The sequence below is a fragment of the Melanotaenia boesemani genome, chromosome 22 (assembly GCF_017639745.1).
Source record: "Melanotaenia boesemani isolate fMelBoe1 chromosome 22, fMelBoe1.pri, whole genome shotgun sequence".
Taxonomy (NCBI): domain Eukaryota; kingdom Metazoa; phylum Chordata; class Actinopteri; order Atheriniformes; family Melanotaeniidae; genus Melanotaenia; species Melanotaenia boesemani.
Genome location: NC_055703.1, coordinates 15,030,745 through 15,319,102, shown reverse-complemented (window position 1 = coordinate 15,319,102; position 288,358 = coordinate 15,030,745). Strand labels below are relative to the sequence as shown.

The window sequence follows — 288,358 nt, the reverse complement described above, 5'->3', positions numbered from 1 at the left end:
AGCCACTGGAGAGTGCAGCACAAGCTGTTACACATAATGGATAGTGAGAAAACAACATAGTGTGTTTAATGAGAGGCTTCTTTAAATACATTGCAAGGCAGTAAGGTTCAGAAAACTGTTCCTGCCAGCAGCTATTGGCTTTGACAGTCATTTAATTATTTAATGATGAGAAAGTAAAGAAAACACATTAAAATTTACCTCTTGGATAAATAGAGTATTTCACGAGTTACAAAATATCCCATGGCATTGTACTTTTAGTTTTTATAGTTTTGTGTGTGGGCTAATATATTGTACATCATACTGTTTCAAACACAATCATTTGTATTTAATTGTGTTTTTAAACATAATTATGAAGAACTATAAATCAAAGGCAGTGTGTTCTCATTCTTGACTGGTTCCTAATGGTGCCTAATTAAATAGAACAGACCAAACAGGGAGAATTTGACCACATATGCAACAAATAATCAACAAATAAATAAAAGAGAAAATAAATATGGTAAAAACAACAGGGTTACAAAGCACAAAAAAGACAGACTAGGATAAAAAATTACCACACATAATTTAAAAAGGATTTGTATTTATGTTCATATGGTTTTAGTCACTGATAATGTTATACTTGTTTAAGTCTTTAAAATGCCATGCACCATAACCAAAACAATGTTTATATAAGTATTTTTCTAAAACAGTGGCTTGTTTACTAATTTAAATGAATACATCATTTGGCAAAGGTGGCAGAAAAGCAGCCAGAAAGAAAAATATTTTTTGCAATATCAAATTTCAACAGAAAAAAGCCAGGTGAAATTAATGCCATTACAGCAGGACGATGGTAGTTTGGCAAAAGATTATGCTCATTCCTCAAACGTTGATTTAATAATTGATGAGTATGACATCAAAATTTCAACTCACTTAAATCTAATATCTAGCTGGCAGCTGTTGATAAAAGAAAATATAAAAACAAACACTTCACATAACTTGTAATGGATCACATCTGAGAATGTTTGTTTAATTAAACAAACATGCATGTTTGTTTGGAAACGCGGTTGTCTGCATATGGTCTCCTACTTGGCCAGTCTGCTGGCTGTAGCAGAAGTGCAGCAAAGTGGGAGCCAAAAGCCAGTGACCGAAACTTAAATGCTGATGGAGAAAAAGGGCAAAAGCTTGTCAAAGCTCATTGTGTGGATTTGGCTGGGTTTAAGCCAAGGGGTCTAGCCTTCCCATACCTGATTTAAGGAGATTAGATGCGAGTCTGACGGAAAAGGATTGCTGTGAGACAAACCAAGGAGGCGGGTGAGAACCTGAAGCTCTCTAATGGTGGAGGGCAAAAAAAAAAAAAAAAAAAAAAAAAAAAGGAGGAGGGTGTGCTTTAAGGGCACTGGGGAGTAGGAGTTGCTCTGAGGATGAGCCAGCACGGCATAAAGCCTGAAGGCCCTACATGAACAAACATCTTGATGTAATTTCGGGCCTGTTTCAGGATTTGAAACATGTGTGATATGGTGATTGCCACATTGGCTACATCAATATTTCATAAACACCACAGGTACTGACATTTCGCACAGCAGTGTGGACACAGAAGCAACCAGCAGGTTTTGTTTTACAACACAAACTGTTGCCAATGCAAACAAACAAACATATTTAAAAAAAACAATAATGGAGAAGAGGTCCTAGCTAAATCCTTCCACCCTGAGATGAACTTATTTGTGAAAATAAAGCTATCACAGCACAGATAAGCCCATTTGTATAAGCAGTTCGCCTAGTCACTGAAATTAGAGTTTTTCTTTTGTGTGTTTATCAGTTTTTTTTGTTATTTTGTTATTTTAAAGCTCTGGGATTAAGTACTCCTCAGCATCATATCACCACTCTTCTGCCAAAACAAAACTATGGAGAGCTGTTTAATTTAAAATTAAATAATAAATAAATTCTAAAATGAATAATTATCCCACAAAACAAATACAAAATAAATGACCTGCCAACAGGGCCCTAGTGGGAGGAATGCTTTGCTGTGATTCATCAGTCGAGTTGAGAATTCACCGTTCACTTCTTAAAGTACAGCACTGTGGCCACACCCAGACAGATAACCACGCCCCTTCATTTGAATATAAGAACCGTAATAAAATAAGCGAATCAGCAGTCACCTTTTCCTTTAAGATGCTGCCTAAAATGAAATAAATATATATATATTAGCCAATAAAGTCCAAACAGCAAAATTTAGATAGAATTTTTAGTTAGCTGTTTGCACAGTTTATAATGGAATGAAGAAATGGAAGTTAACTGGAAGAGTGGAGATCAGAATAATCTGCAAGACCACAAAAACCTGACAAAACAGTTGCCCATAGTATTGCTAAACTATTAAATGAAAAAAATCACTTCTAAGGTTCAGAAAGACATTTCAAATAAACACCTAAATGAAGCAGTTGGGAAGGTAGCGTTCACTGAACGCTGTAAGACCAACTCTAGTCAGACAGGCGGACATAATTATAAAATAGCAAATAACACAATAACATTTGATTTCAATGCTACGTTAGATAAATATTGGAGTCATTTATCCAAACTATTGTGCATTGACCTCTACTGTAGCATAAAAAGTTGCTGGTTATCCTACAGGTGGTGAAATGTATTGGAAATGAAGTGTTTCCTTCTTTCTCTGCAACCTTTTCCAGACTGCTGAGCCGTCCTCCACAACACCTTGGTCAACTTTTTTCTTTAACCCAAAAACAAAATAAAAAGAAAATCCGACAAGCATGTTTTAATCCGTTTGTTTGGAGGGAAAAACTGCCATGGTGTCCTACTCAGACAGCCTAATCTGCAATCCTCACAGAATCAAAACAAAGCAACACAAGCTCGTTGTTTTCTTTCCCTGCGGAAGTTGCGCTGATCTGCTGATATAATTCATGCATAACATTTCATATAAAGTGAGAATTCTGAGGGACTTTTACGATTGATTAATTGTAGCATTTAATACCACAATTAATTGTAAAATTAAATATTTGTAACCTCCTTACTGGACAGAGTTATCTCTAAAATCCTAGTTAGAGTTCATGAATAGTGCTCTATGTAAAGTTTTGTAATTTCCCCTGAAAAAAACATTAAAGCTTATTATTCTAATTGTATTTACAGAGGCAACCAAAACAAACATTGAACATACAAATACATTATACTGACTACTTGTTTGTGAAGCTGAAGTGAAACACCCATCTCCAAACTTCTTGCATCTTGTTTTAGTTTAATAGTTAAATCAGTCCAGAGTAATGTGTGCCAACCATTCAACTAACAAAGCAGCATCACATACAAACATATGAATGAGGTGAGAAGAGCCATGGGGCATTTGCTTTGTACCTGTCGGGCCCTGTGGCTCGTCTCAACGTCATGCTTCCTGAGACAGGCCAGACCGCGGGAGTCCGGTGAACTGCCTATATTCCAGTCAGATGTGGCACCACTGTCTATGACCCACTGCAACAACAGAGAGCAAAAAGGGGCTGCTAGCTACTTCTAAGAGAGGTGTAGAGGAGGGTGGTCGTACCTGCCTAGCCACATGCCTCATGGGCACGTCATGCCTCTTCATGCAGGCTTGACCTCGGTGATCTGGAGGGTTTCCTATCTCATAGGTAGAGGTGGCAGCACTGTCTATCCTCCACTAGACAGAGTAGGGCATGGGGAACAATAGCAGAAAATTTTCACATCCAAATAAGTTGTAGTTGGTTCAATATTTGCTGGTGGGCTCTTAGACCATGTCCACACATGCACGGGTGTGTTAACAAACGTAGATTTTTCTCTGTAAACAGTTGTTTTAGGGAATGTAGGAAAGAAAAATTGTTTTGCAAAATACCCATGTTAATGTGGACATGGTCTTGAGGATAAAACAGGAGGATCTCCACAGGTTAAATCACTGGCAAATACTCTGAATATTGTCTTTTCTTAAAGAGATCATAGATTTTTTTTATCTTTAATGCATGTAACAAAGACAAGACACAGAGACAAAAAAGCTGAATGACGCTTTGTATTTATTATTGTAGCTGTAGCTAATTTGCAGACCTTGTCCTCCCATCATATATTATTAGGCCAACTACTTCAATTCAGTTGTTAAACTGAATTGTTCAGGTATCTTATATAGGTTAATTGTATTTACCAAGAACCAGAGACTGCATCACTTCAGAATCATTTGATTTCATATGATGTCCACTAGACCTTTGTTTATGAAATTTATGAGAATAACATTAACAATTAGATTTGGAATCATAACTCTTATTTCAAAATAAGAAAATGAGTTTGATGCAGAATTACGGCTCATATTTCACAGTGTCACATTTCACAGTTGTAGTAAAAACAAAAGCATAACTAGTTTCTCACTTTTTTCTGCACTTGTAAAACCAAAAATTGCACAACACATTCATGAACTAATGATGACTTTACCTTATCAACAACACCAGAATCAGTTGCCATCTTCCTGAAGACAGCTTCAGCGATCGGGGACCTGCAAATATTCCCTGATAAAAAAAAAGCCACAAACATTAATGTGCTGTTTCAAAATATATAAATGACTTTATTTATATCTAACTGCTACATAACATTTAAAAAGTTAATGCATGAGACAAGATTTTTTCGCTAGTTTAACTTTGATTTATTTTTTTTTTTTAGCTGTGAAAACTTCTGTGTTTGTGCAGCTTTGTGCTGGGAACATTTTGATTTCTAATCCTATTGATCTAAAACTAACAGTGACATAAAATTAACAAAAAACATCATTATTTTTTTAGTCCATATTGTGACAATTGTTAGGGCAGGCTGAAATATTAATCTTGTAAAGACATGAAGATATTTTTACTGCATGAGATATAAGATATACCAATTAAACCAAAATGACTTAATGTTGTATTAAATAACCTGTTTCTTTTGTAAACCTTTTGTTAGAGTTTGTATCTCCCTCTGGAAGTGCAAGCAAACAAGGTGAGCTGTATATTTGCTCATAACATAACTGACATCAATTATATTAGTTGTTTTGTTTAGTCTATTGTAGGGCTACTTAATTCGGTCTCAGGAGGGCGGCAGCCTTGCAGGTTTTTTAATGTTTCCCTGCTCCAACAAACCTGACTCAAATTAGTGAGTCATTGTGCAGAACCTCATATGGTGTTAGGTCTATTTGAGTTGTTGTTTTAGTCCTTCATATATAGTTGGATAATAAGAGAAAATTTTCAAAAACCAGAGTCTTCTCTTAATACTTTATTTGATATGGTGATCATTGCCTTGTCAAATTGAAATACAACATATTTACTGGGCAATATCTTTTATACATTCCTAACACTGTAATTCAAAGTTATCTCGTCAATAAACACGTTCTGAACTGAAAATATTCTAAACTTACCTTTGGGTTCATCACAGTATGACTAAAATTAATTAAAAATTAATTGCAGGCTTAAATATCTTACGAGTTATCTGGAATTAATTAACTAGTGTAAGTTCCAGACAAATCTTTAAGTAAACATAATAGTGTATGGTATAAATGAGCAGTTCTGACAGTGGACATTGACCTAAAATAAATCAATAACTTGGTTACTTCCTGAATGAATGAATTAAGGATTTAATGAATGAATAAACAAATATCACGTGTCTTAAGAGATTGACCAAGGAATTTTATTCAATGTTTTCGCATTACTTCGATGTCACTGAAGTGAAGGAAGTTTAAACTTTGTATGACAGTTCAAACCCTAACCCACTGACAGTAGCAGTTTGCTAGCTAAAACACTCGTATTTGCACTCCTTTATAAACTTAACAAACATTATACGAGCCCATAATTTTTTTTTAAATTGATGTACTCATAGTATGAAATGTCGGTATAGAATAATGGCAACTGTAACCTTTCAAATGACATATCTTACCCAAACATACGAATAAAACCGACTTCGTGCCTGTGGACGCCATGTTGTTCCTAGGGGTCCTGAATGACGCCATAGACACTGACCTGACCAAATACTGCCTGAACGAAAACAACGAAAACCACTTGAAAATACTGTTGGCAAAAGGAGCACATATTAAATTAGGAAACTCCGATTTATTTATTTATTTATTTATTTATTTTCATCTGAGAATCATTTTCACAAAGTAAACTGTTGTGAAAAAGTCTTACATATAATTATTAGGGGTGTTGTTAGACGTGAGCCCTACTGGGGTCATAGCTCTCGTTATTAATTGAAAAAAAAAGAACTCCTGTTTGTATGAAATGAGCTGGATCTTGCCATATACACTATAATTACCATACTTTTTCTGCTAAAACAATAACTGGTAATCCACTAATGTAGAGATTCAACATTGCAATCAGCAAAAAGGCCTAAAAAGACTTTATTTTCTGTGCAGACTAAACATTTTTGATGTAGATAAGACACTGATGGTATTATTTTACAAATCTTTTACTGAGTCTGTTTTAATATTCTGTATTATTGGCTGGTATGGAAACCTGCAGAACAAAATGGTAAATGGTCCGTATTTATATAGCGCTTTACTGTACCTGAAATGATACCCAAAGCGCTTTACATGATACAGCACATTCACCCATTCACACACACATTCACACACTGATGGCGGAAGCTGCCATGCAAGGCACTCAACCACAAAAACAAAAATATATCATCAGAGTAGCTAGTAAGATTACTGGTTCACAGCAGCTGTCTCTGTCAGACATTTATAATCCACAGGTATTATGGAAAGTGCAATCAATCCTGGCCAGCTCTGATTACCCATTATCAGAAGAAGTTGTTCTTCTACCTTCTGGGCAGCAATATAGGTTCCCCAGGGTTAGAAGTGATAGGTTTAAATTTTCTTTATTCAGAGTGCAATGGATGTCCTTACTTTACCCTTTTTACTTATCATTACATACAGTGTATGTCATACACTGTATCATCCAGACTTTCTGAAATGAGAATGGGTAGGAAATTTACTCTCACTAGAAAATTGCAGTACTGCATATCACTACAGTACTCAATGAGTGCAGTAGTACAGTATTGACTGTGGACTGTTCTTTAGGACTGTAAAAATAATGTTTCAAGTATTTAGGAAATTAATTCCTGCACAATACTTACACTATTTTAATATTTTTATTGCAGAACTGAAAGATTACCAACACAAGGTAGTCAGGAACATTTTCTGTCTCCTGAACAGAAAACTAAAATCATGAACATGGTCCTATGATAGAAAAAGATAGAAAACAATGAGATATTGCAAAATATTGATAGGGTAAGTATATCAACGCTGGGCTGTGTCTTCTGAGGTTGAAGCATGTCTATAGGTTGCCATTTGAATGCAATTCTGAAACAGTCAAAGAACTGCAATATAACTGTGCATGTAAGTCCTATACAATCCCACTGTTTGGTTTATACTCAACATTGTACAAATTATACATATTTCAGTATTGTAATCATGATTGTGCTTCACAATAGTGACCACTGCATGTCTTTTTCTGATATTGTCATGTATGTTTCAGAGAGCCCAGGTGGCTGCAGTGGAGCACCACTTCATCTTCAATGAGGTTGGACTCAACCTCACAAAAAGACGAAGGGGAAGGAATATTATTGGTCAGCGTGCCATTGTTGAAGACCCTAGCCAGCGCGGAAGCAGCATCACAATGTGTGCAGCCATTACCTACCACAATGTCACCCATCACCATGCTACCCTTGGCCTCTACAACACTGCCCATTTGATCACGTTCCTGGACACCCTGCACAAAACACTCATTCCACCAGATCAGATAGACGACCCAGAGCAGCTCAGGTACGTTGTCATTTGAGACAATACAAGTTTCCACCAGACTGCTCTGGTTACTGTGGATGTGGATATATAGCAGGTGATGTTTTCATGGCTGGATTCGCCATGCTAGGAGATATTTCCCCAGCTGCTTGACCAGGGAAAACCTTGCTTGTGATGTGGATGATATGCTATGACCAGACCTAAACAAAATAGAGGATGCAGTATAATGTTTTTGTTGTTGTTGTTGTTTGTTTGTTTATAATAAACTGTATACAGTTAATTCATCAGTTTGTATGCAGACCACTGTATGTGTGACTTTGTGTTGATTGGGATGTACACTGTACATTGTTTTTCTGGGAAAAATAAAATGTATTTGCTACCATGTCTGAGTATAAAAACAATATTGTAAAATATTTGACAACACACTTTTATGTGTACTGTCTGTAGTAAGTGTAACACTGAACAATAAAAAGGCCTTAGTCATTATGATAAATAGGAAAAGTGTTTTCCAATCATGATAGTGTTTTACATTGAGCACATCAGTGTTCAACTGGTTCTTATAAATGTCTATTCATGTGGTTTGTGTGTGTGAGAACAAAACACAGTTTTGAGAAGAAATAACATTGTTTTGAATGTAAAGTTCAATTTTGCAGGAGACTTGATGGGGTTTGCCCATTGTGTGTGTGTGTGTTTGTGGGTTGTTTTTTTTTTTTTTTTGTGTAGAGTTCTGAGAGTATGAGGCATGCGTTCAAAGAATGTGTGACAAACTAATGACATAACAAAAGTTGATCTAATTTTATTTAAAAATTGTCATCTTTGGCCATGAACTCCTCTACCAGCTCCTCCCGTACGTCAGTCTTCCTTCACCTCCCATTCTCACTCTCCCTCTTCCTCTCTCTGCAACATCTTCCACTGTTGAAAAAAGTGCTAACCAGTAGTCTTTTTATAGTGCTTACTTCCTGAGAGAAATAGTAATTAATGATTGAGATGTTTGGCCAGTTGAAGCATATTAGCCAATTAGCTCATGTAGCGTCATTTTGAATGGCAGTGTTTTGAAACGGCAAACATGTAACTTTGTCAGATTGTTGTCTTATGCAGAGAACCATGTTCAGTGCATTTAAAATGTGTCGTTTTTGAATTGCAAAATGTATGTAAACCAGAAAATGTATTTAGAGTTTTGGAGACAAGAGATTTTGCTCTGTGTGCCAGTTAAAATAATTGTGCTATCCATGTCATTTTTCGTGCTTCAGCAATTGGAAAAAAACTGTAAAGCTCAAACATTTTTACTGAGGCACAGCATATGAATATTGAGGGAAAGTGTCTCAACAAAAGTGGTATAGTGACACAGAAGTTTCTGATATTTATCAAGCAGAAAAAATGCTGTGATACTTTTTAGATTTCAGCTGGATTTTATATTCATTTTTATACCCTCGATTTCCATAGAACAGTTCAGCCATCTGTTCCCAATTCTCACCTGAGCCCACCCTCGCGAAGGGGTTGTAAATAAGTGTCACACAAGGCACAAGTTTTTCAAAGCCTCTAAATCAGTTCGCAAATTCCTTCCAAAGCGTCAAAGGACATTTACTATACTTTCTTGCATTCAAGGATGCCTGGGTGTGCATGACTTACCGATATCTTTGAAGAGATAAGGTGCTGAAATATTTTGTGTCTTGTGTTTGGTTTTTGGTTGCTGACAGTAAAATGTAAAATGACAGCTCTGTTAGCAAGGAGAAGAATCGTATGTCACATCATCTGTTTTTTATCCTCACGTCATAACTATAGATTTAAGTGACTTTGTTCATCCACTGGGACCAAAAGATCAAGTGGCAGATCAGGACCAAAATAACCTGGTGTTATCCTCCAAGAAAGCCTTGATTTAGACCAACAAACAAAAGAAACCTCTTAACCTTGTTTGGCCACATGATTTTATTCTAAAAAAGTTGTCATATTCAGCAAACTGGGTTTCCAGGAACAGCTTAAAGCATCTGTTTTGCTTTTGCTTAAATGGAGGTGATTGCGATGTTATGACATGATCAATTCCCATAACATGATGCATATGTCCTGTTTATGATTTTTCTGAATGTTTAGATTTTGCAGTGGTAAATAAGTCCTAAGTGGTGTGCAATCATGGTCTAGCCTCCATCAAAAGTTGCACATAATGCTTTTGCAGTAATGCAAACATAACATAATCTTGTTGGTTTTCCTTTAACTCACCCTGATAATAAAAAAGAAAGGTAAATAAATCTTTTAAGGACAACATATTAGGGTTGTTTTTGTTTCTTGGAAGCTGAAAGGAGGCTCATGTTTTCACACTGGGCCAGGTTATCCCTACGGCCTAACACCACACAGGAAAGAATAAATTGGTGATAATTCAAAACATATGCAAATTTGGCTTACTCACATTTTTGGATGCTGAAATAAGTCAGACACAGCTGTTGCATTTCTTGTTGGTTTCTTACTATCTTTGTGTGTATAATTGCAGGAGTGGACATAGTCATCAAACTACACACGCAAAAATGTCAATCATAAACTATTAAAATACCTTGTGGCTGCTGTTATCCAGGAGCATAACTCACTTATCAGTGAATTACTTCCAAAATTTAACGCATTTTTCTCCATTATTTTCTCTTGCCTTCATTAAACTGTTTCCTTGCCTGCTATGTATTCAACTCAAAATAAAAGCACTAACTTTACAAGAAAAATCAAACCTGTTTATATTGAAAAATCTGTGTGACAAGAAATAAAACAGGCTAAATCTGTAACAGGCAACAGAGAGATCCTGGAAACACAACACCGGAGTAAATATTTAAAGGAATGGAGAAGGGATGATGAGCAGCGGAGGAGGAGTTTGCCTTTTAAATGGAGAGAAAAGCATTTGTTGGTGGAAAGAAGCTTCACCAAATCAAATAAGATAAGGGTCTTTCAAGGCAAAATTGATCATAAAAATAACAAAAAGTTACTTAAGCCTTAATTTACACACATTTCTTTTAGATTGTACTCTGCAAAGTGCGACAGTGTTCATTGGAGCTCTCTTAACATATAAGGACAATTCATTGGATTGGAACATAACTTCTTTAGAGCAGCTGAAAAGAATCATAATATCAGCAGAACTTGTTTGAGGAATCATATTATTGTAAAGTTATCTACCGAACAAATAAAGGCCAAACATCGACATTATTTAAAAGGTTTTAACATTTTCTAAGTTTATCTGCAGACAGACTGATTTGTTTGTTCTACCAACGTGGTTAAAAGGGGCGTTCTCACCGAACAAGCCGTTGGATCCGAGTGGCTCATCTGGTTGATGCCCTGGCTGATTGCTTGGTTTAAATGGAATGAAAACTCTGCCCCACCAGGTTGCCCAGGCAATAAAAGGTGTGGACCCACTGAAAGTAACTCCAGTTAAAAACACCAGTCCAATAAGCACGCAATAGTCAAACACAGGAAGGGAGATATCAGGATACTTAGAATTAGACAAGAATCAGTGGTCAAAGTCAGAGCATGGGTCGATGTCCAGATTCAGAAGGCAGGAGTGGTGCATCGTGGCCAAGGTATGTGAGAATAATCCAGGGACATGATCTTGGAAACACACAACCACATGGCGAACCCACTGACTATCTGGTACAAAGCTGTCAATTATCTGGCAGAGCCTGGAGAGAGCTTCAGTAGTGCTATGCACCGGTGAGACAGGGACACAATTAGGAAATGCCCAGGAGGCCTGAATAAGGCCAACAGGCATGGCATTGCAGAAATGTGGGCCATAACAAAATCACAATAACGGTCATATACACACTTCTCAACCTTCTTCGATATCTCTCCAGACTTGAATCTCTTCATTCGCCAGGATCCATTTGCTACTCACTTCAGTTGTGGCCAATTGTGTTGTGGCTTTTGTATAGCTGTGACACTTCTGGGCCACCGTAGGAAGAGGCCGAGCAGCTGCAGCCAGTTCTGTAAGTCTCGCTGCTTCTACTGTGCCAGATTGTAGGTTCTGTTCAAGCAGCCAGTCACGTTTCTAGCATCTATAACTCTTTTTCTGTTCCATCAGTGTTGTCTTTTGATTAATGCCAGTTTCCCTGCGCCTCAGTTCACCTCAACCTGACTCTAACCTCTGTCTCTCTCATCTGATCCTCAGCTTAGCTCCCCCACTTTGCCCAGCACCTGTCAGCATTCCCACCCTGCCCTGCATGATCCTGCTTCCAACACAAACTTCAATCCCAGATCTATAGCTGCCTCCCCAAGCCCTATCTCCAGTTTCTTAGCTACCAAGCCAGCTCCTATCCAGCCTTTACTCCCAACCCAGCTCATTATATTCTCATCAATAAACAGTCCTGCTTAGTTATTATCTATAGTTGTGTAATGCACTGTTCACAAGCCAAGCCCTCAAGAGTCATCCCATGCTTTACATTATTGGTAAATTCTATGCACAGTTGCGAAATTTTGAGCCAGTCACCAATACAGATTGTTTTTGTCACTTATCTTCCCTTTAATGTCAGGGAGACAGTCAAATATTCATTAATGAAAAAAACAAAAACAAAACAAAAAGAAAAAAAAAACAAAAAACAAAAAAACATGTGAACAAAGTATTTCAGCTCTTCATCATACTATCTTGAAATAAGCTCAAATTATTTTTCACATATGTAATGAATAAATAAATAAATATTTTGCATGGAAAAATCCTTTTCTATATATATATATATATATATATATATAAAAGTAACTATTACCAACTTTTCCTTTGCATTTTTATTTGTACCCAACACAATTAAATGCAAGAAAATCTTCTCAGATTTAGAGCAAAGTCAGTGCCAAACAACCAAAAAAAAAAACCCAGCCACTGGTTAATGATATTCTATCTGCATATAGAGAACACAAAGCTGATGTCATGTAAAGCTTTGCAGGTTTGTTTAGAGGCTATGTTGCATATTGTACTAAATTGGTTTTTGGTGGAGACTTTAGATAAGCCAAACTGTCTTTTTGCCTCTTCCTGCACTGAACTTCTAATTATTCAGTCTGTTTCTTGTATTTTAATAAATTCTAATGATGGGGATGGAAACTTTAAAAAGAACCTAGACGTAAAACATAAAACTTATATAGAATTGAATCAAAGTGAAAAATAATCATCTTTCTTGCACAATGATATCTCTGATTATAATAACAGCAGTATAAAAGTGACTATTCTGAGCCTGAACCCTATTAGGTATAAGACCCCGCTTTGTACTCTTGACAAGGACACAAGGTTCCACTGAGTGGAGCAATCCCATATTATTAGTAATACTTATTAATATGCAGGTCATGAGAAAATACTGGACTAAACAGCAATAATATTCAGCATTCTTTACTGTGAAACCTTTTTGCAAAATGAGGTCCAAAGATTAATGTGTGATGTTTGTGTAGGTTGATGTAGGTTTAATAATGCTCTAGGAGTCAGAATTATGAATAAACATCAGCTTGCTGCTCTAGGGTGTAGTCACCTTATATACTATACCTACTGCTTGCACTTTGGCGATTACATGAAACCACAAAAGAAGGATAGATTCTAGCTTTATCTAACCAACTAGCCCACAGCAACTGTAGGAGAGAAAAAAAAGCCTCAAAAGGTACAAATCCAGTTGCAATTGCATGGAAACATGCATCAACTGACAGAAAGGTTTAATTATGGGCCTTCATGCCTTTAAACAGCCTGCATGATAATAACCACAAAAAGAAAAACAAAAGCCCAATTGCTGTTGGAAGTTATCCAATGTTTCTTGTGGAAACTGGTTTCAGGTCATATAAGATTAAACCAATTCTTCCCATGCTTCCATCCCATTTTCTTACACAAATAAAGCTGAGAGCATTCAAGAGGTAATTTAGCAAAAAGGAAATGTGAAATAATAGCACTTTTCAAGGCACCCAAAACACTTTACATTATATCCAATATTTATTCCCTCCTCATTCGTATTTGTGTAGCCACAGTCGCCCTGGTGTAAAACGACGGAAACGTGGCAGCCAATATGGCCTCACCGAACATTCATACTCATTTCAATGATGACAACACTAGGGACAAGGAGGGTAAAGTGTTTTGACCCAGGACACAACAACAAACTGAGAATGACTGGGAGAGTCGAACCGCCAATCTTCCAGTCACTGGACGACCTGCTCCATTGTCTGAGCCACAGCCGCCCCAAAAAGCCTAGTTATCCCTTCTAAAGCTACATCAGTTGAAAAATTAAACTGAACTAAATTGAAGCCATTTAGCAATGCTCATCTACAAACCTGAGGATTAAGCTACTGGCTAAACATACATGTAAGTCCAGCAGGATCTTTAACCCTGACCTTTTAAAGAATTGCAGTATTCTTGCAGAGAGGCAGAAAAGAGACACTAAGGTTGTAGATACAAAGAATTTTATTTTTTTTTAGGCTATTTGTATGAAGATAGAAAGAATTACATCAATCAATTACAGTATCATGACTTCATAACAGCTGTACTTCTTTTTTTTTTTTTTTCATAATTTATTAAACTATTATAGAAATGACTGTCTGGAGTGGAAACATTAAATGGAAAGATGCCCAAATATAAACAAGGTATTGAAGAATGCAAAAATGCTACCTTTACGCTTTTGTTTGTTTGTTTGTCTGTTTGTTTTTGCCTGTGATTCACCTCCAAGGAATGTCTGTGGCTTTTTGTCTTTATATAATTTTGGATGGGTGGAAAATGTCTGATATTTAATAATGAGTTGCAGATGCAAAAGAAGTAACTACTGTATGCAGCCTGAGTCCTTTCCTGAATCCCCCTTGTTTATGCCAGCATTGTGTAATGACAATTTTCTCCATTCCAACTAGCACAAACTAATGTTTTGGATCAGTAATTCTACCATCTGGACTACAGGAAGTAAATGAATCCTGAGGAAAAACTCAGCATGATAGTTTGATGGAAGCTACCAAATATCTTTTTATTTGGCAGTGCCTGTCAACATCCACCAAACAGGATGAAGGGTTGTGTGGACTTGGTCTCCAGCTATGCGTGGGTTCTCTCCCTGCTTCCTCCTGAAATCCAAAGACAGGCATGTTAGGCTGATTTGAGTTTCTAGATTCTCGACAGGAGTGACTGAATGTTTGTCTCTCTGTTTTGGTTCTGTGATGGATTATACAGCTCCAGCCCCCTCACGGCACTGCATTTGAACAATCCGCTCTCTCAAGAAAACAAACTTTTTTTTAAACAAGATAAATTATCCCATTATCACAAGAAAACTGTGTTAAAAAAAACATGCAAGCACAACCAAAGCTCAAAAAGAAGTAAATGCATACTTTCTAACACTTACAGAAAGTCCCCGTGATTTAGTGTGCACATTAGGTTTTGTGTCCCTCGTCATGAAAAGAAACACAACACTTTCTCAGCTACTCACTCTGCCAGTTATCCTGCACTCTATCACATACAGGCACGTCAGCAGCCCACCAAAGAGAAGAAAAGATCTACAAACACATGCACATGTGGTGATTAACACACACCCAGGGGTTATTTGCTCCATGGGTCATTACACAATATGAAACAGAGTTCAGCTTTTTTGGAAATAACATTTTATTCCAATAATTTAGTCTTAACCATTCAAAAAGCATAAACTTAATGGTAAAAAATGCCTTTAAAATAGGCTACAAAAACCACATGTTTTTAGTATTGGTCATAACCTTTTTATGACCAAAGTCCCTGGCTCAAAAACCTTTCTGTAGATGGCAAAACTTAGTTGACCCACCTGTAGCTAGTTTTGCTCAGACTAAGTGGTAATCAGTAAACACAATATTAAAAGGAAGGGGGGAAAAAAAACATATATTTCTTTCTCAGCCAACCTGTATTTTTAGTTTTCATTTCAACAGCATAAATGTATGATTCAATAGCTTTTATTGCTCATGTGAAAACTGAAAGTCTAAGTCTCATATTCCCTGCATATTTTAATGCAGGAGAACACAATGTATTGATTAACATTTTAGCTGTTTTGCGTAATTTACCATTTTAAATAAACAAACTGACATCATTAGTAAAAGTATTTGAGCTTCAAAACAAAGTACTTAACCCCTCCTTTGGCTTGTAACGTCACCACAAAACCTATTACTGTGAACCACAATACACACCCTCAACACCCATACTACATTTAAAGAGCACATTTCGAGAAGCAGTTTGGATGTAAAATTTGTGATTATTTCCCTTTCGTAAGAAGCATTTTATTCACAGCAACAACAGTAGGAGAAAGTTTGGGTGTCCTTGTTAAAGCTTTTGTGAAAAGTCGATGAGTGGTGGGATTTCTAACAGGTATAAAATCTAAATACAAATTTTAAAATAATGTTGACGTTAGTGTTTCTAAAATGCATTTTGGTTTGGGGGCATTTTTCTTCCTGCAAACAGTGTCTAGTCTTCTGAGCTTCTTAAAATGTTTTGTATCTACTTTTTATAAGGTCTGGTTGCAGATCATGCCAGGCATTTTTGAGCCTTAAGTATTACACTAACAAAGCCATCTGCATGTGCCTCTGGAGATAGTTCATTGAGATTTTAGAAGTGTGTTTAAGATCTTGTTTTAGAAACCATCTTGTTTTAATCTTCAGCCTTTTTTTTTCTTTACAGACATGTGACATTTGACTACAGACTTGTCTAGCATATTATTCAATCTATTTTTTTTCCTGAGCCAGTTAAATATTCTTCCTGCTACTGGCTGCATTACAGGCTGAAAACATGATCCAATCACCCACATATTTTACAGTAGTAGAGGTATTCATTTAATAAAAGTCTGCTTTCCTTTTTTTCCCGTACTAAATAAATCTTTGCACATTCTATTCTAACCATGAGTCCACAAGTCTTGTTTTACAGCATGTAACAATTTGAATGCCATCTGTGTCCTGTGATGCTGGATTTTGTGGTCAAGATTAATGAAAGGCTTTATGTACATGATACGTCCCTGATGACCATTTTTGTGCAGGCGTACAGTACGTATTGCATTGGTCTGTTGTGCAAGTACGCTGTGTACCTGCACAACAGACCAAAGCAATATCATTGCAAAGTCTGCCAAATCTTCCTTACACTTATTTCCAGTCAAATAAGTTTTTATTAGCAATTTCTGCAAGTCGTTCTCTCAAAAAGTGTTTTTTTACTTTATGTCCTCAATTTGATGCTCACATTTCCTTTTAGCTGTATTTTTTAATTATGTTATAAACTCAAAAAAAAGAAACTGAAGACAAATGCTTTGCTTTTGTTAAATTCCCTTTATTGGCATATTTATTTTCATCTTAAAACAGCTTGCCAGTTGCTTAGATGAGCTCTGGGTGGACTTTTGGATGACTTTGAAGGGCCAGAGCATTTACAAAGCTCTGTAATTTCCTCACTTCTTATCCAGTTACCATAAATAATAGTACAAAAAATACTAAGCTGGGAGACCTTGATGAGGGTCTAAAATTTGTTTAACTTTTGCATGCTGCTCTGTTCAATGTATAACTTTATGCAACTAAAATAATAAACAAATTTTGATAGAAAGGCTTGTAATCTTCAACTGACCATTCACAGTTTGCACAGACCAAACCACAATATTATCTATTGCATACTTTTACCCCTGTGATTTAAACCATATTATTTCTAAGACGACATGTGCTGCAATTTGCTTCACTCATTCCTCGTACAAACATTTTTACACTGCCAGCTTTGCAGAAAGAAGACCATAGGATCAGTGAAGATGTGCAACTTCAGATACAAATTTTCTGGATTACTTACAGTGTGTGTGTGTGTGTGTGTGTATGCTTGCTTGTAGGAGTTGCTGTCTCTTACTTTTTCTGCTAACTTATTGCTCTTCACACATTTGTTGGTATGTGGATACATCCACATATACAGTACCAGTCAAAAGTCTGGACATACCTGGTTATTCAAAATGAATTGGCATGCTTGGTAAGCTGTAAACAAAACACAATTCTTCCCACAGTATATTCTTGCATCATGCCCTGAGTCCTCAGCACTCTATAGCTATGATAAGCATGTGTAAACCACAGCTGTAGAGAAAGTACATAAGCTCCATAAACTCTCCAAAAAATCTCTTCCATTCATGAGTGAAACAACTTTGATGATGCAGATAAGTAATGGAGGAAAGGCCTGGATACAATGTCGTCATTAATCCTAGTCAAGATGGATAGAGACAGCTGTTATGGTATTTTAAGGCTAAAACAGATGGGACGAAGTACAGTTTATGTTCATTAGGATAAATTTATGAGAATACTAAACCTCTGCACTAAAGCACCTGGAATTCAACATGTAAAGGATGTTGTGGCTTCAAATCAGTGGTCTGTGGCTTTGAGATGACCTCCCTTCATAAAGGTGCTGAATATCACTCTGGGTGCTGTTGGAAATCAATTACTATAGCTTTAAATCATTTTCTAGTTTATTCCTATTCCTATTCTTAAAACTATGACCAGAAAATGGTTTACAGAAAGGAAAGACTCCTGTATATATATATATATATATATATATATATGTGTGTGTGTGTGTGTGTGTGTGTGTGTGTGTGTGTGTGTGTGTGTGTGTGTGTGTGTGTGTGTTACATCATAATTAGTCTTCCCTTCCAGGACGTTGCCTTGGTAGTCACTGGCTCGTCTTTACAAAAACAGTGTGCATGGGAAGGGGCCCGCCATTAATTATTTCCAACATTTCTAGCAACTGAAGTCACACAAATGAATTACTTTGAAACTTGTTTGTATGAATAAAACCTCTTTGTGTTGTTACCTGATGAAAGCACTCAGGACAAAAGGGATTCAGTGGAAGTTTCTGAACAGGGCACCGTCAACCCCTTAAATTTTGGTTTGATCCAACCAACTGCGCTTAATTAAAGATTAAAATTAAACATGACCAAAAGTGCAAGAACATTTGGTTGAACTGTAGAAAACATAAGGGGTGCTTACTTCCCTTTAAATGCCTCAGTGCAAGATTTAACTGAAAAGTTGCAGAGTCCTCTACTCCACTCTTAGGCCTGTAGGCAAAATGTAAGGGTTCCAGTATGTCATGCAGCCTGTGCAAAATGTCAGATTTGATAATGTGTTCAAATGATTTCATAAAAGGGGACGTGAGGGCCACAGGGCGATAATCATTCACCGCTTTAGGAGACTTAACCTTTCCCACTGGCACCACAATAGATTTCTTCCACATGCTAGGAACCTTCTGTTGTTTGAAAGATGGATGTAAAAAAATAGGAAAAAATATCAACCAGCTGCGTGGCATAACACTTCAATCATTTTCCCCTTTATACCTCTAGAACCTTTTTCTCTCTTTCATATAAAGAAAAACACATAATGACCTTATTGATTTTGATCTTTTGCACCTCACAGCTTAATTTTTCAGCAGACATTTTTCAAATCAAACATGCCAACAAGAAGTTGGATAAAACACGTTTTTGCACTTTTGTTTCATATCTATGAACCTGATTCCTTACCAAGCTTACTTGAAACATCATTTGTTGTGTCCAAAGCACCTAACTTTGTGAGATCATTTAACCATTTCATGCAGGATTATTAACCCTTTAGGTGCCAGAAATTTTCAAAGAAAAGGTTCAATTTTGATATTAACAAATCAAAAGGCTGTAGCTTGGAAGTCGTTAGAGATAAAGGCATACAGTAAATGAGAAAAATGTTGAATATGAACCAGAGTTTATGATGGGAGTATATTTACTCATCTAACTTGTTTATTGACTCAGGGCTGGCTAGTTGCAAAAGTTCTTCATCAACAGGGAAAAAGCATTTTGACATGTTGCATGTTTCTCTGGAATTAGCTCAGTATCACCATCAGTGCTTCCTCATCGGCTCAGTAAGGTGTTATTCAGTCAGACCCCCAATCCCCACTCCCTCAAAAAATTATGTTAGGATTGAAGATCCTCATGTCTGTCAACTAGTGGTATAAAATCATAACAGGTTTTATCTCTTTTTGTGGAGATATGGCCTGTTTCATTTAGTTACGTTGCTTGGGGCAATATTGCTCATAATCGGTACCACGTGTTTTACACATACAGTATTTTACTTCTACTTTTTATTTATTTAATTCATTTTGATATATACCAAGAAAATATTTATATTTTGATCTCATATTTCTATAATATAAATAATATAAATAATTATATTATTTATATTATATTATATTATATTATATTATATTATATTATATTATATTATATTCCTTTTTTATCACTGAGGCAAATTTGGTAATTGCTATACGTAGACATATATATATATATATATATATATATATATATATATATATATATATATATATCTATATATACACTTACATATACATCTTTGTGCTTAGTGTATAGCCTGTGGACACTGGATTTGGGGTGGAACCCTCAATGCATGATGAACATCTGTTATAACATCTGTGGTCTGAACTTCCTCCTTACTATCTTATTAGCTTATTATCCCAGCAGAGTATCTGATCACTGGCAGGTGGTCAGATACCCTGAGCTGTTAATTGCCCAGATCTTGTTTTTGCCACTGAGCTGACTTCTTAGGACCTGCCTTACTCGTTGCAGATATGTGGCTGTTGCAGCTTCCCTTGTGGCTTCTTCGTGGTTGCCATTTGTCTGTGGTATGCCAAGGTACCTGTAGCTCTCGTCAACATCTGTTTTTCTGCCCTCTGGGAGTTTAATTTCCTCTGCATGGACTACCTTAACTCTCTTTGCTACCATTCGGCTACATTTCTCCAGTCGGCTAGGCACTCACGGAGTGAAGTTAGTGTCTTTAACCAGTCGGTGTGGATCATATCTGGGCCATGTGCTGTCCAGTTCTTCATATCTGAGAGTCTTTGCTGGATATCTGCCACCGTGATGGTTACTTGACTTTATTCAGGGAGGGTGGAGTGGTCCAATCTTGTAAATAGAAATTAAAATATTTAATGTAACATTGCATCTTGCATTTATCTGCTAAACACAGTTGTTTTCTGAAATACAATATGATGAGCCGGTGATAAATAGCCTCTGACTAATTGACTGGGAGGTGACCTTATATTCCTGGTAATTAACTATGAATACATAATAACCAATTATCAGTTATTTTACATAACACTCCAATAATAACTGCCAGTGAAAGATGGCTGCAGCAATTACTTTTGATAATTTGCAAGTCATTTTTAATTGAGTCAGCTGGTTTTATTCACGTCTCGAGGATGAATAGTAATTATGGTAAATGACTCAATGAAAACTCAATTAAGAAATGATGCCATGTTATATTAAAATGTAGGATGTTTTCCCAGTGTAAATTTAGAATTAAGCAAAAGTGAGAGTGCTCAAGGGAAAAGTGGCTAATGGTTTCAGTGTTTATGTTTACTTAGTTCCACTCCATCCTACCCAGAGTCTGAGATCGTCTAATCAGAAACAGATTTCACAAATCCCTCAGACAACATGCTAAGTGGCTGTAAACACGACTTCTTCACAAAGACTCAACTCTAGTGTTCATTTCAAAGGATTTGACACAGGAGTTTGTATAACCATGTGGCCTCCGAGCCAAAAGGCCAAATGATGTGTGTGTGACGTTGCACATCTGTCACTGTCACACATTTTGGTCTGTGCTCACTCTGGCTGACCTTTCAAAGAACTGTTTCAAACATTTCTTCTCAGGATTTTTTCTTTTCATTAGAGTTGCCAGTAGAGAGATGAAAGAAGAAAAACATGAAACCAAAGCTCCTGATGGCACCTGAAATGCTTCAACTACCAGTGTGTTTTTTTAATACAGTCACAAAAGTGTGATGAAAAAAGGGGAAGAACAAATAAAGAAAAGTAATAAAATATAAAATTAAGCATTCAGTCTACATATATTTTTTTTCCAGAACATATTTTCATTCATTTTACATAATGCAATCTGGAGATCAAATTATCTTTATACACTATAAATTCTTACTGGTTTCTCTTTACTTTATGGCACAATTTAGAGTCCATATAAAGAAAATGTTTGATTCAGGGGGAAATTTGAGCTATTTTTACATGAGATTACATAAGAAAATCCGTTTCTAGAGAGTGTAAAGAAAATAAGCACCCTTGGTGAGTCAAACAAACTAACATAAACTGTAATGCTGTTCATGCTATTGCTGTTCATGCAAACATGCACTCCACCGTGAAGATTAGCCACTAGAGATACAATCTCACTCCTAGAAATTGTAAACTATGATACCAAAAATTATATAGTGAAATTGTTGTGTTTTGTTTACAGTGATGTTTGTTGTTAATATCATAAATATATTTGGCAATATCTATTGTACCCGTAAATGAATGAAAAGCAAGATAAGAAAAAGGCATAAAGCAGCAATTCTTTTTAGCATGAAGTGCTGTGAAGGGTTTGCTGTAAGCAGTTGTCCACGTCATCTCAGCAAAAAGTCAGGGTAGCCTAAATGTTGCAGACATTTGGGTTCTCATGTGAAACATCTCCACAACATCTTTGGTAAATGTCAGGGCTGCTGTGCATGTGTGAAAACAACTTGCATTTAGTGCTGAAAAAGACTTTTTAGGCAAGTGATTGTGAGATGTTTGCTTCTGGATGATTTAACGTTCAAGAAGGTTTTAATTACCTGTGAATTTGTCAATAAAAGAAAAAAAATAGTTTAAGACGTTAATAAAAAGTGTTTATCATAGCAAGGAAATTTCTGTCAATCAAAGTACTTACATAAAACAAAAAAACATTTTCAAAAAGTTATTTCTTGGCATTTTTTCCGTCCACTGGCATTTCCAGAAGAGCGTACATGTCTGACCCATATTCCTTATCCTTTCATATATATTAAAACCTTGTCATCTCTGCAAAGAATCATTAATCATAGTGACACATCCGGCTTAGTTCTTGACCTCAAAATCTGAGAATTTATCAGAGGGATATCATGATTAATTTACGATGGAGGTCAAGAAGACATAAAGTACAAGTAAACACAGCTGAATCCCCAAGTGAACTGTTTGGTCTGATTTAAGGGAAGCCAATCAAAAGAAATCATGCGGCTGAATAAATGTAATCAACACTAAAAAACAGATGTGGTATGAAAATTATGTACAAACATAAAAAAAATAGGAGTCTGTTTAAATTATTTTATTTTTGGTCTTTGGTTTTTCTTCAGTTAATCTAAAATGCAGGAAGACAACAATGTTGTCTCTTGACTGTTAAACTTTCAAATAAGAGATGCCACATGTGGTATTTGTGGTTACAGAAAAGCAGTGAAGTGGCTCTTGTGCGGTAGTTAGACCAAGAGCATGGGAGACTTTATTAGTATGACCTCCACACTACCCATTCCAGTGCTGCCATCTGCCTTTTGAACAAGTAAACCTGGTGATCTGCCAACTTCCAGGTTTGTAGACATGTGTTTCAGATTCTGCGTCAACAAATGTTTCCAATTACATGACGAAGGATAAAACAGGGAGTCAGTTGTTAACTTTCCAAAGTTTTGAAATGGGATTTGTAAGTTATTTTCTTTCAATTTTCACCCACTGTGTTTAAATTCCGAGATTACACATATTGCAAACCCTGGGGGTTTCAACAGATCTTTGTTTTTGCATGTTGCACCAGTGTTTAACTCGAAGCGGATATCTTGTTTGTAGGCTCAGAAAGTCATGCTCATCCTCACAGGCTCAGTCACATCTACTCATTACTCATTTCCTTTGAAAAAATAAAGTAAGAAACATAATTTCAGAGTCATACAGAGGAAGAGGGGAGCTCTGAGGATTGTACCTGATCAGTCGTTCTTCTTGCTTCAAGTTTAGTTTGGTTGCAGGAGCAGCATTGCCTGTATGTGCCAGTATTTATATATTTATTGCCATGGAAAACTGCCTCTGAGTCACTCACTAACAATGCATTGGGAAATGTGGGAAAATGCGAAACTGCGATTACCCTCAAATGGGGCAGATGCTTTTCTCTGCAAGTGCAGCTAAAGAACCTCAAATTACTATTAATTTTAGTCACAATGTATAGAATTAAACTGATTACTTCAAATGCTAGCCATCTATTTCTCTAACACATAAAGCTACTCATATCTTTATGGACATATTCTAAATGATTTTGACAAGGTAAATGGAACTTATAAGAGGAAGCCATTTCTGGAAGCAGCAAACAGCATGATATGTAGTGTATGACTCCCAAGCACCACACAAACCAGACAGGTAAAAAGTAAGATAAAAGTTTATTTAAATCAAAATAGATTTTCTTCCAAGGTTCCAAAGGCCAGGCAGGCGGCCAAAACAGAGGAAGCAAGCACAAACAGAAGTGAGGTGCGGTCAGAAAACAAGCAGAGTACAAACAAGAGTATTGCTGTGGCAGAGAGAATAAAAACAATCTGGCTAGTGTTGAGTGGTCAATCTGGAATTAGAACATTACCACATATCTATACACTAATTCCAGTGGCACACCCTCCTACCTCCACCACATGGCTCATGCAAACATAAAGAGTCATGTAAACACGAGCATCTTAATGATTAATGGCACAATAAAGGTAGATATGGCAGATCTGGGCTTTTTTTTAAGGTCATGCAGCTTGCCATCAGTTTTCCACCGCATTTAAGAGATATGCTCCTCCTGCACCACTCATCACCTCTGGCTAGCTTGTGTGGCAGCAGAGGGAAAAGATAAAAGTGAAACCAGAGAAGAGACTGATTGTGAAACTGGGTGTAGGTGAGCAGAGAGGTAGGGAAGATCAAATGACACATCTGGCGGGAAAATCTAACCATGTGGGAATGGAAAGTCTAAAATGACAGAATGGATAATGAATGGGAAAACAGACAGACACAGGTGGTATATAAAAAATGTGTCATAATAGCACTATGAAAAGTTTGGGGAAAAAAAAGATTAAGCCTGTTATACATCAGAATTACCCAGATATTGTCAGTAAAATCCCCTGTAAGTCACCCTTACCTTTCCCCAAACATGTAATCAGTAATAATGTGTAATAAACAAGCTCCCTCTTTCTCTGTATACTGAATTACTGTTTTGTTTATCTAATTTTTATACTAAATGTTCTTATTCAGTGCTGCATGTTTAAACTGGAAGATGTTAGAGCACAAAAAAGTTTTGCTATGGTGGGTAAGAGGAAAGAAAATCTGAAGAAAGGTTCAGTACTAGCAAAAACTAGAGTGCTATAGTACCGTTAAACTTGGTACTATAACTTGGTACATCCAGCTTAGGTGGGTTGGTTTTTATTGTTTGTTTGTTTGTTTGTTTTTCTGAACCATGCTGGGTTTTTTTATTATTATTTACTTCAAATGAAAAAGAAAATAATAAAAAAATAGAGCTGATGTTGTTAAAAATGAAAAAAAAAAATAGGTTTCAACAAATTGGTTTGAACTGATAAGTGAAAAATAAAAGAAAATAAAAATAAAATAAAAAAAAAAACAATCAAGTAAACAGTAATATAGGTAAAAACCATGAACAATGCATTCCAATGCAATAAAAATATGAAGGCACACACAGTGCATGGGTGACTTTCTGAGTTCTTTGTGCAGACCTTTGTTCATTATTAAAGATGGCAACTTCCAGATGAGTAGAAGAAATTAATCTGAATGGAATTGAAGTGAGAGCCTTCCTCTGCCACCTTCTAGGTCTTCTCTGGGCTGCCCTAGTCTGCCGCTAGCTTTGGGATGCCCACAAAACAATAATGTTTTGTGGGCATCAAGAAACGAATTACTTAACTACAGCATCTGTAAACAGTTGATGTCAGTGTTTACATCTTTGCTTAAAGCAGTGAAGCTGCAACACAAAAGATCTTTGTGGTGTTTCACATAACTTTTCAGCAATGGAGTTAATGTTTGTGTGTTTTTCTGTGAACTTGACACAAGCATCTAGATCTCTAAAAACTGGCACTCAACCCAAAAGCTGGATGGATGAACTATTTCTTAAGTAGAAGGAACACCACAAAACAAAGACCACAAAGTTGACAGAGTGACAGTGCAGATAAATGAGTTTATAAAATAACTCTTAAAAGAAATGGAGCAATGAATCTTAAAAAGTTTTCATGACTGGTAATACTCATCCAGGAAGATGAGCAAGCACAACTGAAATCTTGGCAAACACAAAACATCACTTTCACTTTTTTTTTTTTTTTTTTTTTTTTTTTTTTAGCACAAAGCTGTTTTGATAGTACTTTAACAAATACTTATTATCTACCTGTCTTTAACAAACCCAGTGTGGTGCGTCAAACACACCACATATAATTTAAGGATTGACAAACTGGGGTTAATCTTATTGCACATTTTTTTTTACCACAAAAACCAGTAAGTGAGTTTAATGAGTCAGTTTGTCATGTAAATACCTGCATTAAAGAAAATAGACAAGAAATTTAGATAGGTCCAAAACCAGTTTTTTTTAGAGGATTTGAGATTGTGTCTAGTATTGAGCAACAAAGCAACAAAGGTCCCACATTCCCAAGAATGAGAGGAAAAAAGTATCAGTAGTGTCAGCTTTCACTGTTCTCACTTGTGGTGGTATCAGGTGTACTTTGAACGGGCCTGTGTTTGGTTAAAACAATCCTTGCGTAGGATGGGTGGGGTGATGTGAGGTGTGTTTAACAAGAAAAGGTGAAGTCTCCTGTTGTGACTCGTGCTCAGGCAAAGAGCGGGCTTGTCTGGAATCTTTCAGCTATAACTCTGAACAGATTGTACACTAAAGGATTACCTGCTCTTTGGAAATAACAGATTCGACACATTCATAAAACCGCAATGGAGACAAATAGTGACACCACAAAAATCCTTGGGAAGGGTCCGGAATACCTTCGGAAGCAAATGGAACTGGAGAATGAGACTAAAGCAGGCATGAGTGCGGTGGAGAGGCTCGCTGCAAGCAAGCCAAAATATGTCAAAAGCCAACAAGTGGTCAGCTCAACTCAGGAGCCAGTGATTAGTGTTGGGTCTGCTTCTGTGAGTAGCATTGGGTCTTCAAGTGGGATTTGTGTCTCAACGGACTATACAAGTGTTGCACAAGACTGCTCTCAAGTGCGTCGGTCAAGCTCTAAAAAACGACCAGACTCACTTTTACTTTACAGACAGAAATGTGAGTTGCTCAAAGCGTCAGCAAACGAGAGGAAACACCACATAACTCGTAAGGTGCTGCTTAGTTCTGTAAATAAAAATGTCCCATTACCTGAGGCCACAGAAAAGGAGTGTGAGTCTGAAGTCAGCAAAGAGAAAATCACCACACCTGAGGGAAGAACATCGGAATGTGGCTCACGTGTAGTTACCACTCAGATAGAGAAGAGGTCAAATGGAGTTACAGAAGCAAGCACAACCAAAAGCAGCAATTCTGGGGCTCAGCCAACAGCTGGTGGTCTTCTTGCAGTTCCTGAGCTTCAAACGAGGTCTGGCAAGGGGGTCAGTCGTTCCCACTCTGACATCAGCTCCAGGTACTCCAAAAACTTTGCAGACTTTGATGCATTTTTCAAGTACTGCGGCTTGGATGGTGAGGTCATTGAGTCTTTAGGGAAGGAGAACTTCTCAGCACACTCGGATGAAATTGCAATAAACATTCGGAGCGTTAGCATCTCCACGTCAGATGATGGCTTCTCAAGAGACAGTGGTGACAGCAACGGGCTACTGGAGGATGAGTTACAAAAAACGATCTGTCAGGGCCCATCAGTTATTGAGCGCAATGCACGGATTATCAAATGGCTGTACAGCTGCAAAAATGCAACAGAGACTGGAAAAAAGTTACGAGCACTTGATTGATTTTTATCTTTTTACAGAGGCCTACATCATACAACCTTAGCAGTGAGCAAGGGGTACTCTTAAGACGTTGGTAGTGACTGCATTGTTGTTGCTTACGTCTGTTGAGCAGTCGAGGGTGCAAGTACACATATAAATGCATGTGAGTCAAATGCACCTGACATCCCAGAGGACAAATGAAGTTAGAATTTTTGTTCAGATTTACATGAAACTTCCTGAATACTTTCTTCGTTTGCCAGATAAAACATACAAACAAAATCTCTGCAATTATCAAATATTATTATTATTATTATCAAATACAATTTTCTTCATGACTGTATGTATTATTCTACTTTTATTTGGAAAAAAATGTCATTTTATATTATTTAAGCATGAATGAAAAGTTTTAAAGTTAGAGCTTTGAGTTACAATAGTAGTCAAAGGTTTGGACACACTTCCCCGTTAAATCCAATGGACAAAGTGTGTCCAAACTTTTGATTGGTGGTGTAAATCTGACCAAGGATGCACATCTGCAAATTTGAAGACATGTAGAATGATGTTCAAATTGAGAGGATGCTAACAGAGTAGACAAAAAAAAAGCTGCTAATGCAAACAATTTGGGTGTTGTTTTCCTTTTCTCACATGATAATAATGCAGAGCAAATATTTTTAAGCTATCAATCAGTCCTTGCTGAGGACTAAAGAATATTATTTTGGACCATATACTTTGTAAATTAAATGGATAAAATGTCTTTAAGCTATGTACAAGCATTCAGTAATTCATTTATAACTTAAAAGTTGTAGCACTCCTCCATTAAAGTCTATTTTAACCATACAGCTGCTTTCATCTACAATGTAACTTGCCATAAACATGCATTAAATATTTTAATAATTAACAGGTGAACTTAAAGTACTGGTAAATGATTCTGTACAATCTGTAACTCAAAGGGATTTTTCAGTCTGGACCAGAAATTCTCCTTTCATTAACAGCCTCTAACTGGCTTGTAAAGCATTTTATTTATTACTATTCCATTACTTCACACTACCATTTGTAAAAGGTATAATTAAAATGAAGGCGCAACAATAATTCTATCCAGATAAAAGGCTTTAGGGCTCATGGCCTTGTGATTCCTGACAGAAACATTTAAGGATGTCTCACACTGATGTTCATAAATTTTGTTCCTCTGCAGGGTTTTCTGACTACCACAAGCATTAAAGGGTCTTTAAATCACAGTTTATGTAACATGCCTTTTAAGTTCATAATCCAATGACTAGTGTACTCCCTATTTTCTCCAGGTGAAAGGTATGCATTCCATCACACACACACAAAACCCACATACAACCACAATTTACCAAGATTTTTAAAAAGTCTGTGTGTGAAACAGACCAGCTCCTCATGTTATAGTGGTCATGTGACAAAAATCAAGTTAGTTAAGCCATTCAACACAAGACCAGGCAAGCCTGAAATATGTAATCATTTTTCCAGAAAAACTATCAACTAATCACTAAGATGTGTGTGTGAGAGGAATGTGCCTAATAATCTGATTGGCTTATGTCCAGTGACCTGTTGAAACTGTATCTCCACTTCCCTCCCAGTCCACGGCTGCTTAGTCTCCGCACCGCTTTTTCTGTCTGTTTGCCAAGTTTCTTTGCAGAATCTTTGAAGTTCAGAGGCCGTGACACAACAGAAACAACAGAAAGACTCTTGTTTACTTTATTTTTTATAACCACTGTTTCTCTCTTGCAGAGCTAGAATCTAACAGTATTTATAAAGTAGATTAGAGTAGACTATGCAAATCACTGTTTGTAGGTGCATTTTTGACTTCTGCACATCTGTTTAGCATCCAACAAGTCATGTCCTGCCCGCTCTGCTTGTTTGTTTTTATTTTCCAGAACCCAGTAATTTGAGTTATGAAAAAGTAGTGCCTAACATTTCAGTGGCTTTAAAAAAAACTATGGGGTAACTTCCAGACAATAATTTGATTACAAAGTAAACCCTAGTGTCAGTTCAGTCCAGAGTTTGCTTATGGATGATTCAACAGAGTAGGCATGTTGCCTTTGTTAGAGTTGTTTGGGAGTGTTAGCTGAGGCTGAGAATTCACTCATGTTTTTTCTGATGCTGATTAATTAATTTTACTGCATTTAAGAAAAATGCCAGCCTGTATAAGAACAATGGGTATTTTTTTTTGTTTGTTAGTTTTTTTGTTTGCTTTGTTTTTTTGTTTGTTTGCTTTTTTTGTTTGTTTGTTTTGTTTTTTTAACTAAAAGTATATGTAATGTACAGTAATAGGCCAATAGATATAATTAGCAAAACAGTTAAGCTTGAATTAAGCAAATTGGGCCTTAGGAGGGCAGTATCCTACCACAAGACTGATTCCAGCTAACTGCTAGAATCTAGGAGGCCCTATGTGATTACAAATGAGCCAGGCAAGAGAACTTATCATAAACCAGTCTGAAAGGACATTTGGAGGGAAACTGTAGTTTCCCTATATAAAGTAGGGAAACTACTTTCCCTAAAGTAAGACAAAGACTGCTGAAATAACACACTGTCTTACAATCTCAGTTAATTTGTTCTTACAAAGCTCAGTTTTAAATATTATCCTGCAGGATACTCAGAACTCATGAGATTACGTTACCTCAGCTTTATGACTTGACTGCTTTAAATTTTCATTAACTAAGTTCTAAGTTCTAAAAGACTTGACTTAATACCTGAGTAAGATTGTCTTGGGATCTAAGGCTTTGAATGATAATTCCTATCTGCTGTGATTTAAGCATAAATAATTTCAGTTAACTGCTGCTAAACTGACATATCCACTCTCACTGTATGTGTTAAGTTTTATAAGTTTCCATGTCATGCTCATACAATATGAAAATATGCTGAGTTTATTATTTTGTTGCAATGTCACAAAAAGATTATTGTTGAAGATTAAACTCAAATATAAAGTAACTACAAAGAAATCAGACCACTATATCACAACTCTGCACATAAGACACTTAAATAAAATAAATTAATTTAAGAAATGGCTTAATAAAAGGCAAGGGGGAACATCTCTAGGCTCTTGGGGCCCTGGGCCCTTCGCTCTGGCCTTCGCTCTGGCAGTCCTGAATGGCAGGTGCCTGGCGGGGGAGGGGGCTGCTGATCTTGGCCCACCGGGGCCTGTGTCCCGTGGCCGCAGGGGGCTATGGCTGTGGCCTTCCTCTGCCACCTTCTGGGTGGGTCCGTGGTCAACTTTGCAGTGGGGTGGCTTGGGTTCGTGCTCCGGGATTGTTGCTGATCGCCCGGGTCTCTGGGCTGCCCTAATCTGCCTCTAGCCTCTGGAGAGGTGTTGGTTGCATTTGCACAATCTCACTCATCACTGATCTTTTCTACTTTCTTTTTTACTTCTCCTCATTATTCTCCATTTTTTCTGTCCCCTCCAGTCAGGTCCATCAAGATTAAAGAAAATTCCATAATTCACAATAAATAAATAAGATAAATAAAAAGAAAACGTCTGATTATCAAGACGAACCTTAAACCCTTATACCCCTTGGCAAAGCCATTTTGTTCGGCACAACACAGCAGCCAGACCATCATCATGCTTGCTATAACGCTGGACAGTACAAGTAAAAAAAAAAAATCTAAAGTTGTTAAGCTATTATATCAAATGCTGAAGCTTCTAATTTTAGTTCTGATCAAATTTATTATGCACAATGTTTCTATGCTTTATTTTTTTTTTTGTTGTTTTAAAGGAAGGAGCATGTTTGCCACTGTGTTGCTTCAACTCATCTTTTAACAACACCCTGTAGGCTTTTGTGAACTGAGGAGACCAACAAATGTTTTTTTTTAAAAAAGGAAATGTTTCCCCATTCTTGCACAGTATAGAATTTAAACTGCCTAACAGTTGTCATAGTTTTTGGTTATTAATGTCAGTAGGATGCAGGCCGGGATTTAAGACAGGCCAGTTAAATACCTCAGTTCTTTTGAGACTTATGGTGCTAAAACTTGTGGTTTGGCATTATATTGCTGAACAGACAAGAACTTCCCTGAAAAAAAATTTGTCTCATTGGAAACATATCTATGCCATGAATGAACACCCCATGCTATCATATCATTCTGGCTTTTGAATTGTGCGCTCAGAGACTTCAGCATTCGTACTTTCCAAAAAGAAATTCAGACCTTAATTCACTAGACCACAGAACAATTTTATACTTCACCACAGTACATTTTAAACAAGCATGAACCCAGAAAAAGTATCAGAGAAGTTTCTGATTCTTGTATAGTTATATATATATATATAGCAGTGACAAACTGTATTAACTGATAATGGCTTTCATAATCACTGCAGTGGCTCAGAGCCAATCACTAATGAATCACATTTGTTTTGCTTGTTTACGCAGTGTCACCTAAGCCTGAGGAATCAATTCATAGTTTATAGAAATTACTCTGGATTCTTTCCATCTTCTAACATTGTGCCTTATGAAATCTATCCACCCATCATCTCTATCTAAAATTTTTACATTGTTCTTTTCACAGCCAATTGTGTGTCTGACCTGTTGCCAATTAACCTGCATATATATATATATACATATACATATACATACATGCAACTGGGACACCGCTCGAGTTTGACGGATTGCCTTGCATAGCTTCCCTGAAGTGGAGGGTTATGGGGATGGCGTCATCTGTAGATCAGTTCGCCCTGTAGGCAAACTGATGGGGTTCAGAGTGGGTGGCAGACAGACTCATGTGTGTTGGGAAACAAGTCTTTCAAAACACTTCATGACCACAGGCACAGTGCATTAGATATGTGCCACTGAACAAGAACTCAAAAAGGTTAAGAAAGACCTCAGAATCATGGAAGGAAAGTTCAGCAAGGTGAGCTTAGAAAATGCTTCACTGCAGGCACGAGCTCAGTGCTTGGACGAACAGCTGGACCAGACAGAGAAAAAGTTGAGTGACTGCCAGAAAACCTGTGACATGTAGGATAAAGAGCTTCAGATCAAAATTCCCCTTTTCCAGAATGCTCTGGAACAACTGACAAGCCTGCAAGAAAAACATGATGAAAATTAGTTATTGCTGAAGCCAAAAGGGGATAAGAACAAAGTGACTGAGCATAATGAGAAGATGTGTGCCTCTGAACAAGAAGAAAAGGTCAATAAAGACTTCAAAACCTTTCCCCCTTTCTGACTTTACAATCCTGGGTAAAATCCAGGGTACAATCCAAATCCTGAGTTTATTGTTCTTGTAATAAATTAATATGCCTCCTTGTTTTTCTGGCTGCTTTCATTCGCTCGCTGCTTCTTCTGCTTAAGCAAGATATATTAAATGAACTAATCTATGTCTTTAGACATGTCGTTTCCTTTTATAACGCCAAGAATATGATCGTTTATCAGAAGTGAATCCACACATAAAATTTATTAGATTTTTCCACTGATCCACTCAGAACAAGTTTACAAGTGGCTACATTACTGCATCTTTGACAAAAAGAAAAAATACAGATTATATGGAAGGACAGGGACAATATAGGTTCAGAAACAATTTTCAAAAGATCAGTACAGTGTAGTACGAATGGTGAATTGTACTACGGAAAATCCAACAACTAAAACATACACAGATCATAAAAATATGAACTGGGGTTAAATAACTTACACACACACACACACACACACACACACACACACACACACACACACATATATATATATATATATATATATATATATATATATATATATATATGAAGCCCCAAAACAGAGAGGATAAAAAAAATGAATGACGGACTTGGAACTCCAATCAGAAAAGCAATTCTGGGTAGCAACAAAATAAATACAGACATGTTGTCCAATCACAAAGCAGCAGGGGGCGGGAACAAAGCGCTGGATTTACTTCCGTCAATATCTCCTGCAAGGCAGGCTGGAGAGGGGAGAAACAGAGGCAGACGGTACAACACAGGAGTCGTCTCACTTCTAAGGTTTGTTAAGCACTAATGTTTTGTTTTTTTGTTGTTTGAAATTCCAAGCAGGTTGTTAGTTTAAGTTTGATTCTTTAATTTGTTCGTGTCGCGATTAAATCCAGTAAGCTGACTGACATCTTTGTTTTACCTTCATTTTCAGAGCCCTCGTTCTTCTGCTGTTACTGAGCAAATGCTCAAGTTCATAAATGCGTCACAGCTTGTTATTATACGAGTTATTTTAAAGACAGCTTTGCACACTTAGCTTTTCAATATTTAATCATTAACAGTGTCAAAACAGGATTGAATACATTCCGTGCCCTCATATTCATCCTCCTGGCATTTATGATGGAATGGCAGGCCGTGGAGAAAATCCCTAGAAGCAAAGGAAATGCCACTGACCACTCATAATTGCAATTGCAATATTAGCCTTTTACTAAATTTGTTGCTCTAATTTGTTTGGTTTTGAAAACCATCAATTACATAGAATTACTGAAGGATTTGGAAAATGAGTTAATGTTCAGATACTAGTCTGTGGTTTATAGTTGTTTATTTAAACTTCTTTTTAATCAAATCGTTTTCCAGTCAGCCAACTTCAATTACCACTTGTGGACCTGAAAGTTTAGTTTTAAATTAATAGAAGCAGCTTAAGTATAGTTCATTGCTGAAAACAGCAGTTGTGAAGAATTTTTATTTAAATTTTAATAAGAATATTTCTGCCATTTAGTAGTCACTTGTAATATTCAAATGTTTAAGCTTTTCTTTGCCTCTGTGATCCATATCACAAAGATGATTCTTTTTTTTCTGGTTAATCCTCCAGGTGTTTGGAGTGTCAGCGGCCCTCTCTGTTCACTGACCTCCCTTACCCAGCTAATATGCCTTTCTTAGGCAAAGACTGGAGGTCTCCAGGATGGAGTTGGACGAAGACAGAACATGGCTGGAAAAGAATTGAGCTCTTTGGAGAAGACTTGGAGGACAACAACAGTGAAATAGACTTGAAAGCGTAAGTTTATAAGTTTTTCTACATGTATGAATAGTAGTTGTCATATTAACTTTACATGTCATCATCAGAATTTTTTTCCAATGCTGATGGACCAGATGAATGTCAGGTTGAAGATTGTACAGAACAAAACAATATTAAGTCATTTAGAACAGTTGTTGGTACTTTTATTATTATGTGCCAGCAGTGTAAAGATCATACCCAGTTAGGATGACAATCTAGTATTTCGTAAACTTCTTTGCCATTATGTGAAAAAGTGATGATCACACCAACATGTGGGGAAACATGTTGGAGTAGGTTAAGTCTTCTCTTCTTACAGCTGATATCGGTGCCATCCGATGCCTCTTTGTTAATTCAGCATCCTCACCTCTGTTTCACTTCTAAGGTGGAAAGCAGAAAAATATCACATTTTCAGAGGTTAATTTTTCTTGCAGGTAATAAAAATGGTTACAGCAGGTGATAACACAGCAAGTGTTCACTATTTCACCTTCTTTAATAATTCACTAGCTCATCTGAAATATAAACAAAAGACCAACATCTGACTCCACATCTAGTGTTACATCCGTGTCATATAGTCACACAGAGTCTGACAATGTTGGATCAGTGCTCTGTCTGATAATATTTATGTTTGATTATTTTTTTACCAGATTTTATGAGCTTCAGCTAACTGCATAAAACATTTTTAATGCATAAAACATCTTTTTTAATTACACAAGGTGCACACAATTGACACGTCATGCACAGAGTAGCTCTAGTGTTTTCCTTATAGTCCTCAGTATTGTTATTTCTCTGCAGCACACAAATGCTCTCTCATCTCTGCTGTTAGTATTTTCCAGTTCTGGAGAAAATTTTCAGCCAAATCTCATAATGTTATGTTTAGTGACACCTTTGATTTCTCAAAATGTATCATGGACAGTTAGACAGGATGCATGCAATTTATTAGATATGCTAGATTAGATTGTCAGCAGTTTGTGGACACTATATCATGAAGATAGTTATACTCAAAGACCAGAATAAAATATGCATGAAGCAGGTTGCTTTTATTGTTCCTTCTTTTTGTCCTAACTTTTTGAAGGTAATATTTTAATTTTATTTATTCTTTTAACTTACCGATGAAGACTACTTGTATAAATTGAAAAAAATAGATTTATATTGCACACAGAAATATTATATTTACAGAAAGCTATTAAGCAGTGTTTTCCTCTCAGGATATAATTGCATGTTATGTAGTTCCACAGTTTTGTTTAGAAGTGGACTGACTTTAGTTGACTGACTGCCAAAGCTCACTCTGAATGTTGACTTGTTTCTGAGATGCTGTACAGCTTCCACAAATAACACTGAAAGTATTTTGTGAGGATTTTTCCCATCATTAAACTAAACATGGTGGAGAGCTGACAGGAAATTAATGGATCGAGATGGCGTAGCACGGAGGCGATCTGTTATGACTGCATGATTGGTGTCTAGAACTCTCAGGCCATTGAGGCTGTTTTGACTTAACTATATATTATCTTTTATTGCAGCTCACAGATTGTTGTTGCTTGCTGTTGTTGATATATTACTTTGAGCCACAGTACAACTTGGCTGCAAGTTGAGTCTCCCTGAGGGTAATGATGATATTTAAGATCTATCAACAGGAGGGAAGTGTTTCAGCAACCTGTTGCAGAGATGCTTAATTCCCTGGCATTCCTGCAATATTGCAGGAACACCCAAAGTGACCCACCTGCGACCCACTGGAATGCTAAAGGGTTAACTGTCTGTGGAATAGAGTCCAGGGGTTCTGGACAAAACTGCACACACTGATGAGGCCAAGGCTACTCCCTTTCAGAAAGAAACACTTCAGTCTGTTCTTATCCATAGCACAATCTTTAATGAGGTGATCTGCAACCCATAGTTGTAGTGTATTGTGACCAGAGAGTCACCATGGCAACATACATTTGAAAACAGAGGGTTGGAACTTGGGTAGGGTAATTATATATAATAACCAACCGTATCCTGTTAGAGCTGAAATCCAAAATAATTCAGGTGCAATAACATTGATTTTTCAGGAAATTATTGTTTTTGACAAAAAATTTGGAAAAACAGAATATAATATCCAAGAGTTATCAATGGCAGAAGTAAAAACCACTCACTTTAGAAGTGATTTTGAATTAGAATATTTCCCTAATAATTTAGATGATGCAAAGCATCAAAGTACCAGCATTTTTTGTTAAAGTGTACAGCAACTGGTATCATCAGGTATTTAGATCAGGTATTTAGGTTAGGTATAGTTATGTCCTCAACATTTTTAAAGCATTACATATATGCAAACTGAATACAATAAATGTGTGTCACATAATTAAACTGACTTTACCTGTACACACCTGAGATTACATGTAAAGCTAAGATTTCCTGGCCTTCATTTAACTTTATGATTGATTTACAAATTTAGTGTAGTGCATCTCAAAATGGGCTCTTACCTGATGTTGTTTTTTTTTATGTTGGTTTGTGTTTTTTTTACCCCTTAATATCACTAATAAAGACAATGCTGAGCTCATTCCTTCCTTATCCAGGAAGAAACTACACATCACTCGAACTTTAAACATCGGTATAGATGGTTAAAGCATGAATCTTTGCTGGTTGACTGAAGTTGTCAGATGTTAACATACCAGTCTTTCTGACAAATGTATCAATCAGTACCCATTGTGTGCTTTTAAAATACATTCCCTCTAACTGAAGGGTTGATCCACTTTAATTACTACTCTTCTTTGAGAGCAGCTGAACCAAAAAACACGTTTTTGCCAGTCTGTGTTGCATCCCAGCAGGAGAGCTTGCCTTGTTTTCAGCAGGAAACATGCACTACTTTCATGCAGATCAACTGGCAATGGCTGCAGTAATGGAGAGACAAAAGGGCGGTTCTCTTTCTTCATCTATTTGTCTACACTTCCTTATTGCGGTACTTTGTTTATAGAGGAACAGTTAAGTGTAGTGAGATATATTTTTGCAAAGTTATACTGTACACAAGTAACACTTGTTAACTTGGGTCATCTTTCTTGTTTTTACATTTATTTGGCATTTTACACCTTTTTTTAAAATCTATTGTACGGTTTTGTCTTTAAGGACATTTTGAAAATGGAGAAATATTTCAAATGAATACGGTCATTCCATTTTAGTTATTTTTTGGACTGAAAGTCTTTTTGTTCACCAGAAAATATCTGTTATACAATGTATATTAGCTGATTTATTAAAGTGCCAAAAATGGCGGCTTGTTGCTTCAGTCTAATGTAACAATAATGTAATGATCCAAAGTAATGATCTAATGTAAAAGTCAAACTTTACCTTTGACTGGTCAAAGTATAGAATGTGAATAGTTTAGCAAGAAGTCCATCCATTTTCTGTCTTGCTTAGTACAATTCAGGGTCATGAGGAAGCTGGAGCCTATCCCAGCAGTTAGTAGACGAGAGGCAGGGTACACCCTGGACAGGTCACCAGTCCATTGCAGGGCCACAGACCAACCACTCATGCTACTAGGGAGAATTTAGAGTGACCAATTTTAACTAACATAAATGTCTTTGGACGGTGGGAAGAAAACTGGAGTACCCGGAGAAAACACAGAGAGAAAATGCTAACTCCACACTGAAAGCCACTGTTGAAACCTCCCCCCAGCCGAGGTTCGAACCATCAACCTTCTTGCTATGAGGCCATGGTGCTAAACACCACACCACTGTGCAGCCCGCAAGAAGTCCTGACCAACAAATTACTGTCCACTGTTTAGTAACAGCTTCTGTGATCGTTGTAAGGCACTGCCAGACTTTGATTCACACAGTAGTCACGACTGTTCTGAGTTGTTTAGCTTGTAAAGACCAGAGCTGCTTATATTCTGGATATTGGTTGTTGAGCAAGCATTACTGGAATCCCAGCAGAAACTGGTGATATCTCCCTTACGCCACATTCTCGCCTCTTGTATTGATCAGCCAACCGACAGTAACTCACAGTATCACATGAGGTTGTCAGCAGTCTTTTCAACAGAGAGGCAAAGGACACGGCCTTGGACAATAACTAATGACATCATCTCTTCAAATTGGCTGCTTTCCAAACCCAATCCCACCAAGAAAAGCCAGTGACGTCATGCAAAAGAGGTACAGTGTTCCACCAGTGGTTTGTCACACACCATAGTGTGTGTTTGTGTGAATGTCAACAGATGTCTGTCACTTATTTATGAAAACACTCAAGTGCCAGATAGGTGACAGTTTTGAGTTTGAAACTTTGTTTCTGTGATGGTCTGAATTTTTTAAAGGCATCATTCTGCACTTTGTAAAACATACACTAAATTCTACATGAAAACATCTGTAAAGTGTAATTGCTGGAATCAGTTTAAATGCCCATAAATCCCTTTAAATTTTGTTGCCGCTATTATGTCTTTTATTAGCTTTGTAAAGACTTGAGTTCCACACGTAACCTTTGCACCAAAACTTAAAAAAAAGAAAACAACACACACACATAAAAGCCAGGTTATTGCATTCCTCACTGTAACGGACTCTGTCTTATTATTGTACTTGCATGTGTGTTTGTACATAAGGCAGTGAGATGAGTAGAAGGAGACGAGGGATTACTATAGAGTTCAATCATCCTGAACAGTTTTCATTCAGACAAATGATGACATGTCTCGATTTATGTTACCGGAAAAAAGTAGTTTTTTGTCATTCAGTAGCAACTGAAGCCACGTGATGTTATTAATCTTTTAATGTGAAGTAACTATATATCTTCCAGGTTTTAGGAATGTGTAACTTGTTAGAATAAATACCATGTTACTTTCACTCAAGGGTCTGTGTTTTCCAGCTACAAAACCTGTAATCCTCTGACACAGCAAAAATCTGTGTTAAACACAAAGTATTTCATAGATTCCTTGAATAGCTGAATGAAGAACAGTGTCTATAGTCCTTTTTTATTCTGTGTATGAACCCTGGGCTCACATTTGGAGCAAACCTACTACCACAAATGCAGTTTTAATGTTTTCCCATTACTGCCAAAACTATTGCAGACCAGGATTTGATTCCTGAGAACTAGATCTTTTGACATGCTGTGCAACAAGATTTTAAATCCATTGCATTTATAATTGTTATGAATGACTACGATGGAGAGAGGGAGTCCTGAAATGTTATTTATACAGGGATAACAACAAAGGAGCAAGCCTTGCTTTGCTGCACTGATTATGGACACATTTTTCAGGATTAATTAGGTATTTTTGTTGTTCATAACATGTCTAAGAATGTTTCAATATTCCTATTATAATGTTAGACTGTAGGCAAGATTTTGTAAAAATATTGGTTGTTTTGTTGAAGACGTTCATTTTTATATTCGTTCTTGAACTTTGTGCATCTGCACTGGGAATCTGGACCAGTATCCCAGGATGATCTCCAGGTCTTTAAGGTTGAAAGGCTTCCTCAAGATTGCTTCCTTCCACAGATTGTTGCCTGGATTTAGGTTTGGACTTTAGCTGAGTTATTCCAAAATGTTGGTGTTGTTTTCTGTTAAGAATTTTGGGACCTTCTTGTTGGAAAATCTGTTGTTACCCATGGCCAAGTTTTACAACACACTGTCTTACTAGAAGACAGTGATCTAAAACACACAGTTAAAATTGCCCCAAAAAATTATTAATAGTAAAAAAACATTTTAAAATGGTCCAACCAGAGTCCAGACCTAAATCCCAGTGCAACTCTGCAGACATATGAAATGGATTACTGAGAAAGGGAAATAATGACTTTAGGCCAAGTATTTATTTACTAATTGGTTGGAAAACAGAAAATTACTCTAAATAAAAAAGAATTGTTGCATTGGTATGAATTATTTTGGGCTTCTATAGTTATCATGCCAGAAAAATCCCATCCCAAAGATTCTCAATGGGGTTCAGGGGTGGACTCAGTGGTGGCTAGTCCATGTGTGAAAATGATGTCTCATGCTCCGTGAATCACTCTTTCACAATTTTACCCTGATGAATCCTGGCATTGTCATCTTGGAATATGCCCGTGCCATCAGGGAAGAATCCATTGATGAAATAACTTGTTCATTCAGTATATTCAGGTATCAGCTGACCTTTCTAATGCATTGGACAGTTCTTAACTCAATTTTAGTAGTTTCTACAATCTCCTTTGATGTTTTCTCTGCTTGATGCATGCCAATACTTAAACAGACATCTTTTCCACGACTACGGGATGTGTCTTTCAACATGGTTGTAGAGGTAGTATTAAAAAGATTAAGGTTTTACTTATCAGAAATGGCACGATTAGCATGAAATAGCATGGTTAAAATGTTAAGCACAAAATGAACAGGAATTGCATAGAGAAGGCTTGCTATTCAACAAAGTTGTCACATCTCTGTTTCTGTCTCAAACTCTGATGTATGTGTGACATCTGCATCAGTTTCCTCTATCATGGCAGTTATCTTTTTTAATTTTACTTCATGGTTAGTCTTTCTTTTAGTGTGCCTGTAATCAGTATCTTAAATCAGCAGTGCAATAGGATTTGTGAGTGTGAGCATTTAATGTTGGTTTACTTTCCTCTTGTTGGCTCTGCGTTCTCTGGATGTCCAGTTGTAGATTTCAGTCACATTGACAGGCTCTGCTAACTCCATAATATGGCAGCTGTTCACCTGGCAAGACGACGTGGTAAAAAAAAAAAAAATCGGGATGCTGAAGCAGAGGATGGTTTACTTTTTTTTTTTTTTTTTTCTGTATCGTCTGGACAAACCTGTTCATGGTACAAAAATGTTTCCTCTGTGTTCACAGGCTCTGCAGTGACAACAATGAAAATCTGTTTGTTGGAGATGTGTGTGAGCTCACCAGTACAAAGAGGAAAAAGGATTTCTACAACAATAACACCAAATCCCAGTGTGAGTTTCAGTGACACATAATTTCTTTTTTGGCTTATGGAGAAGTTTGGGGTATGAAAATCAAAGGCCTTGTGCACCGAAGTGAGAGATACAGGAAACTTTTAGGGTTTTAGGAAATGCCGTGTTGGCATCTGGTTTTTAAGAATTGATTTGTGTGTTCTGTATCTCCAAATATCTTAAACTGTGTAACCCATCATTGGTGCAATGAAAATAAAATGTATTTACTGAGTCTCAACTAAACATGAGCACACAAAAGAGCTTAAATATCCTTCTTACACACAATGTTTAATGTTTTAAGTATTGTCTAAATCACATTCAGTCAAATACATTGCATACAAACTGCACAAACACTATTTCTTTAGTTGCTTTCAGGGATAAGTGGATCTATGTACAGAAAGGAAGCACAAAAGAAGTAAGTACTGATGCCTTTATTATGACTTTCATACTAGATATATATTTGCTGCAAAAGAAAAGACTCGTGTTGAATCAGTTCATTCTTTAGTAGACAGTATGTGTTTGTTTCTGTGTATCAACAGCGACATGGATACTGCACGCTTGGTGAAGCTCTCAACCGTCTAGACTTTTCTAGTGCCATTCAGGATTTAAGAAGATTCAACTACGTTGCAAAGGTGAGTGTGACGATCACTCATCTCTTAAAAAAATTTTGCTCTATGACTTGTACAGTTACCTTTTTGTCATAATTTATCTTTCTATTCTCCCACAGCTTTTTCAGCTCATAGCCAGGTCTCAGCTGACATCTTTGAGTGGAGCTGCCCAGAAAAATTATTTTAATATTCTGGAAAAGATTGTACGAAAGGGTAAGAAGAGCCAACATGTCTATTGTTGATGCATGTAGTGGAGGTATTCTACCTGTACTCCTTTCTTTTTAAAAGCGTTCTAGTGTCAGAACCCAGGGCTTTTATATGTTAGAGAAATGTTAAGAATGCTAAGGCTGTAAACAACCACTGGTTGCTGTTTCTTACTATTCTCCTGTTAATCGCTGCAGCCTCATGCTAAAGAGTGTCTTACAAAACCAAAAGGCCAACTTCGCTTTTATAGTTACCTGTGTTTTTTTTTTTTGTTTGTTTGTTTGTTTGTTTTGCTGATATATTTATAATTTTATGTTTTGTGTTTATATTTTGTGTCTTTATTTTTTCAATTTGGACTTCAGTTTTAGAGGACCACTACAATCCACGCCTCGTCAAGGAGCTTCTGCAGGACCTGAGCACCACACTACACAGCCTGACCATCCATGTTGGAAGATGCGTCCTTGTGGGCAACGTTAACATCTGGTTGTGCCGCCTGGAGACCATTGTCAAATGGCAGCAGGAGCTCAACAACTTAGAGATCCCTAAGGTAGAAAGCACGTTGGTGTTTGCATTAATAGTTTGCATGCATTTATCTGAATATAATCCATCCCTGACATTTTGGGCCTCAACACACCCCCCCATATCCAGTGTGAGCTGACTGTATATCAGTACTGCTTTTTAGAGAGGAGGTAGTTTAAAACGTGATTTTGTAAATTACTTTAAAGACCATTGTTCAGCTCAGAAAGTCCAAATGCTCAATTGACATGTAGCCTTTAACTCTAAGTTGAATTTAATGTTTTTTTGTTTTTTTTTGTTGTTTTGTTTTTGCACAAAGTTTATTAACCCTAAAGTACAACTCTTGATTTTGTTTTTTGTCATCATTGTTTCCTCAGCAAATGTACACTGGTATGTCATTGAATGACTTGCCACTACACATGCAGAGCAAGATCCTTTGTAAGTTATCTGATGCCTGTGACATCATAAACCTGGGACAGGCCACACCTACGTTCCACATCCTCAGTGAGAACAAGACACTGTGGAAGAAACTCTGCCATTTTCACTTCTCAGACAAACCGGTGAGTTAGTGACATATTTCATCATCAGGTCTGCACTGTAAATTATTTGAATTGATCTCTCGAAACTTGCAGTTGTGGTGTTTTAAGGGTGACCACTAGAGGGCAGGCTTGTCCCACTTTGCTCAAAGCTCTCAATGATCCGCCTTCTCCTCTCTCACTCTCATGCACACACTAGCAGACACATAGAAAAACACAGGACTGTTATTAATTAGGATGTGTTCATTTTTGTAATTTCACTACGTTCCCTTTTTAATTACATTTACATCTCCAGGGTTTTAAAAGGTTGTTTAAATGTTTCCATTCCTGTATGTGTGATTCCACTGTACACACAGTTCTGCAGGAATCTGGTCCTAACCAAAAGTGACAATGTGGACTGGAAGCTGATGTATTTCACCATGCAGAAGCACTACCCCATGAAGGAGCAGTATGGCGACACTTTGCACTTCTGCAAACACTGTAGCATCCTCTTCTGGAAGGTAACATGCAGCCTAAATGCAACCACATTAAACATGTGATGATTGCTGTTTCCTTAAATTAGAAATCTATTTAAAGGTAAATGAAAACAATAAATAAATAAAGATCAAATCTGATCAATTTTATTAAGTGATTGATTGTTTCTTATACAGCTTCTTTCCAAAAAGTTGAGACTGAAGCATCTTTACACATTCATATTGATAGTACTTATTCAGACATTATTTCATTGAAATATTTTTTTTTATGGCTTCAATTTCTCACTGAGTTGAAGTGAAACAAGCTTAGACAGAGTATGTTTGAGCACAGCTAATAATGATCAGTAAAATGTGCCCTCTGCTCTGATAACGTCACCTCAGCTTGCAGGTTGAAAGGTTTGGTTTCTTTTGTTTGCTTTGTATTAAGTTTTGACTGATTTGAAGACTTTAACTTGTGCGCTGCAGTCCCATGGTGGAAATAGTCAACCACAGTCATGAAAAGCACAGTATGAATTTTACTGAAGTCAGTCTGTAAAAACATACTTTTTAGCATTTGGGAATTCAGGAAACCAACTCCTGTTGTTTTAAAAGCAACAGGGTATGTCTTATTATTTTGCTTGATATAAGATTGCATCAGTTTTGAAGCTCCTTTCTTCTATTTTTCATTTCATAAATCCCCAAATGTTTCCAGTGATTGACAGGTCTGAGCTGCAGGCAGGCTGCTTTGGCATCTGAGCCGTGGTGTTTTAATACATGCGGGGGATGTGGTCAGGAATTGTCATGCTGAAATAAGCAAGGTCTTACCTGAAAAACAATGTCATCTAGATGAGGGAGGGATCTTGTACCTGATCAGGTCTAAATTTTTGCTATTCATTGCAACTTTTTTTAATTAAAGACTTTTTAGATTAAAGAAAAATGATAAAAACAGACAATAAGCTTAGCAGAAGTTTGAATGTTTGGTTTAACTTTTCAGTGCAATAAAGCGCTCTAGTAATTCAACATACAGCTAAAAGTGAACTGTTCATTAAACCTGCACAGTTCAAATAGTAGTTTCTATAGTAGTATTTTTTAAAATACTTCATTTACTGGTGCAAAAGGAAACCTGCTCTAATGCTTTTTTCTTATAGCCAACAAAATTCCCACCCAATTAAGGCATGCTGGATCAAGCAAATCACACTTACTGTATAAGCACACGTAAGCACTACTGGTAATGCTAATCCCTGTGGCCTAGTGGAAAGGATTTTTTAATTCATGTGCTCACATGTGTATAAATGGCTTGCTTGTCCACAATGACTGATAAGCCTAAGATAATTTTTGAGGCAATAACTTGCAGTGACTATATGTTTGTGCAGACAGTAACTTTCCTTTAAGCAAAGATTAGTCCTGTAGTATCATTAAAATGTCTTTGTGCCCATATTTGCTTTCCACAAACTTGTTTTTGTCCTCGGTTCCTGAATGGTTTAACTCTCGCTTCTTTCCTCCACCCTTTTTCCTGTTTCTTTCCCTCTCCTCCTGGTTCCCCTTCTCCCTGGTTCCTTAAGGATCGCCATGTGGCTTTGTTATTTAAGGTACTTTCTGTCCCATCATGTGTTCCTGTTTCTTCATTTGCCATGTTTTCTCATTTCCTGTCAGTCTGATTATCGCATATCTGTTTCCATGGGTTGATCTCTGTCCTGTGTCCTTCTCAGCTTTACTTGATGTCATCACATTTAGAGATGTTTAGTAAACAGTGACATAATCTGGACTACTTATCTGTAAACTTTGCCATCATGTTTCGTTAGATTGCTGTCAGCAGAAAACAGTCAGCTGTCTTTTTTTATCTAACACAAATATTTACGCCAATGTTTGTGTGTGTATGTCAATGTCCAGGATTAGTTTGCACATGCTGTTTGTTAATCTGTCACTAAATTTGTGTGTTAAGTCATTAGAGACTAATTACCTATAGTTTCAAACAAAATGTGTAAATTTTACATTTTAATGTACCAATTAAATCGTATCCTAACCAGTTGTAAAAGTTGTGGATGGACAGGAACAAACAGCAGTGAGAAGGCGCAGCATTAAAGCAGCTGTAACCAATGCTGGGATGTTTATAACATTACTTACAGGGCTGCCAACTCTCATTCAGTTCTCACACATCACATTTATTTATCACACAGTCATCAATGGTGTTTCAGGGTAAAACTATTTGATTTGCACTGACTGTCTTTAAACATTTGTGGATTTACAGGACCTACAGCCCTGTCCGATCAGACCTTAGACTGGTGTTAGAATTCAAAGGATTAGTTTTAAACTTTTTCCTATCTATCCATCCATCCAAACATACATACACACACATACACACATACATATTAGGAGTACCCCCCTGACCTCCCACTGGCAGACACTGATTATACCAGTTATTTTCTTCGAGAGGGAACACAAGCAATTTTCTCTGTAATCTAAACTCAAAAGTTGCAAAAAAAGCAGCTTGTAGTGTCAAGTTCATAAGAAGTTATTAGTAGGCAATGAAAAGTGTCATCCCTTTCATGTAGCTTTTTTATAACTCGGTGAATGTTTACATTGGAATTACATGAATTTCCTGTTCTTGCTTCAATGTTTCCTGATTTCCTTTCAGTGTAATAATTTGCCTACTGCCTTTCCCTCAGGACTTTGGCCATCCATGCACAGCCAACGATCCAGACAGCTGCCTGATGCCCATCTCCCCACAGCACTTTATCGACCTCTTCAGGTTCTAAAACTTCCATGCTGGACTTCAAGTGAAATGTCCGTTTACCATCACTCCAACATAAAGAGTGTAAGAGACCTTGATGTCATTTACCCAAATAAAAAGGGCTTGAAGTTAACATAACAACAAAAAAATTTTTATCAATTAAAAAAAAATATATATATATATATATTTTTTTTTTTTTAATTGATAAAATTTTTTTTATTTTTTATATATATATATATATATATATATATATATATATACACACACTACCGTTCAAAAGTTTGGGGTCACTTTGCCATGGGATTCAATAGGGAAGTGACCCCAAACTTTTGAACGGTAGTGTATATATATGTTTATATGTATATATATTTATCTATATGTATATATGTATGTATGTATTTCCAAAGTTTTTATTGAGTTTTAGATTGATGATGAGTATTTAAGCACAAAAACTAAATTGAGCTGCACAAATGTTTGTCTTTACGACAGAAAAATACATTTCTGATAGAAGGTATTACAATATGTACAGGCAATATAAATATTTCTAAAAGAGTCCTATGTAAAACAAGCTTCAGCACATTTACAGTGTGTGACAACTGGTAACGTGTAATGAGTTTTTAAAGAAATGGAAATAGAGAAATGTTTACAGTGATACTGTTTATTATTTATTTGATCTGTTTGGTTGTGGTAACATTTTTCTGAAGTAGCCGCATGTCATGTCTGAGTCAATAACAAACTGTGTTGTCCTTTGTGATTTCCTCTTGTGTTCAGTGTACCTTGGGTGTGTTAATACTAATTATAAATAGTATAAAGCTCCATTAGCTGCATTAATTGTACGTTTTTCTACTTTTGTCAGAAGTATAAAGTGACAAATAGCACATTTAAAACATAACTTAAATTAAAAAAAAAAAGCAAAAAACTTTTTTATCCTTCTAACTTTTGTAATATACTTTTGCCATTCCACTACTCTTGATGGTACTATCATGATTGATGAAAGGTGGTAACTAGCTATAATATAATTAAATATTTCTAAAAACCTGTTTCTGTTTATTATTGTTCTACATTATTCCTATTTGTTTTACGTTTGGTATATACTTTGTACACAGTGGATTTGGATATGAACACTGAAAACATGGGGACTAAGCTTCATGATTAACATTCCTTTGGGAATCAATGATTTTAAATGGAAAGTCTAAAATGTGCCTGGGATATTAAAGTCAACAATATGTGGATCATAGCAAGCATGTGTAGAATGAGATTTGGATTTAATAGCAAACTTATTTTAAGTTTATTAGGTTTAAGAAGCGGCCTTCAAGTTTTACATGCAGATGATGAAGAACTTGGGTGAACTTCTTTTGCTCTGGCAGCTATATCAATACATCTGTAGTTATGTACAGTAAATAAAGTGTATTTACCTCAAAATACAAGTTGGAAGAAGCAGAGCCAGACTGTGAGACTTCATCTTTATTCTTGAGGAAATGTGACCCAGCACTTTACTAAATAAACACAGGATACAGGTATCTGTGGCAGTGGACCTGAGCTGTATCTGAGTACATCTCAGGCTGTGATGAGGCTGACTCCAGCATCAAATGAATTAAGTAAACAAAAAGATGAGAAAAGAAAACTACATCATTGTAGAAATGAAATTGCTCTTCATTAACTCAGTTTAATCTAATATACAAATATGTACAAACAGCATGAAAGAAGTGATTATTATTGGAACACTTAGGCAAACACTGCTTGTTGCACACTGGTTTGTAAGTGGAAACCAGGACGTGCCCCAAGCTGGTTTAGCACAGATGAATGTTGGATACCTGCACCTGCAGCAAAGTCATGATGCTGCAACAGATTTTGTCAAGTTAAAATTTACAGGAAACACATGATGTCATTTTAAGGCACTTAATGTGTGCATGGAGGAGGTACTTTTCAACAATTTATAAATTTTCAAAAACTAATTGAAATGCCATGTTGACACTGTTTGGGATGGAGTGTAGAGACAAGAGGTTTGCACAAAAAGAACTTGTAAATGGGCATGTCATTAAGAAGAGTAATTCATTTATCATTAAAATATGCTGTGAGAAAGCACTGTATTAGGTTAGTGTTAAACATAAAAATGATAAATCTCTTGTGTAGTGCATCCTTTTCATGTGGCTCTCAAACACTTGGGTAATAATTATTAGCAAATTGAAAATGTAAGAGTGGATGATGAAATGAAGACTGTTAACATGCCAGACATTATGTATAACCCTGCTATGACCTAGCACAAACACACCCTCAACAATTCAAACACAATAGGAGAAATTCAGACAGCCTCTGTAATACCAGATGTGGCTTATTATAAACCCAAAAGTCTAATCAATGGCCATTTCATGTATTCAAATGCCACACACGAAATCACAGTTGAAAAGGTACAGCAGTTTAAGGCTTTCAGATTATCAGGTTTATGGTGTATATCAGTGATTCGACAGTGAAAACCCTGTTAAAAAATTACACAGTTGAAATGCAGTTTATTAAAGGCTAAAACAACATACTTCATGTTCAATAATTTACTTCACTTACCAGTAAATAAAATAAGCTATTGTGACGTCAGCCATTGTTCTGAGGACTGCTGTTTTCAAGCCTCGAGTTTTTTTCCTTTAGCTGCTGCCTCTTGGTCTGGAAATGACCACCTGCACAGTGATTAAGGAATGAATCTATCAAAAACCCACTGACTTGTAGAAAAATATTCAGACTTTATGGAGTCACAAGTAGATGTTCTCTAATTGGAGTCTATGGGACCTAGAGATGTTTTGAAGCAAACATCTAGTGGCCATCAGTGGTATTGCACTTTAAGGCACTTGGCATCAACTTCATTTCAGATTGTGGATGACTATGGCCACTTTTCTTTTTCTTTTTCTTTTTGTTTTTACAGTAAGTTGCATTAAAACAGATTTTATTTGGAACTATACTACAAAAACAGAAAGATATTTGGTTCAGATCCTCATCCTCTGATATTGGAGGGGTCTGGAAAGAAGGTGTGTCTATATGCTATTATTTAAAGCCTCCCCATGTGCCTTCTGACACAATCCCTCTGCTCATCCTGCTGATGCCTGCCAGCTTTACTTTGGCACGGGCCATCCACTTTACACCAGCTGTTGAATCACTGGAGTCTGTCAGGTTAGCGTAACGAGAGGAGTCTTCCTCCAGACCTTGGCCCCCCCACGTAGGCATTGAGACACTCATAGTGTTAGGGAAGGGCACCGCAAAGTCCCCATTCTGGCTGTTCTCCACAGGGGCTTCATCAGTCTCAGTCTCAGTTAAGTTCTCCAACTGTGGTGGCTCCCATCCCTCTATCTTCTCTAGTTTCTTAGTGGGGGAGATTTGCCTCATCGTCATAGTAACACTCTCCCAGAAACATAAGCCCTTGTCTGGCTTGTCCTTTTTCTCCTCTTTCTCCTTCACCTTCTCCTTCTCATCATCCTTGCTTTTCTTCTGAGGCCTTTGAAGAAACACAAAGAGGCAGAAGAAAGGTTAAAACTGGCTATTCATGTAAAACAGGCAGTAAGATAGAACTGAGACAAGTGGATCACTCATATTGTAACCATAAACAGGACTGACTGGGAGGTGAACTGGTGTTTATCAAACATTTCAACACTGGAGACTGGACCTTTCCCCATGCAGTAAGCCATTGTGGAATTCCCTTTGTCAGAGCAAGGAGATTAATAAAGCTTTTCCTCTTCATACATAGTCCACTTCCTCAGCAGGTCTGAGAGATAATAAGTTCTGGCAAATGGAGCTCAGGCTTACATATAAACAAATAAAAGTGTTTAGACCTGACTCATTTATTTCTAGCAAATGTAAATGTTTTTCCTTGACACACTTGACCAGTAAAGACTATGAAGTGGATCGCTATTGACCTGATGTAAGCCAGGAATTATCTACATTGTCACAACTGCTTGTGACAGTATGTTAAGCTGTATGTGGAAGAAATAAGTCCACCTCATAATTTAACAGATTTAGCAGCATAAACATTATTTTTTGTATTTAACATTATTTGTGTTTCACATTGTTGTGGAGGACTTTTGGCCCACACTCCTTTAAAATGCTCCAGTTTATTTAGATTTGTGGGCATCTGTTTATGCACAGCTGTCTTGAGGTCCTACCACAGCAATTCCATTGAGTTGAAATCAGAATGACATTAGGACTTTGACTGGGTAATTTTTCTTTAGATTTTCTCTTCATATGCTTGTTTGCATGCAATAAACTCTCTATAAGTCTCTGTACTTTTGTCATGACAATCTCTGTTGTCCTCTCACCCTTTACGATCAGTCAGCTTCACGCCGGTCAACAAAAAGTGCTCGTCATCTTTGGAGGAGAACATCTTCTTCTCCCTCCTCTCCTTCTTGGACATGATCTTCTTCACCTTGGCCTCCTGACAAAAAAGCAGCAGATAAGAGAGCATTTGAATTTCAAGTGTAGAATGATTTCCCTCATCTGTTAAAAGTTAACTTATCTATAACGCCTAGTTGTGGGTGATTTATGATTTATCAAGCGGAGAGATTTCACAGCTGTACAGGAATGTAGAGAAGCAACCAAGAGTTTAAAACTGACAACTGTTCATTTTATGAGCTCCGCTGGTTCTCAGCACAGTCCAGTGGGAGACCCTCCACTCCCTCTGAAACTCCCCCATCAGATCAAAATTCCTTCCTGCTTTCACAGCTTTCTACTAAGCATAGTTACGGCCCTCCTCAGTGATAATGGAGAAAAGTTTTGGCTTTGTTTCTCGCCTGGGAAAAATTCCCAATCTCAGCTATCAAGGTCACGACATTGACTCCTCACATCCGTATCTGCCTTTGCTTTACTCTCAGTATACACAGTTTTATCTGATTAATTTCTTCAACCCTAAGAACCCCTTATTAGGGCCTCTTTTGTTTCTATACTCTACCTATGTAGGAGGAGGTCAATTCAAAGCTCTGAATGCAGTAAACAATGTAAATCTGTACTCAGGACCAGCCTCCGCAGTTACAACAAGCAGTAGATGGCTATGAAAGCATGCAACTCTCATACCAAACAGGAACACCTTCAATCAGATCTGTTGGCTCAGGCTTCAGAATATTTCAGTTTAACAAACAGAAACTTTTCTTCCACAAGTAAACAGGTTATGCAACCTCGACTTTTATCTCATAAACGTGAAAACATATGATCCTGCTCAAGCTCATTTCACATCTGATAGATTTGTGAGTCTACTTACGATGAGAAAGGCACTTTGCTAATAAATGGTAAAAACAAACAGTCCCCTCTCACTCTTCATCGTGAACATGCCTGTGGGCAAACCTGCTGCCAGTTTCTTATAGTTTATTATCATGAACAAATATTTACAAAACTTAATCTCAGCTTTTTCAGCACCATGTCTCTGCTCTGCCTCTTCTTGCTCCACTCCTTGTTCTCTGAGCAGTTTTGCAGTACCATAGTTTGATCTCTGCAGAAAACAAGTTAAAGATGCCTAAACAGGTGGGAGTCCTTTTACTTGTTTGTGTGCATATAGCTCAGTTCCAGATATTTTTGTGTGGGCTTGAAACTGAACGAGACCAACCTATCCCTTGGTCTTGTTAAATCCAAAGCAGCTCAGTGACCAACAATGTCTCCCATCAAAAGATAAACCAAGCAGCTTAGTGGATGGCTATATGAGGGGGAGCTTTACCTTCAGCGCCACACCTCTTGCTGGACAAAAGTCTCCTATCCTTACCTTTTTAGACCAAGGAATTACTTAATGTTTAGAATTTCTCAGCAAACCATTGAAATGTTACAATCTCTAAGAAGATGTTTGACATTACTGGATGAAATAATTGACATATTACTGATGTCACAGTATATGTATACAGCAGAACACATCCCACATTTTAAAATAGTTACCACAGTGCAAATTTGACCCCCACCAAACCAGTGAATCAACACTTTAGCAGTACAGAAAACATTTGCCCAGAAAATACATGCTGACCACTGTTTTGCATGCACAGGAGAATGAAAATCCTTTCAGCTCATTCAAACTTCCAGGACTCTTTGAGAACTTTTTGACCTAAAATGAGCATTAATCAACAGTGGGTAGAAGACGTATAACCTTCTACAATGTTCAAGCAGCCTGCTGCTATTTTCAGCCTTGTTTTTCCTCCACAGTGATTGTTCCAGTTTAAAAAGCACAGCTCCTCGAAAGAATGCTGCATTTCCTTCCCTTCTGCAACCCTACCACCCCTTGTTCACAAACAGGACACATCGTGAAATATGTCCTGTGAACAAGGTTGCATACAGTAGCGATAAATAAAGCAAGGAGTCTGCCAGAGTTCAGAGACAATACATCGCTTGTGTGAGGTTTGCACTTAGTCTTTACACATGCAGAAGAGCTCAGACACACCTCCGAGTAAAGACGTGCTGTCAGCACAGATTATGAGATGATACACATCTCTCATGAACAGCGTGATGAGAGAAAGTCACCTGCACAGGCACAGGACACACTTCTTCATAAAACCATTATAAAAAAAATTATGAGCCAGTATATATAATGATCTAGCCGAGCTTGCAGGATGTGGCCCAAATAGTTTATTTTGATCTTAAAAACAGCATGTTGAAGTGTCAGCTCAATTTTCTCTACACCTGGATGTTACCTCAATAGTTATTGATGCTGTGCCCAAACTCCCTCAGTCAATTATTCCCACTGACATCTCAGTGAGTTAAATGTAGAGAAGAAAACAGCAGACAAAAGAACCATTTTGGACACAGCCCAGGTTGGTGGTATTTTTGGGATGTGCTGATATAGCTTTTGCTCTGTGTTGTGATTTTTCTGCTCTGTTAACATTAATCATAGCTATCCACGCTACCATCTGAGCCTCCTGCAGTTACAGTGAATGAACTATTAAACAGGTTATTTAACACAATTTACTTCAAAATAGTGATAAATGGATTTTAAAAATAAATAAAGCCATTTAAGATTATTTTGTACTAACAAAGAGTTACAAAATCTACAACAGAAACTAAAACTAAATTAAATAAGTGAGGTCAAATTTTTTTTGATTGTTTAAAAACCAGACTTATTGTTAGCACTGGATGGGTGTTAATCATTTAACTTGACTATAAGATATTACCATTTGGAATAAATACTATGGTCAAAGCTTTAAATGTTGGAAACAAATGAATAAGAAACAGAAGGCAGAGTCTCTCTCTCTCTCTCTCTCTCTCTCTCCCTCTCTCTCGCTCTGTCACAGTCTATAGTCACTCGAGTCTTTCATATAGACTAGACTGTGCTTCGGCGCTTTGTGGCTTTTTATTTTTAGATGTTCTATACTCTAGAGTAGTCCACGTTTCTCCATCTTAGTGTTAATCTTGTTTCTAGATTGTCATGTTCAGTTTTCTAACTTTGGTTTCTTTGTGCATCTGTAGGTTCTGTTAAACTTCTGTTTCTTGTAATTGTTACCAACCAAATGTTTTATCATGGCTTTCTGATCTGTACCAGCTCTGTCTCGGTTTTACCTTTTATGTGGATTTATGTTTTGGAAACTTTTTCATTTCCTGTCTGTGCAAAGCCTTCTGTTTTTTTAAGCTTAGCTAAAGACTTCTTGTTCTTTATCTGCCTGCTTCTGGTGGCCTGCATATAGGTTCTCAGCAAGTGTCAACTTTCCAGTAAAGAAAGAATTGTTGCCTGTTTTTCACACCTGTACCTGTACTCACCACACAGACCTGTTTGGATTCAGTTTATAAACTCTTTGGGGTTTTTTTGTCTTCTGCCAAATGTATATTAACTTGACTTCTAGTTCTACTCTAGGCAGCGAGGAACTTTCTAGTAATTTTAACCAGGATTTGTCTATGATCCTTTTGAATTACTTTCCAACTTCAATCCATGACTTCAGCTTGCTCCTAGTTATTGGCTTTTATGTTATCCATGCTTTTGTAGTTGGTATACACCTGGATTCTCGACCATTGTTTTGTTACTGGATTCTAACAAGCACCTATGTGAGAATTTGAGATTGATATTTGAGCAAGTTACAAACACATATAATCTTCCTTATTTATTTAAAATCCTTAAAGATGTTCCAAGTCAACTAAATGCTCATGTGCAGAAAAAGTTGAAAGCTTTTATTCAACTTAATGATCTTTGCACAATAATTATTATCATATATTTTTTTGTCCTTATATGTTTTAACTCTCTTGTTTTTATTTGCTTTTTGGCTGTTCATTATAACCTTTGCTCTGAAATTTACTTTGTTCTTTGCCTGAAAAATCGGGTTGCTTGCATCTTTCAGCACTGAATTTGTTAGTTTCTCTTGGACCATCAGAAGTTGCAGGAAAATTTAAGCAGTGGTCAAGATCAAAGAGTGTAAACTGTAAGCAAAAAAAAAAAGACTATCACTGACAAAAGTCCCCTGAGGGACGAGAATGACCTCATTTCATGGGTCCTACGTCTGTCCCAGGACAAGGGTATGAGTACAAATAAGCAGCTAAACAAGACAGTTTTGCAGTGATAAGGTCGAGGATAAAGCAGTGGATGATTACTGGCCTGGTCACAGATAAACACAGCAGCTCCAACAGTTGTCATTCAGCTTTACACAGACTACACAGTTAAAAAACAGTGTGTGTGTGTGGGGGGGGGGTTGAACTATTAACATCCGTTACTTTGGCCACGTGTGTCTGTGTGAGAAGATAAGAGCATGATAGGTTGGTGCATATCTTCAAAAAGCTACTGTAAGAGGTAAAACTCTTCAGACCAAGTGTATGTTTAAAAGCAGATAGCTTGTTTGTGTCTGTGTTGCATCCAAATAGCTGTGAAGTTGCTGTTTACCTTGGACACTGCAGTGGCTGCTTCCTCGTCCTCTTCCTCTCCTTCTATGTCTTTGTCCTGAGACAGACATACAGGCAGACACACAAACACTGTTGGTTAGTTAATACAAACAGCAAACCCTTTACACAAAAGCTCATACAATTCACTCTTTACGGAAGAAATAGTGTGTGTGCGTGGAGTGTGTGCATGTCTTCCTGTGTAAGAGCAGGCAGCCGTTTAACAGCTGTAGTATAAACACATTGTGTTTGGAGGGCGAGATGGAGGGATAGATGGATGGTGGACTACGGAAATCACTGAGCTCTGATGGCAGATTTAAATATAAGAGAAAGAAAACAAACCCTTGACCTTATGCCTTAATGATGTGCCACACAATGTGGATTTGGCGCAGTTATTTTGGTTCCATTGTGTTTCACTCTCCAGGCACCTTCTTTTTCCTGTTTAAATAAATACATTTTATATTTTTGTTTTAGTGCTTATTTCATTTCAAGCACTTTTTAAAAGCTTCTGTGCATCTAATAAATATTCAAAGCTGCAACTTTACACTTTGGACGTGAATACATAAACTTATGTACTTCCAGGAAGGATGAATCCCAGCACGCACTAAAAGAGTGCATAAGAAAATAGATTAACATGGAATTATAATTTTCTCAATGTAAAATTGCCAAAAAAAAAATGTGTTTCATTATCTATGTTAAACAGTGTCAATAACTCAGAGAATTTGAAAAGTTTACAGAATCCATGAGCCAATGACAAAAAGTAATTCTAAATGGATGTGATCTTCACCATTTCAGGCATCACTGCATCAAAAAAATACAATAGATAAAATGAAGTAATATTAAAAGTAAAGAAAAGCATCACTGTACATTCTGTAGAAGCAAAATACTGTAACAATGTGACAGTGAGACTAAGAATTAGCATTCTGAACATCTGATGTGTTCTCTTTGTAGTATCTTTAAATGTGTGTATCTGTGTAAATGGCCGTTTTTGTTATAATAATATTTTACAACATTCCTTAATGTTTTGTAAATGAAAATACAAATTGTATAGATTTTTTTAGAATTATTAAAGTTACCATTATTGTCAGCATTCATACCTGCTTTATGCTTCTTTTCTTTATTTTATTTATTTATTTATTTTGTTCTACTGACGTCTGGATGGGCCATATGGACATACATAAAGACACATTTCGACTTACATTGAGTAATGTCAGACATGCCGTTTAAAGATGAATTAATTTGCCATAAAAGACTTACACACATGAAATCACAGAGGAGGCAGTCAGAAATTAGATGTGCAGACAAGCCTGAGACTCCTGAAGTAGAGCCAGAATTCCAACAAAGTGATCAAAGCGCTAAGTACATTTCATATCTAACAATCCCATGGGAAACAGGAGACATGGTGGTTGGACAAGTCTGAGCAAAGTCAACTGGGTTTCTGCCACCTAAGCTGATCAAAGACATGCTCACAAACTGATTGCTGACTACTGTTAACAACTTTAGCAATAAGTGCAGCTAAGAGATGTTGGAGGCAAGATTTTTTTTTTTAAAAAAAAGGGTCCCAACAAGAGGTCCTATTTTACCCCTCATGGGGCTTATCTTCACAGTCTCTCTGTCTCTTTCCCTTTTCTGTGTGTTTAAGTTTATCATTTCCAGTGCAGTGTTTTGAAACACTACTCACCAGGTGATAAAGATGCAATGTGGATTTAAGTAACAAAGAACCAGTATTTGTTCATCGCCCTCAAATATAATACCTCAAATTCTCCACAGTCAGAAACTCAGGTGTTTCATGGGTACACTACACCACAATGTTGACCTGTTCAATATTTTTGGGAATACACTCACCTGCATGCTTGCTAAAACATAACAACATCTATGTGACCCATATCCGTACACTGCTGATTGCTGTAGCAGAGTATGTAGCATAAAATAATACTCCTTTCTTAAAAATAAAGCCATTAAATTCAAATTCTACTGCAAAATTTTAGGTATGTCAATGTCTGTATTTAACTAAACCATGATCTTTTCCTGTTTAATTGTGGCTAAACACAATTAAACTGACTCAAAACAAGTCAACATTAAACACATTAAGGTAACAATGATTACTGGTTTCTCACTGGAACTGAAAAAAAATGTCTCTTGAGCATAAGTTCTGTGTTGAAGCCATGCACCCACCACACTCTCTTGTATTGTTGACAGAGAGCTTGTTAGGTGCTCCAGTCAGCTAAACAAGATGACAAAGTCCAATTAAAAAGTCATGAAACCAACTTGAGCTGCTGCAAAGGAATGGTTTTAACTGGCTGCAAACTGACTGGTTTAACCTCACTCTTAAAAGAACATTAGGCAACAATTTCTGGATTCTGTTTACAGACTAAACAATCAAACTTAAGGCCTCTTCCTCTTCCTCAGCTAAACTAGCAAGAGTGTGCTGGTACAGCAGCAGAGTTCAGGCAAGGTGGTGAAATTGAAAGTAAAAGACAGGCTGCAGCATTCACACAACACATAGGTAAATGTGAAAAAAATATTCATTTAATTAAGGTTAAGTTCTTAAACTCACATAAGCACGTCCACACTTCCACATAACCTTACTGGTACATAACTGCAGCTTACATGAAAACCTTTGTTGTGTGTGGCTCAGGCAGACACAGTTACTGCTCAGAAGAGTGAACATTTTCCAAGGTCTGAACTTATATTACCTCTGTTAGACACAGCTTATTTTCAGATTGGCAGTAAATAGCAACACGGGGAAAGAAACAATCCTAAATGTACAAACACATGCGTTTTAGCTTCCTGTGTACTGTTCTTGTTTCATCTGCTTAAATGGAATCACCATCACCCCTACATACTAAATATTAAGCCTATTCATTTTACTTATTATAATTTAGAAAACATCTAACATGTTTGATGTGATGGACTGTCCAGGGTATACGCTTCCGCCCCAACAATGCACTGAATTAAGTGGGTGTAGAAAACAGGTGACTGTATGGATACTTCAGACAATAAAAATTATGGGTTACTTGTGGATGAAAAATTTGTTCCATGACTTGTTTCTTGCAAAGGCCACTAGAAAAATTATTTGCCCACTTACCTGGACTTAATTACAGTTCAAGAGATACAGATGCTAGCCCAGTTTGCCTGCTTCATTAGAAGTAAAGCAACGGACTTCAAAATGGAGACTGTTTAAAATGTGCATGCCAAATTTGGGATATGAATTAAAGGTGAGATATGTACCACTTCCTATTTGCAGCTAGCAGCACAATCTTGTTGTGGCATGATGTTTGCTTTTTCTCCAAATATCCCACATATATTCATTTGAACTTGTGAGATCAAACATATGTTTCACTTTCAATCATTTAACACCTCCCTCCCCTTAAGCAGAAGATAAAGTCTTAAATCTTCCTTATCCAGTTTATGACTTGATGATTTAGATGAAAGGCTGTTTTAAGTTTCCTCAGCCCTGATGTAAACTCTTGGTGGCAGTGTTCTTTAGTGTTCCGGTGTGTTACCGCTCGAAGCTAAAGACAAACAGTCTTCAGCTTTGAACAAATTTCTGAACTTCAGTAGTGTGTGTGGTGAGAGGGCATGCAGGCACAGGGTGTGCTGTTGCCTCAGAGCAGAGTGGAAGGAGGAAGAGATAATACAGTGCTCAGGTCCTATGTTTTCTTTCTGCCTTTCACCTTTTCTCTCAGACAAAATTGCAGTGACAGAAACAGGGTTAGGTTTGATTCCTGAAAAAGTACAAGACTAGGCTTTCAGGTTTCCATGAACCAAACCCTTCACCTCTAATTGCATCTCTGTGGCAGTCACGTATCAGGCTGGGGTTGTTCTGTGCAGTTTCCATCAATGGTTTTCTGAAAGTTACCCAAACCTCCATTTATTACTCAAGAAAAAAAACTTTTAAAAACAGCACAAAGTGCAGCACAGAGTTGAACCACCAGCTCTCTGACAGTTAATAATGACAAAGGTAAAGATTATATGTATATAAACTGTTTACATACTTAAAAAATATTGTTTTGCCCACCTTTTGTTCATCTGCCATGGTTTTTATCCTTACACTCTATACTTAATTTAAATGTATGTGATCTTAATTTATTGTAACCATAATAGTTTTCTTAAATATAATCAAAACTAATGCTACAAAAGCACATTAGTAAAAAAAATTAAATAAAGACAGCAAAGCTGAAAAGAGTGAATCACTAGTTCTAGTTAACCATCTATGTACATTTGTTGCCTTAATTTCATGATAAGAAAAAAACTGAATGAATTTGGGATCTGAAATACTTGGTTAACAAAGCATGAAATATAAATTTTTCAAACTGCATTCTAAAAATTTCCAATTGATATTTATCACTCCAGACAAGGGGCATTCCCCATCTTTCATTCCATGACTAAGGAATGTAAACAGTTAGTGAATTGTAGTTAAGCCTGCTGTAGGCTAAAATGTGAGCTCTGCTTTGGTTTTTCTAATTTTTTTTTCACATTTTGACTGAAAGATGCTATTAAAAGTGTGCCAAATGACACTGTACCCGTTCATGCTTCCAATGGACTTATAAAATCCTGAGAAAGCCTGAGACCATATAAAAAATGTGTATCTGCGTTCAAACTGCATCGGTTTCAACTTGGGTTTTACAGTAGGACATCAGTAGTCTCCATTAGTTGAGTATCGCATGTGATGCTGCACCTCCGACTGCTGACACAAATCAGACCAAATAATGATATCCAACATCAAACTAATATTTCATCTAATAATATCAATATTATAATCCATGTTTTAAAACTAGTTCCTTTCATGTTGCTTAAAGTTTTATCAAGTTGTTTTTCTATTTCACTCTTGCATGTTTTATTTAAAGAGGCCTGCAGATATTACTACAGTGTGTTCAGGATATTAAATGCTACATATTATTCATCAGTTGTCAAATTGTCTGCAAGGGGTAAATAAGACATCAGACAAAACATTTGAATAAGTGGAAGGAAAACCACTACGTTTCCAGACTTTATCGTAACCTTGATCCTGCTGGCTTGCTCCTGTATTGCTGCTGGGATGGCTCTCCCTCCACCGTGTTTATGACATTTTACAAGCCAACCTCCTGACCTCTGGATGTACTTTACTGCCATGGTGACTTGAGGAGACCTCCCTGATGACTTTCCCAGGAAATCTAAGAGAAAGTTACTGCTCTGTCTGTCTGATCTGAGTTCAGCTTTTATCAATCAAGTGTTTCTGACAGCCACTGGATGCAGACACTCAAACTGACCTCAAAGCAGGTCCTCAAATGTTAAGGCGACATTTGTTGGTTCCCAGGATGGAAGTTAAGGAGGACCTAATAAAATCAAGTCAAAGGTCACAAACCTCCACATCATCACAAGAACAGATGAATAATGTTGAGAAAGTTAAATATCATTCACTTTATCAAAGAGAAGCACTTTTCAAAAAGGCTTTTATTAAACCTCGACTCACAGCAAAGCTTAAAGAAGCTTCCATCATGTACAGTAGGCAGATTAGAGACATTAAAAACTGCACAATATTTTGACTCCATCCAGACTCAAACCTCCATGAAGAAAAATAGATAAACCTATTAGTTTTAGGTTTATCTATCCATTGATTGGGAAACTAGAACTGACCTATGACCTCTCTTCACTAAAATATTTGTATTTAACTAAAATGAAGCACCTAAGACTCACCATTTAAATGTTTCTAATATGCAGGTAACCTGGGGGGAGGGTCATCTAATCCAAGTACTACAGATTAAAAATCATTAAAAGATTCTATGTTTAAAAGTGACACCATATTTTCTCTTAAGAGCTAGGACTGCTATTCCTGTCCTTATATGTGCGTGACAGCTTCTGTGTCAGCCCCCATGCCTCTTCAACACCATGACAGAGTCCAGCTGCAGGCAAATGCTGATACAGACCTCACACGCACTGCTGCTGCTGCTCACCTGGGACATGTGGGCATGACATAAGCACAACAAAGAGACATTTATGAACTGTTCCCTTTGCCTGTGTTATCTGTCAGATACCCTGAGATTTACATGAATGAAAAACTGACACTGTATTAAATGTACCTCAGTTATAAGTGGTTTATACACCTTTATATTCTGGCCACTTTTCTTTTGTGAATAGCCCTGTTATATTTCATTAAAAACCACAACAATCATTTTCTTTGCCATTCTCACTTGTCCAGTGAAATGGGTTAAAATTTGGTTTGTTTCTTCCTGAGGAAAGACTGTCTCCTCTTTAACTTTTTTTGGGATCCTCTCCTCAGCTGACCTGACATACCTTTAAGCACTTTATCACCTCCTTCTGTCTGTAAGGGGTCTGTATATTCACTTAATTATATAAAAAAAAAACAATATATAATACAGATTTGTGAATGAGAGTCGGTTTCAAGCTCATTTAACTATTCAGTCAAACCTTTGGTGGAGTTTTCATTTAGTTTCTACAGAAGCTTTTTTCAATGAGAATAAAAAAATGAAGCAAAACATTGTAGAAATCTGCAGTATTTTGAGAAAAAAAACAGCCTAACTGAGAACTGTGTCAATCACTAACATTGTTAACAGTGCATACCGCTGTTTCCTCTGTTTGTTTCATTACCTTGTAGGAGTGATGATAGTGCCAGGACATGTCGTCCTCCTCTGACGCATAATCCACCAGCACTTTACTCTTAGTTTTCTTGAACATATCTCCACTTCTCGTCGATAAAAGCCGTCTCTAACTTTGGATGTGGAGGACCCAAAAATAATAATTAAAAAAATGTCCCGCTTTGTTTCAAGCCGTTTACTCGTAGTTTTTTTTTTTTTTTTTTTTTAAAGAGAGAGATAGATCGAAGTGAAGCACGCCTTCAACTCCTTTTTTGTTGTTGTTGTTGTTGTTTTTCTTCTTCCAGCTGGAAATCCAGAAGGCGTTCTTTTATCTCAAAACAACTCATTCATAGAGGTGCAAACAGCGAGTGTAGTTTCACAAGAGTTTGGCGAGCATTCAGTGCGCTTTTACGCAGGCTGGACCACCTGGACCTCAAACAGTCGCTCCTCCCATATCCCCCAGTTTGTTGAAGCTGCCACAGCAGGAGGAGGAAGAGGAGGGGGGTGTCGTCTAATCTCTGGCCAATGTAAGCACTGACCTATGCATTTATGCAAAGTTATGTCACTTTTGTGAAGACCAGACTGGAAAACCTCTTCACGTGTGCACTGAAGATCTCTGTCACAAGAAAGACTTCCAGGAAGTCCAAATGTAATAATCGTTTCATAAACTTTGAATTACATTATATTACATTAACTAAAAGTAAGTTTATGCTAATGTATTTAAAAAATAGCAAGAATTTACCATCGGGATAATAAATGCATTTTAAACATAACATTTACTGATTGAAATAGACTCGATAAGCTTGTGTACATTTATTTATCATAGTTTCTAAATGCAGACAGATTTTACGGTAAAACCTTCACCTCCAGTAATTTGTGGTGTCTGTATTTTCTAGAGATTTCTCCAAACTTTTTTTTACCAGCATACGAGGCAGGAAAACAGGAAATTAAATATGAAATACTTGCTCTAAGTTAAACTTAGGGGGGAAAAACATAATGTAGAAGCTATGAAATTATTATAAACTATTGACTTTTAGATCTTTATTTTCATTTTCATTTTTTTGTTATTCATTCATTGTTTATTAGATACATACTATTTAGTTTTAGAAGTTTGTATTGCAGTTAAATTAGTTGTTTCGGTCACAAGATTTCTCCCTTACAGTGTTTGTTGAGTCCTTTGTTTGTGAGTCCTTAAAGTGGAAAGAACTGGATCCAGAATTTTGAAAGAGTCAGGTCTCATATTTACTATAGACAGAGATTGTTTTAAAAAGCATCAGTAGCTTTATTTCATGTATATTTATCTAAAAATAAAAACTCTTTCTCACTCTAAGAGACCTCAGACGCCAGGGGAAACAAATAACACATTATGCTGGTGGCCTGACCTCGTAAGTAACACAGCCACAATTCAGCTCCAGTTAAGACCTCTCACCTGACTCAAAGAGCCTTAAAGTCCTGCTTCAATGTCCACATTATACAGAGTGAGGCAGTTGGGAATGTACAGTGGGTCAGAAAAAAAATGTTAGATGAAGCCAGCCCCTGTTTTTGAAACTGTTTGTGTATGTGTGTGTGTGTGTGTGTGTGGGGGGGGGGGGGGGTCCTAGTCATCATTTCATTTAAACAGACTTCGCTTTCATATAACAACCAGAGCAAGACACATGTCCCAAAGAAATGCTTGCAATAGACTTTTTACTCAATTTCTCATATATGGTTTGGTGCTTTATTACCATCAGCTGACGCCAGCGTCTATCACCTGTCAATAGGCAGGTCGGTGACCTTTGACACTGAAGGCCATCATTTGGTCAACTGTTCTTTTTGGACCAGAATTCCCGTAGTATCTCTACAGGGCTTAATTTAGCATCAAGGCAGCTCTGATGTCAAACTTTCTCGTCTCTAATCTGCCCTATAATTTTCTTACCCTTTCCAGCTCAGCCGATTCCTTGGACAAATCTTTATTTTGTTACTGGTATCTGTGAGAACAGAAGAATATTCTGACATGTCATATTTCATTCTATACTGGGATGATATGAAGAAAATTTGAATAAATCCGAAAGCGAAATACTACATTCAAAGTATTTTTGTGAGGCCTAGTTGGTATGTTCTTAAGCCTTTGATAAATCGAAACAAAATATAACTATCTTTTCTTCTCTTGATGTTCCCTGTTCTGTTTTGTTTTGGGGATTTTTCTTGTCATTTCCAGATTATATATTAGTTTCCATTTCACGCTAGTCAATATTTTTTGAAAAATACTTATTTTAACTGGTTCTTTTGCTTCTCTGAAAGCCTCTGCGTACTTGATGTCTGCCAGTTTAATAAACTTTGGATTCTGGATTGTAACCTATCTGGTGCCCTGCGTCTGGATCCTTCATCTTAAACAACTCAAATATGAACAACATTTAAGCTCTAGCTACTTTTTTCCAAGTACATGTAAAATATTATTTTGATAAAGGCATGTTAGGAGGAAAAAAATTTCTTTTATGAGCTTTTTTCTGCATTAATGTTGTGGCTGAAATACTAACAGTGTATATCATAATCCAGCCTCTGTATAAAGGTGACAGAGGAAGACGATAGCTGGTAACAAAAGCAATATAAACCATTTATCAAATATCTTCATGTTGTTTTTAATGCTGGACAGGACTGGTTAATTATAATATTAATTAAATAAATGCTACTATATTTAAAAACATGAGAAATATCTGATTTTATCCTGGGGCCTTCAGTGGTCCAATCCAACCTCTTCAGCAATTACAGCATGTTATAGTGTCTTATGTCGCTATGTAGCTAGTGATGCATGTGCACTGAAGACAAAGATCACTCTTACGTCAACAATTCTGATCTTAACACAGCAGGTCAGGCCTGCTGAGGTCATACTGTTATGAAGGGACCCAGCTGGGATTATGCAGTCAGCTTTTTAAGTCTCACTCAGTCACAGATGTACTGCACAGCTTAAACAGCTGATCTGAGCCTTAAAATATGTCTTGTTTGTTGTCCTTTTGCAGCTGGGCCAGTTGCTTGGCTAACACTTCACCAAAATGCATATATAAATATATGATATTAAGGATCTAAATCAGGACTTTATCACCTATTATATTAGATGCAATTGTTATTTTACGACCATAACATCAAATGCATTGACAATGTGGTCTTCTGTGTTATTTTTGTGTGTAGTAGCATAACAACAATTGTCCCTGTGGCTTTAAGCTTCCTTGACTAGTTCACATTTTGTTTTTAAGGCTAAATCACTTTTATATACAACATCTTACAAAGTGGATATTAGACAGTTAAACAGCAAGACTTCATATGGGTGACAGTGTTGCTCCAGAAATACTTAAGTAACATTGCTAAAGTATAAATGGGTGCTTGTTAGCTAATGTGCTTTGCTAACTTGCTCAGAGTTAACTTAAACAGTGGTAATGCTTCCTGTTCCTGTTGCTTGCAAGTGACCACAATTCAGTCAGACCAGATGTAATTCAGAAAATGAAAAAGGCAAATGGCTGATGAGCTTTTCTTTAACAGAAAACAGAGATCTAATAGCAAAACAATTATTCCTGTTGATGTCACCCAGCAAACAGAAGGAGCCAGCTGAGATTAAATGTGACTCAGCAACTGTCTGACGAGATCCACAGGCCATTACATCAGGACTTGTTAGCCAGGAATTGAGATTAAAGCTTTAATTCTGTTCATGTGCCAGCTCACAAAGAGCCTCGAGACTCTTGATAAACTAAGGAACAGTTAGTTTCTGAGCAACTAAAATTTACATTCTCTGTGTTTGACGCAGGACTGATTAGTTAATTGTTTATTTTTCATTTGCTCGATTAGTTTTGTCAAATTAAAACAAACACATGAAGATTAGGCAGTACATGGTATGTTTGTTCAGGAGATTATAAAGATTACAAAAGCATGAAATGTCATAGATATGTATAGATTTAACTTGAATTATAAAAGTGGCAGTTTGTGGAAGCATCTAGTTTTCTCTTTTCAATTAAATGTGACCGAAGCTGAATTCAAGGTTAAATTCCTTTTCCTCTTTTCACCCTCTTTCAATGTCCCTGCCCTTTACTTAAAGAAGGATCAACGTTGACAGGCTCATTAAATGCTGCTCTTCTGTTGAGGTGGACTGAGGAAAACAGGATGATGCAATAAAAGTCTGTCCTGGAAAGATGACAAAAGGCCAGAGAGAGGACATGTTGGGGTGAGACCGTAACAGTGCAGCAAAAGAAAAATAACTTAAATTCAAGCATGCTTTAAAGTAAATATAAGTCTTTATTCCATTGGTTACTGACACAGTAGTACATCTTGTGTTGTATGTGCTTAGCTTCAACCAGACAGCTTTAGTTTTGATTCCAGAAGAGAATATTTTACAGAAAAGTTAATAATGAATTGTAACTGCCTGGTGGCGCACACAGAGAGGCACCATTTACAACAAGGTACATTTCTGTCACACCTCATCAATTGTGCACCGCAGACCTAAAATAGATTAGATGTGTCTTTGCATATATATCTCCTCCTTAGTGTTTGGTGACAAGATGCCAGGTAGGATCACACATCCACACATTTCCCGTCTGTCTGTAAATAAGACCGAGACATGAGACACAACAACATTCCACTCATACTGTAGCAGATACTGGTTCAGTTCCTGTGATTCTAATGTGTATTTACTTGTGTTTGAAAGGAGGTGTATTTAAAAAAAAAAAAAAAAAAGATAATTAAACTTCACAAGTGTGTTTTAATGCGCTCAAGGTGGAGGTCACATTTAAAACGAGGCTAAGCTCTTCCGCTGTGGATGAAGAAGTGTTTTAAGAGGAGGAATGAGGACACAAACAGACAAATCCACCAGGCTAAAACAAGTAACTGCACTTTGAAATGCTAAATGTGTGTTTTTGTGCACACTACCCAAATGTAAATTGAGAATTAAAGTTGCAGTGTGTTTCTTTTCTTCTTTAATTTCTGTTCTACAAGCTGCATGAAAACAAACTGCTGATTAAATTATGTTAAGTTGTAACAAGTTATAAATGCTCTTATAAGTGACACTTTAAAAGACAAAAAAAGGTTTGGATCTCTATACTGCCTTTTAACCATAGCAAATAAGGTTAAAAGTGTTTTGTAAAGTGTATTGCATTTGCTAAGTACACACCAGCAACTGCAAACGTGCTAGGCAAAATATTCAGTATTGGAGGGGTGTTGTTTTTTAATATATTGTTCTCAGGGCCATGAACATAATTACAGATATTATCCTTTTAACAGCCCGTTCTACCATTTGGTAGAACAAATCTTTCCGTGGCTAAAGAATTTGATTAAAAATTTGTGGAAATAAACCTGTGAGTCATCTCTACCACTAAGTTTGAGTATGTAATGCCAAAAGTAAGCATTTGTTAGCTCATTACTGTTTCAGAATTTGACAATTTTATCATTGTTATTAATTGTCATCTTAACCATTTGTTTAAAAAAACATTTATTCTCATTATTATTGTCCAAATGAAAAGAAAAAACAGAAAGACACATTTTCTCTTGCTTTTGATTAAAAGTGCAATAACTCATTTAAGTGCGACTTTTAATGGGTTGTGGAGAGTAAAATGAAAATTACAGAAAACGAACAATAACTCCCAAATATCAAACCTAATATAGGCATGTATTTTAACATGAAAGAAATCAGAGATCAGTGGTCAAGTTCTGAAGGTGAAAAGCTGCTCTGGAGCTGATGGAGGTTCAGTTTCTTACCCAGGGACATCGTCACTGATATTGTTATTAGATGCTTGTAAGTCTGGCCCTCAGACTCTGCAAAGAGTAAGACAGTGAAACATGAGAAGATGCCTGCATTTCTGTGTGAACAATAATATGACCTGCTCCAGGTCTAATCCTCTTTGATTGAAACATACTGTTGTCACTGTACCGCTATACAATTTTTTCTTATCTGCAATTATATTCACAGTTAGTCTTGTACAATGTGATCCTAAACAACATTTTTGTGATGACTCTTTCATGTAATTTATTTATGGCATGATCCCTCGCAAGACCAGCACATGTTATATATCAGGCTATTTTGATTATTTTCTCTCATTTGAGAGGTATGAATCTGTGAGGTTAGGATAAAGGAGAGACACATAAACTGCATAAACACATTATACCATGCACACTCACACACACTGTCAATGTCTTTTCATTGGTAGAAAAGACATTCAGCTCTTTGTTGTTGCCTCTAAGGCACCGTAACAAGAGCCTCTTGAGGAGGCAGCACTGAAGCAGATACACAAAGGACCTCTGTTTGTGTGTCTCTGCATTTGTGAATATAGAAAGAGTGAAGCATAGCAAGAAACTGTGATTCCTCTTTCACCTGAGGCTGGAGCTAGATTTCAAAAAGAAAAAAAGCCAGGATTAACAGGTGTGTTCACCTCCGCAAAAGAGCTCTGACAATCACTCATATGTAAGTATGTGTGTCAGGAGGTGTCGAACCACAGGTCAAATCTAGTTTTAAGCTCTGTTTGGTGTAACAAGCTCTTAGCATATTTCTATCCATTTTCTCTGTAAAGCTCAGTTCTAATCTCCAAGTGGCATAACTTTAACACCTGACTGCCACCCACTCATACATTTGGGCTTTTTTCCAAAGCAGCTTACGTCTGTAACTGGGTCAGAACTCTGTGCCTAAGCCTTCACCAACAGGTGCTAGCTGCAAACTAGCAACATTGGGGGTGACTGTCTAATGAACAGGTCGACTCCCCTGAGCCCAACAATGATGAATCAGCAAAAGACTGCTCTTCAATTTCCAATTAGATAGGAAATAAAAAAAATGCTAGAGACAGAAGCTGAAAGATGTGATGAAGGCACCTCTTCAGAGAATCACTGACTTTTCAGGTGGCTGTAAATGTAGATGAGACTGCAGTGAGATATCCATTTTTATAAAATATTGTGTAAGATATGGATGACTTATTCTGCAAACACAAATGAAGAGGAGGGGCTCATGCACTTGTGTTTGTGCAAGAAAAAGGATGGAAACCTATGGTGACATCTGGTGGACATAGAAGCTTTTCAGTTCCCATAATAATTGCCAGAAAGTCACAGGAGGCAAAAACCAGACCTTGTCTTAGGCTTGACTTCTTTATTGATACATACAGAGCCATTACATCATAAAACATGTGTTTAAAGGTGCTTTAGTGTGCATTTACAGTGCTGCAAGACAAACATAAAGAAAAATAACAACACAATCATAGCAACTCATGCCCACCATGAGAAAACACCCACGCATCACTTTCTATAACTGAATCGCAGCATTTCTGTGTTAATTCCCACATGATTGGCATAAATTCATACAACTTGTAGTACAATTTTACAACAGAATAGTTTGGTCTTTTCAAGACATTTTATGCCTTGATTCAACAAATGTCTAAAGATAAACGAACATTGACCTCATAGATGCCTTAAACACATAAAATTGTAACAACGTTAAATAATAACACCAACACAATATGTTTAGCATTCATTCTTATATCCACTGAATCTTCATGTCATGCTCATCTGTGTCCCACACATCTTTTAACAGTAAGCCTGTCTTTAAAATGATGTTTATCTTAAGAGGATCTCAAGGGATCAATCATCTTGTGATCTGTCTACAAGCTTTTCGTTCTTTTTTATCCACACTGCTGTCATAACCTTTGATGGCTTTAACGAAGAGGTTACAACACAACCGCTTTTGCTTCTATTTTGCTTCTATTCATTACTTCTCTTGATACATTCATATGCTGTCAAAGTTATTTTATCCATTATAAAGCATTGCCCACAAGAAATATACAGCTACAAAACTTTATGTTAAGAGACCTTACGGGTCATTCATCTACATTCATCTTATGAATGTATGACAATGGTGTGCAACTGGGAAAGATCTGGGTGGATTCACATGTTGGTACAGGTGGTGTCCAGGGTGGCTGTCCTGGTCCCTCTGCCTGACAACAGCACAGCAGCGCTGCGTGTCAATCCAGCTGGATGTTACCCAGTCCAGCTCACAACATAAGCTGGTAGCACTCCATGTCCAGTTCTACTAATCTCATTCAGCAGCCATGTGAAAGGTGCAGGACTATTTACAATTTATATACAAAATAAGGTGCAAATGTAGCATTATTAGCATCTTAAATGGTACACATTTCTGTTTCCTTCTTTCTTTTTTTCTTCTTTTTTGTGCATGTCTGAAAAATTAAGTGCCACTTACTTTTCTGGGATTTTGAAAAGACATCAGAAATTCATACTGATTCTTTGAGCTAAAGAAGCTTCTGTTCTCCTCTCCTTTGCTGTTTTTCTCTTACTCAAAAATAAAAAGAAAAGATCAAGCAAGTCATAAAATCACAGCAGCTGCTGTTCTGATACAGGAGGAAATTGGGATTTCTGTTACATCATGGAAGTTGCAAAAATGCCAGAAAGAAAGCAAAGATGATTAAAGTACTGAGGATTTGGGAAGAGATTTCATGAGCCTGGCTCAGCTGTATTCAGTGTTTTTAAAGACCACTGATGTATTTAAGAAAATAAATTTAAAGAACTTTAGTGATGCTGCCTGTGTATCTGTTGTCAGGGTCATTTCTGACTGAATAATTCCCATGATAAGGCACGGGAAGGGGAGGGGCAGGGACTGTGGTCCAAGTGCAACATCAACCAGGTTCAGAAAAAAACAAAATCAGCTGCCTTTTTATTTAACTATATATCAGTCACATTCAATAAAAATACTGCAATGTGCTTAATTTAAGAGGTAGCTTAAGATGGGGGTTTTTTATGCTTGTTTTAAGCAGACTCTTAAGGCAAACAATTAATATGGTCAACTCAAACACAACAAAATTATAATAAATCAAGAACTTGGATCATGTTGAACTTTAACCACATTGATGGGATTATAAATAGTGATGCACAAAGAAATTAAAAGAACATATAGGAGAATCTGGCAGCATCGTTGCAATCAGTACTGTTGTTTTTATAGTTTTGAAGGGCTTTGATATTTTTAGAAAATATTCTTATTTAATTCTGGGTACAGGTTTAGGTATCACTATTTTCATATTTGTCTGCTTGGTTATATAGTCTCTAGCCAGCAGTGTGTCAGTTTAGCTGAACACAAAAACTGGAACCACAGAAAAAGCTGGGAAATTCATACCACGTGGACAAAATTCATCCACCAGCACCTCTAAACCTCACTAGCGTGCTAAAATGTAATAGAAAAGTGTAAACAAATAAAAAATTGCAGTTTTGTGAGGTGAATCTTAAAGACAGCTATTTCCTGGAAACTACACTGGTTGCCTGGCAACTGCTAAGAGTCAGGATGCAACTATCAGAATAAGCATATTTCCCAAAATCTCTTGGATAAATACTGTGCAATCCATCCGGCTTATCTGAAGAGACGAGTCGACGGCTTGTAGTGCAGAGTGAGTTGGCGTGAGCTGTAGCCGGACATGCCTACACCCATGAGACCCAGGAGGAGAGCCATACGTGGCATGGCAGGGCCCTCCTGGCTCTGCAGCATTGTCTGGGCTGCCTGAGTCTGAAAGAGAGAGCAGGGGTCACCAACAATACAGCCATGACTAGCATCATTGGGCACCATCATCACCAGGGAGGATGGTGATTGAGGTACTGGGTTAGCAGTGTGTTGTCTGGCTCTGGCTGCGGTTGCATCTGTAAAGAGGTGACCATGGTCACACACCTTTTTTGTTTCAGCAATGGTCTTACCATATGGGAAAAGCCGTACTAGAGTCTCCATTTTTGTTAAGTTTGAATTTGTTTCAGCCAAACCAAAACAGCTACTGCTTGTGTTTCAGTCCTCTGTAGGTTCAAAATCTTCTCAGAATTATGAGCCAATCCAAGACAAGCCCTGAAGTTAGATATAAATTCAGTTTCCTTCTGAGCTTATAGCTGTTCTAGTTGATGTCTACTCGAAAACAGCTTCTTATGTACAGAAGTTTTAGAAGTATAGTGAAAATGCATTTAATTTATTGTTTCAAAGTTGGAAACAATGCTATTATTTCTTAATTTATGAAAATATACATTACATCAGAGCAGCATTTTTTTAAATTAACTCTATAAAAAAATGCACAAGTTTGTTAACAGACATGACCCAAAAGATTTTTGTCGTATCCTGTTTGGAACTTCTCAACATGAATTTAGAGACGCAGATAATGAGGCGTTGTTTCCTGTTTAAAATCATAGATTTCTAAATCTAGCAGCAGGTGTGCGAAATGCACAACAGAGTGACTGGGAATGAGGCTTTCGTGCTGCTGCTGTGAGGATCCAATTAGAGGGCATGAACCTGACCCTGGAGAGTTAAGACAACTTGAATTCAAATCCACTTAAAGACAGGCTGCTGCAGTCCTCAATCCTAAATCCTGCAGTGACTCAAAGAGATAAGGGTACATTGTTCCCATTGACGAATCAGTAATATCATTAAAATTTGCTTTTTGATCAGATAAAAAAAAATAATTAATAATTTAACTTATATAGTTAATCTATGTGGTGTGTGAAGGCATGTCACACTAAGAAAATCTTGAGTTTAGGTTTAAAATGCTAAAGTTATCTTGGCTTCAAAGCAACATCAAGTTCAAGCATAGAAAGATGTTCATGGCCTTGACTCTAGAGCGCAGAGGTTGTTATTAGAGGATCTAGAGGAATTTCTTCCACTGGTGCGACACTGCAGATCTTCTGTGGTGGCAAAGACCAATCAGTAATCTGTCTACATAAGAAAATTGCTCTAAGGCATCTTACTCACCTGGAGGTATCTAATATATCCAGGGGTCAGTCGAGGGATGCGAAAAAACATTGTTGTTTCTGATGCTTCTCAGCTGAGATTACACAGCTCCTCTGTAGCTCGCCCTCTGGACTTCCTGCTGGGCAACTTTACCCCTCTGCTTCTTTGGCTTATGTCTTCTTCACCAGACTGAGTATGGCAGCAGCAGCAGCTCTCCACAGACACAAAACTCCTCACTCACTCAGGTACGCCAACACATATCTGCACTGTATGCTCTCTCTTGAAGAAGTTTGGTCTCAACCCTTGGTATATAAAGCCTTGGTGTCCTTGCTTAAGCTGATCACATGGTATGTTTGTGCGAGCCTCTGTACCTGCATTTGTGTCAGTGACGGATTAGTAGAACCACTGGAGGAACAGTGGATAATTATACTTGTGAGAGAAGTCCTTTAGCCACCAACTATGTTGGCAGATACACATGATCCCATCAAGGGATGACAAGGCAACATTGTAATGACGTCTGGTAGGTCACTTTAAAGTAGTTTTAACAATTGAGAACAATTAAAGGTTATCCTCATTACAACGGCGGTACATAGGATTCTGGCACAGGTGTACAAATATACCAGAAGCACAAAAACAAAAACAAATTTTCTTTCATTATTTTTGTGTCCCCTAACTATGTTTTCTATTCCTACAAACAAAACTCAGAAAAAGTTATGGTGGTATGGAATTGCACATAAAAACAAAAATGACCTAGCCTTTTTTTTTTGTTTGTTTGTTTGTTTCAATTTTGTTTCATACATATGTTTGTTTGTTTGTTTGTTTGCTTGTTTGTTTGTTTGTTTGTTTTGCATTTTTGGCTGGTAACACAGTCCAAAAAATTGGAACAGCAAAATATTTTACCATCTCTTGTTATTTGCCAGTCTGTCTCATAACATTTGAAAGAAATACTGATCATTTATGATAGAAAGCAATGAAGTGTTTCGGATGTTATTTTGTCCAATTTTTCCTGCAAACACATTTAAATATATGCTAAACATTTATTATTGAGAACAGGTCAGGACTGTAGACAGGCAAATCCAACCAACAAACTCTTAGCATACGTTTGAAATATGTACAGAAAGAAGTTTTGTGTTGTCTTGTAGAAAAATGTTTGGACATCCCTGCAAGTGATGTCCTCTTGATAGTATTTTATATTGCTTTAAAATCTCTATAAACTTTTCTGAATTAATGTAGAAAATCAAAGTGTAAATTAATTTAGCTAATGACACTAATATAACCCCATACCATTAGAGTCTGCCCTTTGGACATGTTTCTTACAACCTGAATGGTTGCGCTTGTCTTGAGTTTGAAACACATGATGTCTATTCCTTCCAAAAAAGATCTTGCCAAAGTTGTTCCACAGTAAGCTATTGTGGTTATATAACTCTTTGATAAAGCCTTTTTCACTGTTTGGTTGTATTCAGGCATCTAAACTGTACATTAATCAAAGATTTGTTAAGAACTTGAGTGAGAATTTATTGAAATCTTTCACTGGTGGATTGGTGAATGAAAACAATTATTTGAAATAATTTCTTCAAAGAAAGATTTCTCAGACTCATTGTATAATTTGCTAATTGGTTTACTATGAGATGCATCCACCCCAAAAAGAGGAGCATCAAGTCAAAACCCAGTAACCCTGAGTACCTCTAGGACACAATTTCATAAAAAAATATTTTATTCATTCATTCACTTATTTATTGGTTGATTGATTAATTTTTTGATTTGATTAAGATTTTTAGATTAGCTAAAGCTGTGTTACAAATACAAATCGTGCATATTTTCAAACTTAGTGAGAAGTCGCTACAAAAAATCAGTTTAAGATGTCACATACAGTATTATACAGTAGCGAATATAATGTTCTTTCTTGATCTTAAGCTGCTTATGTCCTCGTTTTTTAACTGACTGGCTCATCTTTTTTTTTTTGTTTGTTTTTTGTTTTGTTTTAAGAAATGTGATGACAGAAAAATCAATTTTCTGAGGGAAAAATGATAATTGTTCACATAAAATTTGATGGAAATATGAAATCGGATTTCTTCTTTCTTTCTTTCTTTCTTTCTTTCTTTCTTTCTTTCTTTCTTTCTTTCTTTCTTTCTTTCTTTCGTTATTTAATTATTCATTCGTTCATTTATTTCCTAAAGATAGCAATCAACCCATACAACGATTCAAAAAAGGCATTTCTTTGGACAGCCCTAGCGTAACATGCGTCATTACTGTGCGTCGACACATACAGAAGGACTGGTGGACGGTCTAAAAACAGACCGCGGGCCAGAAACAGTTTATGTACAACAAATTTCCCACGAAAATAAAACTAAATGGAATTTTTTTTAACACTTATGGAAGTGACGTTCTGTCGATGTTGTTTCACCACAGAAGAGTGAAGTTTTTCCTCTGAGCTGGTAAAAACAAAAAAAGCTGGCTAATGTGGCAAGCTAACAGCTAAATCAGTTATAGCTACTTAGTTTCGTTTTACTGGAAACAATCATAAATGGAGCCTTTGCTGAGTTTTTCCTCAGAAATATTTCTCTTGGATTAACACGGGTAACAAGATATTTACAAAATAGAAAATAGGTAACTTTAGATTTGCAGGTGTTTTGAAACTGGTGCACTTATGTGCTTCTGTTTGACAAGTTCGTTCACACCTTCGCTAAAATATAGTGGCAAAAAGAGCGTTATCTGCGGCTAGATAGTCACAATAAACTGAAATCGTTATATTTAGGGTAAAACCTTGTAATAATTTTCTTGTATGCAGGCTGTGCTGCTATGCCTGAAATGTGATATCATGAGAGTAAATTTGTAAATCACAAAGATCAAAACATAAACTGCTTAATCGGTTTTAATCAAACGTGGCAGAGTTGGTCATAACATTTGCGTGTGTGTTTGTGTGTGCTTCACATTAAATTTTAATTTAGTAAATTAATTAAATCAGTACATGTGCATTGTTATTCTTGTACCAAGCAGCCATCACAACTGTAGCCAATAGCTTTCAAAAAGTTTAAAAGTGATTTTTATTTATAAGTACTTGTTTGGAGTTTTAATGTTTATTGTCTATTACATTAACTTACAGTGAGCATACCTCAGTCACAGTCTTTTTTTGTTTGTTTGTTTTTCTTATCCACTGTAAGTTTCATCATTGTTATCAATGCCACCAAAAAAGGTGGATTTGTGTCCTGTTTTGTTTATCTGCATGTTAACAGGATTACTTAAAAAGATATGAAAACATGTACCCCCTGAACTGGGGCATGGCTCAACACAGTCATGATGGATTTTTGATGTCCATTTGAACTCACTCCATATGTGGATTCAGGATGTTTTTAAGTCTTGGCAAAGATGTGCTGTCTTTGTTTTGCTCTTGTCTTTATTGGTTTCTCTTCTTTTTCCAGCTATAATGAAGCGAAGAGCTGCAACAGTGTTTGTACCACTGCAGGGGACAAAGAGGCATCGTGAAGACAGAAGCTCAGATGACGAATCACAATCCAGACAAGGTTTGTAGATTAAGTTTTAGATAAAGAAAAAAAAATCTGTATTGCTAATATATACCTCTATGCTTATACCCAATTGGACAAGTTGCTAGCTGGGGTATTTGTGAGCCTGGAACGATAACCATTGTGAGATTATATCAATGCAAATAGTTGCACCTATAGTTACGTCTTCATTTATTGAGGCTGTTGCCACTCCTTCTCTTCACTTACAGTGAAGTTCTGGTTTATAACAATGTTCTGAAAAGTAAAAAAAATTGTATTTTATTTACCTGCACTTGTTTTAAATTTAAACATTTATATATGTATACAGATTCTAGCCAAAATGACTCCCTCAGTGACCATGAGGACCACAGACCAGGATTCTCCATGCCCTCCATATCATCATCATCCTTTGATGCACAAGACAATGATGGCTCCACTCACAACTCCTCAAAGTTCTCTATGTACAACAGTGTGTCACAGAAACTGATGGTAACATCATAAAAACCACACTAAACTGAGTTTTTATAGTTTGTGTTGCAGAATTTCAAATAATCTCTTTATTTCATGTGATTCATTTAAAAAAAGTTGTTTATTCAAAAGGAACAATGATGTTTCTACTGTATTTTATCAACGCTCTTCTTGTCTTTGATCCTCTTACACCTTTAGGCCAAAATGGGCTTTAGAGAGGGTGAAGGTCTGGGGAAGTTTGGTCAAGGACGCAAGGAGATTGTGGAGGCTTCCACCCAGCGGGGCAGAAGAGGTCTCGGCCTCACACTGCAGGGTTTCCAGGGAGAGCTCAATGTTGACTGGCAGGATGAACCGGAGGTTGGTAAAACTAATAACCAGCATTTATATTCATAAATCTAGATTATTTTTAGGTTTGAAATGAGATCTTTGTTTGCTTTATCTGTGTCTCTCTTTCTGTTTGATCACACAGCCCAGTGCTGTAGAGAAAGTCGACTGGTTTCCTGAATGCACCACAGAGATCCCAGATTCAGATGAGCTGACGGACTGGATGATCCTGGGAGAGGCAAATATGTCAATGTGGACTCTTAATGAAAGATATACCTACATATACTCTTTGCTTATATGTATTTAAGTCTTGCTTTTGACTCAACAGAGAAAACTTAGGATTGAAGACGAAACAGAGTTTTGCTCAGAAGATCTCTTGCACACACTTCTACGGTGTAAGGTGAGTTCAGACATTACCCAGAGATTAATTTACCCTTTTATTTAAACAGTTGTTAAAAATGATTGACATTTTTGTTCTTATACACACACTGATATGATATTCAGACAGTGTTTGATAACCTGGAGGGTGAAGAGATGAGGAGAGCACGAACACGCTCCAACCCCTACGAGACAATTAGAGGAGGTTTCTTTCTCAACAGGTCAGTATTTATGTAGTGAACTACAGGCAGGACAAAACTACTGGAGCATTCTGTGGCGTGTCAATCCATGTTGTATTATGTGCCTTCTGTATTTAGAGCAGCTATGAAAATGGCCAACATTGACCACTGCGCCGACCATATGTTCACAAACCCAAAGGATTCTCAAGGGGTGAGTGTGTGACAGCTGGTATCTGCTGATAGTCCACAACATACAGGCCCATGTAAACAGACGTGAGATAAAACCTCTGTCATTATGTAGAAACCTCTGACAAAGGACCGCGAGGGTGAGCTTCTCTACTTTGGTGACGTCTGCGCAGGGCCTGGAGGCTTTTCAGAGTACATCCTGTGGAAGAGACGCTGGCACGCCAAGGGCTTTGGCATGACGCTGAAAGGACCGTGTGACTTCAAGCTGGAAAATTTCTATGCAGCTCCGAGCGAGCTGTTCGAGCCTTATTATGGTGCGTTAATAAAATCTGCACATCACACCCAGCAGAAGAAGAGAAGCAGGTGATGAATGATTCTGTTAAAGCTTGATATGTATGTGTCTCAGGTGAGGGCGGAGTGGATGGAGATGGTGACATTACTCGGCCTGAAAACATGACTGCGTTCCGTAACTTTGTCATGGAGAATACAGACAGAAGAGGGCTGCACTTTCTCATGGCAGATGGGGTAAAACTACTTCTGGAGTGTCTTAGTAGTGATTGTTTTGCTTCTTAGCATCCAAAACTTATCAGATGGAGAATTTCTCAACAGGGGTTGACTGTTAGGATCAGGTTTCATCTGATCTTTTCCTCTGGCAGGGTTTTTCTGTGGAAGGTCAAGAGAACATCCAGGAGATCCTGAGCAAACAGCTGCTGCTCTGTCAGTTCCTCACAGCTCTCTCTACACTCAGGACTGGTATGTGTGTGCATGGTCTTGTGCATGCACCTAACCAATTAACAAAGCTGTCCATTTGTGGCAATCATGTGCTTTTATGTTATTTAGCTTCTTTGTCTTTTACAGGTGGCCACTTTGTCTGTAAGACTTTTGACCTCTTCACGCCGTTCAGTGTGGGTTTAGTCTACCTTCTCTACCTCTGCTTCGATAGGATTTCACTATTCAAACCTGTCACCAGCAGGCCTGCCAACTCTGAGAGGTGGGCTGCAATTGTTTTTGCCTGTGTTTGCTCATGAATATTGTCAAATACAATCCAAAAAAGTCAAAACAAATGTCAAAAAAAAAGTTTGAGCAGGGCCATGTTTACCACTGTGTGGCATTGCTGAACTTTTAGAAGAGGAATGGTGTCTCTTGTTTTTTGCCAGTCCAGCACCCAGACTCCTCTACTACAAAGTCATGCTGTTGTAATAGATGCTTTATGCAGTTTAGTATTGTTTTGTTGAAATATGCAAGGCCTTCTATGAAAAAAAACATCCTTGAGATGGGCATATATGTTGCTCTTTCAGCGTTGATGATGCCTTTCCAGATGTGCAAGCTGCCATTTAGATGGTAATGCACATACTGCAAAGACGCAGGTTTTTCAGCTCAGTTTTGAGAACAAGCAAGTCCCTCTCCTCTTCAGTTTGTGGGTTTGGTGTCTATGATTTAATAAAATCTAACATTTTGATTGCTCTGACCACAGAACAGTTTTCCACTTTGCCTCAGTCTGTTTTAAATGAGCTTCAGCTCAGAGAAAATAGTGATGTTTCTGGATACTGTTCACATGTAGCTTTTTTTTTTAGCTTTATAGAGCTTTAAACTGCACTTGTGGTTGCCATGGTGATGTGTTCACAGTGATTTCTAGTTAATCCTGTGACAGAACCATGTCTCATTTTAATGTAGTTCCACCTGAAGATCCCTGGCATCCAATGCTGATTTTAGTCTGTGTCCCATGCACACAGAGATGTCACCAGATACTTGGATGATGATATTTTGTACTGTAAATGAGGGAATATTCATGTACATTGAGGTACATAATTCTGAAACTGATCCACATTTTGTAAATGCAGTTTTTAGCAGGTGTCTGAAGCTTTGCTCATTAAGGTTTTCTTTTATACAGAATCACATAACTGACCTGTTGCCAGGTAAATTAAATAGTTGTAACATGTTTGTTTAGATGTTTTTTTAATACTGTTTACTTTTCCAGACTTTTTCTTTTGCCCCCTCCCAATATTTTTGAGGCATTGTATTGCTATCAAATTAAACATGTTAATATTTTCATAATACAGTAAAATGTCTCAACATTCAATATGTTTTCTATGTTCTGTTGTGATTACAATATTTATTTATGAGATTTTTAAATGATTGGATTATTGTTTTATCTACATTTTACAGTGTAATCCAACACTTTCAGTACAGGGAATGTACAAAAGGACATGTTAGAATTTAGTTACTTATTCAGGTTGAAGTCATAATGACTACTTTCAGTGAGCGTTGACCATTGGTCTTATAAAATGCTGTCATAACTTTAAATAATTTGTAGTTTTACTACATATATACTGTCTCTTTTAAAGGGAATGTAAAAACTGTCTTGCGCTTTAGACTACAGTGTTAAAGAAGTTGTGTCATTTTAAGTAAATCTGCTCCCTTTCCTCATTATTATCAACAGGTACATAATGTGCCGTGGTCTGAAACCCGGTTCAGATGCAGTCAGGGAGTACATGTTCAGAGTCAACCTGAAACTGAACCATCTTAAAGACTCGAACACAGACGTTACAGATGTGGTTCCACTGAGTATCATTAAGGAGGACACTGACTTCTTCCAGTTTATGGTCAACTCTAACGAGAGGTAGAGACAGTTTTCATAAAGTCTTCAACTGCTGAATATTAATCAAAGTGATTAATAAAGACTGATTTTTACTGTTTCTGCAGCCTCTGTGCAGTCCAGATTAAGGCCTTGGCTAAGATCCATGCTTTCGTAGTCGACCCGTGAGTAACCACTGCTCTCTGTTCATAAACGGTTGTTATTTATGTCTGAAACTAAAAATGTGACACTGTTGTGGTATCTTTAGGACACTCTCAGAACTAAGGCAAGCTGACATCAGAAAGGAGTGCCTGAAGCTTTGGGGGGTGAGTGGAGAAACTCATGCCCACTAAAAGTCTGCAAAACTAATAAGCTGCATTGTTTGTCATTTAGTTTTAAATTAGTTATACATTTCACAATTACTTATGTCTTTTTCAGATCCCAGACATGGCAAGAGTTGCTCCTTCTTCATCAGACCCGAAGGCAAAATTCTATGAACTGACCAAGGTCAGAAAAAAACAGGAATAATAGGAAATATTTTTGATTATGGGGTATATCTGTTTATGTGGATCGACTTTTACAGTGATGATGCTATAAGTTGGTTGATTAAAACTTTTCTGTCTCTGGGTCTGAACCTAATTGTCTCTTCTCCTGTTGTGACTCAGAACTCAGATGTGGATTCGTTTCAGTGTAAGCTGACTCCACTAAACTCCAGCACACTCGATAAGTTGCGCCACGTCTTGGACCACAGGTGCATTGTGGGAAGTGGAGACCAGCTCTTTCTTCTTGCACTGGGAGTGAGTTGATCCTGAGCTTGTGCCTTGTGAATGTAATATCACTCACAGACAAAACAAATGACTTGAAGACATGGTCGAAATCAGCGGATGATTCTCGCAGTTTTAGATGAAGATGGGTTGCTAGGTTTTTCTCCTCAGCTGTCCGAGCTGTTGATGTTTGATCACGTCTTGTCCGTTTAACACAGCGGCAGCCAACTTAGGCTGATTTAGCAGAAATCACTTATTATATGTGTGAGATTATTCCTCTTTATAGACATTTCACAATCGTCTGTTCATGCAGCTTTAAGATTTTTAGTGTGAACACTAGTAGAGATGCTTGATTAATTAAGTTGTGTCTGAGCCTTTTCTCATCCTCTGTTCTCTGTTTAATCTTGTAGAAGTCTCAGATTTATACATGGGATGGGAAGATGCCTGTACGTTGGACGAAAATGGAGAAATTCAAATTGGAGCTGCCAAGGGATTCACTCCTCAGCGTAGAAATTGTCCAAGAGCTGAAGGGCGAGGTGAGAGGAGGGACTGAAAGAACCGCAGTCTTCATAGTTCCAGTTAAAAACGTTCGCTGCATTTAGTTGGAGATACACCTGAATGGACTTCTGTCTGAGCTTCAGCACCTTGTGTTCGGTTCTCAGGGCAAAGCTCAGCGCAGAATCAACGCAGTTCATGTGATGGATGCACTGGTACTCAACGGCACTGATGTTAGGGATCAGCACTTCAACCAGCGGTAAGATGTCTTCACCTTAATCCTGAAATCTGTAGCTCCCAGACTTTTGACTGGTAAACCCAACAAATGCAAAATGATGTTGATTTCTGAAAAAGAATAATTAACTTCTCATGTTTATTTATTTATTTTAAGCCTCTTTATCAAGACCCTTTATGGGGTCCTGATTACCACCTTTTTGAAACCTTGCTCACACGTTACAGACTTTACAAACAGCAGTCAAAATGTTTTCATAATTTCCTACATTATGGATATAGTTGGACTATATTGGATTTTTATTTGATTTTCAGGATCCAGATGGTTGAGAAGTTTGTAAAGGCAGTGGCTAAACCCAGCAGACCAGATATGAACCCCATCAGGTACTAACGGGAGTGAATTTGTTCAGATTGAGTGCTGCTTTGTTATTTATTGAAGGTATTTCAGTCAGTGAAAGGCTACAAAGGTAAAAGGTGAAAAAAAAAAACCTTGAGATAACTGAAGTTACCACTGGTAAAATATATTTTAATCCAAACATCACGTTTTACGTTTTTTTCTCTTTTTTTTCATTACTTTAACCCCCAGTGGTCATTACGACATTTAAAAGAGGGTGGATAAGAACTCTTCGGATATATTAAAAAGTGATGGACATGGTTGTTATATATTGTACCTGATGGTTTGGTTTGGTTAGGTCCAACGTCCACACAAGGGGAGTTCATTTATCTCAAAACACCTTGTTAGTAGTCCAGGCTTTTCTACATTAACTTAACCACAACACAATGAAACACATCTGTGCCTGCCCAGGGGCTACTTTGACATGTGTCATGGATTAGCGGCTGCCCTGTACATCGCCGTTTTGGATCAACAACTGGCCAGTCATAGCAGACTGGTCCTTTTGGGAGAGGAAAGGGCTTAATCACTTAAAAATCTGACAGCTCGCTGTTCCAACCATGAAACTAGCAAAGTTGGTTGCTGCTGTGCTTTTTATTATGATGTAACTATGGTTACTAATGGTTCTTTTCAGTCTCCATGTCCTGGACATACCCATGGACAAACGTCTGCCAAATACTCAGCTTTTGTGGTATTCTTATCGAATGTGGACAAAGACTTGATAAGACAGTGTTTTACAGTTTATAGCTGCCGGTTATCACTAGAACTTGTTTGCACAAAGATTAGAGCAAAAATAAAAATGTATATATATATATATGTGGTTTTATGATAGAGTTTAGTGTTACCATTGTCATATTTGTATGTCATATTCAATGAATCAAGGAAGAGTGTTAAAGTTTACTCCTCTTAGATTTGAACTGTCTACCAATAGACCTTGATCTAAAACCACAGTAACCTTGGCATGAACTTGACAGTATTCAGTTTTTGTTTTTTTTCGCCTCCCTCTCAACATGGATTGTGTAAGAATGATCTGATAAGCCTCTTGCCTGAATAAATACACAAAAAGACAAGTGTTAGATTTTTTTGTCTCAGTTCATACATCTTGTCTACTTTTCTTTACTTATGACTTGGAAAGTTGTTTCAGGGTTGTTTGTTTTTACTGTAATTGCTACGAGGCAGAAGCTGGAATGAGAGGTAGTCGCTCCTGATAAAGCATATGTATATGTGCATGTTATCAGCTCTTGTTATTCTATAGTAAAAATTTAAATTGTCATTTTTTTTCCAGGGTGAAAGAAGTTTACAGGCTGGAGGAAATGGAGAAAATCTTTCTCAGGTAAGAAAAGCCAGCTGTCCTATCATCAGCCACTATTACGACTAAATGTTTAGAAAAACAAAAGTGTTGAAAGACCATAATTTATCCACCATCTTTCTTCATTCAGACTAGAAATGAAAATTACAAAAAGTTCAGGAGGCGTTCCTCGCCTGTCCTACACTGGAAGAGATGACCGTCACTTCCTTCCCAAAGGCCTCTACATCATTAAGACTGTCAATGGTTTGTTTATATGTACTGCAGCTTTTCTGAAGTCATCAGTCGTGCGAGCAGCATGTTTTCATAGTGATTAGTAACATGGATGTTGGTTTGCTAAATAAAAAAGGAAATGCATTTCTTTCCCCTCAGAGCCGTGGACGATGGCGTACAGCAAAAAATCCAAAATGAAGTTTTTCTTTAACAAGATAACCAAGCAATCAACGTATGACATGCCACCAAATTCTGCTGCTCCCTTCCAGTATGTATCCTCTTTTCTGTTACTTGATATAAGATGATACACATTTCTGTTGCAGGTATAGATGAATATCAGTTTATACTGTGGCTTTTATGATTTGTATGAACAAAGTTTATCTTGTCGTGTTTTTCAGTGTTTGCCACTCTGAGCGGCTCTTCTGGGCCTGGGAGGAGGGAGTCATAGTTCATGATTCTCAGACTCGAATGGACCCTGAGAAGCTGTCCAAAGATGAATTTCTGTCCTTCATCCATCGGAATTACCAGCTCTGAATGAGTGACAGGTTCTCAGAGAGCTACAACCTGTACACACTAAGTTATAAGAGAGTGTAAAGCCTTGGAAAAAGATTTATTTCAGTTCATTGATCAATATTTAATTTGGCAGTGAATGGAGGATTATTAGGACTTTACACCCGATCATTTTTTTTAAGGAAAATGCTTCTTATTGTCCAGTTAAATGTTAATAAACTCCTGCATGACAGTTATCAAGATCCTCTCTGATCAGATGTTTTTTAGCAGTCTAAGTTACTTTTTTCTGCTCATTTGAGCAGTAAAATAAGGATGAACCTTCTTGCCTCTATGCCTTTGTCACTGCCCTCTGCTCTACAAACTGTAGCCTCATACAAGAAGAAGACAAAGAAAAAGCTGCACTTATCTCTTCCATGCTTTGCATCTTCCTGTAGATCCAGTTTTACAGTTTCTCCTTCATGTTATGCTTTGTGTGTTGGCATAAGTCGCAGTAGCAGTGGCATATAGATATAATTGTTCATCAGTGTCTGTAAACACAGTCTAGCTCACAACACACCTGCTATATCTCTAGCTCTATGGAGATGAAGGTCTCTTTCCTCAGCTTCTCACAATAACTGGCTTCTGCTCCTGCAAATCTGTGGCTGGACTCCAAAAACAACAAAAAATGTTAATCATCTGGCTTATCCTCCCCATTACTTTAACACATTAGTCCAGATGTAGAAACTGTCTGCTATCCATACTTAATCTGTAAGAGTGAGTGGGAAATTTGAAAGATTACCTGTTAGTTTTTTATGCTTTTTTTTGTCTTTTTTTTTTGGTCTCATTGTGCCTCGTATGTGCTGACAGCGACAAAAGCATTATTTTCCTTTGTCAAGTGAGCTCTCAAAGATGTGATGTAAATAAAAGTAAATAAATGGGAGATTCTGTTCCCACAAGGTGCTTTTAACGTCTTGGTGAATTGTCTGAGTAAACATCATGGTGCTCTCACATGCCAATAAAATGTACACAGCATGTCATAGTTTTATTCAAGTATATGTTACATATTTAGAAACTTTTAAGTTAATTTTCAATAATTTTTCTAGGTTAGACAAATCCATTTTTACATAATTATACAATATTTGTGTAAATACCTTGGTATTTATTAGATACTCTATGCAAAGTGAAATAGTTTTGCATATTTATGCACAAACACAAGTAAATTAGAAAAAGTGTGGCTAACGGGAACTGGAGACAGATGAGTAACAAACTTTATTTAATGATATATTTAAAAAAAAAATTTCCTGGATCAACTGACAGTTTGGTGATGAGATAAGGCTTTTTTTTAAAGTAATAAATACTGTACTGCCACCTAGTGGTTATGCTGTGCCGCTACATGAGATGTCTGTTTTTGGGTGAAGGTTGCTGAGAGTCTGAACTAAAGATGGAACCCATCCCAACACAGATTCCCGTCTGAGTTATTAATCCCCATACCAGAATATTATAAATACGGAAGTGTTTCACCCATCTTACGAAGTGTGTGGACCCTGAATTTGGACACAGCTCGAATTAAGATCCCACAGTGACTTTTATCCAGTGTTTCCCACATTTCACTCAACTCAACTTTCCCAGGGATTATTATTATTATTATTATTTTTTTTTTTTTTTTTTTTTTTTTTTATATAACGTTTGTTATTCTCTTCTCGCTCCAGTTTCTGGATTTCTAGGCCCAAGTTCTTCGAACTTCTGTCTTTCATCTCAACATCAAGATCCACCTCATGCACTTTCGCAATACTTGATTTTCGTCTCTGCCAGCTGAATTGGTTTTGCAATGTGTGCTGTCGACCACCAAATTTCGATTAGCTGCTATGTCCTCTTTTGGCCAGTCATGTTTGCTTTGTGTGAATATCAATAGTAGTTCAAATATTTAATATAACTTAAACGGTTACCAGCAAAGGTTTTACAAGAGCGTTTTAATTTATTCTTGGATTAATTTTCCTCAGTAACACGTAAACTTCAAGCGCAGTTTTTTTTTTTTAATACCTACGCATTTAGTCACTCCATTATCGTATCTCCATTTTATTACTGTATCTGTTTGTTCCTTTTTACAGGTTAGATGTTTATATTCGTCTTCAGCCTTCAGTAGATGTTGCGGAAGGTTGTCTTTGGGAAAATAAATTAATTAATTAAAAAAATAAAAAGTTGTCTGTGGGACTCTCATTCTGACGTTTCGGACGTTCAACCAATCAGGTTTCAGGGTGTTGTGACCGGAAGTGTTGTTACAAAACTGCAAATTCGCTCCACACCTTGCCAGAGGCTCTGAAGCGCACTTGCAGAGGTAATTGCGTATGTTTTTTTGTTGTTGTTTGTTTGTTTGTTTGTTTTTCGTATGCAACAAGTTAAATTAACCGAAAGTCTTAACAACATATTCAGAGTTAATCTGCTTACCCAGCTGTGGAAAACTGAAGATAAAATTTGCAGACTTGTTAAAGTGCTTTGATGTGACATCTTTCGTTGTTTGTTCTGCGCAGTCTGGTGCTTTACAGAAATTTAGGAAAACTGAGCAGAGACTTGAAGATATTTCCTATTTCGAGGAACGCGACCAGCTTCTCGTCAGTCATGCTGAAAGCTGTAGGACAAGTTTTGTTCTCATCAGGACTGCAGAATCCTAAATACACAGCAGAGGAGAAAAAGGTAAATAATTCCCAGTTATCTCGTAAAAAAACTTGAGACCTTTGACTTGATTTTAACTGCCCTGTTTGATAAAACATCGTGTGACCAAACACATGATAATCGTTTTTTAGTTTATTGTGGACAGTGAGAGTATACAGCAGTATTCTGATTATCTACTGGTTACCAGAAATGGAGAAAAGATAACAGTTGACTCCAGCTTAACGCGGTTATGGGGTCCTAATATAAAATGATAAGCAGCTTTTTGTCATCCACTGTTTGCTGGACCAACATGCACTTTGAAGATGCGACATTTGTGTGGGTAGTGTTTGTTGTTGTTAAAATATTTCTGTTGGTTGTACATGATCAGCCATAACAATTTGACCACCAATAGGTAATCAAAAATTTTCATCTTGTTACAATCAGTGTTCTGCTGGGGGAAAAATGCATCCTGTTTTTAACTTGTTTGCTCCCAGGTCTGCAACCCATAGAACCTAAAAGATCTATTGTCAATGTCACAGTACTCTTCAAAACACTCACCCATGTTCTTTGTCCACAAACTAGCTGGTCGGACACGGAGCCACTTTGGTAGTATGAAGAGGACCCACTCAGTATTAGGCAGGTGGTTATAATGTTAAGGCTGATCAATGTCAGTCCATACAAGGAATATAGGGCAGTGGACGGCAACTGGTGGCCCACGGGCCAAAATTGGCCTGCTGCTAATAACGAATGGCCCACCAGATTATATTGAAATAAAAGACAGATTGCAAGGGTTGTGTGTCAATACACGTTGACATTGTGCTGTATAGAATATAGCCCCTTTAAGGTTGGGCAAGAAATGGAGAGAGCGAGACGTACAGAACATCAACTGGTCTGATGCGCGTTCTGAGGCGCGTCAGAGCGAAGAAAGTTTGCTGAAACTGCCTGCTAAGCTGTGAATGTTTTACTACAAGCTTTAGCAATGAATGTCACACAGCTCTTCTAGTTCCAGCAGAGTCCGGTGTCTGCTTCATCACTGCTGGGTAAAGTGAAGGGAGCGAACCCTGAAGCTAGCTGCAGCTTCACCCAGGAGTAATCACCCCGTCCCCACCTCCCGAGCTCGGCTTTGGAGGTAGAAGTAGGAAAGTTTAGCATATGTAGGAGTTTTCCCCGATTGTGGAGGCAACTGACCAACGCAGCACGGTTACTAAATTGTTAAAGAAATGTTGCTTCAGAGCAAAAAGGACAAATACTTCTGTTGCTGCTGGACGCTCCTGTGGGCGCGGTGTTTAGTTCATCTATCTATCTATCTATCTATCTATCTATCTATCTATCTATCTATCTATCTATCTATCTATCTCTATCTATCTATCTATCTATCTATCTATCTATCTATGTAAACGGTTGTGTAAGTAACGGATAGCCAAAACATTACAGTAAATATCCTTTAAATGATTAATAGGTTACCTTTAGTTAGGTTCAGAGAAGTATTTATTATTTAAAATGGTAAATATTTAACAGCTGTGTCTTTAAAGAAAGCATGTGACTGGGTGAATAAAGACAGCGTTATCATCAGCAGGTTACTGTCTGTTTCATAACGCGGACTCTGTGTGTAGCTAATTGTCTGGTTACAGAGCAACGCGTTAAGTAATAAATACGTAAACATTGAGTAGTTGTACATGAGCATTCAAAAGTTTAGAGAAAGTCAAATAAGTTTGGCTGTAAAAGTTATAATTAATTTTTGGTAAATTCTGACATCATACAAAAGTAAAAAATCCCAAACTTTTTGCAAGGAGCGCATATAATTATTTTTTAATTAATTTTTTTATGGATTTTTTTTTTTTTTTTTTAATTAAAGAAAAAAATAAAACAAACTACTACAACATTGCAATTTCCCTCAGGGATTAATGAAATATTTTTCATTTAATTTACCTCCTGAATAATTTTTTTTGTACTGAATACTGTTTTATCATACTTTTGTATTAAATAGTAAAATAAAAATAAATGAATAACAAACAGAGCAACAAATATTTTTTACTGAATCTCACTGTTAAATGTGGGCTGTTATCACTCATTTTGGAAATTTTCTCATTTTTATTTATTTTTTTTTTGTATCTTTTTTGTAATAAGCTGAAAACGAATATAAATTAATTGATGAGAAATATGAACATAGTCATCAGCTGCAGCCATAATGGATGTGTGTCAATGTTTAGCAGGGACAAGACTATGAGATTCGTAGCTACCAAGCTGCTAAGTGGATGAGCACCACTCTGAGTGGGATGCAGGCTGATGCTGCCATGAGCACCGGCTTCCGCAGGCTCTTCAACTACATTCAAGGCAACAATCAAAACAGTGAGCTTTCTTCACATTTTAAACCTTGTCAAGTCTACATTGAAAGAATAACCTCTACTACACCTTACTGCATCTTTTCCACAGATGTCCTTAATTTTTCTGTGTGCTATGAAGTTTTTTTTTTTTTAAGATGATCAATTAACACAAGTGAATTATGCTGTAGTTTAAGTTTAGTTCAAGACAAAAAAGTTGATTGAATAAATGTAAGAGAGTGCACTTTAGCTCCTGCTCAGCAGTTTGCAACAATACCTCTGCCTTTTTCATACTCAGCAGTTTCCTGCAGCCTTATTGATGAGAATCTATATTGCCTCTGCTGTTCACTACTGAGGTCTGCATTGGAAGGAGAGCGTAATCTCCAGGGTTCAGTTCTTGGGCTTAATATAACCACCATCTGTTGAGGTGCCATTATGCACCAACATTTTGATCCACCAGCTGGCGACTGATCATTTGTTTAGAAAATCTCATGTCCGTGCATCTCAGTTTGATTTCATGCCAGAGTAAACACTTGTTACACACGTGCTGTTGGTCCTTTTTGTGCCTACAAGCGTGTTTATTGCTGGTTTGTTAGAGGTCAAAGTGGATATGACGGCGCCTGTGACGTGCCGTGTGGTCCCCGGTGCTGGACCAGCCTGCGAGTCCACGTTCACTGTATCCTTCTACGTCCCAGAGGAGCATCAGGCCAACCCACCAGCGCCGAATGACCAAGAGGTGTTCGTGGAAACCAGGAAGGAATTCACAACATATGTGAGGTAGAATACAAGCAGATAAAGCTGATAATGTGTGACAGCATCCAAATGGATAAACAAATAAAATTTGTTTGTCCTTTTACTACAAAAAAATAAAAAAGTCCCTCATGTACAAACCTTGATCTCATTCCTTCTTTCCTCCATTCTTTCAGAACATATGGTGGATTTTCTAATGAAAATATGAAGCAAGAAGAGCTCCTGAAACTTCTGGAAAGCCTGAAGAGGGACGGCGTCGAATTTGTTGACAAGCCATACTACACAGTCGGGTATGACAGCCCCTTCAAGCTGACCAACCGCAGGAACGAGGTCTGGGTCCTCAAGAAGGAAGAGGAGCAGTAGGTAGAAAAAAAAAAAAGTCACATCCTGTCCAATCAACTGCAACTTTAACTAACATGTAGCAGTAACTGTTTAAACATAATCTTTAAAAAATAATTACAGTTTTTCAGTAATATTAGAAAGGTCTAAATATCAAAACCAAAAACACACAATGACAAGAGCTCAGCAAACACAGACCACCATTTAATAAGTATGGAGAAATGAGCAGTTGTAGTGAGGCAATATATCCAGCAGGTGGCGCCAATTAGTAAAAGGGACAAACCATAAGTGCCTAATAAAATTTTTTTACTGACATGTTGAAAGTACAGTAATTTCAAGCTTTTATATTCTGACACTTTTGATTCTGAAAGGTAATTTTTAATAATTTACAAAGTTTTTGTTCACATGCAAACTTAAATAACAACTGAGGGATAAAAGATGGAGAATTAAAGGGAAGGTTCACATTTTCTTTCTCAAATTAGTGTTAAATCTGCCTACCAGAGTAACATACGTTAAGTCTTTGCGTCAGTTGTACCATTTGTTTATAAATTGACAGACGAGTAGTAGAATACCTATCATTAGAAAAAAATAATATAAAATACGCTACACTCAAAATGTTGACATTTCATATTACTTCATATTGCAGATTTTCACAATCATTTTAACAATGCCTCAACAAACACTATGTAACAAACTTCTAATACATTTTAGAGATGCACCAATGCTACATCTTTTCAAACTGAATATAGGTATGAGCACTTATATTTGAGTACTTTCCAATACCAAGTACTGATATGAGTACTAATAAATCCCGTTACAATTCAGTGGACCAGAATGTCAGATGCGACGACTGAGTGGTTAATTGTGTAAAATATCAAATGGATCATCCTGTGGCCATCCTCTAAACGTAAGGCTTGAAAACTGTCAAAATCTTTAATCAGGTAATCCCAAATTTGGATTATGGCTTGAGTAATAACTAACAAACACAGATAGATGCATCTATTTGCATTAACACGTTAATTTTGACAGCCTTAGTTTTTCACAGCAGTGTTGGGTTCTGTTGTATCAGAACACTTTTATCAATACTGAGTATGAGTACATGTGTATAATGTCGGACTAATACTGGTATCGGTGCATCCCTAATAAATTTAAACAAAGTTACACCTAGTTAGGGAAAGGATGGGCTTAAATAGAAGAGTTACTGATATTAAAGCTGAGCTAACTTGCTTTTGTTGTGTTTTTATGTGTACTTACTGGATTTTTTCATCCAGTCAAGTTTGAATACTTTAATATTATCAGAGTTTACTGAGGTTTTAAACACAAAATAGTCAGTTAGATTGTTAGAACATTTCCTGAATGGATATTTGAAGCATCTAAGAGTGAAAAAGCCTCATCTGAGGGCTGGAAACTTCATGCACAGACCATGTGTATGTAAATGATGGATCTCTTCAGGTACGAGAAGGACCAAGTTCAGCAACAGAGTTTAGACTGTTTTTTTTTTATGTTGAAGATTTACAGCTGATTTTTTATAAGATGTCCAACAGTCTGACTTTTTCAGTTTTTCTGGTCTCAAATTCATGATGATTTGTGCCTGAGTCAGTGAATCTGGACCAGTTGCATCACAGAAGTCTCATCATCTATCATGTCTGTCCATAACAAATGATTAATTAATGAGTGTGAGGTTAGTTAGCTGTGGTGTGGCTTAGATTTCAGAACATTTTGGTGCCTGGTGGGTGAAAAATATTAGCAGAGTAAAGCATAACCACTAATGTGAGCATATCTTTTATATGTTAATGAATATGTGTTTTGAAGGGACGCTACAAAGAAAATGATTGTATAAGCACTGCACATTTTGACATGAGATTTTACAGAATAGAAATTGTATTGTCAATAAATACAACTCCTCATATTATCAGTTATTGTGGTCATTTGTTCGCTTCCAAATTTTATTTTGGGTTGTTTATATGCCATGAGAAAAAGTTCGTCTGCTGGTTATGACCTTTTATTTGGCTGGATTAGATCCTAGCCACAGTACATTTCACCCTTTATCCTTCATCCTCAGGTAGATGCTGCTGAGTCATTTATTGTATTTGTGGCAGGATTGTTCCCAATATCAAGTTCAGACACTCAGCAGAAATCCTTTTTTTTTTTTTTTAACCACCCCTTACAGCACACACACACAATGTTTGCCACTCTGATGCGTTCTGTGAGGCGAAGCCTTGTAAAGGAGAGAAGCATAATAAGGTTTGCTGTTTTAATCTAAACACCACAGTTGTGTATTTTATCTGCCAGCCTGCAGCCTGGGTTGATGTGGAGGACGGGGTGTGAAAATTCTTGGACATAAATAATTATCTGGTGGCAGATGAACTGTGGAGACTCGCTGTGCATGCTTTAGCACCTTGTAGTGCAGATTTTACAGGCTTTAGGATTAATGAGGACTTGTTTTTTTCTCCATGCATTGCAGACTTGGTAATATGTTTTCTGCAGCAGGTTTTTAGATTCTTGCAATATTGTCACCAATTGTTTCCAATTATTCAGGTGTGGTTAGAGAGGAAATCATTTGAAAAGCTTTTTCATGCTGCTTAAATGTCTATTTTGAAACAATGCCAAAGTTCTGTCTTTGTTCTTGTGATATGGGGGCAGGAACAGACTCAGTTGGAGCACTGTGGAAATCTGCTCCAAGTCCCCTCTATTGTGGTTTCATGTAAAGAGGTGTAACAAAATTTGAATATGTAAACTCAAGTACATTTTTATAGCCTGCTATATCTGAGAGGAAATGTGTCACCTAAGAAGTTGTTTTTGGATTGTGTGTACAAATGTGGGAAGCTGAAACAAAAACACTTATTTGCACAAATCTTACTCAAGACTGAAGACCCATCGCAGCACCTGTTGATGGCTCAGTAACAGGTGGTTACTGTTTTCTGACTTTACTCAGGTCAATACAGTTGATCTCTTTCATTTGCCATGCCTTGTAAAGAGACTGTAAGGATGTACTTGAAAACAAGAGCACAGGGGAGCAGTGAAGTGTCAATAGTGTGATTATAGCTGGGAGGAGTTGGTATTGATTCCCATCTGACAGCCAGATGGAGACGGCTCTTCGTGCAGCATCAGAGGACAGGTGACTGCTGAATCAGGGGTGAAAACACATTGAAAATAGTGAGAGGTGCTCTGTATATCTGTTCCCTTGAGAAATGATGCAGCAGTATTTTTAGGAGGTTGCTTGTTAACCTGTGAGGAGTGTTGAGAGTCAGGATGGCTCTGGGCTGCATGGAAAGGTCTATTAGGGGTAGAGGGTGTAATTCAGTCTAAGTCTTAATAAGATGTCCAGAAGGAGACATAACTGATGACCCGAAAGGACAGGCGGACAGGTTAAAGATGGCCTCTGGAGCTCTCCAGATGACAGACGAGTTTGGGTACCATGGAGACAGCGCTAATGAGGCTATGATTTGGGGTGTCAGGCAGGCAGATGGCTGTGAATCACAGAGAAATGACAGACATGCTCTTTAAATATCACCTTGTTTTTATTACACAGACATACACAAGAGCGCTAGCAGCCTGCCTTCAGCTCCACTCCCACTTCCTTTTCTAACCCCTCATCTTGTCACAAATATGTTGGATGGATACATTTCTCATCGTGAGATGATCCTGGACCCAGTGCTTGATCGCGGTCAGGCGGGAGCTGGGTGGCACACTTTGGTCACAGGTGATTAAACCACTGTCTCAAGCCTGTCTTCTCGGTTTATGACCCTTAAAAGACCACATTTACTCCACTGTGAGCACCAGTGTGGGATTTGCAAGACTTAAAATTAAGAACAGAAGGATAGAGCATAAATATTGCCGTTACTGCATTGTCAAAGGACCTTTAAAAGAAAATTAGTCTGGTAGAATGAAACTGGTAAATATGGCCCCTTGATTTAATTTTTACGCTCCTGGACCTTTATCTCCTGTGTCCTTTGTCCACTTTCTGGTTGACCCTGACCAGTTTACCTCACTGACGCCCTGCTATGTGAAAATAAATAAACTATAAAAGGAAACCACTCCCTTTCAGCAACACAGAGCTCTAAAAAAAATGTACAAAGTATTTGAAAATAAGCGAAAATGTTAGTTAAAACTTATTTCTCTATGTATTTACAAATAGAACCATATAAAGCTGCCAAGAAAATAAACTCAGCAGAAAATGTCAACAGCATGATAGAAATCATTTATGCCCTAAAACAGTGTTAAAAGATCTTCTCGGCAAACTGGACATCAGGTGGACCATATGCATGGGGTGTCAGTCAGTCAGTCACACACTCAGGCTGTGTTGAGATTAACATCCAGTTCTGTTTAATTTTAAACTCTTTGGTTGCCCACATGAAATCTAAAAGAACTGGACAATAAAATAAACTTTTCTGACTTTACATTTATAGGTTTTTAACATAACTCATGACATAACTCATTAAAATAATCTTTAAAACATTTAAGGTCATGAACAAATGAACAAAGTCCTATGCACAGTGCAGAAATCTACAAACTAAAAATTTGTTAAGCTTGTATGATCTTTTCATTGAGTACATTTGCTGTTTTGGTTCAGCTTTTGTGTTGTCCAGTCTGATCCCATCACTAGGTGGTAGCACGGAGCCCTCTCCACTTCCTAATGGACCCCCAAACACAACAGCTCTGCAAGCAAAACCATTGCCCTACTAGAAGAAAGCAGAAACCTGGTGATAACGCGGCTGAAGTTGTACCATGGAGCTGTCTGTCTGACGTACCGCGTGCTTTAGATCGTTCCTCTTTATTGTGATGCTCGTAAACCTCGGTGCTGTCCAACAGGCGAAAAGCAGAAAATGAGATTCACAGTGTGGGTGAAAAGCACACTTTCACTTTCTATTCTTTCCAACTACCTCAGCTATGTGTCACCACAGCAGTGAAGTTAATGCTTTGTGACTTTGCAAATTCCTTCAATACGCCTTAGTTTGCCATCGTAACTTTTTCCTTCAAAAGGAACTAAAAGGATGATTTTAAAAAAAGAAAAACAAAGTTAAAACACCAAGTAGTAAAGAATCACTATTTTTTTACAAAAAAAAAAAAATAAAAAATTCACCAAACCAAGGAGAATGAAATCGTGTGAGTCTTGAAAACTGGAGCAGAACCAGTTCTCCACTTCAGACCACTGTCGACGTAGTCCATGATGAGGCGACTGGACTCGGATCAGGACTGGACATGTCCAGTGCCAAGGGGGCTGGGATCTGGAAGGCATGTCTAGGGGCCTTCCTCGGCTCCTCTCCCAGCCTCCTGCTTAGTTACCACGCATAAGTTCAGCTCCACAAATCTAAGCGAGGAGTTTTATTCTTTTAACCTCTGCTTTCTTCAGATAAAGTGCCATTGGAGTCTTTGAGCACATGAAGAGTCCCGACTGCTGGTCCAGTCAGACTTTCTGCAGCATCTCCATACTCGCTCTCGGCTAGCTCCCCTTCACGCTCGCAGATCACCGTCATTGGGCTGCTGAGGATTCGACTGCGAGCGTTGTACTTGCTGCTGGCAGCAGAGGGCGGCGTGCGCGAGCGCCCGTACTTTGTCCCGCTCATTGAGAAGGGCGATGAAGTGGGTGAGGACAGAGCCATGGCCTCGTAGCGGCTCCACTCATCTGTTGCTCTCTTAGAACGCCCGGGGGAGGAACAGGGGCTGTGTGGTGCTGTCAGCGAGAAGGGCGAAGTGGAAGTAGGGTCTAACTCTGACTCAGAGCGTGTTCGCTGGAAGCGTGGGTCAGTGGAGCGTAGCATCTCAGTGGCAGACATCCTAAAACTGGTCTCAGAGCGACTTCCCTTTTTGAGGAGGAGGGCCTTGAAGGTGTCACTGCTGGTGGAGGACTTGCGGATGTTGCGCTGGATGGAGCCCGTCTGACGGGGCAGTGGTGACATGCTCCCTGGAGACATGCCTGTGGGGGTTGAGGGTGGAGACTGTGGATGGCTCCCACCCCGAGACTTGTCATCTTCAGACTCTTTACGACCCAGGACCTTTCGCTTTGATCTGTTGATGGAAAGATGTGGGAAACCAGTTTAATTACAAGTTTGGAGAAATTCTGCAGTGTGTAAGTTCAAGCAGGGTTAATTAAACAGCAAAAGCTGCAAAAGCGATTTTTTTAAGGGGCAACTGACTGATGAATGTTGGACAGTTCAAGAAGAAAAACAACATGAGGGCATTTTTATCAAGAGACAAAGACATCAGATGAAATCACTCAAATTAAAATTAGACCTCTAACATTTTATAAAGTTAAACAAAAGGACCAGTTTTGTTTATGTGGATAAATCTAATCTTTTTCCTAAATTTGCTTTATAATAGCACTGCTGTCAACAATAATTTTGCCACAGCATACATCTTTAAGTTAACAAGGAGCTGCGAGTGGCTGCGTTGCACAAAACAGAAGAAAAATGAGAAGAGCAACAATTGTGTTTAAATAAATCCAGTGAGTTTTGAGACTGCTTCTGATGTAGCACAAAAAAAGTAATCATAAAACACAAGCTAAAGAAGCACCAAAAGCAAAGTTTTAATAATACAAGGACAACTCAGCTTTCTATCAGCCTGCATTGTCTGTCGATCCTGCATCAAAGCGTGGCAATAAACCTGCAGCTATCAAAACATGGGACATAATATGCCAGCGGGGAATCAGTCTTATTAATCTGTGATACAAGGCTGCACTAAGGGATTGCAAAGCCCAAGGTAGCATTACTGAGGCTGTGCAAACAAGGATTGCTAATTAAAGGTAAGGGGCTACTTGCCACTTCGCACCTCTCTAGACAGGCTGCTTCCACGCACTGCACGCCCCCTCTGCACATTACAGAGGAAAAGCATGATTAAAGGCACAGAAACTACAGATTTTGTGATAAGGGGAGAGCTGATCCTCAAGGTAAAGACAAGGACAAACTATAATCCCGTGGTTAGACGCAGAGAGAAATTCTTTCATACAGATCAAATAACCTGTGAGAAAATTAAGAACAAGGAAGAGAGAAATAATGAGGTCTGTGTGATAATCTGAGTTTTATCTCTGATTTAAGAAGAATGCAAAATGTGTCTGTGGCCTAAATTCAACCTCTATCTAGTAGCGTCCCCCTGTGAGTTCCCATGACACTCACTTACATAAGACTTTTCTCACACACGTATACACGTGCATATACTCTCATATACTCACACACCTGAATTCAGTCAACCATGATGACTCCATATTGAACTTGCGGTGCTGCACACAAAAATACCAAAAAACAACTGGCAGCGAAACAAATCTCAGCTGTAGAGGTGAACACGGCTGCAATATGAGACGCAGCTCTGAGCGCTTCATCGATTTCTTTCTCCTGGCTGTATTACATTTGGATTGGAGGGTCTCCCTCAAGGTAAGTTTTGTTTTCTGCTGCTGCTGTGAAGGCTTTTCATTCAAGGTTTTCATCAGTTAACGCAGATTCAAGAGAGGAGATGGGAAAATGGAACAAACAAAATGAAATGAACCAGTATCTCAGTCTTTTAATCCTTAAAATAATGCACTTAATACCCCATCAATTGAAACTATCTGCTAAAAATTCTCAAGTGGATCTAAATTTAATGCCAGCTTTGATTTTAGGGCCCCACTTTTGTGCTTATTATGCACGTGGATTTTTCTTATGCCATCAGTGCTGGCGGGAAACCCTCATCGCGTCCCAAATCTTTAAAATCATTCTATATGCTGTATTCTCCTGAGATGTTACGGAGGAGGAGCACTGCCTGCGAGGTGTACACAATCTTCTCATCTAATTAGACTGCACAATAAATCATACTTGCACACGTGATGTGGGCACCATAAATACATCAAGAATCTGTTCCAGGCAGAGAGCCTGTGAAATGAAATCCTGTGATGCTCAAGAGTACTCTGACTGCTGCAGCACGTGACCATGAAACACCAACTGTTGGGCTGCATGAGAAATTTATGCACGCTCCCTTCGAAGCATGGCAGCACATATGCAATGTATGTCAGAGAGCGCATAGTGTGAGAGCAGAATGTAGAGGAGAGAGATGCAGAAACAAGGAAACTGAAGATGGGAATTTCTCTGGTGGCCCCTAACCTAGTTTAGGACCAGAGGGTGTTCGAGAGTTAAATAATAAATGAAGCAACAGCCCTTCTTTTCCTGCTGAGAATGAGCAATGCTAATGTGACTACACTAGCACAGATGCCTCGACAAACATATAATGACTCATTTTGCCCTCTGAATCGTTGCTGCTCATCCCTTCACTGGACAGAAAGAGAGGGAGCGACTCTTTCCTGGGTTGAGAGAGTCCAGAGATCCGCTCTTTGACAGATGTATTTGCTTCCATCCGGGACAGTACAAGGTAAAGTTACGACTGAGGGGTGTAGGACAGAGAGGAGGAGGGAGATAGAGGAAGAGAAATCCTGGGCTGAACAGTGACAACTGGAAGGAGCTTGGAGTTCAGGGTGAATCGGGAAAGTGAGAAAGAGGGAATTACAATCTGAGAGAAAATCGGGACAGATAGATGCAGAGACAAATAATAAAACAGTGACAAGAGTGGGACAAGCTCAGAAGAATAAATTATAGATCAGGAGTTGCAGCTATAGAGAAGTGAAGATGTTGTTCTAGCAGACCTCAAAAAAGTGACATAAGACAGAAAACCAGTACCTGTGAATGGCAGCAAAGAGGTCCTCTGTGGTTCGAGGCCGTGTGGGAGTCGGGGTCACCATGTTCTCCTCGGACACCCCGTTGGCCGACGGGGCTGGAGACGATTCAGCCGTGCTGGATTCAAAAACCTCACCTGAGACAGAGAGACAAACTCTTTACATGTCGTGTTTCCATCCTGTCGCAGTAACCTGAAGTGAAGCCCAGGAGGTGCTTGACTGTCCTCTTACATTCTGTTTCTATAGATTTCCTCTCCTCTGTTCTCCTCCTCCTCCTCTCAACCTTCGCGCTCACGTCTGAGCTTCATCTGCCTGAGCCGTGCATGCAGCCGCACTACGCTCGCCCCATCCTCCCCCTTCATCCCCTTACCAGATCAGATCTCCTCCCTCTCTCCACTCTAATACGATGGAGCCCCTCCCCCATCTCCCTCCCACCACAAAAAACCATCTCCCCTGGGACACATGCCCCCTCCCTTACCCTCAGAGAGAGAAGATTGGATGAAAAGGGAGTAGGACAGAAGGAAAGAGGCTGAGTTGGAGAGACTGAGGATGAGAGATTAACCCCAAAAAAGAAGAAAAAGCTTAGATAAAAATGGATATTTAGACAGAAGGATGGATGATGAAGAGTAGTTGAGGAGAAACTGGGGGCTAAGGGGGGGCAATGTAGGACAAAATGAAGGAACCGTTTACATGACAGCATTCTGCACATAAACACTACAAGGATTGGTAGAGGAGAGGAGAAGAGATGATTTCATGGGGATGCAGCACTGCTGTCCCTGTGATAAGCTGCCTCTACTGCTCTGTTTTCACAGTTTTCAAATCTTTAAAAGCTTCTGGCTTCAAGTTTGGCTCTGTGTCTTTGGGGGACAAAATTAATTTCATAGCTGCCTGAGGAGCTGGCCACACAAACAGCAGGCAGCAGCACCACTTCTAAACATATGAGATTACGTAAACGGCTTAACTAAAGAGAAAATGAAGGTTTTTGACTGAGCATTTTTTTTAAAGTCAATTTTTTAAGATTTTTTTTTTTATTTAAAATCCACATTACATTATCAGTCAGACTCACCTGCGTCTTCCTCCTTTGAGCTGATGGACCCTGCAGGACTGCTTGTTCCATCTCCCTCCACTTCTTCCTCTTCGTGAGCCTCTCCATTAGTGTAAGGTTCGTGGTAAAGATCCGTCTCCTGACTTGCAGAAGCAGAGATGCAGGACTCGTCCTGGATTTCGGCTGACGTCTCACTGCTCTCTGTTAATGGCTCTGAGCTCTCTGAAGTTTCCTCCTGTTGATCAATTTTCTCATTTTTAACTTCCTCCTTTATTTGTCTTTGCAGTGCATCTACTTGGTCTTCTATTTGGGTCAGAGTAGCTGTATCATGCTGAGATGGAGATGGTTCATTGAATGGCTGCGGGTTAAATGGTGCAACAAGAGAAACTTTGGGTTTCTTGGAGACTGCTGGGGGTTTTTTGGGAGAACTCTCACTGCTCTGTTGGGGACTGAGCAGTACTTGTTCTTTCTTATTTTCGAGTCCATTTAGAAGACAGAAACTCATGTCCTCAGTTTTCCCATTGAAGACAGCACTATCTTGTGTTTCATCTATGATACTGCAGTCTAGTGACAATTCTTCCAGGAGCTTTGTCACAGGCGATGGTGAGGACTGACGCAAGTCGTCTTGTGGAGAGCTGTTCAACACAGGTAACACAGTGGGATGCTCTGGGGTGTGAGAGGAATCCTGGATGTGGGGTTTTAGACTCTGAAGGAGATCCAACCCTGTTTCCTGAGCTTTAATGGGGTCAGATTTGCCAATGACGTCCTTCTCTGATCGCTTGATTGAACGTAGCTGAACACTCTGCAGTGCAAATGGGGTGATCAGGGGCTTGGGTAACTTTTTTGGGCATTCAGAGACAGCTGGTTTAGGAGCATCCTTTGCTGCCTTCTTAACATATGGGGAAGAAGGAGTTGGGTTAAAAACAGGCAGTGGAGGAGGTGGAGGGGGTCCCATTGAGGGAACAGGAGGTGGGGGTGAATGAGGAGGACTGAAGTTACCATTGAAAGATGAACTGGGGGGAATCAGTGTGTCAGGAGACGGAGGAGGAGGGAATTCTGGAGAAGTGGAGCAAATAGGGAGGGGGCTCAGGAAAATATCCTGAGTGTTTGGTAAGGAGGAAGAAACTGTGGTAGAACTTGGGGGTAGAGGCGGAGGGAAGGGTGGAGGTAGGTTGATTGGGGTGTTGGGAGCAGACGAGGAGAGAGGCAGGGGTGGAGGTGGTGGTGGAGGAGGACCAGAGCTTTTAAGTGAGTCAGAAGTGTTGGAGGAAAGGGAGGTAGAGGAGGAGGAGATGGAAACTGAAGAGAGGAGAGATGATTTCCTTTCTGGAACTTTGGGTTTGGGGCGACTGCCTGAGGGAGACATGGACCTGACAAAAGCGGGCACTGGAGTTCCTGCTGTGGGGGTGTTAGATTGGCTGGAGTAGCCACTAGACGGGGAGGTGAGTCTATGCACCCTGTCCGGTGAGGAGCTGGAAGGCTTGTGCTTCACTGACACCCCTCCTTCCTGGCCTGGAACTGCAGGGACCTGACTGTTGTTGTGAATCTCTCCTCCATTCTGTAAAACTCCTGGATGAACCCCAGCTGACATGCTATCTGTAGCTTGGGCCGGAGGGGTCTGCGCCCTCCGGTCTCCATGGTTACGGGGGTAGTCCATGTAGTAGCCCCAGGAGTCTGCATAGTCAGAACGCAAGCTGCTGGTTTCACTGTGGGCAGGTGTCACGTGGCATAATGAGTAGACATTAGACATACCTCCACAGTTTTTGTTAGTCGCCAGAGATGCTGCAGAGCTACCTGCACTGATGCTGCTCTGACTGCGTGGCCGTAGCATCCAAGGATCGTCATAGTCGCTACTCGGGCTGTGAGAGGGCGAAGAAGGTGAAGCACCCTGTCCCTTCCCTCCTCTCAGTCCCATCTGTAGGCTCTGTTGCAAGCTGGCAATTAGAGTTTCATTGAGCACGTTACCATTTGGCTCACCAGCACCACTGATGGCACCGACGCCTCCGAGGGGCTTTTTCACAGCAGGCTTGCGTCTAAGAGAATCTGTGCGAGCTGGGGGTGGAGGAGGCTTCTTAGACTTGCGAAGGGAGATGCTGCGGGACAGAGAGCGGTCACTGTACAGGCTTCCAGAGTCTTCCTGACTGCTCATCTCACGGCACTCATACATGCTGTGTCTAGTGGCCCGTCCAGCCAGTGACCCGTGTCCACTGCCATGACTTCGAGAGCGCAGGCCTGAGTCCAGGTGCATAGAAGTGTAGTATCCATCATTGTCCTGGGAGTAGAGGGAGCTTGAATCAGTTGTGGTCCTAGAGGAGAGGTCCAAGCTGCTGTACAGCTGGTTGATGGGAGTGGAGCAGCTGGAGGTCAGAGTGCGGTGTTGAGCCACCACATTTTCTGGTGTGTCATAGATCCACTGTTCGTCTGGTAGACAGGATGGTGGAGTGGGAGCCAAGGTGCTGTGGCTGTGGACGCTGCCATCTGACTGACCTGACTCACTTGCAGATCCTGTTACTATCAGGCCACTCTCCTGTGGTGTGTGTTTAGGGGTAGAGGTGGCCAAAACTGGGCAGGTAGAGCTGTGGGTAAAGGCTGCTTGACTGGAGGTCAGGGGGTCAGTGTTGGTGGAGGAGGCCAGACTGAGTGGTCGAGCTGTGGTGTAAGCTGAGACTGGCGACTGGGGTAACTGACTGGATGTGTTAAGAGTAATCACCTCTGCAGAGCTAGACAGGGTGGCATTGGGGATATAAGAGGTGGAATAGGCAGCATGAGGGGAGACTACACATGCTGGACCGCCACCCCACTCACTGGACAGCGTCCCCCTCACTTCCTGGGACTTGGGCCTGGGCAAGGTGCTTGTCCTTGGAGCATTTCTCATATGTACTGCTGTACTGTCAACCTGAAGCTTTCTGATGTGCCTCTGCGGCTGATCCTCTAACTTGATGGGTGTGCTGCTATAAATGGGATCAGCACTGAGGGACACTCTGGCACCCTGTCGGGGCAGACTGTGAAAACGGGAAGGGTCTCCATTAAACTGATGTGGCATCATCAAGATCCCAGAGCTGTCACTGCTGGAGATGGAGATACTTCCTGTTGAGGAGGATGCAGATATGCCAGCCATCTGAGCAGCTATTCCCTGTCCTCTCTGAGCTCGAATTCTCCTCATGGATGGGGGTACAATTTTCACTTCTTCTGTCTGACAGCCTGAGTCTCTCATCTCTGAACGCCGGAGTGCTGAGTTGACGCTCCCAACTCTGCCCAAAGTGGAATACTGCCCAGGAATGAACATGGAATGCGGCCGAAGCTCTCCGCTTCTTCCTCTTGCTGTTGTAAAAGAAACAGAGAAAATAATATAAACATCTGATTGTGAAATATTCTTTCCTCCTCTTGCTCCACTAGCCTTCATCTTCCTCTCAATAACTTCTTCAACCACAAAGCCTTCTGCTCTTCTTACTGGGCTGACGGATAGATTGTGGTCACTAGGAAGCTAATTAATTAGATTTAGTGTGAGGTTGTCACATGCGCTAATAAACTCTGGTCTTCTTCATTAAGGAGGAAATGATATGAGGGGACACAGAGAAGAGAAACAGGCACTCCAACGCTTCCCCTCCAACTCTGGTTGTAGCTCAGTCCAATAGAAAAGAGCAAAATAGTCTCATGGGGTCTCAGACAGGCAGCTGATGAAGCATTTGGCAGCAAAACATTGCATAGAAAAAATCCATCATATCAACATAACAACAAACACTCATGAGCATGCATGTATAACATTGACATGCTCATGCACAACATTATATGCAAACACACGAACATACAGAAATGCAGGTATCACATAAAGTCACACTAACCATCCCAGCTGATACACAATCTGAAGAAAGAGTGAAACGAGAGAGGATGTCTAATGTGTCTCTCATTTGTGGGGGATCTCCTGTTGACGCTAGTATTCCAAAACATACAAGCTCCTGCGTCCTTTCCTTTCTCCCCCCGCTATCTATCTGTAAACCACACATACACCCTCTTCTTCTTTTGCTAAAAGCTGGACTGACAGCTTAGCTGCGGCTGCTGCGATAGATTAAGCTGCAGGTCTACTTTGCAGGCAGCTCCAGTACAAGCAGAGGGAGGGATGAAGCACAGGGACAATTACCCCAGTCCAGTAGTCATGACATTCAGACGCGGTAGTCAACGGGGCACTAACCAGACTTCAAAGCTCTTGTCCTATCCGGTTTGCTGATCTTAGTACTCACACAGAGAAATGACATTCTCCTGAAATCCAGCTACCATCTGACAACTAAATGACTTGTAAATAAACATTAGTCATGCTGGGCTGTCAGAGTACAGTCAGCTTAGTGAGCTTAGTGTTCATTTAACACCCGACTCAGCAGAGTAACTGAGGTTAGAGGACCTCTGGACCTTTATTTCTGACATTCAGTCGAACTGTCCAGTCTAAGGATCATACCTTCTGAAAATGATGGGACCAAAAGATGATGGCATTGCTTTGTCACATGGTAAGAATGTGTTGGTAAGTAAAAAAACAAATAGATAATATCAATACGGTCTCAAGATTAAGGCACACAAACAGTTCAGATAAAGAAGCACAGAAAACTGACCCAAAAGAATTACTGAACAATTGATAATAAGAAATACTGAATTTAACTTGTAACTTTTCAACAGGGGAACTTTAAAATGAGACTCCGCTATGTTTCTGGAAGAGTAAAAAAGCCACAATTACCATCATAACTAGTGGAACTGATTCTTGTCTGTGGAGTTTACAGGATGAAGGACAGCACATGGGGACATATGATATGAACTGAAACAGTGAAAATCTGCAGGACTTTGATCCAACACTGAAAACTTATATGAGTCATTTTTTTCCCTCTCAGTAAAATTAAATAGCTCATTGTGTGTGGTTGTGTTTGATGAAAAAGATGCTCATGCAGACTGTTGGTAGAGTCTGTGGACAGTAGAGGGCAACATATACCTCCACAGTGATCCATACCTAGCTCCTGGTTGATGTTGTCAGGCAGCCCTGATATAGTCTTTCTGCGTTTGACCTTCTTGGGCCGGCGGGACACGGTGTCAGTGTTAATGAGGGAGCGGCGGATGCTGGCCTGGCGGTCAAACACTGCCCCTGGTGGCCGTGATGGCGAGAGCATAGGCAGGCAGACACACAGGCAAACAGCAGTCGGTTAGTTAAAAAAAAAAAAAAGTCAATAACATGCAGAGGGTTTTTAATCTTTTGGTTTAACATGCAACATCAACAAAGCAGGGGATAAAAGGGACAAGTCAATCAAATTACAAGGAAACATTTTCCCTCGAGAGGTTAGTAGCCATCAAGACATTATCAAGATGTTTCAGTAAAGGTGACATAAAAGCTAATTTGCATGTTTGCACTGCAACTTCCCCTTAAAATATTTTGTTGGTAACATTTTTAATTCATCTCCTTTGTATTTATAATTCGTAGCCAAGTGAATGTTATGGTATTGCTACTAAAAGCTGTTAACATTTAAGTCTGCCAGAACCTCTTTCTTTAGTTTTATTTACAAATCTTCAACAGGTTAATTACAAAAGTGAAATGAAATATGAAAACAAAACCATTTGTGTAGCTGCATAACTCTAGAAAATATTTTATGTGATTTGGGTAAATTATTTCCCTTTTTCATCCATCAGCCAAAATGCATAAAACTGGTAGTTTCATCAGCTTTTTCCTCCTTCGAGGAGCTGAGCTCAGAAGCTTTCTTAATTAGTAAATTTAGTGAAGCAGGTTTAAAAGCTTTTCTCAAAGAAGATATTGCACTCTGGCTGGTGGTTGATGTTTATTTTGACCTTTAAATATGAGTACCTGAGATGGAAACATTCATGAAAGTACATGCATTTAAAACATACACACATAGCAAAGATCCAGTATGGACCCACACACACAAACAGTATTTAAAATGACTCAATGCGCTTTTCACTCTGCAAGAAAATTGATATCCTGCTAAAACTGCTTTTCTTAGTGCAATTTGGCTCACTGGTGACAGTCTGCAGGCGTTAGGGAAGCAGAAACTGATATGAAGACAGATACTGTCTATCGCAATCCGACTCAAAGTGACAGAGAAGTCCCTGATCTCTCTCTTTCTGTGTCTGCATGCGTTTTTTTTCTCATGCTCACACAGTAACCTAAAATGACAGTGAGTGGAGTCAGTGCTGCATGGGATCACATTAAGCTCTCATTAGTGTCCGAGGAGATGAGGAGAGTGCAGTTATATTGCCCTCGACACCAGTCGTAGGTGTTGATATTCAAATGGGATCTGAGCAGTGTTGTTCTTGGCAGGCATCTCAGTTTTAGTCACCATGACGAAAATGCTTTTTTTTAGTTTTAGTCACATTTTAGTCATGTCTAAGTTTGATAGTTTTAGTCCAGTTTTAATCGACGAAAACTCAAAAAGGTTTTAGTCTAGTTTTAGTCAAGTAAAAAAAAGTATTAGTCTTTTAACAAATTAATTTAGGTCAATAATACGTATTAAAAAGTGGAATCAAGGTTGACAGGTTATAACAAGTATTGCAATTCATAAAACAAGTTAACCTTAATGCTTTTGCATAATAACCAGATCCTTTACCAGATTGATAGCTTTAACCGGGACTTTCCCATCAACAGGGATGCAATGCTGCCGTGCTACTTAACTGCTGTTGGGCAAAAATCTTTTATTTCTATATTTCACCTTTTTTCATGAATTGAAGCCCTACTTCATCATACAAAAATGTCACACAAGAAAATAGCAGATCTATAAGTTCAACATGTAGCAACACATTGTGAGCTTGTTGTTTGGTTTTATTTTAAATTACAAAATTAAAAGGACTGGTTTTAGACTTAGAAGGTTTCCAACCAACAGCAGATACTTTCTGATCTACTCAGGGCTATGCATTGCACAGATAAAGTGCTAACTGTGGAATCAATTACTCAAAAAAAGCAAAGAGCAACAACAACCTTACTTTGGTAACTGTGGATTTATTTCTGAGAATTTTCGGAAGTGCAATACTCCACCCTGAACATACACATGCCCAAAATATGAGCAAAGGATGAGGAACACGTGCTCAACTCGACCTGGTCTGCTAGTGAAATTATGATAGATTATAGCTAAAATATGTCCATATATCGTTTTATCGCTTCCGACCACCAAACCCCTTCATCGACGCTGCGGCCATGATTCATCTATGAACTGCTTGTCTGTGTCCGCGCTGCACGTCAGGTGGTGGGAGTGGCCAAGGTGCAGCAGCATTGCTGACTGACAGATTGCGCTCACTATAGGCAGAAATGTCTGCATTTTTACAGTTCACAGAAAAATGTGGCATACTAACAAGGGAATTGTGTTGACATGTTTTGCTGTGAATGTGTGTTCATCTGTCAAACAGTCAGTGAGAAGCCTTGACCCCTGGATAAGCTGTCAAACTGTTCTCACACACAAATGCTTGCTCACACATGCTTAAAAGAAGGTGAAGGTCAGCTTTCAAGACACATGGTGGGAGGGGATATGGTAAGGTGGCAGACATCCACGACTAACACAGTTTTTCCTCTGTGGATGATTTGATACAGTCACAAATTAGTCTACATCCATTCAGAAAAGTATTGATTAAAGGAAACTGATATTTTATTTGTTTCTTCTTTCGTGGGAGGGTTAGGGTTAGCACATACCTGTGACGTTGATGGCGACTATATCTGTTGGCACGGCCTGAGCCACCAGCCTCATCTTCTCCTCTGGGGTGGGAAGGGGCGTGGTCTTGTTCCATACCACCAGTCCGTCAACTTCTGACATCTCGCCTACTTCACTCCCTCCCTGCGGCGTCTGGGACCTTATGGAGAACTGAGATTTGTCATCGTCCACTGACGAAGTTGTGGACTAGAAAAGAAAAGGAGGATGATTTAATGTGGTGAGGGGGGATGATAGGTAGCAGAGAACTGGAAAAAGACAAGTTAAAGAATCATATTACAATCAAAACATATTTATTCAAAGTAGAGCATAAAGGAAGAAAAAGAAGTCAGGATCATAAAAGTGTCTAAAACCATAAATGAGACTGTTCAGGATAAATTGAGGGCTACTTCATTATATTCACTGCTGCGACCTTTAGATGCTTGCAAAGCTATAAATATGTTTCATGATTAAAACACACACATACACACACACGCAAACAGACAGACAAACACCTGCTGAGAAAACTGACGGAGCAGTCAAAGAGAGCGGGATAAAAGCTACAGAGCAGCAGCGAGAAGACAAGAGAGAGAATCACTCATGCAATAAACTGTGGAAACACACTACGAGTCTTCAATCATGAAGTCGAAGAGAGCAACACACAGCCGTGTTTTACGGCTTCATCCAGGCTTGAAATTGAGCTATTATTCTTTTTGAATGTTTACAACCTTTCGCACCAGATATTTTCATCCAGAGTGATTGCAAATAATCCTGAAGGGAGAGAAAAACTATGATGATCAGTCCGTACCTTTAATCCTTTACTAAAACTTAGTTTGTTTCCACGCTGAACAAATTTAAGAGAGAAATTTGCAAAAAAAAAAAAAAAAAAAAGAACATTTCAAGAAAAACAACCAGCAGTTATTTCTTGTCCAGTATGTTTGCTCCCAACAATGTCATATATCAGAATAGTCTGGAAAGAGGACATTGGTGTTTTTTATGAAAATGCAAGGAGGGTGGGCAACAGAAAGGGAGGAAGGGGGGCAGTGCAAATAAAGAATAACCTCAATAGTTTGCTGGCAAACATAGATTGTTATTTGGAATTGCTGTGGCTCAAGCAGGAGCCTGGTTTAGCCCTTTGAAGTTGTTGTCAGAGAGAGTTAGGATCAACAGCCTCAGGACAACAGGAAGTGATGAGAAAGAGAGTAGAAGAGGGACAAAAATACTGAACAGAGGATGAGGAGGGCAGAGTCGAGGGGGCCTGGTCAGGGCTGCTCGGAGGAGGTAAGTATGTAGGGATGGAAATAAAAAGAGATAAGAAGTGACAGTTCAGAATAACAACTGTGTGTTATGAAGGTTAAGGGTCAGAGCAAGCATGCTTTGAGGACAAATGGAGACCTTGATAATAAGAGTAACCCCCCCCCCCCCCCCACGCGCGACTCTTCCAGGACACCTCATATAACATGCCTAAGTGTGAGACAAAATAAGGGAGGAGAGGAAGAACATCTGTCTGTCAGATTAATTACTTTTCACTTCACGCTAATGTCTGCTGCATAAATGGAGCTACTATTTTCTTATATGTGGTTTATTTTAATCTGCTTTTTAAATCCAACATCTCTTTTGTTAATTGGTGCCTTTTTTCCCCTCATTTTCTCTGTATCTCTCCACCACCCTACTGTGGATGTATAATCATATGACAAACAGTAATATGTGGATAAAAATGGCATAGTAGGAATTTAAAAAGAAAATAATTTATTGTCTTTATTTAGTCTATAATCTATATTTAGTCCTGTCTGATAAATGATGACCAATAAGAGAAAAACAGAAAATTATTTTTAAAAATGCAACTTATGGTAAAATGGAAAAATATTTCTGACCACTAGAGGGCAGACTGACACCATTTTAATTAACGGAAAGCTGCTTAATCCCAAAGCATAAACACGTTTTGCACCCATATGTCCTCAAAATGTTAAAAAGACTGCTACACCTGGACAGCTGCATGTCTCTATAGACACATATATGTCATGCTGCACGCTTGCATACCTTCTTGTCATTTTCATCATCTTCATCATCTTGCAGGCTGCTAGTAGACTGGATGGGGTCAGAGAAGGTGGGACCCTGAGAGTAGTACTGGGAGCTCCTGAAACCATCTTTCCTTAACTTGTCACATTCTGGAGAACAAAGATGAAGAAACAGGTCACAAAGAGAAATTACTTTTAGGTTGCTACAGTCAGTAATGCAGAAAGAAAGTTTAAGTTTACCACTTGCTCTTACTTATGGACTCTTTTTCCGTCTTTAAAATCACACATGATGGTACGAATGTGTGGATATTTTGGAGGCTGTAGATAAACAAAGAGGCACTCTGGTCCTAGTAGTATCAGTTGCCTAAGGCACCACTGTTATTTGTTATTTATTTCTAGGACATACATAGCTCTGCATTAATGATCAACTGTGCATAGTAAAAATGTACCAGAAGTTGTGTTTCTTCCATCACGCATGTGTGTGTAGTCCCTTTTGGACTTTGCCAGGCACAGCTCACACATCTTCTCGTCACCACCTACTGTGATGAGGACGTGATGTATGTGTGTGTGTGTGTGTGTGTGTGTATGCATGCACAGAAGTGTGATAAAGAGAGAATTTATGTGTGTGCAACCAGAGGAGGGGGTATCAGTTTCAGTCTGTCACACACAGATGGCAGAAACGTCGCTTTTCTTTTCTCCATCCCCCTTCTCTCTCAAGGGGCATTTAGCTCATAGTCACTCTCTTGGTCTCTGTAAACTTCTGCTTAGCACAGGGGTGCTCAACATTGGTCCTCGACGGCTGCTGTCCAGCAGGTTTTGGATGTTTCCTGCTGTAGCACATCTGAATCAGATTGATGGGTCAACATGTTTGAGCAGGACAGGTTTACAATAAGATGTTGAGGAGACCTATTTAGTTTGAATCAAGTGTGTTGGATCAGGGAGACATCTAAAACCTTCAGGACTGCGGCCCTCAAGGACCGGAGTGGGACATCCCTGTAATAGCACATTTTTGTTGTCATTTAAGAGCTTTTTTAAGTCTTGTATATTCTGTTTTTATGAAGTGTGTCACAAGATCCATTTTGATTAAATATACACAGGTATCAAAGCGCACTCACATTACTGTTACCCTGGCACCTCAAACATGCTACTTCTGATCCCCCTTTATGTGCAATTTATTTCCACAGCTAATTACAACCCATCTATATGAAGAGACACACTGATGCATGTATAATTCTGTCAGCTAATGGATCCTGATGAGGCTGGCACATGTAGCTAATAATACAGCAAGCTGAAGTGGTATTGATGTGGAAGATGGGAATTGGGAAGCACGATGGTAATTAGGATGATAGCAGGGTGTAGAACTGTTGATGTTGATTGGTTGACAAAATCAAAAAAAGCCTTGATGAGAGGGCTATGGCTTGTTGCTAGGCAAAACTGGAGGAAGCAGACTGGAGACAACAAAAGGACTAAAGGAAGGATGGTGTGGACGAGAAAAAAAAAACTGAGGGTCCTTCTCTTACCCCTTTATATTTCAGTAGCAAAAATAATTCTTTAGGAAATATTTTACTCCCAAAAACAGTACTAGCTGACAATGAAGAATACTTTTAGGGTGGTGCTTGCAGCTCAGAACATCTATTGATTGGTCATGTTCTCCCAACATGGTTCCTTTCTGTTTCAGCCATCACATTTTTACCTCCATCTTAGACTGTAAAATCTCACTTTAAGATACACCACAGAAACTGTTTTTAACAGTTTGTAAACTCAAGATGTTTGTTCTTCAGACCTCAGGGGAAATGCAGAAAATCTCAGGTTTAAATTAACATTTTTTATTCCTGGGTAAAAGACCCAGGGTGTTAAAGTAATAAAAACTTTGAGTCTTAATGCACTTTGACTCACCTTGTTGTTGAATTGTGTTATACAAATAAATTTGCCTTGCCTAATGTGGCTAAAAAAAAGTAACTGTGTGGCACCACAACATTACATGTGGGAAAACTAAACCTATCTGGCCTTGTGTAAGTTCAAAGACAGGGTTACTCAATTTGGTCCTACGAGGGCTACAATCCAGCAGGTTTTCCATGTATCCCTGCTCCAACACACTTGACTTAAATTGATGAGCGTGTTGAAGCAGGAATACATTAAAAACCTGCAGCCCTTGTAGGACCAAACTGAGTAGCCCTGCTCTAAGGCATGATCCAATCCGGTTTATTTATAGAGCACTGTAAACTCAACAAAACACAACAAAATTCAAAATACCAGTAAGCTCCTAAACATGAAAGACACTGCTTAGAGGATTCATTTCATTGAAGTAGACAAACAAGCAGACTACTGTGGCTCATACTGATTTAAAGAAAGAACTATCAGAGCATTTGAAAGTAACACATGAAGACTTTAACTGGTGTGGGACCATCAGAGTCCCACAATGGCAGTCAACAAAGAGCTAAAACAGAGTGAGGCTCAAATGGACAGCACAGGTGCTCTCGTTGGACACCTGTTGTCTTTCAGTTGGGACCCCTGGGGCTGGGTGGTGACGGCAGGGTTAGATGGCGACTGGCTGAGGGGGTGGACTGAAATAATCCCACCTCCCAGGTGGTGTTCATGTGTTTGTGTCCCGAGAAACATCAATATTGCAGAAAGTAATATGCAAAGCAACTGTGCTCGGGTCAAACAATGGAAACTCCCAGAATAAAAACATCATGTTTCAACTGCCTGCTCCTGTGTTGTTGTTTTTTTTGTTTTTTTTTTAATCTCATAGCACACAAGGCCAGTCCACAGTGTAAGCATCAATCTTGTCCACAACAGTCATACACACAAATACACAAATGCACACCTGCATGTGTTTTCTGATATTTGCATCTCACACTGTCAGCTGTGAACTCGCCCTTCCCAGGAACTCTACAAAACCTGAGTCAGCATTTACTGGAATTCCCACTTCCTACTCTGGGAAATCTGTGAGAATCTTAAATAAAGACTTATCACTCTGTTGTAACATCAGTATCTGTGTTTGTTTGACAACACGGCTGTGCCTTTTCTCTCATTGCACTGGACTAACGGAAGGAGGATGATCTCACACTTTTGTGTTGTTGCCTAAACACGAATTACATGTTTACACATTATTACAGAGATGTAGACCAACATGACATTCTGGTTTGAAGCCATGAGAAAAGTGAACCTGGAAAATGAGTTTCTGCTTTGGCTTATACGGCTGTAAATACTAGATCTGAGTTGAATACAGAAGTCACTTAGAAACTGAAGACCTTTCTATTCTATAACCGCTTTAAGTAAACATGACTAGGAGAAGACAGTTGTGACTATTGCTTAATTAGGTTTTCTTCACATGCCGTTTCAGTTTTAAGTGACCGAGTCACCACACTTTGAAGTGCTCATATTGAGTGACTTTACCTCTCAGGGCAGTCTTGAGGTTGACTTTGGCCTGGCGGTGGAGGTCCTCTACGCAGGGCGGCCTGCTGCCTGGTAGGAAGACGTTCTCCTGCTGATGCCACGGAGCTGTGTAGTGAACAGTCCACTTGCTCTCCTCATCCAGGTTAGACACAGCTGTGAAGACACAACACAGTGATGACAACTTTTCTTTATCTTGTATTACACATGCAATTTATTGGCCAGAGTAGATAAACTTATGTCAACAAAATGACAAATACCAAATTATATTAGTCATCTTTTCAAGAGAAGTATTATAGTCAATATACTGAATGTTACATGGAAAAACCAGTTTACATCATGAGGTAAAAAAAATGCCCTCCAAGGTACTGACTACTCATAGGGTTTGTTTACAAGTGTGGATGAAAAGGAAAGAGATTGAAGTGTTTTGTACTACGGTGCCAGTTTCCACACCGTCAATGTGACACTTATCTGAGACATCACACAGCCAGCAGGCCACACAAGAGAGAGGGGGAGGATAAACTTGCTTGAACAAGTTGGAGGGAACTAAACAGCTTATATCCAGCTTAAAAGGTTCAAACTAACCTCTTTGAAGAAAAAAAGTCTTTCTTAAATATTATAATTCAGTTTAAACATGAGCCAATTTTTTAAAGTCAATGTTACATCTGGTTTCTAAATGTGTTCTGTTAAAAAAAACAGCTTAGTTTCTGCCTTTTCATTATTTAGAGTCTCTCATTTAATGTTTTACAATTAATAAAATGTCGCTATTTTGCCCAAGTTTTCAGTCCAAGCCTGTCACATACTGAAGCCTTCACAAGCCACTATAGGTATAATAAACTTTAACACTATAAACACTATAAAGTTTATCTAATCTTTGAGCTTACCAAGAGAACGTAGCCAGTCCAAAGTTGGTGATCGTGGATGTAGAATTATCTCCATTTAAGCAGTTAAATGTAAGTTAAGACCACTGTCCCTTTGTCCCTTACATGACCATCACATGTCTAACTGGGAGAGAAGCCATGGTGAAGCATGGGGAAGAGAGATGGATAATGGCAATGGATGAGGGTGTGGGGAGTGTTTTGTTGGGAGGTTTTTTTCACAGGTGCAAATGAGCCATGGTAGGATGCACAGCATGTGTGAGTGAGTGTGTGTGGGAATGGGGGGTGTTTGGAGCCACTACTGTGTTAGGATGGGGAGGGGGGTCTGGACCTGCAAATGGGTCGCTAAAGAAGGCATAACTTGTATGATATACAATTACATGCAAATATATTAAGACTGCTTCAAAACAAGCTTTCTAGATTCTTTATTGTACCCAGAAAAAAACAAAAAAGTGAGTGTGTATAATGAATTCAAGTCAGAAGAAATAAGCGTGAGCCAAGTGAAGACAACTATAAGCTGATAAGCTGACTCTGGAGTCTGATACTTGTGATTACAGGCACCTGAGAGTCTTAACAGTTTATTCATGTATATGAGCCATTAACAGCTTTGTCTATAGAGGAGACATTTGATTGTGTTCCTTTGTTTTCTTTCCTTGTTACTTATTTTGGTTAATTCCTCTATTTTTGCTTCTGTCTTCAAGCATAAGTATCTGCAGCCAAATAGAAGTACAAATAGCCCACAAAAATGGCAAATTTAGGTTCAAGTGTCTAAAATTTTTCTTTGCACAATGCACAATAGTCACTTGGCTGCAGAAATCCAGTGTTCTACACGTTTAGAGTGAATGGTGACCATCTCAAAAGAAATGCCTCCTATAATTCCACATACCAGCATTTCTAAAAATTTGAGAACCAACACACATAGCTAGTGGGGGTCAATTAAAACTCACAAAGCTCATTTACTGCAAAAGATGAAGCCAAGAGAGCTCTTGCAGTGCCATCATTCTGCTTTGCCTGTGATCGTCAGACTTTTAATTCAAATGCATTAAGAGGCTAAATTCAGGAGGCTACGCAAAGCCCTGCAGATACCAGAAACAACACTTGCACTTCATTCAGTGGCAGATCAGATCACATCAGATTCAGACCACAACACCAACACATCCAGAAAAGTGTTGCAATAAGCTTTTTGAGCAACTTATTGATACCCCAGCTGTGTGTGTGCGTGAATAAAAGAGCTCATCTTTGCATAGGCTTGCCATCCCAAAATATGTTACCTACTCCATTTCTCTTTGCTTTCTCACAGACATTCAGGACAGGTAACCCCCTCCCCCATGCTCCTGTCTAACCATGGGATTTCAATAGATCTCAGTGAAGCTATATGCAGACCAAGGACATGGGGACTAAGGACACAAAGCCTGTATTGTCCCTCTGCATCAGTCCCCACATCAGGCCTTTCAGTGCCACAATACCCCCTGGCTTCTCAACACACACTCTCACACACTCTGGACTCTGGCGCGCAAGTCTTTTTAGAAGGCCACTAATCCCTCTGTCCATTGACACCCCGGTTCTCCCTACCATCGTTAACAAACAAACTGGGAGTAAACATACTCCAAAAACTTTGAAGAGCAGGCATTCAGGCTAAAAATGCAAAGACTGTGTTTAGAAATCCCTGGACAGCTGCAGTATTAGCTGTAATCAAATTATATTGATGCCTTCATTAATCCTGAGTTGAGTCCCTGACCATCTACAAACCAAAACTTCGTACCTGCTTCCACACACAACAAAACCTACTGGGTTTTAAATTCATCATTACAATGGTGCACATTAGTTTTCAAAATGTAGTAAACTGCATTTCAAACAGAAAAACAAGTCAGTTGAGAGATGAAAAAAAATTATGGTTCTGGTTTCCACTAGAAACATTTTGAAACGCATACTTCCTACATGTATTTATTCAGTGGTCAAATGCCAAAATAAGTTAATGATTCACACCAATTATTCTTTTACCTGATATGTAAATTGACTAGCAAACTTCTCTCTTCAACCTCCTGTTACAAAAAGTTTGTTAATTTTAAAGCCAGATTAAAGACCACAAAAAGCTGTGTGGGGGACCACATTGCAGGTTGTTGTGCCCCCCCCCTTCAAATGCTGAGGGAATCATTAAGACAAACACAAGCTATAAATAAACCTGACAGTCTCCACAAGCAGCTTTTCCTGCATCAACCACATCTTTAAGTCCTCACGTGCTTAATCTAAAATCATTGATAAAATATCTTTGCAACATTGCAACCACTCTTAACTATAACCTACAGTGTATACATGATGTTCAGGTATTTCAATAAAAAATAAACACATCAAAACTTCTACATCATCCAGAACTGAAGAGGCGATGTTTTTATTTCTAATAAAATCCCCCCTGCTGTCACTTTTAAAAGCTGCAGGACCATTTAGAGCTAAGACTTGTTGGCTCTGAAGTCTTGTACAAGTGGTTACCTGGTTACATGGCGCAACACAGACCTGGGTTACGCAGAGACAGCAATGAAGCTCTACAATCACGGGACACTATCAGCTCTAATAAAATCTTTTAAAAACAGCAAAGTTGGTATTGTAGATTTTTAAAACATAAAATGAGCTGATATATTAGGTAATTAAATTTATTAAAATAAATGGAAATGCAGAGTTGTTATCCAAAGACGTCTGAACAACTTAAAAAGACATTTATTATTAGTATTTAAGAAAAAGAATATCTTACCCTTCCTTTTGAAGTACTTAATTATTGACTTTAATGAGGTTCCAATAAACACCATTGTTCCAGGTAAGTGCAGATGTCTCCCAATAAGGTAAAAAGCCTCAATGAGGCACAAAAAACCTGACAAATGCAGGCAAAAGCTGAGAAAGGAGACAGGATGAAGGTGTGCTGGTGTGGACGCTCCGTTGCTTACATCCTCAGTATAAGGCTGCTTGGCTGTGAGTGCACGCAAGCGTCTACTATGCTGACAATACGTCCTACCCAAATGTCGTTCTACAAACACACACACGGTCCACCACTCCCCCCTCCATCACCACCACAACTCCTCCCTCAGCCAGACCAGTCCTCGGAGACACACACAAACACACAGCAGGAAGGGTGTAGGACCGGCCCCTCTGTTCCTCTGTGCTTTGGTTACCAAGGAGTTTCTGGCTGCCTAGCCCTGTATTTCTCATCACCACTCATTCTAACACGCTCTTTATCTCTAAGCACTCTATTGTACGCTGCTGAGAGTATAGCTGAAAGTCAAACTTTTCTTTATTATAGCAAACATGCAAATATCATCAATACTCATTTCATGCCATCACTTTCTTTTCCTTTTCTGCATGTCCAACCTGTTCAGTATGCTGCCTCTTTTTCCTCTACAACAGACTCATCTGGGGAATATTTCTGAATACAGTTAAGCTATGAGCCACCTTTGCTGAAGAACAGTGTACAGTCTTGGGTGAACAAAAAGGAAAAAAAAAAAAAAAACATAATATTGAGAGTGTCACAAGATATTCTCAAGAAAGTCCAGCCTCCCTCAAAATACCTGAGAGCAAACATTTTATGTTTACAAAATTACAATTATTTCACGTTTTCAGCTAGGAAAATGTATGATTTTGTAATTTAGCTCATATATTTTTCTAAATTATCCCGTCTTCCTCTATCTGATCACTCCCAGCCTGCTGTGTGTGCACATGGCCATTGTAACTGTGCTGCATGAATATAGACCACATACAATCCTCCCATTGTCCAATCCACTCCCAATTTATAACACACACACTCCATGTGTACACGCTTTCAAACACACACACACACCCGTAAGTGCAGGACTGCCCCTCCTACTGCGACCGTATTTCATTTCAAGCAAAATGGTTGACGGGTGGAGGGAGGGGCGGGGTTTCAGCAACAGCTTGAATGAGGCTGCAAATGATCCTTGATTTTGTGCGTAAAAAGCTTTTGCTTTCCTTACCACCTTCCCCCTCCCTCATCAGAAGCTTTCAGTCCATATTTACAGAGCAGAACAAGTGTGAAGAACAGGTTAGAATTTCCCTTTAGGCGTATTTGTTCATACTTAATAAAATTTATTGTTTCTACAAGGTTCACAGTATGCAGTGAAGTGAATTTTTGCAGCATTTGTTGCACTTGTTAATAAAACCTGAAACTCTGAATTTAATATCTATATTATATACAAGATGTAATATTCTTGTGGAGAATTCAACACGTGCTTCCCCTGTTGTTAAATAGTTTTTAAATTAGAAATTGTACCTAACTATGAATATTGGCTAAAACATATTAACAGAAAGTCAATGGTTGGAGTTATACTCCTGGACTTTAGTGCAGCATTTGATATAATAGATCACAAGTTGTTAATAAAGAAGTTACTCACATATCACTCACATTAAGTTGGTGGGAAGTTACTTGAGTAAAAGACAACAATGTGTACAATTTAAGGGCTCTATTTCAGACATTGTGACTCTTCAGTTTAAGAGGTCTCTTACTGTATTCCATTTATGTGAATAACTTACCTCATGTAATTAACAGTGCATGTATGGACGTTTATGCAGATGACACTACATTGTATATCTCTGGAGAAAATGTTCAGCATGTGAATAAGCTATTGCAATAATAGATAACTTTGGTCTCTTACTGCGTTTAGGAGAGTACGCTAAAGCATGGTACATTATAGATACATTATTTTACTTATTTAATTGTGTTTTTTGTTCCATTAATATTGTTGTATTTTTAATTGTACTTAACTGGATTTGTTTAAATGTTATTTTTTAATATTTTGTGTTATGTTTTATTATTATGCTTAAAAAAGATCTGGACCCCAGGAAGAGTAGTCTTTACTTTGGTGTAGACTAATGGGATCCATAATAAACTAAACTAAACTAAACTAAACTAAACTAAACTAAACTAAACTAAACTAAACTAAACTAAAGAGTTCTTACCAAAGATGTGGAGATCCAACCAGGCAGGAACTGCTCAATATACTGACAGTTTGCAATTAATTATGCTGACTTAATATCATTACACTAATATAACAAATTTAGTTAGGAGGGCAAACACTGCACTATCTCCAGAGAGCATTTTGGTTTTAAGCCAAAATGGTCATTTGTGGCATTTGCTGACAGAAGATGGAGATCCAGGTTTAGATATTGATTATCTAAACGATTAGAAGCATCAAATAAACAGCAAAAAGACAATATAGTAAGCACTCCCAATTATTACAGGGACAAGTAATCATTAACTATAATTTTGTAATAATGTCAGGGTTAATGATGAATTAATTAGACAATTATTCAAACAATAATCACCAAAAAAAAAGAAAAGAATATATTTAGCAATTAAGCCAAGTATTAATTATGTTCATCCACTTAAATGTGATTCTCCTGTGTTTCTGTATCTTGTTTTGCTTGGCACGCGTATAGTATTAATATAATTAATGCGGGCGCGAGCTTAAGCAGTATCTCTCATTAAAAAAAGCCTATTGTTCTCTGGGTAGTGTTAACATGCACGCACAGCCTGACAGCCAGGTCAACATCTCTATCTGCTAAAGGAGGGCTTCAAATCTAGGCCACCTCTTGGATTAGGGATATCCATTCAGCCATACGTTCATCTGCTCTTCCTCAGTGAAGAAGGGAAGCCCCCATTTTACCTCAGCCCAAACACTATCAATCTTTTATCTGTTTTTACTGTAAGCAGTATCTGAAGGAAGCACATAGACTCAGTGGGTAAAGACTAGACTAAAAAAAACTATTTATCTCACCAATATTAGCCCTTATACATTCAAAAAAATATAAATGATCAAAACTAGGCACTGTTTACAGTTAAATATAATTAGTTTAATTACCGGTTTTTCTTTGACAATCTTATAATTTACAATACCATTCTCAACACCTAAATTTCCCAGCTTGGGATGAATAAAGTACTTCTATCTATGTTTTGTGCAACTACCCAACCAAAACAAGAAACTTGATTCATTATATTAGGTGGACCAACCATTTAAAAGGTAGTGCAATAATATTTTAATTTAGCATCTTATCAGATAATTTAGGCTAAAACAAACAAAAAGGAATCACTTCAGTTAATCACAACTTGCCTCAAATGGTGGTTAACATACTAAACCATTTCAAGGGGCTGTAACTAATTATATGATGAAGTAATTCTGTTCATGTTCAGTAGTGTTATCTCTTCTTATAACACAACCCTGTCTAAGGTGAAAATGAAAAGAAAAATTGGAGGTGATGTGAGTTGCTGTAATTGTCAGTGATGAATGTGGCACAGCGAAAGGAGAGAGACTGATGAGGGACTGCTGCTCTTCCTCATGTCGCTGAACTGCTACAGTCTTTGTCCTCCCTGTCCTGTTTTCACACCCCATTTGGAGCTGCCCATCAACTTGGCAGAAGCAGCTGCACAGTCTCTCGCTCACATAAACCCAGCTTTTCTTTTTCTTTTTTTTTAGATCAAACTACAGAATTTAATATCCATTTCTCTCCAGATCTAGCTCGATCATTTAATCAATTCCCAAAACACCTCAACCAACACACACACCTCCCTTCCATCTGACAGGTCTCCACCTGTATTTTTCTAAGTGGACTTATGACGAGGGAGCTAAGCTAACCCTCTAAAACCCTTCTGCTCTACCTGATCCGCTAATGTCCAATCTCTCTCCTCCTCCAGTTCCTTCTTTTATCCCTCAGACATAAATGCTTTCATGATGGCAAATGTAATCAAACCTGTATTGATTTTACACTCCCTTCTACCCACTCTGCTTTTCTTTTTTCTTTTCTATTCTTGTGCACTCTTTTTCAGGCCTATTCATTGCACACCTCTGTCTCAGTGTGAAGAAAAACCTTTAAAGCAATGATAAGCAGGAAGATCTGATATTATAAGGACACATGCATTTCATATTTGTTTTTGCAGTAAAGTGGAGTAAAACCAAGTAGTTAAACTGCTATCTAAACATAGCACAAGTGAACAAAAAGTATTAAGCAAGTATTTAAGCAAGGCAGACTTTTAATTCCCGTAGTCAAGCTGTGCAGGAGACACATATTTCATGTATGGCATGTCGGCTCATTTAAAATAAGTGAAACAGTCATTGCTGCAAAACTCAAACAGAAATGAAGTAAAACTCTTATATAGCAAGTCTTTTCTTTTATCATTTCCCCTCTCCTTTTTCTGTGAATGAAAATAAAAAATTTATAGCTCTCTCATTTCCTCCCCCATCTTTCATCCCCACATCTATGTGAATGAAAGCGTCACATCAGTGCTCAATGGAACTGGATCACTTTTGGTATAGAACAAGACATGAATAATATATAAGCATTGAGTGAGAGACGCCCCTAAAGAGGTTGTATGTCATGGTCAAGGTGAAGGGTTGAAAATGGAAACCTGTTGTCATCAAATGCTTTAAACACTTGTTCAAAAGTTTTATATTTGTAAATGATCTGTGAGTAAAAAATAAAAAAATCGTATTGTTTAAAAGTTGCTTCCTGAAGTTGCACTACTTACTGTAGTAACATACCCCTTTGGCAAGTATCACAGCTAATAAAACGTTTTCTAGCTTGAAGAGTTCATGAGATTTTCAGGTGCTTGATTCTTGGAATTTCAACCAATCATTCTGCAAAAAGCATCTAAATCTGTGAGATTTTGGCGATTTTATGCACTGCTCTTTTAATGTTGATTCAAACTGTCAATGATGTTCAGGTTGAAGTTAAGGGGACATGTTTATGTATGTTGAAGTGCATGTGGGATCATTATCGTGTAGTCTTCACCTTCAGCTTTCACAGCAAATATCCATTCTTCTTCCCTCTGAAAACATTTTGCTAAGTTCTTCTTGTGACAGCTACATAGAAGAACAACAGCTACTAATTGTTGACAGAATATCTGGGAAGTGATGGAGCATTTGAAAAATCCAAATTTTGCATCAATCTGGCCTATCCTGATGATGGCTAAGAGGACGCCAAAGCGCTAAGAAGTGGCTTGTAAGCCTTTGTTACTGCATAGTACATAAAAGAGCATCAATTTTGCTAAAAAAAAAAAAAAAAAAACCTCATCTTTTACACAAACAGAAATTCAGAGAATGGGTCCCCAAACTTTTCCATATTGTTGGATTTCAAACCAAGAACTAAACCTGTAGAACAGTGCCAACTTGTTCAGCTGTGAAGATGTCTGTCTGCACAGTGCTCATAAAAAGGGCAATTAAGCAAAGTTAAACTTTGAACTCTCTCCTGAATAAACACCAACTCTCACTCAAACATAACACACATACATTACCACCGAAGCCAAGGTGACAGAGAAGCTTGGCTGAATAAACAAGTGGTGATGGCTGTTTTTTCTAGCATTAACGATTTTAACATGGGGTAAAGTTCCCGTGCATTACACACATTATCTTCACAAACTCCAACACTTGCTGCATGACCTCTTTCCGACACAGCAAACTCCTAAAATCTCCCTCTCAACCCTCCTGTCTGCCCCTTTCTTTATGTTTTCCTGTGCTTCTGTATGTTCGTCACATAAAGGTTACTGGGTAACTCCAGACCTTCACACACCCCGCCCCTCTTCTGGTTTTTCCATCTGACCTGCTCCATTGAAACAACTGGGATTTTATCGCACACCCACAAACAATGACAACGTACATACAGCCTATCCAGCTCATACCCTGAAAAACAGACATAAATACAACAGATTTGAGTTATCTCCACAGTTAAGTTGGAACAGAAGTTGTCAGGGCTACACCAAAAATGTCACAGCAGAACAACAAGTCACAGACTACAAGGTCTTTGTTTTTGTTGGTTATAAATATGCCAGTGGATTGTCTATTTGCACGATAGCGGTTTAAAAACATGCCAGACTGAAGAGGTTGTACTTTAATTTTATGGGCAAATGCACCTCAAGCTACTGGAGAGTGAAAAAAAAAGGAAGGAAAACTTCTACAAGTGTGTGCATTCGATGGGAATTAGAAAGGCTCATCTCAGCCACCTGAGGAATTAAGTGTGTTATTTAAATTCCAGTGGAGTTCAGGTAGACTCAGTGTGCGTGAAGATTTTAAACCAAAGAATAAAATGTCTCCAGCTTCTCACAACATAAACTGGGGATTTGATCTTTTTTAAAATGTGATATCAAGTCAGCAATATATACATGTCTGTCTGTTCTCTGAATGAAAGGCAGAGGGGCCTCCTTTTATGGGCTCCTCCTTTGTGATCCATGAGAAAAACCTCAAAGTCAGGGTGACACCCTGCAAACTACGCCCTGCGCTTGCACACATCACAGAAACGATCAGTGTTCTTAGTGCTTGTATGTTTTCTTTTTTAAAAGGTGCATACAGCAGTCTTGATGTGGTGACGGATGCATGGCTACATTTTTTGTTCACACACCACATAGCAATTTCTCACAGACTGAATGTGTGTGAATTTGTATGTATCAGAGAGATGCCTTTGAAAACACAAGACAATAGTAATGAGGGGGTAAAGAAAGATGACGCCAAAAACTTTAAGAGAATAAGTCAGGAGGCAAAATAGCAAGTTTGGTATAGAAAGTAGATGAAGACAGATAAGAGAGGTAGATATGTCAATGCTAAATATCCATGTGTAGGCCTGGCTTCAATAAGAATAAAATCAAACACAGGAAGACAAAAACACAAACATACTCCAATGCCCAGCAGGCTTAGCAGTCATGCCTAATTTTTTCTCCCCAGAGCCTGACCTAAGTGCATTCTTCCAAACCTCTTTGAAATTCAAGCCAGGATGAAAGAGAAAGAACGACAGAGAGCAGACAGATGATCCATGTATCTCAGTTTGAGTGTGTGGATAGACAAACTGATAAGTGTTTTCTAAAAGACAACTGACATTGGAAACAAGAAAAGGGCAAGACAACCATTAAAACTAAAGCAAATCAGCCGAAAATGACCCAAATAAAAAGACGTGGAATCGTCACACATTTATTAAACAGGGATATTTTTGTAGCCCAATGTTTATTCCTATAAAAGTGGGTTATTCTCAAAATGTTCACACTTGTTAAGCAAGGAGTATAAACAGTTGCTTTACGAGCTGGCTGATTTGCACGGATGAGCATTTGGGGCCGTTAGAGAAGGCAATAGTTTTGTTTTACTTTTTATGCTCCCTTCAGAGTCGATTTGTTGTTAAATGTCTATTTCCTCCCTGGCAACGTTGTATTAAATCAAGCGTAATCCAACCCTGCTGTCCTGTCATCCTCCAGCCACGAAGTTGACAGGACAACAAGTTAAATCTCAAACAGGCCTATCTAGAACCTTTATCTTCGTAGAGTTGTTTTTATGTTTAAATGTTTAAATGCTCAGGAATGTTAAAAATCAAGAATCCCAATATATTCTAGAAATCTTGGAACCACAGATGTCAATGTTAGATTGTGTGTGGTGCTGCACACACAGCTGACAATGCGATACCTGGCAGACCACAGATTACATGGAGATCTATTAGCATCCAGTCTCACTGCCTCCACTATATTGACTCCTGGCCCTTCTCACTCTCTCATGGCCCTTCTTCAGGCCAGCTACATCAATAGCCACAAGAACTAAGTGTGTTTATGGGTGTTATGAGTATCTAAACTGGCCTGCATTGTAATTACATAAAGTAAGCTGTATTTGGCACTGTATGTATAAATGTATGTTATTATGTATCTGTGAATGCACCTGCAGTTGTTTTTAACAATCAATGGGATTTTAACAACAGATACTGAGACCAGTTAAACTGAATGACAAAAGAGGTCGATACTATGGCTTTACATCACTGGTACATCCTCCATCTCTTTGCCTGTCTGCTTTAAACACACATGTGGATGCTTTTGCACATATGGACTGCAATTATTGTGAGACTACCTGAAGTGTAGATGCAAGCAAGCATCCAGGTTCATAAATACTCAAACATCCACATGCAACATTATGTTGGCCGCCACCCTGGTTTCCTGACCTACATTTCAACACCAGGTCTGTCTGCTCTTCTCTCCAGAGGGGATTTGTGTGTGGGTGGGTTTCCGCTCTCTTCTTTCATAGTAGCACACAATCATTAATCCAATTTTATAATTAACTTCACACAGAAAATGCCATAAATCTGACCTTATACATAAATATCTAGACAATACATCATGTAGAGCAGGGCCTACTGTGGCCAACTGTATGGGTGAGTGTGCACATGTTTGTACAATATTACATTTTTAACTACACAACTTAATTAAAAGTGATGTGAATGATGGCCAAAGTGGAATAATGCTAGCTATGAGTTAGTAAAAGCTGGAAATTTTATATTCCAGCTGTTCAGCCCACAGTTTGCTGGCAATAATTTCTTTTAACAATATTATTAATTAACATTAGCATTTCCATACACTCTCGGCACCTAAATCACTTCAACTTGGAGTGCCTTAACAAGACAAAAGTGATACGACATGTTAGCTGTTACCATGACCCCCATGCTCAGCTCATGCTGCTGACGCAAGGGTCTTGTCTGATTTAGGCATGATAACACACTAGGCTAATTTAGGTTAAGTGCCTCCAGTAGCTCAGGGGCACAAAGCAACACGCCACCTGGGGCTAGCTAGTATCAAGCAGAGGAAAGTCGTACATGCATGTGTATATCAGGGAAACACAAGGACACCAGTGAGAAGTGGGTTAAAGCCATATCAGCTAAAATGTCAGCATGTATGCTTATCTACAGTTCTGCTCAACAGGAGAAATGTCAAACGCAGTCCTGTTTGACCCATTTCTCCCAGGAATAACAGAAGGACATTAGTAGAAAAAGGAAAATATAAAACAAAGTATCAAACAAACAATCAAAGACAAACAACTGATCAATGAGCACAGATTATAGAAATGAGTTGGACAAATCAGTTTCACAGCAGGAACACAACAGGAGGGCTGGGTATGAAATCAGATGCCAACTGTGGTTGACATCGATCGCTGTTATCAACCAATAAATTCAGAATGCATGACTGCATCTGGTTCGACTCATCAGATCTGGAACATTGATCCAGTCTGCCTCTGCCATACATACACCACAATTCTAAAGTGACAATAAATATAAAAATAATACTTAGTTATATTATTGTGTTGGCAATACATTTTGCTTGTGCAAACACCAATGCATTAAACAAACTGCAGCTTTTAGTGCAATAGTTTGATTTCACCAGTTGTCTTCAATGTCTGATTAGTTTAAACTTGCCTATAATAATTTTCACAAGACACATTACTCATCCAATAATCTAGCAAGTGATTCTTGATGGTATCCGCCTTTTTTACAAACAATTTCCAAGGAAATCTTCCCAGATGGTTCTCAGTAACAAGCCATCTGGCACATCAGGTTAGTCAACTAAGAGAACATCCCTAATTGTCCACAACAGGCTTGATTTGGGCTTTTTCTCTTCTTCATCTCTTTGTAAATGACACATCAGTCTTGAAGTCAGTCAACCAAGGTCATATGTTTCACACAGTAGCACAACCCTGAACTAAAGCAGCTTTATAAACCATCATCATTCAGCAATCATTAACCAAATTCTACACACCTCTGTTGTTCTCACTGTGACATGTCAGGAGAGTATCTCCGAGATGAATTTGGTAATGATCATTATTATGCAACACTGTAGCCATACCTACAACTTATAATAAATGTTCTGTTTCTGTCTCAGGACCAGTTTAATCTTTACAGAATACCATGGACCGGAATCTCTAAAACATCCATACATAAACACACTGAGTGTGTGGTGGTTTCATTTAAAAAAGTTGGCATGCATTAGGCAGAGATGTGTATATGAGCACACATGTATGTGTTAAGCACTAGTTCCTCTGATGATAATCCCATGTTTAGACTTTGTCTGGAAAAAAACCGCGACATTCCCTCCCTCTCTACCCTCATCAATCCGTCCTTCTTTAAAAAAAAAAACTGTCTTTGCCCACCCCTCCCTCATCCCGTTTATCTTTGCATCCTGGCCCCCTTCTGTCCCATCTGGCCAATAATGGATGGAGGGATGGAGGCTTTAATAGAGACCAGACCTCTCAAGGATGCAGTGAGTGTGCCCCTCTAATGGGCCATGAGGGAAACAAGCTTCCTGATCAAATATACCCAAAATTTAAGACCAGCATTATTTCCAATTAAATACCTAGCAGGACCTCATGTGTCTCTTTTTGAGGTAGATTAATGAATGCATGCAGCCTGATTGAAAATTAATTAAAACCTAATTCTGTCTGGTAATTAGCATAAATCCATCTGTATCTTAATTTAGTCTCATATGAAGCCTGCTGGAAAACTAATTTTATGTTATGTTATGATTCACACATGAACAATTAGAATTAGAGGTAGATGGATGGTTTTTATTATCTTCTTGTCTGTATTTGTGTGCCACCTTGTGGTAAAAACAAGAAGTGAAGCCTCCATCCTGCTGAGTTACTTAAAAATGATTTACAATCAAGATATTCAGCTTCAATTATGCAGCTATGTCATGCAGTAATGATCCCCTGTGGTTTCACAAACAGAAATGTTTGTAGCTTTTGTTTCTCTTCATTACTTCCTATTTAGTTTGAGGCCATCTATGTCTGAGGCATAGAAAATCCTTAGGGGAAAAAAACGTTTCCATGGTGAAAACAACTCATTAACAAGACAGATTTAAAGAGGCTCTTAAAATCACTTTCTATCCTCTGTCTCCCTTCCCTCTCTCCTTTTATAATCAGTCTCTATGGGGGGACATGAGCTCTTCTGAGTCTTGGCTGTGCTTTCAAAAGCTTAATGGAGCCTCCAGCTGACTAGGACATAACTAGAGTCTGAGACTGAGGAGAGGCCAAGAGAGCGATACTGGGGCAAGGCTTGTAAAGTGGAGAAGTTAAGACTCCATAGCTGAAACCTAAAAATAATAAAATGTCAGTCAGGTAAAATCTGTCTTGTTAAATAACCTTTTGTAGTCACTGGAATTATTTAAATTGATGTAATCATAGATTTTGTCTTTAATGAATAAGTGCACTGCAGAGGAATCTGATTGGGCATTCAGTAACCAATTGGTGGATAAATGAGCGGCACCTTTTCTTGGGTTACACTATACTGTGCACTTTTTGTGAACCTCGCAAAAGGAATGTAGCTGTGTGTACAGACGAAGAGCAGGCTGGTCAGTCGGGTAAATGGGGCCACAAACCTCAGAGGACCAGACTCAAACCAGCATGAGGTGGAAAAAAAGCTCCTTCTAATAGCAGCTCTCATTAAAGAAATGAGCTGTGACTGATGGCTGTGCAGCCAGGGAGTACTTAAACACACTTATCCTGCACTACGACTCAATTAGATTTTTTAATTACTAATGTCAAGACTAATGTAGGATTTTAAAGAGGAAGAAAAGAGCTGTTGCTGAGGCAGTCTAGATAAAGTCTGTTGGAGTCCTACATTCTTTATAGAGAAGTTTTGCCAATGTAGATGTGTTTAGATATTTAAGTTTTATGCAGTAGATATAAAAACTTTGACTTGCATATACCTACACTTAACACTAAGATGCATTGTAAGCACTCTAGTGACTTGTTCAGATCACCAGACTAGATGTCTTATCTCAGCTGCGTCAGCTATGATCTTTTTATCACGAGTCTCATGTGAGTCTGCAACTATGCAAACACTGAGTTAATAAACATGCTGCCAAACCTGAATCATAAGATGCCATTAAGAAGGTATAAGATGAAGAGATACTACAGATACAAGCACCAAAGATCTGCATTTCATCTCAACAACAACAAGTTTGTTAAGAGACTTAGTACCCAATGGTACAGTACACTGACTCAACCACCTGGAGGCCGTCTACATCAACATACAGAGATACAACAGCATTAGGCTCTTTTTACACTTTATATATGTAATGACTTTATCAGTCTGTGAAAGGGATGACATTCAGTCATTCACATGCTGGCTACTTTTCTGATAATGTTTCACACCATTTACTCATGCATGTCTGTAAAAATAGTGGAAAATGCCCCTGTGCATGCATGATATTTCTGTAAGATTGGACAATTGAAAAGAGCAATATAGTAGGTCTGATAAATTCCCGATTTCTTGACAACAATTAATACTATCATGCCAAGTGTGCACTAATGTGTGAATTAGTGATCTCACTATTGACTAGAGATTCAACTCAAGTGTGAGATCACAAGAGTTGCAAGAGAAGCAACAGCTGACATTACATCACAAGCATCAACGTCTTGTCATGACAAGAGTGGAAACATCAACAGTGGCACGGCAGTTACTGCAATAAGAAAATGTGGATATTGTACAACTGTAAAATTACAATAACAACAGCATGTTAACAAAGACTTCTGATATATGAAAAGGATTTATGTTACAAGAACAAGTGTGATTTCAATCTCAGACTCTTATGAAAAAGAACCAGTGGGGTAATTCTCAAAAGACACTAACATGGTCAATTACCACCAAAGCAGAGGCAAAAAGGCTAGAGAAGGACTAGAAAGAAGCAAAATACGCTCTAAGTGAAGTTCTTGGCAGATGTAAGTAATATCTAAAACCAACCAACCAGTCATCTGCTGTGTCACTCGCACCATTTATCTCCTGTGCCACATTTAATCAATGACAGGATAAATGCCTGCGGAAAGTCCAGTGATTATCCGGCTGTTATGTCTTGATAAAATAATCAAGCCAATAAGTAAAACTCACTTGTACACATATGGGACTATGAGGCTCTCTTACACCTGATCCCTCCTCTGCTCCTTCTCTCCCTCCTTTATCACTTCCAGTCTCCCAAATGACAAGCCAGCTGAGCCCACTCTATTAAACTAAACACATTATCACTCATGCTCAGGACAAAACTATCTGTGGAAAATCTAATCGTGTGCAAGATTCAACTCTGAGTGACTCCTGACTAAGCAGGTATGGGAGTCTATATACTATATATAATTATTAATATATATTAACCTCATATTATGCAGTTTATGGATGCTTAACAGAAGTGATGAGCTTTACTTTCAAAGAACAACAGATTTAATTTGTTATAAACAAATGATGAATAAGAGTTTCTAGTTGGAGCAGCTGCAAGTAAAACAAAGCAAACTGGTGAAAACACAGTTGATCTCATATCAACAACAGAAAATGCACAGACTATAGAAATAATAAATGAAAAAGGAAAAAAGAAATTTTCCCATCCAAAGCACCAGGTGACTTGACTGGCTCCCAGTATTGGATAGTGGTTCTTACACTAGCTACATTAGCTTTTATTGATCACAAGACACCAGTATTTATCTATAAGGTCTTACACAAGCTGAGAGGGCTCCATCTGTTATACACACTGTTAGCTTTTAACTATTCATTCATGCTTACTCCATTTAGTTCATGTTCAAATTAATGTTTTCAGGGATGTGAAGAGAAAATATGTGGACTGATTTGCTGTAGCTCATAAATAAGGAATAGATCAATAGAAAAGGACAAACACATACTCATTCAAATGAATACTGACTGACTGAGATGGAAAAAAATAGACACATGGTGCCTTTGAGGAAAAACAGAGCCTTCACCCATTTCACAGTTGAATGACTCTTATCAATCCCTGACCCCCAAATCCTGAAAGTGTGCAAGTATGAGTGGGTGAAATCCCCTTTTTTTAGCCCCTTGTGCCTCATTAAGCTGTGTGTCATCTTATCCAGTCCTTTGTTCTCTCACCTCAAACCTGCAATTAAAGGATTTCATGCACATTCAGGATAAGTGTCTGCTTGCCTGTATTCATCAATCTTTGAGAGTGTATGTGTTTTGGCTTTATGAGCCCAGAAAGGCCAATGAACAAATATCCTTGTGAAATGATGAAATCTTAAAGCCATTCTTTAAAAAAAAACTATATTTAATGAATGTGTTTCTATTAAGGAAGATGAGCCCAGCCTTCTTTTATATCAATGTGTCAATGGGAGAAATTTTTTAACCTTTTGTTTTCTTATATGAACTGGGTTAACCTGTTCAAAAGAATACAAAAAAGACAAAAAAAGGGGATTTTATATCTCCTCTCTTGCTCTTTTGTGAATACATACCAATTTAAACTATTCTAAAGTGCCTCCAGGAGAGCATGCAACTCTGCCACTGGTTGTTTTTGACAGGGGTTAATTGCTTTAAAATGATGGGAAAAGTGGTCAAGTGTTTGTGTGTAAGAAGCAGAAAAGGAAGGATAATGATAAAGAGCTGAGGCTGAGACCAAAGCCCCTCCCAATTCCCACTCTCAAAATTATATTACACTAACTGGATTTCAGCAGGGCCTCCCCTCATAAATGCAGTCAATCCATTTCATTTAGCCTCATCTACAAGCCTGGCCTCCCTCAGGTGCTCTTCCCTTGGGAGCAGTTGGTTCTGATTGAACCCACCAAGGGATTATGGGAATCGGATCGAACACCTGCTCCACCTCTCAACTGATATACAAGGATGGTTGACAGAGAATTCAAAGACAGATTACTGACAGGAAATAGCTGAGTTTAAATAAATATCAAGCTTTCATTTAAAGGACACTGAAGAACTAAAATACCCATGTAAAGGATAAGAAATTCAAGTAAGTATATTTGTTGGTGTAGAAAACACAGGGCACTTAAAACAGTAGAAACAGCATGAATTCTCTGGCAAAGAAGCAAAGGCACACAAAAGGCGTATTAGTCAAGTTCCAATTAGACTGTGTACGGGGGTCGTTTGTTCTGCAGCTCACTAATAAAGAGTGACTGGGACGCTGATTCAATCTACAGAGCCGAGACAATACTGTACCAATGGCAGCGACATCTTGAGCTGTCACGGCATGTTAGCCAAAGCAGGCGTGAGGATGGGCCACGGTCGTCTGGAAGCATATTGTTAGGCAGCAAGGACAGCTTTTGGATAAGCATGCATCCAGATAGACTTTAAAAGTAGTTAGTTGAAGTTAACAAACATGCAAAAGGCTTAAAATGGGACAAAAAAAAAAAATTGTAGAGTTGTACTGCTTTGAGACCCTATTTATATTACACACAGTTTTTTGTCCACTGAGAAATGACTATCAGCTGTAACTGATATACAAACACAGGTCAGAGAAAGTCCTTTCAGCCTCTCCTTTAACACACTCTCTTATCCTCCTGATCACCCCTTTATGTAGTGGCCGAGGTGAAAGTGGGTCACCTCCATAACCCGAGCTGTGTCAGCTCCATCACCTTCATACTGTCAGCTCTCTTACACTTCCCTGCAGGCCTGGCCCATCAACTCCAGCTGCTTGCTATTATGTCCTGTTCCCAGGGGGTGGACACCCAGTGGAGCATCAGCAGTTAACTGTGTCCCAAATGAGGACGAACTATGGTTTATATGCAGGCATGCATGCATGCATGCAAAAGAAAAATGTGCATGAATAAATAAATGTAGACTCAAACACGTTTTAACAAATTACATCATAAAATATGCATAGCACAGCAAATGTTACATATTTTTGCACATAAAAGGAACCAATTTCACTGACAATAACTAATAAACACTTTGACAGCTTATCTACTTCATGCATTAGTAACAGTATTCATAAAAGCCTCCTCTAAGGGTTATTGAGTTTATGCCTGGAGAAGCCCAATCATCACCAAAGGCCAAAGGTGTCCGAGGTCTTAAAGCCACAATCTGCATCCATACCACATGGGACACACAGCAAATCACACACACACACACGCACACACGCACACATGGATTTACACAAAGACAGACGGCACAGATCATTCAGCTACAGGGGGATGGAAATCACCTAATAAGAGGAGACAAACCCTGGCTTGAGGGAAGCCTCCACCTCTCCTGTGTTTTGACTCTTGCACTGAGATAAATGTATAACTGTTTCCCATAAACAGTCCAGGTAACTTAAGTGCACTCCAAATCGAAGACAGCTAAGACAAATGTCTGGTCATTACTGTAGACAAATGGCAATGTGGTGTTGTGTTAAGTCTCCTAAGTCTTACTAAGAGGCTAACAGAGACCACTACCTGGTCACAGCTGAAGGCAGGAGCCCCTGAAATCACAATGTTTTTCAGTCAAAATTGTTTCTAATGAAAGAGGAATGAAGGACGACAGACATATTCATAAATCTAGACAGCACAGAGAGTACAGGTGTTATGAGACTGAAACTTTTAATGTCTACGAACTAAAAAAAGAGCTTTTCTACACACTTTGCACAATAGAAAAGGTCTGTTTCTTTAGTCTGTACCTTTGCCATCCAGGTTGGTTTGCATTTTCCCTGTCGAGCCTTCAGCCACAGGTCCCAGCATTGGTTTGGGTGTCCAGAGTGAGTCCTGCTTCTGGTGCACTTTTGACACAGACAGCAGACGTTTTCGCAGGCAGCCCTCAGGCCTGGGGCCGGGGAAGGCTTGAGCCTTGAAGCTGTTCCCCATGTTGTTGCCAGGCTTGAAGGAGCACAGAGTTCGCTTCTCACCAGAGGAGTCCTCATAGCAAGCCTTGTGCCAGCAACTGCCCACCGGCTCCGAGGAGAGGCAGTGCACGTATGTGATCATCCCTGGCTAAGACCTAAACCCCGCCACCTGCCCTCCCCTGCTCTTTGCAGGACCAAAGCCCCCCAACTCCTCCCCACTCTTGCACAGTCCTCGGAACCCTCCGCTTGTGGTGATGGGAAGACAGGGTGACTGAAGGCTGTGTGCACGTGGTCAACCTCCCCCCCGCTACTCTCAAATCCCTTGTAGGCCTCTTCCTCTATTTCTGGGAGGAGAAGATGGAGTTTTCTGAAACCCACACAGGACCTAACCCCCCACCCTGTCTCCTCCTACTGTTTTGTCTTTCCTGCCCTTCTCTCAGGGGATGCTATTGACTTGCATTGATTCGCCTGACAAAGGAGGGCTATGCTCAGTGCTCAATTACAAGATTAAACTCCAAAACAAATATAAAGCTTTATTTATTTAGTTAAAATCCTGCATGACTTTCAGTTGTGTGTTTGGTAGAAATCCCAGCAGCTTGTAAAAACAAGAACTCTAAACCACAAATATGACCACAGTAACTGTCTTAAATACTCCAAAGAAGTGAAACAAAGGCTTAAAAACAACAAGCAATGCCTTATTGGAAATACCTGTGGTTAAGGCATGTTTTTCCTCTGAATGCTAAGCTGTCCTTTAAAAATAAAATGTCATGCAGAAAAGAAATCCACAAAAGTCAAGAAACCAGCTCATGTCCAAAGTTTGTGAACGCCTCTTTTGGTGCATTAATTAAAAACAAAATCAGAATAATCTCTACTTCCAACAGAGTGTTCAGGAAAACACCCTCCTTCCTTTTTCTTTTCAATCTGAGGGTGCACCAGTATTGTCCACTGGCATCCACATGGTCTCTTCTCTCAGCTCCTCCTCTCTCTTCTCTGCTCCTAAACACTGCTCTTCTAATCTGTAAAACCAGAGATTATCCAGCCTCCAACCCCTAGCAGTGATTGTGACAGACACAGAACACAGATGGACACCAATTATTAAAGTCCATAGCCTCCATTTCAAGAGCATGTGGAAGTTAAAGAATAACTGGTGTGCCAGCAGGTTGACTCAGATGATCTTAATCATAACTAAAGCATATGTATGCTGGCCAAATATCAAACTGCTGCCTCAGGTTCACTTCACACATAATTGGTCTGAAAGCACACACCCTAAAATATTCACTGATTAATGTCCAAGTACTTAAATTCAGTTGAAAGTAACATCAGAGTTCAGGGTGAGGATACCAGATGGACTGAGTGTAATACCTGACAGTTTAACACAAACACATGTAAGCACATCAGACACCAGATACGAAGATAAGTGTCAGACAAAAAGACACTGACAGATAAACAGACAGGGTAAGAGTAGCTATGAGTGGAGCTAACTTATTACCAGTGGAGACAATGACTAAACTCTGCGTATATTTTAGAAATAAAATGAAAAATGAAGGTAAAATATAAAAATGGATAAAACTTTGGAATAGTGTAGGCAAATGTCTCCCTCTATTGGTGGCTTACACCACCGTCAAACAATACAGGCTCCAAGCAGTTAAATAACCTTTTTTTTCATTTGTGAAGTATTTAAAGTGGCTTTTGCCGAACATATTTTTAACTGAATGCAGAGAGCCTTCAACCAAAACCACACAGCTATCATCCCCACATTTTCTGACCTCTTGTCAATAGTCAACACTTTATATGTTTGCACCCTCTAAAAAAAACAAGCAGTTTTTCATATTGTGCTAGATATGCACAGTATGCAGAACAATCCTTCTAATATAATGATTAATGAACTAAATTAATGTATTTTAGGTGCTGAAAGCTGCAACTCTGAGGCATAAACATTAAACAACTTTACTGAAACATGGAGAAACTGTGTGCGGTTGTTAGTCTGCCAAAGCCTCAGCGGATAGCTAGAGACTAAAACAGCCATTACCAACAGTTACCATTTCCACAGCATAGAGAGTCAGCCAACACACAAGGTGATTACAAAAACCAAAACCACAGTGCATGTACACACAAAAATTGTAATGAACAAACAACCACATACATTTGCACACACATTCCTCTTAGAAAAACTGTGTGGACACAACAGATTCTAGCTGTGGCCTAAATTGCACTTAACACTGCTGCTGTCCTTAATCCAGCACTGCATTGACACAGTAGATCACCAGTCCACTCAAAATAAAATCATAGGGTGTAAAATTAGACAGAGCTATGCACAAAAGAACATCATTATCACTTTATATATATTTTACACCTGCTTGAGAAACTGGTACAGTATGCATATGTTTGTCGGTGAAGAGCTACCGACGCAAACACACTCATGCAAATCAAATGGCACATGAACCGGTTGGCTTTGTTAAAGTTTCACTCAGTCGGTCATGCATAGCACTCATGGTCTCACAGTTCACTGCATGTGAATGGCAACTATTACCGGTTTAGCAACCATGCAAAAGCCAAGTTGGGGCAGTGTGTTTGGATATAAAACATCTTTATATATATCTTTATATTTATTTTAGAGCGTCTACAAACACTAACAAATGATTATGTACACATACGTTTGCACAAGATTTCTATTTCTGTGCGTTTGCAAGGGGGGGGAGCGGAAGGCTTTGGGAAATGGACAATGGTTACCATGGATACACATAAGTCTGAATGGGGAAAGAGAAGCACCTGCATGCTGAGTTAGTCCTCTGTCTGGAGAAGTCATCCACTCATCAGCAGGGAGTAAGTCCATTGTCTTCTCAGACTTCAGCCACAACAAAAACCTTTCCACATTGTCCGTAGCAACATCACATTTACATCTGCCTCTTCAGAAACTTTTTTTAAGTATTATCATTGTCTCAACCTAAAAATACAATGAGGGCTCATTACTGGCTTGTACATCTTTATAAACCTCTAAACTTTCCACAAACCTATTGTTCCATTAACTCTTTTCAGAAGACAAAAGGTTCACTGGAGTCCTGGCAGATCCCATTCACAGGCCACTGGAACCTCTACATCTATTGTTTACTTATCAAGACCAAAAATCTCCTCTTCAACATCTCATCAAGGATTTCCTCTTCAAGTCCAACAAAACTTGCAAATGTGCATGATGTACAACATGTATGGTAAATAATCTAATATGTGATTTTTATGCATTTTAAATATAAAATATAAACTCCACTAGTCAGATAGCAATAAGCTAAACTTCACTTTAGCTTCTAAGTATCAATCTAAATGGTTAAATTTTAGTTTCATGCTTTTACCTGAATTTAAAGTGGCTTTATAGTCTGTCTTCCCAACAAGGAACACACCAACTCTGCAGCCTACGTTTCAGCACCTCCCTCCTGTCCTCATCTCTTCCCCTTCATTGGACATGAGCAGCCTGCCACATTGAGTGTGTGAACATCCATCAACACTACTACCCACAAGGCCAGGGGGGCAGGTAGTGGGTCAGTCTCAGGTCAAGAGGTCACAGCCTGTCCATACACACACAGCACAGGTGCTTTGGTTGCTGGAGAACTGTCATCTTACAAGTTCAAATAGGTCAATGTTTAATGGAGTTACTAAGTAAAGGTTACTGACAATGTTATTTATATGCATCTCCAATTTAGATTTCTATTAGATCTGACAGCAAGGTGAGATGTTACTGACAACCAATTAAGAAAATGCTCTTTGAGAATGCCTGCTGTTTCTGCATGATTTACTTTCGACACTTGATATTGTAAAAACTGATAAGTGTTTTTATATCTGTCAATATGCAAATAACATTTATTGTGTAAATATCTTTTGTAACAAAGCTGCAGCTGGACTTATAGGAAAAAATTCGTATGTTGGCGATTTCATCTTAAGTTTAGGTTAGCTAATTAACTAATATAGAAATTTTATAATTTAGCCACCTACAAATGATTCAAGAAGGCATTTTTTAATCTGGACTTAAAAAAACTACTTAGACAATGAATTTGGATTTAACAAGGCAATATTTAAGCAGATTTTTTCCACCACTGATTAATTTGATATGTTCAATTTATTTGAAAAAAAATGCTGTAAAAACACCCAGATGAACCACAACCCTTTCTTTTGAACTGTTTTGTCCTACAGCATCTACAATACTAAATATATTTATGTATCAGTGATGTGAGACAAGAAATAAGAGTATATCCTCACATCTGCAAAACTTTCATCAGTAATTTTGCTAAAAAACAAACGTGCAAATATATTTTCAAATACCTGAGATATATATACCTGTTATTTATATATATTTATATATATATAGTGTAAAATGATGAATAAATACTGCATATAATGAAATAATAAAATAACAGCTTATATATAACAGCTTATAACAGCTAAATAACAGAGTTAAATCTGTTTAAAACAAGTAAATAACATCTAATTAAATATGGCTCACAATGAAACTGGATGATGGTTTAGGCTACCTCATATAGTTTAAGAGATCACTTATCTGCGCTCCACAATGAATGCATCTGAAGCCTCTCAGACGACCACATTCCACTCAGCCAAGGATATGTTCTTCCAAACTGGACGGGACCCAAGATGGCCTTAACTGAACTTGCAACAAGGAGGTCAGATGAACTCTCTGCAATATTTGCACTTAACAGGGCTTACATTCAGTAACACAGACAGAAATGTTGAATTTCTTTACTCCTCACGCAGCAGGAAACCTCCAATCTGAGCGTCTCAAACTCCAACTAATCCTTCCTCACGTCTCATCTGATGTCCACTTTCTGGACTGGCAACTGCACTGGGGCTCAAGTGCAGAAATAACTTATGTAACTTACCAAAAGCCAAACCAAGTCAAAGTAACATAAATCTGGCTTCAGTCAGGGCTTACATGATAATACAGGGCTTTACTGCACGGTTGGTTTTGGTGGTGAAAACAGATGAGAATTCACTCTGACCACAGCTGGATGTGGAGAAACATGGACTGAAATGTGTCACATCTGCCCCCGAGCTGGAAACCCCATCTGAGGGGGCTTGTTTAAATCATAACATAAGCAGATACTCTGCAGCTGGCAACCAGTGTGGAGTAATCTACTGGTTGGATCACAGAATTTAATATGATGCTAAGTATTTGGGTCAGTATGTTAAGTGTTTTGAAGCTGAAAACCCAAAGTGGAACTGCTGCTTTTATGTTCAGCTGCAGCTAATGTTAACTCAGCGAGGGTCTCAGTGTTTATAATGCGATCAGACAAACTTAGTAGCAGCCGTTTTCCTCTAGTACATTTTGCAGAAACAGTCAAACACAGATCATTTTGGACTGAAACAGTGAATTACTTCATCTAACATAACCCAACATCTGTTTCTGTCCATATTCAGTCACACTGTGTGGACTCTATCTGACAGCCTAACTTATTGCATACAGCTGATAAACTGGGACACCACCACAAATAGTTGATGTGTTCAGTTTATATTACCTCATTTCTGGAGGCCATAAATCTGTAAACTACGGAAAGAAATGCTCTGGTTTCACAAGAAAAGATGATTTCCTCATTTCTGAAAAAAAGGAAAAAAATGGCTGCATCATTAACCCAAATTGGAGGAAAGGTTTGCTTCCAACACATTTATCACCCTATGTTATTTTTGTATTGGAAGGGATTGTTTGTTGGTTGCTTGGTAGGATGACTAAATACTACTCAGGAATACTTAGAAGCACTTTAAAAAGTAGGGCAAGTGCCACTATCAAGTGTTAGTCTCATAATAAGCACAGCTATGTGCTCAACATGCAAAATGCAACAATTTCCAAAAAGGAACTTTTAAAAAAAACTTTATTCCAACACTTTTTGAACGAATGTTGCATGGCGTTCCTGAGCAACACTATAGCACAAGAATTCTGCATCAAAAATAGATGTTCATACACTGACAAAATATCATGGAATTATCACCTAAAAAAAGGTGTGAGTGTGTATTTAAAAAAAAAAAAAAAAAAAAAAAGTCACAAAAAGTTTGCAGTATAGTTTAGCATGGCTATAAAAGGGAATAGGAACAGTCAAAATGTGTACAAGACTGCCAGTAACAGAGAAATAAATGTCACCTTATCTCATTTTAGCTCTTGAGGCAACTAATAGCCAACACATGGCCTCACTCTGCAGGACGGCAGCCCAACAACTGCTGCTCCGCCAGCTGTTACAGTGGACAACACACACAGACACACCACTCATGGCCATTTAAGTGCATCACAAATATGAAAAATGAAATAGATCTATGATAAGCTGCATATAGTGATGCTTTCCTTTAAGTTAAAGAAAGTAGCTAAAAAGGAGTAATCAAGCAGATGTCGGTTAAATAGAAGAGGTAGGATTAAAGTCCGGGAACCTGAATGAATCAGAGTTCAGAGAGAAGGAACAAAGAAAGAAATGATTAAAGTGGGAAAGAAAGAGGATTTTCTTTGCTAAAGAAAAACACATAAGGAAGGATATTGTGTAGAGGAAGCTGCTGTGACAAGGATTACTTAGTTCACACATGAAAGATGGAATTTAACTTTTCTTTGTCTCACAAAGTCAAAGGGAAAAGCCCCAACTCACACAGGGGCAATGAGGCACGTTCATGTCATGCACAGACACACACTCACTTACCTTTCAGACAGAACATTGCTCTTCGCTGATCTCCAGATTTAGCCACAATAAACAAATCTCTCCCTACTTCCTGACAATCATCTCTCTTCTTTCCTCCCGTTCATCCACGCCGCTCGGTCAAACGCCGATACAGATCCTGACACATACACCCCTCTCTCCATCTCCCTCCCTTTCTTTCTCTTCTCACACACACATGCAGACGCTCTGAGTGGCAGCAAGCCAACTTCTACACTGCAGGAAACTGCTCAGGGAACACCCCCACCCCTCTCACCGTGCTTCCCTTCTCTCTCTCCCTATATCCCTCAATATCCCTCTACTCATATACAACCCCCGGCACCCAATCTGCCCGCCCCATTAGCTATAAGAGGCAGAGATAAAAGCTCAGCCTCAAATTAAAACTCATAAACCGGATGTTACCAACAAGCCTCTTGATTAGTGTCTTTAATGCTAAAGTACACAAACATATAAGCATAAGCATATTAGGACAGCATTTATGTGATCAACAAATTAGTTTTAATGGGAATTGTGTCCTTTGACTACAAGAAACATAAGTCATACACAGTGTGAGTGTGAACCTTTTAGCCGATAGTGACTGTAGAGAATCTGGGTAGTCAGCAGTTCACAGTGAGACAGGGGGGGGCCCGGCTTGAGGCCGATCCATTGTGCGCTGATCAAATATAATCGCTTTAATCCCCACAATTCAACTGTTTGTTATCAGAGGCAGCAACAAGCAGGGTGCATTACAAACCCTCCATGCTGGATGCAGTGTCACATAGACCATGAAAACAACATTAGCACAAAGTTGTGTTTGCCTTTAATGCGTTGTGTAAAATTTAATGGTGTTATCATGATAATATAACAAACAAATAAAAGAAGCCCAAAGTACAGTATGCACAACAGCATTAGCTCCAACTGTCCTTTAAGGTGCCATCACCCAAAAACACTGACAACAGTGATTGCTAGTCACCACAAATTCTGACTCTAGACCAGACAGCTAGATTTCAAACTGGCATTAAATACCAATCACACTGTGTAATGGCTTTCAATACTGAGGCTAGGATGTTGCTAAAATTTTGAGCTGGGAAAAAAAAGAGCACTAAAACCTACAGATGCTGGGATTCAGGGACAGCACACAGAGTTAAGTAATCAGCTTACATAGCATACATGCTTCATTCTTTATCATAATCCATCATGTACAGATTGCTCTGATTATACACAACTTTAATCAACAATAATCTGAGGAGTCATGGGTTGGACATTCTGTATGAATGGCAATGCTCCAAAAAGAGGATAAAAAGAGCAAATCTCAGTGGCACAATCATCATAAAGCTGTAATGTACTGTTCAAATGGGGGCCAGTTGTGTATGTGTGTCTTATGAACATGTTAATCCTGACACATTTTGCTGGCTACAACATATCTGCCTCAACCTGATGTCACAAATTAAAGACTGATTGTGTGAAGTGTGACCGTGTGAGTGACTAAAAATAAGAACGCCAACCAAAACAAAACAAAAAAAGCTCTGGAAATAATCCACAGCTGAAAACACAAATCTGTGAATAAACCCACCTCACCAGACGTTAAAATCCCACCTCATCAAACCACAACCTTAACTGGATGCTGTTCTGCTATAATAACTTTAATTTTAACCTTTTCTATAAAACACTCAGCTTGGAGGCAACACTTTGAGGTTGAGGTAATTGCCACTCTCACAAAGCTGAAGCTGTAAAAGCAAAAGGGAGGATTTCCTTTATGGTTATGAAAGAATTGCCTTAAGACTATTGGTATTTGGTGCATTTCCAAATTAATTTTAAAGGGTGGTGCAATTCATACAACAGCATCTCCATCTGTTTTATGAATAAATATTTCAGATATGCAGATTAATTCCTGTTTTTTTTTTATCTGAAAGATTTATTTTAACATAATGATAAAATATAAAAACTCCTGTTCAGTTTGTGATCCTGTTACTCTAACCACATAACTGACTCAATTATGAGATATAAAAGAAAATTATACCCAATTTCAGGGCATTTTTGTTTTAATTATCTCATTACTTTGGTGGTGATAAGCTGTAAAAAGAAACTGAAATCACACCTAACATTAAACAGTCTCCATTTATTCTTATTACAGGTCCATCTAGAAAATCTACAGGAGATCTGCTGCTTTTATTCCAGTTTTCCTTTTCATCATCCTTAATTTCACAATAAATCAATCCCACAAAATCATAAAAACTAGAAAGTTGTGGTACTGTCATATTTATCTTGAATAAAGTTTGAATTTTTCCTTTTTTTTTTAAATGTGCTTGACATCTCTAGAAACAGCCAATTAGTCTCATTAACACATTAAGATATCGACTTAAATCTGAGCTGTTTGTTTATATTTTTATCAATTCTATATACAATGCACAAATTCACTTAGTTTAAGCTATGAAACATGGTCTGATCTTTACATGACAAACAGACAGCAACCAGTGTCTTCTGGTTACATGGCCTCTTCCTGTAAATAAAGGGAGTAAAGACGTTTTAAGACATCCTAAGTGACTGGTTTATAATATCCAAAATACAGTCATTATTTGCAGAAGAAATACTATAGCAGGGCTAAAATGATGTCAAAGGACACTTATCTAAGTGTGCTTCAGTGTGCCAGTCTGTCACATCTGTGGTAGCAGAAGCACGCATGGTGTATTTGTGTGTCTGGTGCTCTGCGTCAGTGCGAGATAAGACTAAATGACACAGGCAGATAACAACTAAGCTTGCTGAAGCAAACAAAGCTTCAACAACATGAACGATCAGACATGCAATGAGAGGGATCCTGGAAGTAGGAAAAATGTAAGTCTACCAGGCCTCAGTTAAAACAGATTTTCAGTTCAACTTGCAACATATGAGGAAAAAACATGATTGGATTTGTGTCACAAAAATGACACTTTTACAGCTGGAGTGTGTGGAGTAAGGTGGCTTTCAAGCTAAAATCCTGTTCAGTAAATGCAATCGCATGTTTATTCTCTAATTTCATTTTTTCCTTACTGAGTCTGGGCATCATGGGGAAAATTCAGTGACACTTGATTATGCAAACTGCTGCATAAAAGGGGTCAATTAAAGTATATAAAAACTTTTTTTAAAGAAATAATGGGTAAATGTCATCTTATAAAGGCTTTAACTGATCTGAGGCTTGTCATTAGCTATGTATTTTGTGAATACAACGGATCTGATTTGGGATCAGATTTCAAAGAAAAAAAATCGAGGATCTGATAGAAATATATGACTTACCTGAAGAATACCACATCATGGTCAGCACATGGGAAAAAGAAAGAAGGAAAATGGTCATTAGAAACATTTCTAGCCCAGTAGATTTATATAATACACATTTTAATCTTAAATGTGCATGTATGTTGTGTTAAGCATGTGCTGTTGGAGTGTCTGTACATGTCCCGGGCTGCAGGCCACATCCCAGATTTTCTTGTCTGTGTTTTTAATGAGGCCTTGCCGGTTTATTTATCTCATCTCTCCCCTCTAGCAAATTATCATCTGCTAATCTGGATTTACACACCGACAACAAAATGATGAGTGAAGATGTGTGCCAAACATGCAAAAAAAAAACTGTTATGCAAGAGTTTGTTCTTAACTGAATCCTCTGAAATATCACTAAGCACCTCACACAGACACATTTGTCTCAAAGGGTCCTTTCATACAACCTAAATTCATAAACACTTCCTTAATGGTATTTTATAATGCAATGCCTAATTCTGGCTGCTATAATACTGTTTTGCCAAAGTATGGCGAATATTTAGGTCAATATGCTTTTGCCCTAAATGTGTGACTCATGAAGAACCAGAGTGGCAAACTGTAGATGCCAAAAAACACATCAGTCATGCTCAATGCTACTAAACACCATTAATCCCCAAATTCCATATTTCATGTTAACATGGATCACATTTGCCAAAAAGAAAAAATATTAAATCTGAATCAGTCTTTTTCTTATGACATGATGTACTGTAAATAACAAACAGCTTTCAAGAAGGAGTAAAGTAAAAACAAGGCACAGAGAGAATTCTGGCTTTAAAAAAAAAGGCTAAATGACCTGCTGGTTGGTTCTGCACGGCCCGATTAGGTTCTTAACGTGGACCTTTAAAGCATTCATAAACCCTTCCACTGAGAAACAGGCATACAGATATGAAGGGGAAATCAGTGAAGTTAATGAAGTATCTTTTCCAGTGTGTCTGAATGTATCTGATGGAGTGAAAAAGAATAAAATGAAGAGCTGACTGAACCGGATTGGAACAGCACTGAAAAACACATAACTTCTGATTTTTGGCAAGAAAAACCTAAATTAAACTGAACAGTTCAACAGCTACAAATGGCAAAAACAAGGGTAAATTCATGCGACACACGTCATCTGAATTTAAATAAGTTTCCACAAATTATATTATGCACATAATATTGTTATTTGTGAGTTAAGAAGCATCTCATATAATACTCTATAGACTATACTACAGTATAGAGTACACTCTATACTATAGAGTACACATATGGGCTGAAACAGATAAGTAATTTTGCAATTAGGTAATTGATTAATTTATTAAGTCATACAGACGTCAGTACCAATAATAACCCAGTTGCAACTCATCATTTTTAAATCCTTTTAATAATCAATCATGTTACTGACCTACTGCAAATTAACTATAATCAGCTTTGCACAAGTCTTTTGAGGCTCTTGTCAGAACTTTCTGGATACTTGCTGTTGACAAATGCAGTATGGTCATACATATTGTTTGCATTATGTTTTCATCTACATAGTTTGCGTGTCTTAGTTTTGTTTTAAAAAAAACAAACAAACAAAAACAACATACATTTAACAGCAAGAATGGAGTTTATTGGCATCCTTCATTACAAATCTTGTTCCATTTCCTGTTAGAGAAATTATCCTTGTTGTTGTTAACATTGTTCAGATCCCAGAAATGACTTGCCGTAAATGTACCTCAAGTCAGTGAACTTCACCAGACAGCTAATGGCAGCTTGTGCACCATACGGCCCACTTACACATGATTGGTTCTAGGAAAGGTCAAACTGAACACCACCAGGAAACACTCACTCACACACCAGTTGCCTTGACAACCAAGGCAAACACCCAAAAAGTAAAGCTGGAGGCTGCGTCAAAATTGCAGGTTGTGGATCTCCAGCCACTCATTTCAGAGCTATATTTACACACAGGCAGTGTGCTTGGCTGCCCGTGTGTCTTGTAATGGGTCCTGGCAGGCGCGTGGCAGCAATCTCCAGATGTTATAAATACTGTAAGTTCAAACTGGAGTCTTATTCTTATGAGACGTTTCCTCTGCATAGTGCACAGTGTGCATCTCCACAGTATGGACTAGCTTTATACTGACCTGTCTATGACACTGCCTCTGACCTGGCACTGGCTATAAAAAGATACACACTGTTTGTGACAGAAAAAGGGTGTGTGGATGGAAAAGCACTGCAAGACTCCTGTGAGAGAAACGTCTGATTGTCAAATTGATTTTTCTGTTAACAGCTCAAGTAAACATAAACATCAAGTCCTGTTTTATTACAGTTCAAGATAAATTCATTCTCTCAATCCCCAGCTTGTTTGTTAGCCAATATGACGCAATCAATACACATCACTCGATTTGGTCTCCTGAGAATTAACAAGGAAATTAACAATTACACAAGGGAAGTGATCAATCTGGTTTTGTGTTATCATGCAAGACCAATACACCGATGGGTGACTCTAAATGAGATTTGCCAAAAAGTCAAGTAGAAGAGCTTTAAGACCTACGTGAGCAGCCATCATACACTAGGCAGAGTGCAAATAAACTAGGATGATCTTGTTATGTGACAGCTCAAATAATGGTAGATTTGCAGACGGACATTTATCATTTAGTAGATATTTAAATACTCAACTATAATATCACATTAACTGTACACACGGCAGTAAATGAACAGGCAGATGCGTACGGTGTTCCAATAGTAATGTCAACAGTGAAAAAAATGGAATGAGATGCTTTTAATGCTTTGATAAGACCTCCCTTTTTATGCCTAATGAGAACATCCTCCCAAAGAGACCACCATTTAAACATTGCTATTAGCCGCCGCCTTTACCCTCTGACTGAGAAATATGTCAGGCACTCTTATCATTCAAGCTATGCACATCTCTGAGCTGTTTTAGGAAGGGGCAGGTTCAGACGCAACAGAGTCACTCTGAAAGACTGACACATGCAATAAATAACGTACGCAGCAACAAGCTCCACATTCCTGCCATACAAGTTGTGTTTATAGGTAAAAACCACACCATGATCTTGGGTAAGGATAAATTTGTTGTTCTTATCAGCTACACAGAAAGGTGGTGAAAAAGGCAGCTGCAACACAAACGTGGGATTGTTCAAATAAGAAGTTGATACTGAACATTCTTCCCTCCCTTAAGCACAACTCCCTAACATGAGCATGTGACTTTCAAACTGTCTACAGTTCTGACACCATCTGCAGATTTACATTGATACGGTGAAAGGAGGAGATTTCCAGACCATAGACTGTATCCAGACACGTCTTTGACATCTTGCCATGTATTTATATGCCACTAGTTGGGTTTGTGCTTGGAGTTGCCAGCAATACTATGCATAGCTGAATTTAAATGAGAAGAAGTCCCTTAACAGGAAAACTTGAAGAGGAAAACTCAAACTAAACCAGTGTTTTTGGCCATATACAAAAAAAACTAATGGGAGAGATCCTCCTGAATTCTTTTCTAATGTGTATTAGAAAATAATTACTACATACCACCAACATTAGCCATGTTTTATCTAGTTGCTACAACAGCTACCAAAATAGTCTAGTCTCCCACATGAGTTCAGTCAGTGGGAGTAATGATTGCCACATCAGAACTTATTCACATTAGTCTCCATCTCTAATATGCACTATTAACTCTTTAAATCTATTTTAAAACCACTTGAAGCAACCATCTAACATGTTTTCATTTACAGCCTTTTCAACTACACTTAAGTACATATAACTGAAAGGAAAAGAATAAGAATTTAGCTCTGCAGCACTTTCGGTGAAAGTAGTAAAATATTTATGACTTCTTATTACAACAACTGGAAATACAAAGAAAGAAGTAATATATAAAACCTGCTGCCAACTAGCATTTGAATGGTGTCATTGTAAAGTAATACAAACACACAGACCAATACCCAAGTATAAATGCATAGATTGAACACCACAAACAGCTTAAACTCTGCTGGTTTAAGGAAGAGTCAGATTACTGCAAAAAGAGACCCTTAAACAGTTTAAGGCCTAAAATCAATTTTTGTTATACATACATATTGATACCAACAGGTACCAGCACATCCCTAAAACTGCATCATGTTAGATGCTTATACAGTCTGTTTTGCAGCAAAACCGTGGCCATACTCAGTGGGTGAAAGTCAATGAGGCAATAACTGTTGCCATGGTGCAGCATCGTGTGTTTTTCCATTCTTGGGTAAAGACTAGGCTACAGTTACAGCCATTGTCCCCCAAGTCTTACACCACTGACTGAGAATACACACATGCATGTATCCAGTTACACAACGAACTGATCAATTAATTATTAGATGATCTAGAAACACAATACCTATAACGAAAAGAAAGAAGTATAAAATGTTTACCTGAGGCAAGATATCCAAATGTAAATCAGAAATTAAAGTAAATTAAAATGTGTATCATTTTACTAAATTATCACTTGTTCTCAGCAATAAGCCATCCAAGCCTCCATACACACAAACACACCCTCTCCCTGGTACTATTCCACACACTCACATCAGTATCAGCCTGTGACATGACCTGCTTCCGGTCTGACGCATCATTGTTTACCTATCACACACACAAAGTGCCCTTTGACCACCTACTTTATGCTCGCACTGACCACAGTTGTGGAGATGGGGAATAAATGGGCGGTTAGAAAAAGAGGGGCACACATGTTGCTTTGCTCATGCATGTAAACAAGTCATTCACAAGCTTCCTGGTTGAGATTGAGAACAAAAATCACTTCACATGAGCTCAGATTCCGGTGATTGTGGTGTAGCCATACAATGTGGTTTGGTGCATCTTTTTTCTCCCATCTCACCTATTTTGTGTTGAGGCTTGTATACCCAGCTGTCATCATCCTCATCCTCATTTTGAAGACGAGTGTGAGAGTGGTGATGGTGAACCACATGGAGCTCGTTCTGACTGTGGAAAATGCGTCTCCTGTTGCGGGACAGTGTGGACACGTTGAGCCAGCTAAAAGCCCGGGACAGGCTTGGTGGCTTCTCCTTGTGGAAGGAAACAGACCTCCTGTCTCCTCTCATCCTCACTCAGAGAAACGATTTCCAGTAAAAGGACAATGTCAGATAAAACTGTTGTTTTTATTGCTAAGTTGTAGAAAAATAATCCTCAGATTAATCTTTGCTTTGTTTGTAAAAACTTCTATTCTAAGAGCAGTTTTTGAGAGTCCAAATATTGTGGGTACACAATCCAGATCCACAAGTGTGCTTAAATGCTTCTAATCAGATTGAATGCTATTAAGTGAATTAGTTCCAGGAGGAAGTTCAACCACAGGCCAGGGATTCTTTCCTTTGCTTGAACATCATGACTGACTCAGTCAACCTCAACTTCCAACTTCCTTCATGTCATTTGTGTCATGAGCCAGAATCTTAAAATCATCTCCGTTCTTTTCCTTCCTTCCTTTGTGCTTTTAAGACTCCATGTTTGAATCCCACACCCAAAGGAGTAATTAAGTAATCCAGCAATCTGGAAAACCACCACCCCTCTACACACAGGGATGCATAGCAGGGGGGGAGAGAGTTTTCCAAATTCAATAAAATACTTTTTAATCACAGCAAATCAGCGGTTGTTGTTTACTGCCATGCATGCCCTTGAGTGTTGTTATCTCCAGTTGTTAGCTCACACAGCTGACACGCAACCCTTCAACGGCAGGGCAGACAAGAAGGTTAAGAGGTTTCAGCCTCCCTGGGTCTATTCCCAGCCTGATGAAGTTACTTGCACACTCACATGCTGGCAAAAATACACTCACATGTGATATCCTTCTGCCAAACACAGATCCTTTTGTTTTTAACTATTTCTTCCTCTCGCTTTTCCTCTTGTTTTTCCCTCCAGGAGTTTTGCCCCTGGTGGTTGTGGAAAAAAAGAAAAGCTGCAGGTGTTGACAGTCACTTGACTCCGGAGCCGATCAGCACAGGTGATAAAATAAAAATCAGGAAGAAGACACACCTGCTGTACATTCGCAGCACAGCCAGGTAAAAAGAGACAAAAAATATGGAGGTGAGGATTCCCTGAACTTTCTGGTCCTCCAGTGGAAGCGTGTGACTGCGTGAGTTGGTAATTTGTGCTGTGAGTACAGTTAGGATTACACCCAACCCTTGTACACACGAAGCTGAAATACGAGACAGACTGTCCCTTCTTCCGTATTCCCTGCCTCTCTCTGTTTTCTGTGATCCCTGATCTCTGCCCCTCCCTTCCATCCGTTTGCCAGCAAAACAACCACTCCTCACGCCCTCTTTCCCTCCTTTCAACTCCTTCACACCTTTATTTTTCTCCACCTTCTGCTTGTCTTTCTATTTATCCTCCATATTATCCACAACTTTGTCTTTTGATATTCACTTAAGTTGCTCTTTACTACTGGCTTTTCTAAACCAAAATCCAGTTCTTTCTTTTTTTTTTTAAACCAAACACAAAACTTCTCTTTCAAGGCACTGAAATGTGTGTTTGAAAAATTGCATGATGACTTTTAAGGACACAGGTATAAGAGCTCAGAGAGTTCTAAGTTTTTTTTAGGAAGGTGGAGTTTTCCCACCAAAGTGCAACTGCAGGGAGGTGGAGACCACTGAGGTGTGACAACATGACTGTGTGTGCATGTAAAATCACAACTACTCCATAATCAATTCCTCTCACAGGCTAGTTTTCACCTACAGATCCTCTGTTAAACCTAAAGAAAGAACATTTAAGAACATTATTTCAGTCTCAACTATAACCCAAAGCTCTGAGGTCTTACAGTGGATCTGTTACACGACTCCAAATGTGTGGCTGCGATGTGGCGTAAACCTCGAACCCTGACCTCAATTTCTTTCCCTTTTTAAAGGAAATATTCTAACTTAAAATCTGCTGTTTACACAAAGGGAAGAACTACCAGGTCGTGATGTCCCCAGCTTCACTTATAAGCACACAAACAATAAGGAGTACACACTTTTACTGATACACAGAGACAGATATGTATATTTTGTTCACAGTAAGACATGTGAGGTCAAGTACTTCAATAATTAACTAGCATTACTTGTTATTAAGCTGGAACAAAGGGATCGTTGCTAATAAAGATTAAACACAAGGCAGGGTGGTGATGAGGAAAGTAAATAGGTTCAAACCAACAAATAAGTTTAGGACAAAGAAACAGACAAAAACAACCATTTTTTCCACTGTGACTTTAACCCCCTCAAGTCAAATGCTTTGTGACCTCTGCTCCATCCCCCACTTCATTTCTATTTTATGAATGGCTCACAAATTGCCAATAATCAATATGAGCAACTGGATATCCGTAGTGTGGACATCTAACAGTGATAGGCTGGCTCATCCTTTTCTGAGGTAAAAAAAAAAGCCTTTTTGGACAGCTTAGTTTTCATCTGATGGGTGATTATCTGCAAACACCCATAGAAAAGCATGTTCAAACATGCCAAAAATATCTTCTCTGAGTTTTCACATCTCTAATTTCAGGAATGCAAACTTCTCCCTTAATTGACAATGTATTGTCCTTTAATCCGAAGAGTTCAGGCTAAAGAAGTCCTTTATTATTTGTCTGTTTCCTCCCAGATTAAATATTGTGTTTGTTTTAAGAGTCATGTGATCATGATGATATGGCATGTATGAGTATTTCAGGGGGAAAGGGTCACTTGCGTGTTATTAGAATGTGCTTATCTCTGACAAAGTTGGCTTTGATGCAAAATGTAGGCGTTAACTGGCAAAGCTGTGTCATATTGTGCATGATAATCAACCCCAAAAAAAATTCACAATAACAACATGGTTAAAATATCTGGAGACAATGTGAAAATGTATTTTTTGGGAATATGTTCGCATTTTCTCTCCTTTTTGTTAATACATTGATAAATTATGTTGCCAATTTCTGTACTTCGTGGGACGTTCTGCATCACATGCTGCTTGATTTCTTCAAAGTAATGGTATTAAATACTAAATTCTTTACTCTTGAAGACCAATTTACTTTACATGATTTAAGCAAAAACTGTCATGTACAGCTGCATCTTTTCTTCACTGTGACCATACTGGTTCCAAGAAGTATAAAGGAAGAGAGCAAGTTCTTCTGAATGCTGCCATATTATTGCAGATGTAAAGGTAATTATATCAGTGTAGACAGTCTGTGGTTAACAATGAGATAATGCACACTCTAAAAGCAATGCTGTGTAAGCAGAACACTGCTAAGAGATCTTAGCTTGAGCCATTCCTCCAGTAGTGGAGACACCAAGATCACATAGGAGCAGACAGTGAAAAAGAGCACAAGCTAGAGGTTTATTTAAACTAAATTACATGAAATCAAAGGAGATTAAAGTCTATCTGAGGATCATCAGATTCAAAACCTCCCTGCTTCAAAGACACAAGCAAAGTTAAAGTTAAAAAGCAGACACCTATAACTGGAGACCGGTGATGAAAAGAGGGTATAAATAAAAAACGTGGTTAAGCTGAATGAGATGGTTTTAAGATAACACAAGAAAACCCTTTAATTTCACTTAAAAAAAAACACACACACCTTATTGTAGTCTCTTATAATTTAGGCATTTTCGTGTTAATTGCTGTTATATACTCTGGTGTGTGGAAGCTTTTTTAATTTTGGTTTTAATATGAATAACTTGGTTTGTTTTGTATGTTGTTATTATGTTAACCAATTTATGTTGCTTTGTGCATGAAAAGCGCTTTATAAAAAAATAATAATTTGATTTGATAAGTTTTGCTAAACAAACACCACAAAGATTAAACACATAAATTCCTCCTGACGTGCTCTCCACGCTAGCATGACAGGTGACAGTGACATGTGAGGGGTGATCTGGTTGTCAGGTAACTTAATCCAACATCAGAGGCTAGCAACAACTGAAGAACTGAAGTTACCAACATGAAGAGCTGGTGCATCCACCATTTCACAACTGACTTGTTCACATAAAGGCCTTGGCTGAGAGTCTCTGCCAAGTTTCAGATCCCAGTAAATACAGTGTCATAGTGTCTCTCAGCAGAAACGCATTCACAGAGCCAGTTAAACACAGGGGTTCAGCTAAACCACAGAGGAAGGCTTTTATTACCCCAGAGCACCCCACGTTTACTGGGATACTTGCATGGAAGCTGGAGATTGTTTGTCTGTTTTGGTCACAGACCACATGTGGAGCAAGTTCTATGCAAAGCAGAGTTGACTCGAGTGAAGGTGTGCTTAGTTTTTTTGTTTGTTTTTTTCTTTTCGGGGGGGGGGGGGGGGGGGGGGGGGGGGGTTAGTTTGGTTTCATTGCAGTTACAATCTGCACAGTCATAAATCAGTCGTTAAGATGCAGGGTTTAAATTGGGGTGCGCCTAATGGAATGTGATGCAAGTCAGTGCTTGGCCTGTGTGTGTAATGTGTGTTACTATTAAACGTACTGTACTGGGCTACTCCAGGAGGTGTTGGAATCTTTACCAGAGGCTGAGTAGGGACTTTTCCTTGCATAAACACACTTTAGATATAATGCTTGCGTAGAAATGTTGTTGCTGTACCCAGCATATGGTCTTACGATCATCTTTTAGGACGCTAACAATGATAACTACTACAACTACTACTCAACTCAACTATCTATTTTGAGAAACATGCAGCCAATTCGTTGGAGCTTTATTTTCTTAAAACATATTTTCTTTGGTAGCATAACTTGTCTTAATGATTGCTGCCCAATATTTGTAGCTGAGGAAAGCTGCATATCATTAAAAAACAAGAAGGAATAATGGCAAAAACACAGAGGTCACATTAGAAATAAATAAATTAAGAAATGTTTACATATTGTTTGGATGGATGGTGTTTACATATATTTTTACACAGTGCAGTTAGCTGCCAGATGATAATGCTTTACACGGTGGTAAAAGCTGAGATGTGACTTTATGATACTAAATTCAAATTGTTTCCTACAAGCTCATAAAAAATGGAACAAGGTCAAGTACGAGTAACAGCACAATCTTAGAAAGATCACATTAAAGAAAAAGATCAGGCCTATAAAATGAGTTTGTGGATTGAGTGCTCATCTTAAAAGACAGTATACTTTGCTGTCATCTCCTGACTTGTTTTAGACATGTGATGCTGTCCTCCCTGAACCCTGATGTCTTTTTTTAACCTCACTGTCTCATTCATCTTTGGACTTGACTGCACACAATCCTTGTTGGAGGACAAGTGATACACTAAAATGTATTTTTATTTAATTAATTTGTTAAAGGTGAACTACTGTAAGCTGAAAAAAAAACTACTGACGAACTGAAGCTTGTGACAAATGTCTTTAATTTGACAGCAGTCTGTCTCAGCAGTCTTAAAGAAGATTTATTATCCTGATTTTACAAAAAGAAGATAAACCTTGCAGACTTAGTTATTACAGAGGACATGTCTTAAACTTGACATAGCAGCAGATAATCAAGTGTTAGCCTAAATGCTAAACACAGTGACTAGAACCCTACATCTTACTGGAAATTGGTCGTTTTATCAGTAAGACATTTGAGCCTATTCTTGTTTCTTTACAAGTCATAAACCATTCAGCTCACATTATTGGTCCAACATAAAATGTGAATGCATGGATGATGTATAGAGTCAATAAAGATGATCAATACAATCCATAAACTGACCTCATATGCTGAAAAAATGCACTTAAACTGCCAATAAGACTGATGAGAGGTTGACCATCAATAATGGTGACTGCATCAGTGCACACTCAGATTTAAACTCCTCCATACAGGAGCCATGAGCCAGGGGGTGATGTAGGAAAACAATTTTTACATTATCACATCGATTAGCTTTTACTTTATATTTCCTCATTTAAATGTAATCTTGAAAGATCCACTACTCTACCAGAATGAGGGTGCAACTTTAACAAGACCTGGACACCCTTTCGAAGCTGCTTCTCCAACCTACAACTCAGCTCCTCCATAATCTGGACCTGGTGATGCTGATAACATCCGGTGGTTTAGGTGAGCACAGATATGGAGAGTTGGATATGTTTGTCGACACACAGGCGTGTATGCGGAGGCCTGCATGTGCCCTTGCATTTAGTACTGATGTATGTAACACTGGACTAAAAGATGGGATAAACTATACAGTTAGAAGCATTACAGCAAACTTATTTTATACCATTTTCTTTATTATACATCATTAATTTAACTTATTAATTATTACTATTTATTTGGTTAGCTATCTACTCACTTATCTGTTTACTTATGTCCTACAAAATGGTAACCTTATTTATCTATATTTAATTAATTTATTTAATTTTCTTTATTTTACCCCCATTTTGAAGTTTTCTTCTATTCTGTTTTTTTGTGACAGAATTTCCCTTTTTTTCCAAGGGGCGGCGTGGCTTAGTGGGTAGAGTGGTCATCTTGTAGCCTGAGGGTTGCTAGTTTGATCCTGTCAAGCTCATGTCGAGGTGTCCCTTAGCAAGACACCGAACTCCAAATTGCTCCTGATGGGTCGTGGTTGAGCACGGCAGCTTCTGCCATCAGTGTGTGAATGTGTGTGTGAATGGGTGAAAATGATGTATAATGTAAAGCGCTTTGGGTATCATTCCAGGTACAGTAAAGCAATATATAAATACAGACCATTTACAATTTTACAATTTTACAATTTTCACTCTCAAAAAATATTGTAAATTTAAAAAAAAGTTTGTAAGTAAAAGAAATACTTAAATTTGTCAATGACTGATCAGTTTTAACATCTTTTGGCTGTAACTACCATCTCTAGCCACACGAGGACGCCATCACACAAAAGTTGCTTTTGACAGTTTCCTGAGTAGGTCACGAGTCACCTTGGCAAAGTTAAATGGGCCAGAAAATGTGTGTATGTGTATCAGTTCATTTGTGCACGCTTAACACTTAACTTCCCATCTATAAACACAACCCCAGGGTCTGCAGGGAATAAAGTCTGTGTATGTGTGCAAAGATAGCAATCTTTAGTCAGTGATAACAGCTATTTCAAACATTCAAGGCCTGTTTTTGGCCTCTGTGGAATAGTCCATTTGAGGGCACATGCACAAAACACATACACAGAATTTTGCAGAGTTGTTAGGCAGTAACTTAGCTGGTGCAAACCCCTGGCGTCAACTCATCAAGAAAAAAAATCCTTCATTCCTCAGGCCATGTGCTTCATTAATCCAACATCTACACTAAACCTTTGATAAAAACTGAACAATCTTCTCCTGTATTACTGACAAACACAATCATACAGGAAAAAGCTTTCTTGATAGCCCTCAATTTTAAACTTTGGAGCTTTCTACTGTATTTTCTTGTATGAGTGTTTTCCCAGGTCATTTGGGGCCTTTTAGTGTGAAGTCTGGAACTATTATTTTGTAAATTACAGCAACACAACAGCAAACCATAGATTAACACAGTGTATTATGTATATTGTAATTCCACATTATAATAAAAAAATGTAAAAAACTACAAAACATTACAACAATAAATGACTACAAATTTACAGGTAGATTTTTACAGTGTATTCTTCCAGCTGGAAGCAGTCCTCCGTGTGTGTGGTTAGTAAAAGCTGCAGGCTTAGCTGGGAGCCCCATTCTTAGGGGCTTTCCTTAAAATATGTCTGCCTGTTCAAGAGTCATGTGTGAGTACAGATTAACCTCAAAACACAGAGAGAAAAGTAAAGCAGGTATTGACCTCTGACCTTTCACCTCTGACCCTGAAGCAGCAGCTGGCTCAAGACTGCTATTCAAAGTCTGGCTGCACGTCGAACATTTCAACAGTTGTGCACCAAACCAAAACTCTGCATGCAAACATCTATTTCTTTTCATCCAGACAAAGAACAAAGAGCAAAAGCCACATCTGTGAAACAGCCATGTCCTGCATCAAAGGCTGGGCCAGGTATGATGGTGCATAACCAGCTCATGTGGATTTATGAAACAATAATCAGAGTATTCTTAACTGCATACTCTAAAGAGAAAGGTAACAGAAAAAGAAAGAAAGAAGAATGGAGAAATGAGGTAATCTAGTGGCTTAAAAGAAGAAAATTCTAAAAAAGGAGTGGCACTATAGCTTAGGACAAACAAACACAGGTAATCTGAGAAGGGCATTCACACACACTCGACCGCACACAAACACACCCAGCAGCATCCAGTGGCTGAAGGAGAGAAAGGGTGTGGTCGACTGCACATTCCTGATCTGTCATGCCTGAGTGGAGGGGCCAGTCCAGCAGACCTCAGGCCAGATGTGGTGTGCATATGCATTGTACTTCCACACATATGTATAGTACTTGTAAAATCATCTACAGATGAGACATTTCAAGGTAGAAAAGGGATGGAAATTATGTGTGAACATAACCAAGGTTGATTAGGGTTTAAAAATAATGGTAAAGAATCATCTATTGTTTTATTAACTTGCTATTAAGCAGATTTTAGTTGCCTATTATGGAATCTAAGACATGGCATGAACCAAGTTTAATATTTAACTCTGAGTAAACCCACAAACATGCATGTCACCGTGCAAAAAATACACTGTGTACAGACAGATAAAAAGAATCAATTAAGGCTGATTCAAGAGTGCAGCATTAACTTTTGAAGCGTTCCCCATCGTGTTTTATAATGAAGTCTAGTCTGGCTGTCCCGGAGGTGTTCCCTGCTGTAGTTAGCATCTACAGGAAAGCATGTTTATCATCATTACAGTATTTAAACTTGCTTGTGAAATTCTGCCATGTGGTTGAACCTGTTTTGAAACGCTATGGTGGAACAGTGTACCGACCTGACTGCTGACAGCAGATACACCATCAGCTGTTTGAGAAAGAGGATCAGACAGGACAGAAAATGCTCAGCTTTACAGCACATGCAAATACACAAATAAAAAAAGAGTATGAATATAAATATATGGACTCACACACCCACACATGGGTACAGAAGCTCTTTGACCTTGAATGTCCAACAATGATTTGATATGACTATAAGCACAAGAGTTCTGAATGTTGTTTAGACTTAGTGTATGTATACAAGCACATATGTGCACATGCTGTTGCCTGTAAACAGGAATCCCAGCAGCATCCTCCATCCAAAACACACAAATGCAGCAGATTAACAATATCTAAGACACTGCTGAAGAAATGGCATTGATCTAGGGTGAATTCACATCAGGATAGTTCTCTAGACCAGTGGTTCCCAACCTATTTTCATTGAGGACCCCCTTCATCCATATACTAAAAAGCCATGGCCTTCCTCCCACACCCCATGCTGAAACCATGCTTGGTTTTATGCTTTCAAAAGTGAGATTCTCACCATAAAAATGCAATTTGGCTGAGTCCTGTTCTTTGATAAAGACAAAGTTAAACGAACAACACAGCCTCACTTTTTTTCATTAAAATAGGGACAATCTGTCGACATTAATCACAATGGCTCTTAATGTTCAAAGCCTCCTGTGCTCTTTTGTGGATCCAGGACCCAGGCTGGGGACCACTGCTCTAGACTCAGTACAATTGTGGACTCAAAAAATTGGACCTTTTACACAACATATTCCCGAATCAGGAATTACTGAAGGAAAAAACGTGACGCACAATGAAGAAGAAAACTCGTTCTTCTATTGGTTTATGCAGAACAGCTTCTGTTTCCATCGCATAAGAGCAAAGCATGGAGCTTCATCTCATCCTAGCGGTCATGAGGTGACCATATTTCTACTCCTCCTCGTCTGACCACAAGCCAATTCTCTCAGTAAGAGCGGCCTATCATTCCAAATGAGCGCATGTTTTGCCTGTGTTTACCCACAAAGCTATGCACCGAACCCACAATGCACTTTGCTTTGTAGTCCCTTTCCTGTATTTGGTCCACTTTAACTAGACTGATATTCGCATGGGTGCACCGAGTCCACTTCTTGATCTAAATCAGGATCCATTTGCGCTTTCACAATGCGCCAAAAGAAGAGTTTTCAAGCAAACAGACTAGGATCAGAATCAAAAAGGCTGGTTTGAATGAGCCCTTAAAAAAAACATCACCAATTACCAGGTTTATTTTAATTACAAAGCTCCTGGTGCTGTGGTCAGAGCAACCACAGGAGCTTCATTTGTTAAACCTAAAGCAATTTCTTTTTGTAATTCTGGATAGCAATAAACTGTAATGAACAATGAAACTTTACACAAATGTTACCAATATCTGCAGTTTAATTACTCCTATGTTAAATAATCTATTAAATAATCCATCATTGTTTATTGTGGTTCCAGTTTGATTCCTTACCAAAAAAAAAAAAAGCTGAACTCCCATGAGAGAGCCCTGCATAATCTAAGGGTGACGGTTGGATAGTCAGACAGGGGTTAAGAAAAAGTTCAGCTTATGTGCTGACAGCCAATCTGGCAAGCCACCAGGAGTCCAATCTGGCAACATGCCCATCAAACCCCACTGGGGCCCGCTTACAACAGAGAGTCTGACAGGGAATGTGAGGCCCAAAAAAAAGGGAGAGGAAAAAAAAAGAACAAATATAAAAAAAATAAACCACAAAAAAACAGAAAAAACTACTGATGAAAGAACGATGACAGCGAAAATGTTATTTTAATCAGCTTGTGAGGTTTACAGCCCAGAGGTGTGACTATTATTCGCCATGTGTTTACATATATAAAGCATTTTTAACAAGCACACAAGTGGAACACAGTGAGAGGAAAACTCTCATAAAAGCCAGGATGTGTGAAATAACAGTAGCAGGAGACTCACAACACAATCATCTGAGTTTGTGTGGCCCTCACCTACAATGTGACCGTGTGTGTGTGTGTGCGCGTGTGTGTGTGTGTGTAAATGTGTTTCCTGTAGACAAACACAACACAGAAACACTCAGCACTGGCATTAACACTCGTTTAAAGAGCAGAGCAATGTGTGTGTGTGTGTGTGTGTGCGTGGGGAAGAAAAAGGGCAAAAAAAAGAAAGATTTAAAAAAGTCAACAACACAAAGAGAATTATGCTGAATAAGCAGACGGCAGGCCGATCGTTATGGTGACAAAAGGGGCTGACTTTGGGTCTGGCTTTCTGCCCTCTACAGCTGTGAGCTGTCTGACACACACAGACACAGAGGAAAAAACTGTCCGTTATTCTGAGTTCATCCCTTTTATCCAAGCTCATAGAAATAAATCAACCCAGCACACAAAAGTCTTCTAAATGCTGGACTGAGACCAGATTTAATTTACCAACACACACAAGCCTGTGCAAATTCTTGCATGCAACTCCTCTGGCTTACGTCTCCCTACTCCTGATCCAAGACCAGCTCCTAAAGTGAGTTATCCTGTTAGAGGGATTTAAGAGCAGAATCCAGATCAGCCGTTGCTGGCCAGACCTGCTGGCTGCGCTGCCTTCCAGCCGTTACATGCTGGGATTTCAAGGCACATTACGGACAAACCATGGGTGTAATGGGGAGCATGTCCACAGATTTTACACAACAGACCAACCAAGAATAGTGTCTGAGTGGAGCACACCCACACTGAGTAAAATAAACAAAGGAGTTCATATTTGCTGCATATAACAAGATTATTAAATCACATAAACCAATCAGAAACAATTTCATGAGGATAGTCCCGCCACAAGATGTGAAAAGTTTCAGAAAGAATATCCATTTTGCTGCCCTCTACTGCTCTCCTTGTCTTTCTTCATGCCTCCCCCTTCCCGAGTCATTTCTCGCTTTAAGAAGCTCACACTTCTCTTTGTTTGTCCATCTCAAATCTCAGAAATGCATCACACGAGTCAGTTTCAACATTTTTCTCCGAATTTCTGAAACTATCTCCTCCTTATCATACCTCTTCTCTTTTCTACAACAAAGCCATTCTTTGTGTCTCGTTAGGGGGTGTAACACAAACTCTCAGCCCACCTCAGACTCAAAGCCAAAGGCCACTGGTCAAGGCCACCCACCCACAGTGCACTAGCACAGTAGGGACTTTCCCGTGTGTTTTTCTGTGTGAGTGTGTGTGTACAGCTGGACTTCATGTGTGTCAGTATGCACGTGTCATTGTCTGCTTACAGGTGCAAGCCTGTATCTACATATAGTCATCCACGTGTCTTTATAGGCAATCCAGTGTAATTTCTCTCCATTTGTTTTAATCCAATCCTACACTTCAACTTCTCACCCATCACAGCAGCACACGTGTTTGGAGGGCTGCTGGTGAACTTGGTACAAAGATTGTTTTTCTAAGGAAAAAAAGGTGAAAACTAAGGTTACCGCCCCATATTAAAGTGTCATTGTGTATTTTTCCTTGTATCTCAAGTTCCACAGTCACCTCTTCTAGGGCACCTTACTGTGTTCAAATAAGCTCACATTCCCGAGATTGCATAGAAGAAAACCTGTATTTGAGCTGGGGTTTGTTATTCGTTTGTTTGCTTTGCTCTTATGTATTGCTCTTCGTAATCCTTTCTTCAGCATATTAACATTTTACGTATTTTTCACACATGCACAGTAGTGTTAAAATGTTTTAAAGATTATTCAGTGGGGTAAGAAAGCATCAGCTATGGACTTGCAAAGATTTTCCTCCGAGTAAAATATTGCAAATAGCTGGTGTGACAATGTGTAAATGCAGCAATTAATCTTCCATAGTGTTTACTCCAAGCGAGTGTGATATGAAAGCTGCTGCTTCAGACTATTTTTGCTGACCGACATGCTGCTATGGTGGATATGATATGCAAAAAGTATTGATAAACACAAAAACAGCCTTCCACAAGCTTGATCCACCATTCCTTATGTGCGTTTAAAAAAAAAAAACAGCATATACTGCGTCATACTTTTGGCATTGTGTCTTCTGCTGGAGAACGACCTTCCGCTGTACCTCCTCCCTCGCATTGCATGCACTGAAAACGCATCTGCTGAAAACGTTTGAACCAGATTTTATGCAGATTCTCTTTAAACTCTCCAATGTCCATAAGTGAAAACGTGACAGCCGTTTTCATCCTTATAGTAAACAAATTCCACAAAAAGACCAAAAAAAAAACTTTACACGAAAATATGTATCATCTGTGAATCCAAACTTAAGATTTGACTTATCTGTCGTTTTCATCACTTTTGAAAAACAAAATCTGCCAATAAGGTTTTAGGGGTATATTTTTCCTTATAAAGACACATTTACGTCTTTTCTATTGATTATATGGGGTTTGTTTACAGTAAGCAAAACACAAAAAATGGATGGAACTTTGATGCATTGACTGGTATAGGCCTAATTCTTCATGCGTTCAGTTTGTCTTTCTAGATGCTTGAAACCTTGTGAGATTTCCTTTTGTAAGCGTATATAGTTCATTAGGGAGGCTCAGTACAAACACATCTATTCAGCAGAAGAAGCAAAGTAAGCCCAGTGTAACGGTCATATGTGTCTTATCCCTAAAATACTGGAAAGCCAGACTGTAAGCCAGGGGAAGCGTTTTTATCAAATTTTGGTTAAAAGAAGATGAGCCACAGAGAGATGTAACAGTTTGTTCAGGCAGCTCATGGGGGTGAAAATAAACAAAAAGAAAATCTTTGAAACTTATAAGCGAAAAAACTAGAGAAGAAAAAAAACATGGTGTTTATATATTGCTTAGGAAACAGGGATTATTCAGATTTATTTTTTTATTTCATTAGAGGAGACAGACCACTGATGTTTTTACCAACTCTAGTGTAATAAAGCATTTAGTAGCCTCTGCAGTCTCCAGACCCTTAATAAAAATCCAGCCATAAAGTCAGTAGACCATATTCTAACACTGACTCACACAGCTAAGTGCAGGCTACAGCCATGCTTTAGCCAATAGTGTAAATATAGTTATCTGTGGGTGCCATGCACTGTGTAGCTGTGAGGGTGATCTCTCCCACTTGTCTAGACAACACTGTCAGTCGTTAAAGCTCCAGTTCATAGACTGTTGCTTCACAGCGGACTGTCCTTCTGATTAATTCCAAGGATTAATGACTTCTGGTCCCATTTTCATTTGACTTCAGCATGTACATAACTGCCCTGATAGGCCACAGTACAGGTTGGCCATCACTGAGCAAGAGGCAGAGCATCATCTTGATTGATAAACTTGATTGTCAGAGCGCTGTCAACAAAAACACACCTACAAAGTCTCAAACACGCAGATTAGCTGTGATCTGAGAGTCAAAATTATAATCTGTAAAGATATTTCTTAATTTTCTATGATGGACATGGAGAAATACTTATGACATCTAAAAATATTCAAGCCTTTATGGTTCACTGATGTACATCAATCTGACAAAAAGTGATCTAAAGTCAAAGATTTACATTTTCCATGAAGAAAAGAACAGAGTTAATTTACTTTTTGCTCAAAGGCTCATTTGATGAGTTGAACATAGAGGAGATAAAAACCTGTAGAGACATATACGTTCCTATGTAGCCTCCAGCTTTGCAGTATTCATGCACACAAAAAATCCCTTTTCAGAGGACACAGGCCCTGAAGACCCACTAAGGTGAAATCACACACCAATGCCTGAGCTGTCACATTTACATCTTAAGACATTCTCAACAGAAAAAAACTTAATCCTGTTTTTATTCATAAACCGTAACCAACTGTGCTTTAAGACTTTAAACATAACACAAGCACCTGAAAGTAAACATTTTGGCCAACGACTTACAGCACAGTTTACATCACAGTAATCAACGTGATTTATCCCTGTAAAAAAATAAAGAACCTGATTACTTAAAACACGAAACTGTACTGACAATGTACTGTGTAGAAAAACACAGGATGAATATTCTCAACACCTTTCTGACCTCTTGTGCACTTCCCAAACCTTTAAGCTCCCAGGAGTGGACGTTCCACTTCCTTATAAAAACACGTTTTTTTCCATTTGAAATGAATCGGAAGGCTTGTAAATCTTTAGATCTAAGTGGCTGGTCGGACTGGTTGGACAAGTCATCTGGAGCTACAGGCTTTTGGCAGCACAGAAAGACGACGGAGTTGTGGGTCAGATGGGTACAAGAGCAGGTCAGCACACTGCAGGGAGGAAATGTTTTATGGCTGAGCTGGGAAAAAAATGGAGGGAGGGGGCGTTAACCAAAGACGTTCCGTGTGAGCATGACTATGGAATTGTGTGTGTTGTGCACAGAGGAAAACACAACGTCGCCTGTGGGCTCTTCATAGTATAGAACTGAGAAAACACTGAGGTTAATGATCCCAATCACCCCAGGAGCTTTTTCACTTTCTGTTGCCACATCAATGAAGAAACCCCTTTGGCTTATTTCCACTACTTGAGAAAAATACACAAAAAACTTTACTGACTCCAAACTCACTTCACTTCACTTGAACCCCCGCCCCCCAGGCATCACTGTCTGTGATTTTTTCATAAATATTTAAGAAATTAGCTTTACATCCTGGTCACTATGGTTGCATGTGGGAAGCTTAAAGTAGTAAAGTAGTAGATTGAGACAGGGAGGGTTAAGCTTCTAGTATTACATTAACATCTGGACTCTTCCCGAAACATTTTGATCCTCAGAGAAAACTGCAGTGTTGTAAATCAGCGAACATATAGTCACACGGGGCTAAAGTATCTAATAGAGAAAGCACTTACCTGTTGGGTTGTAGAGTAAGGGTCATAGAGTGGTCAGATAGATATCAGGTGGCAGGCATGTGGAGAAAAGAGAAATATAAATCTGCTTTAGGTTTATGATGCATATGTATTTTTTATGATGCTCCCAAATAACAGCATGTCCAACATGATGGACCAGAGACTGATGTAGCAGAAGACAACAGGGACAACTGTTTTTAACCAACATGAGCCCACCACTGAAACAATGTGGACTGCGTGAAGGAAATGTTTATGACCTTCTGCCACTTCAACAACCACAAGCTTTATGTGAGTGCAAGTTGACATGATGTCATCATAATTTAATTTACAGTCACAAATTCTGACATAAACAGCAACGTCAAAAAAGAAACGGCTAAATATGAGAATGAGTTTTACTGAAAATTCAGATTATCAAATACACTCACACTTTACTGTTTTCAGTAAATATCAATATGATAAGAGAGAAGGTGCAAGAGAGATGAGTTTCCCAACCTAACACCTTAATAGCAGCACTGCTAACAAACAAAGTCACACCTTGAACTCATTGCTATTGTTGTGGTGAACAGTGCTGTGGCCTGTAAGTATGTTTGTTTGTGTGTGTAGGAAGACAGAAGGTTCCTGTTGTAGGACACATATTAGTAAGACATCTTTTTGTTGCTACGTAAAACATAATGAGGTAGTCATTGCCCTTTATTCAAGCTGTCCATACAATCTTTTTTACTTATTCATTAAGTCAGTCTAGAACTGATTCTCATTATCTTACAGCGATCACCTGGCCAAGACGCAGCTGCCAATAACTGCAAAGCAACACGAATACCAATTAAAATATTTCTGTTTGACATTTGATCAAACATATATATTAAAAATATACTTAAATAAAATCTTCAAGACAGTTACGATGATTAGTTTTGTGCTTCTGCACGTTAAGTGTGTTCAAACCTAATGGTTATAATGGAGGATGTAAAATTGTGTGTGTTTGTTATTTAGAGGACATTCATTTATAAAAATTGATATAATTCTGTATGACATAACCAGTGCAAGCACAAGGAGAAGGGCTCATTTAACATTAAAATAATGTGACTGAGAAATTTTGTCAACAAGGACCAACACCAAAAAATCCCTAGAAAAATTTAGATTCATTAAATTTACAATTTGTTTAAGACTAAATCATGAACTGACTACAAAACCAAATCATCCCTCTCACACGTGCCTCCCTCCCACTCTAACCTGGAGCCACCATCGTCATCTAAACACTTCACCTACAACCTACCTCTACAAACACCATCAGTTAAGTAGCCCTTCCATCGTCAAGCTACAACACACAAGTTCCTCAAATCCATGTTGTGTCATACCCTCCCCCCTGCAATTTATTAAAAGCTCATTTAAAAAAAAAAGTTACCTGTAATGAAGTGTACACCTCTCAGTCCATCAGCTTCCTTTCACTCTTCTCTGCAGTCCTGTTATCTTGTCATGCCATCATAGAATGAAGATTGCTCTAAACCACCACAATGCAGCTTGTGCTGATTACCACCAGCTTTGTATCTGTCACCCCCCCTCTTCTCTTTTTTTCCAATTCACACTCTTCACACATTTATTTTTCTACTTTAGCTCCTCATCTCCCCCCTCAGCTGAGTTCACACATCTTCTAACAAAGACTATTTCATTTTCAAACATTAAATTCTGCTATTTTAAAACTGAACCTGGCTACCTGTTTATGCTTAGATGATGTGTTAACTGAGTTTACAAATTATTTACCACAAAACAGTCCACAAGAACTAGAACATATCAACACACCAACCTGCATAGGGGTTCCTCCTTTGTTTTCGGGACAAAATCCTAATCCCTTTCACAGGCATGTTTTTATGTGAATGCTATACTGCAAACAAGCTACAACATTTGGCCTCTAAATTTCCAACAAAAAGACTATATAGACTATACACGCTGACACGCACACACAAATCAGTCTGCAAGCTCTGCACCGCCTCACTGCACACGTGAAGAGCCCACACACACGCTGACCAATCAAAAACCTGTCATGAGTAAAGAGGGGTGTGTGTGTGAGGGAGAGTGATGCATTCAAGGGAGCCCCTAAATAGTGACCCTCCGAACCCTGAGGTTGCTACGGTGATGTGGTTGCTATCTGCCATGGCCTGTACTCTCTTTCAACAGGTCTTCAGGCCCCTCTGAGTTATCAAGTTGGGGGTCATTGGCACACACTTTAGAAATAGGTTCTTTGTGGGGCTAAGCTCCTCAGCACTCAATCCTGAAGAATGGGCAGGTTTTTTTTAAACTAAAGGAGGTAACCTGGGGTGTGTTTGAGGTTTCAAGCCCAAATCAGTAACTAAATATGCAAGCACAAAAGTAAAACACAGCATTAAAAGTGAAATGTTTGATCTAGTCATAACTTGGGAGCATTTGAAGCACACAATACAATATTAGGGTTGCTTCTCCTGCTCTGGACCTTGGGTGTCACCCCCTGCTCCTCAGCTTTAATTTTCACATCATCCTTTTAAACATTTTTTTCCCCTTGGCTTCTTGGTCTGTTTGAGTGCTCTCCAGCTTTTGTCTGTGTCCACATCTCCTCTCTGGTGCTGAAGCAGACTGAAGTAATTACAGAAAACTGTCACAAAACACCACTCACAGCCATAAAACCCATACAAGAAAAGTCAGCCTTCAGCTGAACATGAGGTCGACTTTTGCAACTGCACATTAGTCAAACTCTCTGTCTTGTGCACATCATTTTCAGTTGGTCTCTGTGCTGTATTTACAGGTAATTATGGATTTGTACAACTTTCAACACGCTTCTTTTTTTTTATTGTTTGCTTTAATCATAACCTGCAAAATATGCGGAAAGCTTTCGGCTAACCCTTTCCGCAGACAAATTCATCACTGCTGTTCTACTTTTCCAGTCCTGTAGGAAACAACTGTGAGAGACGTGTCACATCCTGTGGCTGGACAGGGGGACAATCAGAAAGTACAATCTGAGGGAGGCGATTGGATGAGACAGCTGTCCGATTAAGAGCATGTTTCCTCTGAGGTCTGAGTGGACTGTCCAAGCTCTGGGGGAGCAGGGAGGATGGCGGCAGGGGCAGGAAATAGAACAGGATGTAGTTGACAACGCCATCTCCCACAGGATGCTGGGACATGCCAGGTTGATAAAGAGTTAGTTCATGGTTAATGTATTGAAGTGTGGACAAGGAGAGGTTAACCTGAATCCAAACACAAGCTACCAGTAAGAATTTTTGAAACATTAAATGGATTGGATGATGCTTTTTATAAAAGCTGCCCAAATACACACCAAGAATTCTTCAATGAGGTTTCAGCCTTGACAAGCTGTAATGTTTGTTCTTGTTCTGACTGCTTTTCTCACTTAGTTAATCCCTGAATTAATCTCTCAGTGCATCTTTGTTTTCACATAATCTGCAGATTCGTGTCTGCTGGAGCCTTCATGCAAACAATATGGTACGTGCTAAAGGTGGGAGAGTTGCTGCCACAACTGCGAACAGCTGAGCCCTCACAAAAGTATAAAAAAACATAAACATGCAAAAATTGTCTTTGTTTACATTCTCCATGCTTATCCTCTCCTCATTTCTCTTAACATGCTCTCTCTTGTCCACACATAGAAAACCATAGAAATATTATGGAAAATAGAACATCCATGTCAAACATGAGAATAAACAAACCAGCTAATAGACAACTAATTTAACAATGAGGAAACAACAGAAAGACTTTGGGAAATGTTGAGCAGACCAACAACCATTAAGGGTGTGTTTTGAATATATACATGCTGGCACAGTTTAACTCTATTTTCACACAGATTATGTGTGTGTGTATGTGTGTGACCAAACCTCTTCTCACACCCCACAGTATTTCATGTCAAGTTCGCACTCATAAGCAGCATAAGAAAACAAGCCAGGCCTTCAAATCATACCCACAAAAACAGAATTCTGGAAACAAGCACTGGCACATAGAGAGGCAGAAAATACACAAATGGTGAAAATCTTTGCCTTTCTGGCACCAGGATGTGACTGAGCCTCAAAACATGTCATCCTTCTGTGTTCCATGATTCCTGTGGCTCAAACAAAAAGAAAGACAGATGAATAGACAGCAAAAAACAAGAAATAAGCAAGAGAGAGCAAGATCTGAGACTGATGGAGCCGTAAGACAGCAGTTTGTGTGGGTCAATATCTGTGTGTGTCTGGACAGTATCAGTGGACGACTACAGCTTAGAGAAGACAGCAACGGAGTGTTTTTGTTGAAAGTCACTGAACACACACATGAAGACGAGAGGAACATGAGAAACAGGAGTGGCTGTGTTGGTCTGTGTTTAGTCAGGAATTAAAAATAAAAAGTAAACCTGTAATTTTCAGTGTGTAAAATTTTAAAGCAACACACAGCTTTAGGTTTTTGATACGTCATGCTTTATAAATCTGGATAATAAAGTGTCAAATGAAAATTTATGATGTCCCAATATTATGATGGAATATGATGGACAATGACTAACTCTGTTCAAGTGCATCACTTTCAAGGTCCTACTGGTGTTCATGTTAGCTCGCTCGCGGTCATGCTGTTACACACACCTGAATATAACAGCTGTCTTTAAGGGTGTCAATAACAACAGGGTTTTTCTCACCATTATAGAATTCAAATCTCTTCTGTTAAAAATCAAACAATATGACTCAAGATTTAAGAACCCATCCCTCCAGCCATTTTCTTCCATATAACTTGTTTTAGGTTACACTTGGCTATTTAAACTTCCCTCTTTCTAGCAAGCTCCTTCAACTCTTCTGTTTTATGAAGGCATTCCCAAGCCAACATTAAGACAATTTCTCCGTCTTGTTCTGTGTATGCCTCTGGGTTGTTCCATCAGTCGCATCACCTCACCTGTAACACGTCATCAACCGGTCTTACCAAAGCTTTTAAACCAAATTACTCTCCATCCAGGTGAGAATCTTAAACACCAGTTCAGAAATAAATAGTGCATAGTGACAAGCACTAAACTGCAAGTATCCATGGGCAAAGAAGAGAAGTGATTCTTTCTTTGCTTGAACTGAGGACTGCCCACAATTTACTAGGAGCACTATCCATCAAGGAAAGAAGAATGGCAGTAAATGAGACTACCACCATTGACAATTAGTTTCTCGTGGTTAAGTTCAGCCTTTCTTTTTTTTTAAATCAGGTTTTAATTAATTAATTCTGGCATTTGATGTTAGCCTTAGTTAAGCTGTGCTGGGGAAATAGCACACAATGTGTTGCCATAAAGCAATCAATCAAACAGACAAGATCCCAGTCATTAGCCAAACTAATTTAAAAAGCTGCCAGTGTGTTCAGTGGTTATTAAACAGCTCCCCATGATGGCTGTACAGTGTGGATAGAACATGCAAACAGGGTGATAAAAAGAATTACTAAAATAACACAGTGACACTAATAATTTTAGATTTATTACCACTTTAAATAATAAATATCATCAAGGTCTGTTTGATAAGAAAACAATTTGAGAAATAAAATGAGACTCAAGCAGAAAACAGTTTTAGTGGCATGTCCTGATAAAGACTAAACTTATATACCCACCAGATGGAAAAGATGCAGTTTTTGCACAGAAACAGAAACACTATATCTAGAACACCTGCATTGATGCAGTTATTTTACATTATTCTATTGAAATGTGGGTGATTTCCATTTATAGTACACACACAAAGAAAAGCCATATAGAGCAAAGAACCCATAGCCATTTTCATATGAATATCAGAGGTGTTTAAGCAAAATGAAGAAAAAAGAAGCAAGCACACTTGCTCAGTAGCAGCACACGCTCTGGGATATACACTGCTACGATCACAGATCATCTCACCAGCTGTTGCTCTGGAGATTTTACCTCAGGGTGAAAAATCTCAGAAAGAAGCCAAGAGTGAATGCTGCAGATATTTGCATTCTTACATGCTGCTCAAAAAGATTCAGGACTCCAGTACATGTGTGAAAGCAGCTCCAGTGAGTGTGTATGGACATATCTGACTTGTGGTGTTATGTTTCAAGCTGTCTGGGCCGTGCTATGGGTTGCTGGTAGACATGAACTCACACAATGGGCTTCTGTGTGAGATTGGGTGATGGGGAGAAGAGACTTAAAAGAAAAGAAGGGAGAAAGGGTGAAATGGATTTTGTAGGTCAAAACAAATCAAAATGGTTCAATCAGTATAAAAGAAAAATGAGACTACTCTTTGCTAGGTTTTCACTGTATGGACGTGTTAATGAAGATGTTCCCATGTTACATGATGACTTCCAGAAGTTGATACTGTCTGTCCACACATATTACACCACTGGCTTGAATGAGTGGGCAAAAAGTCTTTCACAAAGTATCGGGGAGCGACCTTTAATTGCTTAACCGCACATGTGGCAAAACTTAGTCAACTACACCCAAAGAACTCCACCCATACTCTGGCAGCAAACTGGAAAGTATTGGGGTTGAGTCCAAACCGCAAATCACCCTGCTGCTTCAAACCCTTGAAAAAAATATGAACCCCCAACTTGTGCAAGAATGTAGTTAAAACAAAGGGATGAGACATGGAAGAGTAAAAAGAAGAGCAGCTTAGACTGTTCCTGAAATTGCCTCCCCTCCCATTCCATGCAGAGCCCAGAACCACATGAAAGGCCAACTGGGTTGGGTTCCCATATGGGGAGGAGACAGGGGGCTGTGTGTGCGAGTGTGTTTTCAGACAGCTTAGCTGGTTAAGGGGGGCTCTCTCTGACCTACTGCCCCTGGTCTTAAGAAGCTAAGCAGGCAGCTGTTTTCTTGAAGACCCTCACTATCTTCAACACACACTCAACCCTGACCAATTAGGGCACCTAGTTATGTCATTAGTGGCTGTCTACCATAAATTCTGTGCTCCCATCCTCCCATCATGCTGCCTTGTCAGACCCCTTCACATTTGTATACCGTGTCTCATACAAAAGATACTTAAAATAGATTATTTTATGCTTATGTAAATCTTCAGATTGTTGAGATTTATTAGTGGCCAGATCATGAAATTTTCATTTATTCTCTGCAACAAGGGAAAGTTCAATGAATATTTCATCTGTATGTTCATGTTAATCAAGTAACTAATCTGCACAAATAATCTCAAGTTGTTGTTATCTTATCCTCATCCTAGCTGTTCCTATTAAAAAGGACGGATTATCTGATTACCATCTTGTATATTATAAATGTATTATAATATAGATCATTCCTGATTTTATCACTGAAACTTAGCTACAGCAGCAATGATGCCCTTTTCATGTCTGTTACTTTTGTTTGTTCTCACTGGCCAAACAGACCCAGTTAGCATTATGTCAACACTGCATCCAGTAAATACGAAAAACAGTTAGTACATTAGCATTAACTGTTTAATGCTCAAGGCTACTGCTGAAGGCAATTAAAAAGTTTGTGAATCCAGTGCAGTTAACACACATCAAGTCAGTAACATTTCAAAATGCCCAGGTCCTTGCTGTCACCCGCCACCCTGTTCACATTGCACACAACCTTGATTTTCCTCCTCACAGGTGGTCAGCCCACTCTGAGGTGGCAACCTGTGTTTTATTCAAGCCAGGTCCAGCTGAGTCCCAGGTGCCAAGGCTCAACTAACAGTGCCTATGGATGGATGGATGAAAGTAATTACATGTATTTACTGTATCCTGTTTTTTGTTTCTGAAATGCTAAAGTAAGACATAACAACATATATTGTAACACAGGCACTATAGGGAAAAAAAGAGTATTTAATCATATTTTGAGTTTTGGAAAAGAACCTCCATCCTGACAGCTGCTATTACAGTGTTTGTTGGTGTGCATCTGACATAAATCATCCTACGGCTCATAACTGTAAAGGCACAAATATTTTTGATAATGACCAGTCGGTCACATGCTATGACTTATCCAGCTGAAAACCATTAGTGAAAATTCATTAGTGCTTCTTCACTTTCACGAGTGCTATCAAATATGAAGTTAGTTCTAATCTTTGTGCAAAGCCCCAACTCCTCAACTCTTTTATCAAACACACCTCATCTTCTCATTTCAGGTCCCTTCCTCCTTGACTATTCAACCACTGATATGGGAATGTAAGCAGAATGGTCGGCATGCTGGGAGAACTCAACACTCACCAAGAATCTGTGTGTGTGTATTTGTGTCATTTTAAGTGTGTAACTGTGCTGGTCTGCCAGAGGGAATTAGCATCTATTTTCCTCTGTGTTGTGTGTTCCCTTGTCTGACTTGTCAGCCTCAACAGCACACAGGGTTAGGGTTAGATGCACAAAATAAGAGGAAAAAAAGGAGAGGAAGGAGGAGGAGGGTGAGAAAGGAAGTGAAGATCTGCTTAATAACAAAGTTTGAACTGACTGGTCTGGAAGCTGAGCCCAAAAAAAAAAGATAAAAAGAAAAAAAAAGTAGGGCTGGGTATCACCACTTATTTCCTGAATTGATTTGATTCACAACAGGTCATTTAAATTAGTCCATTTCTGATCAAAATTAGATCCCTGGGAGTAATCAGATTACTGTAATAATCTGATCTGACACATGTAGATTGTTGTCTACATTTACAGTGTTTCCTACAGGTACACAGCCAGAAATGATGTGATAAAAAATAAAAAATAAACACTAGGCACAGAAAACAATTAAGCTTTTTAAATGTCCTGATGAAGAGCGTTTTATTCAGTGGAGTCGCTCTAAATATTCTTTAAGTTTAGATCTCAAATAACATGTTGACATTAATGAGAAGGAAAAATACTCCGGCTGGTCCTCACTGGAGCAAGAGTGCTTCCTTCTTCACCTCCCTGGGAAAATTTTTAAAAAATCATATTTTGTCTGATAGTCAGCTGGTTGGCTTTCTTTGTGTGTGCATGTACGTTTATGTGTGTCGCATCAAGGCGGACCGCCGCTGCGGACACAAAAAGCAGCTATGACATGGCGTCATGTAAATGTGAGCGGTAATAAGCTGATAAATCATTTACAGGTGAATGTAATCCAGTGGTAGACGGAATGAATCTGAATTTGGCATTATATTGGCAAGAGAAGCTGATTTTGGTAGGAAGATCTCGCCGAGATGGTAAGTTACACAAAAGTGGGAAAAAGAAATGTATTAAAAAAATCTGAGTTTTATGAACTGATATTGGATTAATTCAATCTGAATCAATTCAAAGAGATTTTTTTAAACTGTGCTACTGTGTAGTTTGCTAAAACAGCTAAAACAGAGCTCTTATTTATACCAGAAAGCCAGTAATATATTTTGTATTGAAAATGTGTGGAGTAGGGCTGGGTGATCAATCGATAAAATCGATAAATCGAATTTTCCATTTCTGGAGATTTATTTTTATGAAAATCTGGATTTTTTTTCCATAGTTAGCAGCAGACTTAGCCCTCCCTCCACACCAGAACGGTGTTTGTCTGACAGATTTTCAGTGAAGTGACCCTTCACTCATGCCTGGGATTCAGCTGTGCGTATAACTGCAGTGAGAAATGCTGCTCTCTATGAGATGCAGAAGTCAACTTAACCTACAAACTCAAGTTAAGAGACCACCTTCATCGTGGGAAATATTTCTGCAGTGGATCCAGTACGATAAGGAGCCAGATGGAAAGAGATCACGGATTCAGCTGTGTCGCATATTTCTATGTATGATATGAAGTCGTTCATATGGTGGAAAAGCTATGACATTGTATGCTTTATTTTTGCTGGCATTCATCTATATAAATAAATAAATGCTTTTAATAAGTTTATTTATGTTTTTTTTAAAGAAAGAAAAATCGATTAAAATCGGAAATCGGATTTGGTTATAAAAAAAATCGTAGATTTTATTTTTAGGCCATATCGCGCAGCCCTAGTGTGGAGCGTATCTGGATATACAACCAAAGACTGAAGTTTGTAAACATGCATGTCTGATGGTTTGTCCTGCAGTATGATGCGTTTCCTTGTTTTAATTTTACATATGAGAACCAGTTCAGCAAACTGAGGAAAATTAAACCAGAAAAACAGTGAAGAGAGGAGACGCAGCAGATAAAACTGAAACACGGGCTATAAAATAGCAGAGTGGTAAACAAAGACCAGACTTACACATAAATGATTGATAAAAGAGAAAGATTGATGGATTTTCCTTTTCCTCTCAGCCCTGGGGGATCTGACATTTCAATCCAGACCACTCATCACTGCCTCAACAAAGACCCTCAGTCTATCTCTAGACTTCCATGGTCTCAACGGCCCAGAGGACCGCTCCCCCAAGGCCAAGAGTTCTCATTGGGCTCATTAACCTGCCTCCCAAACCAACTTCATTCAGGGCCTTTAAGGCTCTTGACCAAGTTTTTCTATTGGTCCCTGGAGGCTGAAAGTGAAGTGGGGAGTGATGAGGCCCATACAGCAGGAGACGCAGCTGATCGGGTAAATTCAGCTCATTTCTTGCAGACAGTAGAGGCACACTGTTGGGGCTGAGGGTATTTAACTGGAGAGGGGGCGCAGAGGGGGATTTCTTTTATGTGGTGCTGCCTTGTTAGCAGCTGAGGGCCCCACTCTGGCTAACAGATCAAACGAAGGAGAGATGTTTGTGTGTGTGTGTTTGTGTATTAGACAAAATATCAGAAGAGCAAGACAAAAAACAAAAAACAAAAATATAACATGAATGAGTGGCATACTACATAATGCAGGATCATCTGTGGATGCATTTTCTAATTACCTGACCTCATTGTTTCAGTTCTTCTTATGTACAATAAAATAAGCTGCAACAGAAACATCATTCTGGCCAAGTAAAGAAACAGTTACAAAGAAAACTGAAAACATCTGCAAACAGACATAACCAGAAAACTGGTGGATATTGCTCTGAGCAAGGAACCAGATCCTGGTGACGAATCCAACATGAGTGAAACTGCCCCACAACAACTTCAACTCAGATGACACTACTGACAGGTGCACAATAATAGTTACCTGATCCACTGCAATGAGATCACTTTATGTCCTCCAGCCAGACACAATAGCTACAGATGCCTTCAGCTGAGATGTTTTTGGGGACTAATTTCCTGCTTTATTCACCCAACAGAAACTGCACTGTCATTAAAACTATGAGCTGGACATGTATGGTCTTAAAATAAAAATAAGGATAATTGCAAATATTTTTGGAAAAATAATTAACCTCACAAACATAGTTTTCGTGACCAGCATATTAATGTTTATTTTGTTTGCCTTCCTTTCCTGGTTTCCCCTGTTTTCTGCTTATTTCACAGCATGCAGAGTCTGCAGCTCCCTGGTGACAAACTGTTCTGCTCAACCTGAGCAAATAAGAAAATGTTCTCTCTTTTTTTTTTCATCAAGTATTAAGATTCACCTTCTTATGGAGAAATTGCCTGGGTGTGCAGTGAACACACCAGGGGAGATTTGTTGTCTCGACCAATAAAAACCACATCTTTACCCAACAACACACCCAATCAAACAGCTAATGACCTGTCCTTGTCTCACACGCACATTCACTTTCCTTCCCCACAGAGCTGAGTCAATTTTACAGGACATTAGTCAGCAATAGCCTAAAGATTGCACATGCAGCACACCCATTAAAATGTAAGCCCCTTCCCTTCATCAAGAGGAGCTGCTCAAATATCTTTGGGCGACATAGCTGAAGCAGGAAATTTACATTTTGAGTAAGAAATGTTTTCAGGCTACATAAAGAGTGGATTTTATATTCATAATCTGTCCTGATCAGAATCTGGAGACCAGCAGAAACCTCAATGTGTGGGTCAGAGAAAAACTCAAGCCAACAACAGCAGCAGCTAAATGCCAGTGTGGCCATAATATATTCAGAGGATTTGATTTGTATTACAAAGGAAACTCAAATGTCAACATTAAACACAGTTTAAAGTAACCTGCACTTACTGATATCCATAATTGCAGGTCTCCACCCATATTTCCTATAAACCATCAGGTAAGACAACTGTAGACATTGTTTCCTATAGTCCACCACTGTCTCGGATTCACGTCCTCCAGCTGACAGCATTACAGGGCAGATACATGAGTGGGTGTGCAGACTCCAGCTGGGTTTACAGAGATTAACCATTCTGTAGCCATATGAAATAATATTCCACACAATCCCCATCACTGACTCCAAAAGTCTGGTCTTACTGTGTGGCACAGGCACACATACACACACACACAAACACAGGACTGGATTTTTAGAGAGCAGTCCAGCATGCTGATGTATGGGATTATGTTAGTAAACCTGCTGGTGAACATTAATACCATTCAAAATGTTATCTGCAACGATAGCTACGCTTACATTGACAAATATTCCGTCTATCCAAATTAAATCAATCTGATCGGAGATTCCAGCTGACGTGTTTACATGGACACTAGATAAAAGTGATCAAATCAGTTGTAATTACATGATGGATATATTTAATACGACTGTGCTGTCATGCACAGTGCCTACTAGTTCAGAATAAATGTTTTCTTTTCCTTTTTTTCCCCTTTTTAAAATAAAAAAGCTCAATAATTCTTCACTCTTTCAGTTTTTAACAATAATGTTGTACCAACCAGTCCTGTTCTGCTGCCACCATGTTTCAAGTCTCCCTTGAAATTTATTACGTCACATGACCCTCACATGTTTCAAGCATATGCAGAGACAACATACACCACAAAAAGATCGGAAACGACTAATACACACCTCTCATTCAGATGGAAAATTCACACATACTGTACTTGCTGTCTATTTTTTATGCATTATCTGATAACACTGAGTTTGAGCACTTAAAGCTGTCTTTTTCCTTTCATGTAATTATTTTATTATTTTTCTAGCCTGTACCTCTTTAATATTTGAATTACATCATGTATGCTTGTTTGTAGAAAGTATTTTATTAGAGGCTTGTTTTGCCTTTCAGTTACATCTTCATGTGATCCTGTCAGGCATACAAATCAATATTAAATCAATTTATAAAGTCTAAACAGTCCTGAATGCATGATAGGTAATATTTATACTACAATTCAAGGTTTAGATCTGTTATCAGCTATTGTTTGGAAAAAGCCAGAAATGCTATTGACGTTTATGCTAATGAAACTTGGGTTATTGTGATTATACTAAATGAATGAATAAAAAGAAGCAGTCAACATCTTAGAGCAAGTTAATCCAGAATAAAAAGTAAACACAAAGGTCAGCTGTAAAATAGGGTGTAACATTCAGAAACCGAGGACATGGCTTCATTAATAACTCCAAATTAATTTTTGCATGTTTGTAAAGAATCTGTTTCATGGACAAGATAAGCCCACCAATTTTTCCCCCATCACTCTTCTCAGAGTATCTTTTGTAAAAGGTAATATTCTCTAGTAAGAACATTAATAACAAGACAAGTAGTAGGGTAGTTTTCTTTAAAGCCTTACCTGTGATGATGAAGGATGCTGATCATTATAACCTGAGAAAGTAAATCAGTGATGTATATAAAAACAGTAGAATGCTATTATTACCCTATGCTGTCAGCTTTGGGCTTTGCTAATAGCAGAGAGGCATTCCTTAACAATAAATAAAAAAAAACTAAATTATATGTGGTCATTTTTGTGATAAGTTGGAACCTTCTTCAACAAATTACACACTTGTATGTCTTAAGATTTTAGTTCGCTCATCCCCAGTTGTTGAGTTATAATACACAAAGTCAGTGTAAAGAAAAAGAAAATCATGAGATCACAGTTTCACCTCCTGAGGCTTAAACTTGTTGTTTATGTGTGTTTATGAACGTCAATGTTCTGTTTCTGTGTCAGCAGATGTGTGCACAAGCTGAAACCCCCCTAAACATAATTTTCCCCATAAGACAACGTTCATGTTTAACAGACAATAGAATAAAAACCTCCTACCTGCACAGCACCCTGTGTGTGTGTCATTCATTCAGAAGATTCAAATTTCTACATCCATCCCCTCAAAATAGAGTAGGGAAGAAGAGAAAAAAATTCCCAGGCTCCACGTGGGTTGACCAACATGGCAGCAATTTTTAAACAATCCAACACTACATCCCATGCAAAAAAAAACATGCAAATGGCAGTTGCAGTAGCATTAGTAGCGGTAGTATTCTTTGTACCACTCCAAACACGGACAGATGGACGCTTTGAAGGGCACTGAGTGCACATGTATGCACAAACGCACAAAAACACAATGAGGTCTCTGTAGATAAGGCAGACAGCTAAAGCTGCTGCAGAGGAAAATTCAGTAGTCAATGGGGATTCCATCAGGCACTATGTCATATTTCACAGTGACAGACACACACATGCACACATCCTACAGAGCTCTGGGGAAACAGAGAAAGATGGATGAAGAGCAGGGGATCTCCTTCAGGAAAAAGATGGAAAGACAAAAGAATTTTATTATGGTCTACTTGTTTGAGCCATTAATAAATAAATTAGCAAGCAGTAAACTGAGATGCCCAAATCAAAGTTGAAACTCTTTAACATCAGTTTTGAATATTTAAACTTTTACATTTGAATTAAAAAAGTAGCAAAGACATGCACAGTATTCTCTGAAAACTTGTGTTTTCATCTCACAAATAAGAGAATAATCTCATGAAAGTTGAAAAATGCACAGCACCAGTCAAAAGTTTGGAAACCGGTACTCATTCATTTTGATTTGAAAGAGGGTGGATGTGCAGAAAGTGTAGATAATCAATCTTTTATTTTAGGTCACACACATCTTTGTCACTCCACAGTACACACAAAGTCACAGAGCTGATAAATATGTGGTTTGTTGAAATAGAGCCAATAAAAATTGTTTTGGTTGTGGCGAGTCAAGATGTAAATAATTGTAAACCAGACAAAGTGCAGATTTTTGCAAAGATCCTCTAGAGTTCAGCTTTGACAACAATCAGAGGCTACATAGAAATTAGAATAACATTTACCAAATGAGACACAAATACAGGTCAGAATTCACCACATAATCCCTGCACATTTATATTTCATTGCTTTATTATTGATTATTAATATTCTTCCGGTTAAGACTAAATTAGAGTTGAAATGGCTGAAATAGTAAGGCAAAAATAAAATGTAGATGTAACTCGATTAGTCAGAAATGTTCAGCACTTTAAGCATTTTGAGGGAACCGAGCGTGTTTCAACTTTTAAACACAAACTCTGGACAAGCAACCACAATATAAACACTGTGAATAATACATATAAAAAGTCATGAAAACACCCCTTCATATGGGCCTAAAAGAATTCAAATAAAATGATAATAAATTAAATACATTTAAATCTTTTTGTGGTTCTGTGTATAAAAATTCAAAGCTAACAAAAGAACCTAAATTATATTTCTACTCCGCCAATGCTAACCTGCATGATTTTATATTAAAAAGTGGATTTACAGAGACTGTCCTTATGTATTCTATTCAAAGTTAACTTTCTCAAGTCCAGTTCAGACAATATATTTCCATCTGCTTCGCTGTGTTCTGTCACTAATACAGGCCTCATGGACACAATCATGATTCTAAATATAGTGTTGAACTGGGATGTAAATGTTTAAGTGGCACAGAGCCATGCTGACTTCTACAAATGCTAAACAAAAGTATAACAGCCAAAGAAAAATACTGTAATCATTGATGGAAGTTCTACAGAATGAGGTAGGCTATGTGATGATGACAATGAACCCTTCGGGCATTGGCAGGAACTGAGGACAGCAGATTGTGTTGCCATCCTCTAAAACAAACACACAGAGGCCAGGGTGGTGGTCAGGATAGGAAGTAAACATCATTCTGAAAAAAAGTGTAAAGATTTTGAAAATAAATGTTAGAACTGTGGGCTTTAGACAATTTATGTGTGGTACTTCCCCACTCTGATTGAAATTTAATCTTTACAAACTCTGCAACAGCAAGCGTAAATAGAGCGCACCTCAACACTAACAACCCAACCATCATATCAAGCTGCTGACAGTTGGAACAGATATCTTACAGGCTTAAATCTTGGATTTTTCCATTACAAAACATATGGAAAGTTTTCTACCTATATTTAGACTAAATTAACCTACTTGTTAAAGTGCTGAACATTTTAGAAATGTATTATATCCATCTATAACTACCAACAATGCATACAAGCAGTGAATCAGATCAGTTGGCAGTGCAGTAAGATGCTCAAGACACACTGGAATTCACTAACCCAACAATGTGCCCAGTTATTAAAAGATATGTCTGCATGAACCAAAAAATGACCCTAATGACTCTCTTGTTATTCATCTTGTTTATTCAGCTGAAGAAAACCTAAGTTGTGCAATGTCACTAATGTTTACATTGCTAAATTTATGCCTGAAAAGAGGGAACCAGCAGCTGTTTCTAATGATTTATCTGCCAATCCAAATATAGCCCAGACTCCACCCCAACATCTGAAATTCCCATGACCAATTTTAAAAAGCAGCATTTAAAAATGTTCAGCTCGCAGCCAAATAACTGCATTTAATCTACATAACAGATCTAACTAAAGTCTTGGCTTGTTGTGGCCTTTGTTCTGTTGATGCTGATGTTTCTGGTGTCATTTACTCCCCAAAAGGGCAGTTTACAGATTTTTTTTCTAATACGACAGTATGCACCACTTACAAAGTGTGTGTGTTTTTCTACAGGGTGTGTGTGTGTGTGTGTTTGTGCAGGAGCACAAGTGACAGATGTGGAGATGTGGCATAAAATGTTTGTTTATTTTTCCTGGAGCGATCATGGAGTCAGACTGTATGATGAGTGTGTACACTGTCTCCATGCTTTGAGTGCAGATGCATGATAACAATAGGCTTTATGTTCCTGTTAGATGAGCTCCCACCTGCTGCAGTATGTCATTATGTAGTGTATGGATGTGTGTTTGCCTGCCTGCCTCCTGTGCATGTCACTGACAGACTATAATATTACACAGGATGTAGTGTATCCTACGGTGAAGGTGGAGCCATTTACATTATTGTTTATTTAAATTTTTAGCCTTATAAAAGCTTGTGAAATGCTACAACTGGTTTACTGACAAAGTTGCATTTGTCATGAAGATATCAAATAGTGCAGCATGTTCTCAAAGCTCACACTGAGGACATGATGACCTGTTCTGAAACATGAACTTGGGTTTTTCCCAAGATGTGTATTGAATTAAAGGGATGCTTTTACACAGTAGCTGCCATTGTATTGTGGGATCAGGGGGGAAGTGGCATAAAAAGTTAGCCGCGACATACATTCAGCAAATATTGATCAAATTAAAGATGCAAGTATCTAAGTTCAAAAGAAAATAGTTATAAGAATCTGGCAAGCCATGTGCACTGCTAGTATCTGATTGGTAGACTCCCACTAACAGTAAAGACCTGATTGGCAGATGCATATGCTGAAAATTAAACAATTTCCCAACTTCTCAAAATAACACAGTCAGCTGAACACACACATTTCTATAAATTGAAGCGACTGACCCATATGTTTCATATATAAGGAACCCATCACCCAAACACGCATTTTATCTACAAGCAGCTGAAGGCCAGCCCCTCTGACCAATAGAAACTTCAGACAACATAAAAAACAACAACTTTCCTTTAGATTATGTTTATCTCTACAATGGCACTAATCTGACAGCTATACATTTTTAAAACCATTACAACTTTACATAGAAACTGAGGCTACAGTGAACAGGGATAAGAAAAAACTCCAGTACCAATCGCCCACAACATAAAAATTAATGATTAAGCAAAATAAAAAGGGTCTAAGTCCAATTTGAACTGTGACAATTGTGACTACTTTGTACCCGCCCATGAATATCAAATGCATTTAAAAGGATAAAAGATTTTAAAAAACAAAAAAAATGTACAGCGCAAGCCAGTGCACTGACTATAAAAGAAGCAGGATCATCAAAAGATGAAGGATGAGTAAGGGAGTTGTGTGTGGCAATATGAGGGTTGACATCAAAGTGTAAAGAACAGACAGATGAGAGAGGAAAGGTCTGGAAACCATATGAAAGCGCAGGAAGAATAAAAGAAAAGATATAGAGCAGGGAGCAAGAGAGGGGAGAGAGGAAGAGACTCTCCAACAGAGGAAGGAAAGAGAGAAAGCTCAGGCAAAAAAGGGAGTGCCTGACAATGGAATATGCTAAAGCATCATTTCACTTCTGTGTACAACCTCGTATACACAAGAATCCACATAAACAAGTTGTGCAATTGTCCTGATTGTGAACACGAGTGTATAATCTTGATAATAATAATAATAATAATAATAATATATTTCAGCTCCAGCATTTCAGCTTCTCTTTGTCTCTCAAGGAAACACATTTAGACCCGAACATCTGGCCATTTGTAATAATTCTGGATCTGGAAACACTGTGGAGTACAACTCCATTTTCTCTTGAGCAGAAGTCACCATATCAGGGATTAGGTCTTCCTCATCTCCCCACTGGATGGTTAAACTCTGGATTACCCCACAGCACACTCCCTTGCCAACTTGCCAGCCCGTAAGCCCTACATGTTGGTTCTGAGACCATAGAAACATCTACACATGTGTGGACCGGAATAAAAAAAACCTCTCTGAATGTTCAAGTCACTTCTAATCCATTTATTTAGGAAGTTTTCTTAAGAGAGCAAGAAGTTCGAGTAATAAAGTGATAATGGAGCACATATCCTATCATTACTTCTAACAATGAAGTTATACTCTCATATCCTCATGACGATCAGTATTCGTAAATTAGTTCATTTCTTGTTTATTTGTCAGGGACCACGTACAAAAACATTATACACAGGGTAAAGATGCTCTGTACCAGATTATAGCATTTTTGCTAATTTCCATCTGCAAAAAGAAAACGACAAATCAAAAGAAAAGACTTTAAAAAGTCACTTAAAAGTATAAATAAAACAAATGGAAAGACATTAGTGCTGACAGGCTTGATTTCTAAAAATCCATTTCTTTGTCTCTCTTGAGAAGTCTCTAAAATTTCCATTTGTCTTCAGTTCAGTGGGGAGCTTGTTCCATTGCATTAAGGCTTTGTATGAAAAAGTTATTTGTCCAAAAGCAGTTTTTTGTAATGGGATTAGCATTGCCAGCTACATGGGGACCTAGTTGTTCTGGCTGTTTGTTTAGAGGTCAAACACACAAATGACTTAAGAGATGATGGTGCAGTGACATGAATTATTCTAAACACCAAGTGTACATTTGCAAACATTATCACATAACCAAAACTTGAAATCTTGTGTTTAGCAAGTATACGACAGTAGTGATATTTTTGTATTTTCTTATCCAGTATCTTAATGGCTTCTTTACATAGAGATTAAAGTGGTTTCAGAATTGTGCTATTTGCTAGGACCAGCATGAGATACAATAAAGAAAGTGGGACAAAATCATTACATTCAGAAAATATTTTGCTCTTTCTGGTGTAATTGAATTTCTGATCTGAAATTATCAAGATTGCATTTCAAAGTGTGGCTCATGTGTTTTATGTGCTTTTTAAAACTGAGCATTGGCTCTAATATAATGCCCAGGTACTTGAACTCTATAACATTTTTATTTGCTCCATTAACTGTTATGATAGGATAGTGTAAAAATAAACCAGGCCTGTCCTCACCTCTATACAGTTGGACTGACTCAGTAAGGAGATCTAACCATTAAATAAGGCCATGAACCAACCATGAACCATAGAAACAGCTGAGCCCAATCATCTAATGCTGACATGAAACAGGTGATAAAATATATGTGTATACACTGTTGAATGATCCAGTTAACACAGCCCCTCAAATCAAGGCTTACACACAGAGGCCTCTAAATTTAGCCATTCTCTTATTAATCTCACTGTCTCATCTGATTTTCAGCAAATTTGTGTCTGACAAATTTTCATTAAAAAGAGAAATTGCATGACAGCACCGCGGGGTAACATCTGTTGTCAGAACATCGTACATGGTTACCATCAATGATATTATGCCAATACTGACAGCCTGCAGGGAAAATACATGTGTGAGAACTAATTTGAAGATTAAAAACAACAGTGTTCACACTGAACCCCTCTGTGCTCTGATCAGGACTGGATCTAAATGCTGGGCGGCTAAAAGCCGTGAGAGAGGGCAGCTCTATGCACACTCTCACAAACTCATACACACAGTCCAAGTCGGATGCAGTTCAGTGGTTCCAGTTCTCCAAATGCTACAGCCAAGTCCAAGTAATTTTCCCTATTTTTCTCCTCACATTTCCTTGCTGTTGGTTCTTGACCATCCCTTTTGTTCCTCATGGGAGCAGGTTGACCTCTAAAACCAGGCCAGGCTCCTTTTTCTGGAACAAACCCTGTGGGAACTGACTTGTGGATTCTGACTGCGTAATGACTGCTCTCTATCAATGAATGAGAAGACCCCAGCCAGCCTGAGTGAATCGTGACAAGAGTGAATTAAGGTGGTATAGACCCTGTTGTGCATGTGTGTGTATATGTTTTTGTGATAAGCAGCAAAAGACGTTTAAAACAACAACAAGAAAAAAACATAAACAGTAATTAGTTTATCCAGGCATGACTGTGACTTGAATGAGGCAGAACTTGGATCATATTCAAGCAGTTTAGCTTCACCATCGTTATCTGCATAACAGAGTTGCAGTGTTTGACACTCACAAGCTGTGCAGTCCCAGCCTGAGTCACAAATGTCCATCAACTAACAAGCCAAGAGTGTGTGTCCACCACACACATACACAAAGGTCTTTGAGAAACACTTGAATGTAGCAACACACCCTTAACATGATAGCATGAAGCAGATGAAAGACCAAGCAAAGACATATGGCTATAAATATCTGAGGGATAGAGGGTGGAATGCTCAGGGCTCAGTGTGTATGAGTGTGAGAGATATCATGGACTACTGACATGAGCAGGTCAGCAGGAAACATGTCGTTTTAGCTTAGTGTTTGTAAGTGTGTGTTTGCAAGATCCAGCTGGTGGGCATCAAGACGTCTGACAGGGAGGCTCTAAGTGTCTCCAAACTCCAATTAACCTTCACTGGTTTGACCTATTTTCAGTAATAAAATAACTATTCCCAATTCAACACAGGGCTAAATTTGGCAGAAGAGACTTAAGTGCAGAATGCATAGTTAAAGTCACTCTTTACATATGCAGAGATGCCCTCTGGTGTATTCACAAATCAAAGTCTGCACAGGTGGTGTTCAGGCACAGTAATGAGCTTTAGGTTACTTTGAAATGTTCAAAGCCCAATACACAATAACTGCATATAGGCCACCAAAAGGTGTTAAGAGTAGGTAAAATGTTTGGCTGCATAATATCACTCACACAGTGTAAAACAAAAAGACTTATTTCATCAGTCAGGCTGAGATTTAACCATACAACTTGTCCACTTCTAATTGTTCTTTCCTCTTTCACTGCACTCCCCTTTTAATCACACAGCCTATAACAAGGACACAATCCTAAACTGAATGGCCAGTTTACTTGGTGGTGTTATGAAATGAATTAAAACAAATTTATTAATACCAAAGAGAAGTTATACATTTTAGTTATAACGTAAAAATAAAAATAGGAAACAACATGGAAATACCTGGTTGCAATGACAAAACTACAATGCTGCAAAATTGTCAATAAGCAGTGTTTCATCACAGCACCGTTGGGTAACATTTTAACGGAGGTGTCCTAAAGCGAGCTCAGGGAGGACAGAACACCTCCTGTGGAGCAGAAGGGCAAGAGGCAATGAATCCAGACCGGTGAAAGCGGGGCCTCACCATCCTTCTGACTTTTTGGGTTTTAACATATTTGGGAACATTAGTTCATTTCCAGCATTTGCTCTCCCAGTTTTCTTAATATTATTCATACAACTGAAAATACCAGGGTGTGGCACAAGAGATTCTTGACACAAACATAGCTGATATGGTCCTTGTTGGCCCCCAGCAGAAATCCAAGCTAGCCAGTGTAGACTTAGTTTAAACTCTTGACTCCGAGTGTCAGGTGTTCCCCGCTGATGCTTTAAGGAATAACCTCTGAACTTTGCCCTGATACCCGCTACATCAGCAAAAATGCTGACAAAATAAACATGAGCAGGAAATCCCATTTGCCCATCTATTTCCTGTTCAAACTTACCCTGATTACTTTGAGTGGATGGGCATACAGCAAGACACACACTCATTACACACCTCTTTCAATGGAAGCCTTCCAGCAAAAAGAAGGGCCCCTTATGTTGCCCCTCACCAGTAACACGATCCATCTCTGAGCTGAGGGTAGACCCACAGTAGTAGGAGACAACAGTGACCAGCTGCTGTTAAACATTTACATGTAAACTATACGCTGATAAAATTATGTAATGCAGCGTATTCATCCCAGCTGTGCTTCCCAAAGGGCAACATAAGATTAGGTTTTACTGAGAATTTAAAGTTGGAGCCTTCATTACACACAATGCTTATAAGTACTGCTGTGTAAGTCAGTAACAGCTCTAAAATACTACAACATATCTTTTCTTCATGCAGTCAGACCAGTTACACAGTAACTTTCATTCAAATATTCATTCAAAGCATCCCCACCAGCTGTTCTGTTTGACATTTTCAAACAAATAAAAAACTCCCTTCCTGGAGAAATGCTAGAAGGCACTTCAGAAGTCAGGTGTTTTTACGTGTGGAAACACTTAATCAAGCTGATAGGTTCATTTAAAGTCAGTGCTTCTGTACAGCCAACATTTTGCTTGGGGCCATGTGTGAGCTGGCAACTGCAGATCACTACATAACACACTGCATTCCTGTCCTCTTTCTCACACCTTGCCTTCAGCTGCTAGCTTGCATTGAGTGACTGAATGACTGACTTAAAGGGAACAAACTTTGGTCCGCAACAAAGCTTCATCAGCTAGAGATACTAGAAGAGGCAGAGTTGCGGTGTGTGATAACACAAAGGACTGGTTTAATGTGTGAAAGCTGTTATGAAGAGGGCACCCTATCAGTCCATGTGTGTCTTCAACCTATTGCTCATCATATACCACATATAGTCATGTCTGGGATCTGTCTGCTCGGTTTATCACTTTCAAGCAACCAGTTTTGAGTTTCTGTTAGTCACAGTCAGAACAGGGTGAACAGACAGATCAGATGAAGGAAGGACAATTTAAAAAACAAAAAAAAAGAGGAAACAAAAGTCAGTGAGTCAGAACTGGAACCCTCCTCTTTTGCTGATGTTCAGAGGAATTTGGGCTGGTCTTTTTAATCCTATTTTGCAACATACTTCTGAGGCCAATTAGATAAACAAAGTAGCAATGCCGGAAATCAGTGGGAAACATGATCCAATAACTACCACACTTATAAACATTAACACAAAACAACCTGTTAAAAAGGAAACAGTTGTCTGAACAGGCTCCACTACAGATCTGTATCAACAGAGATAAAATTACATCCATCTTAAGTCTTAAAGTTGCTGACTCAGGCACAGTAGTACAAGCAACAGTAAGAGTTAATATATAACCACTGTAAACCACCAGAAGCAGCAGTACAATGGCAAGCCAAACAAACATCAAGTCAACTGTTGGCAAACTTTGTTTACAACCTTAAAGCAGCAATAAGAAGTGAAAAAGAAGGCTTTCTGTTATCTCATTCTCCTTTGAAGACCTAACACAGATGGCCAATATGTTGAGAGGAGATCCATCATTTCTGACAGGAAACAATGACTCTATTAACATATAACAGCCATGTGTTGAGGGGATACTCCCCCTGACCATGTCAATGGACAAAACATGACAGTCACCTTGGATGTGACATGCACCTCTCACAAATGAGAACCACAGTCCTGAAAAAGATCACACCTGCTTCATATTAATTTTTTTAAGTCTCAAAAATCTTGTTTTTCAGAAGCAGATTTAACCCTTCTCTCTGTTGAACCATTTAAGATTTAAACATAAAGGAGTATGTCATTCATCCATATGGACCTAAAAAATTGTATGACTGTGTCTAGTTCTACAACAACAGTAAGGTAATTCGGCTCAAAATAGTTTAGGAAACTTACGGATTTTGACTTTCTTGGGATCTAACTTGCAGATTTGGTTCTGCAGAATGTGCAGGCGCCCCTGAATCCTGCAGGATCTTCTGAACACCATCCCTGCTTCCATCTCAATGCCCAGGAAGATGTCGCTGGCATGTCGAGAAAGGTCCGAAAGTTGGTGAATTATGCTTGTAAATGTATGACAGCTGACCTCATCCAAAGAGGAGAATAAAACAAGCTTTCGCAGTTTGCGCCTGCCGGCTTCTTCCTTCGGTTTCCAGCCATCCCTCGCCGACAATCTACTCACGCGCCGCGGCTCAACAGTCCTCTGATGAAAGGGCATATTCAAATCATACCAATAACTTCAGCAGGAGCGAAAACTAGTCACGACAAAAACGAAAAACCTCACCGCTTTAAAACAAACCCAAGTAAATCTACATTCGTGCGGTGGATATTATTTTCGAAGTAACATATTTCTTCAATCCCGCCATATTTTTTTGTTTTTCAAAGCATGGGACTTTGTGCTGCTGTACACCGGAGACGTTGCCTCTCAAAGTCTATTCAAATCCAACCAGACACAGTGCAGGCCGGAGAAAAAAAACACACCAGGAAAAGTGGGGAAAAGTGCAAATAAAAACCCGGACTATACTTTAACCACCTGTAGCAACTGGAGCGGGAGCCAGTTACACAGAGGGCTTTACCTGCTTTTCTTCGAGATCGACTGAGGCAGCGGTGAACCACAAAACATGGAGCGGATTTTTTCACAAGCTGAACACGGAATGTAGTACGTAGAAACCTAATATATAGTCATTTTTGGAGGTTTTCTTAGCATTAGTCTTAAGCGTCAAAATGGAGACTAATGGAAACAATATTTACTGCATGTACTCATATATACCTACATACACTCCGCACAAAAAGTGAAGGACATTCAATTTTGGGTGAAATTGATGACAAATATAAAAAAATTATGTTACACTGATATTACATCATATGACATTTAATTATAATCATGCAATCATTTGTTAACATAAAAGTATATAATGAAAGAAAAGCTTACAAGAGTAGGTATACCACAACATAAAAATTCAACGTCTCAATCAGTTGCCATGTGTTAGGTGCTGTCTCGGGCTGATTGTATTAAAATGTGAACAGTATGATAACACAAGTTGTCATACAACGATGAAGTTAGCTTTGCCTCGATATATGTGTAAATGGTGATTCCAGACTTTTTTGGGGGGGAACCTAGACCATATTAGACCAGGTCCTGATCAAAAAACTACAATACTTTTGGTTTTCGCCACCGTTTTTACACCTGAACCGGCTTCAGTGTCATGTGGACATAGCCTTAGACATTGTCCTTAGACTTTTCAAATCTGGACTGAAATATCCTACACAGTGTGTCGATTCACTAAAACAAAGGTTCTGATTTGTGAAACCTTTATTCTGTTTGTGAAAATGCTAATTAGACTCATTTTGTGACATCTTTGGCATCTAGACCACATTAGAAAAAGTCATGTGAAAAAATTTAGCACTTTAGACTCTTTGAATCTTGACTTATATACATTACTCAATGTGCAAAAAGTCATGAAATGAGCCGATTTTGTATTTTCACAAATAGAATAAAGGCTTCACAAATCAGACACTAAGTATTAATGAATCTGCACACTGTGTAACATATCTCAGACCAGATTTGAATAGTCTTTAGATCAGGACCTGGTCTAATGTGATCTAGGTTACAGATTGGCTGGTTTGTCATGAATTTTAAAATGCACCCAGGACACATTTTGGAACAATTGTCTTTGATTTATGTCTTCTGTTTTACTGTGTGTGTACAAGAGGTGTTTGTCCAGGTCTTCTGCTCAGTCCAACATCTGACATTCCCACTGCTGAAAAAGTAAATCTTTTACAAATGTTCAACTTGATACAACAGGGAAAGAAAAGGGTGTTAACTGGTACATTATGAGCCATTACTGAACTCAGCTGTGCTTTAAGGTGAGTGATTAGATATGGGTCACAAATTCTGTGGATTTTTTTTTCTTTCTTTTTAAAACAACGTAAGGATTTGTGGATCCGTTTCGCCCCCTGGTGTCAGTAAAAGAACATTGCAACTTCAATGATACCAGTATGTGACCCAGGCAAGAATTTACTTGTAGTTTTCCCATTTCTCAGCTAACTGGAAGTTTTCACATTCTTCTTAAACAGGAATTAAATCTGTGGCAACATTTTGACAAGTTACACAATATTTAACAAAACAAAGAGGAAAAGGCTTACAACTATCAGTTGGAGTACTGTGCACTGAATGTTGTGACACCACATGTGACTAAGAAATCAAATGTTAAAAGTTGATCATCCTGTTGCCCACATGTCCTGTGACAGGAAAACGGCATGAGGATGACACAGTTAGTGTTGACAAAGAAATAAGCATGATTGTATTCAGCTGTTCAAAGGCCATTTTTGTGACCTTGCATTTCCAACTTTTTCCCCTAACTCAAATGTGTATTTAATCCTTTTTTTCTTCTTCTTAATTTCTCACTTCGGAAAAGGAAAGAAAAATGCTCTGGAAAAAAAGCTGCACTCCTGAACTGAGTTATCATTAGTTAAATTATATTCACCTGAGCTTTTCCCAATAAGTCCAAGTCTGCTGTGGAATAAAGAACAGCTTGTTTGTCACTTCAGTGATTCTTTTAGTACATAAATAATTGATTAAAACATTGGAGTTAAATCTCAGCCAAAAGTAAGAATAAGCAAACATATACAGTTTTGGAGATGAAGATAAATTTAATCAAGATTAAATATATGCCCAAAAAAAAAAAGATTTATAAGAGTTGCAAAACAAAAAATGTCAAACAATACAAAAAGATGAGCTTCTCTTTCATGTCAATAGAGTTTTACAGTTTCATACTTCCACCAAATTAGGGACTTTCATCTTGGGTAAAATGTAATCTCATTCACCTTATTATACAGTGCATTGATTTGCAGAAACATAGCCTTCGTCCACATCTAAAAACCCACACATAAACTCATTCATAGAATTATTTACATACAAGGCTTGAGCAACTCAAACTATTTGGTGAGCAATAACAAACTCAACAAAAACATTAGGGTACAGAGATGTTGTTGAACTTAATGGCGCTGTGAGGTCATAGTTGGTGACAGTTTGCCACACAAATCACTGTTTGGATTAGAGTTGGGAGTAGGTAACCCAAGTGAATAACTGACACTCAGGAAAGAGCCTCATGGGGCAACTCAGACTCTCAAGATATCCCAACCCAAGAGAGAGAGGGGGCAGGAAGTGTGATAAAAGGGAAACCAAATATCTTTAACACCCTCTGAGCACATTCCACACTGAAGAACCTTTCATGTAAAGCTCAGTTCATACAGCACACACATGTAGAAATTAAGAGAATTATGGTGGCAAAAGCTTTGAAAAAGGAAGCAAACATTTGCATGTCACAATTAAGTTAGCAAACAACCATGTCACCTAGGACACAGGTTTATGTCATCTCAGTTTATTCATAATACTCGAGATGACAATTGTTGACAATATGAGGCGATTCATACAAGAAACAAAAACGGAACAAAGCATTTCTGCAATATGGATTTTCTGTTGCACAGATGTAACAGTGTGTCATGACCTGCAAAACATAGATGGTTAGTGGATTTTTATTCACTTGTGTGGCAGAACTCGATACAGAAACTCTAAAACAGAATAAACAGAAAACCTCCTAAAAAGTATGAACAATATTAGAGCTTCTTTTTATGATTCTTCAGACAACTGACGAGCAAAATGGCAAACAGTTTAAAGTTTTCTGTGGGATGGTGTAACAGGCTGTAAAACAGCAACTGCCTGTTGATGAAACAAAAGCAAATTACACTAATAAAAATAAACATATGCAGATGTATTTTAAAGGAATCCAATTGTAAACTTCTGTACTACAAATTGAGATGCTTGTGTTCACAAAGCCAGAAACCCCACAACCATACTCTAATCACATGGACACCCATGTAGTTGAATGGCATCCTGCCTGTCCTTCAAATTTGTGGCAGTAGTATTGAGAAAAGAAACCTACTCCTGGTGCATTCTGTCTGTCAGATTATCAAACCATAAGAGGTAAGAAACAGACTATTTGTGTGGAGAAATTAGACGACTGCTGCTTTTGTTAATCCTTTCATATCTTCAAAATGATGGCTATGGAAGGATTAGCACACTACTGTTTTGCAACGAAAATTATTAAGTGTGCGTACACTGGTGTTTATTATGTGTGATTAAGGAAAGATCAGAAGATCTCTGTGTAAAAGGCATAGTGTTATGAAGCACATTTGCAATAAAACTAGACTTCCAACAATTACAATGTTCATGTGAGGATAAACAACCACCATTTCCACCAATCGGGAAACGTTGGCTCACAGTGTTGGACTTGCCAAGTTTCCATTCATGGTTGTGAGAGTCAGTCAGGACAGAAGCAGCCACAAGGCCACACTGGACTGTGCTGGGCCAAGGTGGTCATGGAAGAGGAGCCCAGGGGGGAGGAAAAAAAAAAAAAAACCCAATTCAAGAGCACAGTCCTACAGCTTGGTGTATACGAGTGCAGCAATGACAGGTGATGAATTTACAAAAGGAGTGCACACTCCTCTTCCAAGGGCTCAATGACAGGATGTAGCGAGGGTGAAACTTGAGTCACACGTACACACACACACACACACACAGGACATACATATTAGTCCAGTCTCCATTTAAGGGTTCCAGATGTGTCTCTTTGTCACCCTCTGGTGGTTTTTGTCCAGAACAGATCACTTCTTCCTACACACATATGCACATACACACACACGCATACGCACAAGTACAGGCTGCCTTCATTTACATCTCCACCTACACACACATACACCCACACACACACACGAAGATACACTCCCCTTAGCTCCCACCATGTCTGTATTCAGGCTTATCTGGTGTAGTAGACTCTGTAGTAAACACTCTTGGAACGCCAGAGCGAATAAGAGTTGTCAAACTTGAGCAGGTACACTCCACGGCCAGGGTATTGGTGGCTGCCGGCGTACACCTCCTCGTGACAGTCCCGCCGGTATACCGGCACAATCTCATCCACATGGGGCTTCCCTGCCTCCTTCTTTGCTTTCGCCTCTTCAGTGGGAGGATCACCTGTGGGCAAAAGAGCAATGTAACATGCTGGTGAGAAAGAGAAAAAAACTAAATAAAAGGAAACATGATATTTTCTTGCCAATCTCATTTTCATAACAGCCCCTGCAGATTTACCAAACCCTAATGTTGAATTTGAGGTTATAAATTTTTATTTGTACCTAAACTCCCACTATAAAAAAAAATATTTGCATTTGAGAAAAAACCTTTGGTGCAAACCAAAGCACAGCTTGCAAATTACCAAAAACATTAAATGTGATAAGATCTCATCTACTTTATTTAACCTAAATCAGTCCACATGGTTGTGTATGTATAAGGTCAATCATTAACCATCTATAAAACTTACAATGGTGAAACTAAAAGTACGCTCCAACTCACATCTTTCAGAGGAATCCTTACCTTCATCATCCTCATCCTCGTCACTGGACTCTGACACATGCACACTGACTGAAGCAGAGGCAGCGTCTGTCCACTCAAAGAACACCCCAAAGCCGATGTCATAATAGTCTGTAGCAAACTCCCAGAACAGGTAAGATCCCTCCTCATGCGTGGGAACACGCACTGTCACCACCTCGCCACGGCCCACCGTGATCACACTGTCTGCATCTTGACGGATCTTCTCTTTGAAATCCTTGATCTGTGGCCGTGTCCACATGGAAGGAGCAGCTATCACTGGTGGGGAGTCTGCTGTGATGAGAAAACAAGAGACAGTTTGTAATCTATTGTAGAAATCTGCTTTTACAATCTAATTGCTGGGACAGACTCCAGCTTCTCTGGGACCCTCAACTGGACAAAAGTGGTATAGAAAATGGAAGAATGGATGGATGCTTTTACCATCTGAAATATCAAGATTCCCATTACTGAAGAAATATTGCATTTGCTTATAAATTCTTTGCAACCAATAATTACAGACTGAATCCTAAACAGGCTCAACAAAAATCCATCCATACATAATATTTTTAAGGAGAAAGCCATCATTTGGTCAAGGAGGTCTGATGTGAACAAAGACCTTGTTGGTTGCTTTAATGATTTTTTTTTACACTTTTGTAAGCAAAGCATGTGGCTGGATTACTCTTAGGATAGCACATTATCATGTATCACTTGTTCCAGTTCTTCTCCTGGCCCTTAAGGTCACATTGATTAGGACATAGCAGATAAGAGTCAGGTTTCAGGTTTGGTATAAGGCTCTGTTTGCAAGAGAGCTCTACCCTCCTGCCCTGCGGCCCTTAGCTGACCAAGGAAAAATCTTTCTGCACAAGATCAACTTCAGCAGTTCTGTTGTTTCCACGAGAAACAAAAACACAGCTCACTAACCTAATAAAGGGCCATTCTCTGAGACCTCCTCTGCTGGCTCAGGCTCTGGCTCTCGGTCCATGCTCTCTGAGTAAGAGTCTGACTGGCCTCCATTGACTATAGGAGCTTCCTCGCTAGCAAGCGGTGAGGCAGCACACAGTGACCCTGCTGCAGAGGCCGGGATAGGTTCCCCACTGTTAAAGCTGCTAGATTCCAAGGTGCCCTGCACCGTTGAATCAGCCTGCTGCTGTTGGTGCTGCTTCTGTAAGGCCGCCTAGGACAAGAGAAGAACAGTGCAAGCATCGGCACAATAAACTTAAGTATATAAAAAAAAAGCTGCTTGTTTATAGTGTGCTGATAAAGGAATCATCTCTTTCTGTAAACTATATCTTTTAAATAAAGATCTAAAATGTAACAAAATCTGTGAAAATCTATGCTGCTAAAGCCCAACATCCTACCTGCTGCTGGGCCAGCTGGACCTGGTAGAGCTGCTGCATGTACTGCTGGTAGTGCTGTTCCTGGAGCTGACGAATGAGGCCCAGCTGTTGTTCTGGGTTGTTGGGGTACTGCTGTGCAGCATACTGTTGAAACTGCACCGCTGTCTGGGCATTCAGTGCTGCCATAATCTGTTGTCTGGTTAAAGTTTAAAAAAAAAAGCCTCCACATTAATAGTGAGCATAATATAAAAATTATAGTGATCGGATTCAGCCTTACAATGACTCTCCTGAAGTGCTTAACAATACTGTATGAGCTTAAAGTCTGAAAAAAAATAATGATCCTGTCATCACCTGTACATGTCAGTGATGAAAATGACAGACATCATGCTGAAGTCTAAACCTGATATTGTGAAAACACTCACATTATACAAGCATCTCACAGTGACACACATACTTCTGCTGTTCAATCCGTAGCCTTTCTTCCTCTGCCTGCCTCCTCTCCTCTTCCTCTCTTCTCAGCCTTTCCTCCTCCTCAAGCCTTCGTCTCTCCTCCTCCTGCCTTTGTCGCTCCATCTCCTCTTCCTCTTGCCTCAGACGCTCCTCCTCTTCTTTCCTGATGAATGGCGGAGAGAAGACATATGAAATATGTACAAATATTCAGTATAAACATGATTCTAGGGTTTCTAGGCTTTTCTGGCTACATATAGAACAAAGCAAACCCAAGTCTACATTTAGACTCTGAAGGAAAGGGATCCCTCTCAGGAGAAAGAAATGAGAGCACCTTACCTTTTCCTTTCTTGCTCCTCCCTTTCAATCTTATGTGATGTTACATATGGAGCAAAGAGGTTACAGCACTTGTTGAGTAGCTTAACAAATTCCACCATAGCCTCCTCCTTCTCCATGTTACCCAGGGAGGCCCACTCTTTCCTGCACACATAGCAAATGGAAATAAAGTTAGAGAAAACAAATAATTTATAATTAATTAAAATCCAAATTAACTATTCTGAACACATAACTTGAAAATGAACTGAAATTTTATTAACTTAGAGTACAGTGGCATAAAACAGACTGATGTCTATTATAGGTTTTCATTCATTTTAAAGTTCATAGACATAAGATGCACCCAAACACCGTCACTTACCCTGCATCAATTGTTTATGAATGAGATGTCTTTTCTTTGCTTAACAGCAGCAATAAAAATCCAAGGCATAAACTCCTAATGCACACAGGAAAGTAAAGTTATTTGCTGGGTTTACCTGCGGTCATTGCCAAGGACATCAAAAAAGCCGACCTCCGGTGAAGCATCAGGATTATAAGGGCCTAGTAACACCTGTTTGTGCAGAGCCACCAGGCGAAGCTTCTCCTCATAGGTTGGATGGAAGGCTTTGCCATCTTTTTCTGAAAGAAGGAATGTGGGGGGGGGGGGGGGGGGGGGGGGGGGGGGGTTGCATTTGATTGTTCTATTCTGTATTTTTATGCACACTCACAAAAAAATGTCTCTAAATACTAATAATTTTGTGTACAAAAACAACAGAGGAAAGGGTACACAACTTTTTATTGTACCTATGTGAACACTGTGCCTAAAATCAGTAACAATCACAAATTGTGATTTTACTTGCAAAGTGTCATACTGACAAAAAGCACACTCCTCCAGGGTGAAGGAGTTAAACAAATATGCCAAACCTTGACTTACACACTGGCAAGAAACACAATAATGAGATAATGACCTCATAGAATGGAAACCAAGTATAAACTTGTTTGCACAAGGAATCGTCAAAAAAAAAAAAAAAAAAAAAAAAAAAAAAAAAAAGCACAACCACATTAGTCAAGCTATGAAAATGAATGAAGTTCTGTTATTTTTGTGAGCCAACTTAACTAAAAACAGCATTTAGTTCTTGTTTTCAATTTTTGTAGAAATGCAAAGCAATCATGAGATTTGGAACAATGTGTGGTGTTAATTTGAAAAAATAACCATGGCTATAAAAACAAATAGTAATAGTCACGCGACTTTAACTAATTTAAAATATCTTAAAGCATCATTGAACTTGTTTAACAGATGTTACAGTATGGACCAGTTTTGTCCTCAGAAGCATTTCCTCCAGCAAAGCAGGAATCTTTCGTTTACTTTATCAGAGAAAACTCTTTGCAGCTATGCAGGCTACACTCAGCTGCAGCAGTTGAAGGGCGTGTTTAAAGCTCCCAAACAAATCATTGTAAGCCACCACGTCTAACTTCCTGCTCTAATTGAAGTAGGAGCCGCATGACTTGGGTTTCGCCACTGAATTATTCAGAACCGAGAAAACACAAGCAAATCAAACAGATTAAAGTGTCCTTAAACCACATAAAAGTACAAACGGACAACTCGAGAGTGGAGCTTGTTGTACCGTTTAATGGCCAGCTAGGAGGCTCGTTAGCATGGTCGGCTACTGATTAGCTAGGAAGCTAATATAATATTGCGTCTGCAATGGTCAGCCCTGGTTGTGACAGCTAGCAGCTAATGCTAGCAACCTGCTAACGTCAGCCAGTGAGTAAGTGGGCTCACAATAATAAACGCGGTTCATAAACTAGCTGTTTTTCTGCTTTAAAGCTGTTCGCTCATTACAAATGTAAGATACCTTTGAAAAATCTAAGAGCCATTCCATACAGTTCTTGCAAAGGAAAGCCCCAATTCCCCTCTATCGCAGATTTAGCAGTCTCTCCATCTTCGCCCCCAGCGGCACCCGGCTTATCGGTCCCAGGTTCCGAGGGTACGGGCTCTGGCTCTTCGACCTGGCTCTGCTCGCCTTCCGGGTCTGGGCTGAGGGTGAGGCCATCGATGGAAACTTCGAGCCGGCTGGACGTAGCGCTGTCGAGGTCGCCGCTCTGAACCTCTGTCGCCATCATGTAGACTGTCAGCTGAAGCAGCCACGTACCTACTTCCGTTCCGATTTACAGGAAGTTCCGTTTCCTTCTTCTTCTTCACTCGATGTAAATAATGACGACGTTCAATCGATGTGGAAAATATACCCTAGTTATAAAAGTTCAGATAATTGGAAAACTAAGGCATTAATATATCTATAGTTTATCTGACGTTTATCTACTTTAAAATGAATTGTAAAAAAGTCATCAGAAGACATTATAGTTAAATCTTAATTAACCATGATTAGATTATTGAACGGACATACTAAGCATTGGGCCCCGTAGGTCCATTAAAATACTTTGTGTATCTTAGAAGAAATCGTATCCACTGTATGTTTGTGTGTTTTATTATTGTGAAGCACTTTGTGACATCTGCTCTTGAAAAGTGCTTTATAAAATTAAAAAAATTCTTATGCCTACTTACTATACAACTTAAATGAAAAGCAGATGAAATAAAGATATGCAGATAAAATGGAAAGTTCGAGATGAGATGAAAAATAAATGCAATAAGACAAAATTGCTACAAACTGATAAGAGTTAAATGGGGGATAAGACAAATGTGAAAATACCATGAAAATATTACGAAGTGACCAGAATATACCTGGAAAATACCTATGATTTAAAAGAGACAGAGACAGCCCTACTAAAACAGTCACTAAACCATCACAAAGTGATGCCAAATGAAAACAAAATGCAAAAAATGCAAAGTCGTGATAAACAAAATCTGGAAGTTACATAAATTACCCAAATTTCCCTGAGGACTCTCAAAAGGGATTAATAAAGTATTTCTATTCTAAATTACATAATTGCTGACACAAAATACAAAATCCTATTTTATGGTTTGTGTTAGTATCAGTCTTGGTAGTTTGGTCCACTGTTGGATAGTTAAGGTTTTTTTTTTACACATCTGTTCCCAGTGTTCATAGCCATCTCTTTTTTTCATTGACCGGTCACAGGAATTTGTCCAAATTGAGTTGTATGTATGTATGTATGTATGTATGTATGTATGTATGTATGCATGCATGCATGCATGCATGCATGTATGTATGTATGTATGTATGTATGTATGTAACTAAATTTGTGATTAATATGAGTATTCTTTTACTAGAGAGATTTAATGTTTCATATTATATATAATATATATAAATATTCAACCATAAAAACAATCAATAAATCAAAAGATGCACACATGCAAGTATCTTGATTTTGTTACAGGACATTTTCAATCAGTTGTGTTACCCACACGTGGCACAAATGAGAACAGATACAGTGTTTAATCAAAAACGTTTTTCTTTTACGTTCATGTTGACTACAATTATTTTACACTCTTGAAGTGTTTAGTTGTTTTTATATTTTTAAAAGAAAATATAAATTCTGGATTGGTGAGGCCAACAACTTTTCCACTAATGATGCCAGTTTATCTGCAATAATATGACTAAATTAATTTAATCAAATAATACTTTATCCATCCCAAACATTATACTGTTGCAGTGTTAATAACACTGTTAATGTCTAAAAGGAAAATAGAATAAAAAAAAAGGCACACACCAAATTAAATTTGTGCACTCAATTGAGATCACAGTTCTGTTAGAAAAGGACATACATGGATTGAGGCTCCATGAAATAACTCTCAAATACACACACACACACACACACACAAAGACAGCTTACATTTTAACATGTCTGTGCAAAGTTGTGAGGATAATTTACTCATCTCTCAGTGGAATAAATGCTTGGTCTTTAACACACATTTGTAGATTAAATAGCAGGTGTTCACTGGAAGTGGCTCATATTAATCCCAAAATACCTTAACTGTTTGATATACAACTTTTCTAGCTGTGCGCTGTGTATTAGAATATGTCTTTTAAAAAACAGTCACACATTTTCCATTTCTATATAAGGCTGCCAAGCTTAACATTAATGACTAAACACAAACGCTTAAGACAAAATTGCAAACAATTTCTCCATGAACTGCAGTGCTGATATTGTATTATTCATGGCCCCTGACCTGTCTCCCCGGATCAGTGCATGAGGAGCATATTGTCCATTTCATGAGCCACAGCTCTCAGAGGAACTGTCACTGACCGGCACTAAAGAGCAGGAACTTCAACACCCTGATTTTTGCATAGCAATCTGTTCTGTTCTCAAAGGCAATACCCAATTAGGGCCCTCAGACAGAGCAGCCTATGAACTGTGAATGTCTTAACCAATAAACACATCCTACCTGAACAAAGCTGCAAGTGTCAAAGTACAGAGATCAACAAAACACTAATGTTGATGTGAAATGACACAGCAGCTATCAAATAAATCCCCACCATCAGGTTCATTGTCACAGAAGGACATTGGTGCTCTAAGTTCTCTGCAAACAAATCTCTGTTGTGATCTTCAAAGTTTAATTTTGAATGCCAATAAGTATATCCCCAAATATACAGTCTTCTCAAGTCACTTGCACAAGCCAAAGCCTACAAATCATATATGGAGTATGGAGAACCTGGGAATAATTCAGACTTTTAATCAATTTGAAGAAATCCATAACAAACACAGGAGTTTGAATGTAGAGCACAAAATGCGATGTTATATTTAAATACAGAAGTTTCTTATAAAATAATAGCAATAGAAATAATCTTGATAAAATGAATAAATGATAATAACACTTGAAAATCTTATCCAAACACGTGGAAACAAATTAGACTGTCTGGGCGCTACCATACCTCTTGACTTGATCCCCTTTTGACTCAAATGGAAGTGACCCGTTTAAAAAGAGCCCACAGATATGGCACTTTTGTACTAATGTGTATTGCGATTGACTGTTGCTGCTGAAAGGTGACAGGAAGCAAAGTTTCCTCTAAACTGTATAGATCAGTGATGAAAAGTATGCCTTGGAAGAGATCTCCCACTCTGTTCACTGTCTTCATATATTTTACCCAGATGGTTAAATTAATTCACACTAAATTTTGACTCGTAAATTGTTTCTTTTAGTCGGTTCTTACAAGATCTCAAACAAAAATGTTGTCTAATTGTGCTTGGTTGTTAGAGCAATTTATTAATATATAAATGTACATTTAATTCTAAGATACATTATGTATATTTTTTAAAAAATTGTCCTGTAGAAACATACTTGAACCCTTTGAACTGCCCGGAAAAATTTCCGTTGAGACAATTTCCGACTGCTTGTCTTTGAAGTCATGGTCCATTATTGCTTTATCCATCCCAAAGCGGATAAATGTTTTCTCTGTCGATGTTTATTGAGGCCACAGCTTCCATTAAAACCCCTTTAGACAGACCTGCGGCCGCACCACCGCTCCAGGTGTGATGGCTTCACACCTCCACGGGCCTGCAGACGTCTGAAGTAGCTGCACGGCCGCTGCAGTGCCAGTCGACAGCGATGGCCGCCCCATTCACACATCCACGCAGCATCACCTTTGATCGCGGGAGGATTTAACTCCGGCGACCACAAAGGTCTCAAACTCAGTCAGTCGCTGGAGATAAAAAGTAGAGGATCATGTCTGCAGTTCATGGGAATATGCGCGCCGGGGATTTGAATAACTTCCAGATGTATCACGAAGGGCCCCCACAGATGAGCAGCATGGTGAATTCAGGTAGGTGGCTGGCGGAGCTGGGATCAATTCATTTTTATTTAATTATTATTCATTTCTAAATACGTATCCTGTGGTAACAGTCTCTGCGGTGTTGCAGCTGGTTTTACGCATCAATCTCTCCACACGTTTTCTTGTCAGATTATGGAGCCTCAGATGTGACAAACTTCTTCAACTCTGCAAACTCAGTTCCGAGAGCGGACAAATGTGTGGCGATATTAACCCACAGGAGAAAGAGGACCAATTTCACACAGCAACAAATCGAGGTGCTGGAGAAAGTTTACTCCGACACTAAATATCCTGACATCTACCTACGAGAGAGACTGGAGGCTCTAACTGGACTGCCAGAGTCCAGAATTCAGGTAGCTGAACGGTTTAAATATATTTATATATATGTATATATTTATATAATTTTCGTTGTTTGTTAATACAGTTACAAAGGGAATTATTTTGAGTGTTCAACACTATTTGCTGTGTCAAGTTAATCAATAAAATGTGACGTACAGGCTCATTTAACCCCATGGTTTTGTAAATTTAGGTGTGGTTTCAGAACAGAAGGGCCAAGTCTCGTCGTCAAGTTGGTTCCTCAGCGTCTATGAAGGTCTCTAACGCTCCAGCAGGTGGCTCCTTTGGCCAAGTCCAGACCGGATTGGGTTCTGAGAAAGGTATTTACTAGTAAAACCTTCTAGTTTGATCAGTTTTCCTTCCCCTATACTAACTCAGCCTATTTAAAATAATGTTTTTACTTTCAGCCTATGAAAGCAGCCATAGTGCTGAGGTGCCCAGAATAGGAGCTTTTGTACTAGAAGATAGTTTCAGGCCTGCAGTGCACCAAAGTACTGACAACCCTCATAGGACCAGTGTTCCAACCAAGCCCAGCAGTTACGACCACACATCTTCTTCCTGCATCTATGACAAGCAAGGATCCAGACTGACGGCTGAGCAGATGCAGCGATGCAAGCCCAGCGTGACCACCCCAGGTTGTAATGTCCATCTTTATTCCAGTGACTATGAGCATCACACCAAGATTCAAGCCAACATTACAGGGAACCAGGGTGCAAGAGTCCTGGTGGAGTATGACAATTTCCCACCAAATAAAACTATTGGACCGGAGATGAAAGTTGTGATTCCTCCCATCCCAACCCAGAGTCATTTCCACAGGTCAACACCAAAGGATAATGGATGCCAAATGCAATATCCACACTTGAGGGCTACAAGGGGGAGGTTCAATGACTTTTCTCCAATCCACACCACAGAAGCTCAAGACATCACCGACTCCGATTCTGACTGGGAAAACGAGGCGATGGCTAGCTTTGATGGCTTTATGTGATGTTTAATAAGAGTCGATGTATAGAAATTAAATGTATCATAAGAGTCATCAAATCTGTATTTATTGGAAAATAGTAATAAAACCACTGATTGTTTAAAAAAGAAAAAAGTTAATCATCTGGACTTAATAAAAAATGAATAACTGAAAACTGTGTAGCAATATTATGTTTAATATAAAAGAAGAGAAACATTTATGTACAATCGCCCTGAGGCACTCTCATGTACAACTTTACAAAACTGAAAAAGGAGATTCTCTAGGAGAGAACTGTTGACTTTTTGGGGGATACATCAGTAATGCAGGCTTTGTGGTGGTTGCAGCAGCAGCCATGCCAAATGTGGAGTCGCTAAGACCTTAGGGATTAAAAGGCATTGAAACCCCAGCATTCTCCTTTATAAAAAATACCAAAATCTCTCTTCAGTGCACAGAAAATTACAAAAGCCATTTCTGAACACATGGCAGAAATGTTGACAATAGTTCTAATAATCAGAGATATAATACAATTATCTACAAGAAACAATTTTATAAAAACATTCTCAACCTTCCCCTGTGCTTACCATCGGTGGAGCAACAAAAACACTCACAGGGGAACATCAGAGACAGCAAAATATTGTTCCATAACCATACAAACCTTTGCAAAAATAAATAAATATGGACTTTAAAACCTGTTAGAATCAATGTTTGGCACATGAAACCAATAAATAACAAATTGGGAGTTGTGAGATGTGGATTGTGGCAATAGCTAAACATTTTTTTCAGGCTTGTGTTGAGTGGGTTGCACAAACATTTTCATACATTAAAATGGGTGGATAAAAATACGTGACATCATCCCTCTTTTTAACCAACCTCAGGAATCTCAACAGAACTCGAACGAAATTCAGACTGGAAGATGGCGATCCGCAACGTCAACATGAGCCTGTTGTCAGCATTTCAGAAGACATCAGCATGCTGCATGTCTGTATGTGGAAGAGATGATGCAAGTACTCAGACTGCATTGGTGTTGTTGGCAGCAAATGCATGCAGATTGCCCAGCTGGCTCAGACCACTCTGGATGTGTGCCACATGGATCTCAACATTATTCTGAAAGCAACTGCAAACACAAGAGAAAAATGAAGTCATCATGGGTTATAAAAGGTAAGAATATGGCTACCTGAATGTGACCACAAATAGTAGATGAAAATACAGGAAGGTGATTTACCTGAGGTTGGAGGGATCGATTGATGCCTTGATGTCATTAAGGGAGTCTGTTAACGATTTAAACTCAAATGAATTCAGATCGCCGCCATCTGCCAGACACTGAAACAAACCAGAAGACTTGATAAACAACTGACACTATTTCACAAAGTGCTGTAATGACCATAAAAATAAACTTCCTACTGCACACACCCAGAGTAATTCTGTCATGTGTTGTATAACTTGTGAGTGGAAAAAAACGCTTTAAATGAATGTGTACTCTACTTTTATCTGTAAGAGTAAGGCAGTGAGGCGGGAAATGAGGTGTGTGAGGCTGGGATTTGTCACACTCAGCTGTCCATCCCTCTGTGAATTGCTCAGCTGCACCATCTGCTGGGCCTCTTCTTCACAACGCCGCCGCAGCTCTGTGGGATGATCAGCTGGAACCATGCCTTGATCTGGAGCAAGCTGGACAGATGAACATTTGTGATTAATACAAGGATGTATAACTTTATTTTCTTCAGCTGATCAAGACTAAAAGGAACAGACACACTGGAATTTACTCGAATAATCATAACAACAAAAAAAATAATATATCAACTTACTTCACAGCAGAACTGTTGCACTTCATGCAGAACCTTGTTGAGATCTTTATTAAGCTGTTCCAGCTCTACCACGATGGTAGCATATCGTTTCTGAAATTCTAAGTCAATAGGCATCGAGTACGACTTCTGGAAAAAACAAAACCACAAGTGTAATGTTAGCCTTAATGTGTGCATATATTATACTTTAGTGTGCTTCGAATAACATTTAGTCATTGTACCAGTTTCTCTGCCTCTGTGTTCATTTCTTTCAAGTTCTTGATGTGTTCCTTTTTGATCATTAAGATTTTGGACAGCCTTGTCTAGAAATGGGAGAAAAAGAAAAGTTTTTTTTGTTTGTTATTTTTTTAGAACAGGTTCTTAGTTTTAGGTTATAACTTTTTAGTATTACACTTGACAGGAAAAACTTACAACTTGGACCAGAAATTTAACAGGAAATCCTCCCAGTGTATCACCTTCAGCACCATACACTTTGTTCTTCCATGGTGACTGGCTTATAAGAGGATCATTGTCCTGTTATAAAAAATAAACAAAACAATAAACAACAGTGCAATAGCTCAATTGAAATTAAATTAAAAAAATCTTTTGTTTTTTTTTGTTTTGGTTCTACTACACACAATATTATACACTACTCTTTTAACCCCCCCTTCCTGTAATGATCCCAGCAGCGTCAGACATGCATAAATAAAATTTTATGTGCCCACATTTACAGTTTATTTTATCTGTGTACTTTACAGTGTGTTAAGCAAAATTATCCCAGTGTTTCTGGCCTGTTAGCTTCAATCTATTTAATTTCATTTGAGACTTAGGCCAGCAATGACAATTATTTATAAACGTTTATGTGTGAGAAAATGTGATAAGATGGCAAATGTTTCCATCACTGGATGTGGGTTTATGGTACCATGTGGACAGGAGTGGTAGCAGAGGGGTATGACACTCTAGGAGGAGTCATGAGGTTCTGCATGTAGCGTGTTGATCGATGCTTCTGGGCAAAAGCTGAGATGGGCATGGTCTCATTGGGGTCATTGCTCTGGAAAATAATTATTAAAGATATAGTACTGCCATTTTTTATTTTATTTATAAAAACAGGTTAATGACACACTTATTAAAATAGCAACATAACATGCTAATAGTGAGCGTACCAAGACTTCATAATCAGGCACGGTGTGAGTTCCCAAGCCACTGCGGTCAAACGTGACACGATAAGTGGCAGCACTGGTGTCAACTGCATCAATCTGCCCCGTGAACAGCCCATCATGGACGCCTCGAAGTCGAGCTGATGAACATAAAGAAAAGAAATAGTCTCTTACTTATGATTTCATTTAACTACCAACATTTGACAAAAACCATGTCTTAAAATGTGTTGCCATTACGTCCACTACTTTTGTTCAGTAAGCAGTCTAAACAACCAGAGAAAGTAAAGAGCAAATCTATAGTCAGCATTAATAATGATAATAATAAAAACAATGACACAATAGTGCAAGAGCTGCTAGAAATGACTTTACTTATGGCCAGATGGTGGTGGTGTTTTTCAACTTGCTCAGTTCATCAGCAGCAACCACAAACCTAACACATAGTTAAATATTCTGTGTTGAGTTCGCTCTTATGATTTTTTTTTACTTTCTTAACTGTTAATTAAAATGTTAAAACTGGTTGCCTTTAAGTGCAACAATCCTCATGGTGTATTATCCTAGTGTGATTGCAATGATAATCTCTTGACATGAGAGGATGTTCATCTCAGTCATCTTACCAGTGACTTTGGTACCGATGATGAGAGGCAAAGGGATTTCATCAGGAAGGTCTTTGCAGTTTGACACATCAGACAGTTTTCTCTGCTGCAGAAGGCGGATTTTCATCCGCTTCTGTCTCAGCGCTGTTCGCTCTTCAGCAAAGAATGCTGATGAACACCTGGATGAGACGAAAGAGCATAAACACGGAAACTTAGTTATTTTGATTCCTTTATACCAACGTTCTGTTGATAATGGAAGGGACAAAAGAATTCTTGAGGTGACAAGACAAATGCATTGTATACTTTAAGTTTAAAGATCATAGAGTACCGTCGTGGTTTTCCCATCAGTCTCCTGATTGTGCCCCACTCAACTCTAGTTAGTTTTCTTGTTTTTAGGTTGGGGAAAGACTCCTTGAGGCACAAGCAGAATTCATTGTCACCTTCAAAAAGAGGTCTGGAGGAAGATAAAGGAAAAATTATATTTTAAGACAGCATTTTATCATTCATTCATTCATAAATAAATAAATAAAAAATATATATGATGACTCATGCGCTTCAAGTCAAGTTAGATCCAGCTCACCAAAAATTAAAATGATGGTTTTCAGCAAGTTAAAGTAAAACTTTACCTGTCAATATTGGAATAGAACCATTCATAGATGCACCATTTGTGAGCTTTGGGTAGCTTAAGGAGGTTTCTTAATCTCAGCCCTATTTTCTGTGATGCCTTCTTATCTGGTGTCACGACATTAGAAAATTTCTACAAAAGAAAATGAGTAAAACAACAGTTATGCCACATAAGGATACACCTGCATTATAGAAAACAACAAATATACTAAATAACCAATAAACATTTTTAGCAGGCAAGTTGTAATCGTTACTTTCAACAGTTTTTTATCAGCAAAGGAGAAGCAGAATTATGGACTTATTTCATAGCAAATAATTACTTGAAGCAGCCTTATGGTTTTCTAAAAGAATTCTGTTTTCAAACATTTTTAATGTGGTATTTCTTCTATTGATGCAAATAAAATAATTTGTCCTTGTGCTTCATATTCAGAAAGTCCTCTGTGTAAACTACTGTTAGTATCCGGCAACCTATTCTCAGCAATAAGGCAAGATCCCAACATCATAATTTGGCAGTAACTAGTTGAACAAGAGTATTTATCTGTATGGTATACATTTGACAAACGATATTGTACACCTCACCCTTTCCCTTAAGAAAAGTAGTGTCTAAAGTGGTTGTGGTGAATGAATAAATACACAATCAAAATGTAATTAAATTGTCTACAGAATTAAACTATGCTCGTACTCAATTTTCAACTATAAAACACACATCATCAGATGTAATGCTGCAGAACACCATCATGATTTCCACAGCTTTCCCTATCCTGTCAAACAATTTCATGGATTGCAGTTTTTACCTGTGGTGTAGTGGTGACCCTTTGGCTCCTCCGAGGAGATCTGGAAGGGAGACGTTGCTGGGGTGATTCATCTTCATCTCTAAACAAACGGCTTCTCTTTGAGCTCCGTGTTGGCTGTTGGAACAAATGAAGGGCTTTTTAGTAGTAGCATTAATCTTCAAACAGAAGTGCCGTCATCAGCATTACTCCATTCAGACCTTATTGTTCTACAAACTGAGCAGTGATGGAAAACAACCACCTAAAACCCAGTAACTTAAGCTGTGCTTCAATGATGATGATTTCTAATATTTAGTATAATGAATGAGCTATAGGTGTTGTCTTGTGCTGTGTTTGTCCTAACATTCCTCTGCTTTCTTATCAGATGAGACTAAACATGTGCCTTCCAGCACTGCCATACTTTTGGATGGGCACTTCAATTTCCAAACTGGCCAATCATCTTCGGGAGCCATCTTAAAGAGGAGTACAAGCCAAACTTTGCCTACTCTGTCTCTGCTTCTGGGCTACAGCACTTTTGCTTAATGTTAAAAAGAAGGTATACAATGGAAGGCTGTGGAAAAGGTAAATTTGGTATACCTTATACATTATCCTCAAGTAGTTTCAACTTGTGGTGCTTTTACATCTCTAACCTAACCTTTGCTGGAGCAGGTTAAGTTCCCAGCATAAGATGCCAAAATGAAACACCCCAGTAAGAAGTGAACCAGCTTTGTGAAGTTACCTCCCCCGCTAAGCCACTAATCATGTTTTGAAGTACAGGCCCCTGGTCTGAAAGAGAGAAACACATATGTAGCAGCAGGTTTGAATGAGTTAACATAATAAATCCCAATATGTAGTGGCAAGGAACACACATGTAAAATTAGACTAATCGATTGATCCCGAAAATAGTTACCATGATAAATACAATCAGCAGGAGCTTAATAAAATAGAATGCAGTCAATCTTATTTCTATTGTTACATCTGCATAATGTTTTTGTAATGGTATACCAACATATATACTGTTAAAAGGTTTAATGCACTATAATGGCACATGTGCATAGTCTTTCTGCAGTATAGAAATTAGAAACCACATTGGTTGTCTTCTTCCTGTGATAAATATTTCATAGTTAATGTATCAGATGCTTTCTAGGGTCAGATAACATGAATCTAACACATTCAGTGCGTCCAGTAAAAAAAAAAAAATCGATAGGGATAGTTTCAATTTATTTAGAAGAAAAACACAATAGGCCATAGAGAATGCTATAGTCACAATTAAATTGGTGACAATCACCAGCTCAAGCACTTTTCCGTGTGCTCTTAATATTTTACTCTCCTGGTCTATATGTGAACTTTGTATATTTTGCATGTCTTTATAATGCTCTCCATGCTTATATTTTAGCCAAAGGGTTAGCATTCAAAACATAAATAGAAGCAGCTTGGTTTCATCCTGTCCACAAATGTATCATTTGACTATCATCCTGTTTCTTACCGTGTCCATTGTGACAGAGGAATGTCGTCCCCTGGTGTTGTGAGTTCTTGGGAAGCTGTTCTTTTCATTCAGTGTGTTAGACAAACTCCCCTCTATAAGACAACCAATGAATTCATACATAATACTGTAAATACATAATATACAAGACTATAACACTGTCAAATCACAGAAAAAAAACATTTTCTATGTAAAATAATGAAAAAAAAAATCTCATTTAGTAAAGAAAGAATAATTGCATCCAAGAAATAATGTGGCAATTACTTCCTTTATACTTTAGCCTGAATCTTAACGAAATGTTGAAACAGTGTAAGTGGTAAGCTTCTCATTTTTTTTGGGGGGGGGGGGGGGGGGGGGGGGGGTAATACACATCTTTAATCCTTTGAAGGACTTAAATCTGCTGACTACTTTTAAACCACAAACCAATCGCGTGTGTGATCCAACACAGACAATGACACAATCAAACCAGATCAATCATCATTGACAATTTATGATCAGACAGGCATACAATAAATGTGAGTTGAGTATGGATTATATCACCCCTGTAATCTCGCATATAGAAAAAAGTAACTCTAAAGATAGCAACTGAAATTGCCGATATACCTTTAAGACTGACGAGTGCCTCAGCTGAGGAGCCTGGGGAAACAGACAAAATAGACTAGAATTAAACGTACAATATTGAATTAATGGCAATAGAAAACAAATGCTGATGAAAATACATTAAGCATAATTTCATAGTGGAAACAAAGGAAATTTATTAATATATTAGCAGTTAAAATGATACGTTGATGTTTGTAACCCCCAAAATCTGATAAAGTCACTTTAACACAGACAGCAGCCATATAGGTTAACTGGAAATAGCTAACCAAGTCGGTGAGGCCTTTACCCCAGTTTGAGCTGTCAGGCACGGCAGTGACATCAACTTGACATAAAACACTTAAAACACCAAACGCTAAACCAGCTAACATTACAATACGTTACACAGAAAATTTATTGATAGATTACATAACGTAATTGATCACTTCAGGTATTAGCAGTCAACTAACTTCAGTAGACTACCTTTGCCAGCTTGTCAAAAGCATACACAACGCGTAACCATGTAATATTAACCACCGCTAACAAACCTTAAATATAAGGACAGTGCCAATGAATACTGAAGAAACTATGCTCATATTAATAAATAGATAGCTACCACCTCACGACGCTGACGTAGCCCTTTTGTTATTGTTGTTGCGACCTAATGTTAGCAGACGTTAGCTCAAAGCTAAGCTAACAGCATTTGTTTATCCAGTGTAGCTAAAGTAACTTGTTCAACTCCTGCATTAGCTATGGTTAGCCTCCCGTGCTAAAAGCGTTAGCTGACTTGGGCAAACCAGTTTCTTTGCGTCTTAAAAATTGCTTCATGAAATCAACTGTAAATTTATAAAATCGATTACATTAACAACAACCTCAGCTCTTCGCGAATTGTTTATGTAATTACTAGAGGACCGCTGTTTGTTTACACTGTAGTACTCATTGATTTCGTATTGTTACTCACTCTCGTCTAACAGCTGGTCCATCTCCGCCATCTTGAATTAGCCGCGCCGCTTTTTCAAAGACGTTGTCAAAATGCATTCTGGGTCGGAAATCTCTCTGGAGGGCAATTTGAGAAATAAACAATCTATAAATTACCAAACCAGTGGCAACGGAGTCGTTTTGTCCAATATAGTAATACGCATTACTGTGTTGTCTTCATATATGTCGAATTTCCATTGTAAAGATTACGAGAAATAGTCTAAAAAAATGTTTGATGTAAATAATAAGAAAAAAAAAACTAGTCAGCATTCATTAAGTCCTTTGTTCCTGGTGTGGCAAAATCTGACCAAAATTATAAGTTTGTGTATTGTATTACTTTTATGCAATTTATACTACATACTAATAAGACTTTGCACAGCATTATCGAATCCATTATAGCAAACATAAAAAAAATGGCAATTTTTGTTAACCAATTCCATCAGTTTTTATAATCCATGTGCCATAGAATCCATAGAAAGGTTTCAAAATGAATGCAAACCATTTTTGTATTCATAAACAGCTTTCAGTGTATAAAACCAATAACAAAAAAACATTGAAGGAGTCCTTTGTTTTTATTGAATTTGAGGTACACAAGAAAGAACTATGCATGGCAGTTTCTGTTTTTGAAAGAACACTGCAACATTTTCTTCTGACAGGAAGACGTTTGAGACAAACAACAAAACAAATATATACATGTCAAACCTTGTACAGGTTCTTCATACCAATCACTCTACAAAACATGCATTTTACTGGCTATTTCACTGAGGAATCCTAATATAATAAACAGTGGTATGGGTAATTCTGCAGATTGAGTGCTCGTAACTCAAAACTCCTAAACTTGCGGATACGCCTTATTAACTAGAGAATTACTGAAGAATGAGTAATACCCTTTCAAAATCAAAGATGTGAGATAGTTACTGTTTCATCCATTATGCGTCAGCTGCTGTTCATCTGTGACTTTCCATCCTATGAAGCATATCAGAGCAGAAATTAACTACCTAATGTATTACTAATAAAATCTGCCTGTTAATGAACCTGATGAAAAAGCAGTAAAGTGGCAAAACATTTCAAATGACCACTGTAAAGAGCAGTAAAGCATCACTCCTGTTCACATATTTCGCTGGAGGGAATGAAGCAAAGCCATTTGGAGGCAACAGTGGTCTTCTATAAAGGGCTTGGATGTCCTTTTACCACAGGGATGTCTGGTAGTTGAACTTGACCTTCAAGAGATACTTCATGTTTATCTGTGCGACATCATAGACAATGTATCTGGAGGAGCAGTGGTTAAGGAAAACGGATAAAGAGATCCAAGGTTAAAAACTCCAAGAAATCTGGGACCCGTTATAGAAAGCACGTTTAACTAACCGAAGTTTGGATTAACTTACTCTGAGTGCAGAAACAAGAGTTTTAGGATAGAATCCCAGAATTTCAGGGTTAACATACTCTAGAGCACATATGTCAAACTGGTCCAGCAAAGGGCCGTGTGGCTGCAGGTTTTTGTTCCAACCAAGCAGCAGCACACCAGATTTGACTGATTCAATCAACTGATCTCAGTCTTCAGACAGCTGATTGGTCAAACTGTGTGCTCTTGGCTGGCTGGAACAAAAACCTGCAGCCACACGGCCCTTTGCTGGACCAGTTTGACATGCCTGCTCTAGAGTAACAACATAACCCACTTTCTGGAACAGGACCCTAGTTTGGACAACATAAATCCTCACTAAAGACAACACACAGGCCTCAGCTGCAGATTTTTATTTTACCTTTACCTTGACCATCACCAGTCTACATGATTGATTCATTGGTCAATTTTAATCCAGGTACAACTGATACATGATGATGTTACATCATGTATCAAAAACTCTTGTGAATATTAATGTGTGTCAGTAATCAATAATCTAACTATGGAACAGAATAGCACTCTCAAGCGCTAATCATGAGCCAAACAAGAAAAACATGGAGGAATTTAGCAAAATCATCATCATGTTCATAGATGAAAAAACAAGCAATAAAAGGATACTCGTTATATAGTAGGCTTGTGTCATCAGTGTTGGTTTGGACTCCTTTTCCCAGAGGCACTTGCACCCCATTCAGAGTGAAGGTGGCACTTGGATCTGGAGCAGTTCTACCCAAACCTGGCAAGAAATGAACAGGTTGATGAAAGAAAGCTTGATAAAAGAAGAAAAGTGAACTGTAATATATTGCTATGATGAAAAACATCCATGTTACATTAAGTATATGTTTATGCTATTACAACAAAATACTTTGTTTTCATCAACTATCCCATTCATGCAGCACAAAACCCAAAATAACATAGTTATCAATATAAATTTATTCAGTAGTTTGTGATGAAAGGAGCCATTTTTATCTCACAGACAGGGTACATGCACCAATGAAGTTTCTCACCTTTAACACTGTGCTTGCCCTTTGGTAGTTTTGTAATGTGAGAGGCCTTCTTCAGCTCATGCCTGCATTAAAACCAAAAATCATGGGACATTAATTTACATAATCAAAACAGAATGAAGGGATTTTATGTTTATTTAAAAAATTATCACTCACATGTTGCCTAGAGCAACCTCTGCCAACAGAATCAGGCCTACGGGGTCTGATTGGGAGGTGTGACAGTAGTTTGCACTCTTGGACACCATATCAGCAAAGTACACACCTTTGCCAAACATGTAACCAGTCTGCAGAGAAACCAAAAAGTTAATCAGCTAAGCAATGAAAGTTTAAGACAAATAAAAAAAAACATTACAAGGGCAAATATTTACAAAATAACATTAAAACTTTCCCACTAGCTTGAACTCAGCATGGTGGAAAACGAACACTCACCACTGGAGCCTCTGGAGGTGCAATACGGAGACCCTGAGACAGAATACCAGCATAGTTGGTGGTGCGAGAACCGTGCCACAGTAGCTGCCGATTGTGCAGCTCCTCAAAGGGACGGTACCGCTGGTTTTCGCCCTCTCGGGCTATTTTAAAGATCTGAATAAAATGGAAAATAGTGCAGCAAGTTAAACTGACAAATGTATTTACGGGAACAAGTATTTAAGAGAATTGGTTCCTATAGATAAAGATGTATCCAAATCATGTAAAACATAATAAAATGAGGCAGAAGTTTAAAATTAGTCATCTAAATAATGACTTACTTCTTGCACTTCCAGTGTGTACGTGTTGTGTGTAGCAGCATGCGTGTTCTTAACATACTGCACAATGACTTCAGCCTCCTGTGTAGCCTTATCAACAACCTGTAAGATAACATACGCATCACACACTGTTTTTAAACAATATGTTAATTACAACTTTACTCAGGGAGGCAGGTTCCTTACCTCAATCTTTGTTTTGAGTTTCTCATAGTTGGTGTCAATGGGATCATGGTCATTGTCCTGAGCTCCTCCTCTGAGCAAGCTGTACGCCACTTCAATATCCAACAGGTTGTCCAACATCTGAACTTTGGCCTAGAGAGTGATGTGTGAGAAATATTTAGACATATTATGCGGAGGGAAAAAAAGAAAAAAGTGTATTTGTGTGAACTCCAGCCGAGTAGATGCTAAACAAGTACCTGGTACCAGGTGCTGCTACCTAATGGAAAACCCTAAGTCGAGCAGAGTAGGCCGTAGTGGTAAAAGGACAATATGTCTCTCTTAAAGCAAAAGGACACTGTACAATAGGTCAAAATCTCTGTGCACTTACTTGAATATAATCCAGGTTGCTCAGTAGTGGAGGTTTCTTCATGCCAAAGTCATGAGGTATCAGGGTGTAAAAGCGATTAGACAGATCCAGGATTTGTGCTTCAGGCACACAATCTGACACAGCCTATGAAACATGATTTATATCTGATAAGAGTCGTAGGGTAACAGGACAAATCTGATCCAGAGATTTGAACAAAACATCTAGCTGTTCCAATTTTAACCAGAGTTACACAATAAAGTGCTATTGGCCTATAAAAATAAATACAGATCTTTATATCTGCATCAGCATAAAATTAAAGTTGTCCAACATCTGCCGAATAGAGACTTTTTAAGTACCACAATGCAAAAAAACATGTTGAGGTAAGTTTAAAAAGGTGTCATCATCTTTTTAAAATCAATTTGTGCCATTGTTTACATTACAATCAGCACTGTCTGCAGTAGATGTAGTTGCGAATGCAGAGAGCTGGAACATATTTAATGCATAAAAGTGATCACAGAATCCTGCAGAAATTATTCCAAGCAGACAGAAGAAGAATCCTCTGAAAGGTGTTATGGATGACCAACCTGCTGAACTTCACTGAGGAGTGCGTAGGCACTCTGGATTTGCCTCTTACTCAACTTGCCAAGAGGCATCTTCTGAAGGTCAATCTAAGCACAAAAAAAAGAAAATGAGATCTTTAAGTGTAAAATATAACACTTTCATTTACAGAAAAAGGTAAGGTACAGGAAGTAGCTGCTTTTTATTCTTGTCACAAAACTTCTCATTAAAAGAAAAAAAGATGAAAGGAAGCACAGGAAAAAGCTAAAACCAGAGAAGCAAACCAAACAAAAACACCAGTAATTATTAAATGAAAGTCTTACCTCAAACTCTACCATGGCCTTTTTCATGCTCTCTACATCAAAAATAATCTTGATCAGTTCCTGGACTGGTTTGGCCAGTTTAGACTTGGTGCCAGCAGTAGCTGTCAGCTGCTTCACTGCCTCCTCATCCTGCAGAAAAAAAACCCACCTCATCTTGATCATATGGCATACAGCGAGTTATATACTTCAGGGGTTTGTACAGCTGCATGTGTACCTGTCCATAGTCAATTTCTAGTGGGTAGAACTTATTGGGATATTTGGTGAAGTTGGAAGAGCACCATTCATTTCCCGTTTTCTCCTTGTAAACACACAGGAAATTGTCCAAGGCAGAGTTCTTGTCATGGAACTTGTCCAACTTGTTGCCGCCGATGGTGGTACCCACTCTGCCCCATGACCTGAACACCCAATACCTGCAAAATGCATGACAGATGGAAGACATAAACAAGTTAGTCTGGAGGTATGGGTAACTTTCCATTCACCTAACACAATAATAACCAAACAGTATAACTGCACAATAGTTGGCTAGTTGTGAAGATATTAATAACTGTTGGAGAGAAATGTGCTAGAACAAAAAGCTATGAGATTACCGTTTCTGTACATCATCCTCCAGCAGCTGGAGTTTATAGTATGAGTTTGTTCCTCTCACTATGTCTACAAGACCCAGAGTAGCACTGTACATCTTCCCACCCTGCTCCAGGACGTGGGCACTGTTCTCCAGACCTGCAGAAATCAAAAGCATCCATCCAAGTCAGGGGAAATCCACTAGACACTGTGCATATCTCACATTTTTGATTTTGAATGGGTACCTGAGTCTGGGTCCACTGCAGCTCCACCTTTGACTGTGAGTTTCATTTTCTTGGATTTGCTACCACCTGTAATTGTTTGGGTTGAAGCATTCATTTTTATTTGATTTACTCATTTCTATTGAAATGTAACACAGTATTAAAATAAACATCTTTAATTAATAACCACAGTAGCAGGTATTTACCTTCCTCCTCCTTCACCTTCCCAGTGCTTTTAGTAGGCAGCGCTCCAGACTTGGAGGCCTGAGCTTCGACTTTAACCTCTGCACCCCAGGGTGAGATGGCATGCAGAGAAACCAGCTCCTGAAGAGCTTTGCCTGACGACTTGATATCTTTGAGGAAATCCTCAGAGACCACACGCACGCCAGCATCCCTCACTTCCTCCATCTTCTTACTCATCTTCTCCACTTCCTCTGAAAACGTGAGGATAAAAAAAAGTAAGCAACTGTGAATAATTTTGTAAATTTTGTTCTCAATGTCACTCACTGCCTCATGTGTTTATTCAGATTTTAATCAAACTCACTCTTGGTGCTGAGGCAGAGAGAGGCCTTATTGGCTGTGCCGGTCATCATTCCACCCAACTCCTCCACGACAGCCTTCAGATCATCTTTGTTCTTGGACAGCTTCCCAACAGCCAGAAGTTTCATACCAGTAAGAGGCTTGTCTAGTTGACAAGAAGGAAAAAAAAGATCAATGACCAGATTAAAAGCAACATATATATAAACTTGGATACATATAAGAATCACACTAACCGCAACCTCAGCATTAAAACAGGAAATAAAGTAGAAATGGACTGTAAAAACATTAAAATAGACCTTCAGGTTTCTCTCACCTGGAGGTGCCGTCTCAGGCAGTTTCTTAGTCAGGGCACTGGATGCACCTGCCAGAGGTTCAGCTTTGCCTGCTGTCAGTGATTGGGAAGGAGCTTCCTTGGGGTAAACCCTATCCTGCCGCTTGAACTTAAATTTTTTCAGAAAAGGGACTTCATGGAATTCCTGTAAAGACACCATGAGATTTCAAGAGACACAATCAAATAAAATCAAAATCAAAGTACACAATAGTTACTAGTTTTCTGCCTACATCTTGATTAGGATGGAAAGCTCATATGGGAATGCAAGACATTTTCACACTGTCTGATCCATTAAAAGTATAGGGACTCTAAGCTACTCGGTTACTTTTTTTTTTTTTTTTTGAGTGAATCAATGAAAAAATGAAGCCAAGCTTTGGCCATGACTCGAGATGTGTGCAGGTCAATTGCTCCCTGAAAAGAGCCAACAACAGTTGATGAAATGAGACAGCCCACCTTAGGTATCACCCAGTCTTTGCGTGCAGGTCTTGCGGTTTTGAACACACACTTGGTCCAGCCTGAAATGTCACCTTTACAGTAATAAGCATCACCCTTAAACACTAGCTGCCCCTTGCACTCTTTGCAGGCCTCAAGAGCACCAAAGGCCATGCCATCAGCCAGGCTGTCGACCACCTGTGTTTAAACAACACTGCATTTAGATAAACAGAAAAACCAACACTTATTCAGATAAAGTAGCAAATATAGTTAAACATAATCAAATGCTCCTTGGTGACTAAATTAACTTTCATATATTTTTAAACCAATTCATTAAAATGAGCTAACATGAATATGAAACGTCTTCTTTGATATGTTTAAATAATTAATAATAATTATTGAAAAAACGGTGAGAGTTCGAGTTTCTCTTTACATTGGACTCTCCAGAAGGGACGTCCTGGCCATTTGCAATCAGCAGCTCCTTCATGTCGTTGCTTGAACAATATCTCCTCAGCTTGTCCTTGATTCCCCAAATCAGCTGGCTTTGATTCTGTACACACATTTAGTCACAAAGCACAAAAACAGAGCAATAAATTAGGATCATGACCACTAAAGATTAGACATTTATTCCAATATGTGAATCACACCAAAAAATAAAATAATAATAAAAAAAAGCTCTGTGAAATGTATATAATTATAAAAACTCACTAATCAATAATGAATTCACAACAGAATCTGTAATAAAACACACTAAATGATGAAAATGAGACATTGTATCATTTCATGAGCAATACAAGCAAGTCCTGAATTTGATGGAAGCAAAATGTCTTAAAAATTTGGACAGGAGCAACAAGAGGCCAGAAAAGTGAGCTGTACTAGAAACTAGGGATGTATTGGATATACCTGAGAAGTTTTACGTGCGATGTTTAAAATGTTTATATCGTAGACATTGAGTACAAACTGACATGGCAGCATTTAAAGCGTCTACATGTCTACACACAAATTTCCCCATTGTGGGATTAATGGTTTTATCATATGTGATTTTCTTCGTAGTTTAGCTTCTCTCACTCACAACATCACAGCAGACCGAACATCCAGAAAACTCTCCTGCACAAATGTGCATTGTTGTTTCAGGGGCGACAGGAAAGAAGAGCATGGTAGGTAGTTTAGGACTGTAAAGAGGGGGAAGCTGAATGCAAGACGTCTATTTCAACCAGTAATACAGAAATGACGACAATGACGAGGAGATTGATTGTTCAGCTACACGTGTTTCTAGATAGATTTGAACGTGAGAACATGAGAATAAGATGAGAATAAATAAATAAAACCAGGCTGTTTAGTTTTTATAATAAAAAGACAAAATATAAACCGGTTCTAGAGGAAAGGGGACCTTAGATTACGTCTGTTGTGATCTGGTGCAAAATTAAAATAACCTAAATAATAAGTTATTATAGAAAATAAAATAAACCTAATCTTCTGGGGTTTGTGGGAGATGCTGTTGAGAAGTTGGGGCGCCCCTTAAATATAATGGTCAGGGAAACACTGAGTTTTTATTAAATGTTTGAGTGCAGGTTCCTGGTTCAAAAAAAAAAAAAAAAAAACTAACTAAATCCTACTGATGTGTTCTTATGCATGTATCGGGATAAAGCCAAAAAATATCAGGATATCAGTTTGAGGCCACATCGCCCAGCCCTATTACAAACAGATCAGGAATATAACTGTATAAAAACACCCCCCTCTGACAGACGGAGGTTCAGCAATCTGCAAAAAGCTGTGTCCAGGCATGATTCTGTCACAGAAATCGCTGCATTAACTCAGGAACACCCCCAGAAATTGCTGTGTGTGAACACAGCTCACTGTGCCATTAACAAATGCAGGTTTAAGCTCCATCAAGCAAAGATTTGGTTCTGGTTTCACTATCTTCTCTGGGCCAAAGTTAATTTAAAATGGACTCATGCAAAATGGAAAACTGCTGTCTAATAATTTTTAGATTTAAAATGGAGGACATGGTGTCCTTCATGTGTTCCCATTCAGACATCAAAACAGTTGGAAACAGTTGACGCATTATAAAACACAATATATGATCAGTGACACCCAGGGCTGCTGAGGAGCTAGAATCCTTTATTCCTTCAAAAAGGTCCAGCATGTCCGCAGTTCCCAAAGGTTTGTGGACTCTTGTTAAAGGGGATGCTACAAACATGACCCATATTCAGCATTTTTGAAACATGTTGCCGCCATCCAATTCAAAATGAACTTGTATTTTTTAAGAAATAATAAAATATCTCACTTTAAATAATTACTGTTTTCATTCATCTATTCTTGAGATCTGCAAGTCGTTTTTTTTTTTTTTTTCCGGTTCACGTCTACATTTTACCCAAGGTCCTAACTCTTTAGGTATGAAGCGGTTTTAAAGTACCTTTAACTGCTCTTCAAGTTTTTTCTTTTCATCCTCTTCCGCTTTCTTTTGTTTCTTTGATACTCCATCCACCTCATCGCCTTTACGCTTTCTGTGAGGGCAAACAAGTTTAGTTGCAAACTTTAGTTCATTATGGACAAACAAAAGGAAAATATCCACCGTAACTTCCTAAATGAGACTCAAAGGGACACAGGTTAATAGCTATGAGGAAAAAAAATAAGCCCGAATCTGACACCTTTGTTCATTAAATAAAATCATTAGGGTTTCATCAGATAATGGACACACACAAACACAAGCTTGTACATGTCTGTACAATCCCAGGTGGTGGCAATGATACCATGTACTCTGCCCTGACAAGAAAAATCCACACTCCATCCCCCCAAGTGACCACTGATGCAAAGTTAATGAACATCCAGGAGTCCTCAGTCTGATTCATCTCCATACTGACAGATAATAATAATAATAAAAAAAACAAGTCAAACCTCCCTGATCAGACGACAGCTGACATCAAGAGGGACCAATGAGGATGTATATATATAAAAAAAAGCATCCTCCAGACCTGTTCAGGTAGAGGTGCGTTTATGTGGGATTTTCAGGATGGCTGCAGCTGGGATAACACTGATGATGTTCTTCCATTTTTAAATGTGTTTATTAGCAGGTCCATGCTGCTGTAGATTGGTGAGTAATTTCCCTGCTGCATTTCCTCACCATACTGAATATTCCAGCTTCATCTGAATGCTGCTTCTCTCTTTAGGACAGCTATGGAGAACGCTGCTGCATCGCTGAGCTGTCACACCTTCCACCAAACCAGAAACGCATCTCATCTGGTTTCCTCTTTCTTACAACATCCGCTGAACTTCACAGCTTCTCCTTCGCCCCAATCTCCTGATGTGGCGATTTCCCCCAACGCGACATACATGGCAGCTGAGCTTGTCATCGCCTTTCTCTCCACTACGGGCAATTTACTGGTCTGCGCTGCTGTAGGTCTCAACCGCAAACTACGCACCGTCACCAACTACTTTCTGGTCTCTCTTGCGGTTGCCGATATCTGTGTGGGCCTGATCGCCATTCCCTGTGCCATCCTAACTGATGTCGGTTTACCGCGTAGTAACCTCTACCTGTGTCTGCTCATGCTCAGTGTTTTGATAATGTTCACACAGAGCTCCATCTTCAGCCTGCTGGCAGTAGCTGTGGAGCGCTACGTCGCCATCTTCATGCCTTTCCGCTACCAGATCTTGATGACGTCTCGCAACGCCGTGCTGGTGATCCTCACCACATGGCTGCTGGCCTTCCTCATCGGGCTTGTACCTCTGATGGGCTGGCACAAAACACCACCCGATTCTGGTTACTGCTTCTTTGTCCTGGTGGTGGACATGACTTACATGGTCTACTTCAACTTCTTTGCTTGTGTGCTCACGCCCCTGCTCATCATGTTCCTTATCTATGCCCGAATCTTTGTCACAGTCAAGCGGCAAGTGCGGCGTATTGCATCAGAGCAACAACGCAGGGCTGCAGCCAGCGTGCGCAGGGAGATGAAGATGGCTACGTCGCTCTTTCTTGTTCTTTTTCTCTTCACTGTCTGCTGGATCCCGCTTCACATAATTAACTGCTTCCTGCTGCTTTGTCCACACTGCTCTGTGCCACTAGAGCTGCTGCTCACTGCCATCATCTTGTCCCATGCAAACTCAGCTGTCAACCCCTTCCTGTATGCATACACCATGACAGCTTTCCGAGACACGTTTAAAGCAATTTTCTTGTGCTGCAGGGCGATGGGAGACAGAGAGGAGGCCAACAGAACTAACCCTGGTGAAGAAACTCACACCAGACCTGAACAAGCCAGTGATCCTTGAGCAGGTTGAACCTAAAGAACATTTTCTCTAAAACGATTCAAAACCTCCTTCATTGTCTCACCCTTCAGACTTAACAGCAGGGAGCCTCTTTTTCAGCTCTTCCTTGTCTTCTGCCCGCAGTGCGTTGAATCCCTTCAGCTGGGCGGCGCTGTATTCAGGCTTGAAGGCCAGCTCCTCCCTGGAACTCACGAAACATCCTGTGTGGTACCAGCGGTCAATCAGACCTAGCTGAGGCTTCTCAGGGTCCAGGGCTTTCTTGGACACACGAATCTGATCCTAAATGCCAGAGGATCACAGACAAATCACACAATGAACAGCTAAACTGACAGTGCTTTTAATCACTGTTGCATTTGATAAGAGTTTTCCTTTGTGACAAGCCAAGAGGTGACAAACCTTTTCTATTTTCTGAGTGCAGCCTTTGCATGTGCTGCGGTTTGACTTGGCATATTCCACTGCAAAGTCATTCAGCGTCTTATCTCCTTTAACTGAGCCCTTCTGGTCACCTTTTTCTGCAAGAGAAAATCCACTTTTTCATTTTGAAGTCAAACAATTAAATTCAATCTATTATTAACAAAGGAAAAAGTGAAGAGAAATACTCATTAACATGAATTAATCTGCTAAATCTGGCATATTTATGACAATATTGTATGTTCATTTATACGCACTGTCCCATTCAAATAAACGATTAAATTAAACAAACAAGTCAATCTAATGCAAACTGAATACTCAATTTAAGATAGCATGATGTGATAACCATGTAAAGATGAAAACTGTACAGTAATGGGGGTATTAACATTGTGTATCTTTGCTTCTAGTCTGCACTGAATATATTGTTCCACATAGTATCTGTTAAATAAGATGTTTATCCAGCCACTATCATTATATTTATTCAATTTTTTTAGTCTGTTTGCTGATAATAAAAAATAAACAGCTTGAAATGACTCAGAACTAATTCAATTCACCGTTTACATGAACAGACTGCAGAGAGACTAAGAGGCCAGAGATTTATTATTAACCACCGACCTCCTCCAGTAGCTCCACCGCTTTCGATGGCCTTTTTTATTTTTTCCTGATCATCCCAACGAAGATCAGAAAACCCGGCGATGTCAGCAGTAGACTGAGCTGATGCTCGCTGCCAGAAGCAGGAGAAGTGGTGCCAGTGGGGGACCTTCCCATCAAACATGGGTGACTAGAAGATAAAAACAAAACAAAACACTTTTTTCCCCCCATTTTAAACATTTTTATTCATTTTTTTTAAAAAAAAACAAGAAAAAAGAAAAGAAAACCAGAGGTCCAGTATAGAACAACGCACAGTTCAATTTTCAAAATTCAAAACCAGACCCCTTTATAGAGAAAGAAATTAGAAAAATAAATAAAAAAAATTCAAGACTCAGCAGCATAAACCCCGAACCCCGCCAGATCTTTTCAAATTGTTCAGTTCTCTCCTTGATAAAGCATCTGATCCTTTCTAGATGAAAAGTGTCTGTCAACCATCTGTTCAGTGTGGGCACCTCTTTCCTTTCCAACACATTTGAATTAGCTTCTTACCTGCAATCAGACCACATGACAATAGAGTCTAATTAAAAGTCAACATATCTGATATATCAGGACTGGCTCAGGGTTTGTCTGTACTTTGAATATTTTTGAGAATAAACTGAAAATGTCAACCCAGACGCCTTGTAATTTAGCACATATGGCAAAGCTATGCAGTCAGTCAGCTTCAGTAGACTCATATGCATCACATATGGGTGACATCTCAGGAAAAATGTTGTGTAACTTCACTTTTGAATAATAAATTCTACATAAGACTTTGAATTGGATTATGCCATGTCTGGGATTTAAAGAGCAGGTAGAGACATATTCTAAAATGGAACTGGTGGTCCTAATTATCTCTCCCATTCAGATTTAATCTTAGTTGTATTAAGGAGACAGAGACTTTGCAGTCTGTCATACAGAGTGGTCTGAACCGGAGTACCGGTGACACCCATCCAATTTAATAGGGAATGCGTTTTCAAATCCAGGTAGATGCTCCCTCACATAGTCCCTGATTTGAAGGTATCTAAAACAGTGAACCCAGGGTAGGTCATATTTTTCCCAAAGCTTTTCAAAGGATGCAAAAGTCCCCTTCACATATAGATCACCAATATTAACTATGATGAGTCATTGTGCAAAACTTAATAGGCTGTTGGATCTTTTTTTGAGTCAGGTGTGTTGAAGCAGGAAACATTGGAAAATCTGCAGGACAGCGGCCCTCGAGGACCGACTTTGGGCACCTCTGGAGTAATAGGTAGTTAAAAAAAAAAAAGAAGACTTTTCTGATATTAAAGTGCTTTATCTGTTTCCAGATCCTTATTATATTGTATAAAAAAACACACATTATGTGCACAGTAAGTTTACAATGAAGCAGCAACAAACATCAGACTTGGACTGGGCAACTAGAAAAACATGGTACAGAAACTTTGTTGTCTTTGGATTTAAACAGTTTATTTCAAGGTAATAAGGTAATTATACTTATAAATGTTAAATGGTATTTCAGCCCACAGACTGTATTAAATATGTCAAACTGAAGCTAAACTTAACATAAGAACACTTTCAATCGCTGATCATTTTCCACTTGGATCATAATAAAAAAAATACATGTTTCAGAAATGAAATAGTTTAGAGGCTGGTTTATTTGCAGATATTAAAAGACTCGAACCAAAAAGATGTTCAATCCTGTTTAAAAATGCTTTTTCTTTAAAAAAAAGGTGCCAAGGCTGGGTAGTGAACCATTAAATCTAATCAGAATTACATTAATAGATTATAAAAAAAAACCTTATAAAGGCTAGATAGAGCTAAAAGAAAACTTCTATTTGGATTACAATTTCATCATCTACTTGATTCAAATTTGATTGCGTCATTGCAGACATTCGTAGGTATGCTTTGTAGATTAATGTGAAAAATCCTGCTAAAAAGAAAAAAACATTATTTTCAGCAGTTTTGAATTAGATTTTAATGGATTATATCAGGAAAAATCAAAAGGATTTTACATAATTTGTCATTTACAGTGATTTAGATTTGAAGTAATCTGACTCAAACAGCCGAAGCCGCTCGTACGATATAAATGAAAAACACTTCAGACTGTGTGTAGAGTGCATCTTTTGAGTAACTGGTCATTGATAAAATTGGTTACAGATCAGTGACTCGGAATGACTGGCCTTAAAAGAGAAAAGTCAAGTGATTGCAAATCTGGAATTGCTCCTCATGGCAAGAAGGAGGAGGCTGACTTTGAGCAGTCTCATTAGTAGGTTTTGTGAATTACCTCTCTGTGGGGTGCAGCAGTCTGCAAAGACTGGCAGAGCTGCTGTGATTTTGTCCCCTGGGGTTTATGCTTCCTTTAATATAATACTAACTGCTGCAAAATGAAAATATGTTTCAATCACACACTGTCAGTGCTAACTTTCACTAGTAGCACCATGCACGAAGCTACCAGAAGCTCAGCGCTTCTTTGTGAGCAAGACTCCGCAGACAATGTCAGCCATTTAAATGCTAACTAAGGCCTAACTTGGCACAACTGAAACCACTTAAAAACCTCATTCTGAAGTCAGCTCGAGTTGGTTTTATATGTGGGGACAGCATGCCACATAACTCGCAAATACGCACTTCCCAAATTAGCTTGCTAATTCCACGGATAACGTGTTCCCGACGTGGCTACCTTACCTGCACCACGATGGCCATCCTTAGCGAGTCTTTAGCGATATTATCTTTGCATTTCTTGCACGCAGCACGGCCGCTTTTGGCGTATTCCGCCATGTATAGCTTGTCCTCTTTGGAGTCTGCCATATTTTCTTAATAATAAAGGCCAACAGAATCAACCAAGTGCGAGGCCAACTTTCTCCCAGCAATAAGATGCCACAACAATCAGACGGAACAGCCAACGAAGCCCGCGTGTCTGCACGGCACCAAAGATGGTCACGCAAAGAAAGAGCTCTCACTCTGCTCATGTTACCCTCACCAACAACTAACCTACCGAGCTATGAACCTAGGAAACGCCTGTGAACTCTTTATTCTTCAGAGATGGAGCACCAAAACTAAGCATAAACTAGCATTAGGGCTGGGTGATTTAAAACATATTTTATTTCTCAATATTTTTTTTTTACCTGAATCACGATATAGATATATATCTCATTATATATATTTTTAGTAACCAAAGAGACTGTTTGTATGTACAGCCTTCAGTGCTAAATACACTTTTATTTAGGATCAGCAGCATGTGCATTAAAACAGCTGACTGAAATTAAAGTAGCTTTATATTAAATTAAATGCTCATAAAACAAAATTAATGAAAAATACTTTTCAATGACCATAACAAAAATACAGCGGTGCAAAAGATGCTTTTAACTCAAAACAAGCTTTCTCAATATTAACGATATTCCCTCATTCTATGTTGCGTCTGATAAAGTCTCGATATACACTACTGTTCAAAAGTTTGGGGTCACTTCCCTATTGAATCCCATGGCAAACTGACCCCAAACTTTTGAACAGTAGTGTATATGAAAATCTCGATATATTGCCCAGCCCTAGCTAGCATATGTATTCTATGCCAGAATTTACAGACTGACAGTCCAAGAAATTGAAGGGTAGATACTTTACAAAATTAACTACTAAGCTTTCGCTTCTGTTGAATAGTTTTCATCATGAGATACATTAGTGCAGCCATGACTGCAATTTTGTTATAATTCAGAGACAAACTTTTAACCACTGAGTTAAATATGAACTTCTGCAAAAAGGTGTTAAAGGTCTTCAGCTGGTCTCACAGAGTTGGTCTATCTGTGCTACTTATAAATGTTTAGCATTTTTCACAATTTTCTCTCCTGGTTTTTGACATTGTGCTCCTATTTGTTATTGTATCGGCTCTCAATTTGCTGACTTAGCGTCTAATTTGGGTTGTTTTATTTTGTTTTTTGAGTACAAACTGCAATGCATGTCTGGTCATCTTACATCTTTACACACCTGTTTTTATTTGTGACATTTTAGCTGTTCCCATCATGGTGGCCGGGCCTTTGTCCATGGGGCCCGGTCGGGCTCAGCCAAAAAGGGTGACATGCCGTGGGCTCACCACCTGCAGAAGGGGCCATAGGGGTCAGGTGCAGTGTGAACTGGGCGGCTGCCAGAGGTGGGGGACTGCATCTCTCAGCTGGCCTGGGAACGCCTCGGGATCCCTCTGGATGAGCTGTTGAATGTGGCCGGGGAGAGGGAAGTCTGGGTTTCCCTGCTTAGGCAGCTACCCCCACGACCCGACTCCGGATAAGCGGCAGAAAATGGATGGATGGATGGATGGATGGATGGATGGATGGATGGATAGATGGATGGACATTTTAGCTGTCGTAATTATGTGGCCAATTTTGTGGTGGCTTTACATCCCCGTCACATGTCCACTTTAACTTTGGTTTTATTGTGGTTCTCTTTATGGCCATTTTTATAACTCTTCATTAGACTTCTGTTTTCATATTGACAATTTACTATAATAGCTTGAAATTAATTTGGGTTGTTTTATTTATTGTTGTTTCATTATATGATCTTTTTGTGGTGAATTGTATTAATGTGTTTATTTTTTTAATCAAATTTGACTAGTTTTTCATTCTATTTATTATTATTATTATTATTATTATTATAGACATATTGAGCTATTTTGCCATGTTATCTTACTGTTGCTATATTTTACATCTGTTCCCAAAATAGCCAAAATATGCTCTGGGGCCACCTGTCTCCTGGATACTCAGCATGTCTGTCCAGTAATCTATCCATCTTGTTTTTTTAAACTTTTTTTTTTGTATTTGCTTCTGAAAACGTGTAAAAAGAAGAAAATAAGAGAAAAAAATCGCAAAATACAAAGATTAAAAAAAAAAAAAAAATACTAAGTGAATCATCTTGCAGAATAGAGGATCAGTGAACGGACCTTGCCTGGAATACGTCACAAAATACCCGCGCGAACAACAGACAAAAATAATGGAGTGAAGAGAAATCGTCCTCCCCGTGAAATCAGTTTATTGTAAAATTAAACAGAAAGCAATTTTTTACACAGGTTTAGTTTTTCTTTTTAGTCCAGTCATCTCAGGTGTAAACCACACCCAATTTTTGTGCTCCTTCTTAAAATATTATTGTTGCTCTGTTAAAGTTGGTATGTTGGCCATGTTGCTGAAGGAAAAAACAGTTATACGGTCACTGAAGTGAAACTACATAAAATTCGAAGACTGCTTTGGCAGAACAAGGAACTTTGAGTTTTATTACCATGCATGGGGCCTGGGCTAAGATGATTTTATTTCTTTTTTTATAAGATCATCACATTAATCAAATCATCATCACTCATATGATCATATCATATGCTTCATGGCTTTTATTGGTAGAAATCATACATTGTCAACTTTTTTGTATAAAAAAAATATAAAAAGGTATAACAATAGACAGTTACTATAAAATGTACTGCACAATTTTCCTTTTTGCTGACACAAACATCCAGAATAACACATTTTGTTAAAGTGTGACCTGATTATGAACACCCTAAATGTCATAAAAATTTGAGGAACATTACAGACACAGATGAAGACCTTCCACTCTGTTAACTCACACTTATTTTGATCATGTACACAGAAACAGCATAATTGAACAACTGACATACACAACTGCAGAGTCCTATCTAGAACTTTGCTGTCTTTTCTTGAAGTTACCACCTCTGGGGTTGTAAAATGATAACACCACATTGCATCAAGCCTTTAATATGAGCTACTATTAGATCAAATGAAAATAAACAACATTCTTTGTTGTTTGGTTCAAGAAGGGGAGTGGCATTAGAGCTGATGACAAATATTGTATTAGTTAAACTTATCCAACGCTGGGAAGTATTTATAATATGAAACCAGGCATCAATCAGTTAATAAATAAAGAATATTGAACTGTAAACACTAAAATGATGCAAGACAACGTAGGAAAAACACTAGTCAGTGCTGCATAGGCCATGGTCTTGGTCTTGGAGGTATTCTGTGTTTTGGCTCAGAGGTCTGACGTCCTGCTGGAGTATCATCCCAGCTAACAAGAAGACCGGTTGGCTTTTTTTTTCTTAACAGTACAAAATGGCATTTAGAAAATGAAAATTGAAACCTGAAGGATTATCCTTTGAAGGTAAAATTCAAAACACACGACTCTAAACCTTTGCTCCATGACTTCAGAAATCTGATGGAGGATTTCTTCAGTACGCTGCCAGACATATTTAATTTCTCTGAGATAACCAGAACAAGTGCTTTGGTAGGACTAGGTCCAAGCTGTAAACCTGTAGGAACAACTTTCATGAACAGCATCCTCCTTTGTGTTCAGCACTCAGCATGTCAGTTTTCGGGGTGTCATACCAAAACTCCCATTGGTTTCTCTCATCTTCTCTTTGTTTCTGGCCTGGACGAGACCAAACACCACTCCTGCCAGCGTCATACGGCCTCCTGTCCGTCCTCCTGGCCGCAAATCTGATCCCGTGTAGGCCCTTTTGCTGCGCATGGTGCTGATGAAATATGTACGAATCTTCCCCTGGCACTCACTTACCTACAAGACAACAACGGTAATCATTAAGTGGAGTCATTCTTTCTGTGTGACCCTCAAGATGGCATTTAACATATACAGCATTTAAAGCAGCATTTAAATTCCTAATATTTATTTCCTAAATGGGAATGCAACACTGGCTACACAATGAGGAGAGTTATCTTAAGCAAATAAATGGAATCCAGCTTATTCTATTAATCATTTTGTCAAGCACTGTGGAAACATTTACATTTATGTGCTCTGCATATGCATCCATTTGAGTTCAAATATGTTCTCCAAATCACATTTAAATCATTTAGATCTCTTAACATTTTATCACTCTGTCTAATTTTACGATCTATTCTCATCCCAGTCACTGTATACTATTATTGTCACTCTCAACCAGTATAGATGCCAAGTTAATCCAAAAATTAAAAGTGTGTGACATCTTTCCATGTAGGCCCCAACTGGCACCAACACAGGTGAAAACACAGAACTCATTTTTGCTCTGATTTTAAATGAAGAGAAAGAATGTTATGTCTTGATGGCGGCGCTTTGATGCCTTCTTAAGAAAGTGCAAATTGTAAATCAGCTTGAAAGCCATTCAGAGAGCTGTCCCCTGCCAAAGCCAATTCCCTGTTTAACAAATTTAAAGTAAGCAGACCGTATCTGTGCCAAAATCCTTTGCAAAGCAGATTGATCCACCCAATTTGATGCTGAAGTAACAGTTTGGTTTGATAAGTTTAGGGCTTGTTTAGCCAACAACAATCAAAAAGCAGTGATTAGCATCTCTGATTTAACTGTTTTTCTTCTTTGGAGAAGGAAAATACTATATTTATCACCTCTTTTGTAATACTTGCCACAGCACGTTATTGATTTAATGTAATCTAAAAAAAATATATAATGTTAAAGAAGAAACTGAGCCCAAATCCTGCAGCTTTATAACAAACCATTGGCTTAAAGTATTGGGCTCCACTCACCCCCTTGATAAATATTTCTCCACGTAGCTCCAGAACAAAGCCCCAATCTGACAGGATCTTGCGAGTGGCCTCAGGCACCTGGATGCGTCCACTCACACCTGTGGTGTCCATGCGACTGGCCAGGTTCACTGTAGATCCCCAGATATCATATTGCGGTTTGGAGGCACCAATCACCCCCGCGACTACCGGCCCATGTGCAATGCCTGGAAAAGTCCAACATCATACACCCCAGCTATGTATCTGATTGTGGGTCCATGAAATCATGAAAAGCTCTTTACTTGTGTGTGTGTGGGTGTGTGTGTATGAGGTCAGCCACTTACCCACACGTAACTCAAAGTTTTGGGCAGAGTGCCTGTTAATCTCTTTTAAGGTCTCTTGCATTGCCAAGGCAAACAAAACCAGCTCACTCAGGTGATTCCATTCATCCATTGATGCCTGAAAGAGACAAAGATCGTTTGGAGTTTGGCTAAAGCTTTAGGATGCTGAATTGTGTGCTACACAAGGAAACAAACAAGGTCATGAAAAAATGAGGCAGACATATTCAGCCTTATTGCCCAAAAAGCTGGATGGTTTGCAAAACTTGAAATGATCTGCAGATCAATTGATTCTATGCTGAATCAACAAAATGATTACATAGAATGAAACTTGTGGGTTTTTTTTTATTTGTCATAATTCTATAATTTTGAATGTTAACATTTCAAAGAAATATGATAGTACAGAAGGATCTCCCACCTGCTTGTTTGGAGCTAAACCAGATGCTGCCATGTAGCAGCTCCCGATTGTCTTGATCTTCTCCACATAATGGAAGTAAGACTCCTCCAACAGCTTGTTAGAACAAAGAGATCAAATTAAACACCACATCCGTTTGACTTAACTACATCATCTCTGATTTAACAGGTCCTACAGGTAGAATTAGACAAACGTGCTGCAATTTTCAACTCCAGAATCACCTCATCAAAGCCGGCAATGATCTCATTCAGCAGTCGAAGGCAATCCACTCCTTCATGTTTAATCTCTCTCTGCTCAAAGTACTCGTTGAACCCAGCGACAGATGCAAACATAACGCCCACTTCATCATAGGACTGAGAGTACAGCTCCTACAAAGACAAATGTCATACACATTAACCACAAAGAGGCTATTCTTAAAAAGCTCTTTGCATGATTCATAAACAAGCTGATTTATTCAGTGCTGTGCGATGTTGACCTGATACTCAGACTCTGGGTCGAGGTGTTCTCAGTACCTCATCATTTCTACTGCGCTCCAGAAAATGTTGCGCTACATGCATGGGCAGGATGTTGTGTAATAAACACTCATTGTGTTCCCGCAACTCTCTCATGTCTTCTACCTCCTGCTGGGCCTGCAGACGCCACAGGAAGTCCAGTCTGGCTGTAGCCTCCCACTGGAAATCAAATGACAAAGCAAGATGCAACATCACCAGCATAGCATACTCTCCATTACCCATCCTCTCTGTCTAGCTGTCAGCAGTTTTGTTCTCAGTAATGCAGGTTGGAAAAATAAAGCCACAAAGACTGTTTTCAGACACAGTAACTATGGACAACCATAAATCCATATAAAAGAGAAAAGTTCATCAATACCTGCCGTCCATTGTAGAAGACAGCAACAAAGAACATCGCCATGAGAAGGATGGAAATTCCTTTTCTCCTGACATAGTGAGACCTGCAATTACATCAATTTATAAACCTTATAAGATGTATTGTAAATATATGTAAAAACTACAAATTTACAAGAGTAATTTCTTATTAGACAAACATAAATTAACACAAATGAAGTCATTACCAAACTATAGATCTACATTGTACACTGACCTGTGCAGCACATCGTGACGTGCAAGCATGACAAAGGCCAGATGGATGAGGTAGGAGTACACAAACACTACCAACAGCAGCACGCCCAGCTTCAGCAGAGAGTTTAGTCGGAGAAACACCGCACATGTCACCATGGCAACCACGCCACTCAACACAAAGATCTGAGGGGACAAAAAAGCAATCTTCCTCACATTCCTGAACCAACAAGAAATTAAATTAAATTTAATTTTTTCTTTCACAACCTCAGGGTATGTGCAGACAGTGAGGTGATGGGAGCCCGTCTTTATCATGTCCGCTATGTCAGCCTCTCCTGTGTTCGTGAGGACACACCACACCTGCACACAGCGCACACCATGCTAAGATGAAAAGTTGTTAGATACATTTTCTACAAAACAACAACAATGGACAAATAGACAAAAATAATATAACAAAAAAATTAAAATAAAATCCAATCTAAACATTTTATATCCAGTGCATAATTTTTATACATCAAGTATACAAAAACTATTATTTTTCGACCAAATTTCAATAACTAATAATATCCAAAAGGTGGCAGCAAAAAACAAGTTGAAGATGATGCAGAATTGCATCTTTTTGCAAAGATGGCAATATAAACATTACATTAAGGTGAATGTGAGCTTAATATTCACGCTATGTTTGTTCCTGTCACACTTCAGTGGGAATAATTTAGGTTGGCAGAAAAACAGCATCCTATTTTCACCAATCTGTTTACTGGTGGCATCTACTGGCTGATACATAGCATACATGTAGCGTTCAGTGGGCTTTTTAATGTTTAAAGCTGAAAAGAAAAAAAAAAAAACTGAGAGAAATGACAGCCAATTTAAAACAAACAAACAAACAAAAAAATAAAAATACAATAGAGTGACATTTGCAATAAATCTCCATAAAGTAAAGAGTAAACCTGGAGATTCAGTTGAGATTTATTGCCACAAGAAACCAATTCCCCATCCTCACATTTTTAACAAACACACTTAAAAGATGTGATTTTAGCTGGTGACATGCCTCTTCTTTCACTATTGTCTGAGGGGATGAGAAGGGGTGTATAAGTTAGCTTTTTCTGCATTTTCATGTCAAGAGGGAATATGCAAATAACTGCAGTTGGCCAGACTGACACTGACCTAGTTTACAAGGGTCAGTTATACAAGGAAAGAAGAACAGGTGCAAAACTGCAGATGCACCAGAAGAAAAGTTATGGTTTAGTTTTATTCTGTCCTTGTTTTGGTTCCGCTCTCACCATATCAGTGGAGGCCAAGCCGAAGTTGATGATGATGGCTGTGAGGGTGAGGAGGTTGCGGGCACTGTTGTTTTCATGAATCCAGCAGCAGAATTGCTGCAGTGCTGTAGGAGTCCACTTGAACTCTTCAGCAAGGGCGACCAGCAGCAGGAGCATGTAGGCTAGCAGAAAGACTAAAAACTGGAGGATGGCAGGAAACTGCCTGCAGGGGAACAAAAAGAGGAGATAGTAAAGATGGAGAAGAAAGTGTGTAAAATATATGAAATGTTAATCTGTAGTAGAAAAGAATGGGTGTGACACATGGGTGAAGGCATTAACAAATTATGCACCATAGGCTCTTTTGATTGTTTATATATCATATTTACATGTTACTTGTGTGTCTACCCACCTGGGAGCAGGGATGACAGTCTGGGCAGCCATCAGAAAGATAAGAACGATGAAGGAGCAGACCATGTTGGAGTTGAACATTTCATCTCTGAGCTGGGAGAACTGGACCAACCAAAAGAGATGTGGATCTCAGTTAACTTGCAAAAGGATGTTTTGGTTATGTTCATACACTGCTTAACCTTCTGACCTGTAAATATACCTACATACCTTATCTTCAATGTGTGCATCCTTGAACACCAGGGTCAGTGGAGTGATGTGTTCCTTGTACATTCGCTCACTGCTTCGAACTTCAATAGCATGTTTGATGCGTTTGTTAATCTCTCTGGAGGTCGACTGCCATATACTGGGCAGTGAGCCATTAGTAAAGGAGGCCAAGATCTGCAGGTGGAAAATATAAATGATTGATCAGGTCTGTGCAGGTAAATTGCTTCATATATGCATGAGACCTGGAACCTTTCACAGCTTCACATAAAAGGCACCTTCCTCTCCGTTTCACATCCCTGCACTTACACTATTCATGTCAATGACGAGTCCAAAAGGGATCTCTGGGTTCCAGGTCCGACTGCTCTTTTGGACTTTGGCAGGTTCAGCGTAGTCATCTTCATTCCACTCCTCGGGAGGGCAGATGAGAAAGGTGTCTATGTTATGTTTTCGTAGAAACTCATTCCTGTCACGGCCATGCCCATCCTCTGTCTTGTAGGTGCCTTCTAGACAATCTAAAGTGGCCCTCGAGATGTGGATCCGTCTGGATGAAAGAGAAAAACTTTAACCAATAAAGGCTAAAGGATCGAAAAAGTTTTGGCAGTGAGCACAAGTCTAGAGCATCTGATCCTGTGCAGCGGTAGTGGAAAGTCTGCAAAATCTGTGTGGTGCATTTTTGTGGTATAGATCGAACATAACACATCTTCTGTTTCTATTACTCACCCTGGTATGCCCCCAGCTTCCAGCATATTGGCGATGCCCACATCCCAGGACCAGACATCAAACTGCCATTTCTGCAGGCCCAGCACGCCGCAGAGGACAGAGCCAGAGTGGATACCAATCCTCATGTTCATGTCAAAGTTCAGCTGCTTTCGCACCTGTCTGGTGTTCAAAAATTGATCATGTAAAATTTTTTATTACCTCTTCTCTTACTTGAGTGCAATTTTATTTACTCTGTGGCCAAACATACATCAACTCATCCCAGATAAGCACAATATGTGTGTACAACATAATTTTCCTGCTACCCTCCCTTTTTTTATGTCAACTGACCACTAACCGTATAGTGCTGATCATAGCCAGACCCATCTCAACGCAATAACGGGCATGGGCACGTTGTGGCTTCGGCACCCCAGACACACAATAGTAACAGTCTCCTAGTAATTTTATCCGCAAGCAGTGGTGCTCCTGTTATGAGAAATAAGAGTTTAGCAGCATGAAAATTCTGTGAAGATAATCTGTCTTATTCATTAAGAACATACAGGTTCTGACCTCAGCTAGTCGGTCAAAGCGTCCAAAGAGCTCATTCAGGGTACGAACTAATTCCTGAGCTGACATGTTTATTGATAACTGAGTGAAGCCTTTGATATCTGCAAACAGGATGCTAAATGGGAGAAGAGAAAAAAGGTGAAAAAACATGTAATGCATGTGTCGGGTAATCCAAAAGTAAACGTTTTCCAAAGGATGCCATTTGGAAGAGGAGACATTTCACTGAAATAAGCTAAAAACAAGCCTGATCTGTTATGTCTGTGCTTGATACACCATCTTCCACACCCATATCCACTTGGTTGTATCTGCTGCAGCTCCCGGGTAACAAACTCCTACTTCCTGTGTGTGTAAGTGCATCTGATTGCACAAGCTTAGAGAGATGTGTTAATTCAGGGAGTATTTTGTAGATTTTGATTTGAGCTTTTTTAGCCTGTGCTGCCATTCTGCATTCTGTTCATTATTTTCATTAGTGTGTACCCTGTTCTCAATCTTCCCTGAAGCCTTTATGCCACTCTGTTCCTAAACCTCATCTCTTCACTCATTCAGTCCATTTCCATGTACTGCAGCACTGCACACTTTTACTTGTCCAGTAAATGCAACAGCAAGTGCATTTGTCCACATGTGGGTTACAGAGTTTAGTTGCAACATTGTCAGACTTAAAAACCAATCTGTTTTACTTAATATTTGAACATTTAAAAGGGTGTAAGATGATTGAGAAGCCACAAATACACAAATACAAGTGTGTGCATGTGTGTACCTGACATCTTTGTACTGGTGAATATAGATCTTGTGAAACTCATGAGGACTGAGCTCATCTTCCAATGAGCTCATGTCAGCAATCATTTCCAAGGCAACAAAGCGAGGCAGGATTGACAGCACCAGGCGCTCCTGTCGGGCAACATCATAATGAGACATTCAAGTAATCAATAACCTATCTTTCTAAATTTACAACAACAGGAAACTGTTTTTATAATTGAAATGGATAACTATACATGAAGAGATGAACTGATAACCACTTTGAAAATTACAGAAAAAAATCTTTTGTTCGGTGGTGACCTGTTTCTCCAGGTCAGTGGTACAGAACAACATGGCTGTACCTGTCTCTGGTTCTCTTGCTCTAATTTGAGGTGACCCTCAATGCAGCGCCGGGTCTCCAGGAAAACCTGTCGCTGGGCATGGTCCGTCAGATAATGGATGAACAAACCAGCTGTGTTCATACCCAGATACAGCAGGCTTTTGGCAAATACCTGTATCCAAAGAGTTTACACAAAATTGATATAGTTATGTTTTTGACCCACAGCACACAGCTCAGCAAAAGGTCAGTGAAAAAACTATATGTATGGAAAGCATTTGATAATCGCAGGTAGAAAAGAGGTGGATCATTAGCTATTTTTACAGTCTACTTGATTATGCACACCGGTGAAACAATCCCTACAAAGAAGGTAGTTTCAGTCCAGATTGTTCTGTGGTACCTTGATGGTATAATGAACTATAACACTAAACATCTCCTTCCCTACCTTTACAAATCACTGTAAGACTCACCTTCTCTTGAGAAACCCTCATCTACTAACACCTCTAAGACCCTAAATGGTCTACCCTAGACTACTTTGCACTTCTTTATCTGTTCATCTTATCTGTTCTTTGTCTTTTAAATAGATTTAGTACTTAATGATGACGCCATGGTCTCTTGCTGTAGTCTGTCAGCAAAGTGGCTAAATGTAACATAAGGCAAATGCTGTTAGAAAAAACAAAAAATAAATGACACAACAAAACTCCCAATAAACGTAACAGGATAACCAAGATTAGTTGTTCCTAATTTTCCACCATAAATTATAGTGGCAAAGTAAAATAATGGATTCAGAATTCAATATGCAACTCAACACATTCCTCCATTCAAAATAAATTAGAAGACCATTGATACCTAAAACAGGTATGTGTGAATCTGGCCCGAGGGAGTGACCACGCACAACTCCTTGTAAACCAGAAATGTCAAAATGAAGTCTGTGGTGTCAAGCTAAAGAACCAGCATCTAATACAAAAGTTGTAGCTCGCTCCAGTTTCAGGTTTACTTCTGTTCTCTATGGTATTAAATACTCATTCTTCAGTGGGTCATGCTTCTGAGTGTTAAAAAATACATCACATCTATCATCTATCATTTTGCACACCTATTGTCACTTTTTGTTTGAATCACTTTGATTTAGATTGCGTCAGCCTGCTCTGATTGGTCAGTTGTAAGAAATGACAGCAACTCATTCTTAGACCATGCTATCAAGCGGGCCTTATGCAAGTGTGTTTTCGTTGTCATTAAGTAAAGAAAACGTGAACTACAAATGAGGCCTTTCAGGTAGTCCAGGAGATCTGTACTATGTGTTTAAAGAGAATAGGTACTTTTTTGTATTTGGTTAAAATTGTATTAGAAATATAGGATGAGGGAATGCTAACTAATGTGAAGAAGTTTGATCTAGTAAAGAATCATCAGTAGAATAAAAAAGCAATGTTTATATGCATGTTAAGTAATGTTCTCACCTTTTTCAAAAGCATAGGATCGTGGTAGCAGTTTGTTATCTCCACCAGAATGTGCAGGATTGAGGTAAGGGAACCAGCACACATGGCCCACAGCAGAGGCAATGGCAGCAGCGTGTATGTTACAAACAGTGTGAACAAAACATACCACGATGGGTCTTTCTCTAATCCATACACCAGCCCCCCCAAGACCTGTGTGGTCTGTGAGAACCAGCTAGCCAGGCCGGCGTAGTGAAGCCACTGTGGGGACATGTAGTCTTTGCAGGTTAACACCAAAAGACACAACACGATAGCTAACACCATAAAAATATTTGTTAGGCAGCAACGCAGAGTGTCTCCAGCAGTTTCTGGGGCCAGTGCCAGGTACAGAGCCAACACGTGTATTTTGGCCACTGCATCAATCACATTGGTGAAGGCTAGAGAGTTGCGTCTCTGGTGAGATGAATATTGTTGGTACAGTTTCTCCAGCTCACGGGACTTGAAGGTGTGCCTCAGCATTGGTATATAAATACCACGAATTGTATTTCCCCAGTGCACAAAGAAGTCTGCATCACTAGTGAAGTCATGTGCAGAACCTCCAGTGCTGCCGTGTGTGCTGGTGGAACCACGGGCCTGGATTCTGAATGTGGATGAGCGGCGTTTTGTCACCCCACGTGAGGCCTTGTTGCGTATTTGTCTGTTTATCGTGTCTATATAGGTATCAGTCACAAAGATTTTGCTTGCTGGTTCCACACCCACCTGTCAAAAAGGGAAACAAGATTGTAATATCCTAGTTTATGGTGCTAGGAAACACATTTCTCACCTTTATTGAAAATCCTGAACAAAAATCATCAGTGACAGATCAGACATGATCTGTTTCTTACTGAGACACACTACCCTCATAATTTTACTACATTAAAAAAATAATAATAAACTGGATGCAACAAAATAACTGATGGCTTAAATAATCACCTGAGCGCTGAGTTCCTGCTGGTTAATAATGTGTTTCACAGCGTTCTGCCACAGCATCCTTTTCCGCCTGAGCCCAGGGGAAAGGGTGGTACTCAAACAGGGAGGCTCAGGCAGCTCCATGGGGGTCACCTGCCTTGTGTCAGAAAAGGTCACCATGGTGATGACCTTAGCTGACATCACCTGCTGGTCTCAGATCATGAGAAAGCGGCAGGCTGGAACATTAAAGACAGGGTGAGGGTAAACGAATGCTCCAATAATATATGGATTTAAAAAAGTAAACATAACTTTAGCAATCAGAACATAACTAGGAGCATGGTCTCATTCTGCCATTTTGAGAATTTTATTGTCAATATCCTAAATAAATAATAAAAAAAAATGCTACAAATCATATCAGATTAGCCAAAACCCCCTTTGCAGCATTAATTACATCTGATTATGGTAACTGTTAACCAGCCTTGCACATCAGATCAGTGGCATATCCTCCCATTTCTCTGTACAGAACAGCTTCAACCACATTATGTTGGTGGATTTTCTCACTTTATCTAACCTCAATATTTGGTCAAGCCCAGGACTCTGATTTAACCTCTATGGGATAACTTATGCTACATTACCATTATAGTTATTTCTGGGGATTGCATCAGTGATGACAAGCTGTCCTGGACTAGACATAGTGAAACTGATACAACTACCACCTCATTTCACATTTAAGAAGTTCTTATGCTAGAATTCAGCATTTTCTTTCCCTTTTTAGTTAAATGAAAATAGTAAAATGGGTCCAACAAGATATTTCAGACTTGTTCAGATGGATAGCTCCTTTTTGCATCTCATTGTTGTTTAGTGCTTTCCTGATGGACTCATGAACATTAACAGATGTGTGAGAAGTTATCCTGGTCTGTAACTGATAGAGTCTGAACATAAGAGGCCTCTCCTTAATTTCCTTTATTAAAATAATAATAATAATAATAATAATAATAATAATAATACAACTACAACTGAATGTTTCTGAGATGCCTAATTCACGTGGACAGACTTAGTTATGCAGCACACTCCCAAAATACCACCTGGCTTGCTCCACATGTTGACACAGTCTGTGCCAGCAGAAAGGCAGCTTTCAAATGAATTATCTGGTGGCCAGATTTAGCCTTGAGCTGGTTAATGCCCAGAGTTAAACTCTTCCAGGTCCTTCTGGATCCTCATGCTGCTATCCAAGACACTAACAGTTCTCTGTCACAAGTCCATTTCTCACCATAATCATGTATCCGCACTTAATAGACTGAATATGTAAAACACTTTAAACCAAATGCTGCATTTTCAATAAAGTCTGTCAATATGGCAGTTAAAACACACAATCTCTGTGAATTGATATTAGTCTTTCCCTCTGTGGAAGAATAACTTTGTTATTGCTCCATACCAGCACACTAACAATTTAACCTCTCAGGAATATGCCACCTTTTTAATTCAGGTCCCAGAACATTACAGTCTACAACCGTTCAGAGTAAAAAGTGCCGTGCAATAATTCAATACTGACCTGTACAGATTTACATATTGTGTCTTCACTTCTCATGTCCATCTATTGTTATAGAATACAAGCAGCCAGCTTGTCATAATCCACTTCTGTTGATTCCATTGCACAGTGACTGTAGCTGGATATGAAAATAAAGACATAAGCCATAAAAGAAAAAAAAAATTAAACTTGAAGTAATCCCCACTGTGATAAAGTATTCAGTACTGATGTGGAAAGCGAGTTATACGTCCATTAAAGATGTGTGAACTTGTTCCGGCTGGATTGTAGGTCACCACCTGGACTCTTTTGAAATGAAGTCAACAACTGCCACAAAGCAGAGCTGCAGGGGTGAAGAATGCAAAGAGGATTAATTAGTCAGCAGCCACTCTCACTGGGCTGCAAAGCTGAGTTGACTGGCCTTGAGATAACTCAGGAATAAATAAAACACTGTCATGCTTTTAAAACAGGGTGTGTATTAAGACGGAAGTTTGTTAACACTTCTTTTTAATACATCGTTTTTAAATGGACTTTTCCTCCCTTACTGATGTCATCACAGAGGTGCTGCCTTTGGGATCTGTTAGTGCAATTACAGACACAAGGGTGATAAGTTCCTTTCAGGCTGCACACAATTACAAACATTGCCTACGAGGCCTGTATAACCTGTTTGTGTAAAATCAAGGTGAGTGATTCACTTTCCATTTACACAGAACCTTTAAGTGATTCAGCACCAAACAGGAGCAAATAAAGCTATTAATGTGTTTCTGTGCAGTCATAACAAGTTGTCTTAAAATTGGTTCAGTCCACTGTAGTTTTTTTTTTTGCAGTTATTCTATAATAGGCGACCTTCTAAGACCAACCTACAACAGTGAAGTATTAACCATCTTTCATAGTTTTAAATTAAATAGGGTTTGTTGTCATAGTGTGAAGAGAAATTATTCTGTACTAAAAAAGCCAAAACTTTAACAGTAACAGGACTAAGAGTCCTGAAGAATATGTTTTCTGGATGGCTTCTGCATGTCTATGGTCTGCATGGTGGTAAGCTGGTTAAAGTTTTTGAGACTTGCTAATTGTCTCAAACTGAAAGCCCCTAAGGCTGATCTAATGAGTTCCCATCTGTCCCCACCTGACTGTGTGGCTTAAACCTTTCATACTGATTATTGTGTAGCCAAGTGTTACCATAGAGTTTAAGGTGTGCAGTTTTACTATAAATAATACAACATCAGCATAATGCACTGATATTTACCAAGAAATGCAATGCAATGAAGCATTTTTGAAAATGTTTGATGGGATGTCAAGCTTGCTCCACCTGAGGGGGAGTAAGTCTGCTATGGGCAAAACCTTAGAAACTAATTAGTATTAAGGGTGACTTTTTTGGGTTTACAGTAATCAGCTGACTGTCATCTGGACTGAAGCCATACCTGCAACAGAACCGACCTTATGGCCTATGCTTAAAATCTCTCTTATGTGGGAAAACAAGACCTATTTTTGTCTCTTGGTTGTATCAGTAAAGAGCTTTGGTAGCTTGTATGTGAAGTGTTAGAGTGCAGTTGGACAGTGTAAGCTACTGTTGGCGTTTGCACAGAGCTCTTTAAAGTGAAGATTTGTACAGGTCAGTTTAGGACAATGTGGAGACTTTTGTAATGACATTCTACCTTAGTGGCCCATGAGCCCATTTTATATTGTAATATAATAGGCAATATCAGGTGTGTCTTAAAATGAAAACCTCTTAAACCACTTTAGAGCTTTATAACTGAGTACATCCATTGTGTGACTCTGTTGTTTAATTTTCTACAAAGTAAATTAATTTGTAGATGAGTATTTTTTTTCTCTGAAATTTTCTGATAAATCTAGAATAGTTTTGTAGCTGTTTTGGTTAGAGTACCTTTGTTTTTGTTTTGAGTCATTTCAAAATTAGGTTTCAAGATTAAGTATTAAGTCATTTAAGCTATTGTATTTTTTTTTTTTTTTTTGAGAACTGGTAGCTGTTTTTTTAAGATTTGTTTATTTTTATACTTGTGTCATAAACTTTTCCCATTTTGTTGTGATTTGATTTACTGAAAAACAAACAAAAACAAACAAACAAACAAAACAAAAGAAACAAACAAACAACAACAACAAAAAACAGAAAAACAAACAAACAAAAAAACAAAACAAAAAAACAAAAACAAAAACAAAAACAAAAACAAAAAACAAAAACAATAGCCACTTGAAGTAAAGGTTCAAGTCCCAAAGCCCCCTTGGGATCTCTTCGGTGCCAGGGTCTACAATGACACATTTAAGTCCATCCATGATGAATATAATTTAAATTATCAGGATACTTATAAATTGTATTAGTCGAACTATCTAAGTAATAGGAAATCATCTCTACAGGGTTATCCAAGTACTAGAAGCAATAGTACTGACAGTGTCATGTGAGTGTCATGTGGGATCTAAACATGGCTTTTCAGCTACTTTGGAATCAAGATTACAGTCCATGGGCTGAAATCCACGCTTACATTATGTATCAGTATGTTGTCTTTTGCATCAAAAACATTTACTAATTTAGGTGATGTGCTCAGAATATAATTTCCATGATACTACTATTGCCATATATTTATTATTTAATAAAACTGACATTTTGTATTATTCCCAACATCCACCAAGTGAATGAATTGCACAGATCTGTCATGCCGACACTATCCGGTGGGAACTGATTTTGTTCAAACATGCTCATATTAAAGTGGTGTCCATGGTGTCCAGTGGTGGTGGGCTGTCTGTCACAGCTAGCTATGTAAAACAAGTGGTGGCTAAATGAATAGTGACGCTGGCTTTAGTAGATTACATATTTCCTGACATCGCTGAACTATAGACAAGGTGGACTACGTTAACCTCTCGTATCCCAGATGTCCAAGGGTTTTTAAGTCTTGTTTTTACTTCATGGTAAGGAATGGGTGCTAACAATCATAGATAACAGATTGGTACCGCTAGGCGTTAGCTATGCTAACTACGTTAACTTGCAGTGAAGACGAATACTAGGTTAATTCAACACAGTATTGTTTACATTACATAGGAGTTGTAGTTTTGATAGTATTCTTTTTCTCCATCCATACATTAGTGTTTAAAACTCACAGAAACTACCGGAAAGTAGTTGGTGATATTGGATAGTTACCATAGCTAATGTAAATTATTTTGTTGTACCTGCCATGGTTTTAAAATTCTGTCCATGTAATGTTAACGTTACTAATAAATTATCACTAGTCGGTAAAACTAAAGTATTGTGTATTTTCAAATGTATATTTATTGAAACGTATATAGATAGCAACAAGATGTATTAGCGATTCGGCTAATTTGGGCATTCTAACGTTATCAGGCCAAAGACGAGCCAGCGGCTTTCCTGATTCGTGAAGCCCTGGTGGAAGCTCCGTTCTGGGTTGATTTGCAACCCACCTCCCCGTCTTTCTGAAGCTGGTGGAGCAACGCCTCCTTGCGACTTAAATCTAGTATGACAGGTGAGTAACACCAAAGTACATTTTCGCCTGCAGCATCACTGCCAAAAGAAGCGATTCGTGTCCTCCAAAATCCGGAGAAGAGTAGTTTTGGAGGAAGGTAAAAAAAAAAAAAAAGTGTTTGCAGACTGCAGTGCAAAACTCTGCTAACATAGAAAGCGGTTTGTTTTGTGGGAGAAACGTTGCTTTACCTTTCCTAATTTATCATAGTATATACGTGCCTCCAAGTGTGTAATGTGTAAACTTACACAGAAATCACACAGAAGATATTTTGCATGCAGATGCACCCACTGCCATCCACGGTTACATTCCCTGATCTTCAAGCCCACTGACTGAATGACTGTCCTACGGTGCCCCTCTTTCCCAGCTTCTCTCCACCCTCTTTTCTCTGTGCTTGGATAGTGAGTTCCATTGTGTCAGTGAGATGCTTACTAATGAGTACACACAGTGAGAGCAGAGCTGCTACTGAAGGACTTATCGCTAATCTCTTGGTTAATGCGGACAACTTGTATGTACTTGTATAAATTACTAATAAGCCTTGGGACAGGGACATACCGCAACTTTGTGTTCCCTGAGTTTGTGAGTTTGTTGTCTTTAAAAGCTTAATCAGAAGTTGGTATTCCTGCTTTGGCTTATCAGGGTAAAAGTTTATGTTGCTGCTTTGTCAGTTAAGACTAACTTTTTTTTGTCTTTTTAACTTTTAAATAACCAAACGGTTGGACATTTTTTTGTCTGCGGATTGTAGCATTACATTGATGTATTTGGTTTTGGCTCATAAGTTTGCTGTGTCTGTGAAAGGGAAAGTGTGTGTCTGAGTGTGTGTGCATATTGTTGCCTGCTATGCCATTGCCTGTTACTGATGTTCCAGCCACTCAGAGGCTGGCACTGGACTGCCGTGCCCTTCTGGACCATCGTGTTGGCAAGGGTAAGTGACAACACCAGCTCTTCTGTTCTCTCTATGTTCCATTTTTTTAAGTCATATGGACTTAGAGGGGTTTCATTAAAAGCTGGTTTCTTTTATATTGCTCAACGTTGCCTAATTAAAACTAGTCATGATAGAAATGAACATTCTGCTATGGGGTTTGAGTTGCTCTGTACGCCTTTCCTTTTTTTTTTTAAAGTTGTGTGATAGTTTATATACAAAGTGCTTTTTGACCTAACAAGTACTGTATGAATGAGTGTTTGATTGGATGAATGTGGCATGTAGTGTAAAAGTGACTTAAGTGGTCAAATAAGACTAGAAAGTGCTATATTAAATCAGTTATTACCATTTAGTTCATTAAGAATTGTTTGAAAGAAGTACAATAACATTGGCTGAATCACAAAATACTCTTTAGTTTTGTCGCCTATTTAATCATGAAAGATTTTTATTTATTATTCCATAAGAAAGCAGGTTACATACTCTATAATGAACATCGACAAGAACTTTTGGCATATGAAAACATGACATCAAATATTCCGAAAAGTCAATTACATACAAATGAGCAAAGTAAGTATGAAAAAAGGATTTTTCTTTAAGTTGTTTAATGAAGTATGCAGTAGTCATATTCTGAACAAAACTAAGGCTAAAAACTAAAGTTTTTATATCTGAATCTGTATTCACAATATGCCAAAATGACACAATTTCACTACAATCTCAAATTTGCTGAACCTTTCCTGTAGCTTACTCTCTTTCAAATGCAGTTGACAGTCGCTGCAGAGGTTGTAAAATCAAGTCATACACTCACAAGAAGTTAGGCATATTCAATTAATGGAAAATATAAAAAAACAATGTTACACTGATATTATATCATGTATATGGGACATTTGGTAGAAGCATGCAGTAGTAATTCCTTAATCTGAAATTTATAGAAATAAAAGTTAACAAAAGTGATGGGTATACCACAACATAAAAATGTCAGTGTCAGTAACTTGTCATGTTATATGTTCCCGGTCGATCTATGGTTCAGACACATTTTTTTTTTCTTTTTAGCACCTTGATAGAGAACAACATGTTGTGTAATAAATACCAAAATATAAAAAAGTTGTATATGTAAATGCAAAGTTTAGAGAAGTCAAATTAAGTTCACCTAACGTTATAATGCATTCTTGGGTGCATTCGGACATCATATAAAAAGCTGAATATTCCCAACTTTTTGTGAGTAGTGTAAATGAATTAGCTTAACCACAATTAGCTCTCACTTTCTAAACGTTTTCTATCTTCTGTGTTTAAATTATTTGTTCTTTGTAGTTTTCTCATGGTCACTTTTTCATAAAACTTTAAAAATGACATTTGAAATAGACTGAGTGGCAATAAAATATTTCAGTGACACATTTATGATTTTACAAGGACACTACAGCCTTGTAAGATTTCTGGCTCCCTGTCAGACTTGTTCTTTCAACCCAGTTATTTGATGACGCAGAACATGTTGATGGTTGTCTAATCACACATTTTCTACAATTTATTTGCATTAAATATTTGGCTTTCTAAAATAGAATATACTGTAGAGTACATGTGAGTTGTCAAAGTAGCAACATTTTAGATATTTGTGTAAAAATTTTAGTCTTTAAATTTCTGAAATAAGGAGAAAAACAGATTTGTCAGCTAGAAAATTTAACAAAGTGGGGCACAAAGTTGCATAAGCTTTAAGGTAAAACTGACAAAGCAAGAGCAATGGGAAGAGTAATGATGGAGAGGAGGGAAAGAGTGACACTGGCTGAGAGGAGGAGGAGGATGTTGCGTGGGAGGGAGGTCTTCTCCCTTTTTATCCCTTTTGGTGCATATTTTCCTCCTGCTCTTTGTTGCTCCCCTCTCCTCTTTTTTTCCCCTCCTACTGATTAATTAGCGTAGAGGTGGGTGTGTTTGCATGTTGGCTTGTATGTGCTGCACTGCCCCGTTGACAAGGAGCACTGTTGCAGAAGAATGGGAAAATCCAAGGTCATAACGGCATGCCTCGCTCTGACGTTGTATTTCAGCCCCCATTTGTGCGCAAGTGTGTAAATTCCTCTGTGTGTCTGCAAGGCTGGGAGAGAGAGTGTGTGTGTGTAATTCATAGCGTCAAGCCAGGCTCTGCACCAATCACGGTGCACATTCATATGCCTTTTAGCTCCAAGCACACGTGCAGGCATTTATCCCAGAGTGAGCAGAGCAAGTGTGTTTGCGTGCATTTTCAGCACCCCTCAGCACAGCAGTTTGTCTGAATGATGAACTGAAGCTGCATTAAAGGAAACGTAAGCGTCTGTAGTGAGAGACTCCATCACGATCGATGTATGGTAAGAATAACTATCATTCTTTCCAGTGTGTATTGATGTGTGTGTGTTGTAGGTCATGCAAGCATGTGAGCAATGTGAGCATCTATCGTTTAACCAGTTTTCTTACATTCTAGAAGCACATTTCCTTGTAAGCTTTCTTGTGCCAGATTGCAGCCTTAACCAGTGTAACATCTACTGAAAGTACGTTATGGGAACACGGACTCGAATGAAGATACTCTATTAGGTCACAAGAAAACCCACTTTGAAGATGTTTATCTTTGGTAATATACATTTTACTTGCTCAAAAGCTTTATCTTGAATGTATTTTGTTGGCTAACTTGAGGTATGTGAGGTAGTCAGCCTTGCTGTACAGGTTTTATGTTTTCTTGCAATTCTTAAAGACTATGCATAATCTTTTAATAATCTAGGTAGCATATGATAAGTTCATGTGGTCCTGAAAATGAGAATTGTATTTATGGCATGGTGTTTTCTGATCATGTGTGCTTTAGCTCTGGTGTTACTGGGACATTTTGATATATAGTTCATTGACAAGTGTTAATTAAAAATGTAGCCAACTTTCCTTTGAAAATATTGATGGTGAGTTTGTAGGATAATTATCTATACAGAAAGACAGTAAGTAGCTGAGAGTTTGGATAGTCTGTGCTGTGTGCTAAATGAGTAGAAATATAGTTCTGGTCTGATCTCCCATAGCCCAGTTTTAGTGCCTGTTTTGACACTAATTTATAGTGTGTTGGAATGGCTTTGTGTCATGAGGATTTGTTGGCAGCTGGGCCTGGACATCAGTATTTTGGTCGCTTTATCGGGCCATGCTTGCTTCCACCCACACAGAATTGAATATGAGCTTTGAATTTGACTTGGTGTGTCTTGATTTGTTGCTTGGAAGAAGATGTATATGCTGTTCATGCCTCTGCAAAGTGTGTGCACAGGGTGTATGTTTGTCATCATCAACAAGATACCCTCTTAATAGGAAGGGCTCATCGGGAGAGAAGACCTGATAGACTGATGCTCTAGATATATATGCATCACATTTAAATATCCATTTTTCTTTCTGCTTTCTTGGAGAAAAAAAAAATCTTTGTCACCCTTTTGTAATGCTCTCAGCCTCATTCATGTGATACTCACCCCCTCGCTTTGGTTACCATACAGTTTTCTCAAACTGAGTGACAGGTTATGTGCATCTTAGTTGACTTTCAAATCAGCCTTGTTCATTATTTATTATTTGCTGTCTGCTCTCTCTTGCTCATTCATTTTGTGTTGTTTAGAATCTGTCTTGTGCTGGAATTCACTGTTTTGAAGATGTTTGCAGATGTAAAAATAGCAGGAGTTTGTATCTCCCCTCCTCCCTATTATGTAATGGCAGCCCTGAAGGGTAGCACACTTTGACAGGTATATGTACATCATAATAATGTGCTCTTTTTAGATCTGCATGTTTATTCATGGGAGTGTGGGAACAACACTTTGGATGATCGCAGGTAGAAGCTTAAATATCTACTAATAGCTGTCTCATTCTCTTAAATGCACACAGAAATAGATGGATCTCTTATGCATTTAATGGTCTCTTAATAATGGTTGTGTATGTGGGTGGAGCTGTTTTAATATGATAATGCACAAACATGTCTCAAAATTAGATATACCTTTGCTTATATTTATCTCACTTCTGCATGCCGTTTTCTCTCTGTCTCTCCACTAATGTGGAAATGTTAAGTTGATGTTTTGAGGACAGTAGAGAGTGTAATCTGTTAATGTACCAGCCCATTGTTTAGAGGATAAAAATAGATCTGTGATTGGCTGGCTCCTTGCTTTAGTGATTTGAGGACTGGAGACCCCTCACACATGTACACACACATACATTAATCCAGGTAGAAAAGTTCCCAATCCTGTTGCACCAGGCTGCAGAGATGGCTACCATCTTTTTTTTTTATTATCCTGCTGTATCTTTTAGTGACTCATTGTTATTTTTTGTTTCAAATCCCCAAAGTGTGACTGTGTGTGTTATTATACTGTTCATGAATGTGTATGGAGGTGCGGAGGAGCTTGGTGTCTAGCCCCCTAAATGTGTCGGTCAGCTTGCTATGTAGAGTGGGTGAATGTCGTGAGACCCCCCTGCTATCTGTGCTTTTCACCGCTGTCATGAAAATCTTTGTCCACCCACCTTGTTTTGCTCGCCTCCACACCAACCCATCATTACCAGAAACACAAAACAGCTCGCTTTATTATTATTTTTTTTTACACCAGCCTGAACATAACTAGCAGGATTTTCTGTACCAGTGAGTCACATCGAGTTCCTAGCAGAAACATGCTAATAAAACACATTTTGAATTTACATTGGAAGTATAATACCTGACTGTTTTAAGTGATGGCAATTGTTTTCATAATGTGGTGCCACCTGGGGGCACAATTCTTGGATTGAAACCAATTTTATGCTTTTTGCTCAATTGCAATTATTACAAAGACTGAATGTATTGTGCGGTTAGCCTACCAGCAAGCTTAAAATAAAGACTGACCAGTCACACTAAAAAATGGAAAAAAAAACTAAACATTACAGCAGGGTAAAATACACATATTTACAATTCACCACAAAAGCCACACCCACTGGATTGATACAAATTGTGCTTTTCAGTAGTTATATTTATTATAAGATATTCTTTACTACAGCTGAAATTTTCTTTCTAAATAATTTTTTCTTTTGAAAAATCTCTTTTTCCTTTACAACAAACAGAGAGGACAGGACAGATTTGTTTTGGACATGGAAGATGCAATAAGTAGCCCTAATCTGTGACTCATTCTGAGCATCTCAATCCACCTGCCCCCATCTCACTTGCATTTCTATCGCTTTTTTTTCTTTCTTTCTACATTCCAGTCTTCATCTCTGTCACTCTTTTTATTGTCCACCACCTTTTTTTCTTCCTACAATGGGGACCTGCTGCATTTTCCTTAATTCAGTTGTGACTCTTACACTCAGGCCTGGGGCTAATACTGCAAGGTTGAGTGAGAGAGGTAGAGGAAGTGGGTGCAGGAGGAAGAGAAGAAGGAGTACATAGGGTTCATTAGTGTTTGAAGTGATAGAGGAGAGAGGAGAATGCTATGAATAGACGCCCAGCTCAGAGGTAAGCACTAACACAGTTCCTACTGCGGAATTCAAGTGAACTTTTTGAGAGCAAAGATGTCCCTTGAGACCAAGTACCGAAGTAGTTAAAGATAATTTTTACTGTATTAAAATGTTCTAATTGACCTCCCACCTGCACCTGCTCGGGGTATGTCACTGATAATGTCAAAATGCAACAAAATGTAGGAGTACAAGCCTCACATCATAAGTCCTTAGTGTATACCTAACAGTTGAACCAAGCAGAATATGTATGTTTACAATTTCTCTATAAATTGTCAATGTAATGTGTATATATGTGTATAATGTGTTCCAGTCATTTTATAGAATGAATGTCATTATTATTGGAGAGCCATAGTATAGCATTTTGTGTTGTTTTTTTCTTCTCCCCCCCAAGGGTGGTTTGGGTGTTTGTGTAAGTGTATGTATGTATTTGTTCCTTTACTTTTCTTTTTTTTTATATTCCAGAAAACTTGTTGTTGTTGTAAGAAGGGAGGTGTCTTGTATATGTGTATTGGTAAATCAGAGGCACAGCACACATTAGTGTTCATGATTTGCATGAAATATGCACATTTTTTCTCTATTACATCTTGAGGATTTAAATACTTTTTTGGAGGGGGGGGCAAATGGCTCTAGATGACAGCTGGTCTGTGCAATCCTGTCACTGTAGGAGCCTGGTTGTCTCACAGAGCAGTTTTGTTCATCAGGCATAAAATTCTCTGCCTGTGTTTTTTTTTTTAAGTATTTCTGAACTATATCTGATGATACTTAAAAACACTGCATTAATTATGTCGGTTTAGAGTCAAACAAACATTGACAACATGCTAGTTACAGGATTCTGTTATGTAGTGGTTGGAACTGGGCAGCTGATGATCTTGTTAATGTCGGGTCATTGTATTCTCATAATGAGGTTTTAGTGTCACATCAGCGAAAAGTAGTAATAATTTTGAATGGCACTCTCATGAAAGGGAGGAAAATATTAGGAGGAAACAAATAAAGGAAGGGCTGATAAAAGCTGATTGTTTTTTCTTTTGTAAAAATGCACACATTTTTTTCTGTTTTTTTTATTTATTTATTTTTTTTGAAGTGTCATGCTGTCATCCCATTCATCACTTGGCTGCACTTCTGAAAGTGTATGACCTACTTTTTCCCCCCCATTTCGCTTTTGGAAGTTCAAGACTCATATGGTGAATGTTTGATGAAGACGGTACGATGTTGTTATAATTGCTTTGCAGAGTCACATCAAAATTCAACTAATCATTTGGTAATTTTTAGAGGTTACCCCTTTTCTCACATGTATGCTTTCCCCTTATGACTCACCACTGCTGAATCCCCTCAGCCAATCAGAGTTCAGCTCTCTCTGGCTCCCTAGCTTGCCTTCTTCTGAATTCAAAGTCAGAAAAAATCAGTACAGATACTATGTAGCACTTGTCTTTAAAGCTGTTTTGATTGACAGAAAAGAAACTTATATGTGAGTACTAAATGTTCTGTCACTAAATGACCTGTAACCACATTATTTCCATATCTTTTAATTACCTAGAATATCTATTGTGTGGTAAGTTAAGGATGAGTGTCATACAGAGGCAGATTGTGGAAGTACCATCCAATCTGTGCAAAGATAATAGTGTGCTGACACTAGTTAACTCTGCAGTTTTGGATATGCTTTAAAAGTTTTTTTTTTTTTTTTTTTCGTCATGGTATAATTACAGCTATGGATAGAAACATGTCCATCTGTCTCTGAGTGTAGAGAAGCATAAAACTATCTTTGAATGTTTCTATGAAGTTCTCCTATTCTGTACGTGTACTCTTTTTTTCCCCCGTCACAGCTGTACTTAAATATAATTATGTACAGATTCATTATCTTGACGTGTATAGCATAAATAAAGCCTAACAGATATTGTAACTGTTTTCTGTTACTGCACATTAGTTTGCTCATTATTATTTTATTAGCTACAGCTGTGTTTTCCTTGCTGACAGGTCGTTTTGTCTGTCTGACTTTACAGCAGTTTTCCACCGCTACCTCTATTATACACTGTGAAGTTAAGGTGGTTAACTGCTTCCTTAACTTACTGTAAATCAGATCAGATGTCAATATTTATGCAGTGCTAATTGAATCTCCACCAAGTATCTTGCTCACTACACTGTGATCTGAATGCAAACTGGAATTTATAACATTTCCAACATTTCCTGCGGGATAAACAGCTGATTTAAGTTTTAATTAGTTTTTACTTCTACAAACAGACACTGTATAGACAAATAGGGATTTTGAGGAAAGGGGACAAGAGTTGTCACTTGGTTTATTTTTGTTTTCTCTCATTATGCTGTACATCTCTAAACTGACCATGTCTGCTTGTCTCTTTCTCCATCCTCTCTCTCCTCCATCAGGGGTTTGTGGTTGTTGTGGGGCACTCAGGCCCCGATACAAGAGACTGGTGGACAACATCTTCCCAGAAGATCCAGAGGTGAGAGGCTCAAGTGGCACTTTCGTTTTCATCAGTAATGGTTTTTCACGTTGTTTTTCATGGCGAAGGTCAGTAAACTTTTCCACTGTCTACAACACAATCACACATAAAAATCATAGCCTTTCTAGGGAACTTGCTGGGGTTTGGGTAAATTTTGTTATCTTAAGCAGATTTAGTTTGTACAGTGGTTCATCTGGATGCTTCTTAGATTTTGAAAGAATTAGACAAATGTGTTTTTAAAAAGGAAATGTCAATATATTATAGACATACATGGCCATGTATAAATGTATCACTGACTTTTTCAAAGCTATTGGTGCCAAATCTCAGACATAATCTTTACTACAATCTTCTGTGATGAACTGAAATCTGACACTGATGACTCATACAGAGAATTAATTTGGGTAGGGATGAAAAGGCTGATATTGTAGAGGTAACTTTTAATTAGAGCCGCTGCTTCTGCAGTAACTAACTTTACCTTCATAGATCTGTGGCCAAAATTGCATTACTGGGACATGCTAATTCAGGCACACTTTAACAGTTTAGTGTGTAGATGAACATGCACCTGCAAAAGCTTTATTAGTGTCACTTAAAGCTGCAGTATCGAGGTCTGTTATTTAGTCATTTTCCAGTAATCTTGGTATAATGAAGCTATCTGAGATGGTTTATTCAGCATTGTACTTAACTTTAAAAAATGAGTATCATTCATGTCTCCTCCATACCCAAGATATTCTGCAAAGGTTTATAGATTGTTTAGAGTTTTAAGCTGTAATATGCTGGCTGAGTAATTGATTATTGATTACCACTGTTGTCAGAGAATCAGCCTGATGCAGAGCTTTCACTCTGTGCTGATCTCCAAAAAACCACAGGTGCAACTAATGACACTGCAGCAATGAGGTTCTTGTTTAATTTCTTTACATCAGAAAGACGCTCTGTTCCAGTTATACTTGACCTGGAAAACTTGCAAATTAAAGTAGTTACCATCGATATGTATTAATAAAAATAAGCTTTCCTCACAATGACATGGCAATTTCACAAATATCAGTGAAAAAAAAAAGATTACTTCCTTGCTTACTGGCCTGCTGTTATACCACTGAACAAAGTCACGGTTAATGTTAGTAGTAACACATCTTTTTCTGTCTTTATTTTTACAGGAATGTTTATTTTTTTCTTTAATGGGAAAATGAAGGATAAGTCTGCTTTGGCTAGTTTCGGTCTTGGCTGAATGTAAATGGGATCTCAGTGGACTGTAGATGTTTTTAGCTCTCTCCTATCACTTTCCAAAGTGAAGAACAGTAAAGTAGGTCAAGGGGAAAAGTAGAAGGAGGAACTTGGTGATCCAGTTATAGACTTGCACTTAGGGGTTTTTGAACTGTGCAGAGATGCTTACTTTTATAAGAATTAGTCTATTAATATTCTGGCTGAAAAGCAGATTGATTATATAATTAAAAATTTACCCTTTTGTTATTAAAAATGTTGGTGAAAGTATTCTTAGTCTGAGTAGCCAAAAACTTTTAGAACATACCAACCTCTCTGTCCTAAGAGGGACAAATTTTTTCTACTAATAAATTAATTAAAAAATCAATAAGAATGAGAACTTTCCTTGTTTACCCTTTTTCTTTCCATCTTCCATTGTGACGTCTCTAGGATGGACTGGTCAAGGCCAACATGGAGAAGCTGACATTCTATGCCTTGTCAGCTCCAGAGAAGCTGGACCGTATCGGAGCCTACTTGTCAGAGAGACTATCCAGGGATGTGGCTCGACACAGATATGGGTGAGCTTCAGCTGTTGCTATTTAAAGTATTAACTTTATTTAATCTATCTCTGCCCTGGTAACTGTTTGCTCATTTAATAAAGGAACGTTGTGCCACACATTAACTGATCTAATTTTAGGGCAACTAAAGCTTATATTTAAAATTTCTGTGAAGAATTAGCAGTTGGCATTACATAAAGTATAATCACCGAAAAGATGGGAACATGTATTATACTTTCATCACAGACATTTGCACTGGTGTCTGCAAGATCAGAGGTCTTCAAAGAGATTACAGTTGTGCTCGTAGGTCTCTCTTCATGTTATGTGTGTATGTTCTTGATACTTTTCCTTCATCAGATTAAATGTATTTTTAATATGAAGTTGACTTGTCAGGCAGATCAAAATGGATTAGTCTTGATGTCATCATGGCCTCATCAACAATGAAAATGAAAAATACTTCCTCTCCAAAATGAAATTGAAATATTTATATTATGTGTGTTCCATACTCAAGCATTTTTTTATTATTTTCTTTGTTTTTTTTAATACTCCGACACCGTCAAAAACAGCTGTTAACTTTCCTGCTTCTGCTTCTAAACTAAGGTCGGGAGGCAGAGGCAAGATGATTACTTCTGTGCTGAAACTGCAGCTTGCAGAGATGGGGACTTGAGTCTGGGACTTAGTCTCGACTTGCACTTAAGTCACATTTCCAGTGACTTGAAATTTGACTTGGACTTGAGTTTCAGACTCGTGAACAATCACTTATTTTTAAATGTTTTTTTTTTTATTATGATTTTCTCTCTGCCTGATGTACTGTCTGCTGTCTGTGTTGCCTGCTGTCATTTCACCAGACATAACACTGATGTAACGCCACACAAACACAGATGCATCCGTACGCACAAGTCAATCAAAATGATGTCAACACATCTGTTGCTGAAACACCGCTGTAACATTTGGGTATTAAAAACTTAATAAAAGGGACATTTGTGTGGCATTAAAATCCAGGATGCTGGATCCACCAAATCCACCTTAAAACTGACCCGGTAAGGATAGTCACTGTAATATGAAAGCATAGCGCCACAGCAGTGTAATTCTAAGCTTGTTACTATTCCGTCCTAAAATGATAACTCCATCAGATTGGCTCCACTGAATGTGTTAAAAAGAAAAATGAGGCTTTTACACAGTTTCCATAAACTGCTGACTTTGTCATGTTGATGTTAAACTAGGATCAGACCCACTAAAAACAACGCCGTTTTACTGGGTCAGTTTATTAGAAAAAAGCAGCTGTTGCTGATTTAGGAATGCAAGGAATATTTATTGGACCTGCAAGTATTGGATCTAAATTAATTAAAATGTTGAGGTTTTTAAACTACATTTAAAAAAGTTTAAAATTCATATTTTCTTTACTCATCTGTTATTTCAAGCCCTTAAAAAGGGGGGTTTCCCTGATGCATTAGTGCAGGGATCACCAACTGTGGACCTCTTGAGCCACTGTCCCTTAGACCTCATATGTGTACTTGTTGCAAAACACCTGAGTCAAATTATTAACAGGTCAACGTGACACAAGTTAGTCTGAATCAGGTGTGTTGCAGCAGGGAAATGTCTAAAACCTGGTGGTGATCCCTGCAGTAATGTGTAGCATATTGGCCGTCCTCTCTACATTCTGCTTTACAATGGGACTTGACTTGGACTTGAGATTTGACTTGGATTATAGGTCAAAGACTTGAGACTTTTGACTTGAACTTGCAAAAAAGTACTTGTGAACATCTCTGGTGGCTAGCTTTGGGGTTAACTTCCTTCATTTTACCCAGCAGTGATACAGCAGACACAGGACTCTGCTGTATAACCAGAAGAGCTGTGTGGTGTTTATTGCTAAAGGTTGTAGCAAAAACATTCACAGATTAACAGGAAATTCTTTTTACAGCAAACTTTCTTTGCTCCAACACCCTGCTCTGAGTCAGACCTGCGCTGTGTAAGACCAGCTGACATGCTGTGCGTCTCTCTCACCGTCTTTCTTTAGCTTGACCTTAAAGGGGCCAGACTGTTCTCTTAACACAGCACTGTAAACAGCACCATGTCTCTGTTGAAACAAAAACTAGCCGCTTAGTTGTGCATATCCTATGCTGCCTGGTCCATTCATTCTTAAAATGCAGCGGAAGTTCTTGATCTTAATGAGTCACAGCTATAATCTTCTGATGATTCTCAGTGCCAAAAGCTCAAAGATTACATTGAAACTTGGCTGAATTGTGCTTAGTATTGCAGAGTTTACATTCAGATTTCCTCTGCACAGAAATAAATTTTTTTCCTTCAAAGTTAAAGGTATCAATCCGCTTTTCTTTTCTAACTCAGGTATGTGTGCATAGCCATGGAAGCCCTAGACCAGCTGCTGATGGCGTGCCATTGTCAGAGCATCAATTTGTTTGTAGAAAGCTTTCTAAAGATGGTTCGCAAGCTGCTAGAATCTGACAAACCCAGCCTGCAGATCCTCGGAACCAACTCGGTGAGTTTTCTGGATGTTACTTATCCATGATCAATTAAAAATACTTTATATCAATCCATAGATAAATAAAGTGTTATTTTCAGTTCTTAATGAATAATTTTACTAGTAGGAGAATCCTTGTAAGAGTAGCTTCATTCCTCCTAAATGAGTATTTTTGTTTTAACTAGATGGATAGTAATAAACAAAGGAAAATGCCCAGCAATATAATAGTCTATCATTTCAGTCTATAGTTATTAAACCAAGCAAGACAGCTTGTTTGTACAGCTATAAATATCCACACTCTCAAACTGTTGACTGCTTATGTGTCTTAGCTTCAAAGCTTTACTGCTGCATAAAATTCTACCCATCTGAGTGGATTTAGAGGTATTATCTAATCAAAAGATGACTGGGCGCATTTACTTTCCTGATGCGATCGCACAGAGTAAGCGATGTAAACCTTGAGAGAAGTACTCTATTAGTATTTCAGTATGACCAGAGCTCCGGAAGTGAGGAGTGGGCAGACGGAGTGTTGAGTATCCTCTGATGTGGGAAGCAGCCATCAGTGTTATCGGCTGGGTCAGCAGAGGATGCATAAAGGAAATCAGATTATTTGCAGACTGCAAGGGAAAAGCTTTGCCGTCCAGTCATCAATACAAACTGATGAGACAAAACAGCTTTACATTTATGTCCTGCTATCATTCTCTTGCACATATTGAGTTTGTGCTGAACACATCTGTAAGGCCATAAAGAACTAAGTTCCATTAAAACCGTCCCTTTTCTGGCTTTGCAGATCTGTTTATAAATTGCAACCTAAGGATATTAAAATGTTCTTGTGTTGTTTTCCTCTGATGATAAAATTTCCCCATTAATTTTGCAACATCTCCTACCTGTGCGAAGGTTTTTACCTGTATTTTCAGTTATCACAGCACAAAAGTGACACCTTGTGTATAAACTGTGAACTACGTTACTTTTACACACAGATGACTCCCACATAGGATAAACATTTATGGATTATCCTGATACAAAAAATACATTAGACAGGGGTTAATTTCTCCTGGTGCTTTAACATAAACCTTTTAATCTCTATAGTCCATGATCTTAGAAACTATTCTTCAAATCTTTCAATCAGACATAGTGTCTTCTCCAGCAGAAAAATAAATGATACCTTATTTCCTGGAAGCTGCCTGGTATTACTGGCAGCTGTTATGGTCTTGTTATGGTCTGCAGAGAATTGCTGCTGCAGCCTAGCAACCTCACAGGTGCGGTCATGAGGTCTGTTCATTAATTTAGCTCAAGGATTCTTCATTTAATTTCATAACATCTACCAGTACCCATATTTATTCACTAGAAGAAAAAACTCTCCAGTTATTTCAATGGATGTTAATTTTGTGCATGATAATTTGGCATATATTTTTGAATGAGAATTTGTTTGCTAGAACTACTATCCGCTTCATTAAATACTAATTACATAATTATTGCTTCAGGTGGTCGTAATCTAACTTGATTGTAAAAACTCCAGCTCACAATTTATTAACTGGTGAATGGATTAAAGCTGAATGTCGCCCAGATTACTCATTTGACATTTGCCGGCCCAGTAGGAGACCCCCCCTCTGCTGTGTGTTTTTCACTGCTAATGAGATGTTATGGAGCTACAGATTATTTTTCCCTGTCTCTTTCCTTCTGTTGTCAGTTTGTAAAGTTTGCTAATATAGAAGAGGACACGCCATCCTACCACCGCAGTTATGACTTCTTTGTGTCACGCTTCAGTGAGATGTGCCATTCAAGTTATGAGGACCCTGATATTCGCACCAAGTAAGATGGATGACTGCTATTTTTAGACTAAAAAGTGTTTTTACATTATGGGTCCCTGTGAACATTTCTTTTGTAGACTATTTCTGAAGCATTGTTTCATAAGTTACTTATTTCTGCTGTAAATAGACAATAACATCTTCAAAGGTTGATAAAAATATTCATTGCTAAAAACAGATTTAACTTTTTATTTTGGGTTGCTCATCAAACGACGTGGTTGTGTGATTGTTTCCACCAGAATCCGAATGGCAGGTATTAAGGGTCTGCAAGGTGTGGTGAGGAAGACTGTGAATGATGAGCTGCAGGCTAATATCTGGGACCCTCAGCACATGGACAAGATTGTCCCCTCTTTGCTTTTCAACCTGCAGAGCGGGGAGCGCTCAGAGAGGTGAGTGTCTGCAGTCTCTTTTACATGCATAATAGAGGAGACTTGGTGCTTTTGATTTTCAACATAACATTTTATGAAATACACCAAAAAAGGGAATGTCCCTGGCAGGTATTTGGACTCTTGGCTTTATATTTGACTGGTTTAAATTTTCAGTGCAGGTTCTGATATTGCTTTTTGGGATGGTGCTATTTGTTTTTCAGGGACAATGCAGCTGGTGTGAATTGACAGTTATATCTTTTACAGTTTAATCTTTTAGGGAACATTATCCTAGAGGCCTTGTGTCTTGTCAACATTCATTTGAGCAAACAACCCTCAAACATCACTTTCAGCACTTTTAACCTCACCCTTCCCGGGTAGCTGACTGAACACAAAATAAAATCAAATAGATAATCGATCTGACTTTCTGTTGCTAGAAGAAATATGTTATTTTATTTCTGATCTAGATTGATCATGTGACATGTCTATAATAGTGCTGAAACTGTGCTGTCTAGTATGTCTGGGTTGAGAGCCTGGTGTTCACCTACTATGGCTTGGTCACACATTCCAGCGCCGTTGTGTTGAACAGATCGTTGCTTTTGTTTGTCTTGCATTCAACCAAATTTGACCTGACAGTCTAGCAAGCCATCACCGTGTCATTTGCCATCTCTGTCAAAACTTAGTATGTCCACTGACAGCTCTGTTCTCCTTATGGGTATTTATTAACACACCAGTAGCATCTAAGAGTAAACAAACTGGGACGTGGGGAGTAATATTTAAAGAAAGAAGAGAAAAAAGCTCACAGACAAAGAAAGCAAGAGATTGCCAGTATATGAGACTGTCTGCAGTGTCTGGAGCCTTCCTTTGTTGGCAGCACTCCACGTTCTGAAATGCACTTTGACGTTGCTGCTGAGATCTGAGGGTTATGGGAGCAAAGATAGAGGCCAGCCAGAAGAACACAGAGTTTGAGTGGAAGACAGATAATGGAAAAGAGAGTGATAGAAATGGGGCTATTGACGGAGTCAGAGAAAGGCCGGCACAATCTAACAGGGAGTCATATTTCCTTCTCAGCTTCCTTGCTCTCTGTTTATGTTGTCTGAGGTCTGCCCCCACTGTGCTTCCTTATTTCCTCCTCACGCTGTGTCTAGCTTGTCATTACCCACAGCAGTCAGTAAAGAATCTAATTACCTCACAGTGGTGTATTTTTCTCAGCTTTAATCCCTAAGCACATGAACTAACTTTTTTTTTAAAGATCACATAGTTGAAACTAACTTAAAGAAAAAATTAATAACCAGAAGATTTTTGTAGATTTAAAGTGGTATGCTAAATTGTAACAGAAACTACCAGCACTGTTATGTTTTGTGTCTTGAAAGTGCCTAAAAAGAATTTATTTTATTTTTTAGTCCCTAAGCAATGTTTCTTTCAAAGTGACTATGTCTTTATATCTGGTATTAAGATGCATCTTGGCTGATCTGATCCCAAGTGGTCAGCGTTTTTCTTGCTTAATTACTAATACTTTAATTCGTCTAATGTTTCTGGAAAATCCCTAATTGAGCTAAACAATATCATATTTCAGATTTGCTTGACTACATTGTGTTCAGACACCAGTTTTGAGGAACTAAAATTTAAGCTGCTCAACTCTGAAAATGTGGGGCAAAGAGTGAAATTCCAAGACCCACAGGGGTGACTGAAGCTTTGGCACTGCACTGGAAGCTCTTGAATAAGCACCAAGGAGTTGGAGGTTATCTGGAAATGATGCATTCTGTGGAATTGTACTTGCTTTAAGGAGAATAAATTGAAAATATGATCTGAAGTTCATTACACCTATTCTGAGGGCTGTAACTCGTATTCAGACCCTGGCTTCCTCTGAGAATATTTATGAAGCCAGAGCTTTTCTGCTGACATATGCTGCACCTTATTTGATACTCTTGTAATGTTGAAGGTAAGGATGAAGGTTTGTGTTTTTTAGATGCAACTGAAGTGACTGTTTTAAACTGGGTAGCTTTGTCAGAATAATTTTGTTACTGCGCAATACGTTAGTCAACTCAATTTAATGCATCTTTTCTTGCTTTTGCTGCTACTTTTTTGGATTTTAAGGAGCTACTGAGAGGAAGGATTTCACATTTCCTCCTCCTGCTTTCTCCACAGCAGAAGAGATGAAAGAGTTAGGCTGTTAATAAATAATGTCATCATCGGTGGACTACCAGAGGCTAGTCATGACCAAGTTGCGGTGGGGGTGAATGTTTTTAACTATGCATGAGAACAACCCACACACATATATGCAAACGTGGACACAGACATGTCTCCCCATGGCCAAAACAAAACAATACACCAACACATAAGCAAAAAATGGAGGCTAACACTGCAAGCGAATTTTCACTGCAGATAAACTGCAGCAGGTGAAGTCACCCCCAGGTACAAGTACTGTAGCAATACAATGATCTTGAGTGTGTGTTTTATTTTTTTTTCTATGAGATACGGAGAAGATGTTTCTGTTACAGAATCAGTGATTTCAAACCATTGCCTTTTATGTGTTTTCTTCCGTTCTCGACACCCCTCCCTCTCCTCACATCTCCCCTGCCCTTTCCTCTCGTCTGCTTCTTTTCTGCTTCCTCACCTGCATTGCTCTCTACCAGCCGCTCCCCCTCTCCACTGCAGGCATCGGAGAAGGAGAAGGAAAGCCCGGTGGAGCTGACAGAGCGCTGCTTCAGGGAGCTGCTGGGACGAGCCGCCTACGGCAACATCAAGAATGCTGTCACGCCAGTGCTGATGTGAGACAGTCTCGCCAACTCCGATTTCTTCTTATTTGTCTTTTGTTTGTAATGTCTGTTAAACAGTTTTTTTTAAAGATTTTAATGAAACTAAAATAAGAGTGAGCGAGTGAGGGCTGTGTTGCAGCATTTTTATCTTTACACGGATCAGCCCATGGGGGCGCGACAAGGGCAATGCAAGGTTGTGTATTTGTTCACAGGATGGGAGGTTCTGTTTGCAGAAGGTCGTTTAAAATGTATATTACTTTGCTTATGTTGAGTTTACCCTGCTTAGGATGTAAGTCATGCTTGTAAGTCATCATCTTGCTTTTGATGTTATCTCTGAGCAACTCACTGTGAGTTGGCCATTTTTATTTATCTTTATCTTTTAGTCTCTTAATTTCAGTTTATCCAGTTATTTCTCTCTTTCTTTCTGGAATTTACTATTGTACTTGTCTCAGCTTTTTCCCTTTTCTGTATATATTAGTTTCTATCCACTGTGCATCCATCAGTCTTTTGTCTTTGTTAGCTTTAGTCCCTGCATCTCGGCAAGAGTTTGATTATTCTTGGTTTATTTTGGTGTTTTTTTGTGGTAGAAGTGGGAGCTGAAGGAAAAGTGGATGCTGAGTGATGTAGGTTATGAAATTTGTGAATTGAAACGTGTGATTTTTAGTAAAATTAAATGAATTAAGTGACACTCAAATGTAAAGCTGATTTGCAGATAATCTGAATCATGAAGATTTTTAAAAATCAGTTTCAAAACAAAATGGTTTCAGATGTTTTAAGTTGCATGTCTACTTCTTTAGTTATATGTGAATTGTGTATTTGTTTTGAAACCTCTATGGCCATCTTGTTTAAATCTTTCCGTCAGTGTGTCTCGGTGGTTATGTGCTGTGATTCTGGTAATGGTCTTATCCATGACTGTCTTAGTTTCTGTCATGCTTAAGTAATTCATCTCCCTCCATCCTCAGTTCTGTGTCGTCACTTAAATTGGAAGTGCAATACTCTGCAGTTAGACCAGCTGTTCACTAGTAATTACTTTGATCATGCCCACAAGATGTAGTAATTACTGATCATTACAGTTTTTGGATTTTCTGCTGTTTTATCACCCTTTCTGCAACTTCCAGCAAGATCGGAGTGAGCTTGAAATTCTTGACTGTGCAAACTGCAGTTCATTATAAAGTCTATTTATTTATATGTGTATTTATCTTTGTATATGTGTCTTTTCAGCAAGTCTTTGCTCCTCTAGTGTCCACAGTTGTTAAAAAAATGCACGATATTTTATGTTCAGTTTTAATGTAAGGCTTCAGCAGCAGTTTTTTTCTGTGCTTCTCTGTTCCTGTTCTCCAATCTCTTCTTGGACTATATATAATTACATCTTCTGCTTCCTCCTTGTCTATCTTGTATCTCCTCCCAGGCACTTAGATAACCACTGTCTATGGGAGGGAAAGACCTTTGCAGTGCGTTGCTTCAAGATCATCATGTATTCCATCCAGGTGAGAGAGACAATCTTCACAATCTCCTGATTCCCATCCCACTTAATGTGATTGCCTTTTTCATGATGAAATGGTCTCATGAAACATTATGTGTTTCACATTGGACCATGATTGATCTTTTTTATAATCCAACAACTTAAAGGTTAATAGTAGAAACTTGCTTTTGCCAAAATGAGTTAAGATAACTGAAGAAATCCACATTAATTGTGGACCTAAATAACAAAATTTGAACCAGTGAAGACCTTTTTGTTTGAGCTCTCTGCTAAATAGCTGGTTGTAACTTACCAATCATTTCATGTTAATTCAGTCACTTCTTCTGTGCCCCCCCCTTTCCAGTCCCAGCACTCTCACTTGGTAATCCAGCAGCTTCTCGGTCACCTGGATGCTAACAGTAAGAACTCAGCCACAGTGCGAGCCGGTATAGTGGAAGTCTTGCTGGAGGCAGCTGCCATTGCAGCCAGCGGTTCTGTAGGTAAGATACATGCATACAGAGTACCGGCTTCTTGAAAACTGGTTGAGAGATCAGATGATTTTCATTTTTGATCATTACCTTTGTGTTTGCAGGACCCACAGTTCTGGAGGTGTTCAACACCCTGCTGAGGCAGCTTCGACTGAGCGTGGACTACGAGTTGACAGGCACATACGATGGCAGCACCAACATCGGCACCAAGATCATCAAAGCTCATGAGGAGAGGCAGCTGCAAGAGGCTGTCATCAGGACCATTGGTGAGTCTGTCGATAGTATGTGTTTTGTGATTAGTTTTGCTAGCGACTGAGAGGCTGGTTAGTTTTACCTGGTCTGTGTCAGTGTGTTTATACTAATGGGTGTGAGGAAAAACTTGCTGGCTGGTAATGGTTTGAATTGTCTTTCTTTTCCCCCCGCGCATAGTTTTTTCCCTGTCTTTTCTGTTTATCTGTTCCTCTTTCTTTCAGGTTCATTTGCCAATACTTTACCCACCTACCAGAGGTCAGAGGTCATGCTCTTCATCATGGGCAAGATTCCTGTCCCTGGAGTTCATCTAACTCTGCCGTCTACTAACTCTGGGTGAGTCACTGATCACTACCTGACAATTCATCTGTTTTTTTTTTTTAGTTTTTCTTTTTTAGTTATTTTTAAATGAGATATATGATATTCTGTTTTCATCCTCAGGCCGGAGAGTACCAGGATGATTCAGATTATGTTACTCAAATCCTTGGTTCAAGTAAGTGCTCTATTCTTTCCAAAATTATCTGATGGTTTAAAAAATTGCCTCTTTATTAAAACGTGAAGGGATGTATCCATTTCTAGATCACCAAAGACATACAATGAAATAATAAACAAATAATGTTATTTTATTATCAATCATTAAGGTGACAGCTGGCTTCCAAACTACAAACATGCTCACAGCCCTGCCCAGCTCTTTCCTGGAGCCTCTGCTGTCTTTCTCTCTAACTGAAGATCCAGAGGTTCGACTGCTTGTGCTTCAAATCCTTCTTAGTCTCATTGACAGACACGACAACAGGCCCAAGTTCTCCAGCATAAGGTGTGTAACTGTGTGTGTAAAAGAGCTTCAAAAGGCTAAGAGTTTAGTGTTTTTTAGTTTATCATTTGTGTCTCTTTGGTTTCTTGTCTGTACAGCATCATCTCTGACATCTCTGTGCTGAAACTTAAAGTTGACAAGTGCTCCAGACAGGACAATTTGTTCATGAAAAAGGTACTCCTTAATGATGGGTGAATATTCTCTTCTTTTTTTTTTATTTCTCTGTTTTTAAAAATCTGTTTACATGTTTTTAATATTATTAAATATTTTCTCACAAAACATTTGACATGCAAGTTTGTTACCATGACAAAATAATTTAAGTTGATAAACAGATTGAACTGTGTTTTGGAGAAATAAATATCTACTCAAACAATGTACATTATAATTAAAATCGAAAAATTAAAAATGCTGTCTGTCATCACTCTCATATCCATCTCCCTGCCAATCACCTGCTTTACAGCACGGTCAGCAGCTGTACCGACACATCTACCTGGGCTGTAAGGAAGAGAGCAGTGGTAGGCAGCACTATGAGGCCCTCTTTGGCTTGTTAGGACTGCTTAGCGTGGAACTGGCCAATGAAGAGGTGGTGGTGGACCTAATTCGCCTGGCACTTGCCTTGCAGGTACAGATGCACTGGTGCAATCATTTAACATTTATTTTTTTTATTTGGAAACACTAAACCTCTGTTTCCCAGCTGTGATTATCAACAATAAGTACACTGCCTGGCCAAAATAAAAAGTTTCCAGCAATAAAAAAAAAAAGGTTACACATTAATATTTCATTGGACCGACTTTAGCTTTGATTACAGCACACATTCACTGTGGCATTATTTTGATAAGCTTCTGCATTGTCACAAGATTTATTTCCATCCGGTGTTGCATTTATTTATTATTATTTTTTTTTTATTACCAAAAACATGATTGGAGATTTGGACCACTGCAGAAGCCTTTTCCAGCACATTCCAAAGATTCTTAATGGGGTTCAGGTCTGGACTCTGTGGTGACCAATCCATATGTAAAAATAATGTATCATGCTCCCTGAACCACTCTTTCACAATTTGAGCCTGATGAACATGCCTGTACCATCAGGGAATAAAAAAAAAATTAGAATGGCCTGCATATTTAGTATATTCAGGTAATAAGCTGACATCATTTTTTGGGCACATAATGTTGCTGAATGTAGACCTGACCAACTGCAACCTGCTCCCACAGTCTTGTACAGTAAGCAACAGGCATGATGGCTGCATCACTTTATCTCTTCTTACCCTGATGATCCCATCACTCTGGAACAGAGTAGATCTGGACTCACCAGACCACATGACCTTCTTCCATTTCTCCAGAGTCCAGTCTCTTTGCTCCTAACTAAATTGAAGCCTTTTTCTCCAGTTGGTCTTGCATATTATTGGCTTATTTATGGCTACACAGTCCCAATATTTTGAGTTCTCTTTGCATTGTGTGTGTGGAAATGTTCTTACTTTCACTATTAATAGCCCTGAGTTCTACTGTTGTTTTTCCTAAATTTGATTTCAATACATGTTTAAGCCATCACCGATCACCATCATTCAGGATTTTTTGCCGACCACATTTCTTCCTCAAAGATGATGGTTCCCCATTATCCTTTCAATTTTTAAAAATGCATTGGACAGTTTTCACCCAATTTTAGTAGTTTCTGCAATCTTCTTAGATGTTTTCTCTCATTGCTGCATGCCAATGATCTGACCCTTCTTAAACAGAATAGCATCTTTTCCACAACCATGAAATGGTTGTTCAAGGAATGTCAACACAATAATATCTAGGTTCTGTTCCAACAGAACAGAAAGTATGGGTGTTTCCGTCATAACTAAAGCCTGGTACACACATAAGGATTATTTTAATCGTGTGAGATTTTTTTATCTGGTCTAGACCTCACACGTGAAGATAAAAAAATCAGGCATTAAACAGTTTTGATCATAATGTGTGTGGTGTGCTTTGATAATCAAATCACAGACCAACACAAACATAATGATGCTGTCCCGTAACTGATCTACAATCTAGTCCTCTGAGCTGGACATCTCACGTGACCAAATGTGATTAACAAAAATGTAGAAGAAGAACCACAGTAGCTATGACCCATTTTGGAGCCGATTATTGGAACAAATCTGTTCATAACACACCTCAGAACAAATGATAATTGTACAGAAAAATCTTATAAGACTCAAGATAATCAGGTGTTTGCCATCCTTGGTCAGGAAGAGGCAAAATTGGGACAAAAACAGCCCGATAATCTTTATGTGTGTGCCAGGTCTAAGTAGAAGCACATGGTATGACCAGAAAGTTGATTACAATCAACCTCAGCATGAACCACCAAAAAAAATAACATGTTAAAAAATGAAGAATGTCCCCCAACACTGTTAGAGAAACAGAGTGGTAGCAGAATATAAGAGGGAAGAGTGTGAATAGAAAGTTAAAGATGCAAAAAAAGCCTCAGTCCTCTCCAGAAAATGTGTTGCTAAGTCCTCTTTGTATTCTGTGCAGGACCTGGCTCTGTCCACGGATGACGCTCTGCCTGCTTTCAACCGCTGTGCTGTTCATGCCCTCGCTGCTGCCTACCTCAACCTCATCTGCCAGCTCACCACCATCCCAGCCTTCTGTCAGCACATACATGAGGTGTGGGTCTAAACTCCTTTGTGTAATTGTGTGTTTGTAGGCCAACAGTTAATAAACTGCCTTTTTGTTTTCTGCCCTTCAGGTAATTGAGGTGAGGCAAAAAGAAACTCCTTACGTTTTGCCTGAGGATGTCTTCGTTGAGAATCCCAAGTATGTACCAACCCCTTTCATTTCTCTTTTTCTGTCACATCATACTACCATTAAATCTGAAATGTAAGGATACAATGGTTGTGGTTTGTTGTATGCTACTTTAACATTTTGCTTTCCGTCTTTACGCCCAGACTGCCGCCTACATTAGACAAGGTGGAAGGAGATGTTTTGTTCCTGCAGTCTAAGATTACTGAGGTTCTTGGTGGAAGTGGTTATAATACAGAGAGACTGGCTACACCTTATGTCCCACAGTATACTGGTAAGATGCCACAAAGTCTCCACAAAATGTTAAGAAAAATGCTAAGCAAAATAGTAAAATGAATAAATAGAATAATTTATTATTAAATGGTTTTCTCATAAAAAATAAAATATTTGCACTTCTTTTTCAGATGAGGACCGGCTGTCCAAGAGAAAGAGCATTGGGGAGACCATATCTCTTCAGGTGGAGGTCGAATCTCGAAACAGTCCAGAGAAAGAGGAGGTAAATACTCAAAAGCGTGTATATCCCTTCTATGGGAAAAATTTCTTCTCATCACCACATCACATTGATTTCTGCTTGTTCTGTTCTGCAGAGGACACCAGCTGAGGAGATCACATTTGAAACCCTAAAAAATGCCATTGGTATGTAAAATTATTTAATCTATTTTTGTGCTATGAATTAACAGTTCTTTAACACTTAATACTAAAATAAAAATAAATGTTTTGCTATGAGTATTGGTCTAATTTATTTCTTGGAATAAATGTTGATTATCTGAGAAAAGCAGCACCAACCCCACACTGTGCCTTGTATGTGATGCAGAGTTCATTATGCTGTTTCTGTCTCCCTCTAGTGGACAGTGTGGGTATGGAGGAACAGGAGAGGGAGAGGAGGAGACAAGTGGTGGAAAAGTTCCAGAAGGCCCCCTTTGAGGAGATAGCAGCCCACTGTGGTGCCAGGGTACAATAAAATTATTTTTCAACATTTTTTTAAATTCTTTCAGCTTGTTATGATTGTCTTGAATTATTTTTTTTTTAATCTTTTTTGTCCCTTCTAGGCTACAATGCTGCAAAGCAAACTAAATCAAATCTTTGAGATTACAATCAGGTAAGTGACAATGCTTAGTGTATTTCTAAAGGATAATAATGACATTAAAGGCAGTGATTCTGACTAATTGGATGATGCACATGATGATGGCTTTGAATCATGATGATGACATTGTGTTTTGTTCCTCCTGCTGTCCAGACCCCCTCCCAGCCCATCTGGAACCATTTCGTCAGGTTATGGGCAAAGCCAGAGCCGATCTGTTCCCATTTACGAGATGAAGTTTCCTGACCTTTGTGTGTATTAAAGTACAAAATAAGCAGCTCCATGACAGAACTGATTCACCTTTGAGGACTAGGAAGGGATTTGGGGATGAGTGACCAATTCTCACTGTAAAATGATCTTGACCGTGGAATCAAACAGCCACAGTGCATGTGTGACAAACACAATTGCAACATAAGAACAAGGCACTTCTTGATTAATTCAGCTGAGGTTTTCTTTTATTTCTTTAATTGGAGCCAAAGCAAGCTGGCTAATGTCAGTACATGCAACAGTCAAACTTCATCATCTCTAATAATTAGATATGTGTAGAAACACGTCTAATTGCCAAAAAGTGTGATGAAAATTTTTGAGTGGGTCATTACATGTCCTTCTGCTGGAAATGTTACTGGCATTGCAAAACATAGACTTTCTTTGACCTGTTTTGTGTGTCCCTCACAAGGTGCCATAATACCTTTTTGATCATTAAATTTGTTTAATTAGTCTTGCTAATTTCTGCTGACATTTTTTATTTATTTTTATAGATTTAACAACCATTGTATGTGAAATAGAGGCATTATAATTTCTGTGACAGTATATTTTTGCATATGTTTGACGAGTGGATAAATGTAAAGTTACCCCTACCATCTACCGTGTTACTCAGCACTTGAACATCTGACTCCAAAGTTTTGTTTTTTTTTTGTTTTTTTTTTTTATCTTTGTTTTGCCTTCTTAGTGTTAGCCGAAAGTGCTTTTGTTTTGTTAGGCACCCTCCCCCCCCCCCAATTTTAAATTCTACTTATTTTGGTTTTAGCTGATTTTAATGTAAAGAAGTAAACATGAGTTAAAACATAGATGAACACATGCACTGCGCCAGTCATGACCACAAAACTCTACGTAAACACTCTACAAGTGTTTATGGTAATGTTTACCACGTTGGAACACTAGAAAATTATTTTTTCTTCTCTTATTTATGTGTACATACAGAGAAATATATAAATCTTTAAGCTGATGTACAAATGTAGGGATGTTTTGTGTGTGTGTGTGTGTGTGTGTGTATATAATGTATATTCTAGTTTTAAACTGCCGCTGCACTTGTTTTCTTCATAGTTATGGTATAAATCTATCAATCTATATCCTGTTCCTGTTGAAATGTCCAACCAGCAACACATTAAATCAAAAATAAGTCTTCAGTAGAAAATTGCATCATCTGAAGGCGGCGAAGTATTAAGTAGACCATTTTCAAAGAAAAGGTTTATACATTATTTTCAGCATCATTATTAGCAACAGAAACAGGTTTCAACACCATCATCCTGACCTACGTTGCCATGTCCACCTCCATCCTGCAGGAGTGGTTTCACACAGCTTTCCAGCAGTGCACCTCTCTCATCCAGTTCTGAAAAGCCATTCTGTGTGCACAAGTGCACACACAGGTATAAAAACAAAGTATAGTGGCAATAATTTGGCACGAGCCTGGCTAGCACGATCCAACTGTAGGTAGCAGATCCTTTCATGTGTTTTTGAATTGTGCCTCCTGCTGTGGTGCTGTGATGTTTTAGCTGTGTGATGTTTTAGGACACCATCCCACCCTACCGCGCTTCTGTGACTGAGCTGCATCAAGCACGCAGCCCTCTTATTAAATGTAGACAACGGTGTCCAATTTGTCCCTGTCATGTGTTGCATTTTAATCTGCTATATTAGGTTATAATTTTCTTTACAATGTTGTGTCCCATGTTTGTATTCATGTATTTCACCAGTCCATCTTAACCCTTTTTATTGTGTGAGTGGGTGTATTTGTTCGTGTGCGATCACGCTAACAGATGCTTTTATCGTCATTTGCCATGACCAAACTCATCAGACAGTTTTGTGTTTGTCCGCTGACTCTTTTAATCATGTTAATGAAGAACAAGCTATTGAAGGGCAATGAACAGCTGTCTAAACCTTCCAGTGACACCCTGTAACAATGTCCGTTCAGCATCTTAAACTTGGAAGTGAAGATCTATAAATCAGTCTGCGTGTTGTCATTGCATTGTGTAAAGTAATATTAACTGACAGAAATCCAAACTTACTTTTTGTCATTATATGTCTGATTAATAGATCTGTTTACAATGTAGTGTTGTAGGTCAAATCTAAACATTCTGTGGACTTTGCACTTTAAAAACTGGATTTCCTAGTGACAGAGGCAGCTTTTACATGAAGAAAATGCCTTATGAGTGTCATACCCAACTTTGCATGCTAGTGATGTTGCTGTGTTGAACAATAAATGTATCTTTAACCTTAAAAGCGTTTGTGTCTATTTATTTTTTATTAATGGCAGTAAAGACCAGATAAAATTGTTTGAGAGGCTGAAAGAGAGCCTTCATATGTGATTGTAATAAAAATTAACCTTTTAATGCTGTGTTTATTCTAATTGCATGCAATGCAGTGTTTCCTCTCTTTTGAACGTTTTGCATCGATACTTATATTGTCATCTGATCACATCTGTCCCAGCCAGCCACTCTAAGCCCTGCTGCACTTCTTATCAAGCTGATGATCTCTTTGAGCTTATCAGTGTTGTATATTATATAATAAATGTGTTTCTTTTTGTATTATTTGTATTAAGAAAACTCACTGAAGACCCATAAGCAGCTCTATTGCAGTCAGGCAGACAAATACAAGCACTTGTATTCTTATCTGAAGCTACAAATCTGTTCACTTGAACAAAAAATAACTACAGTATGAACTGATTTATGAAAACAAGGTGGTTTTCATAAAAGCTGGAATACTGAAATGTGAATAAAAGATTTAAACAACACATTTAATCAAAAGTAATGTAAGGACACACTGCAGTTATATGAAATCCATGTAGAGACTGTGTTGCCCTCCGGTGAAACTGCATAAAAGGCAAATGAGCTTAGAGTTAAATTAAATGCACCGTTCCAGGAACTCTTAAAACTAACTGAGCTCTGTCATGGAAAAATAAATAAAAAAATAGAAATAAAAGTAAATCAGAGACATGCCGCTGCCTTCTCTGGGCCTGAGCTCATTTATGATGGAATGAGGTCGAGATTAAATTTTTTTTTTTGTGTGAATGGTTGTGAAACTACCTCTAAAGAAAAATGTCATGAATTGGCTAACTGGTGATATCAAAACCACCTTTGTTAGGCTAATAAGCTACTCTATAAAGATGTGTGCACACTGAGCTTGCATATAAAACCCTGTTCTGCATGTGTTTGGTTGTTTATCCCTTGGGGTGAAAAGGGTTTGCAACCATTCCCATCTCAAATCGTGTGACCAAACTTGGGGTGTGGTGGCTTGGAGATTCAAAAACTCAGTGATGTAAACAACCATGACCTTGGTGACTCTCGTGTCTGAATGACTCCACCACCAGTCAGACATCAAAGAGGTTGAATATCTTTAAGTGGCCAAGGAATCTTGACAGCAGTGACCAAGAGTCTAAACAGACATTTGTTATTGTTATTTTTCACCATTTTCTAGATAAATTTTTCAAAAGTTTAAGAAAATATCAGAAGCATTCATTTACTTATCATGGCTGTTGTGATAGTTTTGCTTGTCAAGTAAGAAAAAACTTTGAAATCGGTCTAAAAATGACAATTATTATTTGCAACACATAACACATATTTAATGTTTTATAGTTTACAAAAAAAAGATACCAATATGTCAATAAACTGAATAAATACACATAAACAAGCCAAACTTTTCACATTCATACACATCTGGATTAGTAACTGTTTCCCACAAGATATTTTATACTTTCCGAAGGCTCTCAAATCAAAGTCAAGAATATATAAGTAGTTATTGGATACATCAGTTTATATTCAACAGAACAACCTTGGTTTATTTTTCATTTTTATCTTTATTTTTACACGGTTTAAATTGAATACATGTTGGGCCCAAAAATGATATTCATCAACATGCTAAAGATTGCAACAGGTTTATGAAATGTAAATTAAGACGTGTGGGAAACTAACATGCAAAGGCTGCTCTGACTATTATCTTCTCTTACTCAAGCCTCTGTTCATCCCATTATCCTTTGCACATCCTTCATAATAATGTTCTTGAGGAACTTGGACAGGGGCCCTTGAGGTTTCTCCTCCCACGGCTTCATAAAGCTGCCATTTCGTTTGGATGCAGGTGGGCTGCCCCATCTGAAATGAGTCATCCGGTAAGTCCCATCTTTTCTGTCCTGCTGGCTCACTTGTGAATGTGATCTGGAGCTGACTCTGGGCCTCAGCAAACCTTCATTTTGATCACTTCCCTGTTGAATGCTCCTTTTTGCTTTAAAAGGGAAGCTGCTCTCAGTGTAGTCCCCTCCCTCCAGAGAAGAGGCAAAGACTTTAACAGGCCTGCGTTTGCGGCCCGAGGGTTTCCCCCAACGGAAATGCTCCATGGAATATGAGCGGCGCTTGTCACTGTGGGCTTTCAGATCGAACTCTTTGGATATTTTGTCTTCAGAAGCCAGAGTGGCAAGAACAACGCTGAGTAAGAGGTTATTGTCCTCATCATTAATGTGCTGGGCCGATGCACTGAGCTGTGGGAATTCAGTCTGGATTGCAGAGAAGCAGAAGTGAACACAGTCCTACATGCAGAGAAATCACAGACAGGAGCAACAATTTAACACACACTTATCAGAGGCAATGGAAGTATCAAACCAGCAGCTGATTGCATGTTTTAACTGTTTATCAAGACAACTTCCATCTGATTAAATCACAAATATTCTAAATAAAATAATGCCAATAGTACTCAAAGTCACATGTCTGAAAACCTGAGTTAATATTTCCTAAAGATTTAAAGATTTTTTTGAAAGTAGGTTTTAAAATCCTACTACTCTAATGTTTAAAAAAGAAACTTGTTACAGATTCGGACCAAAATATGAATCAGTCACATACTATCATGATGTGAAATCTCATATGAAAAAGTGACGGCTTCATCTCAAGCTTTTAGTTGGGCTTGGAATGTGAAATCTGTAGTAAGTTGGACAACACTGACAACCTCTTTCACCACTCTGTCACACCTGAGTAAACATCGCCATTGACAGATTTTGTGTTTTGTGATTCATTGCCTTACTTATTTAACACAGCTGAGGATTTGTTATTGGTACAATTGCCCAAATGTAGCACATCTTTATATGAAACTAAAATCTAAATAATAATTTGGAATATCAAGACTGAATTTGGCTTAGAAATGTAGTGATAAACTCACAATCAATATCAATGTAAACATAATGCCTGCTCTAAACTGCTGCTCTATAGTCCTAAAAATACCAAAATTGTGGCACTTATAAATAATAAATTCATTTTATCTTTAGTGAATTTTTTATTTGTTACACTGTTTACTTAATCAAATGATTATCATATTTTTTCCATTACCTGGAGCAATGTCAGATAATGACTACAACCCAGCTATAGTCATTTGAATTTAAGGCAGACAAAAAAGAAACACAAAAAAAGCAAAGCAAAAAAACAAAACAACAACAACAAAAACACAAATAATTTGAGAAATTAAATTGGAATATGAAATTGGAATGGTTGCGACATTATTTACCATATATTTTACATTAACTGCTACCATGTATAATTGTTTACATAACATCTTAATCATTTTTAGGTCCCAACACATTTTCAATATTTATATTTATATATATATATATATATGTATATATATATATATATATATATATATATATTCTTTTCTTTTCTTGCTGAATAATGGCAATAAAAATGCAGAAGGATAAAATGAGAAGGAATAGGTAGTGTGACTTACCAGTATCCTGTCCTCACTGCTCAGGTTGTTGCATATGGAGCTGTCCAAACACATCAAGCCAAACCCAGGGATGCACATGAATGCCATTACAACCATGGACAACCAGCACAAACACACCATCTTCAGCCTGGTGTAGAAGACACAAACTTAAGTTTTGAGCTCAATATCAGAAGAGAAATGGTGAAGTAATTCTTTTCAGAACCTTGCATTAGACACAAAAGGATGAATGAGAAGAAAATGCTAGTTGTTTGAAAAAAAAATCAGTTTGGGTCTCCTGATCATTGCGCTTACGTAATATTTTTCCTCCTTATATAACTAAATTAGTTTCAATACTGCCTTTTGAGATGGTGACATTGGAGGATTTATTAGCTATGTGTCATGGTTGAATAATTATTGAACTCAGATACTAATGGTCATCATTCCTCTTTCAGCCAACATTACACATACTGTAACAGATGGTTGTGTTTATCTGCATCTCATCCATCTTCTCTAAAAATGGTAATTAAAGGTGAATATGTGACAGAGCTTATATAACGTCTCTTCTGTCAGTTATCAAAGGAGAGCACAAGAAATATGATCAGGGAGACGTATTTCATGTACTTTCAGCTTTTATCTGTCATGCGAGGTATCACAGTTAATGAAAAAATGTAATCGGTTCACTTTGTATTTGATAACTTCTGCTGCATCTTGAAAGCTAGCGTATTGCCACTTATTAATATTTAATTAAAATTTAATGCAAATAGTTTACAGATTGAAATTAGAAATCTACTCATACTTTGCATGTGTTGATATTTTGCAGCTTTTCAGTTCTTTGCGTACTTTTTTCTCTATGTTTAGCCATGTTAATATAACCAGATTTACATTTTTTTCTTTTAAAATTTTTTAATGTCAACTCATTTGGATTTTAATTGGTAGAAATAGTAAAATCTGTAGATCCTGTGAAGCATTTACATCATCTTGTTATATTTAGAGAATGTGATTAATTGGACATTTACAGCCACTATTTTTTTTTTCTTTGCAAGTTAGAGTCCAGAATAGAGTTCTGCTGTCTTAGATAATATCATCCTTCCCCTGCCTGTTTCTAGAATATACTGTATGCATAAAGTACTTCCTTGGTTAGGTTCAATTAATAACACGGTAATTTACTAAAGCATGTTCATTTTCCAGATTGAGTTTAGTTTAGTGAGGACTAAATAATAATGATAAGTAGAGAAAAAAAAATTTACAGGAAGACTTACCGTCATGGACAACATTTTTACAATTAACACACAAGTGCTCTCATCACTATTGGAGCATCATATTAGGGATTGTATATTCTTTAAACAGAATTACAGATGGTTTTGGCCTAAAAAGGCAAATGAGCCATGGTGTTATATTTAGATAGACGGTTTCCTTACAAGGTTGGGAAAGAACCCATATAGCATTGATTGCACATTTACAGATTAATCTTATTACAGCTAGTTTATAGAGGAGGTTCATAGACACAAATATAACTGCATGTTGCTGCAGCATCTCCTGTGTCTGAAACACGCTGTTAAAGCTTCTGTCTCTTTTATTGTCCTTTTTAAAAAAGCTCAATCTGTTCTATCATCTCATTGGTCGAGAGACCAACGTGTAAGACAGTTGAAGCCAAACTAACTAGTTTCATGGTAATGCAGATGAGTGAAAGAAGTATTGCATGTACAGAGTGTTATAATCTTACATTTAGATTTAAAAATGTAGTTAGTTCTGTTATTTTACAAAATACAAATTTTGTACATACTGGATTATTTAGGATTTCCAGTCTTTCGACTTAATACAAGACAAATGTGACATTTAAAGATTTAATTAGCAACTTACCTCTGTTTTATTTAAACGTATTACATGTTATAACAGCTATTCTACAACCTCACTTATTGTAAATCATTTCTCCTGCTGCAGTGGAAGCTAAATTTATTTAATGAAGTACAGTTATAATTTGGCTGTTTCTTCAAATTTAGTATAAAATTCACAGGTAATTTTTCCCCCTAATATATAAATCAGGTTGTTTAGGAGAAGTCTCTTCAATGGAAGAAAACAGTTCTTGTTGCCGTTGTCAATATTTTCAATGTCCCAAATAGCTGTAAATCATATTGAAGGCTGTGGACGCATCACAGTTTGGATTCAAATAGCTCCTTTTACTCGATAACAGTGGAAATCTCTGTTTTACACACACTTTTAACAAAATAATAGGATCAATGTTATTGTGGAAAGTTCAGTTAAGTACATAATGTCTTACAGAGTATAGCCAATTCATTTCACTGGCATAGAGTGGGCTGTGATAAAGCAAAAAAAAAAAAAAGCAAGTCAGAGATGAGTTCTTCAAGCCTTTTCTATCCCATTTCATCCTGGATTTCCTTATAACACCATTGGTTCATCAAATCAGAAATGAATTCCAAATTATTTAAAGTTGAAAAATAAGAAAATTAACTTAACTAACAGCAATGTTGAGAAGAAAGTTGTTTATTATAATTACTCATATTATAATAAAACATCCAGAAACCACTGTTTTCTAAAGCTTTTCACAAATGTTTAAACTAAATTCAAAGGACCAATAACAGAATGGTGTGTTACTCTAATATAATGCATAAGATCACTATAAAAAAATAAATCTTCTACAGGCTAAAATAATTCAAACTGATATGAGGCTAAATTTAGCATCTAAATGCTTAGTACTTGTTAACAACCCCTTTGGCAAGAAGACAGAATGTACAGCTGTTCTTATTAATGAGAGTCATTTCGTTTGAGGATTTCTTTCACGCTATTGGTCAACAGATTGCCGTCATTTTTTAGTTAGTTCAGTACCGATTTATTAAAGGTTAACAATCATTATGATGTTGTAGTTGCACTTTAATGAGACCAGGTTGCGTAATGAGTAGTTCAATGTTTTCACTATTAACTTGACGTCAGTAATCAGAGCACTGAACTCTGTAGTTTAAATGACAGCGACATTGTAGATTTTTATAGTGTCTGTTTAGCATAAGACATTTAAAGAAACAGGATCTGTGCAGACCATGTTGCTAAACTCTGGTTCAGAACTAAAAAAATAAATAAATAAAATTAAAAAAGGGTTTGGCTAATCTACAATAAATTGGTTGCTCAAACCACTATAATATCTTTGAAGTTTTCGTAGCCCTGTTCTTAGTAGCTTTGAGCTTTAGCTTCCACATCAGGATTTATCTCAGGATTTCAAACACAAAACACTTAGACTGCTGTCTGTTGATGACTATTCATAAGAACTACATACAACCCCATTTGAGAAACTTCTAGAAAAGAACGAAAAAGTGACATTTCCCTTTAAAGGAATATATTAATATATAATATAAAAGCACAATTTATCCACTCGTGTGTAAAAATCTGAAGCATAGCATTGCTTGTTGTAACCTAACTTTTGTTTTATTTTTATTGGTACACATGAATTGTATCCAGAAGGCATGTTTAGACATCAGCAAACACTTTAGTGCCTAATGTCGTAGTAAGGATGTAGGATTTCTTCTGCTTACAATGAGAACAAAACAATTCCATGATTTCCTTGATGTGCCTTTCCATTCTTCACTCTGAAAATTGTACAAACAAATATTGTTGAAGTAAGGAATAATTCATGTTTGCTTGTGTCTTTTTGGGATCAGTTGATTTTAACTTTTGACTTTTTGTAGATACAGAAACTTTCATTGTAGAAGCCAGACCATCACCATAATGCAGATTTTCTTCTTTGTGGTCTGTTCTGCATAATTTATTCTGCCAATCTTTAGCTATTTGGCCTCATGTTTGACTCTACTTTGGCATACAGAGGAATTCAACTCTGACTGCAGGTTGTCCAGATCCTGAGGCTGTAAAACCAGCAGCCCTCCACCTTCTTGACAGTTTCTGAGTTTTTTTTTTTTTTATTTTTCTTTGTGCTGAAACATCTCCATGTTTTGTCTCTTCTGTCCAAAGAACAATTTTCCACAAGTCTTTTGGTTTGTTTATATGCAATGTTAAAACCTACACAGTGCTGCCATGTTCTTTTTAGAAGAGGTGTCCTTATAGCAATCACTCCAGACAAGCTTGACTTCTTCAGACATTTTCTGATCGTACTGTCATGAACTTTAACATTTAACATGTTAGCCGAGGCCTGTTGAGTTTGAGACATAGCACTGGGGATTTTGGTCATTTCTCTGAGCATTGCATGGTCTAACCTTGGAGGGAAGCAGCTGGAATGTCCATTACTGCATAGAACTATAAACTTCAAATTGTTTGCAAATGATGATAAAACCCTTCTCAGACTAACAGGCAGCAAGAATTGCTTCTCTAAGATTTTCATTGATGTTGATGTCTTTTTTCATTGACATAGTGGTCCATATGAATTACTGGAAATCAGAAGGATTACCTAACTTATTAAGTATTTCACAAAGTGCTTCAGAATTTAAGGTTAGTTTTTTTTTAATGTAGCTGCAGCTGATGAAATGTCACTGCTGTGAAATGACTTGTTTAGATCTATATGTGAGATAAATGGTCACCCAGTCACACTTTATGATTCCTCAAATGTTATCAGCACAATAAAAATGCAGGTTTTGTTGTACGGCACTTTTGCATATATTTAAGTCATATAGTTTCTGAAACAATATGAGAAGGTTTACATAGAAGTCTTTTAGAAAATGACAGCATACGTAGACTTTATCATGCACCACAATTCTGTGTTGTTCAATTTAATTCTTCTTACCCATGCTCTGTCTTCTCAGTAAATATTTAGAGATCGGAATTTCAGATTTGGGATGGCTCTGGTTCTTTAGTTGCATTTGGTAAAATTGGGTACACTGATCATCTGATTTCCTTTATTTTACAGATATGAACATTTTAACACTCCTTCAGGAAATCCCACCACACCTTTTTGTCTTCTATCTTCTTATTGTGGGCGGATGAAACATTCAGCAAGGGGGCTGAGTTAATTTTCTTTGTTGGAAAATTATATCCTATTGTTTCTCCCTCCTTCCTCAATAATTCTGAAGATTGACTCCTTGGTGGGTGATCGTCTTTGCAACTCTGGCAGAGACTTTTCTCTTTCTAAAGTATGAGTCACTCAGCTGAGCTCTAGACATACACTGATACAAGAAGCTTTCGAGCTACTAAAATGGACTACATTTTGGTATTATGTAAAGATTTTGTAAGATAGATTATGATAATAGATTCTCATCTATGAACAAAATTATCTAAATTTGACTTAAAACCTAAGAAAAGCAAATGCAGATGCAGATAAAATATAAGAAAATCCTCAGTTTATCAATGAGTGTGGTTAATCAAAAAACAGTCTAAAACAATTAGATTATAATTGTATCAATAGCAGGGAAATAAGTAATAGTTAAAAAGTGATTTTACCTCTTTTTAATGCTTTTCCTCTCCTTGTGTTTTTCTTACTGCTGTTGTCCACCGATCTTCCAGACTGGCAACACTCGGCTGTGGTCCCTCTCCTCCTCTCCTGCTTTCTCTCCGCTTGGTAATGAAGTGCTCAGTAGGAGATAGGTCTGCTGTTACTTCCTTAGAAGAGGAAAGCTCTTTTATAGACACAAGAGCACTGAGTCTCAAGGCCTTTGAGTGTGATTGGGATAAGTTGTTACCTACTCCTCTGCTAATGGGAAGAAGTGTGTGTGTCTTATTTGCATGGGCACCTACACAGAAACTCATCAATAAGGCAAGCAAGATTAAGGATGAGTGAAATTAGCTAGACTGTTGCCCTCTTTAGAAAACGCCTGTGTTTGGGAGAACAAACTTTCAGTTTTTTATGCTTATGTAAGCTATGTTTGTATAGCTTAATTTCTTAAAAGCACATGGCCAGCAGCAGATGGTTATTGGTGGACTGATGTCAGTCTGGGCTCCAACTCTCAGCTCAAAGGTCAGGGCTAATCGCTTGTGTCTTAGCACTGAGAGCTGCATCCTTTCAACAAGGGTGTGTGTGAAATCAATTTGCCTGATTCAATCGTTTTCCTGCGGTTCTAGTTTTCAAAGGTGTACATGTCTCCCTGTGTGGAAACTTCATTAAAAGAACCTGACTCACTGGGTGGACGTCATGATTACATCTCAAGTGGAGAAGACACAAACAAAAAGAATAGACACAGGGCTTTATGAAAGGAAGCAGGAAAAAAAACTGTAGTAGTTAGTAGCAGTTTAAATGGAAAAAGTGAATAAGAACCCTTCCAAGCTGGTTGCGTTTATTAAATCTCCAGAGAAAGGCACCAGGGCAGCATCCTTATAAGGAATCTATCCCACCTATACATTCTCTGGTGTTTATTTGCATCAAAACACCCAAATTCTCTCATTTTTATTGCTGAACGATGAGAACATCTGTCATAACAAATTAAAACATTTGACCTTGTTTCCCCACCTGAGAGGTTATTTTGACACTTTTATCAGACGTCACTCTTGAGCTTATTTGAGGTTACTTTTTCTGTCACAGTAAACAAACCTGGATTATTGATCTGCTGATGTGGTCGCTTCAGACTGTGCCGCCTGCCTGTATTTTCTTTTAGAAAAATTCTAATTTTTATTTGACTCTGATGTCATGTTTCCCACAATCATGGTTTTGTACTTAACTGTGGTTTGATTGTAATTGTGGCACATAAATATTTATAAAAGATTAACTAAACTAAATCTATTCTACAAGTCAGGAAATCAGATTTGTTATTTGAAATAAATGCATAGAAACTATTTGCTTGAATTTATTTCTTAATCTAATTTTACAGCTGAATCTTAAAAGGAAATTCGTCATTGTACACATAATACCATTTGTTACCTTAACTTGTTGATTATTTTTGTGATTTTTGAACCCCACTGCAAACAACGCAAAAAGTGATCTATTACATATTAAATGTGGGGGTTGAGCCTAAGATAAGTGGTGTGTTATTAAACAAATGAAATGGATGAAAACCAAGTAATGCCTTATGTTTCCAAAATAAAAACCTTATCTGACTGTTTAACGCTTTACCTTTAGGTGAACTTGTCTTACACAAGCAGCCTTAGATAGAGTAAAACCTGTTACATCATAAAGGAAAGACCACCTTTTATACAGACATCCTATAGATGTACATTTTAGACCAGATCCTTATGGTTTGATTTCTCATGCTGTTTTCTATTATTCGATTATCTCACCTTTATTGATTTTACATTTTCATTCAATTTAAACTGGGTTTTCACTTGCATTTTTATCATATTCTGCTCGCACAACTTACTTAATATTTAGATTAATTCAGCTGTTATTTAAACACTGACAGTACCTACAAAATTTTTAAGCAAATGCTTAAATATTGTTAATAAAAACTCATACACACAGATCAAGAAGTCAACAAAAGAGCTTAGTATAACATTGAGAGGCTACCTATTAGTGAGATCATTTTAAAGTTGAATTGTTTTGGTCAGTTTCAAGTCTTTAGTACATCGCAAAGAGGAAATGCCATTCTCTGCAGGTGGAGAGGAGGATGACGCCTCAAACAGGATGAAATATGACTGATGTTCTTAATTATTTGGATTATTTCAAATTTTTTGCCTTAAGTGGGAGCAGGCTGTCTCACTGCATGTATTGTTTGATCCAAACAGCTCCTGCTTGTGAATTTGAGTCACTGCTGGATGTAAACATGAAAGCAAAAAGGGCATGCTTGCTTAGCCACCTCTCCAATGCATAAATAAAAGTTAAAATAAAAAGACAAGATGCAACCCAACAGCCCTTACTGCGACTCATCTTCCTGCTGATATTGATTACTCTCACTGCTTAATAACAACCCAGCCCTCAGGCTGTGCAGAGTGTGAATCACCACCTGTTAATGACTCCGTCTCACCAACTGCCGTTTATTGCCGTGTTATTGTCAAAGTAATCTACAGGGATTTTCAACACATTGAAACAAATTCAATGAATGCACAGATCACAAATTTTCAAATGCATAAAAAGAAAACATAACATGGCAAGTTTCCCGTATAAGCTGATAGTCAACCAGGATTACAAAACACTTTCTAAAGCACATATAATTTAAAACATGGCATATCTATGATGTATGGCCTAAAGTAGTTGCTGAATGCACCAATTCCCACAGCTTAACTGTAACAACAATCTTAATTTAAACAATCTAAACAAACAGTCATTACATTTATATGAAGACAGAGTTGAATGAGCTCTGTTATATGATGGGTTAGATTTATGAAGAGCTTTTTAAGGCGTCCAAAGGGCTTTACATTGTATTCATTATTAATTCACTCCTCTTAGCTCCAAAGAAATCATGTAGAACACATTGCTCCACATATATTTGAGATGGAACATTTTTTTATTGTCATTGTGGGAGAATATGTTATCTATATATTTAAGAAACAGCATTTGGTATTTTAAATTGCAACAATTATCACAACCAAAAGAAGCCATGATACTGGTGTTATCATAATATTGTGATATTCATTGTTTTGTTAGATATATTTGTTACACATTTAGTGTCTATTTTAACAATTAAGCCACAATTAAATATGAGGTGGAAATCACGTCTGTATATAACTGTACTATAATGACAAATGGGGAAAAACTATTTTGTTTTTTTATGTGTATTAGGAACAAGAAATTACTTTTTTGTTTAAGAATATAGCAATTAATGTAGCCTGCAGGTAGCAGCAGCTATGCACCTAGAAACACGTCTAGTAGCAGCATTAAAAGTTTAAGTCACCCAGATGTAACAGTATTGCTAAGATTGTACCTGATGTAAGCGAACGTTTAATGGAGGAGTCATCTATCTTTAAAAGCAAACACTGAAGGCACACATGCTATTTGACAAACATCTCATTCTCCACCAAACCTGTCCACGAAACAGCTCTTGTTTTTATTCACATGGTATCATTGTTACATCGCACAGTTTGGCTCAATGTGTCATAACTCTTATCCAATACTGTTATTGTTTAAAGGGAGAAAATGTCATAACTTGCTGGAAAATTCCCATGAGCTCCTGGTCAATTGCTGTTTTACGTAAAATCATGGAGAAAATGGATTACGGTGATACAGATACATTATGGCAGATTCATGAATGAGTACTATTGTTTTTATATATTTGGATATACCTGCTCAGATATATTTATGGGTGTATGAATATGTTAGTGTAAGATTAACTTTTTCCACTCAAGTATAAATAATGGAAACATAGCATACTACAGCAACTGAAGAAAACACACAAAACTCTGTAGAATGAGTCAAGAAGAGCTGATTTTAAAAAACATTTACTTATGAATCCACAGCTTGTTACACATCCTGGTGGTAGCAAACATTTAACATTGTTTTCTGGTTCCTGATCCCACAGAATTCCTTTCAATTAGGTGATAATGTTCAGTGTACTCACTACTTTTTAATCTAATATATTGATTGAAAGCTTCCCCCAGGTACTTTCCTGCTGTTTGTAAATGCTCATCTCCATCGACTGTCTGCCAGCCTCTAACCCAGATATTGATTTAGTCCCACCATTTTTGTCAGTGTTACAGCTGTTTGAATACCTTCCAAAACAAAACCCTTCTGGACATAATCTCCACATATCAAACAGACTTTGATATACAGTAGAAAAACTAGGGAATTGTGATTGAATGCTCTTTCACTAATACTTTGTAATCAACATGTCTAATAAGTAATTGTAAATATATTAAGCTAGTAGAGACTCAGGTCTAAGGGTGCTTAATTTCACAGTTTCTTTGACTGGAAAGGTGACCACTGCACCCAAAAATGACTTCTGTTTTCATAATAAATAAAGACGAGATTTCAGTCAGCTTAAGAACTTAATTAAACACTCGGTGTGTAAAATTCAGGGTGAACTTTGCCTGACACACCATCATCTGAAAATGTTTAAACTGGTGTGTAATCATGTTAAATAGCTGCTACTACAATCCTGTCATGTTCAGGATATCCAAAACTATAATGACTTATATCAAAACATAGCTCAACAAAATGCCTACAAAGGTTTGTGTCACAGCCTGAACTTATGTCACACAATCAAATCCCATGACAGGAACTTCAGAGAAAACCTGCTCTGGCTTTGAGCCAGACATGAGGCTCCTTCTGGCAAACTGATCGACCAGGTACATCACAGAGGAAGCAAACACTTTGCAGCTGACAACAAGAAGTGTGAATGTGTCATGATCCGAGTTTGGTCTTGTAATCTTTATTTCTGTTTTCCTTGTCCTATTTAATAGGTTTTACCTTGTGTGTTCTGTTTTCCTTTCTGCTTCCTGTCATTTGTGCACCTGGTTTGATTTAGCTAACTCACTTCACCTGTTTCATGTTAGTTCTCCTCTGTGTGTGTGTGTTTGTGTGTGTGTATATATATATATATATATATACCCCTTGGTTTCATTTATTCTCTGCCAGTTCTTTGTGGTCTTCTTGTCATTTTTCGTTCTTTGTCCCGCTGTGTTTCCCCTGGTTTGTGGTAATTATTAAAACCTTGTTCCTGCACCAATCTGCGTCCTGCCTTGTAAACCTTCACTTGGGTCCTCTTATCCACACTTCCTGGCAGGATGTGTATCTGTACTGAGCCTATAAGATATTTTTTATCTCAGAGTTGTTCCTTTTTCTAATAAATTGGATGAGATGTTTCTGTTTGGAGCTCCATTGGTTATTGACGTGTATGTTTTGCAAAGTTTCTCTTTGATTTCTTTTTTTTTAAACACTCTGCAATAACACAGAAAACAGTTTTTAGAGGTTAGTCAGCATTTCAACAAAATAAACACTTTCCAAACACTCCATGACAAGAAAAGACAGCATGATAGGACATATTTCTATGATAAGAGCATGCAATATTCTAGATAAAATACATTAAGGCTTTCTATTGGATATTTCCATCAGATAAGGGCTTTTAAAAAATCCGACAAAGGTCCCGACATTTCAGAAAGATTTAACATAGCTTTTTTCACTTCAGCTGGGAATGTATTTCATAAATCTATAACCATCACGAGTTATATACAGTCCTTCTACAAAGGTGTGCTTGTTTTCTTCCAGTTCCTTAAAAAGATTCTTGTTGCATAAAAGAAGTCTACAGAGTCCTACTGAAACTGATCCTTTACAAATCTAGCTTAAAGAAAACATTTGTGTTAATGATGAAAGAAAGAAAACAGAATGGCTGCCAAATGCTTCAAAGATACACTGTTAAAGGTGAAAAGTGCCGGTTCAAACACTCATAATTCCACGTGTTGCTCTGAAAAAAGGTTTGATTGGAGTCCTGTAATGTTTATTACTAAATGTCTAATTTGTGCAATAATATATCTAATTTGCACAGACATTCAATCTAAGTGCAGAGTTCTGTGCCCTAATAAAAGACTATGGTTTCATAACTAAAAAAAAAAACACACACAAAAATATACACATGAATAACAACACAAAAGGACTGAACATTTTATGATGGCAATGCTAGTATTTAATATTTCCCCAGCATTTCCCGCAAGAGAAGACAGGAAAACATGGGCCTCTCCTAAAATTCCTAAAATAGAAAATAAAGAACATATTGTTTTTCTTGGATGTGAAGCTGGAAAGTTCTCCTCAAAGAAACTGTGTGATTGTTATTTATTGATCCCCAGTGTTACACCTCTTTTGAAATTTGTGGACATGTTTTTCCTTTGTTATTTTCCTTTAACCCGGCTTACCCCTGCATTCTTTTTGTTGATATTACTCAGGATGTCTTTCTCAGGTAATAAATCGCCACCAAATTTTAAAGTCTCATAGAGTCAGCACAGTTGAGGTCATTTTATGCTTTCAAACAAAGATTGACTATGAGGGGTGTGAGCGATCCTCAATAATCCTAATGGCTTTGCGGGTGAGGTGGGTATGGAAAATTGGAAAATGTGGGACACCAGTGACCATGCTGGCTGCCTTCACTATGTGTTGCAAGGTCTTTTGCAGGAGGCGATGCAGCTTCCAGACCACACTGTGATGCAGCCAGTGATGATGCTCTCAATGGTGCCCTGGTAGAAGGAAAGCATGATTGAAGGGGTAAGTTGTGCTTTTGAAAGTTTGCGGAGAAAGTACACAGCTGGGCTTTCTTGGTCAGTGTGGTGTGAATTGTCCAGGAGAGGCCCTCGGAGATGTGCATCTCGAGGAACTTGGTGCTGCTCCCCCTCTCCACAGCAGCACCATTGATGGACAGTGGGGGATGCTGTAAGGACTTTCTCCTGAAGTCAACAACCATTTCCTTGGTCTTCCCAACACTGAGGAAGAGCTTATTGTCATTGCATTACTGCACCAGCTGACTCATATTGTTCCTGTAGTTAGCCTTCTCATTATTGGCAATGAGGCCTTTCACAGTTGTGCCATCCGCAAACCTAATTATGTGCTTGCTGTTGTAGCTGGACATACAGTCGTGAGTCAGCAGGGTGAAGAGCAGAAGGCTGAGCATGCACCTTGTGGGGCTCTGGGCTCAGCATGATGGTCTTGGTTGTGTTGTTTCCAGCTCAGACTTTTTGTGGCCTCGCTGATAAAAAGTCCAGAATCCCGTTGCAGAGGAAAATGTTAAATCCCAGTTGACCCATTTTGTGCATCAGCTGCTGAGGAATGATTGTGTTCAATGTTGAACTGAAATCCAGAAACAGCATTCGCACATATCCTTGGAGTCCAGGTGGGTGATGGCTGGGTGGAAAGCAGCTGAGATAACGTTTCAGGGGATTTGATGTCCTGCATGATGAGCCGCTCAAAGCATTTCAGTATTATGGATGTTAATGCCACGGGCCAGTAGTCGTAGCTTGATGGGTGAGGCTTCTTTGGTACTGGAATTACTGTGGTGGCCTTGAAGCACTTAGGGACACTTGAAGCTCAGACCCACTGAAATCATTTAGTACCAATTGTACGATGACTGTAAAAGCTTATGGGAAAGTCATATTTAGCAGGAGTTTCACCTTTCATGATTGCTACCCTATGATTCTGTGTTATGGGATTTACTCCCTGTGGTATGTTTACATTCAGACAATGGTGGTGGAACATTTTGTCCTGGTTGATTGTTAAAGTCGGTACTATAATTGTGAAGGACAAACAAGGAAAGACACTCATCAACATAAAATGTTATTGTCTTATTTGAACAACAGCAATAAAGCTGTTGTAAGCCGTTATTTCAGTATTCTGAAATTCTTAAAATATTCTCTTTTTAGAGACTAAAAGATGATGTAAAAGTATACAATTTCAATGTTTTGTTTTCACATTATAACGCTAAGTATAATATGAATATAAAGTTATTTTATGAAAAAAAAACCCTCATATTTAATTTGGAACAATTTGAAACATTTAAATGAACTTTCTATGAAATTCAGTCAGAGCGATTCAGATTCTTTATTTGAAATAAACTAAATGATTTTAGTAAGTCTGACTCAAAACTGTCAAGCTAAACAAAGTTAAATTGGATCAACTTAACTCAATTACTTTTTACCATTTGAAACAATTCATTTAACTTGGTTCAGCTTTTCTCTTTTTACAGTGCAGAGATGCAATCCTAAAAATTAGAAACCCGCTGAAATTTATCTCAAACTGGGGGTGGACTAATCAGAACTGACAAAAATTGATTTACTAACAAAAACGACAAAAGATAAGTGGCAAAAAAAAATAAAAAGTGCTGCAAAACTGCTGCACTGAACAGTCTTCATCATTTAACAATTAGTTTTACACCATCATAAAGCAGATCTTTGACCGTATCTCCTGTGTAGATAGTAAGCATATGTAGTACATTCATTTCAGGACTGTATTAGGATCCTCATTTTCATAACAGCATCTTTATGCGAGTACAAATTTGTAAGAGCAAGAGGGATGGAATTCATGCTATGTACTGTAAAAGGATGACCATGCTGCCATTTACTTTTACCTTAACCAAAATGATAAGGCAAAAATAGGAAATGCATATAAATAATGTGAAAAATGTCAAAAGTAAAAAAAGCCCCATCATGTCCACAGTAGAGTAAAACTAAAGTTCTAACACTTACGTCTGAGCTCAGATTGCTCTATAGCATTTCTGATTACTTCCTCCCAACTGGCAGCAAAATGCAAAACCATAAAGAGTTTGGAAAGCCCAGAGAGGTTGCAGAGGTACGATATAGATCTTACTTCCACGTATTTCTGGCATAAAGCAACTTTTCTTTTGCATTGCTCAAGCTCGAGCAAGCTGTAATGCAGAACTGAAACTAGCCTGAGCAGTTTCCATTATAGCTAAAGATGGTGAAATTTTAGATTTAATGCCTGATTGAGGAGTTCACATGTAAAAAAAAGGTACATTTGAATTATATTATATAAAATATAAAAAAGGATCTTTTGCTCAGTATTTTGCTAAAAAATGTCCTTTGGATGCCACCATTATTACCTTACTAGATCTCTGCTGATTGATGCTACAGAGAGCCACAAGAGGTTGCCATTTGTTCACAAATAACACAGCCTTTATTTCATTCTGCTGAGAGTTAATCACTTCCATATTTTCTTAGCATACTCCCCAAATGAGTCATCATTAAAGTCTCTGACACATGAAAAAGAAATATAAGATAAATTAAGCAGGCTGGGGATGTGCAATTTCTTTTGTAAGCAAAAATACAGTGAATGAATCCTGTTGTCAGTTACACGACCCTGTGTTCCTAAGCCTTGTAGTCCTCCAGGCCAAACAATGGCCCAGGTGTACTTATTAAAACTTCTAATTTAAGTGTATGCTGTGCTGTTTGTGTTTTTTTCTCCTGTGGTCAATTAAATGTTCTCTTCAATAATGTAGATTTATGAAGAAAGTTTAAAAAGTTAGACTGTAATTAGAGCATCATCAATCTTTCTTACAGAGGCTTTTAATTGCATGGCCACAAGTGGGTGCTACACGTATATAAGAAAAGATTTTTATAGGTAATGAACAGCAATAATAAATAAAATGAATGTTAAATGATAGGCTACTATTTTGCAGTTATATATTTACAAGTCAGTGCGTTAGTGTTGGATCAAACAACTA

The 288,358-nt window shown here is 38.3% G+C and overlaps 15 protein-coding genes across 25 annotated transcripts in view; 7 read left to right on the top strand and 8 right to left on the bottom strand.

The window, feature by feature from the left end:
• The window catches only part of acp1 (acid phosphatase 1), a 15,215-nt gene extending 9,281 nt beyond the window's left edge, over positions 1 to 5,934 (bottom strand). The window contains exons 1-3 of one of the 2 annotated variants that reach the window (XM_041976084.1): positions 5,869 to 5,934; positions 4,408 to 4,481; positions 3,518 to 3,631 (exon numbers count right to left, since the gene is read on the bottom strand). In XM_041976084.1, the coding sequence (XP_041832018.1) occupies positions 3,518 to 3,631; positions 4,408 to 4,481; positions 5,869 to 5,911 (231 nt within the window). In that variant the 5' untranslated portion in view covers positions 5,912 to 5,934. Of the gene's footprint in view, positions 1 to 3,333; positions 3,448 to 3,517; positions 3,632 to 4,407; positions 4,482 to 5,868 lie in introns of both variants that reach the window. The other variant, XM_041976085.1, reaches the window with a different exon arrangement.
• Positions 5,935 to 26,269: 20,335 nt separating this feature from the next.
• fam110c (family with sequence similarity 110 member C) lies at positions 26,270 to 28,137 on the top strand. Its single transcript, XM_041975015.1, has one exon. It carries the CDS (start codon positions 26,398 to 26,400, stop codon positions 27,397 to 27,399), a length of 1,002 nt encoding a protein of 333 aa, XP_041830949.1. The 5' UTR covers positions 26,270 to 26,397; the 3' UTR covers positions 27,400 to 28,137.
• Positions 28,138 to 33,216: 5,079 nt separating this feature from the next.
• Positions 33,217 to 46,392, top strand: fbxo25 (F-box protein 25). Of its 2 annotated transcripts, XM_041976632.1 has the most exons (11): positions 33,217 to 33,325; positions 34,125 to 34,307; positions 41,065 to 41,168; positions 41,531 to 41,580; positions 41,705 to 41,797; positions 41,893 to 41,986; positions 42,340 to 42,524; positions 42,871 to 43,053; positions 43,386 to 43,529; positions 45,044 to 45,070; positions 46,148 to 46,392. In XM_041976632.1, exons 2-11 carry the CDS (start codon positions 34,180 to 34,182, stop codon positions 46,235 to 46,237), a joined length of 1,098 nt encoding a protein of 365 aa, XP_041832566.1. In that variant the 5' UTR covers positions 33,217 to 33,325; positions 34,125 to 34,179; the 3' UTR covers positions 46,238 to 46,392. The 2 variants fall into 2 exon arrangements, with proteins under 2 accessions (XP_041832566.1, XP_041832567.1); XM_041976633.1 differs by lacking the exon at positions 45,044 to 45,070.
• Positions 46,393 to 47,661: 1,269 nt separating this feature from the next.
• si:ch211-225h24.2 lies at positions 47,662 to 62,130 on the bottom strand. Its single transcript, XM_041976081.1, has 4 exons — positions 61,606 to 62,130; positions 55,019 to 55,075; positions 50,508 to 50,623; positions 47,662 to 49,690 (listed from the first exon to the last, which is right to left on the bottom strand). The coding sequence occupies exons 1-4, from the start codon at positions 61,690 to 61,692 to the stop codon at positions 49,243 to 49,245; spliced, it is 708 nt and encodes a 235-aa protein (XP_041832015.1). The 5' UTR covers positions 61,693 to 62,130; the 3' UTR covers positions 47,662 to 49,242.
• Positions 62,131 to 74,560: 12,430 nt separating this feature from the next.
• On the top strand, positions 74,561 to 84,753 carry cmtr1 (cap methyltransferase 1). Its single transcript, XM_041976380.1, has 24 exons — positions 74,561 to 74,729; positions 75,714 to 75,815; positions 76,123 to 76,283; positions 76,461 to 76,619; positions 76,732 to 76,824; positions 76,915 to 76,986; positions 77,091 to 77,185; positions 77,282 to 77,354; positions 77,445 to 77,643; positions 77,736 to 77,854; positions 77,986 to 78,082; positions 78,188 to 78,320; positions 79,770 to 79,949; positions 80,033 to 80,089; positions 80,173 to 80,230; positions 80,343 to 80,411; positions 80,570 to 80,701; positions 81,079 to 81,204; positions 81,331 to 81,422; positions 81,710 to 81,778; positions 83,071 to 83,118; positions 83,225 to 83,337; positions 83,464 to 83,572; positions 83,703 to 84,753. Exons 2-24 carry the CDS (start codon positions 75,719 to 75,721, stop codon positions 83,836 to 83,838), a joined length of 2,487 nt encoding a protein of 828 aa, XP_041832314.1. The 5' UTR covers positions 74,561 to 74,729; positions 75,714 to 75,718; the 3' UTR covers positions 83,839 to 84,753.
• A 1,201-nt stretch (positions 84,754 to 85,954) lies between these two features.
• Positions 85,955 to 90,018, top strand: hebp2 (heme binding protein 2). The gene is made up of 5 exons (XM_041976771.1): positions 85,955 to 86,128; positions 86,322 to 86,484; positions 88,653 to 88,791; positions 89,360 to 89,540; positions 89,690 to 90,018. Exons 2-5 carry the CDS (start codon positions 86,410 to 86,412, stop codon positions 89,874 to 89,876), a joined length of 582 nt encoding a protein of 193 aa, XP_041832705.1. The 5' UTR covers positions 85,955 to 86,128; positions 86,322 to 86,409; the 3' UTR covers positions 89,877 to 90,018.
• Positions 90,019 to 94,910: 4,892 nt separating this feature from the next.
• Positions 94,911 to 187,672, bottom strand: nhsl1b (NHS-like 1b). 5 transcript variants are annotated; one of them, XM_041976766.1, is made up of 8 exons: positions 187,146 to 187,672; positions 112,611 to 112,763; positions 109,234 to 109,361; positions 107,199 to 107,403; positions 104,523 to 104,654; positions 99,554 to 102,853; positions 98,492 to 98,624; positions 94,911 to 95,861 (listed from the first exon to the last, which is right to left on the bottom strand). In XM_041976766.1, the coding sequence occupies exons 1-8, from the start codon at positions 187,462 to 187,464 to the stop codon at positions 95,186 to 95,188; spliced, it is 5,046 nt and encodes a 1,681-aa protein (XP_041832700.1). In that variant the 5' UTR covers positions 187,465 to 187,672; the 3' UTR covers positions 94,911 to 95,185. The 5 variants fall into 5 exon arrangements, with proteins under 5 accessions (XP_041832700.1, XP_041832701.1, XP_041832703.1 ...); XM_041976767.1 differs by lacking the exon at positions 187,146 to 187,672 and adding an exon at positions 147,609 to 148,916; XM_041976769.1 differs by lacking the exon at positions 187,146 to 187,672 and adding an exon at positions 116,232 to 116,407.
• Positions 187,673 to 189,864: 2,192 nt separating this feature from the next.
• Positions 189,865 to 196,932, bottom strand: acbd3 (acyl-Coenzyme A binding domain containing 3). Of its 2 annotated transcripts, none has more exons than XM_041976090.1 (8): positions 196,622 to 196,932; positions 195,263 to 195,404; positions 194,793 to 194,933; positions 194,461 to 194,619; positions 194,028 to 194,202; positions 193,591 to 193,843; positions 192,655 to 192,963; positions 189,865 to 192,279 (listed from the first exon to the last, which is right to left on the bottom strand). In XM_041976090.1, exons 1-8 carry the CDS (start codon positions 196,887 to 196,889, stop codon positions 192,065 to 192,067), a joined length of 1,662 nt encoding a protein of 553 aa, XP_041832024.1. In that variant the 5' UTR covers positions 196,890 to 196,932; the 3' UTR covers positions 189,865 to 192,064. The 2 variants fall into 2 exon arrangements, with proteins under 2 accessions (XP_041832024.1, XP_041832025.1); XM_041976091.1 differs by having other exon boundaries at positions 192,676 to 192,963; positions 196,622 to 196,931.
• A 3,298-nt stretch (positions 196,933 to 200,230) lies between these two features.
• On the top strand, positions 200,231 to 201,921 carry mixl1 (Mix paired-like homeobox). The gene is made up of 4 exons (XM_041976406.1): positions 200,231 to 200,503; positions 200,642 to 200,862; positions 201,039 to 201,165; positions 201,253 to 201,921. Exons 1-4 carry the CDS (start codon positions 200,407 to 200,409, stop codon positions 201,828 to 201,830), a joined length of 1,023 nt encoding a protein of 340 aa, XP_041832340.1. The 5' UTR covers positions 200,231 to 200,406; the 3' UTR covers positions 201,831 to 201,921.
• A 58-nt stretch (positions 201,922 to 201,979) lies between these two features.
• Positions 201,980 to 209,818, bottom strand: lin9 (lin-9 DREAM MuvB core complex component). The gene is made up of 15 exons (XM_041976405.1): positions 209,746 to 209,818; positions 208,812 to 208,844; positions 208,212 to 208,303; positions 206,750 to 206,863; positions 205,958 to 206,088; positions 205,660 to 205,785; positions 205,353 to 205,510; positions 204,745 to 204,878; positions 204,504 to 204,632; positions 204,014 to 204,115; positions 203,824 to 203,904; positions 203,606 to 203,731; positions 203,286 to 203,468; positions 203,026 to 203,123; positions 201,980 to 202,917 (listed from the first exon to the last, which is right to left on the bottom strand). Exons 1-15 carry the CDS (start codon positions 209,774 to 209,776, stop codon positions 202,812 to 202,814), a joined length of 1,644 nt encoding a protein of 547 aa, XP_041832339.1. The 5' UTR covers positions 209,777 to 209,818; the 3' UTR covers positions 201,980 to 202,811.
• A 497-nt stretch (positions 209,819 to 210,315) lies between these two features.
• parp1 (poly (ADP-ribose) polymerase 1) lies at positions 210,316 to 224,614 on the bottom strand. The gene is made up of 23 exons (XM_041976385.1): positions 224,363 to 224,614; positions 221,687 to 221,852; positions 221,057 to 221,172; positions 220,725 to 220,939; positions 218,814 to 218,904; positions 216,831 to 216,947; positions 216,419 to 216,595; positions 215,948 to 216,110; positions 215,639 to 215,779; positions 215,301 to 215,528; positions 215,119 to 215,184; positions 214,900 to 215,032; positions 214,527 to 214,722; positions 214,313 to 214,441; positions 214,016 to 214,099; positions 213,453 to 213,575; positions 213,089 to 213,217; positions 212,909 to 213,007; positions 212,592 to 212,744; positions 212,319 to 212,446; positions 212,166 to 212,227; positions 211,780 to 211,894; positions 210,316 to 211,031 (listed from the first exon to the last, which is right to left on the bottom strand). Exons 1-23 carry the CDS (start codon positions 224,483 to 224,485, stop codon positions 210,950 to 210,952), a joined length of 3,036 nt encoding a protein of 1,011 aa, XP_041832319.1. The 5' UTR covers positions 224,486 to 224,614; the 3' UTR covers positions 210,316 to 210,949.
• On the top strand, positions 219,647 to 220,663 carry LOC121633736 (adenosine receptor A2a-like). Its single transcript, XM_041975939.1, has one exon. The coding sequence runs from the start codon at positions 219,731 to 219,733 to the stop codon at positions 220,661 to 220,663; it is 933 nt and encodes a 310-aa protein (XP_041831873.1). The 5' UTR covers positions 219,647 to 219,730.
• A 2,386-nt stretch (positions 224,615 to 227,000) lies between the features above and the next one.
• si:dkey-206f10.1 (adenylate cyclase type 8) lies at positions 227,001 to 239,210 on the bottom strand. The gene is made up of 21 exons (XM_041976046.1): positions 239,127 to 239,210; positions 237,599 to 237,810; positions 236,651 to 237,385; positions 235,222 to 235,371; positions 234,882 to 235,012; positions 234,128 to 234,239; positions 233,916 to 234,043; positions 233,582 to 233,740; positions 233,168 to 233,402; positions 232,865 to 233,035; positions 232,659 to 232,759; positions 232,271 to 232,472; positions 231,258 to 231,350; positions 231,016 to 231,176; positions 230,785 to 230,866; positions 230,430 to 230,588; positions 230,139 to 230,285; positions 229,921 to 230,013; positions 229,509 to 229,623; positions 229,189 to 229,391; positions 227,001 to 228,232 (listed from the first exon to the last, which is right to left on the bottom strand). Exons 2-21 carry the CDS (start codon positions 237,773 to 237,775, stop codon positions 228,017 to 228,019), a joined length of 3,570 nt encoding a protein of 1,189 aa, XP_041831980.1. The 5' UTR covers positions 237,776 to 237,810; positions 239,127 to 239,210; the 3' UTR covers positions 227,001 to 228,016.
• A 2,610-nt stretch (positions 239,211 to 241,820) lies between these two features.
• LOC121633765 (protein EFR3 homolog B) lies at positions 241,821 to 269,927 on the top strand. 4 transcript variants are annotated; one of them, XM_041976000.1, is made up of 24 exons: positions 241,821 to 242,021; positions 242,452 to 242,590; positions 251,328 to 251,404; positions 253,049 to 253,176; positions 255,502 to 255,652; positions 257,322 to 257,443; positions 257,679 to 257,828; positions 260,441 to 260,575; positions 261,972 to 262,050; positions 262,387 to 262,522; positions 262,615 to 262,776; positions 262,984 to 263,095; positions 263,201 to 263,252; positions 263,401 to 263,573; positions 263,669 to 263,744; positions 264,031 to 264,192; positions 266,084 to 266,215; positions 266,298 to 266,365; positions 266,497 to 266,624; positions 266,755 to 266,846; positions 266,938 to 266,986; positions 267,196 to 267,302; positions 267,400 to 267,449; positions 267,588 to 269,927. In XM_041976000.1, the coding sequence occupies exons 2-24, from the start codon at positions 242,584 to 242,586 to the stop codon at positions 267,691 to 267,693; spliced, it is 2,454 nt and encodes an 817-aa protein (XP_041831934.1). In that variant the 5' UTR covers positions 241,821 to 242,021; positions 242,452 to 242,583; the 3' UTR covers positions 267,694 to 269,927. The 4 variants fall into 4 exon arrangements, with proteins under 4 accessions (XP_041831934.1, XP_041831935.1, XP_041831933.1 ...); XM_041976001.1 differs by lacking the exons at positions 241,821 to 242,021; positions 242,452 to 242,590 and adding an exon at positions 245,635 to 245,839; XM_041975999.1 differs by lacking the exons at positions 241,821 to 242,021; positions 242,452 to 242,590 and adding an exon at positions 246,034 to 246,099.
• Positions 269,928 to 271,222: 1,295 nt separating this feature from the next.
• On the bottom strand, positions 271,223 to 279,191 carry LOC121633766 (pro-opiomelanocortin-like). The gene is made up of 3 exons (XM_041976004.1): positions 278,781 to 279,191; positions 273,408 to 273,534; positions 271,223 to 272,223 (listed from the first exon to the last, which is right to left on the bottom strand). The coding sequence occupies exons 2-3, from the start codon at positions 273,525 to 273,527 to the stop codon at positions 271,663 to 271,665; spliced, it is 681 nt and encodes a 226-aa protein (XP_041831938.1). The 5' UTR covers positions 273,528 to 273,534; positions 278,781 to 279,191; the 3' UTR covers positions 271,223 to 271,662.
• Between the last annotated feature and the right edge of the window lie 9,167 nt (positions 279,192 to 288,358).

Excerpts from the sequence above, each read along its gene's own strand:
- fam110c (XM_041975015.1), top strand. The coding sequence starts at position 26,398 with ATGGAGACAAATAGTGACACCACAAAAATCCTTGGGAAGGGTCCGGAA.
- fbxo25 (XM_041976632.1), top strand. The coding sequence starts at position 34,180 with ATGCCTTTCTTAGGCAAAGACTGGAGGTCTCCAGGATGGAGTTGGACG. Across the intron at positions 42,525-42,870 it reads ACAACTTAGAGATCCCTAAG|CAAATGTACACTGGTATGTC; the intron begins GTAGAAAGCACG and ends TTGTTTCCTCAG. Across the intron at positions 45,071-46,147 it reads ATGTGGCTTTGTTATTTAAG|GACTTTGGCCATCCATGCAC; the intron begins GTACTTTCTGTC and ends CCTTTCCCTCAG.
- si:ch211-225h24.2 (XM_041976081.1), bottom strand. The coding sequence starts at position 61,692 with ATGTTCAAGAAAACTAAGAGTAAAGTGCTGGTGGATTATGCGTCAGAG. Across the intron at positions 55,076-61,605 it reads ACTATCATCACTCCTACAAG|GACAAAGACATAGAAGGAGA; the intron begins GTAATGAAACAA and ends TGTCTGTCTCAG. Across the intron at positions 50,624-55,018 it reads CAGCCACTGCAGTGTCCAAG|GAGGCCAAGGTGAAGAAGAT; the intron begins GTAAACAGCAAC and ends CTTTTTTGTCAG.
- cmtr1 (XM_041976380.1), top strand. The coding sequence starts at position 75,719 with ATGAAGCGAAGAGCTGCAACAGTGTTTGTACCACTGCAGGGGACAAAG. Across the intron at positions 78,321-79,769 it reads AGGCCTGCCAACTCTGAGAG|GTACATAATGTGCCGTGGTC; the intron begins GTGGGCTGCAAT and ends TATTATCAACAG. Across the intron at positions 81,423-81,709 it reads GATCAGCACTTCAACCAGCG|GATCCAGATGGTTGAGAAGT; the intron begins GTAAGATGTCTT and ends TTTGATTTTCAG.
- hebp2 (XM_041976771.1), top strand. The coding sequence starts at position 86,410 with ATGCTGAAAGCTGTAGGACAAGTTTTGTTCTCATCAGGACTGCAGAAT. Across the intron at positions 88,792-89,359 it reads TCAAGGCAACAATCAAAACA|AGGTCAAAGTGGATATGACG; the intron begins GTGAGCTTTCTT and ends CTGGTTTGTTAG. Across the intron at positions 89,541-89,689 it reads GAATTCACAACATATGTGAG|AACATATGGTGGATTTTCTA; the intron begins GTAGAATACAAG and ends CCATTCTTTCAG.
- nhsl1b (XM_041976766.1), bottom strand. The coding sequence starts at position 187,464 with ATGCCCTTTCATCAGAGGACTGTTGAGCCGCGGCGCGTGAGTAGATTG. Across the intron at positions 107,404-109,233 it reads ATGATGAAAATGACAAGAAG|TCCACAACTTCGTCAGTGGA; the intron begins GTATGCAAGCGT and ends TTTCTTTTCTAG. Across the intron at positions 98,625-99,553 it reads CTCAAAGGAGGAAGACGCAG|GTGAGGTTTTTGAATCCAGC; the intron begins GTGAGTCTGACT and ends TCTCTGTCTCAG.
- acbd3 (XM_041976090.1), bottom strand. The coding sequence starts at position 196,889 with ATGATGGCGACAGAGGTTCAGAGCGGCGACCTCGACAGCGCTACGTCC. Across the intron at positions 195,405-196,621 it reads GGCTCTTAGATTTTTCAAAG|AAAAAGATGGCAAAGCCTTC; the intron begins GTATCTTACATT and ends TCCTTCTTTCAG. Across the intron at positions 194,620-194,792 it reads GAGGAGCAAGAAAGGAAAAG|GAAAGAAGAGGAGGAGCGTC; the intron begins GTAAGGTGCTCT and ends GCCATTCATCAG.
- mixl1 (XM_041976406.1), top strand. The coding sequence starts at position 200,407 with ATGTCTGCAGTTCATGGGAATATGCGCGCCGGGGATTTGAATAACTTC. Across the intron at positions 200,504-200,641 it reads GAGCAGCATGGTGAATTCAG|ATTATGGAGCCTCAGATGTG; the intron begins GTAGGTGGCTGG and ends TTTTCTTGTCAG. Across the intron at positions 201,166-201,252 it reads CGGATTGGGTTCTGAGAAAG|CCTATGAAAGCAGCCATAGT; the intron begins GTATTTACTAGT and ends TTTTACTTTCAG.
- lin9 (XM_041976405.1), bottom strand. The coding sequence starts at position 209,776 with ATGGCGGAGATGGACCAGCTGTTAGACGAGA. Across the intron at positions 208,304-208,811 it reads GGCACTCGTCAGTCTTAAAG|AGGGGAGTTTGTCTAACACA; the intron begins GTATATCGGCAA and ends GTTGTCTTATAG. Across the intron at positions 206,089-206,749 it reads GGGTCACCACTACACCACAG|AAATTTTCTAATGTCGTGAC; the intron begins GTAAAAACTGCA and ends TTTCTTTTGTAG.
- LOC121633736 (XM_041975939.1), top strand. The coding sequence starts at position 219,731 with ATGGCAGCTGAGCTTGTCATCGCCTTTCTCTCCACTACGGGCAATTTA.
- parp1 (XM_041976385.1), bottom strand. The coding sequence starts at position 224,485 with ATGGCAGACTCCAAAGAGGACAAGCTATACATGGCGGAATACGCCAAA. Across the intron at positions 215,033-215,118 it reads TGCAGTGGACCCAGACTCAG|GTCTGGAGAACAGTGCCCAC; the intron begins GTACCCATTCAA and ends TGATTTCTGCAG. Across the intron at positions 212,745-212,908 it reads ACACACTGGAAGTGCAAGAA|ATCTTTAAAATAGCCCGAGA; the intron begins GTAAGTCATTAT and ends CATTTTATTCAG.
- si:dkey-206f10.1 (XM_041976046.1), bottom strand. The coding sequence starts at position 237,775 with ATGTCAGCTAAGGTCATCACCATGGTGACCTTTTCTGACACAAGGCAG. Across the intron at positions 230,014-230,138 it reads TCATTGCCGGCTTTGATGAG|CTGTTGGAGGAGTCTTACTT; the intron begins GTGATTCTGGAG and ends TGTTCTAACAAG. Across the intron at positions 229,392-229,508 it reads AAACTTTGAGTTACGTGTGG|GCATTGCACATGGGCCGGTA; the intron begins GTAAGTGGCTGA and ends GGACTTTTCCAG.
- LOC121633765 (XM_041975999.1), top strand. Across the intron at positions 257,444-257,678 it reads GACCCTGATATTCGCACCAA|AATCCGAATGGCAGGTATTA; the intron begins GTAAGATGGATG and ends TGTTTCCACCAG. Across the intron at positions 263,253-263,400 it reads TACTCAAATCCTTGGTTCAA|GTGACAGCTGGCTTCCAAAC; the intron begins GTAAGTGCTCTA and ends TCAATCATTAAG.
- LOC121633766 (XM_041976004.1), bottom strand. The coding sequence starts at position 273,527 with ATGGTGTGTTTGTGCTGGTTGTCCATGGTTGTAATGGCATTCATGTGC. Across the intron at positions 272,224-273,407 it reads GCAGTGAGGACAGGATACTG|GACTGTGTTCACTTCTGCTT; the intron begins GTAAGTCACACT and ends CTCTGCATGTAG.